Consider the following 233,122-nt stretch of genomic DNA (forward strand, 5'->3'; position numbering starts at 1 on the left):
TTTGTTTACGATGTTAATAGCTTATATCAATGTATAAGCATAGCATGGGGCCTTTTTGTTTTGTTTCCTTTTTATATTTTGGATTGGGGGATGAAGGACTCTTATTGTCAGGTCTGTTTCACAAAAAACAGGCTTCTCTCATTTTTTAACTGTTTAATAAATTCATATTCAGTGGCTTAAATTGCAAAAAAAAACTTATGGAAAACTTATGGAATGCAGCAGAAAGCAGTGATGAGAGGCAAATTTATAGCTCTAAATGCTTACATTAAAAAACAAGAAAGACTTCAAATTAGAGACTTAACCTCAAAAATGGAAAAAAATAGAAAAGAAGGGCAAACTAAACCCAAAGTGAGCAGAAGGAAGAAATAACAAAGATGGGAGCAGAGATAAATGAAATAGAAAACAAACAATAAAAACCAATGAAGTGAATCAAAAAACAAAAGTTGATTCTTTGAAAAGATCAATAAAATAGACAAACTTTTAGGTGAACTGACAGAGAAAAAAAGAGAGAGGATACAAATAACAAAAAATGAAAAGGGGGACATTATTACTGACCTGCTGAAATAAAAAGGACTATGAGAGGACACTATGAACAAATGTGTGCCAATAAATTAGATAGTCTAGATGAAATGGACAGATTCTTAGAAACATACAAACTGCCTACATTGACTCAAGAAGAAATAGAAGATCTCAACAAACTAATTATTAGTAAAGAGGTTGAATCAGTTATCAGAAACCTCCCAAAAAGAAAAAGCCCAGGACCAGACGGCTTCACCGGGGAATTTTAACAAACACTCTGAGAAGACTTAACTCCCAATTCTGAACAAACTCTTCAAAAAAATTGAAGAAAAGGGAATACTCCATAATTGATTCTACAAGACCAAAGTCTGAAAAAGATAACAGAAAAAAGAAAATTACAGACCAATATCTCTTGTGAATATAGAGCAAAAATCCTCAACAAAATACTAGCAAATCAAATCCAGCAGTGTATTAAAAGAATTATACACCATGATCAAATGGGATTTATTCCTGGTATGCAAAGGTGGTTCAACGTAAGAAAATCAATAAATGTAATACACCACATTAACAGAATTGAGGAAATTACCATCTCTATTGTTGCAGAAAAGGCATTTGACAAAATCCGGCATCCTTTCTTGATAAAAACACTTCAAAATATAGGAATTGAAGGAAACTTCCTCAACATGATAAAGGGCATATATGAAAACACCAGAGCTAACATCATACTCAGTGGAGACTGAAAGCTTTCCCTTTAAGACTAAGAATAAGACAAGGATGCCCACTGTCACCACTGTTAGCCAACATAGTATAGAAGTTCTAATTACAGCAATTAGGAAAGAAATTGGAAAGTAAGAAATAAAACTTTCACTATTTGCAGATGATCTGATCCAATATTTAGACCCCAAAAAGCAATGACAAAGCTACTAGAGCTAATAAACAAGTTTAGCAAAGTGGCAGAATACAAAATCATCATGCAAAAGTCAGTAGTGTTTCTATACACTAGTAATGAGCTGTCACAAGAGGTAATCAAGAGAAAAATTTCACTTACAATAGCATCTAGAAGAATGAAATATCTAGGAGTAAAGTTAACCATGGATGTAAAGGACCTGTACACAGAAAACTACAAAACATTGCTAAAAGAAATCAAAGCAGACCTAAATAAATGGAAAGACATTCTATGTTCATGGGCTAGAAGGCTAAACATCATTAAGATGTCAATTCTACCAAAATTGATCTATAGATTCAATGCAATACCAATCAAAATTCTAACAGCCTACTTTGCAGGAATGGAAAAAGCTAATTATCAAATTTATTTGGAAAGGTAAGAGGACTTGAATAGCCAAAAACATCCTGAAAAATACTTAGAAAACTAGGAAGAGAAGAAAGCTTCCTCAATGTGATAAGGGGCACCTATGAAAAACTCACATCATACTCAATGATGGAAAGACTGAAAGCTTTCCCTCTAATATCAGGAAGAAAATAAGGATCCCCACTGTCACCACTGTTATTCAACACTGTACTGTAAGTTCTTGCCAGAGCAATTAGGTAAGAAAAAGAAATAAAAGGAAAGAAGTAAAACTTTCTCAGTTTGCAGATGACATGTTCCTATATACAAAAAATTCTGAATTTCAAGGGAACCTGAATAACCAAAAGAATCTTGACAAGAAAAACAAAATTGGAGAACTCATATTTCCTGATTTCAAAACTAACCACAAAGCTAATCAAAACAGTATAGTGCTGACATAAGGACAGACATATAGATCAATGGAATAGAAAAGAGAAGTCAGGGATAAACCCACATATCTAAGCCCAACTGGTTTTTGACAAGGGTGGTACTTCCCTCCTGTCCTATCCCACTTGCCCTCATCCCATTTCATCTAAGCACCAGTCATGGGTTGGGCCTGTCTGGGTTCTGAAACCAGGGAGGGCTTGGTCTGCCTGAAAACAAGTCTGCAGCTTCATCTCATAGACTACACTTTTTCTAGAACTCAGGTGCTTTATGGGGCTTGTCTAACTTAGCTGTGTAATGGATCTTTTCTGACCTAGCTGTGTAACAGCTTTTGTCATCATCTTTGACTACCCAGGATTGAGGATTCTGGGCTCTGCTTTCTGCAAAGTTTTCTGCCATAATTCCTGGAATGACCATGCCCCACCTCCCAGAACTTTCAGGTGCCAGTATCCATTGCTCTCAGCATACACCATGACTTGTATCATGTATCCTAATACTCCCCTACATGCTAAAGCTGACAAGCAATGATCCAGAAAAATAAAAACAGGGACTGAAATGAGGCTCCTTAAAGTAGGAGGATAATTGGTATGATGGAGATAAGTATGTTTTGGGGAGCCATAATAGATGGACCTCTGATCTTTGATCAAGGGGTGTATCAGGGGAACTTCTAGGAGGGAGGTCTGAGATAGGACTTGAAAGATCGGGTCTAATGCAAACAAAAGTGAGGAACATTATTATGGGTAAAAAAGAAATATTAAATGTATATATACTATATTTCTGTTTCTATGTCATTTCCCTCTGAAAATTGAAAAATTTATAACTAATATAGACAGAAAATTCTTTCAGACATAGAATTCCCAAAGGTTGGTCCAAGGCCTGCCTCCTGCTCTTAAAGGGAAACTCAAACTCAGAGGTGTACGAACTTGCTCTAACACTCTAATCAGTGGTAGCGTCAAGAGAATTCAAAGAATTCTAAGCCTAAGGCCAGAGCTATCTCCATCTGCTGTGTCCTCCCTTGAGAATGTGAATATCTAAAACAGCTTTTCTCCTCATTCCTAATCCCCCATTCCCAGTTAGAAGTTTGTATTTGCTTCTATTTATGGGTTTAGAGCCACTCATACTCAATCTATTCTAGCCAGGGGAACATGGCTAAAAATCCTTTGCTTCATGATCAAATTGCATTCTCGTCAATGACTACTTTGTTGCTCTCATCCCATTCCTAGATTCTGACCTCTTTCTTTCCAAATGCTTTGGCTTGAGTCCTAGACCTTTTTAATTTTTTTAAAATTTTAATTTGCCATTTTAACCATTTTAAGATTAAACAATTCAGTCAGAATTACTGTATTTCCAGTGCTATGTTACCATCACCACCATCCATTACCAAAACTTATTCATCACCCCAAACAGGAACTCTGTACCCATTAGGCAATAAATTCCCATTCCTCCTCCTCCCAGTCCCTGGTTACCTCTTAATCTGTTTCATGTTGCTATGAATTTGCTTAATCTACATACTTCACATAAGTGAAATCATGTAATATTTGTACTTTTGTGTCTGGCTTTATTTCATGTGGCATAATGTTTTCAAGATTCATCCATGTTGTAACATATATCAGAACTTCATTTCCTTTTTTTTGGATGAATAATGTCCCAAGTCCCTACACTTTTGCTCCATAATTTCCCACACAGCCTGTGTTCCTTATCCCGTATATCTGATCTCCCCAATGTGAGTCTTGCTCTCTGGATCTAATATAGCCATTTTCTCTTTGAATATTACCTCTCTACCCCTCTCCCTAGTCAATTTTTTCTGAAAACGCCTTTCAGACAACAATCAGAGCTTCTCATTGTAGTCTCCAATTCTCTTAATTTCTCTTTCAAATTTCTAACTCCATAGTTCTCTGTGCTTTTCCTGGACATTTTCTCCCATTCTTGTTTTACAGATGCTCCTTTGTTTTTTTAATTTCTTTAGGCATCTTTGAATGAGGTGAGTTATTCCTGAATCAGCTGTTTGCGAGAGGTTTGTATGAGGTCGGAGGCAGGACCGTGTTGGAAGTTTTCTTTATTAAACAGTGTTTGCATGAACTCTTATAGCCCTTACTTTTCCCTGTGTTCAGCAATGGAGGGATGTTTACAATGCAGTCTGTCTCCTCCACTCTACCTCCTAACAGACTGCTTCCCACAAATATGACTTAATTATTCTTGTTCAACTTCACCTTCCCTATATCTTTTTTTTCCAGTTCTCCACATTCCCCTCTTTAATATGGCATTTTGCACTATATCCATTACTGAAAATTTGAAACAAACAGGAATAATTTAGTCAAACTCCCCTTCCTCCTCCAGCTTTATTGGATAGTTTAAAATTACATTTCTATTTTCTAGGACTTGTGCTGGTTTATATGTATTATGTCCCGCAGAAAAAGCCATATTCTTTGATGCAGTCTTGTGGGGGCAGACATATTAGTGTTGATTAGGTTGGAACCTATTGATTGTTTCCATGGACATGTGACTCAATCAACTGTAGGCAAGACCTTTGATTGGATAATTTCCATGGAGATGTTACCCCGCCCATTCAGGGTGGGTGTTAATTGGATCACTGGAGTCGTATAAAGGAGTTCACAGACAGAAGGACCTCAGAGCAACTGAGAGTGACAGTTTGAAGAGGAGCTGCAGCTAAGAGAGGACAAAACGCCCCAAGAGCAACATTTTGGAGAATGCCATTTTGAAACACAACCTGGGAGCAAGAAGACGCCAGCCATGTGCCTTCAGAGCTAAAAGGTTTTCAGGACGCCAGTGGCCATCCTTCAGTGAAGGTACCCTATTGTTGATGCCTTACCTTGGACACTTTATGGCCTTAAGACTGTAACTTTGTAACCAAATAAACCCTCTTTTATAAAAACTAATCCATTTCTGGTATTTTGCATAACGGCAGCATTAGCAAACCAGAACAGATTTTGGTATCAGAGAAGTGGAGTGCTGCTGTGTTTGCAAATACCAAACATGTTGGAATGGCTTTTTAAATGGGTAAGGGGAAGATTCTGGAAGAATTTTGAGGAGCTTGATAGAAAAGGCCTAGATGGCTTTGAAGAGACTGTGGAAATATGGACTCTAAAGATAATTCTGATGAGGCCTTGAGCAGAAATGATGAATGTGTCATTGCAAACTGGAAGGAAGGCAATCCTTGTTTTAAAGTGGCAGAGAATTTGGCAAAATTGTGTCCTGGTATCAGATGGAAGGCAGAATTTGAGAGCAACAAGCTGGTATACTTAGCTGAAGAGATTTCAACACTAAATATCAAAAGTGTGGCCTGGCTTTTTCTTGCAGCTTATAGTAAAATGCGAGAAGACAGAGATAAGCTTTTCCTTGCAGCTTATAGTAAAATGCGAGAGGACAGAGAAATGAACTCTTGGGTACAAAGAAACCAGAAACTGATAGTTTAGAAAATTCTGGGCTTCCAGAAAGTGAGACACCAGAGGCTACAACCCCACATGAGGATTTAACCAAACATGGAACCCAACACTCATTTCAGTACAAGCCGGGATTGGAGGTAGAAATATCCAGAAAGGATTTGTAGAAAGTCCTATTGTCTGATGGTTTTGACCCCTGTGTGCTTCATGCCAGGCCAACGAGATTTTTGCAACATCTGTATAGACGGAACCACTGACGGTCTGGACTGGAGGGAATGGAAAAGGAACAAATTGAAGGAAAAATTTCTTCAAGGACAGAATCATGGAAAGTAAGGTCTAAAGTCAAGAAACCTCGGGAAAAAGCTGCAGAACAACCCAGGCACATGGAAAAGGTGAGTTTGCCCTGGAGGTCGAGGGCAGGCCTTCCGCCTCTTTGCTCAGGAAGAGTGCTGTCACCCCAGGCGTCAGAGAGGGTGGAGCATGTTTTCTGGGGATTGGGGAGATCCTGGCCACCACCCCACTGTTCAGAGAGGGGAGAGCCTTTGCCCCAGATTGGGGAGAGCCTTTGCCCTGGAGAGGCAGAGTCTGGGTGGCACCCCGATGTTTGAGGAGGGTGGGGCCGAGAAGAAGGTGATCTCCCCAATGTGTGAATTTGTTGGAGCACTCGCTCCAGCATTTGGAGAGAAAAGGGCTGCTGCAAAGGCCCTTGAAAAAGTGTGGGAAAGCTGCTGTCTGAAGCCCCAAGGATGCACTGTCATTCTGTGAATGACTCTCAGACTTTGAAATCTAATGAAGTTTGCCCTGCGGGTTTTAGGAACTGTTTTGGTCCCTTAAACCCTGTTTTCCTTACTGTTTCTCCTTATGGCAATGGGAATGTTTATCCTGTGAATGTCCCTTCTTTGTATATTGGAAGCAGATAACTTGTTCTAGGTGTCACAGGTCCACAGCAAGAGGGAAGTTTTGCTTTAGGACAGACTACGCTTGTAACTGATTTTGATGGGATCTTGTACTTACATATTGTTACTGAAATGATTTAAGTTTTTTTTTTTTATATTGTGATGGGATGAATCTATTTTGTATTTTGACAGAATATGTTTTTCTGGGGTCCAGGGGGTGGAATGTGCTGGTTTATATATATTATGTCCCCCAGAAAAAGCCATATTCTTGAATGCAATCTTGTGGGGGAGACATATTAGTGTTGATTAGGTTGGAACGTATTGATTGATTTCTGGTATTTTGCATAACGGCAGCATTAACAAACCAGAACAGACTTCAGTTGCTTTTTCCATGTGACTTTTAAAAACTGATTATAGCAAATGAAACAAAGTCATCTAAGTGATATAGTATACAAAAATAACATCTTGATTTCTGTGAAAATGCATTTCTCTGCAATTCCTGAATAGCTCCAAATTATACTAACTCTGAGCACCAATGTTTACTCTAGGTTTTAGATTTAGTCTTTGAAAAAATATGTTCTAAACCTTTGCCATCACCATCTGTATATCCAGTATCAATGCTGTGATGAAGTTGTTACTTTTAGGCTTTTATCTCGATTTCTGTCTTGCACAGCCTTTAACACGCATGTTTGTCTTTTTATTTTGTTTACTCCCACTCAACTGTTTGCTCTATGGAGGGCCTGATACAGATGTTACTTGGTGTTATTTAATAGCTACTGAGGTCACACAATCCAAGGCCATCATTATGCTGAAATTAAAGTTACTTAAGGAAGTTCATAGACATTTCCAGAATTGGTTTTACCTCCTACATGGGAACATAGTCAAGAAACCCAGAATGGGCTTACTGGTTTAACTCAATTCTTCCCATTCATTAGTCCCTATTCATCACAGGTGTGGAAAGGGGGTTCTTTAACAAAGCATGATACATAACACCTCTACCAAACTAAACATAAACTTTTTTTTGTAGTTAAATGCAGAAAGTCTATTTTTTTCCACTCCTTTCCTCCTTGTATATGGCAAGTAAAACTCACTGGCCTGGGAGTAGCCTTTATCTGCCAACCTTTGGCCAGTGAAGAGGATTCAGAGAAAATAATACAGCCATCAAACAGAGAAAGGAGGGGCAACAAAGGAAAATATTTAAGCCGTAGCCTCAATTGTGCATTCCCGTCCAAGTTGCCCGGACTCACCATAATGGTAACAGATGACTTTACTTGTCTTGCTGCAGTTGATGGCTACATGACTAGTTTCACCACACCTATAGCACTTCGCTTTGGTGCAGTCTTTTTGAATGTGTCCAACTTCTCCACAAGAATAGCACTTTTGCTCATCCATGTGGTCATAGTCACAGGCCAGATGGCCTGGTTTGCCACAGTGGTAGCAGCACTGCTTTCGCTCCCTCTTGGGCTCCTTGCAGTCCTTGGCAATATGACCACCTCTCCCACAGTTATAGCAGGCATCCTCTTGAAGATCACAATCCTTGGCAAGATGACCAGACTCACCACAGTGATAACATATGTCTGGAAGAGATGAAGAAACAAACTGGAAACCTCTCCCATGGTTTCTCATTCCATGACCACAGCTTCCTCCAGCAGGGCTTTTCTGGGCCCAGTGGCCAGATTGTCCACACTTGAAGCACTCATTGCTGCTCATGGCTGCAGTTAGATCTTCTTCGACGTCTGAGGGGACCCACAGTGGTGGAGACTCGGAGGCAGATCCGAGGAAGGAGGTGTGCGAGGGAGTGGCTATTTTCAGGGTCCTTACCTGCACCACACACAGCCACCTTCCCTATATCTTGAATCTGTGATAAACAGGTGTTGGGAAGCTCCTTTTTTCAGGCTGCTTGTCTATCCTTATTGTTCTAAACAGGCCTTGTGGGTTTTGCCCCTCAGGATGGGGCACTTCCTTTAGTGCTTATGTCCCTCTAGCTTTGTCTGAGTCTGCAGTCTGGGCATCCTCTATCGCACTCCTATTTGACTTTCCCTATGTTTGGCAGTCCTTCCTCTTACGTTGTAGTTGAGGTTTACAGATGTCTCTAGTTTCATTGAAAATAGAGGTTCTTTTGGTCTATTTATCATTTTCCTTGTGGTTTTTAGTAAAAGAAGGATCAGTTTCTGAGAGAAGGAAAAAAAAATGACTTTTCATTCCATCATTTAACAACCAGAGCTTAAACTATTTTTTATGCTTTATCTGACATTTCTGTGTATTTGGAAAAATGTGTGGTGTGTGTGTGTGTGTGTGTGTGTGTGTGTGTGTGTGTGTATGAAGGGGGTGATGGTATTTCAGTATGTCCTTAATACATGATCTTGACCTGATTGAGTAATGGACATTCAGCAGTTATCAGTATGGGTTCCTCTGTCTAACAATGACAATTTCTCTCCAGCTCACAGGAAAGGGGACTCAAAGTCAGTATTAGGCAGGGTGATAGAAAATACTATAGTCTATTCCTTTCAATTCTGAATTTTTATCCTTAAAAGTTACTAAAAGTGTTAATCACAATATCTGCCATTCCCATAGTCTATTCTAAAGGACAGACTTACACACACCATGCAGCCTCTACCCCCTGACTCAGCCACAGCCAGTTAAAACATGAGTGGGCTTTTGACCCATTCCATAGGCTGTCCAGCAACCCAAGATGTGAACTAATGCAAAAAGATGATGTGGGAAAATCAGAGCCTCTCATGAATTTGAATCTGGAAACAGGGAGAGAATCAGAAAATTGACAGTATGACCAAAAGTTTAAAGATTGCCATGAGGTATAGTTTGGGATTTGAAGGGTCATGGCAAGGAGAGTTAGAAAGAAACAGAATCTAAGAGCTGAATGTCAAACAGAAAGCAGAAAAGATTAAAAAAAAAAAAAGATAGTGGTTAGAGAATGAATAAGTAGAGACAGGAACTATAGAAACAAATGGGAGAATGGCTGCATTACATTAAGAACAGCACTGTCCTTTGGCTCTTCCTGGATTCCTAGGCTGAGCACAATGCCTTGCCATAGTAGGGGCTCTAAAAATGAGTTAGAAGAATGGATGTTTGTCCTCACAGTAAGTGGTTACCTCTTTTAAAGTAACTTGTCTGAATTTCTGCTTCTTGTAACAGAATTATTAACTCCCTGTAATCAACTCTTCTCCAGTATTCTGTTGAAACTGTTTTCTTAAAGCTCACCGTGGAGTTTGCTCAATACTAACATATGTTTACTAACATTTAATGATTTACTATCAATCTTCATCTTCCTTGGCTTATGTCTCGCCTTTGGCCCTTGCAGTGCTACACTGTCGTAGTTCTCCTACCTCTGACCTTAAACAGTCTGTCTTGACTGGTTTCTCTTCCTCTTCTTACTCTCTTAGATATAAGTAATCTCCATGGTCTGTCTTCAGTTCTCTTCTAGTTATTTACTCTCTTCTTTCCAAGTGCTTCATTCATTCCCATGACTTCATGTGCAAACTCTATTGAAGTGACTCCCAAATCTGCATCTCGGAGCCTGCATTTCTGAGCCCTAGACTGGCTCCTTGAAAATCAACATGACTGAACCAGAACTCATTTTTCTCCTTAAATTAGTTCCTTCTCTTGACTGCTTTATTTCTATTTATTGCACCATCAATCTCTCATTTTCAAAATCTGAATTATTTTTGAGTGTTTTCTTCTTTTCTCCTTTTTCTACCATCTAATCAATTGCAAAGTCTAGTTCATAATAACCCTCTGCCTCCAAAATCTGTTGCTGTCTATAGCCTACCAAAATAAGTTTTGTGTTTTTTTAAAAGGGCCCCAGGATTCAGAATTCTCAACATTTTGTTGCAAACTGATATTTCTAATCTTATTTCCCATAGTTCTTGTGGTGGTTTGGATGTATTATGTCCCCCAAAATGCCGTGTTCTTTGATGCAATCTTGTGGGATCAGACATATTAGTGTTGAATATATTGGAGCTTATTGAGTCAATGTTTCCATGGAGATATGACTCAGTTAACTGTGGGTGAGAACTTTCATTGGATTATTTCCATGGAGGCGTTGCCTCACCCATTCAGAATGGGTCTTAATTGGATCTCTGGAGTACTTTAAAAAGAGCCACGCCACATGGGCCCAGATGCTATAGCAGCTTAGAGAGACATTTTGGGGATAGCCGTTGAAAGTAGACTTTTGCTAGTCCAGAGTTCGCTTGGAAGGAACTAAAAGAACACCCCAGAAGCCTAGAGAGACACATCCTGGGAGAAAGCCATTTTGAAACCAGAACCCCGAAGCATAGCCAGCCACATGCCTGTGCCTTCCCAGATGACAGAGTTGTTCCAGATGCCATCGGCCATCCTTCAGTGAAGTTACACTATTGTTGATGCCTTACCCTGGACACCTTATGGCCTTAAGACTGTAACTTTGTAATTAGATGTTCTAGTTTGCTAATGCTGCAGAATGCAAAACACCAGAGATGGATAGGCTTTTATAAAATGGGTTTATTTCACTACACAGTTACAGTCTTAAGGCCACAAAGCATCCAAGGTAACACCTCAGCAATCAGGTACCTTCACTGGAGGATGGCCAATGGCGTCCGGAAAACCTCTGTTAGCTGGGAAGGCAGCTGGCGTCTGCTCCAAAGCTCCGGCCTCAAAACGGCTTTCTCCCAGGACGTTCCTCTCTAGCAAGCTTGCTCCTCTTCAAACATCACTCCCAGCTGCGCTCCCTGAGTTTTCTATGTCTCAGTCAGTTCATTTATATGGCTCCACTGATCAAGGCCCACCCCGAATGGGCGGGGCCACACCTCCATGGGAACAGCTCATCAAAATTATTACCCACAGCTGAGTGGGGCACATTCCAAGCAAATCTAACCAGCACCAAAAACGTCTGTCCAACAAGACCACAAAGATAATGGCATTTGGGGGACACAATACATTCACACCGGCACACTAGATAAACCCCCTTTATAGAAGCCAATCCGTTTCTGATATTTTGCCTAATGGCAGCACTAGCAAACCAGAACAGTTCTCTTTATGCCAACATATTCTTAAAATTTTATCATGGTAAAATATATATAACATTACATGTGATATTATAAACACTTTGAAGTGTGCAATTCAGTGGCATTAATTATATTCACAATGTTGTGCAACCATCATCAATCTTTCATCATCCCAAACAGAAATTCTTCACCATTAAGCAGTGAGTCCCCATTTCTCCTTCCCTCCAGTCCCTGGTAACCTCTAATCTACTCTCTGTCTTTCTCAATTTGCTTATTGTAGATATTTCATATAAGTGGAATCATAGAATATTTGTTTTTTTTGTCTTTGGCTTCTTTAACTTAGCATAATATTTTTGAGGTTCATCCATGTTGTAGTATGCATCAGAACTTCGTATCTTTTTAGTGGCTGAATAATGTTCCATTGAATATATATACACACACATACATATATACATAAATGTGTGTGTGTGTATGTATACACACCACATTTTGTTTATCTGCTTATCAGTTGTTGGGCATTTGGGTTGTCTATCTTTTGGATATTGTGAATAACGCTCCTGTGAACAAGTATCTGTTTGAGTTTCTGTTTTCAATTCTGGGTTATGTGGTAACTGTATATTTAACTTTTTGAAGAATTGTCAAACTGATTCCCACAGGGGATGCAGTACACTGAAATTTTTAAATATACCATCTTTTTACATATGAATGATTTGTATAAGTCACATTAATTAAAGATAACAAAAGATTTTTGAAAAGATTACTCTATTTTCTGTATTAGGCTGACTGGTCAATTTTGTGGAAGTGAAGAGAGAAAATTTGTTTATTCTTTTTTCCTCTCAATATGTACTTAGAAGATTAAACACAGAAAATTATACCCATCAGGAAATATGCAAGTATAGAGAATATTGTATTTTAGGCCAATAAGGGTGTTTCAGTTTGCTAAGGCTGCCGAAATGCAGTATACCAGAAATGGACTGGCTTTTAACAATGGGGATTTATTAGCTTACAAGTCACAATTCTAAGGCCGTGAAAATGTCCAAATTAAGGCATCAACATGAGGATACCTTCTCTGAAGAAAGGCTACTGGCATCTGGGACACCTCTGTCACAGGGGAAGGCATATGGCTGGTGTCTACTGGTCTTTCTTTCAGCTTCTGGCTTCAGTGGCTCTTTGAGCTTTTGTGGGTCCTTGCTTGCTTCTCTGGGGCTTTTCTTTCTCTGCGCTCTCTTGGCTTTTTCTGTCCTTTATCCTCTCATAAAGGACTCCAGTAAGAGGATTAAGACCCACCTCAAATGGGATGGGTCACATCTCAGTTGAAATAACTTAACCAAAATATCCACCCACAACAGGTCTACACCCACAGAAATGGATTTAAATAACACGGCTTTTTCTGGGGTAAATAACAGCTGCAAACCAGCACATTCCACCTGTTGAACCTTCTGTACTCCTTCAGTATCAAGTGCCTGATCTCTAACCTCTTTCTATCTCCTGATAACCTGTGTTCTCAACTCTCAAATTTCACTCATCATTGTTAGTCCATATTAGTGAGACCATACAGTATCCATCCTTTTGTTTCTGGGTAATTTGACTCAACATAATGTCTAATGTCTACCTGTCTTTTGGATTTTATAGGTCATATTTACTTTATTTTTATTTTTTCCCTCTCTCTTTTTACCCTTACTGATAGTCTTCATTTCTACAATCTTTTCCAAACCTCTCTGTCCTGTCTTTTCCTATCTGCCTGTAGTGCTCCCTTTAGTATATCCTGTAAAGGAGGTATCTTGTTCACAAACTCTCTTAGCGTCTGTTTGAGAATATTTTAAACTCTTCCTCATTTTTGAAGGACAGTTTTGCCAGATATATAATTCTTGATTGGCAGTTTTTCTTTTTCGGTATCTTAAATATATCATACCATTGCCTTCTTGTCTCTATGGTTTCTACTGAGAAATCCACTCCCTTTATACACTGTATGGACAGATGAATAGAAAAATGAGGACAAAAAGTAAATGAATAATAGGGAGAGATTGGGGGGATGTGATGTTTTGGGTGTTCTTTTTTACTTTAATTTTTATTTATTCTTTTGTGTGTGTGTGTGCCAGTTTGAATGTATTGTGTCCCCCAAACGCCATTATCTTTGATGTAGTCTTGTGGGGCAGACGTTTTGGTGCTGATTAGATTTGCTTGGAATTTGCCCCACCCAGCTGTGGGTGATGACTCTGATGAGATATTCCCATGGAGGCATGGCCCCACCCATTCAGGGTGGGACTTGATCATTGGAGCCATATAAATGAGCTGACTCAAAGAGACGGAACTCAGTGCAGCTGTGAGTGACATTTTGAAGAGAAGCAAGCTTGCTAGAGAGGAACGTCCTGAGAGAAAGCCATTTTGAAACCAGAACTTTGGAGCAGACACCAGTCACGTGCCTTCCCAGCTAACAGAGGTTTTCCAGACGCCATTGGCCATCCTCCAGTGAAGGTACCCGATTACTGATGTGTTACCTTGGATACTTTATGGCCTTAAGACTGTAACTGTGTAGCCAAATAAACCCCCTTTTTATAAAAGCCAATCCATCTCTGGTGTTTTGCATTCTGCAACATTAGCAAACTAGAACAGTGTGGTAATGAAAATGTTAAAAAATTGTGATGAATGCACAACTATATAATGGTGCCATGAACAACTGATTGTAGACTGTGGGTGATTGTATGGTATGTTTGAATATATCTCAATAAAATTGAATTGTAAAAATTGCTTTAAAAAAAAAACAGAAAATCCTATAAGGACTACCTCCACCATATCCCCTGCACTGTGCCTTGCTTGAACCTCCATCTCACACTTCTCTTACGGTGATAAGGAGCTATGAGAGCAAGGTTTCCAAGAGTGCACACTTAATTGCTGATTGTATACAGCTAAAAAAAGAGAATACATGTCATGTTTCACTCAATTTTATAATACCACTAGGAAAAAAATGGCCAATGAAAAACAAAAGTGCCTTGCCTTTAATTAGAACATACATAAACACATACACAAACATAGCTTTCCCTTTTTTCCCTTTTCTTTTTTGCTTTAATTCCTTTCATTATTACAATTAAATTACTTTGATGGTAGGAGATAAACAGATCTAAATTTGCCTCTTGACATTATCATTTACTTAAGGTTTACTTAAGCACTCTTAATATTCAGTTTCTGCATCAGTAAAATGGGCTTGATAATACAGAAGCCATAGTGATGCTGTAGGCCAAAAATGTAGGCAAAAGCTGGTTACAGAGGAGGTGAACAACCAGCATCATGTTATAATTTGAGCTAAAAATCTGCATCTAACCTCTAACTTCTGTAGACAGAAAAGAAAGAGCTGCCAAGAACTTAATTTAGACACATTGAGTATTAAAGGATGACTGCTGATTATTGACCCTGATTCTAAAGGAACTCAACCATCTGCTCTCTCTACACCTGTACCCATAAAGTTGAGTACAGTTGGAGAAAAAGAATTATGTAACTGCACAGATTTCACTACAAATTTTGATTGCTAAATTTAAATGGGCACTGAACACTACCTGGTAATCCTACCATAATTTTTTATTTGGCTTGTTCCGTTTTCTACAATGATCTTTCATAACTTCTCACTTTTCAATATTCCTACCTTTTATTTACTCCTGTTTTACAGTTGATGTTCATGCCTTATTCTTCATCAATAACTTTTAGTAATGATCATGGTGATGGTAGCATGACATTGTAAATATAATTAACAGCACTGAATTACATATTTGAATGTGGCTAAAAGGGTAAATTTTAGATGGTATATATGTTAAGGGCATAAAAATATTTTTTAAAAAAACCATTGGACTGTACAACACAAACAGTGAACCCTAATGTAAACTACAGACTATAGTTATTAGTACAATTATAATATATATATGTGCATTTTGTGGAATTGCATTTATTAAGTGGATCAAATTTGTGAGGCAAAATAGCTAGAACAAGTTCTCACTGCTCTAGTGTGAGAGATGATAGAGCTAAAGACCAAAGGAGATTCGGAGATTTCTCTACCTTGAAATTTTTTAATAAATCACACCCACTGCCAGCCCCCTTTAGGGGAAGTATAGCCTAAGGCAAAGGGAGGAGTAACCCAGACCAGCAGAAAGTTCAAATCAGGGATTGACATTCACCCTTACAAAGTCCTTGGCCTGAGGAATCATTTTAAGAAAGCACATCCTCTCTTCTACTTACCACACACATGCTCAGAACACAGAGAAAATGCAAGGGGTGGAGCAGTGAAATCCTTGAGACTTGCAGGAGAGCTACTTAGTCCCAGAGATCTTTTTTTTTCCCCGAGAAGTTTTAGATTGTGAATTTTTGAAATTAGAGGTAATAAAATATTTAAGAGGACATACTTTGTTGCTTTTCAGCCTTTATTCCTCCAGAGTAATTTTAAAAACTTCAGTGGGTAGATTTTCTGAAAAATTAACTTTAAGAGCAAGAAAAAAACAAATCCTCTATAGAGGGCAAACCATATGGCACAGCCAGCTCAAACAAAAGAGCAAGACAAACTCATGCTTCCAGTGTCCTGTTATTTTCACATAAGAAGGAAAAATTCTGAACTTGTTGATTTCTCATAGCTTCTTGGAGTTGAAAAGATCTTAAGTTATTTAATGCACTCCTTTTCAGCCTCTGTTTGAACATTTGAAATAATGGGAAGCTCACCGTTGCACAGTGTTTTTACTAGCATGGAAAAATGTCTTTATTTTCTGACCTGGTCTTAAAGGAATGAGAATGTAGTAGCTATAGCCAATAGCATTTATTTTTTCCTCTAGAAATTATAAACAAAAATTATAAAAAGCTTTTTGCTTCTTCTGCTAAGGACATAGAGAAGTAAGAGCAAATGAAAGGTCCTGTGGGAGGGGAAATCTTAATGATTAATATACATATAATTAAATTATGCTTTACAAAAATTTGAAATAATGATGACTCAGAAAACAAGGGCCCATGTGTCAAAATTTCTTGTCAGTGAATTTTATTAGGGTTTTTTTTCAACTTTATTGTAGTAAATATTTTATTTTACCTGATGATATATAAACCGCTAAATTCAGAAGAATCCAACTTACTTTATCTTTAAAAATATTTTAAAAGAATTCAATTTAAAATGTTTATCTCCTGTGAAAATCAACTCTGCTTTAAATATGAAATATCAAAATTGATTCTATAAGGAGAAAACTAAATTACACATCATGTTTTTCAATCTAAAACTAATAGCTTAGTAGGGAAATTCAGTTTTTATAGCATTTACTTTAATTTTTCTCAAAAATCTGTGGTGGATTTCATTACTTTCCTACAAGACTTTCTGAACTAATTTCTCAATTATTCCTGGGCCTGAAGAGAGTATGGAGTATAGAAGCTGGTACAAATTAAATATTTCCCTGAATTCCCTTTCAGGCTCCAAAATCCATGCTCCCTTTTGTGATCCAGTTTTCCACTCTATGCCTGGAAAACCTGCTGAGTTAGAAAAGGGTAACTCACCTCCATGAAGCTCAATGACCAGGCCACCAGGGGGCAGAGGTAGGCACTTGGCTCAGAGCTCAGCAGGCTCAGGATGGCTCAGACCGTGAGTCCGGGGGCCTGTTCATTTTCTAGGAATGAGCTGAGACCATGGCAGAAGGAGGGGGAAAGTTCAGGAGCTGAGGAAAAGGGGCAGGGTCAGAGTGAGGTCTGGCAGATTCCGTGACAGTTTGTCAGTTGCTTTGATCATCACTTGCTTAAGAGAAAGATAAACCCTGACTGGAATGGCTTACCTGCCCACCCTTTTTTGGAGTGGGGAGAGGGCAACTCATTTCTTTTTTTTTTTTTTTTTTTTTAATCTTCATATTATTGAGATATATTCACATACCACACAGTCATACAAAACAAATCGTACATTCAATTGTTCACAGTACCATTACATAGTGGTACATTCATCACCTAAATCAATCCCTGACACCTTCATTAGCACACACACAAAAATAACAAGAATAATAATTAAAGTGAAAAAGAGCAATTGAAGTAAAAAAGAACACTGGGTACCTTTGTCTGTTTGTTTCCTTCCCCTATTTTTCTACTCATCCATCCCTAAACTAGACAAAGTGGAGTGTGGTCCTTATGGCTTTCCCAATCCCATTGTCACCCCTCATAAGCTACATTTTTATACAACTGTCTTCGAGATTCATGGGTTCTGGGTTGTAGTTTGATAGTTTCAGGTATCCACCACCAGCTACCCCAATTCTTTAGAACCTAAAAAGGGTTGTCTAAAGTGTGCATAAGAGTGCCCACCAGAGTGACCTCTCGGCTCGTTTTGGAATCTCTCTGCCACTGAAGCTTATTTCATTTCCTTTCACATCCCCCTTTTGGTCAAGAAGATGTTCTCCATCCCGCGATGGAGGGCAACTCATTTCGATTCGAATAGTAGTCTGATACTAAGGTTCAGATGCTCGTCGTTGGAGTAGGTGCTCTATGAAAGAGGAAATAAGCAACATCATCATCCCGCCTATAAGCTTAATGCATGAGAAATAACCACCTCACCCTCACAATCTCATCACAATCTCATCACAGCATTGAGGCACCAACTGAGTGGCTTTAATGGAGAGTTATTTCACCTCAGTGAGCTCACATTCCATTGAGGCAGCCCCTGACTTACTCACTCTCTGAGAAAGTAACAGAGGCCTGGAAAACTATAGGCCATAAAGAACAAGGATAAGAAAAGTCTCGTTTCACACAGTTTTCTTCAGGAGTTTTAGCTAACAGAAATAGGTACCCAGACTAGGCTCTTGAGTCACCTATGAAGAGCCATACGGAGCCAAAGAGTTTTTCTTACAGTAATTCCCTTAAATCAGTATATTTTCTTAAACGTCTAGCTTCTGCCTAGCTGTCCAGCCTTAACTCTCACAACCTTTCCCCCATTGTTTGGAATTACCTAAATATGCCATGCTTCTGTGGCTTTGCACATTGTCCCTTCTGCCCCAATTATTATTTCTTCAGTAAACTCCTCCGTAACCATCCGTAAATGTTACTCCCACCCCCATCCCCTAAAGAAATATTTTGATCCCTCTATACTGGAGTTTTTCAGCCTCGGCCCTGTTGACGTTTTTTGGCCAGATAATTTGTGGTGGGCTGGCCCATGCATTGTGGGATGTTTAACAGCGCCCCAACCTCTACCTACCAGAAACCTCCTAGTCATGACAATCAAAAATGTCTTCAGACATTACCAAATATCTGTTGGGGTGCAAAATCATCTTCCAGTTGAGAACATCTGTTCTACACATTTCTAAGGCACCCTAGATCATTGTACATGGTTTTTAACTGTTTGATTGCATTTCTGTTCCTCCGCTAGGTTGTGAACAACTGCAGGGTAGTGCTGTGTCTTGTTAACTTGACAGTACATGGCATTTGTTGAATCAAATTCCTTGTCAAATAAATGGCTATGTTATGGTTAGTGACCACCCAGAAACTATGTCCCTAAGTAAAAATATTAATTTCATTTTATCTTGAATATTTTTGTTGTTGGCCAAAATGTTTTACGTTAGTATATATGATTATACTAAATCCTGGAATCTGCATATTCTCGAGTTTTTAGCCCATGGAGGAGAATACTCCCACCAGAGCACTGAGAAACCTTTGGGCATCAGTTCCTCTATCTGTAAAATGTGAATTCCTGAGAACCCCTTCCACCTCTAAAACTCTTTGACTCCAAATCCTATATAGCAACAAGTCCTACTCTTCACAAAGTGGCATTTCAAGTCTTTATTTCCCTATTTAATAACAAAGTGGTATGGGGGGGGCATAGACAGCAATGTCTAGGAGACCGAAGAGACTAAGTTTTCCCATGTAATTAATAAAAATAAGACCAAAGTAAAAATCCAAAGTTACTTTTCTTTTCCAAACCTCAATTGGGTCATGTATAAAATAGGGATGATAATAATTACCTCATAGGTTTATTGTGAGAATTAAATGAGATGATGTATGTAAAATATTTAATAGCACCTGGCACATAGCATCCATTAAACAGCACTAGCTATTATTATTGTTATTGTTACTGCAACTAACATTGGTTTACAAAACTTGTGAGGCTTAGCCTAAAGCTAGATCAGATACCAAGTAGATACGTTTGGTTGTCTACCTCACCCAATCCCATTTCCACTCTGACCAAATGAACTTCCACTTTTCCAAATAGCTACCTGAAAGCTAAATCTGAACTGCCACATCTGCCCCTCTGAACTCCTATTATTGCTGCCTCAGACCAACAACTATCTCCAAAAATCTTCCACAGCTGCCTTTTAGCATACACAGTGATGCTGGCTGGGCTATACCTAAACTGTTAGACTTCCAAGGGCAGGAGAGCATCAGTGCAGCATGAAATTTCTCAGACCAAGGTTACTTAATTATTTTTTCTCATACACATCATACAATTCCACTTATAGAAGAAAACCAACACCAGAATCTTTCCTTCCTAATTCCACTGCCACATTTTTTTCCAGCTTTTAAACAGTATCTTCTGCTGCCACAGGGATCATGCTGAATCTTTAAGAATCCTTCTCAGGAGACTCTTCTCAAGAGCCTTTATTTAGCACTTGTAGAAGAAAATCCAAACCTCTGCAACATAGCACACTCAAGTAGTCATAATGTGGCCCTAATCTTCTTTTCTAGTGCTAGTTCTCACTTCTTCACACAACCATGTACAATAGTCACACCAAATTACTCATGTTAACATGTCCTTGTCGCAGTTCCCTTCAACTTTTGTTCATAGCTGCCTATGATGTGTGAAGTGCCTAGTACTGTGCCTTGAACATAAAGAGTGTCATTATTAATATCTTACTGCTTAAATTCCTAAGAGAGATAACAGAAAGCATGCCCCCACTAAAGCAAGCCCTTGATCCCTGCCTAGTGCTTATATTCCAAATCCCTATCAGATTTACCTCCTGACTGAGCTGGACTAGACAGACAGTCAAGTAACAAAAGTCAGTGTCCCCAAACTAATCTATGGTGATAGTAATTAGAACAGCGATTGCCTATGGGGATGGGATTGACTGGAAAGGGGCACAAGGGAACTTTCTAGGATGATGAAATTGTTCTATATTTTGATTGGGATGCTAGTCACATCAATGTATATATTTGCTAAAATTCATCTAGTTATTCACTTAAGATCACTGTATGTAAATTTAACCTCAATTTTTTAAAAAGTCAGAATTCTCTTTGTCTTTTTCCCTTAAAATAGAGATCAAAAACTCAAATGTCTGCAGGAGCTTGGTGGTTAAGGTAAATGTGTGAAGTGGCTGGGTAAAATATAATAGGTAATTTTGAGGATTGCGGCAAACCAGAGAGAGTATGCACTTTATCATGACCACACGGAAATAATGCATGCAAAAGCAGAACCCATATTTAGTAGGCACTTCAGGTATTTTGATCATTAACCAAATTTGTGACACTCTGTTATGCCACAGAGCAATTAACAGTCTCCAAAGTAGGATGCACAAAATGATCTATTGAAATGAGGGATGAAAATATTTAGAACATTTTTCTAAATTTTACTTTCGTTTTCATGTTCTTTTTCTTCGTTATTTCATTTTAGAACATAAAAAGAGGCCAACAGAAGGGTATACACTACATTTATCTTACATATCCTGTGCCAAGTCAAGCAACTAAGGTCTAGGATATGGGCAACATTCCAAAGAATGCAATGAGTAGACAGATATAGGGCAGGGATGGGCACTGCTCCATTGGCACAACTGAGCCTCTATAAGGAAAATCAACACTGCTACAACCATAGATAAACAAGAAAAGAACAAGCTTTATTGACATTTCATTCTCAGGAAAAGAGAGAGGACACTGTAGAGATCGCATCCTCTCCATTTCTAAAGTGCAGACTGAATTGTGAGTGCTACGTGACTCTGCAAAGGAAAAGAGCTAGTGGAGGATCTTCCCAAGGCCTCTGACCCAGCCAACTATTGGAGCAGCTGGGATGGTGATGAGGCAATCTTTTTGTTCACAGAGAAGCATGCTAACTTGCTGATTGGCTGACAAGTGTGGTAGAAGGCAGGCACATTTGTCAAAGCCTGGGTGAGGGCACCCCTCTCTGGCCTGGCATGTTGCAGAAAGCACAGAACAACGACTCTAAATTCCAGTGTGACGAGGCAGCTCCTCAGGCTGGCAAAGTCTCAGCAGAGCAGGATGCCTACCCTTATACCCCTCTTCACCCTGGTTGGAGAGGTAGTCAAAAAGGACTGACTGACTTCCACTCCAATGGAATCAGGAAATCCAGAGAAACCCAGAGACAGCAACCTGCCTAGTTCATTAATTAGAATATAGTTTCCATTAATCTAAGACACATAATAATTGTTGCTTAATTAAGAATGAAATTTATATCTCTCTTGAGTAAGAGTCCAAACCTGTATGATAGCTCTAATCTGCAAGTTGTCAGTCTCTTAGGTTCCTTCCATCTACTTGCTTTACATCTCTAGGGTTTTGTCCTCATTTACATAGTCTAAAATGGCCACGTGCATCCAGCTAAAAATGTACTGCTATGAGAAAGAAAGGAAAAACTGCGTTGAGGGAGAACCACCAGTCTCTGACATACTAAGACAAATGAAGTCCAGCCCTGCAGCATGAAACCAAAGAAAACAAAAAGCAGAGTCTCATAATACATGGGAATCAAAGGACCTTTTTATATATTCCAGATGGCAATTTTAAAAATTAGACTTTTTGAGCTCAGTGCATTGGATGTCAATGCCCCATAATTCCTGCACAAAGACATGGAAAAAATCCAGCAGCTATCTGTCCTGAGCAACACCATATACATCAAATGCGGTAGTACTGATGGTGGCTGATTTTTTCCAAATAAATTGGGCAAGTTTTAGTATATTTAAGGAAACTGTAGAGAAAAATACTACAGAAGATGTGGTCACATTTTGTAGAATAGATGCATCGATTATTCTGTTCAATCTCCAAGAACCCATCCATGCAAATTCAACACTGGATATAACCAGAGAACAGGAGACGTAAAATTTCTTCTTCCAGGAAGTTGCGGTGGGCGCTGTTAGTTACATATGCATCTCTGTGCCTCATCAACCATTCCATCACTGCTCACCACCCAGCTGACAGTTTAGCCTTGGAGTGGCCTTGTGTTTCTCCTTGGTCTCCTCCTTCCTTCAATAATCACTACAGAGTCAATGTGAGTTAGGTCAACCACTGCAGGCTCTAGAGATTCACAGGAGAGGTCAACCACTTCATCTCCATCACTTTCCCTGAACTCTATCAGTCCTGCTTCCAAGGCCATCTCAGGGGTTGAGCCTCCTCCATTTTGCTTATGGGCTTGTCTGGAATTTACCATGCTACCGCAGCACATTCTTGTATTCATTGTGCTTTTTGGATCTTCAGAGATGTAAGTGATCTGTGCCAAAGTTTACAAGTGAATATTAAAGTTCTTAATGTTTCACAATTGTTGGTTAGTCACTCTCTAGCTTACATGAGAATTTAGAGCCCACATTTTCCAGTATCTTTGAACTCTGATTCTGATTCCTGTTCTGTCTCCACCTCCACAACTGTTGTGATCCTACAGGGTTAATCTTCTGGGAGCCACTGATGAGAAAGCTCAATCTGAATTTTTCTCTGAAAAAGTGACAGAAAAATTAAACTTTAGAAATATTTAAAATAAGATTGATAGTAGTATATGTGTAAAATGTATAGTGTTTTATATATACATATGAAATGCATACACAAAAAATTTTTGATAGTTATACATTTTAACAAAGTTTGGGGACCACTTCTCTTGAAGCTGAGTGTCCCTCCCCACTTCATGTCCTGATGGTACTGGGGAGAATGAGGAGTCCCAAGGGCACGTACATGAAGAGAAACACAACATCATTAAATATTGAGGAAGAAGAGTTGCTACTTCATCCAAGAGTCAGTATGAGGATTTAGAGGAAGTGCTTATTTTTTTATGTAAAGATATTTTATTACTATTTTACTATATAACATATTAGTAAATACACCAGATTACATGTTCTTAAATGGCAAATGAGACAAAAAAGATAACATGTATTTTTGATCCTAATGAGAACCTGAAAATCATCTGTCTTTTAGGGGATTCAGGTTCCTCCAACGTCTGTGATACTGTCCATGAGGATACCAGTGGTGCTTAGAACATTTTGCCAAGTTTTTCTATCATGGGTCCTTGCTCAAGATGTTTATCTTTTTCTTTTAATGTGGTTTTCAGCACTTAGTTATGTGTTTCTTCATTATTATACACAGGATCTGGTTGAGGGATAGGTTTGGTGTGTTCATATGGAATATCCACAGAAGGGTGGAAGCATACTATCATCCTGCCATTAGATGTCAAAGCAAACTCTACTTTACAATTATATTCATCTGGAAGAGAAGAGTACATAGATTTATGACAAATGCAATACAAATCTCCATTTTGGATTGGAAATAAATGTTTCAACATAGTTCTGATTGGTATTATCCATTTTATTGCTGCTACTGCCATGGTCAATCAAGATGCCTATCCAGTGGTATAAAAAGAGATGTTTTGAAGAGAAACTGCTTTTAAAATCTGTTTTTTAGGCATACCTATTTTCATTGCCACTATTCTGCTAACACATGGTGTGAGAGGGACGCAAACCTATGTCTTCTGACTGCGAACCTCCACAGATAGTCACCATGAACTTGCCATCTTGCTCCCAGTGCTTATTTTTTATAAAGTAAAATTTTTATAAAGTATAATGTACAAAAAACTCTTTGTACATTTGAATTTCTAATAACAAATAAGGAATGGACCATTTAGTCCAAGCAGTTTCATGTTGCCCAGAATTCTCTTTCTAACAGAGGCAACAAGGTGTTTTGAAGAGTTTTATCCTAGATTCTGTTCTAGGAAGAAGTGGATGGAGTTCAGGCATGAACCACATTGCAACTTGGTTTGAGTCTGGGCTTCGCAGCTTTTGGGCATGTGACCTATACAGTTAATTAAGTTTCCAAAACCTCAGCATGTAAGTAAGCCCTTTTTCAAATTTACTTATTTTTGTAATTAAAAAAATAATAAAACACATACATATGGTAAAAACAAAATTACAGTGAAAGATATGGCTCCCATCTTGGATGCCCAGTCCCCATTTCTCCCCAGAGGCAATCAGTTTGTGTATCTACCAAAGATTTGAAATGCAGAGCATGTATTACTTTGATAATTTTTTAAAATGATGAACTCTATTTAAAATTTAGAATTGTGATCAGAAACTACACCTGCTGTCACCAGCAATATCAATAATGGTGTCAATAAACACTTCACTCTATGTATATTTAAAAAAAAAACCCACAAACTTATAGGGAGTTTTGGAGATCCTGTCACATTGTTAGATACAGAGTAGGCATTTAAAAAATGTCATCTGTCCCCCACCTTGGTAGTTGTAGTCATTTGGATCATCTGATTGTTGGCTTTTATGACTTCCCCCATTTCAATATGCTTTCACCTTTTAAAATTTGAAAGTAGGAAAATTTATTCTATTTTGGAAAGTTCCAGTCAGGAAACCAGACAGATTTACAACTAAAGGAACCAGGCCACGTACAGTCACATACTCTATAGAAAATGCCTCAAAGAGAAGACCCATGTGCCTTTGAGGATATTACATGGAAAGATGAAGCTGACAGATTTATTAAAAACTTATGGAATACTAGAACCATCAAGAGCAGCTAAACAGGGAAATCCTGGGCATGCCCCCATGCCTTATCCATGGGCTAGATTCTGGAATCAGGCCTGGCTTTGAATCAAACCAGCTCTGATTCCCTGTTGATCCTGATGTTACTTACTTAGTCTCTCTGGACTTCAGTTTCCTTATCTGAAGGCATTTTGATCTTCCTTCTAGAATTAAATTTGAGATAAAACACATAAAGCCCCTAGCACATGGTAAGATCTCACTCAGTGGAAACTATTTTTATTACTACCACAGGGGAGATGAAATGTGAACAGAAGAATTAATCAATTGAGAAGGCACTTTGTAAACTGTAAGCTGCCCCTCAACCCCAGACTATATCCAAAAATTAACTCCAAATGGGATCAAAGACCTAAATGTAAGAGCTAAAAGTGTAAAACCCAGGCATAAATCTTCATTTGGCCTTGCAGTAGACAATGGTTGCTTAGATAGGACACTCAAAGCAAAAATGACAAAAGAAAAAATAGATAAGTTGGACTTCATCAAAATTAAAAACTTTTGTGCTCCCAGAAAGTGAAAAGACAACCCTCACAAAAAGAGAAAATATTTGAAAATCATATATCTGATAAGGGACTTGTATTCAGAATATAAAAGAATTCTTAAAATTCAATAATGAAAAGACAAATAACCCAAATAAAAATAGGGAAAGGATCTGAATAGACATTGAAGAATATAATAAAATTGGCCAATAAACACCTAAAAACATGCTCAATGTCATTAGCCATAGGAAAATGCAAGCTAAAACTATAATGAGATACCACTTCACACCCACTAGGATGGTTCTATTGAAAAAGATAATAAGTGTTGACGAGGATGTAGAGAAATTGGAATCCTCATACACTGCTGGTGGGAATTTAAATGGTGTGGCAACTTTGGTCTGGTATTTCCTCAAAAAGTTAAATATGGAGTCACCATATGACTCAAACTCCAAGTCTAGGTGTATACTCAAAAGAAATACATGTGAACACAAAAACTTGTACAAAAATTATGATAGCAGCATTATTCAGGGTAGCCAAAAAGTGGAAACAATCCAAATTCCCTATTAACTCATGAATAGATAAATGGTGATATATCCAAACATTGGAGCAATATTCAGCAATAAAAAGGATAGAAGTACTGATACTTGCTACAACATGGATGAATTTCGAAAACATATTAAGTGAAAAAAATCCAGTCACAAAAGACAACATATTGTATGACTCCATTTATATGAAATGTCCAGAATAAGCAAATCTATAGGGACAGAAAGCAGATTAGTGGTTCCCTTGGACTGGAGAGTTGGAAGAAATGGGAAGTGACTGCTAATGATATGGGGTGTCTTTTGGAGGCTATGAAAATGTTCTAAAATGGATTTGAGGTGATGGATGCACAACTCTGTAAATATACTAAAAACCATTGAATTGCATACCTTAAATGGGTGAATTGTATAGTATTTGAATTATATCTCAATAAATCTTTTACCAAAACGAACACGTAAAGCTTCCAAAGAAATTTCACACAGAACAGTAGAACATGGTCTGAGTTAGACCTAAGCCCTTGAGCCTCGTCCGGAAGTGTTGAGCGAGAGAGGAAATTCGGTTGGAGTTCAGAAGAAAGCGCAGTGCTCAGCCTTCTCCCAGATGCACCGACCTACTTACCAAGGAAGTGCTACCCTCTGACCCCACAGACACCTGTCTCGCGCAGCATGGCAGACTTCCACTATTCGCCTTTCGTGACCGGCCTGCCCTTCCTCCCTCCCGCTGCAGCCAGGGAGAGTTCCTGAACCAGTCCGGAAAGCTCCTAAAAGCAGTGTACCACCGCCCCCCGCCCCCATCCAGCCAGCAGTTCAACGATCTAGATATTTTCGCCTGTACCTCTCACTCCTGCCCCGGCAGCTATGCGGCTTAGAAGAGAGCAGAAAGCGTTCGTCCGGGCGGCGCGCCGCCATCCTGGCTGTCCGCGGCTTCTCCGCTCGGGACTGAACCTTTGCGAGCCAGACCGGGATTCCTGGCTATACAGTGACGGGAAAGGAGGATCGGGGGACACGGAGCCAGGGAGGGCCGGTGGATTGACAAGGAGAAGCAGAGGGAGGGGACACTCACGAGGGACGCGCTCACGCTGGCGGCGGCACAGCTAGCAGAGGTCACACCACCAAGACAGGGTCGCAGCGCAAACTCCCCCTGACCTTTTGACGAAAAGCGCTGGGATTGTCCCCTCTGCCCACTTTAAACCCAAGTTTATGGTTTCCCCAACTGCCTAATCAAAACCCGAGCCCAGGGCGGCGCGTCACTGGTCTCTGGAAGAAAAGAGCTATTCTAGGTTAGAAGTGGGGACTTCCCGTCTTTAGTTTCATCTGTCTCTAAAGCTTGTGCTTTCCGAGAAAACGGAAGGGCAGGGTTGATTTATTTTCCTAGTCACTAAATCAGCAACTTCTCACTCTCTAGACCAGTTGTCCTCCAAGGAGGCAGTGCGCCTCCCTAGGGGGCGTTCTGGAAATTTATTGGATTGTTTTTCGTTCCAATAATGGTGCAGTTAGGAATATTTAGGGGCTGAGGACCAGGGGTTCCAAGACTTTGGGATTTCTCCCCTACACACACACACACACACACAGAATGTATGAAAAATCTGCTTATTATCTGGGCTTACAATCACATATAAAAAGTGTTTTGTTTTTCAGTTATTTCAATTTAGTCCTTTAGTATTTATTGACCATCTGCAATGTACCAGGCCTGTATACACTGAAATTTCCAGGATTGCAACTTCCAAGCAAATAAAAGATGTATTTTGGTTTTTTGTTTGCTTGGGGAATTTTACCTAGAGATTTTCACCATTTCAAAGAATCACACCAAAGCCAGCAATATCATATCTGAATCTGAGCCATCAGTGCAGCACACCTCTCAGTCTTTAGTTGTTGCCACTGGTTCACAGAGATCCTGGCCAGTGCAACCAGGTAAGAACATTCACACACTGAAATACTTGACCCTCATAATCAGGTTAATAAAAGAGGCACCTTGTTATAAAAAGGCAGGGGCGGAGGCGGGGCAAGATGGCGGACTGGTGAGCTGTATGTTTTAGTTACTCCTCCAGGAAAGTAGGTAGAAAGCCAGGAACTGCGTGGACTGGACACCACAGAGCAATCTGACTTTGGGCATACTTCATACAATACTCATGAAAACGTGGAACTGCTGAGATCAGCGAAATCTGTAAGTTTTTGCAGCCAGGGGACCCGCGCCCTCCCTGCCAGGCTCAGTTCCGTGGGAGGAGGGGCTGTCAGCTCCGGGAAGGAGAAGGGAGAACTGCAGTGGCAGCCCTTATCGGAAACTCATTCTACTGATCCAAACTCCAACCATAGATAGACTGAGACCAGACACCAGAGAATCTGAGAGCAGCCAGCCCAGCAGAGAGGAGACAGGCATAGAAAAAAAACAACACGAAAAACTCCAAAATAAAAGCGGAGGATTTTTGGACTTCTGGTGAACATAGAAAGGGGAAGGGCAGAGCTCAGGCCCTGAGGCGCATATGCAAATCCCAAAGAAAAGCTAATCTCTCTGCCCTGTGGACCTTTCCTTAATGGCCCTGGTTGCTTTGTCTCTTAGCATTTCAATAACCCATTAGATCTCTGAGGAGGGCCCGTTTTTTTTTTTTTTTTTTTTAATCCTTTTTTCTTTTTCTAAAACAATTACTCTAAGAAGCCCAATACAGAAAGCTTCAAAGACTTGCAATTTGGGAAGGTCAAGTCAAGAGCAGAACTAAGAGAGCTCTGAGACAAAAGGCAATAATCCAGTGGCTGAGAAAATTCACTAAACACCACAACTTCCCAAGAAAAGGGGGGTGTCTGCTCACAGCCATCATCCTGGTGGACAGGAAACACTCCTGCCCATCGCCAGCCCCATAGCCCAGAGCTGCCCCAGACAACTCAGTGTGACGGAAGTGCTTCAAATAACAGGCACACACCACAAAACTGGGCGTGGACATTAGCCTTCCCTGCAACCTCACCTGATTGTCCCAGAGTTGGGAAGGTGGAGCAGTGTGAATTAACAAAGCCCCATTCGGCCATCATTTCAGCAGACTGGGAGCCTCCCTACACAGCCCAGCAGCCCAGAACTGCCCTGGGGGGACGGCACTCACCTGTGACATAGCACAGTCATCCCTCAACAGAGGACCCGGGGTGCACAGCCTGGAAGAGGGGCCCACTTGCAAGTCTCAGGAGCCATACGCCAATACCAAGGACTTGTGGGTCACTGGCAGAGACAAACTGTGGCAGGACTGAACTGAAGGATTAGACTATTGCAGCAGCTTTAAAACTCTAGGATCACCAAGGAGATTTGATTCTTAGGGCCACCCCCCCTCCCTGACCACCCAGAAACACGCCCCATATACAGGGCAGGCAACACCAACTACACACGCAAGCTTGGTACACCAATTGGACCCCACAAGACCCACTCCCCCACTCACCAAAAAGGCTAAGCAGGGGAGAACTGGCTTCTGGAGAACAGGTGGCTCGTGGACGCCACCTGCTGGTTAGTTAGAGAAAGTGTACTCCACGAAGCTGTAGATCTGATAAATTAGAGATAAGGACTTCAATTGGTCTGCAAATCCTAAAAGAACCCTATCAAGTTCAGCAAATGCCACGAGGCCAAAAACAACAGAAAATTATAAAGCATATGAAAAAACCAGACGATATGGATAACCCAAGCCCAAGCACCCAAATCAAAAGACCAGAAGAGACACAGCACCTAGAGCAGCTACTCAAAGAACTAAAGATGAACAATGAGACCATAGTATGGGATACAAAGGAAATCAAGAAGACCCTAGAAGAGCATAAAGAAGACATTGCAAGACTAAATAAAAAAATGGATGATCTTATGGAAATTAAAGAAACTGTTGACCAAATTAAAAAGATTCTGGACACTCATAGTACAAGACTAGAGGAAGTTGAATAACGAATCAGTGACCTGGAAGATGACAGAATGGAAAATGAAAGCATAAAAGAAAGAATGGGGAAAAAAATTGAAAAACTCGAAATGGACCTCAGGGATATGATAGATAATATGAAACGTCCAAATATAAGACTCATTGGTGTCCCAGAAGGGGAAGAAAAGGGTAAAGGTCTAGGAAGAGTAGTCAAAGAAATTGTTGGGGAAAACTTCCCAAATCTTCTAAACAACATAAATACACAAATCATAAATGCTCAGCGAACTCCAAATAGAATAAATCCAAAAAAACCCACTCCGAGACATATACTGATCACACTGTCAAACATAGAAGAGAAGGAGCAAGTTCTGAAAGCAGCAAGAGAAAAGCAATTCACCACATACAAAGGAAACAGCATAAGACTAAGTAGTGACTACTCAGCAGCCACCATGGATGCGAGAAGGCAGTGGCACGATATATTTAAAATTCTGAGTGAGAGGAATTTCCAGCCAAGAATACTTTATCCAGCAAAGCTCTCCTTCAAATTTGAGGGAGGGTTTAAATTTTTCACAGACAAACAAATGCTGAGAGAATTTGCTAACAAGAGACCTGCCCTACTGGAGATACTAAAGGGAGCCCTACAGGCAGAGAAACAAAGAAAGGACAGAGAGACTTGGAGAAAGGTTCAGTACTAAAGAGATTCGGTATGGGTACAATAAAGGATATTAACAGACAGAGGAGAAAAATATGACAAACATAAACCAAAGGATAAGATGGCCGATTCAAGAAATGCCTTCACGGTTATAACGTTGAATGTAAATGGATTAAACTCCCCAATTAAAAGATATAGATTCGCAGAATGGATCAAAAAAAATGAACCATCAATATGTTGCATACAAGAGACTCATCTTAGACACAGGGACACAAAGAAACTGAAAGTGAAAGGATGGAAAAAAATATTTCATGCAAGCTACAGCCAAAAGAAAGCAGGTGTAGCAATATTAATCTCAGATAAAATAGACTTCAAATACAGGGATGTTTTGAGAGACAAAGAAGGCCACTACATACTAATAAAAGGGGCAATTCAGCAAGAAGAAATAACAATCGTAAATGTCTATGCACCCAATCAAGGTGCCACAAAATACATGAGAGAAACACTGGCAAAACTAAAGGAAGCAATTGATGTTTCCACAATAATTGTGGGAGACTTCAACACATCACTCTCTCCTATAGATAGATCAACCAGACAGAAGACCAGTAAGGAAATTGAAAACCTAAACAATCTGATAAATGAATTAGATTTAACAGACATATACAGAACATTACATCCCAAATCACCAGGATACACATACTTCTCTAGTGCTCACAGAACTTTTTCCAGAATAGATCATATGCTGGGACATAAAACAAGCCTCAATAAATTTAAAAAGATTGAAATTATTCAAAGCACATTCTCTGACCACAATGGAATACAATTAGAAGTCAATACCATCAGAGACTTAGAAAATTCACAAATACCTGGAGGTTAAACAACACACTCCTAAACAATCAGTGAGTTAAAGAAGAAATAGCAAGAGAAATTGCTAAATATATAGAGACGAATGAAAATGAGAACACAACATACCAAAAACTATGGGATGCAGCAAAAGCAGTGCTAAGGGGGAAATTTATAGCACTAAACGCATATATTAAAAAGGAAGAAAGAGCCAAAATCAAAGAACTAATGGATTAACTGAAGAAGCTAGAAAATGAACAGCAAACCAATCCTAAACCAAGTGGAAGAAAAGAAATAACAAGGATTAAAGCAGAAATAAATGACATAGAGAACAAAAAAACAATAGAGAGGATAAATATCACCAAAAGTTGGTTCTTTGAGAAGATCAACAAGATTGACAAGCCCCTAGCTAGACTGACAAAATCAAAAAGAGAGAAGACCCATATAAACAAAATAATGAATGAAAAAGGTGACATAACTGCAGATCCTGAAGAAATTAAAAAAATTATAAGAGGATATTATGAACAACTGTATGGCAACAAACTGGATGATGTAGAAGAAATGGACAATTTCCTGGAAACATATGAACAACCTAGACTGACCAGAGAAGAAATAGAAGACCTCAACCAACCCATCACAAGCAAAGAGATCCAATCAGTCATCAAAAATCTTCCCACAAATAAATGCCCAGGGCCAGATGGCTTCACAGGGGAATTCTACCAAACTTTCCAGAAAGAACGGACACCAATCTTACTCAAACTCTTTCAAAACATTGAAGAAAATGGAACACTACCTAACTCATTTTATGAAGCTAACATCAATCTAATACCAAAACCAGGCAAAGATGCTACAAAAAAGGAAAACTACCGGCCAATCTCCCTAATGGATATAGATGCAAAAATCCTCAACAAAATACTTGCAAATCGAATCCAAAGACACATTAAAAAAATCATACACCATGACCAAGTGGGGTTCATTCCAGGCATGCAAGGATGGTTCAACATAAGAAAATCAATCAATGTATTACAACACATTAAAAACTCGAAAGGGAAAAATCAATTGATCATCTCAATAGATGCTGAAAAAGCATTTGACAAAATCCAACATCCCTTTTTGATCAAAACACTTCAAAAGGTAGGAATTGAAGGAAACTTCCTCAACATGATAAAGAGCATATATGAAAAACCCACAGCCAGCATAGTACTCAATGGTGAGAGACTGAAAGCCTTCCCTCTAAGATCAGGAACAAGACAAGGATGCCCGCTGTCACCACTGTTATTCAACATCGTGCTGGAAGTGCTAGCCAGGGCAATCCGGCAAGACAAAGAAATAAAAGGCATCCAAATTGGAAAAGAAGAAGTAAAACTGTCATTGTTTGCAGATGATATGATCTTATATCTAGAAAACCCTGAGAAATCGACGATACAGCTACTAGAGCTAATAAACAAATTTAGCAAAGTAGCGGGATACAAGATCAATGCACATAAGTCAATAATGTTTCTATATGCTAGAAATGAACAAACTGAAGAGACACTCAAGAAAAAGATACCATTTTCAATAGCAACTAAAAAAATCAAGTACCTAGGAATCAACTTAACCAAGGATGTAAAAGACCTATACAAAGAAAACTACATAACTCTACTAAAAGAAATAGAAGGGGACCTTAAAATATGGAAAAATATTCCATGTTCATGGATAGGAAGGCTAAATGTCATTAAGATGTGAATTCTACCCAAACTCATCTACAGATTCAATGCAATCCCAATCAAAATTCCAACAACCTACTTTGCAGACTTGGAAAAGCTAGTTATCAAATTTATTTGGAAAGGGAAGATGCCTCGAATTGCTAAAGACACTCTAAAAAAGAAAAACAAAGTGGGAGGACTTACACTCCCTGACTTTGAAACTTATTATAAAGCCACAGTTGCCAAAACAGCATGGTACTGGCACAAAGATAGACATATAGATCAATGGAATCGAATTGAGAATTCAGAGATAGACCCTCAGATCTATGGCCGACTGATCTTTGATAAGGCCCCCAAAGTCACTGAACTGAGCCATAATGGTCTTTTCAACAAATGGGGCTGGGAGAGTTGGATATCCATATCCAAAAGAATGAAAGAGGACCCCTACCTCACCCCCTACACAAAAATTAACTCAAAATGGACCAAAGATCTCAATATAAAAGAAAGTACCATAAAACTCCTAGAAGATATAGGAAAACATCTTCAAGACCTTGTATTAGGCGGCCACTTCCTAGACTTTACACCCAAAGCACAAGCAACAAAAGAGAAAATAGATAAATGGGAACTCCTCAAGCTTAGAAGTTTCTGCACCTCAAAGGAATTTCTCAAAAAGGTAAAGAGGCAGCCAACTCAATGGGAAAAAATGTTTGGAAACCATGTATCTGACAAAAGACTGATATCTTGCATATATAAAGAAATCCTACAACTCAATGACAATAGTACAGACAGCCCAATTATAAAATGGGCAAAAGATATGAAAAGACAGTTCTCTGAAGAGGAAATACAAATGGCCAAGAAACACATGAAAAAAATGTTCAGCTTCACTAGCTATTAGAGAGATGCAAATTAAGACCACAATGAGATACCATCTAACACCGGTTAGAATGGCTGCCATTAAACAAACAGGAAACTACAAATGCTGGAGGGGATGTGGAGAAATTGGAACTCTTATTCATTGTTGGTGGGACTGTATAATGGTTCAGCCACTCTGGAAGTCAGTCTGGCAGTTCCTTAGAAAACTAGATATAGAGTTACCATTCGATCCAGCGATTGCACTTCTCGGTATATACCCGGAAGGTCGGAAAGCAGTGACACGAACAGGTATCTGCACGCCAATGTTCATAGCAGCATTATTCACAATTGCCAAGAGATGGAAGCAACCCAAATGTCCTTCAACAGATGAGTGGATAAATAAAATGTGGTATATACACACGATGGAATACTACGCGGCAGTAAGAAGGAACGATCTGGTGAAACATATGACAACATGGATGAACCTTGAAGACATAATGCTGAGCGAAATAAGCCAGGCACAAAAAGAGAAATATTATATGCTACCACTAATGTGAACTTTGAAAAATGTAAAACAAATGGTTTATAATGTAGAATGTAGGGGAACTAGCAATAGAGAGCAATTAAGGAAGGGGGAACAATAATCCAAGAAGAACAGATAAGCTATTTAACATTCTGGGGATGCCCAGGAATGACTATGGTCTGTTAATTTCTGATGGATATAGTAGGAACAAGTTCACAGAAATGTTGCTATATTAGGTAACTTTCTTGGGGTAAAGTAGGAACATGTTGGAAGTTAAGCAGTTATCTTAGGTTAGTTGTCTTTTTCTTACTCCCTTGTTATGGTCTCTTTGAAATGTTCTTTTATTGTATGTTTGTTTTCTTTTTAACTTTTTTTTTCATACAGTTGATTTAAAAAAGAAGGGAAAGTTAAAAAAAAAAAAAAATGAAAAACAAGGAAAATAAAAAGATGTAGTGCCCCCTTGAGGAGCCTGTGGAGAATGCAGGGGTATTGGCCTACCCCACCTCAATGGTTGCTAACATGACCACAGACATAGGGGACTGGTGGTTTGATGGGTTGAGCCCTCTACCATAAGTTTTACCCTTGGGAAGACGGTTGCTGCAAAGGAGAGGCTAGGCCTCCCTATGGTGGTGCCTAAGAGCCTCCTCCCGAATGCCTCTTTGTTGCTCAGATGTGGCCCTCTGTCTCTGGCTAAGCCAACTTGAAAGGTGAAATCACTGCCCTCCCCCCTACGTGCGATCAGACACCCAGGGGAGTGAATCTCCCTGGAAATGTGGAATATGACTCCCGGGGAGGAATGTAGACCTGGCATCGTGGGACGGAGAACATCTTCTTGACCCAAAGGGGGATGTGAAAGGAAATGAAATAAGCTTCAGTGGCAGAGAGATTCCAAAAGGAGCCGAGAGGTCACTCTGGTGGGCACTCTTACGCACACTTTAGACAACCCTTTTTAGGTTCTAAAGAATTGGGGTAGCTGGTGGTGGATACCTGAAACTATCAAACTACAACCCAGAACCCATGAATCTCGAAGACAGTTGTATAAAAATGTAGCTTATGGGGGGTGACAATGGGATTGGGAAAGCCATAAGGACCACACTCCACTTTGTCTAGTTTAGGGATGGATGAGTAGAAAAATAGGGGAAGGAAACAAACAGACAAAGGTACCCAGTGTTCTTTTTTACTTCAATTGCTCTTTTTCACTCTAATTATTATTCTTGTTATTTTTGTGTGTGTGCTAATGAAGGTGTCAGGGATTGATTTAGGTGATGAATGTACAACTATGTAATGGTACTGTAAACAATCGAATGTACGATTTGTTTTGTATGACTGCGTGGTATGTGAATATATCTCAATAAAATGAAGATTAAAAAAAAAAAAAGGCAGGGGCGGGGGTGGGGGGGTGGATCTTATTGGGTTTGAAGCTTCTAATCTAGAGGCTGCGGACTGTGCCCTCCTCAGCCTGCAAAGCCTGCCTGAGTTTGAGTTCTGACTTCTATGCTGTAGCAGATACAGCCCCACTACACAAGTGACTTATTTACTGTGCCATCACCAGTTACTGGCCAAGAACTCTTCATTTTACAGGTAAGAAAACTGAGACCGTGAAAGAGTAAGAGAGATGAAAGAGCATGACTGTGACAGAGGCAAGACTAGAAGTTCCTGAGACTGCAATTAGACTTCATGAATCTCTTGAGCAAGACCATTCCCAGAAATCCTGACCATGCACAGAGGACTTTTCTTCCAGACTTAGCCTTGGAGAACTATCCAGATGAATGAAGAACATCTTGTTTCCTAAAGCCCTTTAGAGAAAGGAGTTCTTCCACTGTTTGTTTTGTCACCAGCTCAGCGCCAAAAAGTTTTTCCTTGTATCTTTCTGCTGTGCTTTTAGGTAATTTTCTTTATTCTACTGAGCTGTGAAAATTAAGAACTCTTGGAATTAATGCCTAGAGATTTACAGTTTACAGAGCCCTTCTCATTGCCATCTCCTTTTTGGAACAACCCTGGTACAGTGCCTGGCACAGAGTTGACACTTCTTATTTATTGAATAATTCAGTGAATAAATGAATATACTTTATGATACAGGAATAATTATACCATTTTATGGATATGGTAACAAAAAGTCAAGCCAGCAATATGATTTTTCCAATTCCTTTTGCCAAATTAGAATTCAGACTCAGGTCTGAGTCCAATGGCATTCACACTTTCATACTAGTACCGTAGAAATTCAGAACTTTTAGTGGGAGTTTGGGATTGCAGGGGCTGTGGACCCAGCAGAAGAAGTTTACAGAAAATGGAGTAGCAGACTGGTGTCCTACTGAGAACTGAGCTCTGAATGCCACTCCCCAGCTTTTGCCTATTTTACTGCTAACAGCTAGCACCTGCAATTACCCTCAGGCACTGGAGAGAGGTGGAAGTACCTGGGAGTTTGTTTCAACTCACCTGGCATCCTTACAGCCAGAGACAGGCTGATCTGGAGTAGCCAAGCCCTACTCCTTTCCTTCAAGACAGACAAACTGAGGTGTGTTCTTTGTTCTTGAGCTCCCCGTTGGGAGCAGGCTGTGTGTGACTTCTGAAATCACACCTTTGCTTGGCTTCTTCCCATTCTCTGGCCTGCTTTCCCCCACTCCCTTACTGGTTTCTCCTGGGGGCCCTTTCTTAATGAGTCACTCACACCCAATCCATGGCTCAGGGCCTGCTTCTGCAAGAACCGGACCAGAGACGTTCACTGACTCTTCGGATGATGAAAATAGCATGCGCACCGGCAGGCAGCTAAAGAAACCTAGAAAACCACTTCAGATAACACTGTGCTATTGTGTGGCAACAAGAGTCATCTCTGTTTTTTCTGAGTGAAACAGTAGAATGAGGAAATACCCCTGGGGGAGGGGAAAATAGAGATCCTGCACATCACCATGAATTTCATTTGGGCTTGGTTTCATTTGGGGTCATGCATTTCACAAAAGAGATGTAAATATCTCCTCAGTTTCTTCTTTTTTTTCCTTTGAGTTGTTTCATCTAATAAATTGTATTTATTTTAAGTGACTTGTTTATTTTTTATTCTAAGATTAAGCACCTTCCTAATTTTTTGAATTATTTATTTTGAAATAATTTTAAGCTTACAGGACAGTTGCAAAAATAAAACAAAATCCAAACAGAAATTCCAACATACCCCCACCCAGGTGCCAGATCCACCAACTTTTTTTTTTAATTCAGTTTTACTGAGATACATTCACATACCATACAGTCATCCATGGTGTACAATCAGCTGTTCATAGTACCATCATAGAGTTGTGCATTCTTCACCCCAATCTATTTTTGAGCATTTTCCTTATACCAGAAAGAATCAGAATATGAATAAAAAATAAAAGTAAAAAAGAACACCCAAATCATCCCTCCCAATCCCACCCTATTTTTCATTTAGTTTTTGTCCCATTTTTGTCATCCATCCATACACTGGATAAAGGGAGTGCGATCCACAAGGTTTTCACAACCACACTGTCACCCCTTGTAATCTACATTGTTGTACAATCGTCTTCAAGAGTCAAGGCTACTGGGTTGGAGTTTGGTAGTTTCAGGCATTTTCTTCTAGCTATTCCAACACATTAAAAGCTAAAATGTGTTATCTATATAGTGCGTAAGAATGTCCACCAGAGTGACCTCTCGACTCCATTTGAAATCTCTCAGCCACTGAATCTTTATTTCATTTCACATCTCCCTTTTGGTCAAGAAGATGTTCTCAGTCCCACATTGCCGGGTCCAGATTCATCCCCAGGAGTCCTATCTTGCATTGCCAGGGAGATTTACACCCCTGGGAGTCAGGTCCCACGTAGTGAGGAGGGCAGTGAGATCACCTGCCAAGGTGGCTTAGTTAGAGAGAGAGGGCCATATCTGAGCAACAAAGAGGCACTCAGGGAGAGACTCTTAGGCAAATTATAAGCAGGTTTAGTCTCTCCTTTGCAGTAACAAGCTTCATAGGGGCAAGCTCCAAGACAGAGGGCTCAGCATGTCAAGCCGTCAGTCCCCAATGTTTGTGAGAACATCAGCAACAATCCAGGTGAGGAAGTCCAACACTTCCACATCCTCCCCCAGCTCCTCAGGGGGACCCTGAATATGTATTTTTATTCTTCTCCCAAATTACTTTGGGATGTGCTGCTGTTTCACTCTAACCTATGCAGACCTACCATATCTCACTGCCTGTTCAAAGTTCCATGTAATTGTGATGTTTGAACAAACTGACTGGAGAAGTTATATTGTTTAGAAAATATAGATCCTACAACCAAATAAACATTTCTTCCCTTGGTCTCACATGGAAGTTTAAGTTTTAACACACAGTCAGTTTCAACCTTTACCCTTTGGCCTGATTTGCCCTGGTCTTAACCAGATCTCCTTCATTCCTATCTCTAATTGAAGTCTGGGCTCTTTTTCGGCTTTTTTTTTTTTTTTTTTTAACAGTTGCTGTATGTGTTAATACTGACATTCATATTTGCTAAGCTCTAGCTCTGAGTTTCAGGTATTACACAGATACCCAATGTTCTAGAGACCAATCAGTTTATACACCAAGCAGATTCACCAACTTTTTCTATTTTGCCACATATGCCATATCGTTCTATCTATCTATCTATCATATATCTTCTTAACACTTGAGAGCAGGTTGTATACATCATGTTACTTGAATATTAGTACTTCCATGTATATTTCCTACCAACAAGAACATTCTTTTATGTAACCACCTTAAGTACAGTTATCAAGTTCGAGAACTCTAATATTGGTATAAAGTTTACAGTCTATAGTCCAATTTTTCAATATGTCCCAAAAATGTCTTTTGAGACTTTTTTCCTCCATTCTTGAGGAATCCATCCTGTCCAGGATCATATATTGCATTTAATTGTCATTGTCTTTTTAGTTGCTCTTCTTAATTTATTTTTAACTTCTCCACTGTCTTTTGCCATCTTTGCTTCCCTGCCCTAGCTAAACATTGTTAAGGGTTTATTGTGTATACTTCAGGATCTTTTCCTGTGAGTATATCTGGTTGAAGAGGTTGAAAATTTTTAAGAAATCAGAAAGAAGACTAATATAATATTTAAAAATAGATAAAATTGGTATCAGAGGTAGCTATTAACAGCTCGGAGTTCCTGAGATGGGTAAATGCTGATGCTCTGAAAGCTGAGGGTAGGGGTGGGGGTGATGGGCGAGTAGGATGACCATTCAGGATCCGAGCACCATCGTTGAGGAATATTACACTACACAAGCCACGAAATCCGCTAAATTACAGGCATGGTCTTATCTCTTGATTTTTTTCCCCTTGGGTCAACAGAGCAGTTCCAGGGTAAAACTACTGAATTCTAACATGCATTTCTTTAATTCTTTGAGTGCTCTCCTCCAGATGCGTTTTCCCCTATTTACCTCAGTGACCTTTCTTAAGTCACACTCCCACCGTCCAGCTTTTTCTCATTATCACTTGCTTCTGGTCAATGTATGTGGTCCTCTAGGGCTGTCCCTGCAGTTCTAAAACCTGCATCAAATTATATGCTTACTTTCTCTGATTTCTTGGACTTTTCTAAATTCTCCTAAAGGGGTAATATAAGGAAATGCAAGGAGAACTATTTAATAAAGATTAAATTTTAAAAACAACTATAACATAAAATGGGAAGTGATATGTACACACTGAGCACCACCTATGCAATGTTAGACCCAGAGGAGATTGCAGGGGTTTGTGATATTTTTTCTTTATTTTCCTTATTTAATAATGATGGTGGTGGTGGTGGCTTTAGGACAATTCTTCATAAGATGCATTTGCTAAAAGACAGTTGGTACGTATCAATTAGCCAAATAATTCTTGCAATGACTAGCTTGCCACAGGCTGTCAGAAGCTTTCTTCGGCCCTTTCACCAGCATGACCTGGGATGAGACCAGCCTGCTAAGCTGGGAGAGCCCTGTAGGTTCCACCCTCCTTCCATTTTGCCAGGCCCTGATAATGGTGGTTGGCTCGGGCGGCACATCCCCCATGTTTAGAAGGGCAAGACATAAGCCCCACTGAGTGCTGGGGTCAGCAGCGGGAGGGAAACACCACTGCTCGGAGTCTGAGCCTGCTCCATCTCCCCATCTCCTCTTCTCCACTCCCCACCCGAACCCCAAAATCCCTCACCCTACAGACACACAAACATAAGGCTTCAGAAAAAAATACCAACTGATACTCAGAAAAATGGCTGTTAGCAAATTTACTTTTCACAAACTGGTTAGCTTTCTCTTCTTTATTTACCCCCTCCCATGCCTTGGATAATCACTTACAACAATTCAGGGCAGAGCCTCCCAGACCTGCTTTTGTGGATGGTACAAATATATAATGCATGTGCTTATAAATGTTTTGAATTTTAAAAAATGATTTACTGGGACTGTGTAACATTGAAACCTAGAATGGAAAGGATGGTGATTAAATGTACAAATATAAGAAAGTTTTTACTTGAGGGAGAACAATTGAATGTCATCATTGCAAGGTGTTAAAAATGGGATGGTATATGAAAAAAATACATTGAATGCAAACTAAGGTCTATGATTAACAATAATATTGTAGTGTTTCTTCATTAACTGTGACAATAGCAATTTACCAAAGCTAAGTATCAATAAGAGGGGGGTTTAAGGGAGGGGTATGGTATTCTTCTTGATGTTGTTATCTCTTTTTTTCTTTTCTCTTCTTTCTTTGCAAAAGAAATGGAAATGTTCTCATATAGATTGTGGTGCTGAATGGGTAACTATGTGATTATACTGGGAACCATAGATTATACACTTAGGATGGATTGTATGGTGTGTAAATAAAATGCTTAGAAAATAAACAGAGGAATACAGTGCTGGAAAAAAATGATTTATATGTATTTTCTAGGAAGTTTTTTTTTTTGTTTTTGCAGTATAGAATGGGTAGTCCTCCGTCAGTATATATAAGATCCAGTTATTACTGGCATGGAAACTTTTCTGTTTAATTTGCATTGTACACTTATATTTAAAGAGTTTAATTTAAGCTCTGTTATTCCTTCTCTTCTACTGATCTCTTCTTCTGAAATGGGGGACTAAGGCATGTTCCAAAGGAGCATAACATTGAACCATCACCCAGCAGAGCAGTTTTTCATAGATAACTCCATTGAATGACATGAAATAGAAAATCCTTTATGATTTAGCTCAAAATGTCTCAACCTTAGCTTCACATTAGAACTACCAGAGATTGTGATTTAGTTGACTAGATTAGAGCTTGGGAACTATTGTTTTTAAAATATGTTCCACAGGTGATTCTAATGTACAGGCAGACTGAAAAGCTACTGATTTAGATATGTCCCAGTCTGCTCAGTTTGAGTTCCTACTAGTCTTCCCCCGAGATACGCTTACTTCACTTTTTGGAATTAACCAAGCCTGTCATGACTCTGTGCTTCCCATATTTTATGCACACCCCGCCCCCCCTTTCCTGGCCTGGAAATCCCAGGCTCCACTGACCAACCAGGAGAATCATTACCTACCAAGTCTCAAGTCAATCAAATTGTATCCCTAACATCTAATTTTTTTTTTTTGGTTTTCCCTGAGCACATTTTCCTATTGCTCCAGTATTTTGGGTACACCTATGCTATACTCTTACCTGGATGTTTCCCAGTTATCTGATTACATGTTTGTGCCTTCACTAAACTGTGCAATTTGAAAGCAGTGTTGCATTTCATTCATCTTATCAGTACCTAGCGGTAGCTAACTCAGATTCTTGGTCAAATAAACAAATATGCAAAGTTGGTCATCATGTATCAACTATATCTTGAAATTTTAAAATTGAGTAGTTTTCATTCAAAGTATATCTGTTGCTTGCTAAAATATTAAGTCCTCCAGATGCTTTTCCTCCTTTTTGGAGTCTGCACACTACTCATGTCTTGGCCAAGGGAAAAGAACTCTGGCTAAAAGACAGAAACCTGGTCTCATAGCAAACAGCTGCAATACCTGACTAAGTCATTTAACTTCTTTGGGCATCAGCCACCCCATCTGCACAATGTAGATCACTGAGGCCCCTTCCACTGTGAGCCAAACCCTATATATGAAGGGTTCACACTCTTCTCCAAGTGAAACTTGAAGACCATTTCCCTGTTTGAAAACAAAGAGGTAAGAGGAGGTGTGATATATAAGAAATGGAACACATCAAATTTAATCATAGTTTTTATTAGTGAAACAACAATAAAATAATGGCCAATCACATCTTACTTTAATAGATGGAAGACATAAAAATAATTTTCATCCATTATAACAAAATTCCAATATTCCTGACAATTATGTTTCTAAAAATGTTCTCAAAATTGTAAGCAAAGCATACTACGTAGAGATTAATTCTGAATATGCATAAATGTCTGATTAGCTTTGTGTATAAGAGACCGAAGAGGTTGGTGTTGAATTGGAGCTTCTCTCCTCCTCACCTCTAAGATGCCAGCCCTCCTATTACTACCTGTCCAGACACTCCAAACCTGAGGACAGAGCTCCAAAAGTGGAATCTTGAAAAGAGGTGGTACCCATCTTAGGATCAGTATAACCTTCTGAATTGCATGTATGAAATAAAAAAGCAAATCAGTATTTTAAAAAGATAAAGAACAAAATTTGGGCTAATTGCAATCTGAATGAAGCATCTTCAACTCTGAAAAATAAAAGAAAAAATTATTAGCAAATATATTTACTTTATTTGGATTACAGATTTAACCACGAAACTTGTCTAACTTAACTTCTGCTATGTAAATCGTCATTTGTAAAAGAAATAGCAGCACACAATTCCCCAGACCCATTACAAAAAGCATATCCCCTTAGTTTATCCCATTGATACTCCCACAACCTTGAGGTAACAATGCTGGTTTTAGAGTTCGGGTTCTGGCGCTACCATTTAGTAACTGTGACTCTCCCAATCCTATTTCTACTCTAGCCAAATGAGCTTCCACTTTTCTAAAAGGCTGCCTCCATTTTGAGAGATAAACCACATGCCTTTTTAGTTGTTTTCTAGTTCATCCAACCTCCCTGATGTTCTCCCATATCAATTTCCCTGTCCTAGAATTTAACAAGAGTTTTGAATGGGGTTTCAGCATCAGGGTACCCTGCAGAATAGAATTCATTGAAAAGCTGCATTTTCTACTCTGGACAACTGAAGATGCAGAGACGTTCAAGTCCCTCTCTCTTTTATGTTTTTAGAGCTCCTTGTAAATAGACCTATATTATACACTACATTGAGCTATAGCAATCTCTTTGCATGTCTCTCCCTCAATAGACTGGGAGCCTCTTGAAGGGTGGAAAGCTACTGATCTAAGTATGCTCCCCCTTCCCCCCCACCAATCTGCTCAGCCTTAGTTCCTATAAGTCTTCCCCAAGGTATCCTTGCTCCACTGTTTGGAATTACCTAAAGCTTTCATGCATCTGCACTTCCCAAATTTTGCCTAGAAGGAGAACATAGTGCCCACACACTGAGGTTGAACAAGTGATTGAAGGAATGGGACATCTGCAGATCCATGTCACTCCTCTCTTCTGGCTGAAGAATAAGGCCACTTCTATGCAGAGGAAGAGAGCAGTTCATTTTCTCAAGGCCCTCTTCTCAGCAAAGATACCCCAAGTAGAAATGGCAGAAGATCAAACCCTTGCAATTGGTGTGGGGAACCAGCTGCCTATATCCTTACCACACACACTGGCAGCCCCTCTGACTTCCCTTTAGAGAAGGGAATGTGCCCCATTGGATTCTTCTTGGCCTGCTGTAATGCTACCCTGATAACATCTCCCATACAGTAAAGGTTATGTCAGAGCTGTGTGTAAATAATCCCCAGGATAGTAAAACAAAAACATTTTCTAAAGGTCAGAAACCCACCTCCATGATGCTGGTTAATTGTCTCGTTCTATAAAAAAGAAAAGAGAGAAAGAAAAAGAAAAACTCAGTAAGGTATACTTTTAAAATACTATGTATTAGTAAATATCTAATATGGTTATAAATAAGGCTGGCAGGGTAGTCTGTGGTTCCTAACCATAAATACCTTGTTTAAAACTACCTAGGACTCAATCCTGCCTATAGCCTCATTCAGATCCCAACCCTGCCAGAGAATACTGGAGGAATCCAGGATTGTAGGGCACTAGAATAGAGGACTTAAAGCTCCAGTTATGCATCAATAACATCATGTGAACCAAGTGTCCTATTAGTAAAGGCCTATGCCTCACATTCATAATTGTATACTCAGCACTGTAAATAATCTTATGAAATCTTTTTTTATTTATGCTACTCAAAATAAAAATTAAAAAAAAAAAGACCTATGCCTCTCTGAGCCTCTTGTTCCTAAATACCCATAAGGCTGCCAGGAAAACCTGAGGAAACTAGTAGGTGAGAAACTCTTGGATGGCATTTGTGCAAATGCTGCTGATGCTCATGGTTCTTGCTGCAAGGAAACTACTATTTCAAGGACTGCGAGGTTTCTCAGTAGTTGTTACTAATAGGACACTTGGTTCACATGATGTTATTGATGTGTAACTGGAGCTTTTGTAATATTCCCTGACAATCCCAGAGTGCTAACTTGTTTATATTAAAGTAGCTTTGTACCATAGCTATACTCAGATACAGTTGTTGGCAGCTAAGGAAAGAACTTGAAACTCACCCCACTTAACTATCTTAGGTTCACTGAGAGTGATGTGTTTCACTTGACAGGTGTATACGTCTTTTTCATTGGGGATGAATTCTGTGTAGACCAGGAGATAGAAAGACCAGTCCTTGCTGAAAGACAGGTCAGACCGCTCCACTTTTTGTATCTTTTCTCCATTCTTGAAGAGATCAATGTCAATCTGGGGTGGATGAAACCCAGACACATAGCAGTTCAGGAAGTTTGGCTTTCCATTCTCCGCTGGATGACGCGAGTAAACTTGAACCTTCGGAGTAACTGAGGAACATCAAAGAAAGACAAATGAAAATTGCCACAGTATTTCATTTGGGGTTAATTTGGTCTAAAACCAGATCAGGCACCAGTGTTTTAAGTTTGATCATCCATCTCTCCCAACCCCATTTCCACTGTAGCAAAATGAGCTTCCACTTTTCCAAAAGACTACCTCCATTTTGAAACCATATGCATTTTTTATTTTTATCTAGATTTCCAGCAGTATCTTCTGTCACTGGAGATTGTGCCAAACCTTTAAAGAACCTTTTTCTGGAGTCTCTCAAAAATTTTGGTGGCTTTCAGCACCTGCAGAACTCCTTAACACATCATCACTCAAGTCCCCACATGATTTGGCCCCAACCTACTTTTGCTCTGCAAGTGGCATGAGTGGTTGTTATTATTACTGCCTCTCTCAGATTCCGAAGAGAGTCAATCCAAGGTATGAACCTACCAAACACAACCTCTTTATCCCTTCCCAGAGTTTATATGCCAAACCCCTATCTGATTTCATACCCTAGGAAGCTGAGCTAGAAAAACAAAGAAACAAAACTCAGATGCTAATAGAAGTTGGAAAATACCTTAAATGAGTAAGTTGTGCTAGGTAAAATACAATAGGGAGGGGCGAGGACTGTGGAAAATGGTAGAGCACATACTCTCCATTCTGACAGGGTAACATGTGAGAATGGAAATTGCATTTTTAATCAGCCTCCTCAAGTGATTCCTATAACTAGCCAGATTGGGAATATATTGCATAATACCACACAACAGTGGTTTCCAAAATGGGATACATGATTAGACTATCCATGGAGATGTGGAAAAATATATTATAAACTCTATTTCTATATTTTTAATTCAAAATGAAGATGAGGGTTACTGCTACTAAATATACAGATGTACTCTAATACATGTATATATTTTACTTTTAAATACACATAGATTCAAAGTGCATGTCCATTAAAGGGCCGCTTCCTCTCCATGTCTGGGAGGTGGTGGGGAGAAGTACCAAGAGTTGGACTGGGAATTGCAATGAAGACCTAATTTTTTTTCATAAAGTTGAAAGTGAAGATAAACTAGAAAGCTCTTGCATTTGAGCTTCTAATAACAAGAGCATAATAAATGCCACAGGAGTCAAAGCACAGGTTCATCCTGCTCGGGATTCTCTCTTTGAAGGAGGCAGGCAGCGTTTGGGGAGGACATCACAGTAATGGCTTCTAAGAAGGAGGACGTGCGCACCAGGGGTTTGGTCTGAACTCAGCCATTTACTGGCTCTGTGATTTGGGGACAGTTATTTAAGCTTCCGAAGCTTACGTGAAAAATTAATTTATGCCTGTCATAAAACAAAACAAAATACACACATAGGACAGAAAGGAAAATGAGAGTCCCAGAAATCACCATTACCAGTTTCTTGTGTATTTTCCGTAAGTGGTCTATGCATGGCATGTATTACTTTGAAAAGTTTTAAAATTCAGATTAAAAAAATGTTGTATTGTTATAAAAATGACGCCTATTGTCACCAGCAAATACAATTAGTGGTGATGACGTATACATTATGCTTTATTTTGTAAATGAATTATATTTAAACTAAACAGCTTCACATAGGGTTTTTGCGATGGGAAAAAATGAGGGACCCAGTACATTGCCTGGTACTTAGAAAGTGCTACATTATCCTGGATAGCCTTGGTAACTATCTTGGATCGCTGGTTTTACAACCTCCCTGACTTTGATAAACCATGACTGCCTCAAAACTGAAAGTGGAAGCGTCAGTTCAATTTGGAAAGAACCAGGCAAGGAGCCAACCGGGAAGGAAGCCCTCTGCGAAGAAAAGGCCTGTTCCCAACAATCTCACACGGAAAATTGAAGAGGCCTGTGTCTGAAAAAAGCGCAGATTTCAGCCAAAAGGGAAGCGCAGGCGTACAGCTCTGCAAAATGTACCAGTCAGGCTCGCTTTCAATCCGGATTATCTACCATTTATCCCTTGTGTGATAAGTTATTTAAAACCCTCGGTGCCTCTGTTTCCTCATCTGTGAGATGCAGGTGACAGTCATAGTATTTAATCCTAGGCTCATTTTCAGAATTAAATGCCAGAAAGCACATAATGTCCCTGGCACACAACGATCTCTCAGTGACTGGGTAGCTGCTGTTACCGTTAAGAGTTGCATGAAACAGGAACAAGTGAGTAAATGATAAGAATGAGTTTTGTAACTCTGAAAAGCACGCTACAAATGTCGCGTTGTTTCCTCGCCACGGTTTGGGCCCGTCCAAGTCGGGTTCTACCGAAGAGAAGGCCCAGAAGCAGCCAGAGGCCCTCCGGGTCAAGGGAAGCAGCTGCAGTGGACCGACTTACAGCGGCGGTGCTTCCCCTAAACTCCAGGCACTTGTCTCAGCCGATCCAGCCCAACTCCGCGCTATTGGGGCGGGTCTACGCACCCTGTCCACGGCGTCCGGGAAGTAAGCGGCCCCGCCCAAGAGCATTAGAGAAACCCTCCCCCACCCCGGCCGCTCTGAAGCTTATCAATACTCTGATACTATGTCTCGAACCGCCCAGCCCGTACCGGGCAGGCCAAAGCCCCTCACCCGTCCCGAGGAAAGGAGAAAGAAGCATGCACCCGGGGCACACACATCCCGCCCTATCTCCTCCGAGACCTAGCCCTAAGCGAGCCCTCGGGCAGGGAGGAGAATTTGCAGGGGAAGCAGAGAGAGATACAGAGTCCGAGAGGGCCGAAGGAGAGGCGGCAGAGGAAGAGTTCCTGGAGGAGAAATGAGAGGAAACACTCACGCTGGACGGCATCCAAATCCGGCAAAGAGAGCAATGCTAGCACGGCCAGGGACACCAGGGCAGACATCGCGACCACAGCAGCTCCAGACACCGAATGCACCCAGGTCTCCGCGCACCTCCTTATATAGGACGCGCACGCAGCCAATCAGGACCCGACGCGCGGGGACCGTCACTGGTCTCCTAGAGCGCCGCGCTCGTTCAGGTTAGAGAGAGGATTTACCCGTTTTCAGTTTCATTTTCTTATAAAGCCTCGTGACAATGAACAAGCGGGTTGGACCCGATGGCTTCGCAGTTTATAAATATGCGCGCTCCGATTTGGGTTGCGCGCCCGAGCTTGGAGAGCGGGCCGCCCAAGCTAGGATTTTAGGCTGGAAGCGCTTTGGTCCAGCGCTCCAGCCTTGCGAACGCGCTGCAGAGAAGCTATGTGGCTTGCTTACCGTGCTTCAGCCAGTTAGGGACCTAGAACCTGCGGTTTTCATTCGAGAAAATTGAAGCCCCCAAAATTATGAGCGATGAACAGTGGCGGGCAGAACTAGAACTTCAGTTTTATTAGTGGGAAAGCACTGCAGAGTTGCCAGATTCCCTGGGCAAGAAAATCTTCCCAGAAACTTCGAGACTAACCGAGGACGACTCAGAGAACAGTTCAGAGTGAACGAGGAAACTTCTTGTTCCGTGAATTCCTTCAGGGAAAAGTTCCTTTTTGGAAAGCTTTGGTCAAGAGGTACTTGCTTGTATCTTCCCGCTATTGTTGAGGTGATTTTCTTTGTTCTATTGATTTATGGGGGAAACGACCTCGGAGAGTAAAAGCAGTAACTGTTTGCTTAAAACTTCAGTTTACCGAGCCCTTCAGGTACATCTTTCCCTTCTCGTTATCATACTAGAACGGTGCCTGGCATGCTGTAAACACTCCCTAAACTGAGTAAATACTTGATTGAGGGAATACACGAACAAACTCTAGGAGGTAGGAATTATTCCCATTAATTTTATGGATAGGGAAAACGAAGGCTCGGAGACCAGGATTCAAACTCTGGCCTGATTCCATTGGAATTCATGCTTTCAGACACTTGGAAGATAAAGGACTCCACAATTTTCGGGGGAGTTTGCACTCATCTGCTGTGGGCCCAGCAGAGGAAGAAAACCCACTGTCTATAGGGAGGTGATAAAGACTCTCAGCCTCACTAAGAAAACCTACCCTCTAGAGATACCGTTAGACGCATTCACCCAGGCCTTCACGAGTGTTTTCTGAGCACAACCCTGAAAAGAGGAAATGGACCTTGATAACAGAAGGGGCAGAGATCATGGAAAGCACCATAGTTTGCAGTCGAAGGGTGTGGTTGTGCTTCTCCAAGGAGCATGACAAATACCTTCTCAGTTTCTTTTACATATTTCTAAACCTTTTAATGATCCTTATTGTAGAGGCTGCGTCTTAACTAGAGAACATGAATGTTCCCTACAGACCTAGTGAAATGAGATAATGCTGTAGAGAGTGCCTTCCACTATGCCTAACACATAGTAAATGTTCTATAATTATTAATATTATTTACCTAGTTTTCTACCTGCCCTTTCTATAACTCTGTCAAATATAAGGACAATTGTTATGCATAAGGTTATAATTTAAGAACTCCTAGCACCACCCCCTCCTCCATGCTTTTAAAAAACCCACAAAACTCATTTAAGGCTCTTCAAGCCTGAAATGTTATTGTTAAATTGTTTTCTAGTGCCCTGGGAATCTAGGAAGAGATGGGGCTATTTTTTACCTCTAAGTTCTTTGTTTGCTACATCATAGAAAAACACTATATTTAAAAGTCATTAAAGATAGACTTTGACCTCATTTAGAAAGCTGATTTAAAAAGCAGTAAAAAACACAGTGAAGGCAGAGAAAATCTATTTTTTGTTTTTTTTTGAGTTTAGAGAACTTGTATTTTTCTTGGATTTCTATTTATGACATCTTTCAAATAGTGAGGGTAAAAATGAGATATAAGACTATTTAACAACAACAAAACGCACTATTGCCCTAGCAGGGCAAATTTCTGGAAATCTACAAAATGGCTGTTTAATAGTATTATCTTTTTTTTTTTTTTTTTTGAGAGGGTGGGGGTTATATGACTTTCCTAAAATTTTTTTTGGCAATGAACATTTATTCAAAATAGTAAATGTTGGCAAGAATGTGGAAGAACTGGAACTCTCATACACTCCCGGTGGGGATCCGAAAGGGTACCACCATTTTGGAAAACAGTTTGGCAGTTTTTTAAAACATTAAACATATACCTACCCTGTGATCCAGCCATTCCACTCCTAGGAGTTTACCCAAGAGAAAGTGAAAGCATATGTCACAAATGTTCATAGCAGCTTTATTTGTAATAGCCAAAACCCAGAAACAATCCACATGCCCATCAACAGGTAAATGCATAAATACATTGTGGTATAGCCACACAATGGAATACTATCATCAATTTAAAAAAAGAACTATTGATACACCACAACAACAACATGGATGAAATAATTATGCGAATGCAAAGAGCCAGACACCCCCCCCCCCAAAAAAAAGTATAAACTGTATGATTCCGTTTATATAAAACTCTAGAAAATACTAATCTATAGTGACAGAAAGCAGAGAAATGGTTTCAGGGGGCATTAAGAGCCTAAAGAAGCTTTGGAGGTGATGGATATATTTGTTATCTTGAGTTTGGTGATATCTCACAGGTGTATACATATATCAGAACTTATTAAATTGTACACTTTCAGTGTAGCTTATTGAATGTCAATAAAATTGTTAAAAAAGCAAACCCCAAAAGCACAAATACCTATATTAATTACTATTGGGCAAAAGAAGAAGGAAGTGCTTTAACAGAAAGAAAAAGAGAGCTTTGAAGTGGGGAGAAAGTAAGGGATCAATTAAAGTTCAAGTGAGTCTAGATGCACGTGAGTGGAACACAGTCCACAGTTTTCTGAAATGGTTTCATCCAATCAGCTGGAAAAGCCAGGCCTACTGGAGAGAAGAGGAGCCAACACTGACAGGACATTTGAGCCAAGGCCCTTTTTAAATGCTATGTCATATAATCTCTTGCTATTCAGAGTGGTCCATGCATCACCAGCATCAGCAATACCTAAATGGAGACTCTTGGGCCCTATCTCAGACCTACTAAACCAGAATCAGCATTTTAACAAAATCCAGGATGACTCACATGTACATTAAATTCTGAGAAGCTCTGACCCAAACTACACAACAACCTAGAAGGTAAGGCGTTTTCATTTATACATAAAGAGACAGAGAGGTAAGGTATTTGCCCAAGTGCACACTGAGCTAGGATTCAAATGCTTGTCCAGCTGATTCCAAAGACCTCATTCTTTCCACTAGAAAAAGCATCTGGGGAGAAGCAGGGCAAGATGGCGGATTGGTGAGCTGTATGTTTTAGTTACTCCTCCAGGAAAGTAGGTAGAAAGCCAGGAACTGCGAGGACTGGACGCTGCAGAGCAATTTGACTTTGGGCATACTTCATACAACACTCATGAACACGTCAAACTGCTGAGATCAGCGAAATCTGTAAGTTTTTGCAGCCAGGGGACCCACGCCCCTCTCTGCCAGGCTCAGCCCCGTGGGAGGAGGGGCCGTCAGCGCTGGAAAGAAGGGAGAACTGCAGTGGCAGCTCTTATCAGAAACTCATTCTACTGATCCACACTCCAACCATAGATAGACTGAGACCAGATACCAGAGAATCTGAGAGCAGCCAGCCCAGCAGAGAGGAGATAGGCATAGCAAAAAACAGCAAGAAAAACTCAAAAATAAAAGCGGAGGCTTTTTGGAGTTCTGGTGAACATAGAAAGGGGAAGGGCAGAGCTCAGGCCCTGATGCTCATATGCAAATCCCAAAGAAAAACTGATCTCTCTGCTCCCTGGATCTTTCCTTAATGATCCTAATTGCTTTGTCTCTTAGCATTTCAATAACCCATTAGATCTGTGAGGAGGGCTTTTTTTTTTTTTTTTTTAATTTCTTTTTTTCTGTTTCTAAAACAATTACTCTAAGAAGCCCAATACAGAAAGCCTCAAAGACTTGCAGTTTGGGCAGGTCAAGACAAGAGCAGAACTAAGAGAGCTCTGAGACAAAAGGCAATAATCCAGTGGCTGAGAAAATTCACTAAACACCACAACTTCCCAAGAAAAGGGGGGTGTCCGCTCACAGCCATCATCCTGGTGGACAGGAAACACTCCTGCCCATCGCCAGCCCCAAAGCCCAGAGCTGCCCCAGACAACCCAGTGTGATGAAGTGCTTCAAATAATATGCACACACCACTAAACTGGGCGTGGACATTAGCCTTCCCTGCACCCTCAGCTGGTTGTCCCGGAGTTGGGAAGGTGGAGCACTGTGAATTAACAAAGCCCCATTCAGCCATCATTTCAGCAGACTAGGAGCCTCCCTACACAGCCCAGCAGCCCAGAACCGCCCTGGGGGGACATCACTCACCTGTAACGTAGCACAGTCATCCCTCAACATAGGACCAGGGGGTGCACGGCCTGGAATAGGGACCCACTCGCAAGTCTCAGGGGCCATACACCAATACCAAGGACTTGTGCGTCAATGGCAGAGACAAATTGTGGCAGGATGGAACTGAAGGATTAGACTATTGCAGCAGCTTTAAAACTCCAGGAACAACAGGAAGATTTGATTGTTAGAGCCACCCCCCCACCCCCGACTGCCCAGACACATGCCGCATATACAGGGCGGGCAACATCAAGTACACACGCAAGCTTGGTACACCAATTGGACCCCACAAGACTCACTCCCCTACTCACGACAAAGGGAAGCAGGGGAGAACTGGCTTATGGAGAACAGGTGGCTCATGGATGCCGCCTGCTGGTTAGTTAGAGAAAGTGTACTCCACGAAGCTGTAGATCTGATAAATTAGAGACAAGGACTTCAATTGGTCTACAAATCCTAAAAGAACATTATCAAGTTAAGCAAATGCCAAGAGGCCAAAAACAACAGAAAATTATAAAGCATATGAAAAAACCAGACGATATGGATAACCTAACACCAAACACCCAAATCAAAAGATCAGAAGAGACACAGTCCCTAGAGCAACTAATCAAAGAACTAAAGATGAATAATGAGACCAAAGTACGGGATACAAAGGATATCAAGAAGACCCTAGAAGAGCATAAAGAAGACATTGCAAGACTAAATAAAAAAATAGATGATCTTATGGAAATTAAAGAAACTGTTGACCAAATTAAAAAGATTCTGGATACTCATAGTACAAGACTAGAGGAAGCTGAACAATGAGTCAGTGACCTGGAAGATGACAGAAAGGAAAATGAAAGCACAAAAGAAAGAATGGGGAAAAAAATTGAAAAAAATCGAAACGGACCTCAGGGATATGATAGATAATATAAAATATCCAAATATAAGACTCATTGGTGTTCCAGAAGGGGAAGAAAAGGGTAAAGGTCTAGGAAGAGTATTCAAAGAAATTGTTGGGGAAAACTTCCTGAATCTTCTAAATACCATAAATACACAAATCATGAATGCCCAGCGAACTCCAAATAGAATAAATCCAAATAAACCCACTCCAAGACATATTCTGATCACACTGTCAAACATGGAAGAGAAGGAGCAAGTTCTGAAAGCAGCAAGAGAAAAGCAATTCACCACATACAAAGGAAACAGCATAAGACTAAGTAGTGACTACTCAGCAGCCACCATGGAGGCAAGAAGGCAGTGGCACGATATATTTAAAATTCTGAGTGAGAAAAGTTTCCAACCAAGAATTCTTTATCCAGCAAAGCTCTCCTTCAAATATGAGAGAGAGCTTAAATTTTTCACAGACAAACAAATGCTGAGAGAATTTGCTAACAAGAGACCTGCCCTACTGGAGATACTAAAGGGAGCCCTACAGACAGAGAAACAAAGACAGGACAGAGAGACTTGGAGAAAGGTTCAGTACTAAAGAGATTTGGTACGGGTACATTAAAGGATATTAATAGAGAGAGATGAAAAATATATATGACAAACATAAACCAAAGGATAAGATGGCTGATTCAAGAAATGCTTTCACAGTTATAACATTGAATGTAAATGGATTAAACTCCCCAATTAAAAGATATAGATTCACAGAATGGATTAAAAAAAAAGAACCATCAATATGTTCCATACAAGAGACTCATCTTAGACACAGGGACACAAAGAAATTGAAAGTGAAACGATGGAAAAAATATTTCATGCAAGCTACAGCCAAAAGAAAGCAGGTATAGCAATATTAATCTCAAATAAAATAGACTTTAAATGCAGGGATGTTTTGAGAGACAAAGAAGGCCACTATATACTAATAAAAGGGGCAATTCAACAAGAAGAAATAACAATCATAAATGTTTATGCACCCAATCAAGGTGCCACAAAATACATGAGAGAAACACTGGCAAAACTAAAGGAAGCGATTGATGTTTCCCCAATAATTACGGGAGACTTCAATACATCACGGTCTCCTATAGATAGATCAACCAGACAGAAGACCAATAAGGAAATTGAAAACCTAAACAATCTGATAAATGAATTAGATTTAACAGACATATATAGAACATTACATCCCAAATCACCAGGATACACATACTTCGCTAGTGCTCACGGAACTTTCTCCAGAATAGATCATATAGTGGGACATAAAACAAGGCTCAATAAATTTAAAAAGATTGAAATTATTCAAAGCACATTCTCTGACCACAATGGAGTACAATTAGAAGTCAATAACCATCAGAGACTTAGAAAATTCACAAATACCTGGATATTGAACAACACACTCCTAAACAATCAGTGGGTTAAAGTAGAAATATCAAGAGAAATTGCTAAATATATAGAGAAGAATGAAAGTGAGAATACAACATACCAAAACCTATGGGATGCAGCAAAAGCAGTACTGAGGGGGAAATTTATAGGACTAAACACATATATTAGAAAGGAAGAAAGAGCCAAAATCAAAGAACTAATGGATCAACTGAAGAAGCTAGAAAATGAACAGCAAACCAATCCTAAACCAAGTAGAAGAAAAGAAATAACAAGGATTAAAGCAATGACATAGAGAACAAAAAAACAATAGAGAGGATAAATATCACCAAAAGTTGGTTCTTTGAGAAGATCAACAAGATTGACAAGCCCCTAGCTAGACTGACAAAATCAAAAAGAGAGAAGACCCATATAAACAAAATAATGAATGAAAAAGGTGACATAACTGCAAATCCCGAAGAAATTTAAAAAATCTTAAGAGGATACTATGAACAACTGTATGGCAACAAACTGGATAATGTAGAGGAAATGGACAATTTCCTGGAAACATATGAACAACCTAGACTGACCAGAGAAGAAATAGAAGACCTCAACCAACCCATCACAAGCAAAGAGATCCAATCAGTCATCAAAAAATCTTCCCACAAATAAATGCCCAGGGTCAGATGACTTCACAGGGGAATTCTACCAAACTTTCCAAAAAGAACTGATACCAATCTTACTTAAACTCTTTCAAAACATTAAAGAAAATGGAACACTACCTAACTCATTTTATGAAGCTAACATTAATCTAATACCAAAACCAGGCAAAGATGCTACAAGAAAGGAAAACTACCGGCCAATCTCCTTAATGAATATAGATGCAAAAATCATCAACAAAATACTTGCAAATCGAATCCAAAGACACATTAAAAAAATCATACACCATGACCAAGTGGGGTTTATTCCAGGCATGCAAGGATGGTTCAACATAAGAAAATCAATCAATATATTACAACACATTAAAAATTCGAAAAAGAAAAATTAAATGATCATCTCAATAGATGCTGAAAAAGCATTTGACAAAATCCAACATCCCTTTTTGATAAAAACACTTCAAAAGGTAGGAATTGAAGGAAACTTCCTCAATATGATAAAGAGCATATATGAAAAACCCACAGCCAGCATAGTACTCAATGGTGAGAGACTGAAAGCCTTCCCTCTAAGATCAGGAACAAGACAAGGATGCCCGCTATCACCACTGTTATTCAACATTGTGCTGGAAGTGCTAGCGAGGGCAATCCAGCAAGACAAAGAAATAAAAGGCATCCAAATTGGAAAAGAAGAAGTAAAACTGTCATTGTTTGCAGATGATATGATCTCATATCTGGAAAACCCTGAGAAATCGACAGTATAGCTACTAGAGCTAATAAACAAATTTACCAAAGTAGCGGGATACAAGATTAATGCACATAAGTCAGTAATGTTTCTATATGCTAGAAATGAACAAACTGAAGAGACACTCAAGAAAAAGATACCATTTTCAATAGCAACTAAAAAAATCAAGTACCTAGGAATAAACTTAACCAAAGATGTAAAAGACCTATACAAAGAAAACTATATAACTCTATTAAAAGAAATAGAAGGGGACCTTAAAAGATGGAAAAATATTCCATGTTCATGGATAGGAAGGCTAAATGTCATTAAGATGTCAATTTTACCCAAATTCATCTATGGATTCAATGCAGTCCCAATCAAAATTCCAACAACCTACTTTGCTGACTTGGGAAAGCTAGTTATCAAATTTATTTGGAAAGGGAAGATGCCTTGAATTGCTAAAGACACTCTAAAAAAGAAAAACCAAATGGAAGTACTTATACTCCCTGACTTTGAAGCTTATTATAAAGCCACAGTAGTCAAAACAGCATGGTACTGGCACAAAGATAGACATATAGATCAATGGAATCGAACTGAGAATCGGAGATAGAACCCCAGATCTATGGCTGACTGATCTTTGATAAGGCCCCCAAAGTCACTGAACTGGGTCATAATGGTCTTTTCAACAAATGGGGCTGGGAGAGTTGGATATCCATATCCAAAAGAATGAAAGAGGACCCCTACCTCACACCCTAAACAAATTATCTCAAAATGGACCAAAGATCTCAATATAAAAGAAAGTACCATAAAACTCCTAGAAGATAATGTAGGAAAACATCTTCAAGACCTTGTATTAGGCGGCCACTTCCTAGACTTTACACCCAAAGCACAAGCAACAAAAGAAAAAATAGATAAATGGGAATTCCTCAAGCTTAGAAGTTTCTGTACCTCAAAGGAATTTGTCAAAAAGGTAAAGAGGCAGCCAACTCAATGAGAAAAAATGTTTGGAAACCATGTATCTGACAAAAGACTGATATCTTGCATATATAAAGAAATCCTACAACTCAATGACAGTAGTACAGACAACCCAATTATAAAATGGGCAAAAGATATGGAAAGACAGTTCTCTGAAGAGGAAATTCAAATGGCCAAGAAACACATGAAAAAATGTTCAGCTTCACTAGCTGTTAGATGCAAATTAAGACCACAATGAGATACCATCTCACACCAATTAGAATGGCTGCCATAAACAAACAGGAAACTACAAATACTGGAGGGGATGTGGAGAAATTGGAACTCTTATTCATTGTTGGTGGGACTGTATAATGGTTCAGCCACTCTGGAAGTCAGTCTGGCAGTTCCTTAGAAAACTAGATATAGAGTTACCCTTCGATCCAGTGATTGCACTTCTCGGTATATACCTGGAAGATTGGTAAGCAGTGACATGAACAGATATCTGCACGCCAATGTTCATAGCAGCATTATTCACAATTGCCAAGAGATGGAAACAACCCAAATGTCCTTCAACAGATGAGTGGATAAATAAAATGTAGTATATACACACGATGGAATACTACATGGCAGTAAGAAGGAACAATGTCGTGAAACATATGACAACATGGGTGAACCTTGAAGACATAATGCTGAGTGAAATAAGCCAGGCACAAAAAGAGAAATATTATAAGCTACCACTAATGTGAACTTTGAAAAATGTGAAACAAATGGTTTTTAATGTAGAATGTAGGGGAACTAGTGATAGAGAGCAATTAAGGAAGGGGGAACAATAATCCAAAAAGAACAGATAAGCTATCGTGGGTAAATTTAATGTTCTGGGAATGCCCAGGAATGACTATGGTCTGTTAATTTCTGATGGGTATAGTAGGAACAAGTTCACAAAAATGTTGCTATATTAGGTTAATTTCTTGGGGTAGAGTAGGAACATGTTGGAAGTAAAGTAGTTATCTTAGGTTAGTTGTCTTTTTCTTACTCCCTTATTTTGGTCCCTTTGAAATGTTCTTTTACTGTATTTTTTTAAATTATTTTTTTATTTTTTTATTTTTCATACAGTTGATTTAAAAAAAAAAAAGTTAAAAAAAACAAAAAACAAAAAAAAGGAAAAAAATATGTAGGGCCCCCTTGAGGAGCCTGTGGAGAATGCAGGGGTATTGACCTACCACACCTCGACGGTTGCTAACATGACCACAGACATAGGGGACTGGTGGTTTGATGGGTTGAGCTCTCTACCACAGGATATACCCTTAGGAAGACTGTTGCTGCAAAGGAGAGGCTAGGCCTCCCTATAATTGTGCCTAAGAGCCTCCTCCCAAATGCGTCTTTGTTGCTCAGATGTGGCCCTCTCTCTCTGGCTAAGCCAACTTGAAAGGTGAAATCACTGCCCTCCCCCTTACGTGGGATCAGACACCCAGGGGAGTGAATCTCCCTGACAACGTGGAATATGACTCCTGGGGAGGAATGTAGACCCAGCATTGTGGGATGGAGAATATCTTCTTGACCTAAAGGGGAATGTGAAAGGAAATGAAATAAGCTTCAGTGGCAGAGAGATTCCAAAAGGAGCCGAGAGGTCACTCTGGTGGGCACTCTTACGCACACTTTAGACAACCCTTTTTAGGTTCTAATGAATTGGGGTAGCTGGTGGTAGATACCTGAAACTATCAAACTACAACCCAGAACCCATGAATCTCGAAGACAATTGTATAAAAATGTAGCTTATGAGGGGTGACAATGGGATTGGGAAAGCCATAAGGACCACACTCCCCTTTGTCTAGTTTATGGATGGATGAGTAGAAAAATAGGGGAAAGAAACAAACAAGCAAGCAGACAAAGGCACCCAGTGTTCTTTTTTACTGTAATTGCTCTTTTTCACTTTAATTATTATTATTGTTATTTTTGTATGTGTGCTAATGAAGGTGTCAGGGATTGATGTAGGTGATGAATGTACAACTATGTAATGGCACTGTGAACAATCAAATGTACGATTTGTTTTGTATGACTGCGTGGTATGTGAATATATCTCAATAAAATGAAGATTTAAAAAAAAAATCATCTGGGGGCTCTTTCTAAGAAGGAGTTGGTGGAAGGAGCAATAGGGTGTCCTGGAGACCAGGGTGACAATTAGAAGCATATGAAAGGTGGGCAGTCTCCCCTCCGTGCACTCCTCTGCCTTCCTGCCTGCCTGCTGCCTGGGGGGCCACCCTGGTGAACGTGGCCAACAGGAAGCTCTACAACATCCTGGGCGTCATGCTGGCGCCAGCGGGAACAAACTCAAGAGGGCATACAGAAAGTTGGCAAAGGAATACCATCCTGATTAAGAATCCAAATGCTGGAGACAAATTCAAAGAAATAGGTTTTGCATGTGAAGTACTTTTAAATCCTGAGAAGTGCAAGTTATATGACAGACATGGAGAGCAAGGGAGTATCCGAGGTGGTGGCATGGATGATATTTTCTCTCATGTTTTTGGTGGGGGAGTGTTCGGCTTCATGGGCAATCAGAGTAGAGGTTAAAATGGCAGAAGAAGAGAAGACATGATGCATCCACTCAGAGTATCTGTATAATCTGTATAATGGCAGGACAACCAAACTACAACTTAGCAAGAATGTACTCTTTAGGGCATGCACTGGCCAAGGTGGAAGTCTGGAGATCTTCAGAAGTGTAGTGCTTTTCAGGGTCAATGTGTATGAATCATGATCAGATAGCTGGCTCCAGGCATGGTACAGCAGATGCAGTCTGTGTGCTCTGATTGTATCGGAGAAGGAGAGGTAATTAATGAAAAGGACCACTATAAAAAATATAGGGGAAGAAAATGATTAAAGAAGTCAAGATTCTTGAAGTCCACATAGACAAAGCTATGAAACATGGACAGAGAATTACGTTCACTGGGGAAGTAGTGAACAAGGCCCTGGGAATGGAATCAGGAGACATCGTTCTTTTGCTACAAGAGAAAGAACATGAGGTGTTCCAGAGATATGGAAATAATTTGTACATGATATATAAGATAGGACTGTTTGAAGCTCTGTGTGGATTTCAATTTACATTTAAGCACCTTGATGGCCACGAGACTGTGGTGAAATACCCCCCGGCGAAGTAATTGAACCAGGATGTGTTCGTGTAGTTTGAGGTGAAGGAATGGCACCGTATCAGAATCCCTTTGAAAAAGGTGATCTTTACATTATAAGATGTGCCATTTCCTGAAAACAACAGGATCAATGCAGACAAGTTTTCTGAACTAGAAGACTTTCTGCCATCTAGACTGGAAGTTCCTCACGTTATTGGAGAACAGAGGAGGTAGAGCTTCAGGAATTTGATAGCATTTGGGGCTCAGGAGGGGGTCAGAGGCAAGAAGCCTACAATGACAGTCTGATGAGGAAAGCAGCAGCCACCACGGTCTGGAGTGCAGTGTGCCTGTCAGTAAGAGCTGCAGCAAGTACACAAGTGGATTTTCCATGTTTGCCTGGTTTGCCTGGTTTGCCTGGTTTGCCTGGTTTGTTTTCAGCAATCTAGCTGGCATATCTGATCAGTCCAGATGAACTGAGGGACATTTTTTGGTCTATGTGTAACTTTTAAAATTGGTATAGTATCTACAGAATGTATAATTTAAACTAACCACAAAGCTCTACACCTTCATTTCAACTGTTCTGTGGTGGAATAAAGCACTTGAAAGAAAACAAAACTCCCTTTCACACATGGGTTGTAAGTTTCACTTTTGATATCTGTGCTTGAGTTCTTACCAGTTTGTGTATATTTTTATGTACAGTTTGTCCCGAAGCTTTGTGTTTGGCTGCACCTGCATAAGCTGCAACAAATAGAATAAAGAATTTCATAGCCTGTATCTATCATTTAGATACACGGAAAACGAGCTTTTCACACAATGGGTTTGGAGCTGACTGGGAATAATGGAAAAATTACATTAGCTGTGGTTGTAAAGATGGTTTTCTTTTTTTTTTCTCTCTCCTTTTTTTTTTTAACTATCTTGTGAAAGGTTTCTGAAACTCAATAATAAAAAGCAGTTAGTGTAAATTATTCTTTGTGTCACGTTTTTAGAAGGAAGAACAGATTTTGAACTGTTAAATATATCGAACTGGAAAACATATCCTTAGTTCTGGTTCTTGAACAGCCAGCCCTTAAAAACTTACTGGCCTAAAACTTATGCCTCAGGCATGTGCCCATTTTATAGTTTTAAAAGACAAAGCAAAGTTTGATATATTGGTATAAACAGGCATTTCATTGGCTTCAATTGGTGCTTTGTAGAGCACCCATCAGCCAGGGACATCTACGTGATGTAAGGCCTAAATTACAATCTGGAACATTGGGGCCAGACTAACCTAGGCCTCTGTATCCATCTCTCCCCCTTTTAAAAAATTAGATAACAGTGAATCGAGAGTAGAACCATGTTGCATAAACCTGTTAAAATGCTCTCTGTCCATTAAGTTAAATATCTAATTGTGGGAAGCAGTGATGGTTACTAATATTTTAGAAAAGTAAGTCTCCTTACGCTGGTATGGAAAAAATCAGGTAAAACTACTATGAAAAGAATGTTATGTTCCTCTTCCTTTTGTCTTCTGATTCTTACCTTCTTTTCACTCCCAAGTAGATATTTTTAGGACATACTTACTTGAGAGAAAAGAAGTCAGTTGCACATATTACATTTGTAAAGGGGAAAACTGAAAATTAAAATTTTATATTGTATTATGATATCCCTGAGCCTAAATATAGTACTTGCAGTTTATTTCTAGGTTTGCTAGAACCTTAACGAAAAAAAAAAGTGTCCTGACAATAATCAAGGCCTGTGAGGTTTAAATTATTGCCCTGTTCACTACCTACATTGTACAAAAATTATTTCACAACCAGCCTAGGCAAGGTTCAACAGCATAGTTGTTTTGTATCCAAGGTTACTTCTTCACAACCACTATAAGAGTAAGAAATTCAGTGGCAGTATAAAGTTTGTAGCCCTCCTAATAAAGATTTATTAAAAAAAAAAACAAAAAAAAAAAAAACAGAACCATAGGGGAAGGGACAGGAAATAGATAAGCAGGAATGAGCACCAAGGTGTGTGTTATTATTTTTCAATGGTCATTTAATTTTTTCGGCCCATAAGAGTAATATATGCATATGATAGAAAGTTGGACATACTGAAAACTATAGAGAAGAAAATAGAAACTACTAGTAATCCCACAACCCAGAGATGATTGCTAAGTAGTGTAATTTAAAGAAAATGGAGATTGTTGCATGCTCAAAAGTTCTTCTTTGTCACATCCATTTGGAGGCAAGAAACCCCCAGTCTTTTGTGTTAATTCTATTAAATTCAGCCAATGTTGATTGAATGCAGGCTTTGTGTTAAGTGTAAATACTGTAAGGGAAACCAAAGGGGGAAGAAGAGCCTTGGCCCTGCCCACCAGGAGATTCCAATCTGAAGTTAAAATCAACTCAATAGTTAATTTAATAGCACTCGCCTAAGGTATTCATGTTGATTGACTTCCTCTGCTGAGAACTGTTACATAATGGGCAACAGGTCCAAAGGGAATGGAATACACAATAGGGGGGTTATTTTTTTATTGGCACCTACTAAGCCAGACACAAAATATTAGGAAGAAAAAAAAAAAAACACCACTCACAAGATGTCTATGAAGTATAGATCCCTATTACCCCACATTACACATGAGAAAATTAAAGTCGAGCGAGTTGAAGTTTCTGACTGGTGGGATATCTGTCTGCCTCACATACTTTGTGTGTGAACACCCTCTCTCTATTAATTGCCAGTTTTTATTCTTGGACAAATTATACAAACTTGGTTTAAAAAATCCAAGCAGCACAGAAGTATAAAATCTGAATTTCTCCCAATTCCTTTTCCCAGAAGTAACAGTTCAAAAGTATTGTTCATTTTTAAACTACAAGTTGCCCTTATCTATCTCATCCCATCTCCCTCTCCTCCCCTTGGAAACCATTGTTAAGGTTGGGTGCATAGCCATCCATGGATATATAGATATAGTATATAGTTTGAAAGGGGAGGAATTTTTTTTTTTTTGAAAGAGGAAAAGTAAGACATTTATTATCAACTGGAACTGAACAAAAGAAAAATTACATGATTCATAAAGTGTTTATTCTTCTTTGACACTTCTATTCCCTCCAGTGCATTTTGCTCAAGGCTGTTAGCCAAAGCCCGTGTGTATTCTTCCTCTGTACTGGCGGTCTGGGTGTCTTCTATTTCCAGGAGGAAAGGCCCTTCTCATGATCTCACGTGAGCTCTCATGAGGATTGTTCATTTCTGAGTTCATCAGGAATGCGATCTACTTGATAATTTTTTCTCCATTTATAGGATCCCCAAATGTCTCCAAAAATCATCTCTTCACTGCTGTTAGACTCGGAGCTGGAGGACCAGCGGCAGTAAACACACACGTCCTGCACCTGGTCGGCAGACACCTGCGCGGTGCTTCTGCAAAGGGCTGCTAGCGCGAAGTAACCCCTCTGGAAATCACAGGTAGAAGGATCTTGTCCCGAATTTCTCCTGCAAGTAGTTTCTCGAATGCTGAATTCTAAATCCATGCTCAAGGTATCATCATCCAAGACGTTGACTTGTTTTATTTCTCCACATCACTCTCCGCTCTCTGGAATGATCTTCATTTATTTGGGTTCTTTCTCTCTTTCTCTCCCTCTCTCTCTCTTCTCTCCTGTCTTTCTCTTCCTCCCTTCCTCTAGAAAGGGGAGGGATTTTAAATGTATAATTAAAAAGACTATTGTTTGCGGGTTACTGAGCATATACCTCGACTTACCAGGTCTGGGCTAGGGGACCTGCGCAACCCCTAGGGAGGGTAGTGGGTACGGGTGGTCAGTGTCCTCCACAGCCCCCCGGACCTAAGGAAGCGAGGTCGAAGGCAGGCCCCATTTCCTCACCCAAAATACCACCGGTGGGGGAGGCTTGCCAGAGGAAACCGCCCTTCCCCCAACCGCCCTTTCCCCCACTTCCTTATCTTGCCCGTACACTCCCCGTTGCCAATGCAACTCCCATCACCACCAGTGCGCATACATTGTTGCCAGACACCGTTGCCAGAGCAACTCCTGCACCTTTTAGAACAACCTCCGCACCCTCTCAGAACCAATCCTAGCCTTTATCCCCTCAGCATTGGCTTGTAACAACCCCCGCCCTCTATGCCAGCCCATATAACCTGTGCTCACCCCGGAATAAAAGTCCTTTTGTTCTACCCTTACTGGAGGAAGAGTGTCTTATCTTTCCCTTCTCGCTGCCCTCCACACCTTGCACGCCTCCCGCCGGGGACCTGGCCAAGTCCCCCGCCTCGCCCTCGCCTCCGGGAAAGAGCCCCCGCCGCCGGTACCCTCCAAGCAACGCCGATAGCCGAGGGTTCAGCAACCGGCCGCCCCCCCCACTCAGACGAATCAACTGCGACCGCAACTGGCGCCCAACGTGGGGCCCCTGGAATTAAAAGTCCTCTCCACGCAGCGGTCCAGTAAAACCACCCGCTCGCCCGGACGCCTCTCCAGCTTCCCTTCTCCTCGCCTGCAAGGTAAGGGCCGCCTCTCCCTCGCCGCTCCGGAGCTGCTCCTCCCTTCCCCAATTATCCCGGCTGCCTCTCGTCCTTTTCTTCTATGTCCCCCATTCCTCCTGACACTCTTCCTCCAGTAGCTCTCCCTCTTCCCCTCCATTACTTTGCTGTAGTCCTTTGTGTCTTTGTTTCTTTGTTTGGCACCCTGTGCCTCTTTGCAACCGCCCCCCCAGACTGCTCCAAGATGGCGAACTTCCTCCTTCTTCTTCCATCGAGGGGAGGAAGTGCTCTAGTGATGACGTCAGCCCTAAGCCCTGCCGGAAACCGCATGCGCTTTACCCCGCCCTTTCGCAGGGCGGAGCTAGTCCGCCATCTTGTGCCTTGGGCCCTGCCCTTTCGCGGGGCGGAGCTAGTCCACCATCTTGTGCCTTGGACCCCGCCCTTTCACAGGGCGGGGCTGGTCCGCCATCTTGTGTCTTGGCCACGCCTACCGCGCCGCCATCTTGCGACGCTTGGGGCCTCCCATTTCCGCCTTCCCCTTCGACAAGCTCCCCCTCGGAGCCGCTACCGGCAGCTGCCGCCACTCCTCCCACCCTGCCGACTAACAACCCCTGGCTGCCTTCTACACCTCAAGGCAACCCTTGGGGCAACGCTCCCCCTACCCCCACTCCCGCGCCAAGCCCTCTACAAGCGCGTCCTCCTTTCTCTCGTGCTTTTCGCTGCTTTCCTCTTAACCTTGCCCCCACCCCACAGAAACCGTATGACTGGTATCCCATTGACTCAGATACTATCAAGCAGCTTCGCAGGGCCGTCAAGGAGGACGGGTTAGGTAGCCCATACGCTTCCCAAATACTGCAGGATCTCGGCATGGACTATTGCATCCCCCAAGACTGGGCCTCGCTTGCCCGTTCCATTCTTAACCCCGGTCAGTTTGTTGACTGGCGTGCTCACTTCCAGGCGGAAGCAGCTAAGCAAAGTGAGCAAGACGCAGCCATTGGAGTCTATCATCCCCCCAAAGCCTATTTGGGCACTGGAGCGTTTCTAAGTGCGTCTGCTTATATTAATGTCCCTGCTACCTTCTGGACTGTCCTCAGAGGCATCGCCTTACGCGCGTTTGCCAACTGCTCTGCCCGTCGACCTGACAAATTTACCAAGCTCCTCCAGGAGCCAAACGAACCTTTTGCCACCTTCGTTTCCAGGGTTGAAGAGGCCTGTGCTAGAAAAGTTACTGACCCCCAAGCCCAGCTAGTGCTCACCCGGGAACTCATTCTAGAAGGGACTAACCCCCCCTGTAAGCAAGCCATTCTCCCATTGCGGGAAAAAAGTCTAAACGACTGGGTTCTCGCTTGCAGCGCCTTTGACCCAGCTGCCGCGTCCCTAGCCCAGGCTGTCTCTGGCGCTGTCACTGCCGCCTTAGCCGCCACCACCGGTTGTTTTAAATGCGGGCAAAGCGGTCATTTTGCCAGGGAATGCCCCAATACGGAGGTCAAACGCCCGCCTCCCATACAACGTAATGGGCGCCCCCCTCCCACTCCATGCCCGCGCTGCCAACGTGGTTATCACTGGGCGCGCGATTGCAAAAGCAGCCACAGAGACCTTAACGAGAAAGATTTAAAAAAATTCTGCTATCCCTGGTGCCCTGATGGCAGTCAGCGCCAGAGCACTGGGCAAGCTTTAAACTCCAAGCGGGGCAAGCCTCAGCCCCGCCCCTAAGAGGCAGCGTGCCGGCCGGTTCTAATAAAACTAATCACTTCACCGGCAGTAAAACGCTTCTCTGGACAGTCCCCATCATTCCAGAAAAACCTACTGGTAAGTTAAGAATAGAGGGGCAATGGTACACAGGCACGCTCGATTCAGGGGCAGAAGTCTCTTGCATGCCCGCTCAGTATGCCACCATGTGCATGGTTCTTGATGGTCCCTCGGTAGTGGGAGCCACCGGTACCTCTACTTCTCTTCAGGCCATGAGACCCATTAAGTGGGAAGATGAAGAGGGCCACTCAGGCACCTTCCGCCCGTTATTTCTGCACACCATAGACCAAATTTTATGGGGCCGTGACATCCTCGCCGCCTCTGGGGCAGTGCTTACCACGCAGCCCCCCCAATAATGAGCGCCACTGCTCGTTTAACACCTCCAGCACCCGTTCCTCTACAGTGGGATACTGAGAAACCTATATGGGTGGAGCAGTGGCCCCTTCCCACGCATAAATTAGTAGCACTCCAAGCCCTTGTCCAGGAACAGTTGGACGCTGGCCACATAGAACCTTCTACTAGTCCCTATAATTCGCCAGTGTTTGTTATTCATAAAAAAGCCACAGGGAAATTTAGGCTCCTCAATGATTTGCGGGAAATCAATAAGCATATTCTTCCCATGGGTTCCCCGCAGCCTGGCCTTCCCCATCCAATAGCCATCCCGGCTCACTATCATGTAGCCACTATTGACATCAAAGACTGTTTCTTTTCCATCCCGCTACATGAGCGAGATCGCCCGCGCTTTGCCTTTACAGTCCCCGTCCCAAACCACGCGGGCGCAACTAGCAGGTACCAATGGAAAGTCCTCCCTCAAGGGATGCGTAACAGTCCGGCCATCTGCCAGATATATGTTGATCACGCAGTGGCCCCCCTGTGAAAGCGGGCCATGCTCATCCATTACATGGATGACATCTTAGTGGCCTCTGAAGACGCCGAGGCTCTTCCTCTAATCCTAAAAGACCTTACTACTAATTTAGCTGACCTCGGCCTTACGATTCAACCCGATAAAGTTCAAATTGTGCCACCATTAGCCTTCTTAGGGTTTAGTATTGATAAAACCATTGCTCCGTCCGCTCCCCAGCTGGACATACCGGACCGGGTCACTATCACTGAGCTTCAACAGCTCTGCGGTCAGATCAATTGGCTCCGCTCTGCGTTGCCGATCACCACAGCACAGCTACAACCACTCTTTATGCTACTGAGTGTCCCTGAAGCCCCGCCGCTAGCAATCTCCCGGCGCATTAAGCTCACCCAGGAGGCAAAGGAAGCCATTGCCGCAATTAACAAGGCACTCGCTGCCTGCTGTCTCAACAGGTTCAGCACTAAAGAGGGCAATCTTATAGCACTCATCCTCCCTACGCCCGGCACACCTATGGGCTGCCTGTGGCAGGAAGGCCCTCTACTTTGGGCGCATCCCGCTAAAAGTCGACTTAGGAAGATTTGCCCTGCAGTGCGGCTCTGGATCAGCCTAGCTTCAGATCTAGTTACCTTGGCTGTTCATGTATTCGGAGAGCCGCCAGAAAAAATTGTTTGGCCCCTAGACACAGGCCAAACCCGCCTGCTTATACGTGACAACCTGGACATGCAAATCCTTTTAGAAGGATTTCAGGGGGAATTCAGCTGCCACTATCCCAGCCATCGGCTGTTACAGGGACTCACCAAGCTTCCCTTCCGCAGCCCCTTCCATCCTTTCCCCTCCTCTGCACCCATCCCGGGTGCCACTACCATCTTTACTGACGCCTCCAAAACCCGTTTCGCCTTCCTCTCTTATTCGCAGGACCATCCGGAACCCCGCCTATTCAGTTATGTCAACCTTCATTCAGTCCAAGTGGGGGAAATTCTGGCCGTGTCATACGCACTAAACGCCCACTGCAACCACCCAGTGAACATTTTCACTGACAGCCTCTACACGTATCAGGTCTGCCGAGTCCTTGCATTTTCCACCTTTTTCCCCGGGAAACTCGGCCATTGATAAAGCACTTTCTGACCTCAGAAGCATCTTAGAGCATAGACAGGATCCTTGGTTCGTTAGCCACATTCGTAGTCACTCAGGCCTTCCGGGGCCCTTGGCTAATGGCAACAGTATAGTAGACCAAGCGGTCTCAGCTCAGACTACCCAAGCTATGCTAACTCACACAACGGCCCCTCCGGGGGACGCTGTTAACCAGGCCAAGTTATTGCATTCCAGGTTTCACTTTTCGGCTACGTCGTTACATCATTTATGTGACCTTCCCCTAGACACCTGTAAACATCTTGTCCGCAATTGTACAACTTGTGCGCCCTTTGCGCCGCTTGGCCCCCTGCAACCTCAGGGAGTCAACCCACGAGGCCTAAAACCAAATTCTAGATGGCAAATGGATGTAACTCATATTCCGTCCTTTGGGCACCTTAAGTATGTACATGTAATAATTGACACCTTTTCAGCTATGTGTTATGCGCTCCCCCTCGCCGGGGAAACGGCCAAACACTGTATCAAGGCCCTGAGACAAGGAATTCTCTTCATGGGAGTCCCCTGGGACCTAAAAACGGACAATGGGCCTGCCTATCGCGGTGCCTCCTTTCCGGCTTTTCTTCAGTTATATAACATCACCCATCATTTCAGCATCCCCTATAATCCACAGGGGCAAGCCATTGTGGAAGCAGTCCATCGCCGCTTAAAAATACAAATTGAAAAAGAAAGGGCAATGCTCCCCCAGGCAACTCCAGGGGACCTTGTTATAGCAGCCCTTATTCACCTTAATCTACTCACATTCAATAAGGAAGGGCTTTCGCCCCTACATAAACATTGGGGGCCCTCGTATAGGCCCACCCAGGCCCCGATGGTTTACTGGAAGGACCCGGAGAATAATACCTGGAAAGGTCCCTCCCCACTTCTCGCCCAGGGGCGCGGGTTTGCTTGTGTTTTCCCAGATGATGCAGCACAACCAATATGGATCCCAGGAAGGGCAATCCGGCCCGCCACCAGCAACCACGCGTCCAACGAGACGAGAACGCCGCCAGCTCCGCAGCGTGACGCACCAGATGACAACAGTACACCTGGGCCTAGACCCCAGTCCGAGTGAACCCTCTTTTTCCACAGCCCTCCAGCCGCACCTCAGCTCCAACCAGCCGCACCTCAGCTATATCGCAAACCCCACCACCCCAGCCTCCTCTACCCCCCTCTCGTTATTCCTCTCCCCTCCTCAGCCTCATTCAAGCAGCCTTCACCTCAGTGAACTCCTCCAACCCCAATTTTACCTCCTCCTGCTGGCTCTGCCTCTCCACCGCCTCCTCCCTGTACGAGCCCGTTGCCTCCAACCTCTCCTTTTCAGAAAACACAGAGGACAGCCCCTTGGAATGCAATTGGAATACCTCTGCCGTCCCCCTGACCTTTCATTCAGTCTCCTATACAGGAAAGTGCGTCCGCCCTCGCTCCAGTAACTCTCCCGACCTCACTGCCTGTGCCAGCTACTCATCTCCCAGCAGCTCGGCAAAATTTCTCATTCCTCATAACTCCTCCCAATGGCTCTGCTCCTCTACAGGACTTACCCCCTGTCTCAGCATGAATATCATCAGTGAATATAAAGAAACTTGCCTCCTAATTGTCCTTATCCCTAGGGTCTTATACCACAGCGAAGAAGACTTCTTCCTCCGCCTGGAAAGAACTGCAGCTCCTGCCCTTCTGCAAAAGCGAGAGCCCATCACCGCCCTCACAATTGCCTCCCTCCTAGGTCTTGCCGGCACTGGCACCGGAATCGCTGCACTAGCCAGTCAAGGCTCCGCCCTAACTCACCTCAGGGCGGCTGTTGACGAGGACATTCGTCACCTACAAAACGCTATTTCCCATCTAAAAGATTCTGTCAATTCCCTCTCTGAGGTAGTGCTCCAAAACCGCCGAGGTCTCGACCTTCTCCTCCTCAAAGAAGGAGCCCTCTGCGCCGCCCTAGGAGAAGAGTGCTATGTATATGCCAATTCCACAGGTCTCGCCGAGGACAGCCTAAAGAAGGTCCGAGAGGGACTGGAACAACGCAAAAAAGACCGTAAAGCCACCAGCTATTGGTCCCACATCTTTACCCCCCTCCTCCCATACCTCCTCCCTCTCCTCGGCCCCCTACTAATGATTATTCTAGCTCTCACCTTAGGACCCTGCCTCATCCGCAGAAGTGTCCAGCTTGTAAGGAAACAAACGGATGCCATTTTTTCCTCGTTCGTGCAAATCCAGTATCAGCGACTCGCCACCTCTGACGCTCCCCACTCCGAGATGACAACCAACCCTCCGCGACCTCAACGCCACCGGTCAACCCGCCGACCGCGAGGCCCTTCTCAATCACCTGAACATCGCTCTCGCCTCGAGTTCCAGCTTCTCTGAACCCCTGAACTTTAAACCCCTCACCTTCGCCCAGCCCGCTGCAGCAAAGCCCTTGTCGAGCGCCCGAGCACCACACCAACACTGAGCTCCAGCCTCGCTGAGCCACCGTCAACCCCTTTTTCCCTTCCCCGACCTCCCCTTTCCCTCACCCTTAGCGGACTTCTCCGGTAAGCCTCTTCCTTTAAATTAGAAAAGAAAGGGGAATTGCGGGTTACTGAGCATATACCTCGACTTACCAGGTCTGGGCTAGGGGACCTGCGCAACCCCTAGGGAGGGTAGTGGGTACGGGCGGTCAGTGTCCTCCACAGCCCCCCGGACCTAAGGAAGCGAGGTCGAAGGCAGGCCCCATTTCCTCACCCAAAATACCACCGGTGGGGGAGGCTTGCCGGAGGAAACCGCCCTTCCCCCAACCGCCCTTTCCCCCACTTCCTTATCTTGCCCGTACACTCCCCGTTGCCAATGCAACTCCCATCACCACCAGTGCGCATACATTGTTGCCAGACACCGTTGCCAGAGCAACTCCTGCACCTTTTAGAACAACCTCCGCACCCTCTCAGAACCAATCCTAGCCTTTATCCCCTCAGCATTGGCTTGTAACAACCCCCGCCCTCTATGCCAGCCCATATAACCTGTGCTCACCCCGGAATAAAAGTCCTTTTGTTCTACCCTTACTGGAGGAAGAGTGTCTTATCTTTCCCTTCTCGCCGCCCTCCACACCTTGCACGCCTCCCGCCGGGGACCTGGCCAAGTCCCCCGCCTCGCCCTCGCCTCCGGGAAAGAGCCCCCGCCGCCGGTACCCTCCAAGCAACGCCGATAGCCGAGGGTTCAGCAACCGGCCGCCCCCCCCCCTCAGACGAATCAACTGCGACCGCAATTGTTGTAGTTTGTTTAGAACACAACACCTACTAAAAATATAAAAGGGATCAGAGGTAGCATCAGTTGTCAGCATGGATCGAGAAAGAGTTAGATAAATGCTGAACCCCCTGGGACCAGTGAGGGCTCCAGGGGGTGGGTGAGCAACAGACTAGGCCCAAGTGCCAAGGATTGGGCACTGGCCCTGGGGAAAACTACACCCAGTTACTAAATTACAGGCACAGCCTAATTTAATGAGTATTTTCCCTGGTAGGTCCTCAGGTCTGCACCCAGTCCTAGTTAAAACTACAGGATTCTAACTTGGATTTTCTATCCTGCCTTCGATTCTTTGCAGCACTATTGAAAATCAAAACTCTCCTCTAAATGCTTTTTTTCCCCCACTTTGGCAAATTCCCTTAAGCCACAGCTTCCCACTTTCCAGCTTTCTTAGCTGACACTTGCATCTGGTCAGTTAGTACATGTGGTCCTCTCTGGCCAGCCCCTGCAACTCTTGAGCATGCATTAAATCATGTGCTTTCTATCCTCTGGTATCTTGGATGTTTCTAAGTTCATCTCTTAAAAGAGGACTATGAAGAACACAGGAAGAATAATTTAGGAAAGAATCATAAATTTAAGGCATAAAATAAACAGCACAAAATTATAAGGGAGATGCATACAAGAGTCACCCACACGCACAGTAGGTGCAGGCCGGGTACAAAGAAAGGAGGTAGCCAGTGAATAGGAGGTTGGTGGCTTCATAACCATTTTTCTTTATTTCATAGTTTATTATTATTGTTTCTAATATTTTAAAAAATTTTGTGATAACATAAAATTTGCCATTTTTAAGTGCACACCTCAGTAGCATTAATTTTACAATGTTGTGCTACCATCATCACCCTTCATTTCTAAAACTTTTTCATCACCTCTTCTGGTTTGATAAAGCTGCCATTATGCAAAATACCAGAAATGGATCAGTTTTTATAAAGGGAGTTTATTTGGTTACAAATTTACAGTTCTAAAGCCTTAAAAGTGTCCAAACTAAGGCATTAATAAGAGGATACTTTCATGGAAGAACAGCCGATGGCATCCAGAACACCCGTCAGCTGGGAAGGCACGTGGCTGGCATCTGCTGGTCCGTTGCTCCTGGGTTGTGTTTCAAAAGAGCTTTCTCCAAAATGTCTCTGGGCCTTAGCTCCTCTCTCAGCTCCTGTGCGTCATTGCTTCTTTCTCCAAGGGCATTTCTCTCTAAGCATCTGGGGGTCCTCTCTTAGTTTCTCTGGGGCAGTCTCTGTGCTTCCTATCTTAGCTTAGCATCTCCAGACGTCCTTCTGTCTGCATCTCCAAGTGTCAGTGTCTGTGTTGGCTCTTGAGTACTCTTAAGTACTCCAGCGAAGTAACCAAGACTCACCCAGAATGGACGGGGTCCACATCTCCATGGAAATAACCCAATCAAAGGTCTCACCCACAGTTGTGTGAGTCACATCTCCATAGAAACAATCAAAAGGTTCCACCCAACAAGATTGGATTAAAAGATCATGGCTCTTCTGGAGTCCATAACAGTTTCAAACTGGCACATCACCCCAACCAGAAACTCTTTACCCATTAAGGAGTAATTCCCCCCTCCACTCCCAGCCCCTAGTAACCTCTAATCTACTTTCTGTCCCAATTGCTTATTCTAAAGATTTCATTTGAGTGGAAACATTCATATTTGTCCTTTCGTGTCTGGCTGCTTTTACTTAACGTAAGGTTTTCAAGATTTATCCATGTCATAGCATGTATCAGAATTTCATTCTTTTGTTTGTTTGGTTTTTTTGGCTGAAGAATATTCCATTGTAAGCATATACCACATTTTGTTTATCTATTCATTTGTTAATTCCACATTTGGCTACTGCTGTTAACATCAGCATATAAAAACTTGAGTCTCTGCTGTCAGTTCTTTGGGAATATACCTTGGAGTGGAATTGCTGAGTCATATGGTAATTCTTTTTTTCTGTCAAACTTTTTATTTTGAAATAATTTCAAACTTAAAGGAGAGTTGCAAAGCTATTGTTTTAACTGTAGGTCAACTAGTCACAAATGAATTTGCTAAAAGACAATTTGTCATATATTAATTGGCAAAAATCTATTTATCTAATTACTAATGACAGCAAAACCTGAGGTGAGACACTCCCTTCTACCCACTGATGCCCCAGGTATGAGTTGGTGAGGTGGGCTTCACCATGGCCAGGTCAATGCAGGTAGGAGGAGGCTCAGTGACTATACATTCAAAGTTTAGTGAGGGGAAGGGGAGGTTCCACAAAATTGGGATCATTCTCTATATATTTGCTGAACCTGCTTCTTTTCATGTAATGACATATCATAGATATCCTTCATGTCATTTTACACAGAACTGGCTTATTATTAGCATTTTTAAACTTTTCTACATATCATACCCTGTGGTAGGCAGCATAGAAGCTCCCGGAAGAGATCAATGTCCTAATCTCCAGAACCCATAAACATCTTACCTGACATGGCAAAAAGCACTTGGCAGATGTGATTAAGGTTACTGACCTTGAGATGGGGAGAGTATCATGGACTGTCCAGGTGGGACCACTCTAATCACATGGGTCCTTAAAAGTGGAGAGGAGAACCTAAGATGGCGGCTAGGTGAGACAGGGCAGAAAAACACCTTGGTGAAAAATACTAGATAAAAACCAGAAGGTGACCCAGATACTGGTTTCAGCGATGCACCAGCTGGACAAGGTCTGCTAGAACCACAGGGGCTGTACACTTGGTGAAACTGGGAGTCTGCATTCTGAAACGAGTGAGTAAGCCAGCTGAAAGACCTGTAGCCACGCTGCGGTGTGGAGAAGCCAGGGGTTGGTGTTTGGAGACAGACTGGTTCTTTAAAAAAAAACAAAAAAGGAAAAACCCAGGAGTGGCTGCAGTTGCAATGGTGGGAACCGTGCAGTCAAGCACGGCAGGAGCAGGCTGAGCTGGCCTCTCAGTGTCTGGTGTGGAGGATAGCCCTCTGCAGATTCCCTCAGGGCCAGGAGAGCAGAGGGGGCAGCCAGAAGGAGAAAGAAACCCTGCTGCTTGCAGTTGGCTCCCCGGTGGGCTGGAGACACTCCTGCCAGGGCCATTCCCACACCCCAGGGCTGCGCCAGTTGTCCCGGAGCTGGGAAGGAGGAACTGTGTGGGGGTGGGAGGGGTTGTTGAGATGCCCCGTTCAGCCATCTTTGCATCAGGCTGAGAGCACCCCTGCACGGCCCGGCGGCCCGGGGATTCCCTTGAGGGACGGCGCGCACAGCCTTCCTTCAGCAGAGGTCCTGGAAGATCACAGCTGAGAAGGGGGGCCTGCTCGGAAAACCCAGGGATGCTACATCAATGCCGGTGGTTTGTGGGTCAGCGACAGAGAGGGTCTGGGGCAGAACTGAAATGAAGGCTTAGACTCTTGCAGCAGCCTTCACTCTCCAGGAACTCCTGGGGTGTTTGAATATTAAAGCTGCCCTGCCTCCCTGACCACCCAGACACACGCCCCACATTCAGGGCGGACAGCTCCAGCAGCACACCCAAACTGAGTTCACCAGTTGAACCCCACAAAAATCATTTCCCCACACACCACAAGAACACAGTTGAGAACCGACTTGAGGCATATAGGTGACTCGCAGATGCCATCTGCTGGTTAGTTAGAGAAAGTGTATGCCACCAACTTGTATTTCTGAAAAATTAGATTGGTATTTTTTTTTACAACTTGAAAGAACTCTTCCAAGCAAAGCAAATGCCAAGAGGCCAAAAACAACAGAAAATCTTAATGCATATGATAAAACCAGATGCTATGGAGAACCCAATCCCAAACACCCAAATCAAAATATCAGAAGAGACACAGTACTTGGCACAATTAATCAAAGAACTACAATCGAGGAATGAAAACATGGTAAAGGATATAAAGGACATGAAGAAGACCATGGCGCAGGATATAAGGGACATAAGAAGACCCTAGAAGAGCATAAAGAAGACATTGCAAGAGTAAATAAAAAAATAGAAGATCTTATGGAAATAAAAGAAACTGTTGGCCAAATTAAAAAAGACTCTGGATACTCATAATACAAGATTAGAGGAAGCTGAACAATGACTCAGTGTCCTAGAAGTCCACAGAACAGAAAATGAAAGAACAAAAGAAAGAATGGAGAAAAAAATTGAAAAAATCAAAATGGATCTCAGGGATATGATAGATAAAATAAAATGTCCAAACTTAAGACTCTTTGGTGTCCCACAAGGGGAAGAGAAGTGTAAAGCTCTAGAAAGAGTATTCAAAGAAATTGTCGGGGAAAACTTCCCAAACCTTCTACACAATATAAATACACAAAGCATAAATGCCCAGCGAACTCCAAATAGAATAAATCCAAATAAACCCACTCTGAGACATATTCTGATCAGACTGTCAAATACTGAAGAGAAGGAGCAAGTTCTGAAAGCAGCAAGAGAAAAGCAATTCACCACATCCAAAGGAAACAACATAAGACTAAGTTGTGACTACTCAGCGGCCACCATGAAGGTGAGAAGGCAGTGGCATGACATATTTAAAATTCTGAGAGAGAAAAATTTCCAACCAAGAATACTTTATCAAGCAAAACTGTCCTTCAAATTTGAGGGAGACCTTAAATTTTTCACAGACAGACAAACGCTGAGAGATTTTGCCAATAAAAGACCTGCCCTACTTCAGATACTAAAGGGAGCCCTACCGACAGAGAAACAAAGAAAGGAGAAAGAGATATAGAGAATTTTAACAGACATATATAGAACCTTACATCCCAAATCACCAGGACACTCATTTTTCTCTAGTGATCACGGATCTTTCTCCAGAATGGACCATATGCTGGGACATAAAACAAGCCTCAATAAATTAAAAAAAAAATTGAATATATTCAAAGCACATTCTCTGACCACAATGGAATACAAATAAAAGTCAATAATTTTTGAATTGTAACTCCACTATTTGCTTCCTACAGGATATAAAATACACAAACTCTAATGACAAATCAGTGGTTTTGAACTCAATGTAAAATATGTAATTTTTGACAAGAACTACATAAAGGTGGGGGAATGGAGGAGTATAGGAACATGGTTTATGTGTCCTATTGAAGTTAAGTTGGTATCAAAGAAAAACAAGATTGTTATGGATTTAAGAGGTTAATTTTAAGCCCCACAGTAAACACAAAGAAATTGTCGGAGAATATGACCATAGAGATGAAAAGTAGAGCAGGGGTTAAGAGAAATGGGGGAAGGGGCAATGGGGAGTTAAGAAATGAGTGTAGGGTTGCTGTTTGAGGTGCAGAGAAATTTCTAGTAATGGATGGTGGGAAAGAGATAGCATTACAACATTCTAAATGTGATTAATCCCACTAATGGAATGCTAGAGAGGGGGTGGAATGGGAAGATTTAGGCTGTATATATGTTTCCACAATTGAAAAAGAAAAAAATAAAGACAGTCTAAATAGATGACAATTGAATGCCAAGGATAACTGTGGATGGGATCTGAGGATGGAGGACAGGAGGCTCAAAGGGACACAGTTGAGACATAAGGGGAAAAAACAAAAAAAAAGGAAATATAGAATGTAAGCTTTGTATCAGTGTTGATTCTCTTGTACTTCTTAGCTGTGTTTAATGAGATTGCATAAAAGAATGTTCTTGTTCATGGGAATTGTATATGTGAATTATAGCGTTTGTTCAAGGATGTGTGCAGCTAGCTCTCATATGTTCAGAAGACAGAGCAATAGATGATAGATGATAGATAGGGAGGGAAAGAAATAGCGGTGTGACATCATGTTAAAGTTGGTGGATTGGGGTATTAGGGGAGGGGGGTCAGGATGTGCTGGAGTTCTGTGTATGGGGTTTGTATTGTTTTTGCCACTGTTCCTATAACTTTTTGAATTTATTTCAAAATAAAATTTAAAAAACAACAAAAAAACTAAAGTATAAGAATCTAGACACAAAAGGACAAATATTGTATGATCTGACTTATATGAAATCACTGCAGTATGCAAATTCACAGAGACAGAAAGTAGATTACAGGTTCCCAGGTGTGGAGGTGGGAAATGTGGTGTTATTGATTAGTGGGTGCAGAGTTTCTGTTTGGGGTGATGGAAAAGTTTGGGGTAATGGATGGTGGTGATGGGAGCACAACATTGTGGGTATAATTAACACCACTTAATTGTATACTTGAAAGTGGATAAAATGGGAAATGTTATGTTGGATATATGTTACTACAATAAAATTTAAAATAAATAAAAGTTTTTAAAAAAAGTGGAGAACCTTTCCTACTGTCGTTAGAGGGACATGTGACTATGAAAGAATCGTCAGAGAGATGCAACATTGCTGACTTTGAAGCTGGAGGAAAGACTCCACGAGTCAAGGAATGTGGGCTGCCGTTAGAAGCTGGAAAAGGCAAGGATATGGATTTTTCTCTAGAGTCTCCAGAAAGGAACACAGCCCTGATGGCACCTTGACTTTGGCCCCAAGTGGCTTGTAGTTGGACTTCTGACCTGCAAAACTGTAAGATAATAGATTGTGTTGTTTTAATCCACCAGGTTTGTGGCAATCTGCTACAGCAGCAATAGAAAACCAATTCAGCCTCCTTTTCCAGAATCCACATTCCACATCTAATATATTGAAATGTTTATTTGCAGGCTCCTTGCTGTTCAGGAGCCCATTCGGCCTAGTTCAGTATTTGCCTTTTCAAAGTCCAATTTACCTTTTGATAAACCAGATTCTGGCCCCACAGAGCATTTCAGGTGCACTCATGTTTGAGGGAGCGCTGTCATAAACTCAACAGCTGAAGAGGGTAGGAGTTTTGCTAAAGCCCCATCCCCACCCCTCCATCCTCCTCCTCCTCTTAGTACCCGCAGTGAGCCCAGTCAGCCCCAGTGGTGTGGGTCCAGCTCACCATGTGAGAATGGCAGGCCTCTGCCCCATTGGTGCTGTCATTTCTGGACTATGTCACAGACACCACACCCCAAATAGGTCAATAGCCTCCTGACTTTGAACTCCTGGTCAAATCACTCCTGCCTTACCTGCTGTTGCCAGTGTTAAAAATGGAATGAGATTAACAAGAGGGTCCTTCTAGCCCCAAGGACAAAGGATGCCCCAAAGCTTGGACTTCCATCTTCCATCTTCTTATCTTAAAAGCCTTCTGCCATCTGGCACCCACCTCTCCATCCAGTCTCAGTGCTCACCACAATCATTCAGTCATTCAGGAAACATCCATTGATCTCCAGCTAGATGCTGAGTACTGGGCTGGCACCAGAGAAAGTTTCTTCTCCAGGAGCTCACAGACTCTGGCCGGTTGTCCTACCAATAGATGATGATACCATGGAGGCAACTAACTCCGCCTGACAGGGTTAAGGAAGGTTCCAACCAGATGCTATAATTAGGCTGTATTTTAGTAGCAGAGGAGGAGTTTAACTATTGGAGAAGGGCTGGAAAGAGCAAATAAGGCAGAGGAACCCTAAAAGGGCTTGATGGGTTCAGTGAAAGAAGAAAAGTTCACTGTGGGTGATGCATGGAGTATTTGGAATAGAGGAGCCTGAAGAGGACCTTGGATGCCAAGGAAAAAATTGTGGACTTTATCCTTTAGATCACAATGCAGGTGCCAATGGGGGTGGGTGTTTTCCCTTGTTGTTTGTCTGAATTTGGGGCATTTTTTGTTTGGTTTGGTTAAAAAAATAACACATAGCTTCCTTTTTTCCTAATTATAAAATTCATGGCCATTTGAAAAGTTCAGGCAAGCTAGGTAAGAATAAAGATAAAAATTGAAATTATCTACCACCCAAAGATAACATGGCTAATATATTGTAATATTTATTTGCAGACTTTGTCTAGTCATATGCCTGTATAAATATGCATGTTTACAAAAATATAGTCATTTGGCATTATTTCTCCATAAACTGCTTTTTGAAATTTCACAATATAAATGGACACTATATCTATTTCTATAATAATAGAGATCTACATATTTTTCACGCCCTCCTAGTATTTCATTACATGACTATATATACTTTTTTACCCAATCCTGTACTGGGGATGTATCCTGTGTTTCACTATTATAACCCATGCTACAATGAAAATCCATACATTAAGACATTGTGAAACTGCCCTCCACAATTTTGTACCAAGTTACACATCCACTTGATAGAATACCAGAGCTTGCTCATTTCCCCACACACTCCCCAAGCTGGTTACTATCATTGAAAAAGTATTATCTTCTTGTTTGACTTTGTATTTTTAAAAAGCAGTTAGGAAGCCGGGGGCAAGATGGCAGACTGGTGAGCTGCAAGTTTTAGTTACTCCTCCAGGAAAGTAGGTAGAAAGCCAGGAACTGCGTGGACTGGACACCACAGAACAATCTGTCTTTGGGCATACTTCATACAACACTCATGAAAATGTCGAACTGCTGAGATCAGCGAAATCTGTAAGTTTTTGCGGCCAGGGGACCCGCGCCCCTCCCTGCCAGGCTCAGTCCCGTGGGAGGAGGGGCTGCCAGCTCCGGGAAGGAGAAGGGAGAACTGCAGTGGTAGCCCTTATCGGAAACTCATTCTACTGATCCATACTCCAACCATAGATAGACTGAGACCAGACACCAGAGAATCTGAGAGCTGCCAGCCCAGCAGAGAGGAGACAGGCATAGAAAAAAAAAATAACACGAAAAACTCCAAAATAAAAGCAGAGGATTTTTGGAGTTCTGGTGAACACAGAAAGGGGAAGGGCGGAGCTCAGGCCTTGAGGCGCATATGCAAATCCCGAAGAAAAGCTGATCTCTCTGCCCTGTGGACCTTTCCTTAATGGCCCTGGTTGCTTTGTCTATTAGCATTTCAATAACCCATTAGATCTCTGAGGAGGGCCCTTTTTTTTTTTTTTTTTAATCCTTTTTTCTTTTTCTAAAACAATTACTCTAAGAAGCCCAATACAGAAAGCTTCAAAGAATTGCAATTTGGGCACGTCAAGTCAAGAGCAGAACTAAGAGAGCTCTGAGACAAAAGGCAATAATCCAGTGGCTGAGAAAATTCACTAAACACCACAACTTCCCAAGAAAAGGGGGGTGTCCACTCACAGCCACCATCCTGGTGGACAGGAAACACTCCTGCCCATCGCCAGCCCCATAGCCCAGAGCTGCCCCAGACAACCCACTGTGACGGAAGTGCTTCAAATAACAGGCACACACCACAAAACTGGGCGTGGACATTAGCCTTCCCTGCAACCTCAGCTGATTGTCCCAGAGTTGGGAAGGTGGAGCAGTGTGAATTAACAAAGCCCCATTCAGCCATCATTTCAGCAGACTGGGAGCCTCCCTACACAGCCCAGCAGCCCAGAACTGCCCTGGGGGGACGGCACTCACCTGTGACATAGCACAGTCATCCCTCAACAGAGGACCCGGGGTGCACGGCCTGGAAGAGGGGCCCACTTGCAAGTCTCAGGAGCCATATGCCAATACCAAGGACTTGTGGGTCAGTGGCAGAGACAAACTGTGGCAGGACTGAACTGAAGGATTAGACTATTGCAGCAGCTTTAAAACTCTAGGATCATCAGGGAGATTTGATTGTTAGGGCCACCACCCCTCCCCGACTGCCCAGAAACACGCCCCACATACAGGGCAGGCAACACCAACTACACACGCAAGCTTGGTACACCAATTGGGCCCCACAAGACTCACTCCCCCACTCACCAAAAAGGCTAAGCAGGGGAGAACTGGCTTGCGGAGAACAGGTGGCTCGTGGACGCCACCTGCTGGTTAGTTAGAGAAAGTGTACTCCATGAAGCTGTAGATCTGATAAATTAGAGATAAGGAATTCAATAGGTCTACAAACCCTAAAAGAACCCTATCAAGTTCAGCAAATGCCACGAGGCCAAAAACAACAGAAAATTATAAAGCATATGAAAAAACCAGACGATATGGATAACCCAAGCCCAAGCACCCAAATCAAAAGACCAGAAGAGACACAGCACCTAGAGCAGCTACTCAAAGAACTAAAGATGAACAATGAGACCATAGTACGGGATATAAAGGAAATCAAGAAGACTCTAGAAGAGCATAAAGAAGACATTGCAAGACTAAATAAAAAAATGGATGATCTTATGGAAATTAAAGAAACTGTTGACCAAATTAAAAAGATTCTGGACACTCATAGTAAAAGACTAGAGGAAGTTGAACAACGAATCAGTGACCTGGAAGATGACAGAATGGAAAATGAAAGCATAAAAGAAAGAATGGGGAAAAAAATAGAAAAAAATCGAAATGGACCTCAGGGATATGATAGATAATATGAAACGTCCGAATATAAGACTCATTGGTGTCCCAGAAGGGGAAGAAAAGGGTAAAGGTCTAGGAAGAGTATTCAAAGAAATTGTTGGGGAAAACTTCCCAAATCTTCTAAACAACATAAATACACAAATCATAAATGCTCAGCGAACTCCAAATAGAATAAATCCAAATAAACCCACTCCGAGACATACACTGATCACACTGTCAAACACAGAAGAGAAGGAGCAAGTTCTGAAAGCAGCAAGAGAAAAGCAATTCACCACATACAAAGGAAACAGCATAAGACTAAGTAGTGACTACTCAGCAGCCACCATGGAGGCGAGAAGGCAGTGGCATGATATATTTAAAATTCTGAGTGAGAAAAATTTCCAGCCAAGAATACTTTATCCAGCAAAGCTCTCCTTCAAATTTGAGGGAGAGCTTAAATTTTTCACAGACAAACAAATGCTGAGAGAATTTGCTAACAAGAGACCTGCCCTACTGGAGATACTAAAGGGAGCCCTACAGACAGAGAAACAAAGACAGGACAGAGAGACTTGGAGAAAGGTTCAGTACTAAAGAGATTCAGTATGGGTACAATAAAGGATATTAATAGAGAAAGGGAAAAATATGGCAAACATAAACCAAAGGATAAGATGGCCGATTCAAGAAATGCCTTCACGGTTTTAACGTTGAATGTAAATGGATTAAACTCCCCAATTAAAAGATATAGATTCGCAGAATGGATCAAAAAAAATGAACCATCAATATGTTGCATACAAGAGACTCATTTTAGACACAGGGACACAAAGAAACTGAAAGTGAAAGGATGGAAAAAATATTTCATGCAAGCTACAGCCAAAAGAAAGCAGGTGTAGCAATATTAATCTCAGATAAAATAGACTTCAAATGCAGGGATGTTTTGAGAGACAAAGAAGGCCACTACGTACTAATAAAAGGGGCAATTCAGCAAGAAGAAATAACAATCGTAAATGTCTATGCACCCAATCAAGGTGCCACAAAATACATGAGAGAAACACTGGCAAAACTAAAGGAAGCGATTGATGTTTCCACAATAATTGTGGGAGACTTCAACACATCACTATCTCCTATAGATAGATCAACCAGACAGAAGACCAATAAGGAAATTGAAAACCTAAACAATCTGATAAATGAATTAGATTTAACAGACATATACAGGACATTACATCCCAAATCACCAGGATACACATACTTTTCTAGTGCTCACGGAACTTTCTCCAGAATAGATCATATGCTGGGACATAAAACAAGCCAAATAAATTTAAAAAGATTGAAATTATTCAAAGCACATTCTCTGACCACAATGGAATACAATTAGAAGTCAATAACCATCAGAGACTTAGAAAATTCACAAATACCTGGAGGTTAAACAACACACTCCTAAACAATCAGTGGGTTAAAGAAGAAATAGCAAGAGAAATTGCTAAATATATAGAGACGAATGAAAATGAGAACACAACATACCAAAACCTATGGGATGCAGCAAAAGCAGTGCTAAGGGGGAAATTTATAGCACTAAACGCATATATTAGAAAGGAAGAAAGAGCCAAAATCAAAGAACTAATGGATCAACTGAAGAAGCTAGAAAATGAACAGCAAACCAATCCTAAACCAAGTACAAGAAAAGAAATAACAAGGATTAAAGCAGAAATAAATGACATAGAGAACAAAAAAACAATAGAGAGGATAAATATCACCAAAAGTGGGTTCTTTGAGAAGATCAACAAGATTGACAAGCCCCTAGCTAGACTGACAAAATCAAAAAGAGAGAAGACCCATATAAACAAAATAATGAATGAAAAAGGTGACATAACTGCAGATCCTGAAGAAATTAAAAAAATCTTAAGAGGATATTATGAACAACTGTATGGCAACAAACTGGATAATGTAGAAGAAATGGACAATTTCCTGGAAACATATGAACAACCTAGACTGACCAGAGAAGAAATAGAGGACCTCAACCAACCCATCACAAGCAAAGAGATCCAATCAGTCATCAAAAATCTTCCCACAAATAAATGCCCAGGGCCAGATGGCTTCACAGGGGAATTCTACCAAACTTTCCAGAAAGAACTGACACCAATCTTACTCAAACTCTTTCAAAACATTGAAAAAAATGGAACACTACCTAACTCATTTTATGAAGCTAACATCAATCTAATACCAAAACCAGGCAAAGATGCTACAAAAAAGGAAAACTACCGGCCAATCTCCCTAATGAATATAGATGCAAAAATCCTCAACAAAATACTTGCAAATCGAATCCAAAGACACATTAAAAAAATCATACACCATGACCAAGTGGGGTTCATTCCAGGCATGCAAGGATGGATCAACATAAGAAAAACAATCAATGTATTACAATACATTAAAAACTCGAAAGGGAAAAATCAATTGATCATCTCAATAGATGCTGAAAAAGCATTTGACAAAATCCAACATCCCTTTTTGATAAAAACACTTCAAAAGGTAGGAATTGAAGGCAACTTCCTCAACATGATAAAGAGCATATATGAAAAACCCACAGCCAGCATCGTACTCAATGGTGAGAGACTGAAAGCCTTCCCTCTAAGATCAGGAACAAGACAAGGATGCCCGCTGTCACCACTGTTATTCAACATCGTGCTGGAAGTGCTAGCCAGGGCAATCCGGCAAGACAAAGAAATAAAAGGCATCCAAATTGGAAAAGAAGAAGTAAAACTGTCATTGTTTGCAGATGATATGATCTTATATCTAGAAAACCCTGAGAAATCGACCATACAGCTACTAGAGCTAATAAACAAATTTAGCAAAGTAGCGGGCTACAAGATTAATGCACATAAGTCAGTAATGTTTCTATATGCTAGAAATGAACAAACTGAAGAGACACTCAAGAAAAAGATACCATTTTCAATAGCAACTAAAAAAATCAAGTACCTAGGAATAAACTTAACCAAAGATGTAAAAGACCTATACAAAGAAAACTACATAACTCTACTAAAAGAAATAGAAGGGGACCTTAAAAGATGGAAAAATATTCCATGTTCATGGATAGGAAGGCTAAATGTCATTAAGATGTCAATTCTACCCAAACTCATCTACACATTCAATGCAATCCCAATCAAAATTCCAACAACCTACTTTGCAGACTTGGAAAAGCTAGTTATCAAATTTATTTGGAAAGGGAAGATGCCTCGAATTGCTAAAGACACTTTAAAAAAGAAAAACGAAGTGGGAGGACTTACACTCCCTGACTTTGAAGCTTATTATAAAGCCACAGTTGCCAAAACAGCATGGTACTGGCACAAAGATAGACATATAGATCAATGGAATCGAATTGAGAATTCAGAGATAGACCCTCAGATCTATGGCCGACTGATCTTTGATAAGGCCCCCAAAGTCACCGAACTGAGCCATAATGGTCTTTTCAACAAATGGGGCTGGGAGAGTTGGATATCCATATCCAAAAGAATGAAAGAGGACCCCTACCTCACCCCCTACACAAAAATTAACTCAAAATGGACCAAAGATCTCAATATAAAAGAAAGTACCATAAAACTCCTAGAAGATAATGTAGGAAAACATCTTCAAGACCTTGTATTAGGAGGCCACTTCCTAGACTTTACACCCAAAGCACAAGCAACAAAAGAGAAAATAGATAAATGGGAACTCCTCAAGCTTAGAAGTTTCTGCACCTCAAAGGAATTTGTCAAAAAGGTAAAGAGGCAGCCAACTCAATGGGAAAAAATTTTTGGAAACCATGTATCTGACAAAAGACTGATATCTTGCATATACAAAGAAATCCTACAACTCAATGACAATAGTACAGACAGCCCAATTATAAAATGGGCAAAAGATATGAAAAGACAGTTCTCTGAAGAGGAAATACAAATGGCCAAGAAACACATGAAAAAATGTTCAGCTTCACTAGCTATTAGAGAGATGCAAATTAAGACCACAATGAGATACCATCTAACACCGGTTAGAATGGCTGCCATTAAACAAACAGGAAACTACAAATGCTGGAGGGGATGTGGAGAAATTGGAACTCTTATTCATTGTTGGTGGGACTGTATAATGGTTCAGCCACTCTGGAAGTCAGTCTGGCAGTTCCTTAGAAAACTAGATATAGAGCTACCATTCGATCCAGCGATTGCACTTCTCGGTATATACCCGGAAGATCGGAAAGCAGTGACACGAACAGATATCTGCACACCAATGTTCATAGCAGCATTATTCACAATTGCCAAGAGATGGAAACAACCCAAATGTCCTTCAACAGATGAGTGGATAAATAAAATGTAGTATATACACACGATGGAATACTACGCGGCAGTAAGAAGGAACGATCTGGTGAAACATATGACAACATGGATGAACCTTGAAGACATAATGCTGAGCGAAATAAGCCAGGCACAAAAAGAGAAATATTATATGCTACCACTAATGTGAACTTTGAAAAATGTAAAACAAATGGTTTATAATGTAGAATGTAGGGGAACTAGCAGTAGAGAGCAATTAAGGAAGGGGGAACAATAATCCAAGAAGAACAGATAAGCTATTTAACGTTCTGGGGATGCCCAGAAATGACTATGGTCTGTTAATTTCTGATGGATATAGTAGGAACAAGTTCACAGAAATGTTGCTATATTATGTAACTTTCTTGGGGTAAAGTAGGAACATGTTGGAAGTTAAGCAGTTATCTTAGGTTAGTTGTCTTTTTCTTACTCCCTTGTTATGGTCTCTTTGAAATGTTCTTTTATTGTATGTTTGTTTTCTTTTTAACTTTTTTTTTCATACAGTTGATTTAAAAAAGAAGGGAACGTTAAAAAAAAAAAAAGAAAAGAAAAACAAGGAAAAAAAAAGATGTAGTGCCCCCTTGAGGAGCCTGTGGAGAATGCAGGGGTATTCGCCTACCTCACCTCCATGGTTGCTAACATGACCACAGACATAGGGGACTGGTGGTTTGATGGGTTGAGCCCTCTACCATAAGTTTTACCCTTGGGAAGACAGTTGCTGCAAAGGAGAGGCTAGGCCTCCCTATATTTGTGCCTAAGAGTCTCCTCCTGAATGCCTCTTTGTTGCTCAGATGTGGCCCTCTCTCTCTGGCTAAGCCAACTTGAAAGGTGAAATCACTGCCCTCTCCCCTACGTGGGATCAGACACCCAGGGGAGTGAATCTCCCTGGCAACGTGGAATATGACTCCCGGGGAGGAATGTAGACCCGGCATCGTGGGACGGAGAACATCTTCTTGACCAAAAGAGGGATGTGAAAGGAAATGAAATAAGCTTCAGTGGCAGAGAGATTCCAAAACGAGCCGAGAGATCACTCTGGTGGGCACTCTTATGCACACTTTAGACAACCCTTTTTAGGTTCTAAAGAATTGGGGTAGCTGGTGGTGGATACCTGAAACTATCAAACTACAACCCAGAACCCATGAATCTCGAAGACAGTTGTATAAAAATGTAGCTTATGAGGGGTGACAATGGGATTGGGAAAGCCATAAGGACCACACTCCACTTTGTCTAGTTTATGGATGGATGTGTAGAAAAATAGGGGAAGGAAACAAACAGACAAAGGTACCCAGTGTTCTTTTTTACTTCAATTGATCTTTTTCACTCTAATTATTATTCTTGTTATTTTTGTGTGTGTGCTAATGAAGGTGTCAGGGATTGATTTAGGTGATGAATGTACAACTATGTAATGTTACTGTAAACAATCGAAAGTACAATTCGTTTTGTATGACTGCGTGGTATGTGAATATATCTCAATAAAATGATGATAAAAAAAAAAGTCCATAAAAAAAAACAGACAAACAAACAAAAAAAAAGCAGTTAGGTTAAACAGTTTTTCACCATTTACTTATTATTTATACTTTCTTTTCTCTGACCTATTCATGGTTTTATCAGCTTAGGTCCTTAACCAGTGGGAACAGACACTGCCTGATCAAGCAGAAAATTAGTTAATATAAAGAATGTGGGTTAGGTAGAATGCTATCAGTTCCTAGATAAGGGCACACAGGTATTAATTTCATCATTCTTTCAACTTTTCTGTAGGATTGAAGTTTTTAGAAAATAAAAAACCCCTCTGAAGGGGTAGAGCCCAAAGACGGTGCAGAAAGTGACTGCCGCCCCGCCCTCCTTTCCTCCCTTTTGAAGATCACGCTCCTCTCTCCGAGGAAGCCTTGCAGCCACCACCTGGGAATTCTCTGCCAACTTGGAGAAGTGGGATGCAGGGAGAGGGAAATCCACTCCTTCTGTGCCACTTCCAGGCATAGGTTGCTGGGCAGAATGGGCGACCTCTCGTCTCCCACAGACAGTGACTGGAGATTGACTGCCTAGTTTTAGATGAAGCAGGATAGGATATTGATTTCCATCTTGCCTCTCCAGAAGGTAAAATCTCAGTTTTTGGACAGAGAAAATTAGATGGCATATTCATGGTGGAGATTGAAATTGGTGACTACATGCCTGCTTTGACCATATGTTCAGCACCGTTTTCTGAGAAGGTGCCTTACTTCATGTTAACCCTGGATGATATGCATGAACAGGAGAAAAAAACAGGAAGGACTATGTTCCAGGCACAGAAGTGTTGGATATGAAACCAGAAGACATCCTGGAATCCAACAACAGCATCAAGTCCTGGTTAAGCGAACTAGTCATGCTCTCTGCTTAGAACATTTGAAGCTCCAGAATGAAATATACAAGGAAGTGACTTTGATAGACTGGATTTCTGATCCATAATCAATTTAGCGGTCATGGTCGTGGTGTCATCCATTCAAGTTTGTATGCTAAAGAGTCTTTTTGGGAGAACCTAAGATGGCAGTTAGGTGAGCTAGGGCAAAAAAAACACCTCCGTGAAAAATACTAGATAAAAGCCAGAAAGTGACCCAGAGCACCAGTTCCAGCAATGCATCAGCCAGACAAGATCTGCTAAATCCACAGGGACTGTGCACTTGGTGAAAGCGGGAGTCTGCGTTCTGAAATGAGTGAGTGAGCCTGCTGGCCAGCAGCCATGCTGTGGTCTCGGGAAAGCAGGGGTTGCCATTTGGAGTTGGACTAGTTTTAAAAACCCAAAAGAGGCTGCAAATACGGCAGCGAGAACTGCACAGTGAAGTGTGGCAAGAACAGGCTGAGCGAATGCCTCAATATCTGGCATGGAAGATAGCCTTTTGCATGTTGGCTGCTAATTGTCTCAGAGTAAGATAGGCAGAGGAGAGCCAAAAGGGGAAAATAACCACGCCCCTTGCAGCCATCTTCCTGGTGGGCTGGGAATGCTACTGCCCGGTGACAGAGCCACAGCCTAGAGTTGTGCCAAAAAACCCAGTGCGACGGGAAGTGTTTCCAGCATCACGCGCACACCACAATATTGGGCGTGGACAATAGCCTTTCACACACCCATAGCTAATTATCGCAGAGCTGGGAAGGCAGAGTGGTGTGAAAAGGGGGAAATTAACACACCCCATACAGCCATTCTTACAGCAGGCTGGGAATACACCTACACGGCCCAGCGGCCCAGAACTTCCCTTGAGGGATGGCACACACTTGTGACGTAGCACTACTTTCCCTCAGCAGAGGCCCTAGGAGGGCATGGCTTGGAAGAGGGACCCACTCGGAAATCCCAGGGACCATATGCCAATACCAAGGACTTGTGGGTTAGCGGCAGAGACAATCTGTGGCGAGACTGAAATGAAGGTTTAGACTCTTGCAACAGCCTTAAATCTCTAGGAACACCTGGAAGGTTTGATTATTAAAGCTGCCCTCCCTCCCTAACCACTCAGACACACGCCCCACATTCAGGGCGGACAGCACCAACAACACACCCAAACTTGGTGCACCAATTGGACCCCACAAGAATCAGACTCCCACACACCACAAAGACAAAGTTGGGGAGAACTGATATGAGGGGAATAGGTGACTTGTGGATGCCATCTGCTAGTTAGTTAGAGAAAGTGTACGCCACCAAGCTGTAGATCTGACAAATTAGAGATTAGGCTTTGTATAATCTTACATATCCTAAAAGAACCCTATCAAGTAAAGCAAATGCCAAGAGGCCAAAAACAACAGAAAATTTTAAAGCATATGATAAAACCAGGTAATATGGATAACCCAAACCCAAACACCCAAATCAAAAGATCAGAGGAGACACAGTACTTGGAGCAATTAATCAAAGAACTAAAGACAAACAACGAGAGCATGGCACAGGATATAAAGGACATGAAGAAGAGCCTAGAAGAGCATAAAGAAGAAATTGCAGGAGTAAATAAAAAAATAGATGTTCTTATGGAAATAAAAGAAACTGTTGACCAAATTAAAAAGATTCTGGATACTCATAGTACAAGACTAGAGGAAGCTGAACAATGAATCAGTGACTTCAAGGACCACAGAATGGAAAATGAAAAGACAAAAGAAAGAATGGGGGAAAAATCAAAAAAATCAAAATGGACCTCAGGGATATGATAGATAAAATAAAATGTCCAAATATAAGATTCATTGGTGTCCCAGAAGGGGAAGAGAAGGGTAAAGGTATAGAAAGAGTATTCAAATAAATTGTTGGGGAAAACTTCCCCAACCTTCTACAGAATATAAATACACAAAGCATAAATGCCCAGCGAACTCCAAATAGAATATTCCACTCCAAGACATATTCTGATCAGACTGTCAAATACTGAGGAGAAGGAGCAAGTTCTGAAAGCAGCAAGAGAAAAGCAATTCACCATATACAAAGGAAACAACATAAGACTAAGTGTGACTACTCAGCAGCCACCATGGAGGCGAGAAGGCAGTGGCATGACATATTTAAAATTCTGAGAGAGAAAAATTTCCAACCAAGAATACTTTATCCAGCAAAACTCTGCTTCATATTTGAGGGAGAGCTTAAATTTTTCACAGACAAACAATTGCTGAGAGATTTTGCTAATAAAAGACCTGCCCTACTTCAGACACTAAAGGGAGCTCTACCAACAGAGAAGCAAAGAAAGGAGAGAGAGATATAGTGAAAGGTTCAATACTAAAGAGATTCAATATTCGTTCATTAAAGGACAATAAGAGACAGGGAGGAAAAATATATCTGACGAACATAAACCAAAGAAGACAAACACTGGCAAAACTAAAGGAAGCAATGGACATTTCCACAATAATTGTGAGAGACTTCAACTCATCACTCTCTCCTATAGATACATCAACCAGACAGAAGACCAATAAGGAAATTGAAAACCTAAACAATCTGATAAATGAATTTGATTTAACAGACTTATATAGAGCATTACATCCCAAATCACCAGGATATACATTCTTCTCTAGTGGTCACGGAACTTTCTCCAGAATAGACCATATGCTGGGGCATAAAATAAGCCTCAATAAATTAAAAAAAAAAATTGGAATTATTCAAAGCACATTCTCTGACCACAATGGAATATAATTAGAAGTCAGTAACCATCATAGACTTAGAAAATTCACAAACACCTGGAGGTTAAACAACAGACTCCTAAAATAAATGGTTTATAATGTAGAATGTAGGGGAACTAGTGACAGAGAGCAATTAATGAAGAGGGAAAGATAACCCAATAAGAACAGATAAGCTATCGTGGGTAAATTTAACATCTGGGAATGCCCAGGAAGGACTATGGTTGTTAATCTCTGATGGGTATGGTAGGAACAATTTCACAGAAATGTTGCTATATTAGGTTATTTTCTTGGGGTAGAGTAGGAACATGTTGGAAGTAAAGTAGTTATTTTAGGCTAGTTGTCTTTTTCTTACTCCCTTGTTATGGTTTGTTTGAAATGTTTTTTTATTGTATATCTTTTTTAAAAATTTTTATTTTGCTATAGTTAATTTAAAAAGAAAGTTAATTAAAAAAAAATGAAAAAAATATGCAGAGCCCACTTGAGGAGCTGGTGGAGAATACAGGGGTTTTGGGCTTCCCCACCTCAATGGTTGCTGATGTGCTCACAGACATAGGGGACTGGTGGTTTGATGGGCTGAGCCCTCTACCACAGGACTTGCCCTTGAGAAGACAGTTGCTGCAAAGGAGAGGCTAGGCCTCCCTATAATTGTGCCAAGAGCCTCCTCCCGAATGCTTCTTTGTTACTCAGATGTGGCCCTTTCTCTCTAGCTAAGCCAACTTGAAAGGTGAAGTCACTGCCCTCCCCACTAAGTGGGATTTGACACCCAGGGGAGTAAATCTTCCTGGCAACGTGGAATATGACTCCCGGGGAGGAATGTAGACCCGGCATCTTGGGATGGAGAACATTTTCTTGACCAAAAGGGGGAAGTGAAAGGAAATGAAATAAGCTTCAGTGGCAGAGAGATTCCAGAAGGAGCTGAGAGGTCACTCTGGTGGGCACTCTTACCCACAATATGGACAACCCTTTTTAGGTTCCAGTGAATTGGAGTAGCTAGCAGTAAATACCTGAAACTATCAAACTACAACCCAGAACCCATGAATCTTGTAGACAATTGTATAGAAATGTAGCTTATGAGGGGTGACAATGCGATTGGGAAAGCCATATGGACCATACTCCCCTTTGTCCAGTTTATGGATGGATGAGTAGAAAAATGGTGGAAGGAAAAAAAAAAAACACCCAGTGTTCTTTTTTAAATTGTTCTTTTTCACTTTAATTTTTATTCTTATTATTTGTGTGTGTGTGTTAATGAAAATGTCAAAAATTAATTTTGGTGATGAATGCACAAAATCTACTGGTACTGTAAACAATTGAATGTACGCTTTGTTTTGCGTAACTGCATGGTATATGAATATATCTCAATATAAATGATTTAAAAAAAAACAGGAAAAAAAAAAGATACAATGACAATGAAATGCAATACATGATCCTGGATGAGATTGAACAAAGGAGGAGAAAAGACTCAAAGGTACTTTACTGGGACATATGAAAAAATTGGAATACAGACTGTAAGCTTTATTTCGAGGTTAAACGTCTTGAACTTTAGATTCACTAGTGTAACTTAAGGTGGTTACACTAGTGAATATTCTGTTTTAAGGAAATGTATATAGCAGTAATGTTCAAGGAGCATGATGTATACAACCTATGCTCATGTATTCAGAAAGTGGATTGATAGATTTAGAATGATATGGTATATGTGGCAAAATGTTAAAATTGGTGGGTCTGGGTATCTGGGGTGGGTGGATAGTGGTATGTTGGAGTTCTCAGTATGGGGTTTATATTATTTTTGTTACTGTTCTGTTAGGTTTGAAATTACCTCAAAATAAAAAGTTAAAATAAATAAATAAATACCATCTATAAAAAAAATAAATGAATAAAGAGCGTTTGAAGATAAGTGAAAAAGTAAAACTTGAAACTCCCCAAATAATTAACATTGATAAAAAGAGACTGGAAAATGCAATAAGCTTTCACAAACTCATTAGTAATTTCTTCCAACTTGTTTTCAGGCATTATCTTGTGTGAGCAAGCCTAATTTAAATGTGAAAGGCAAGTCTTCACTTTTGTCCATGCAAGTAATCTTATTGATTCAATTTCACTTACACATGTAACAGAAATAGTTTGCCAAGTTTAGGTATACTTTAATGAGGTCATATTAACAACTGCCTTTTCCGAGGTTTGAAAAAGCTTTCCAAATGTCATAAATGATTTAGGTAAATGAAAATCAACCTTAATTGCAACACCGATCTGTTTTTAAAAGTTTCTCTTTCCTAGAAGTTTCTTTGTAAATGTGACAATTACAATAAAACACAAAAGTTTTAATATGGAAATTATAATAAATCATCTTAGAATTACCTGATTATGGATTGAATATAGATTTGGAAGACAAAGGCTCAGCTTTTCTGTCTACATATGTACTTCTCTTGTAATGTCAATAGAGGCATAGTTTTGAAAAATAATAACATTTTTGATATTTTTATAACCAAATATATTTCAGTGTAAAAGATCAGTAAAAATATGTGTTTATACACTTAGCCTATATTCCCAAAATCTCACATTTTGAAAATTAATTAAAAATACAAACTCATATTTTTCTTATTAAAATTAGGCCAAATTTTTTTTATTTGAAATTTAGAATATAGTCAAATATGTCTCAGTCTCCAAATGTACACAGATATCTTATGTTAATTTTGACATGCTTACTGATTGGATGACATGTGATTACCACCCACTGTAAATAAAAATATTGCTAAAACTATCTGGCTAAATACCACCTTTTCTGAGCTCTCAAAATTTTCAGAAGAAAATAATTTTCACCTTAAATTTTTTGGGTTTTTTTTAAACAATTTTTTTTGATATTTTTAAAAATTCAACTTTATTGAGATAAATTCACAAACCATATAGTCATCCACAGTATACAATCAGTTGTTCACAGTACCATTATATAGTTGTGCATTCATCACCACAATCAATTTTTTTAACATTATCACAAACAAAAAAGAATAAGAATAAAAATTAAAGTATAAAAGAATGCCTAATATCCCTCATCCCTCCCTGTTATTCATTTACTTTTTGTCCTCAATTTTCTGCTCATCCGTCAATACACTGGATAAAGGGAGTGGTAGCCACAAGGTTTTCACAATCACACGGTCACACAATGTAAGCCATATAGCTATACAATTGTCTTCAAGAATCATGGCTACTGGGTTGCAGTTCAACAGTTTCAGGTATTTCCTTCTAGCTATTGCAATACAGTAAAAAGTAAAAAGGGATATCTATATAATGCATGAGAATAACCTCCAGAATGACCTCTCTGCTCTATTAGAAATCACTCAGCCACTGAAACTTTTTTTGTTTTATTTCTCTTCCCCTTTTGGTCCAAGAAAGCTTTCTGAATCCCATGATGCCAGGGCCAAGCTCATCCCCATGAGTCATGTCCCACACTTCCGGGGAGATTTAGACCCCTGGGAATCATGTCCCATGCAGGGGGGAGGCAGTGAGTTTACCTACAGAGTTGGCTTAGAGAGGCCATATCTGAGCAACAAAAGAGGAAGAATTATGACATTTTGCTGAAAGAACTGACCTGGCTAAATGATAGCTGACATATGGAGGAGAGAGGAATGAAATGAGTCAAAGCAGTTTCTCAGATTTCTACTTTAGAAACTATCAGAGGATGATGTGATATGCATGTAAGGTCTGTTGATATGAATTTTAGTATAAAATTAGGTAAAATATAAGTTACAGAGACTTTTTTTCAAGCATAAAGAAATTTTGATAACTAATAAATGTAATATAATATTTGCATAATATTAGATTTTGTGGACAGATTTTTTTTTTAAACTTTTTGTTTTTTCATACTTTTTTGTTCTGAATGTGTAACATTTTCATAGGCCATTTTTTTTAACATTCATTTTTATTGAGATATATTCACATACCTTGCAAAGTGTACATTCAATTGTTCACAGTACCATTATATAGTCGTGCGTTCATCCCCAAAATTAATTTTTGAACATTTTCATTACCACACACACAAAAATAATAAGAATAAAAATTAAAGTGAAAAAGAACAATTAAAGTAAAAAAGAACACTGGGTGCCTTTTTTTTTTTTTTTTGCCCCCATTTTTCTACTCATCCATCCATACACTGGACAAAGAGGAGTGTGGTCACAGAGCTTTCCCAATCAGATTGTCACCCCTCATAAGCTACATTTTTATACAATTATCTTCAAGATTCAAGGATTCTGGGTTGTATAAACAATTTTTTAAAAGCTAAACTTAGAGTACCAGACTCAAAGTAAAGTTCTTTTAGCTTTGTTTATGCCAATTATAAATCTTAAATTTTTATGTAGATGAATTTATCAGTTTTCCTTCATGGTTTATAGATTTGGGGTCCTGGGTAGAAAGGTCTTCTATACTCCAAATTAAATTATGTATATTCACATATTATTTCTTCTAGGGTGTGCCGGTTTGAATGTGTTATGTCCCCCAGAAAAAGCCATATTCTTTGATGCAATCTTGTGGGGCAGACATAATAGTGGGGATTAAGTTGGAACATTTGGATTATGTTGTTTGCATGGAGATGTGCCCCACCCAACTGTAGATGATAACTGATGGGATATTTCCATGGAGGTGTGGTCCCACCCATTCAGGGTGGGCCTTGATCAGTGGAGCCATATAAACGTGCTGACTCAAAGAGACTGAAAAGAGTGCAGCTGTGAGTGACATTTTGAAGAGGAGCAAGCTTGCTAGAGAGGAACGTCCTGGGAGAAAGCCATTTTGAAACCAGAACTTTGGAGCAGACGCCACCCACGTGCCTTCCCAGCTAACAGAGGTTTTCCAGATGCCGTTGGCCATCCTCCAGTGAAGGTACCTGGTTACTGATGTGTTACCTTGGACACTTTATGGCCTTAAGACTGTAACTGTATATCCAAATAAACCCCCTTTTTATAAAAGCCAATCCATCTCTGGTGTTTTGCATTCCGCAGCATTAGCAAACTAGAACATAGGGCTTTTGAGGTTTAATTTTTTTCATGTTTAAATCTTTGATCTATTAATACTTATTTTGGAATAAACATGTTTTCAATATAGATTTTATTTATGTTTTTAGTCAAATCTGTCTTTAAAATAATGATTTTTGTTTTCTTGGGGAAACATTTCTTGGGAGCAACATAGAGAATGGACTAGAGTAGGATGTGCCCAGGTGGCAGGCAAGAGTCCGTGAGAACCTGACCTGAAGAAGCCTCTGAGGGGAGGGACATCATTTTTCATTTCAATTCAGCTCAATCAACATTTATTGAGACTCCTACTATGTTCAAGATACTGGGTTTAAATGCTGGGGTGCAAGGTGAAGACTATACATCCCTGTTCTCAAGTGGGAATGATAAACACATAATTTTTTTTTTTAAAACAGGTTTTATTTTTCAGAGCAGATTTAAGTTTACAGAAAAATTGCACAGAAAGTACAGAGTTCCAATATATACCACCTCCCCAATCCCCACAGCTTCCCCCATTATTAACATGTTGGATTAGTGTGGTAAATTTGTTACAATTGAGGAACCAATATTGATAAATCTAATGTATTTTAAAAATCTGATTCAATAATCCTGTTTACCTGTCTGTACTTCTTACTTTATGATAAGTTCTAAGTGGCCATGGGTGGCACCTGTCTTATAGCTTTACCCCAAAGCCTAACACAAGGCCTGGTTAAACAATGGCATGAAAATTAGAAAATCTAGGGGATCAGGAGGCAAGTGAGGCTCCAGACAAGGGTAGATGACTTTTACAAAAGCCACAGATCCCCAAGTGAAACTTCCATCAGTCAGAGCAGGGCTGTGGTCTTGAAGATTAAGGTCTGATCCACCTGCTTTGGTACTAATTGGTACAGAAAGTCCATTCACAAAGAAAACCTACATGTAGGAAATGGGTCTCCCTAAGACCTGGTCTTTACAGCAGTTTAATACATCATTCTGGAATACTGAAATTTACCATTTGGCCCTTTGGTTAATAAGACCAAAGTAAGTTATCAGTAAGTCCTTGAGAGAAACAGCTGAATAACATTACCAAAAAGGCCTGAACCCAATTCAGAGCTTTGAAAAGTTTTTCAGATTTCAAGCTACTTAAAATTTTTCTCCCAGTCATACAATTCTGGGCTATAGAAAACTTTTGAAACAAGTGTTTCCCTTTAGAGGCATCATGAACCATGGCCCTAATGTGCATTTTGCTATGGAGGAATTAGCTTAACTTCTGTTTTTATTCAGAAGTTTTACAAAGTCATGTGGGTCTCAGCTGAACACAAGATGTGGGCACGGAACCCAGGACCGCTTAGTAGATGGGCCTCAGGTGAGTCTGGTCCAGCAGTACTGATGTGCTTCCTGTTGTTTTGCTTTGTTTTTACTCTTGAGCTTCTGGACCAGATTTCCATTTCAAGACTGTCTGTGTAATTGATGCAGACGTGTTTTTACCTTGAAGATCTGCCTTCTAAATTCACATGGGGTAACTCATCAGTTGGAGCTGGGTAGCATGCAAGCTCACAGAAGCCAGCCACGGTGAACCATAGGGATCCACAAGTTCACTGCCCTGAAGCTCCAAGAACTTGGTTGTTAGGCCGCTTCATCAGAATCCACCTTTTCCACCCAATTTAGTTGGACTAAAATCCAGTGATTCAATGGAACATAACCTCACCACGTTCTATAAATGGTGTGGAAAACGGGGGTCTTTTTAAACATCTGCCCCTAGATTGAGCATTGCCACTCTAATTTGCAGCCCCGAGTCCTGGCAACCCTTTAAAACTCCATAAAGTCTACTCACAACCTTGGATAGTTGAAAATGTAGCTTCTTTCTCTTTCACGGGTTTTCTTTATCATTCCATTATGTTCTTATACTTCTACCAAGATGCAAGGGGCGTGGGGGGGGTGCTAGCCCTTTAATGGGAGAGCAGGGGAGGGGCTAGGACTCTTAAAGTCAGCAGAAGCAAATAGGCCCGGCCTAGGCAGCGATGGCTAAACTAAGCCGACAGGTTGGCAACAGTCAGGCGGTGAGTAGCAGCAACTATGTGGCTTATGGAATCCCCTCACTGTGCACAGATGGTTGCCTATGGTGTCTGTGTGGGATGTGCCTCTCCTCCAACTCCTAGCCCTGACCCCCATCTCTGCCCTTGGCAGGACCTCCCCCTAGAGCTGGGCTGGTGTGGTTTGAGGGTGGGGGTTTTATGGCAGTCTGAGTACCCAGGGTCTCACTCCAACACTTCTCTGAGGAGGGGTTAGTCTCTGGTATTTCCCCCATCCCAGGTTTACCTTCTTGAGAGTGACAGTGCTCTTTCACTGGAGGAAACAGCCATGGAGGAAGTCCACCACCCTGCCAAGATGAAATGCCTTGAAGGTACCACCAAAGAGACCCTGGTGTCTGGATAAAAAGCATGGGGGTGCAGAGGCTTGCTGGCACGGCTCAGTGGATGGATATGGGCTTGGGCGTCCAGAAGAGTTGGGAGTGATTCCTAAATCCTCCCCCACTTATTAGTTACTTCTCTACATCACTCTGAGCAACTGGGATCACTTTTCTAGGCCTTGATTTCCTCATTTATATAGTGAAATCATTGATAACAGCCTCGTAGGACTGTTTGAGAGTTAAATGAATTTATGTTTAAGTATCTGGCACACAGAAAGGTTAAATTGCAATGAGTTAGGGCAGCTGAAACTTAGTTGACTGAAGAGGACTGTGGGGTGAGGGAGAGGAGGTGGAAAGCCTGTGGTGGTACTTAATGAGGATATTGAAGAGGGGAATTGGAAAGGGAAGGCGTTTGGCATCTGCCAGGTTCTGTTTGTTCTAGGAGAATGGTTTAGGGCACCTTGGGGAAGGGATGCTAAGCTAAGCCCAGAGAGTAGGAGGTGGTGTTTGAAATGTTGCTGGAGAACACTTAGGAACAGAAGTGATGCTGAGAAGCAGCCTCTCTAGATGAGGCTCCTCACACCTGAGCCCCTACCTTGCTTCTTTAACAAACCAAGGGCCAGGCAAGTCCTATGGTCCCCTGGCTCCTGAGAAGGAGCTGGTGCCTAACTTCCAGTTGGAGGAAGAGGAGGAGGAGGAGGATCTGGATCCAGATCCAGACCCAGAGGAGGAAGAGGAAGAAGAAGAAGAGGAAGAGAAAGATCTCAGGGATCCAGCTGTGCTCAGTGCTGTCCCTAACACCCAGGTACTGAGGTGGGAGGTTGGGGAGTTGTCTTGAACTGTCTGTGGCTCCCTGACTATCACTAAACATCCCTCTCCTCTTCTTCACCTTTTTCTAAGACAGTTTCTGGATTAACAGTTTCTATTTCAGGCTAGAATCTGAATAGGATCTCTCTCCTTCCTTCCCTCTTTTCTCCTGTCTCTCACTTGGTTTCTGATGCCATCCTCACATTAGAATCAGGTCCTAGTGGGGCTGTGCATTGCCCATATGAGGTGGCCTTGCTACTTGGGGCTGGAGGTGAGTCATCTTTGCCTGACCCTGGGCCCCCTGTGTATCAGCAGTTCACTGCTGATATTCCATCCATTAGATTCCCACAACCAATGGTGAGACAAGGACTCCCATGCAGAAAGGTGGCTCACACCTTCCTTCAACCTACTTCTGAGATACCATCTAGCTTCCTCTCAGGGAAAGTAGAGGGGTCCTGGCCCAGAGGACTTTGCGTATGAGGGAGGCCCAGGCTGCCACTTTCCTGGATGTTGGAAATGGCTGGTCTTGTTGCTTTCCTACTCCCCCATGGGCACAGGTGTAGATAGATGACACCATAGGGGGGCCCTTCCAGCCTGGGTTTCCCTCTCTCCTCTTCCAGAGAGGACATCCAGGCTCCCCTGGAATCAAAACCCCTGGTGTGCTGGGGATGTCACCAGCCTCTCTGCATTTTCTGTGGCAGGTGAGTCTGCTCCATTCTCTGTTCTGTGAGAAGGTGACTGGGTGCTGAAAAAGATTCCATCCCTGAGTGTGCTTAGTCTATTCTTAAGTTTGCCCTGGAAGGTGGGAGTAGACCCAGCATGTAAGAGAGCTCAGTAAATGACAGAGGTGGTGTGCCCAATCAGGGGCATGGGTGGACTTCTTAAGTGGTACTGGGACAATGGCTGTTCATATGAAAAAAGACAAAGCTAGATCCCTACTCCTGCCTTACAAAATATTCCAGCAGGTGAGCAGCACTGAGCTTAGGGTTAGAAGATGACCATGGGAACATGGCCCTGGTATGGAGGAATTCAAAGACCAAGAAATCACACAGGGAGAACTTAGAAGGGAGCTACAACTTTGAGGAGGACTTCCGATGAGCACTGCCCTTGTGGCTGAAGACACAAGAGCCTGAGAGAAGACTATTAGAGGAGAGGAGGGGTGTCAATAGTAGGAAAAGCACATGCCCCCACATTTGGCAGAGACTGCAGGGCTGTGCTCCCTAGGAGGTGACAAACTCTGTGGGAAACAAGGATAGGATCCACAGTCTGGTGCCTTCACAGGTGGCCAGTGGACCCTCCCCACCAAGATGGCAAAATGTTGGGTGAGGTTCTTGAGGGAAAAGGTAGGTGGGAAAAGAACTGAGCTTTAGCAGGAAGAGCAGCATTCTGTTGGTGAAGATGACCCTTGCCCAGACCTTTTAATTCCTCTCTCAGACTCTCGACTACCTGTCGCCTGTCCCCTTCCGGTCTGCATTTCCCAACGCCAGCTCTCCAGCGCGACACTTTGGACCTCGACTGCCCTCACTGGACCCATCTCTCTTCTACAGCCCACCAACCTCATGGACCCCTAGGTTCAGGTACTGGTTCAGGGTGCAAGGGTGCCAGGGACTCCAATTTCAGGGACACTAAGTTATTCCCTGGAGGCCTCAGGAGGCAGTAGCTGAGTTGAAGTGGGGATTTCTACCAGCTGCCACAGAAAAATACTTTAAAAATTTTAGTAACAGAAGTCTGAGATATGGTCCAATTCCTTCTCTCTCTCACAGATTAGGGAATGGAGGCCAGGGAGATTAAAAGGAACCTATTTGAGGCCAGCCAGCTTAGCAGAATCAAGACTAGGACTTAGAACTCCTGATAACTAGACAGAAGGCTTTCCACTGTGGCAAGAAGGTTTCCTGCAGCCAAGTAACAGGAAATCATATCTTGGCAGGGAATGTAAACCCTACTGAGCTAGGATTATGAGTTTTCATGGGGCTGACTTTGGGGAGGCAAATAAACAGATAGGGTTCCCTTAAATGTCCAGCTGAAGCTTCCAGAAGCTGAATAAGTTTGAGGGAGCTGAGAGTTTCCTTTCACCCAACCCAAGATTCTTTTTAAGTTTCCCCAGCCATCTGACCAAGCTCCACCCTCAGCACCAACGGATCTTGCAGCAGCAGCAGCAGCAGTGTGGTCGCACACTGAGGTAAAGTCTAAATGAGCAGAGTTGAGGAGTGCCCGTCTGCATGCTGAGCATTCCCTTGTGAGCAGGCATCTACCCCCAAAGCCCCTGCACAGTTAAGGTTCTCATATTCTTGTCCACCTCTGCACTCTGCCCCATCCTTCCCAGAGAGCCCTGCTCACCCCTCCTTGGGGTTGACTGTGGCAGGGGTGGGTAGGTCTAAAGGGATGCTCCTCCTGGCTTGAAGTCCCCCAGCCAAGAAGCCTTGGTCTCAGCAGCCAGACCTCTATGCTAACCTCATGACCCGAAAAGAGAAGGACTGGGTGATAAAAGTGCAGATGGTTCAGCTGCAGAGTGAGAACCCCCGTCTGGATGACTATTACTACCAGGTGAGCCCCAGGGTGCTCTTCCCAGCCTCTGTTCTGGGGGTCAGATGGGGCCGTACTCCATAGGCCCTCTCTGATCTTCTCTTCTGAGAAAGACTCATGGAGGCCTTGTTGGGTGGGGACGGTATTTCTAATGTTGACCCCTGCCAATCTCAATCCCCCATTCTCCGACAATTCAGCCAAATGGGATTATTTACCATTCTCTAAACATACCCTGAGGTTTCATTTCCATCCTTTCATGAGAATTTCCCCTGTTTAGTCTGGGAATATGGCCTTTCTGTCCTTTGTACTCTTTTGTGGATCTTAGAAATGTTTTGTAATAAATATTCATCTACTTGTCTCTTTCTTTTTATGATCTAAAAACATAAGATCCTAAAAAGTAGGACTCAATTTGTTGAACTGAACATATGCTGGCAAATACACTATTTTTTCCTGTTTTCTACCTCCCCTTTATTTATGGGGCAAAGGTCACTTTGTCCATGGATTTTTGGGTTGTCTAGGCTGTGTTTCATTTCTCTTCAACTTCCACAAGCCCCCTACCAAGGTCCCCATCTTTATTTTCTTCCCACTTATGTTAGTTTTTCCCTTTCTTTTCACCAAGCTTCAAATACCCTCTATTTGCCAAAGTCATTGGAAGTGAAAAAGCTCATTTTGTCCTCTTGTCTCTTCTAGCATTGCCCTTAAGTGAAGGAACCTTATTCAGGTCCTTGTTTGACTCACAGTCAGTGGCTGCATTTTAGCTGGGGGAGTTTTCAGATTTCTTGAAGAAGATATTAGAGCTTCTGAGCAAATTCACAGAAGTGTAAATCTGACTTAGAGGACAATTGACAAATAGATCCCTAATGCTAGTTCTGTACTCCAAGATGCTGATTGTCTTCATACCATCAGCTAAGTCTGGTTTTGGAAAGCACAAGTAGAATTACCAGGGGAAAAAAAAGGGAAGGGGGATTACGTGGTGTGCAGTGTAAGTGTGTACTTGGAAATGAGGAATGACAGGAAGGTTGCAAATATTCAAAAAGGTTTGCTTTTTGGCCCTCCACTTTGCTCCCTGCCATGTCTTCTTATCTGGTGGTGATATCTAGGTCTTTAAATACTTGGGGTGGGAAGCCCAAGACAGGTGGTGTGGGCTCCATGGTGCTTAAACTGCTTAGAATAACTGCTGGAAGGGCCTAAGGTGCCAGGATCGTTTCTGGAATAAATGCTGTAGGAAAGCATGTGTTAAGAGGTTGCACTTGAGAACTTTAATTTGAAATTCAGAAGATATGTTTGCTTTCCTGTTACATGGACTTAGGAATATTATCAGAAACTAGAGAGGAAGCAGACAGAAGAAGAGCCACTTGGAAGAAGGAGTCGGGTTGAGTCTCTCAAGCTGGTAACCCCTTACATTCAGAAGTCAGAGGCTTATGAGTCAGGTAGGAACAGGGCTGACCCCCTGAATTGGGCTGGACCTCTGGGTGGACAGAGTGTAGAAAGTGGAGGGGTATATACCTAGCCTGACTTTTCATGCAGTGGTTCGCATTGAGGGTTCTCTGGGCCAGGTAGCAGTGTCAACGTGTTTTAGCCCTCGCCGAGCTATCGATGCTGTATCCCATGGAACCCAAGAGCAGGTAAGAGCACTATGTTCCCAGGATCTTTCTTCTGTCACCTGTCTCAGGGTGGGGGGAAGGTCTGCAGCACTCGTCTGAGTTCAGATTGTGACCTTAGAGTGAGGATGGAGAATTCTGATCAGACTTTGTGTCTAGCCCTTCCAGCTCAATTGGTCCTTGACAAGGTCCTGGACCACTGCTCTGGAGGTGTGACTGATTGCCAGGACTCTTTTCTCCTAGGACACAGGAGCTGCAAGTAGTCAGAGGCTTTGGGTATTATACCTGATTGAGAAGGTAAGATATCAGTTCATTGGGAATAAGCTCCTAAGTTAGCTTTGATAATAGGATATTGTTCCAATTGATCTTTTTTTCTCTTTTCTCATCTTCCAAAATCCCAGATGTTTCTTCAGTTACTAGAGCTAGAGGAGGGCCAGAAGGGTGGGTCTCCACAGCCCTGCTCCTCTGAGCAGCAGAGCAACCAAGTTGAAAAGCTCTTCCAGGCCTTGAAGACCCAGGAGCAGAATAACCTGGAGTGAGTTGGAAGGGCCACACCTGGGCACAGAAGGAAGGCTAAGCAAAGATGTTAGCTTTGCTTCTGGCCATCTCCTCTATGGCTCTCTCCTCTATGCAAGACTCTCAAAATGCTCTCCTATCTCCCTTGCAGGGAGGCAGCAGATGTTTTCCTGCAGGTGCTCTCTGTGAAGAAGGGGAAAGCTCTAGTGGCTCGGCTGCTCCCCTTCCTGCCCCAGGATCAGGCTGTTAGCCTGCTTCTGGCTATCACCCACCATCTGCCCTTCCTGGTCCGGAGGGATGTGGCTGATCAGGTAACAAGGCACTGAGTGGAGAAGAGGATGGTTCAATAAACACATAAGTGATCTCTCTTCCCCTTAACTCCCTACACTGCCAGAGTAGGTGCTGGGCAGTGATGGGATGTTCCTGGCCCCACCAGCCTCAGGTGGAGGACTTACAGAACACACTGCTATAGGAACAGTTGATTTTCTTCAGGCATGATGGGCAAAAGAAAACAAATAGGTGTGCAGTAGCACAGGTGTGAGTGCTGCTGAGGTTTAAGAAGATAAGGACTCCCTGAAGAATATAGGGACTCATGTCAACTTTACCTAGGGAAGGCATTCTAGAATAAATGGGTGTTGGAGGATCCAGTGTTAGGAATGGAGGGACTGGAGTGGTGATGGGCCCAGTAAGTTACCTGACCGGGAAAATGGCAAAGGCAGGGCAACAAGGAAAGCGACTGCAGTCAAGGTAGGATGAGATGAACTTGTAGTGGAGTTCGTGAGAGGTGCTTACTGTATTTTCTTGCAGGCCTTACAAATGTTATTCAAACCTCTGGGAAAATGTATCAGTCACTTGACCTTCCGTGAACTCCTCCAAGGACTTCAGCGATTAATTCTGCTACCTCCTGGCTCCTTAGAGCGGCCGGTCACTGTAGCCCTTCAGAATCAGGTAATATACACTGGGAGGCTTTTCTTGCCACAGATGGCTTCCAGGTGGTATCACTGGTAAGCAATGAGGAAGGGAGTGTTCTCACCTCTCCACAGATCTTATCCTTTGCAGTGCTTCTCAGATTCTAGTGAGCACCAGGATCACCTGGATAGCTTGGTTCCACTGCCAGAGACTTTTTTCATTCAGCAGGGCTTGGGTGGAGTCCATGTGTCTGATTTTCTAACAAGCTCCCTGAGATGATGATGATGCTGGCGTGTGGATCACACTTTGACTAGCATCACTCTAGCAAAGATGTCACCAAACTTTTTTGATTGTATATCCCCTTTACGAGGGCAGAGCCAGGGAAGCACCGAATGCCTAGGGTGAACTAATTTTATTCTGGACTATGTATCACTTGCAGTTTGGAATATCTTTGCTCTATGCCCTGCTGAGTCATGGGGAACAGCTGATATCTCTGGATTCTTCTCTAGAGGAACTGAACAGTGAGCACACAGCTTGGTAAGACCACAGAGTCTTCTTAAATGCTATTCCACTACCCCTGGGATGTGTAGGCGCCAAATGAGGTATTTCCAGAGTAGTGTACTCAAGTATGGGGTAAGGAGGTTGGGCAGAGAAAGGAGAAATTGCAGGATTGTAGCTGTCCTCTTTTTTTTTTTTGTAATGCCCTAGAGTGTTGGTTTCCTGTCTGAGGCAGTGTAACATTATAATTAAGGGAACAAGCTTTAGAGTCAAACAGACCTAGATTTGAATTCTATCACTTATTAGCACTATAACTTCTGGGCTAATTATTTCACTTTGTTTTATCTATAAATTAGGGGTGATGGCACCAACCCCTTAGACTACTTAAGTTTAAATAAGAAGGAAGACTTGTAAAGCACTAAGGATTGCCTGCCTGGTGCACACCTGTTAATTTTTGCAGGGGGTGGGGGATGGTGGGTGGTAGTCGTGGAAGGATAATAAAGACCTTTTGTGTTGAGTCTCAGTTTCCGCATAAATACTAAACGCTCCTTAGGGAAGGACAACCTGCATTACTCAGCTCTGATGTATTTCTTCTTCTCTACCCTCCAGGACAGACATGGTAGTTCTGATAGCCTGGGAGATAGCCCAAATGCCTACAGGGTCTCTGGCAGAACCCTTAGCCTTCCCCAGCAACCTTCTTCCTTTGTTCTGTCATCACGTGGACAAACAGTTGGTGCAGCAGCTGGAGGCCAGGATGGAGTAAGTAATGGCCTCTCGTTCAAGTTCAATCTAGATTCGGTCACTTGCTTCTTCTTTCTTTTAAACTATGAGCATGGGGGATAAACTGCTTTTAGAAGTAGTCCTAGAAACTAGAGCATTTACTGAGTAAGCAGTCTGGCCCAAGTTAGGGCTCTGTGGCTTGTTTCTTCAGACAAATCTTTTAATTTATTCCCAGGCCCTTTGGTCATTTATCATGCTCAGATATGAGGTCAAGAATTAACTTGAGAAACTGAATTGTTCATTTAGTCATTCAAGAAATATTTGAGGTCCAACTATTCTATAACGTAAACATGAACAACATGGAGATCATCCTTGTCTCAGGACTTACCATCTGCTAGAAAGAGCCAGATGTTAAATTGCACAAATATTTTTAAAAATAGAATTGTTTTTAGTTAACACCTGTTCTTTTCGTAGGCTTGCCTGGACCTACTGATCTGGTTGTTCTGGAATATGCATATGTGAGAAACTTAATTATCAGACACTAGCTGTCTGGTCTTTGTGTACAGGGATCCAGAAAAAGTCTCAAGACACTTCTTATGCCTTAATACATTGGAGGACCTGCTCCAAACATTTTCATATCCTTCAAAACCCAGAATGTGCCTAAAAAGAAAGCATGCATAATAAGGTATAATTAAAAAGAGAATTGTGTGTTGAAACTTGTTTTTAAGTTAAGAGCTATAATGAAGGCCATCTGCTGACTTCTGTGTGAATGCTCAAAGGATTAAGTATAAAGGGACAAGGCCTTATGTCCACCATAGTATGATCCTGGCAAATCACTTAAATGTTGCTATTTTTTATAAAGATAAGAAAGTAGCCCTAGCTGAGCAAAAAGGGTTGGATATAAATATCTCCCTTGGGATAGAAAATATCTGGTTTCATTTTGACAAACAAGGTCATAAATTCATCAACAAATACTGGAGTGTCTTTTATGAACCAGGCACTGTTTTAAGCACTAGGCTAGCAGTGGTAACCAACACAAAGTTCCTGCTCTTTTGAGGCTGAATAGGGGCTGACACACAATATCAAGTAGTGTTAAGTGTTATGGTGAACACAAAGCTGGATTTATGAGAGACTGACTGGACTTTAGATTGATCACTCCAGGATGGTCTCTTGAAGGAGGTTACAGTTCAGCTGAGACAAATGTCAAACAGCCAGTAAGGCCAAGATGTGGGGAAAAGTATTTCTCCCAGGCACTACTAAGCTCAAATCCCCGAAAGTGAGAATGAACTTGGTCTGTCCCAGGAAAAAAACACAGAGAAAGGGGAGGGGTGACGAAATTGGAGAGAAATAGGCAAGTTCTAAATTTGTAAGCCATAAGAAAGAAATCTGAATTTCTAACTGTGATGGAAGTCTCAGAGGATTTTTAAACAGGGAAGTGACATGTGATTTAGTTTTTAAAAGATCACTCTGATGGCTGTTAAGAGAAGAAGAGAGGGAGCAAGTTAGAATGTTTGGAGGCTGTTCAACAACCCAGGCAAGAACTGAATAATAGGGGAGATGGAAAGCGGAGAAGAGATTTGGAATATGTCTTGAAAGAAAGAGTCGACAGTCATTGCTGATGAACTGGATGGGGAGGGGGGATGGGAGTGGCTAAGAATCAAGGATATTCCAGATTTTTAGCTTGAGTACAATGTAGGGTTTTCCTTACTGACGTGGGAAAGATTAGGAGAAAAATGGATTTGTAGGACGTTAAAAATCAACATTTGTTTTAGACACTTTATATTTGAGGTCTGTTAGAAATCTAAGAAGATATATTAAGTAGGTGGTTAAACATGAGTCTAGAGTTGAAGGAAAAGGGCAGGAACACAAGTGGGAGCTATTGGCATCAAGAAGGTATTCAATTCCAGGAAAACAGGAGAGATTATTTAAGAAGAAAAGCCAACACAGGAGACTGAGGAAAAGTTATTAGTGAAATAGTTAGAAAACGAAGGAAGTGGTACTGAATTAAAAAAAAGTACTTTGAGACAAGTGGTTGATTGTAGGAATGATGATACAGAGGTGACTGTTGGTTGTGACAATACAGAGATCACTGGAAACCTCCCGTAGTGCTTTAGGTGGGTTGGTGGAAATGGCAGCCTGATTGGAGGGTTTAAAGTGAAAATGGAGATGAGGAAAGAGGAAGTACAAAGGCAAGTTGGAATTTTGCTAAAAGGGAAGCAGGAAAACTTGGCAGTAGGTAGTGACTGAAGTGGGTTAAGGGAAGATTTCCTCTTCTTTTTTTAAGCTGGGCAATTTACAGTATGTTTGCATGCTAGTGAAAGCACCCCTATAAAGAGGGAGAAAACGATGCAGGGGAAAAAATGATTTTACAGAAACAAGGTCCAAAAAAAAAAAAAAAAAAAAAAATGAGGGTGGGAACCAGACCACAAAGCATGGGCGTGAAAAAAGAATGCGTTGGTAAGAAAAGTACTGCTGTTTGGAGACCTGTCCAAAATGACTACTCCACACTTCTTTCTGCAATCCCCTTTGCTCCTTTCCCTCTCTGCCGACAACCTTGGATCATACTTTCCCGAGAGAACTAAGGAATGTAACCCCTTACCTACACAGTCTCCCAGCCTGTTACAACGGATATCATAAAGCCTGAAGGCCTACCCTAGGCTGCTCAACAAGCCTTCATATATTTCAGGATAACTAAACAAAGAATGGTTCTGGGCCGAAGACAGATGAGGCTTTGCCTGAGTCAAAGCAGGAAATTACTGTGGCTGGATAGGTGAGGTGGGTGGGCCAGTTTGGTTTACTGTGATAGTTTAGGCAAGAACAGCTGAAGATGCAAATTAGAGTAGTGGCAGTAAAGAGAGAGGCGGCTACATAGTTTCTGAGGATTTCACCACCTGATGAGATGAAAGCGGTATGGGTGGGTGAGACCGCCTCCCCCTCCTGGAGCACCGGCTGGGAATGTAACGCGATAGTCACGAGACAGGACTCACGCACAAATACACTGCGCATGCTCAGGAGCAAATCCCAGCGCTTGCAGCCGAGTACTGAGTGGGTCGGCCGCTGGTAAGCGGAAAGAACCGCTCGGCTAAGATGGCTGCAAAGGAGGGGGCCGGAAGTGCTGCCACAGCCTGCGGTAGTTGTGATGCTGAGGCTATGGAGCGGGTTTTGCCGGTGTTGTTGGTGCCGGTCCCCGCCGAGGCTATAGCGAGACTGGGATCCCGGGCTCAGCTGCACAGAGACCAGGAGATTCTGGGGAGCCTGACGGCTGCGGGCAGCCTTCAAGTGCTTTACTTGGCGCCGGGCGGCCAAGGCGGGGGCAGCTGCGGCTGCTGTCTCGAAGGCCCTTTCCAGCAGTAAGTGCTGCGGGAGGTCAGGGTAGTGTGGGAGGAGCTCCCTGAGTGGTCGCACGAATGCCCTCTTCCTGGCACAGGGGTGGCGGGAGAGGAGTGACAGTCGCGGGAACGCCTCAGAGGCGAGCTCGGTTTTCTAGGAAACTACTTTGGGAGCCCGGGGCCGAGCACTCGCTTTGCATCCCGGCACCCCAGCTTTCACGTTCCGTGTGGGTGGAGGTCGTGTCCGGCTCCACCTCTAGCCTGGATGAACCCAAAAGGATGAACTCCAAAAAAGGCTCTCCTTAGGCGCTGATTCATTCAACACAAATTTAATGTATTAATTGTTTTCTTTCAGTTAAATCAAGTAAAGATGACCTGCTGTGGATCATCTCTAATTTGAGTCATCCTGTTACCTATCTCTTGTCCTTGAAATAATTAGCTCTTTCAGTCACATGTAGGCTCTTTTTTTCAAGGACCTATTCTAAGTTGTCCATTCACTTACCTATTTATTCATTCATTCAATGTATTTATTATGCGCCTATTGTTGGCTAGGAGCAGTGCCTGAAAAGTTGAATAAGACATAAATTCTTACCCATAAGGGACTCACAGAAGTTGGGGAGATGGAACAAACATAACTACAGCATAATGCATTACTTTCCACCTCCGTAACTCTTGGTCCTTGACTTAAGAGTTTACATCACGAAGTTTGAGAGTGCTCTTTGAGTATTTGGGCTCTTTTTAATAATGGAAAACATTTTAGAAACGATCTCCCTTTTAAGACTTTGAGTAGCCAAAAGGTGTCTTACCCACCTTGCAATCTCCAGGTCCTTTAACGGTGCCTGACATTTAGTAGAGGTTCGTTTTTTTTTTAAACCTGTTCTCTGTTTGTCTTCCTTATTCCTGATGTTTAGTTGTTAAGAAGAGAAATCTTCCGGTAGGAGAAGTTAGTTTATTCACCGATGTTAAGATGTAAAGAAAGAAATGGGACAGAGAGAGAAAGAAGCAGAAGAGTTTTTTAGGTGTTTGAGAACCTGATAGAGAAGATAAGACATACACACATGAAATATGGGGCACATAAACTATTGAATGAAAGTAGTGGATAGGAGGAAATGCAAGGAGGGCCTCTTTTTGTTTTTAATTGAATTTTAATTCAATTAATATACTTCATAGGGTAACAACAAGGGACAGTTTATAGTAGTCAGCATTTACTTCTTTTTTCAAAGTATGTACAGTCCTTTTTATATTGTTGAAATCACTACATTCTATATTAAGTTCTTTTCATTGAAAAATTTCAGTCTTTCCACATGGCAATATAATAGAGTCCATGTGCTTATGATTTTAATGGTGTCATAGTATTCTGCCTTTAAATGTCTTAATTTTTTTTAACCTTTTCCATATTTGACATTCAGGTTGTTTTCCAGATTTTCAAATGTAAACAGTCAGGAATTGAGTGTTCATGAAAAAACATCAGTCCAGGTACAAAGACAGGCATGTAAATATTTCAATCTTTTTCTCTAATAAGGATGTATTAGCACCATGTCCAGTTTTTTTTTTTTTTTTTTTTCTTTTTTTCTTTTTTTGATATAAAACTACTTGGGTTGTTCCTTCTGTAAAAAAAAAAAAAAAAAAAAGGAAGCTTTAAAGAAGATGAAACTGTCAGCATGCTAGCCTCATTAGTCCATTGCACTGTTTTTAGGTTTGGAACCGTTTTAATTTTATTTTTAAAATTTAATTTAATTTGAAGGTGTAATGTCATTACTCTATTTCTAGCCTTATTAGCCAGTTTTGGTATTTTGACATCACAGTGCTTTAAAAATTCTATAACCACACTGTCCAGTACAGTAGCCATTAGTACATGATCAACATGAAGTTGATCCTGAGGCTTGCTCTTGTGAAACCTAGGGCTGTAAATGGGAGGCTAAGCCTTCCTATAATTACACCTCAGAGGCACCTCCAGAGAACATCTTTTGTTGCTTAAATGTGGCCTTTCTTTCTCTAAGCCCAAATCGGCAAATAAATTCATTAACCTTCCCTCCATGTGGAATGTGGCTCCCAGAGGAATGAGTCTCCCTGGCGATGTGGGACATAACTTCCAGGAATGAGCCTGTCCCTGGCATTGAGGGATTGAAAATGCCTACTGGACCAAAAGGGGAAAAGAAAGGTAACAAAATAAGGTTACAGTGACTAAGAGATCTCAGAGCCAAGAGGCTATCCTGGAGGTTTCTTTTATGCAAATTTCAGCTAAGAGTTCCCAGATGGCTGCAATATGCCATGCCCTTACCAACAGTAGTCCCCAAATACCTAGATCCCTATCTGAGATTCTGTAAAGAGTCACTCACTAAGTTTTATTTCTCAGAAACTTAAATCCACCAGAGTGTTCTATGCCAGACAAGTCCTAAAACCCAGAGGCAACAGCTTCTTTAAGAACAACCATCAGATGCAGACCCTTCCCCATAATGCTGACAACCCCTTTCAATAAGAACAAGCTAGGGTGGTCACTGCCTAGACACCCCTGAAGATCAAGAAAGTGATTAAACAAGAGGAAAGGGTAGCAACAGACAAGACAGGATTTAACAAAGGGTTATGAATACTGAAACTTTATGTAAATAAATAAGTGTATATATATATATGATGCTAAGGTGTTAGAATAGCTAGAAGGAAATAACTGAAATAGTGGAACTGTAACCTATAACAGTTTTTGAAATTTTGCTCTATAGCTATTCATTGATTTGTGCTTTGAAAGTTAACACCTTTCTGTATATATGTTATATTTTACAATAATGGAAATACCTGAAATTGTGGAACTGTAAACCATAACATTCTTTGAAGTTTGCTCTCCAACTACTTGTTAAATCATACTTGGAAAGTTATCACTGTTATGCGTATATGTTAAAGTTCAGAATAAAAAAATGCATAAAAAATTAAATGAACTTAAAAATTCAGTTCCTCAGTTTTGTTATCTATATTTCATGTGCCTAATAGGTACATGTGGCTGTTGGTTACTGTATTGGACAGCTGAGATAAAGAATTGTTCCATCATTGCAGAAAGTTCTAGTGGACAGAGCTGTTCTATAATATTCTATTTTGAGTGTTGAAGTACTCTTCACAGTCTATAAATGCAAATAATCACTTTTTAAGAAAGTCTTTGAAAGCATTTAAGTTAGCAAAAACCTGTTTTGTTTATTGTGAGCACCACTTCATATAATCAATATACATATTTAGGAGGGAAGTCTTAGCACAGTTTACAATCTCTTATATTGGAATTTAGAATTAATGGTAACAGATGAACTAAAGGGTTGTTCTCTGTTTATTCTGCCCTTTTACCCCGACCATTGTGGGTGAATATTGTGGATATACAATATCATAATAATCTAAACTTATTTTTTCCTTAGCTTTCTGTGGGAGAATTCTCATAACAGCAGCACACCAACAGATAAGCCCAAACTGCTCACTCTTAGTGAGAGTTATGAACTATTCATCTATGAATTCAATTTGAAAGATGGAAGATGTGATGCAGCTATTTTATATAACTGTCCTGGGGAGACATTACAAAAGCTCATCGAAGATCACGATATCGGTAAGTATCTACAAGTGATCTCTCAACATGTTTAAATTTGTGACATTACTATGTAATTTTATGTATTTTAGGAAAATTCATGGAGGTGAAACCAGGGAGGGGGGTTCATCTGGATATGCATTGTCTAATATAATAGCCACTAGCCAGATGGTGCTATTGAGTGCTTGAAATGTGGTTAGTATGAATTAAGACGGATGTTCTTTAAGTGTAAACTACATACCATATTTTGAAGACTTAGTATTGAGAAAGGAAAACACCTCAGTTTTTTGTAGTAATACCAGATAATGATATTTTGGATATAATGAGCTAAATATATTATTAAAAGTAATTTCACCTATTTTTTTTTTTTTCAATGTGGCTACTAAAAAATTTAAAATTACATTTGTGGCTCACATTATATGTCTATTGGGCAGTGTTGATCTAGATTGTTTATAGAGCTATTGACTAATGGCTGCAGAGAGCAGAATCAGAGCACTCAGGCCTCTATTTTTAAGGCATACTCACCTACCCTCTACGCCCCATTCTAAGTTTCCTTCTTTTGCTTAAAGAAAAAAAGTCTGTGATTGCTCTTATGGGGTCCCATGGGTAAGTAGGCTTATTTGAATCTTCTGATGTGCTGTCAGATTTTGGCAATAAACAAAAGGAACAGGCATTGTAGATCATATCATCTGCCTCCCAATGACCATTTGCTTAGGTGGGTATGAACAATAACTGCCTAGAGTTGGACATAGTTAAATGCGGTTTCTTTTTTGGTTTTACCTGTTTGTGTTATGTTTATAAAATCAAATTTACCAATTATAAACTTGTGACCAGTGAGTTTGAAATAATATCCTTTTGTTTCATAGGTATTTCCTTACTCTCTTTAAGAATTCTGTCATTTCACACTAACACATCATTATTGTTCATCAACAACTGTATCATCTTACACATTATGTTTCCTGAAAGAGATGCTGAGATTAGAGTACTGAACTGTTTTAAACTACCCTTGCCTGCACAGGCAGTGGACAAGATTATTGACACACAGCTTTGTGGAGGAATTCTTTTTGTTTTGAATAGTTTAGGCTGGATCTGTATCCTTGGCAGTAAAAATATTGATTGATATGCAGATGCAGCCCTCCTTCTGTTATTTTACCTACAAGGTTGCAGTGATGGCATCCATAGCTCTATTCTGTCCTTTGTTTTAAATGTTTAGGCATATTTAAAACTGACATTTTCCTTAACTCTAACTCAAAAGATATTTTTGACATTGTGAATGGCACACATGTTGCTCATGTGGATTTAGCCCTTCACCAAGAAGATATGTGTAATGAGCAGCAACAGGAGCCAGCCAAGATGTCTTCTCTCACTTCACTGAAAGTGTCTCAAGACCTAGACGTTGTAGTGATTGTGAACTCCTCCAACTCTGCAATCGCTGTTAACTTAAATTTGTATTTCAGGTATGTAGATTGCTGTGATTTCTAATTTGAGGCAAATAATTAGAGTCATAAGAGGTTAAAAATGTATTTGTAAGCTTTTTAAAAAAAAAAAATTTTTTTTTTTTTCAGTTAGATCACATTCTAGCTACTACTTAGTGAGGTTATAAAATCATGTGTACAAATGATCACTGTTCACCTTTTTGTTTTTGGATGTACATCAAAGCTTTGATTTTTACTTATGTGATTTATGTTGTTGTATTTGATTTATGTCATCCATCAGGCATTATCCACCCAACTTGTGCCCCACATTAGAGGGGAAGAGAAATGCTGTTTACCCTGTGTTAGAATTTCTTCTTGTGTAGCTTGGGATCCTGGCTATCTTGGAGATCACTTTTCTCTTAGAGGACTTTCACAAGATGTATTCAGCTAGCTTTCTCCAGCTAAAAATTTCCTAAGGTATTTCTTAGGGCCCAAACTTGTAGCTGTTATGTGGTCTATTACGTTAATTGACTTTCTTGTTTTCAAACACCCTTGCATATCTGGAATAAAACCCACTTGGTCATGGTATATAGTTCTTTTAATATGCTGTTGGATTCTATTTGCAAGTATTTTGTTGAGGATTTTTGCAACTATATTCGTTAGATGAATGAATTTTTCTTGTAGAATCTATATCTGACTTTGGTATTAGGGTGTTGCTGGCTTTATAGAATGAGTTGTAGTGTTCCCTCCTTTTCAATTTTTTCAAAGAGTTTGAGCAGGATTGGTATTAATTCTTCTTGGAGTTATTGGTTGAATTCTTGTGTGAAGCCATCTGGTCCTGGGCTTCTCTTTGTTGGGAGGTTTTTGATAAGAGATTCTGTACTTGTGATTGGTTTGTTGAGGTCTTATATTTCTTCTTCAGTCAGTGTAGGTTTGTGTGTTTCTAGGAAATTGTCCATTTCATCTTAGTTGTCTAATTTATTGGCTATAGTTGTTTGTAGTATCCTCTTATAATCTTTTTTGTTTCTATGGGGTCAGTAATAATGTACCTCCTCTCATTTCTGATTTTATTTATTTGCATCTTCTCTCTCTTTGTCAGTCTGGCTAAGGCTTGTCAATTTTATTGCTCTCAAAGAACCAACTTTTGGTTTTGTTGATTCTCTTTGTTGTTGTTCTCAATTTCTTTTATTTCTGCTCTAATTTTTGTTATTTCTTTCCTTCGGCTTGCTTTGGGATTAGTTTGTTGTTGTTGTTCTAGTTCCTCCAAACATGCCAATAGGTCTTTAACTTTAGCTCGTTCATCTTTTTTAATGTAGGCATTTAGGGCTATAAATTTCCTTCTCAGTACTGTTGTTGCTGCGTCCCATTAGTTTTGATATGTGTGTGTTCTTGTTTTCATTTGTCTTGAGATATTTACTGATTTCTCTTGCAGTTTCTTCTTTGACCTGCTGATTGTTTAAGAGTGGCTTGTTTAATCTCCATGTATTTGTGAATTTTCCAGTTCTCCACCTGTTATTATTTCTAGCTTCATTCCATTATGATCAGAGAAAGTGCTTTGTATAATTGCAGTCTTTTTAAATTTATTGAGACCTACTTTGTGACCCAGCGTGTGGTCTATCCTTGAGAATGATCCATATGCAGTTGAGAAAAATGTGTATCCTGCTTTTGGGGTACAATTGGGTCTAGTTCATTTATCATATTAGGCTAGTTCTCTGTGTCCTTATTGATCTTCTGTCTTGATGTTCTATCTATTGATGATAGTGGTGTATGAAGTCTCCAACTATTATTATAGAGATGTCTGTTACTTCCTTCAGTTTTGCCAGTGTTTGCCTCCTATATTTTGGGGCACCCTGGTTAGGTGCCTAAATATTTATTATTGTTTTTTCTTCTTGGTGGATTGCCCCTTTTATTAATATGTAATGTCCTTCCTTGTTTCTTATAATATTTTTGCATTTAAAGTCAATTTTGTCCAATATTATTATAGCTACGCCAACTCTTTTTTGATTACTGTTTGCATGGAGTATCTTTCTCCAGCCTTTCACTTTCAGGCTACTTATATTGTTGGGTCTAAGGTGAGTCTCTTGTAGATAGCATATAGATGGATCATATTTTTTTAAATTTGTTCTGCCAGTCTGTGTCTTTTGGTTGGGGAGTTTAATCCATTAATATTCAATATTGTTACTGTAAAAGTGGTACTTATTTCAGCCATTTTTTCCTTTGACTTTTATATGTCATATCTTGTTTTTATCTCTCATTTTACGTTTTAGTTACCCTTACTGATAATCTTCATTTCTACACTCCTCCAAGCCTCTCTCTCCTGTCTTTTCTTTTCAGCCTGCAGAACTCCCTTTAGAATTTCTTGTAGGACATGTTTCTTGTTAACAAACCCTCTCAGCCTCTGTTTTTTTGTTAATATTTTAAAGTCTTCCCTGTTTTTGAAGGACAGTTTTGCCAGATAAAGAATTCTTGGCTGGCAGTTTTTCTCTTTCAGTATCTTAACTATATCATATCACTGCCTTCTTGCCTCCATGGTTTCTAATGAGAAATTGGGACTTGGTCTTATTGAGCTTTCCTTGTTTGTGATGAATTACTTTTCTCTTGCTGCTTTTAGAATTTTCTCTTTTCTCTTTGGCAGTTGACATTCTGATTAATATGTCTCTTAGGATAGGTCTATTAGGATTTATTCTGTTGGAGTCTGTTGTGCTTCTTGGGTATCTGTGTCTTTCATGAGTTTGGAAGTTTTCAGCCAATATTTCCTCAAATATCTTTCGGCCCCTTTTCCCTTCTTTTCTCCTTCTGAGACCCCCATAACACATTGTTTGTGTGCATAATGCTGTCATTCATTTCTCTGAGACTATGCTCAGTTTTTTTCATTCTTTTCTCTACTGTTCTTTTATCTGTTTGATTTTGGATGTTCTGTCTTCTAGGTTGCTGATCCCTTCTTCTGCCTGTTCAAATCTGCTGTTGTATGTCTCTAGCATATTTTAAAATTCATCTTTTGTGCCTTTCATTCCCATAAGTTCTGTTATTATTATTATTATTTTTGCATGCTTTCAAATTCTTTTTGCTTGCCCAGTGTCTTCTTAATGCCCTTTATCTTTTTAGCTTTATTTTCCTTCATCTCCTTGAATTGGTTTTGGAGATTTGTTTGAACATCTTTGATTAGTTGTTCCAAATTCTGGATCTCCTCCAACTTTTTTATTTATTCCTTTGGGCCATATCTTCCTGTGTCTTAATATGGCTTTTAATTTTTTGTTGATTTCTGGGCACTGATTATCTTGATGAGATTATTCTGAAGGGTGGTTTCTCTCTCTTGTCTAGGATTTTGTAGCTTTTTCAGAGTTCAGAAATGGACTTTCACATCTTTGACCCTTGGTTTGTCATTATTTCCCAGCCAAAACGTCCAGGGACCCATGCTGTGGGTGCAGCCCAGTTCTAATCCAGAGGGTCAGGAAAGACACCAAAAGCCTTTAAAATGTTTCTCAAGGGTGTGCTTTCCTTTGCCCATAAGATTGTGCTCTTCACCAAGAAGCATTTTTGATGGCTTTCCCAAGGTGTGCTTTCCTGGCCTGCCCAGCAAATGGTGCTCTTTGACAACTTATTCCCCGCAGCCCAAGAAGGTAGGTTTGCAGGTTTGGATATATTATGTCTCCCAAAAAGCCATGTTCTTTAATGCAGTCTTGTGGGGGCAGACTGATTAGTCTGTTGATTAGGGTGGAACCTCTGCTTAAATCATTTCCATGGAGGTGTGGGCCCTGCCCTTTCAAGGTGGGTCTTAATTAAATCACGAGAGTCCTGTAAGACAGCTCACAGACAGAAAGAGATCACAACAGCTGAGAGAGACTTTTGGAGAGACGCTACGAGCTGACACTGATTCTGACACTTGGAGGTGCTTGGAGATGTTTGGAGATGCTAGCCCAGAGTTTGTTCCAGAGAAACTAAGAGAGACCGCCAGATGGTTAGATGCACAGGAGCTGAAGAAGCTAAGAGAGACAAGCCTAGAGAAATTTTGGAGAAAGCCATTTTGAAACCAGAACCCAGGAGCAAAGGATCAGCAGAATCCAGGGTTCCAATTTATGGACCCACCAAGCAGAGATTCTGGATTCAGTGTTATATCTTAAGAGGTTAGAAGGATGTTAACAGTTTATTTGGGTGGTTGGCGAAAGATGGATCAAAAGGTGGCCGACATTACCTGAGGTAAAAATGCCAGAACTGCTCTGTTATAATGTAGAGGAGGGGATCCAAAGGCTTAGAGAGATTGGAATGTTCGAGTGGATTTATCATGGAAGACCTGCTCACACACCGCAGGAAAGTCTAGATGACATACCTTTTACCAGGACCGTGAGGAATAAATTTGTGAGATTAGCTCTATCATCCCTGAAGAGCTCTGTAGTCACCCTTCTTTGTAGGTCAGATATTACTGTGGAAACTGCTGTCACTGAGCTGGAATCCTTAAACACAATGGGGATAATCAGATCCTGAGTTGGCAGAAGCATGTGGCAGCAGTTAATCACCAAAGGCAAGGTGGACGTGGCTACCCTAATGGACAGCAGGCTCAAAGCAGGAGTCCAAATCTGACTTGCAGAGACTTAATGGCATTGGCTAGTGGATCATGGCTACCTAGAAATAAGGTAGATGGGCAGTCTACTGAATTCTTATTTGATCTGATTTGTTAGAATTCTAGGTGAAATGAACAGAGTTTTCATTGAATTACAAAAACAGAGAGTCACGGCCCCTTTATCAATTCCCAGACTTGAGACAGTTTACAGACCCAGAGCCCCTTGAATGAGGGAAAGGCTGGGTACCTTGGGGAAGGATCCTGTTACACTGCCAATAATTTATTCTGTTAATTCTCCTGCAAGCCTTTTCCAAGGGGACCTATGGCCTTTTATCAAGGTAACTGTGCATTGGGGATCCCATATTAAGGGGATAATTAGACACTGGCTTAGAAGTGACGTTAATTCCAGGAGACCCAAAATGTCACTTTGGTCCACTAGTCAGAGTAGGGGCTTATGGAGGTCAGGTGATTTATGGAGTTTTAGCTCAGGTCTGTCTCACAGTAGGTCCAGTGAGTCCCTGGACCCATTCTGTGGTTATTTCCCCAGTTCTGGAAGTCATAATTGGAATAGACATACCCAGCAACTGGCAGAATCCCCACATTGGTTCCCTGACTTGTGGAATGAGGGCTATTATGGTAGGAAAGGCCATGTGGAAGCCACTAGAACTGCCCCTGCCTAGCAAAATAGTAAACCAGAAGCAATACCGGATTCCTCGAATTGCAGAGATTAATGCCACTCTTAAGGACTTGAAGGATGCAGGGGTGGTGATTCATACCACATTCCCATTCAACTCTCCTGTTTGGCCTGTGCAGAAAACAGATGGGTCTTGGAGGATGACAGTGGATTATCTTAAGCTTAACCAGGTGGTGACTCCAATTGTAGCTGCTGTTCCAGATATGGTATCATTGCTTGAGCAAATCAACACATCCCCTGGTCCCTGGTGGGTGGCTATTGATCTGACAAATGCTTTTTTCTCAACAGCTATTAGTAAAAACCACCAGAAACAGTTTGCATTCAACTGGCAAGGCCAGCAGTATACCTTCACTGTCCTACCTCAGGATGTATCAGCTCTCCAGCCCTATGTCATAATATTGTCTGCAGGGACCTTGATCATTTCTCCCTCCCACAAGACATCACACTGGTCCATTATATTGATTGGACCTAGTGAGCAAGAAATAGCAACTACTCTAGATTTATTGGTAAGGAAGGCATTTGAGTGTCAGAGGATGGGAGATAAATCCAACAAAAATACAGGGGCCTTCCACCTCAGTAAAATTTCTTGATGTCCAGTGGTGTGGGGCATATCGAGATATTCCTTCTAAGGTGAAGGATAAGCTGTTGCATCTGGCCCCTCCTATGACCAAAAAGAGGCAGAATGGCTAGTTGGCCTCTTTGGATTTTGAAAACAACATATTCCTCATTTGGGTGTGCTATTGCGGCCTATTTACCGAGTGACCAGAAAAGCTCCTAGTTTTGAGTGGGAACTGGAACAAGAAGAGGCTCTATGACAGGTCCAGGCTGCTGTTCAAGCTGCTCTGCAACTTCGACCATGTGATCCAGCTGATCCAACGGTGCTGGAAGTGTCCGTGGCAAATAGAGATGCTGTTTGGAGTCTTTGGCAGGGTCCTGTAGGAGAATCACAACACAGGCCGTTAGGATTTTGAAGTAAAGCCTTACCATCCTCTGCAGATAACTACTCTCCTTTTGAGAAACAGCTTTTGGCCTGCTATTGGGCCTTAGTAGAGACAGAATGCTTAATCATGGGCCACCAAGTTACCATGAGACCTGAGTTGCCTATCATGAGCTGGGTGTTGTCTGACTCGAAGCCATAAAGTTGGGTGTGCACAGCAGCACTCCATCATAAAATGGAAATGGTATATATGAGATAGGGCTCAAGCGGATCCTGAAGGCACAAGTAAGTTACATGAGGAAGTGGCCCAAATGCCCATGTCCCCCACTCCTGCCGCATTGCTTTCTCTTTCCCAACCAAGAGCTATGGCCTCTTTGGGAGATCCTTACAATCAGTTGACTGAGGAAGAGAACACTCGGGCCTGGTTACAGATGGTTCTGCAGGATATGCAGTTACCACCTGAAAGTGGACAGCTGCAGCACTGCAGCCCCTTTCTGGGATGTCCCTGAAGGACAGTGGTGAGGGGAAATCCTCCCAGTGGGCAGAACTTCGAGCAGTGCACCTGATTGTTCATTTTGCTTGGAAGGAGAACTGGCCAGAAGTGTGATTGTATACTGATTCCTGGGCTGTTGCTAATGGTTGGGCTGGGTGGTCAGGGATTTGGAAAAAACATGATTGGAAAATTGGTGACAAAGAAGTCTGGGGAAGAGGTATGTGGATAGACCTTTCTGAGTGGGCAAAAACCTGAAGTTATTTGTGTCCCATGTGAACGCTCACCAGAGGGTGACTTTATCAGAGGAAGATTTTAATAACTAAGTGGATAAGATAACCCATTCTTTGGATACCAGTCAGCCTCTTTCCCCAGCCACTCCTCTCATTGCCTAATGGGCTCATGAACAGGGTGGTCATGGTGGTAGGGATGGAGGTTATGCATGGGCTCAGCAACATGGACTTCCACTCACCAAGGCCGACCTGGCCACAGCCACTGCTGAGTGCCCAATCTGACAGCAGCAGAGACCCACACTCAGTCCCTGATAACAGCACCATTCCCTTAGGTGATCATCCTGCTACCTGGTGGTAGGTTGATTACATTGGACCACTTCCATCATGGAAGGAGCAGCGATTTGTTCTAACTGGAATAGACACATACTCTGGATATGGGTTTGTCTTCCCTGCATGCAGTGCTTCTGCCAAAACTACCATCTGTGGACTTTCGGAATGCCTTATCCACTGTCATGGTATTCCACACAGCATTGCTTCTGATCAAGGAACCCACTTCACAGCAAATGAAGTGAGGGAATGGGCACATGCTCATGGAATTCTCTGGTCTTACCATGTTCTCCATCATCCAAAGGCAGCTGGGTTGCTAGAATGGTGGAATGACCTTTTGAAGACTCAATTACGGTGCCAACTAGATGGCAGCACCTTGCAGGGTTGGGGCAGTGTTCTCCAGGAGCCTGTGTGTGCTCTGAATCAGTGTCCACTCTATGGTGCTATTTCTCCCATAGCCAGGATTCACGGGTCCAGGAATCAAGGGGTAGAAATGGGAGTGGCACCACTCACTATCACTCCTAGTGATCCACTAGGAAAATTTTTGCTTTCTGTTCCTGCAACCTTAAGCTCTCCTGGTCTACAAGTATTAATTCCAAAAGGAGGAGTGCTTCCACCAAGAAACACAACAATAATTCCATTGAACTGGAAGTTAAGACCGCTACCTGGCCACTTTGGGCTTCTCATGCCTCTTGAATCAACAGGAAAGGAAAGGGATTACTGAACTGGCTGTGGTGATTGATTCTGATTATCAAGGGGAAATAGGATTGCAACTACAAAATGGAGGTAAAGAAGAGTTTTCCTTGGATACAGTAGACCCCCTAGGGTGTCCCTTAGTACTACCACACCCTGTGATTAAGGTTAATTGAAAAATGTAATATCCCAATCCTATCAGGACTACCAATGGCCCAGAAACTTCAGAAATGAAGATTTGAGTTACCCCACCAGGTAAAGAACCATGGCCAGCTGAAGTGCTTGCTAAGGGTAAAGGGAACATGGAATGGATAGTGGAATAAGGTAGTGATAAATATGAACTGTGACCACGTGACCAATTACAGAAACAAGGACTATGATGGCATGAATATTTCCTCTTTGTTTTGTTATATTTGTATTTGTACATGAAGCAAATACTTGTTTTCTTCTCTATCTTATCCCCTTATCGTATGACGTAAATTATATTGTTCTTTTTCTAGTATTTAATTATAGGATATCAAGTTTAAGAGTGAATGTTACCCAAGGACTTGCACCCTATTGTGGAGGATTTAGTGTGTTTCCAGTTGTATGCAGGACAGCTGAGTATTGTTCGGCAAAACATATGTCTGTTATTGTGTTGTATTTAGAGATTAAGTATGGTTTAAAGTGATGTGTATAGCTGCCAAGTTGACAAGGGGCGGACTGTGATGGGTAGGTTCATGTGGTCAACTTCACCAGGTGATGGTGCCCAAGTGCCTGGTCAAGCAAGCACTGGCCTAACTGTTACTGCAAGGACATTTTTGGCTGGTTAATAAACCAGTAGGCTGGCTTATAAATCATCAGTCAATTGATTGCATCTATGGCTGGTTACATCAAGAAGGGAGTGACTTCTGTAATGAGACAATTCAGTCAGCTGCATTTAACCCAGTCAGTTGAAGACTTTTAAGGGAGAAGAGAGAGAACTCCTCTTCTTCAGCCAGCCAGCTTCTCTTGTGGATTTCATCAAAGACCTTCATCAGAGTTGCCAGCTTGCTGTCTGCCTACAGAATTTGAACTCATGCATCCTGCCCTGTGGAATTTGGACTTGTGCATCCCTACAGTTGTGTGAGACACTCATAAAATTTCATATTTACAGATATCTCCTGTTGGTTCTGTTTTCTTAGAGAACCCTGGCTTATACAGCAGGATATTTTTAGCCCTCTTACTGCTCCACCTCTGATGTGGGTTCAAACAGTGGTGCTGCCAGTGCCCATCCAGGATGGGCTAAAACAGGAAGACCCAGCAGTCTAAATGTGCTGGCCAACATGTAGATCAGTACTGGGCTGTGTACCCCTCTGTTCTTGGAGAGGAGGACTTTTGCAACCCTCCCAGTCTGCAGCAGCCTGCCAGGCAGGGAACAGGCCGACCCAAAGCTGCTTGCCTTCTAGATGGGGGATGGGTGCCAGGAGCCTCAGCTATGCGAGTTACTCACAGTTCTTCACCACAGTTTCTTAGTCCTGCTCTTCCCTGGATGTGCAGTTCTCCCCTGGTCTCCACAGTCCCAGGACAGTTGTTTTTGACAGTTTCTGCCTATCAGCTGTTTTGGGAAGAGGAGTGAGAACCGCAACTCCCTTTACTGCCATCTTTACTCCCTATTTTGCCAACTTCTTATGAAGATTTTTGATCAGCCTGTTTATGATAATGTTTTTCAGCTTTCTCCATTTCCTTAAACTGTTAGTCATCTCTTTACCCCTGGCTCTCCTTGGATGACTTTGCCTCCTACTTTATAAAGGAAGTAGAATCCATCAGATGGGAGCTCCCTCAGTTACTCACATTAAATTAAAAACCCACTTTCCTGTACACTTGTCTTCTGTATCTTTCTTCCATTACAATGGAGAGAGTTCCCCTTTTCCTACAAAGGCCCATCCTGAGACCCATCCCTCATTCTATGCTTGGGATCCCAACCTTCCTTCTTTTTCACAGACCTTTATCTTCTCTCTCTTGTGTACCTTGAACTTCTTTTCGCTTTTAGATCCACATCCAGTTGATCACCAGGTCCTAGCCATTCTACCGCCTAAGTGTTTCTTGAATCTGTCTACTTTTCTTAGCTTCTCTATCATTACTCTAATCCGTGCCACCATCATCTCTCACCTGCACTACCTTAACAGACTCCTAATTAGTATCCCTGTGTCTGTTTTTATCTTCTCAAATTCATCCTCCATAGAGTGGCTAGAGTGATGTTGTTAAAACACACGTCTGATCAGTAGTATAGTCAGGTATTAACACTGTGCTTTTTTGGCCTTTTGTATATCCTCTTTGGAGAGATGTCTATTTAAGTCTTTTGCCCTATTTTTAATTGGGTTGCCTTTTTGTTATTGAGTTGTAGGATTTCTATATATATTCTGCATATTAAACCCCTATCAGATATCTGGTTTCCAAATATTTTCTCCAGTTCTGTAGGTTGTCTTTTTATTTTCTTGATGAACTCCTTTGAGGCACAGAAGATTTTAATTTTGATTTAGTCCCATTTATCTGTTTTTTCTTTTGTTGCTTGTGCTTTGGGTATTAAGTCTAAGAAACTATTGCCTACCATAAGATCTTGAAAATGATCCCTACATTTTCTTGTAGGAGTTTTATGGTCCTGGTTCTTACATTTAAGTCTTTGATCCATTTTGAGTTAATTTTTGTATAAGGTGTGAGATAAAGTCTTCTTTCATTTTTTTGCATATGGATATCCAGTTCTCCCAGCACCATTTGTTGAAGAAACCATTCTGTCCTAATTGAATGGACTTCATAGCTTTGTCAGATATCAGTTGGCCATGGTGTGAGGGTCTGTTTCTGAGCTCTCAATTCAATTCTGTTAGTCAGTATATCTATCTTTATGTCAGTACCATGATGTTTTGACCACTGTATTATGTGTCCCAAATCATAGATTTATCATTACTTTTTATGTATTTGCATTTTAACATCTGTAGGAAATTAAAAGTGAAATTAGATCCCAATAAATACAGTACAGTAGTACTGGCACTTATAATTACCCAAATTATTACCTTTACCAGAGGCCTTTATTTCTTTATGCTGCTTTGAACCATTGTCTAGTGTCCTTTCCTTTCAGTCTGAAGAACTCCCTTTAGCATTGCTTTTTGGCTGGTCTAGTGGTGATGAACTCCTTCAGCTTTTGTTTATCTTGGAATGTGTTCCTGTCTCCCTCATTTTTGAAAGAAAGTCTCACCAGATATAAAATTTTTGGTTGGCAGTTATTTTCTTTCAGTACTTTAAGTATTTTAACTCACTACCTCTTTGCCTCCATGGTTTCTGTTAAGAAGTAGGCACTCAATCTAATTTAGACTTGCTTATACATAATACTTTGCTTTTCTCGTGAAGCTTTCAGAAGTCTGTCCTTGTGCTTTGCATTTGCTTGTGTGATCAGTATATGATGGGTATATTTTTCTTTATGTTTATCCTGTTTGGTGTCCTCTGGGCTCTTGCTGTCATTATTTCTTTGACTATTCCTTCTGCCCCTTTCTTTCTTCTCTTTCTGGACTTCCCATAATGCATATATTGGCACGCTTGATGGTGTCCCAGAAGTGTCTGAAATTGTTTTCCCTTTTTATAATTCTTTTTTCTTTCTGCTCCTTAGCCTGAACTGATTTCAGTTGTCTTGTCTTTAAGCTTGCTGTTTCTTTCTTCTTAGTATAGGATGAAGGCGGTGGATTCTTTGCCCGATGTGCTCAAATGACAAATTCCTGAGACACCAGGGTTTCAAAGAAAGAGCTTATTCCTAGGTGCAAAGCAGGAGAGCAGATGGCTTATCAGCCCAAAAAACTGTCTCCCCAAATTGCAGTAATTTTGATAGTTTTATAGTATCAAAGGATGGGCAGGCTTTAGGATAATGAGCACAGTGGCTCCGGATGATGTAATTAGAGGTAATCTAATTATTGAGCATGCACAGATTGATTACATGTTTAGTCACAGAAAGTATGTAAGAAAATGGCAGTCTTAATATGATGGGCATGATTTTTAGTATTATAATGAGGTATAGGTCACTTATAGTTAAAGGCTTATCTGCACACGTCAGGTGGGCCCACTTTGGTTAGATCCAGTTTTGGTTATCAGGATAACTTTGGAATTGGGGTGGTATGCCAGTTTGGATGTATTATGTCCACCAAAACACCATGTTCTTTAATTCAGTCTTGTGGGGGCAGATGTGTTAGTGTTGGTTAGTTTGGAATCTTTTGATTGAGTGTTTCCATGGAGATGTGACTCAGTCAGCTGTGGGTGAAACATTTGAGTAAATTATTCCCTTGGAGATATGGACCCCGCCCATTCAGGGTGGGTCCTGATTTAATCACTGGAGTCCTATAAAAGAGCTCTCAAACAGAATGACCTCAGAGCAGCTGAGAGAGACATTCTGGAGATGGCCACTGAAAGCAGACTTTGCTGATACTTTGGATATGCTAGCCCAGTGTTTGCTCTGGAGAAGCTAAGAGAGGACAAAAAACCCCAAGAACAACATTTTGAAGAAATCACAGGAGCTGAGAGAAGAGCTGGGACACAACCCGGATCAGCAGATGCCAGCCACGTGCCTTGTAAGCTAACAAGAGATTTTCCGGATGCCATTGGCCTTCCTTCAGTGAAAGTATACTTGTGTTGATGCCTTAATTTGGACATTTTCATGGCCTTTAGACTGTAAATTTGTAACCAAATAAACCCCCTTAATAAAAGCCAGTCCATTTCTGGTATGTTGCATAGTGGCAGCATTAGCAACTGGAACAGGTGGGTTAGTTCCGGGCTAACCCTAGACCCTTCATTAATAAACATAAGGAGCCGTCTTTAGTGATCACAAGACTCCAAAGTTAAAAAACTGGATAAAATGGCATTCTAGTTTGCTAATGCTGCTGGAATGCAAAACACCAGAGATGGATTGGCTTTTATAAAAGGGGTTTATTTGGTTACACAGTTACAGTCTTAAGGCCATGAAGTGTCCAAGGTAACACATCAGCAATCGGGTACCTTCACTGGAAGATGGCCAACAGTGTCTGGAGAACCTCTGTTATCTGGGAAGGCATGTGGCTGGCATCTGCTCCAAGTTCTGGTTTCAAAATGGCTTTCTCCCAGGACGTTCCTCTCTAGGGTACAGCTCCTCTTAAAAATGTCACTTTCAGTTGCTCTTGGGGCATTTGTCCTCTCTTAGGTTCTCCAGAGCAAGAGTCTGCTTTCAACAGTCATCTTCAAACATCTCTCATCTGCAGCTCCTGTGCATTCTTCAAAGTGTCCCTCTTGGCTATAGCAAGTGCGCTCCTTCTGTCTGAGCTTATATACTGCTCCAGTAATCAAGGCCCACGCTGAATGGGTGGGGCCACACCTCCATGGCAATTATCTCATCAGAGTTATCACCTACAGTTGGGTGGGTCACGTCTCCATGGAAACACTCAAAGGATTCCAATCTAATCAGCACTAAAATGTCTGCCCCACAAGATTTCATCAAAGAATATGACTTTTTCTGGGGGACATAATACATTCAAACCGGCACAAATGGGTACAAATGAGTGTTAGTCACAAGGTTTTTACGATCACAAAGGTACAAGTTAAAGGCTATACAATCATTGTCAGAGATCAAGGCAGCTGAATTACAGTTCAGAGATTTCAGGTATTTCCCTCTGTCTACTCTAATATACCAGAAAGTAAAAAGGAATATCTTATATAATGATTCAGTAATCATAATCATCCTTTAAATCCTCATTTCTTGGTTGTATCCTCTCAGCTCCAGTCTGCTTTTGAAACCCTACTAGGAATTTTTCATTTCAGTTATTATGGTCTTAAATTTCAGTAGTTCCGTTTGATTCCTTTTTAAAATTTCTGTCTCTTCACTAAGATTCTTATGTTGCTCATTCATTGTTTTCCTGATCTCTTTTGGTTCTTGCTCTGTATTTTCTTTCATCTCCTTAAGCATTTTAAAGATCATTTTAAAAAAATTCTTTGGTATGTCTACAGTCTGGTCTTTTTCATTGGCGTTTTCTGGATTTTTATCCTCTTCCTTTTGTTAGGCCATCATTTCCTGTTTCTTTATCTTGTATTCTTTTGTTGGACACTGTACATTTTAATATTTTAAAAATGTTAACTCTGGGATTTATTCCTGGAGGTATCTGTTTCTTGATTTTTTAACTAGCTGGTGATATGAGAGAGACTTTCATGAAGGTCTGCCTAAGGTGAATGCAAAGTGCAGGGTCCTTCCTGTCTTTTCTTGGTCTGTGTCTTTTGTCCTGGGCTTGTGCTTGCTATTTGCTTTGGTGTTACCTGGAATTTCTCAGGAAATAGACCTTCTGCTTCTCCAGGTTGTTTTAAAGCAGGCAGGCGTTTGCCCCAGGCCTTCCACCTCAATCCTTTCTTAAAGTGCTTTTGTTATTGTCTCAAGCTGCTTTTGCCTGACAGATTCTGGGAGAGGGGTGGCAGTCCCATTGGAGAGGAGCCTCCCATGTCTATTTTTCCCAGCTGGAACAAGGCCAGGGACTGAATGGACAAAGGGATTTCAGACCAGCTCCAAACTCCTCTGGGGAGGTGTTCTGGTTTGCTAATGCTGCCAGATTGCAAAACACCAGAAATGGATCGGCTTTTATACAGGGGGTTTATTTGGTTACACAGTTACAGTCTTAAGGCCATAAAGTGTCCAAAGTAATGCATCAACAATCGGATACCTTCACTGGAGGAGGCCAGTGGCATCCGGAAAACCTCTGTTAGCTGGGAGGGCACATGGCTGGCGTCTGTTCCAAGTTCTGGTTTCAAAATGGCTTTCTCCCAGGATGTTCTTCTCTAGGCTGCAGCTCTTAAAAATGTCATTCTCAGTTGCTCTTGGGGCATTTGTCCTCTCTTAGCTTCTCCAGAGCAAGAGTCTGCTTTCAACAGTCATCGTCAAACTGTCTCTCATCTGCGGCTCCTCTCTCAGCTCCTGTGCATTCTTCAAAGTGTCCCTCTTGGCTATAGCAAGCTTGCTCTTTCTGTCTGAGCTTGTGTAGTGCTCTAGTAAACCAATCAAGGCCCCCGCTGAATGGGCCAGGACACACCTCCATGGAAACCATCCAACCAGAGTTATCACCCACAGTTGGGTGAGGCGCATCTCTATGGAAATAACCCAATACAAACATTCCAACCACAAGACTGCATCAAAGATAATGGTGTTTTAGGGGACAAAATACATTCAAACTGGCACAGGAGGGGATTGGGAAGGACACCAGAAGCTTCTTCCAAAGCTCCCGAAAGCTACACTTTCTTGACCTGCCCAGTAAATGCAGCCCTTCAGCTGTCACCTGCAGGTCTTAGGAAGCATAGCATCTATGTCTCCTCAGCCACCTTTGTCCGGTGCGGGTTGGAACAATGGCCACCCTCAGAGCTGGGCCCCCAGTGATCTGAAGTCACTTCTCAAAAGTTGTGATCAGTGATCAGCCTTGCCCCAAGCTGATCTTGGGGAAGTGGATTTTTGTTTCCTTTTCCATCACCAGTGAGCTAGCCAGGGACCAGACCCCACATCGTCCTGCCATGGGAATGGGGGAGGGGGTCTGGTAATTTACTGGTCTTTGCCATAATTTACCAGCCTCTTCCTTCTGCCCTTCTCTGGATGCTGTACAATGTTCTACTGGATTCTAGAGTTTTGAAATAGTTGTTTCATACAGTTCCTGCCTGTTTAATAGTTCTGGTGGAGGGACTGAATCCTGGAGTTTCCTACTCTGCCATCTTCCCATATACCATCATACTGTTTTGATTACAGTACCTTTGTAATAAGTTTTAATTTTGGGAAGTATGACTCTTCCAACTTCATTCTTATTTTTCAAGATGGTTTTGGCTATTTGGGACTCCTTACCCTTCCATATAAATTTGATGATTGGCTTTTTCATTTCTGCAAAGAAGGCTGTTGGAATTTTGAGTTGGGGTTACATTGAATGTATAAATCCCTTTGGGTAAAATTAACATTTTAATATTTAGTTGTCCAGTCCATGGAATGGAATGTTCTTCCGTTTATTTAGGTCTTCTTTGATTTCTTTTAGTAATGTTTGTAGTTTTCCATATATAAGTCCTTTACGTCCTTGGTTAAATTTATTCCTATGTTTTGATTCTTTTAGTTGCTATTGTAAGCAGATGTTTTCCTCTTCAGATTGATCATTATTAGTATATAGAATAACTACTGATTTTTGCATGTTGACTTTACCCTGCCACATTACTGAAATTCTTTTATTAGCTCTAGGAGCTTTGTTGTGGTCCTTTCAGGATTTTCTATATATACAATCATGTCATCTTTGAATAGGGAAATTTTTCTTCTCCCTTTCCAATTTGGATGCCTTTTATTTCTTTTTCTTGCCCAATTTTTTTTAACTAGAACTCTCAGTACAATGCTCAACAGAGGTGACAGTGGGCATCCTTGTCTTCTTCCTGATCTTAGAGCGAAAGCTTTGTCTTCACCATTGAGTATGATGTTAGTGATAGGCTTTTCTGTATGTCCTTTATCATGTTGAGGAAGTTTCCTTCTATTCCTAGTTTTCTGATTGTTTTTATCAAGAAGGGGTGGTGGATTTTGTCAAATGCCTTTTCTACGTCAATTGAGATATCGTGTGTTGTTTCCCTTCATTCTATTAATGTAGTGTATTTTCTTATGTTGAACCACCTATATACCTGGGATAAATCCCACTTGATCGTGGTATATAATTCTTTTAATGTGCTGTTGGGTTCAGTTTGCTAGTATTTTGTTGAGGATTTTTGCATCTATATTCATAAGGGATATTGGTTTGTAATTTTCTTTACTTGTGGTATCTTTATTTGGCTTTGGTATTAGTTTTTATGCCAAAGTTTGCTAAAGTAGCTGAAATGCAGATACCATAAAATGGTTTGGCTTTTACAATGAGGATTTATTAATTTATAAGCTTATAGTTCTGAGGCTGTAAAAATATCCAAATCAAAGGCATCAACAGGTGATCTGACAATCCTGGACTCCTCTGTGATATGGCAAGGCACTTGGTGGTTGTTAGGTTTTTTGACCAGAAGAGAAGAGATCAAAGCTCAATTGGAGAAAGTTTTTTTGTAGCCAGGGCTGAAGCCTAAGAGTGGCAACAGCCCCAAACCAAAGGTGGGAGTACAGTTTTATAGCTTTTTGGGAGGAGGGTTGGGGAATAATTGTTGGTGATTAAGACAGAGAAGTTAAGGAGTTGAGTCAGGGGATTGGTTTGCTCAGGGTAGGATTAAGAGTTGACGTCAGGGGTGTTCAGGGTAAGATAAGGAGTTGACGTCAGGGAGGTTGTCACGTTATGGAGAATTTTTGTTTTTTGTTCTTGCTTAGACTGTTACCTTAGCTAAGAGTAGGTTTTATGTTAACAGTCATGTCTCTTGTGGGAGAGCTTCTAAGGGTGTGTTGTGTTTGTGTTGGGGGTGGGTAGTTTTGCCTAACGGGTATCTGCTGTTCCTTCTTTCCTAGGTTTCATTGCTTTCAGCTCCTGGCTGCTCCATATGTGGCTTTCTTTCTCCATTTCTGTGTGTGTGTCCTTCTCTCTCAGCTTCTGTTTTTCTATTTCATCTTCTTATAAAGGACTCTAGTAAGAGGATTAAGACCCACCTGGAGCATGCCTTAACTGTGAAATAATGTAATCAAATGGTCCCACCACAATAGGTCTACACCCGCAGGAATGGATTAGCTTTGATTAGCTTTAAGACCATGATTTTCTGGGATGGATACTGCTTCAAACCATCGCAATTAGCATGATGCTGGCCTCATATAAAGAGTTAGAAAGTTAATCTTTATATAAATTTATCCTATTTGGGGTTCTTAAGCTTGTGTCTACTAGTAGCGTGACAGTGGTTTCCTTGAATGCTAGGAGATAGCAAAAAAAAAACAAAACCAAAAAAAAAAACACTTTTCCCAGTCTTTGCAGATTTGCCTGAGTGCCTAACAATGTGTTTAAAGACTAGCCTGAGATGAAAACATGGAGTTCTTCCCAGTCTTTTTTGAGCATTTGTCTTTTCCTGGGTATATATGCATGGCCCTAGGAATTTCCCTGTTGTAACCATCTGTTTTTAACAGGAGCAATAGTTTGATCATCAATTGTGACCATGACTATCATTACTTTTAAATGTAGGCAACATCCAGGACACCTACTATGTGAAAGAATGCTAGAAGATCTTCCAATTCAAGGACCTAAGGGGATAGACGAAGATGATCCTGTTAACTCTGACTACAACTTGAAACTGACCAAATTTGCTTTCCAGGTTGATAGGTACAGAAATCTCCTTTTTGGATTTAGTTTATTATTTCTACTTTTTATGATGTTAACACAGCACCTTTTTACTAAAGGTCTTTACTGAGGGTAAATGCTTAAAAGAAACAAACAAAAAAAGCGTCTTTGCCTTGATTTAGTTTTTAAGTTACTTTCTTTCGCTGTAATAGGCATGAGTTCTACCCTGTCTTCCCAGGTCTTGGAAAGCCCAGCTAACATCATTGAATGAAATAATAAGGAGCCCTCAACTGGAGGTTTCCCACTGTGCTCCATGGTTCCAGGATATTTTGCATTTGGAGTCTTCTGAATCTGGTAACCACAGTACCAGTGTGCCGAGCTGGGCCTTCACTCCACAGCGCGTGTTGTATGGCCAGTATAATTTTCCACTGAAAGATCATGCCAAGACCAGTGATCCAGAGAGGTCATGGAAGATAATGCATATCAGTGAACAAGAGGAACACATAGAGTTTGAGTGTGTGTCTGTGACAGGATTCACTGTACTGTTTACTTGGGCAGCAAAAAGAACAGGCTGTTCCATTGCCCTCTGGGATTTGGAGACTCAGGGTATGCAGTGTTTTTCCCTAGGTAAAAAGTGTATTCCTGTAGACAGTAGTGGAGACCAGCAGTCATTCCTTGTTTTGACAGGTGAGAATACCTTGTATCAGATTGAAATCCATTGTTAAAGGTGTCCTTTGTTGATGTATTTTACTTCTGCTTCCCTGATGGTGTTACTGCTGCCTCTTACCTCTAAGTGTTAGTCTCTCATTTAAAGAATTTGGTGTTATTCTTGGTAATTTTGTCTCGTATGTTTTGATTTTTAATTAAGGTGCTTTCCATCCAGGTAAATGTTAAGATACTAAGTCAGAGAAAATTTAAGAGAATAAAGGTTGCTTCCAACCCTGAGTATTTTCACTTGACTTCAGACTGTACAAGAGGTTGCAGACTGGGTGCTCATGGGCCATGTATGAACTGTGGATTTAATTTTGTTTGACTTCTGCTACTTAGACCCCCTCAAAGCATTTTTTTTTAAATGTTTGATTTATTATAAGTATGTAAAATTTGAGGACTTCACATAAAAAAAAAAATCTGGACTTCTGGCTGTTACTGAAAAATTGTAACATCTGGCAACACTGGACCTGCATTCTTGCTTAGTCTCTTATGCACTGGAGCAAAGTTTCAGTTAATCTCTTTAGATGGGCCATTTTCTTTCCAGTTATGTTTTTCTTGGACTTCTCTCCCCACTTGCTTGGTCCCTGTAGACATTTGGGCTTCATATATCAGATAAGCATTCATTCAGTATTTATGCTATAGCCTCCTAAAAGGTTTTGAATACTGTAATTGAACTAACCAGATGTTTCTTCTTCAATGTGCATGTTTTGATAATCATGTATTTCTGTATTTCAGGAGCATACTGTTAATTGTTGTATTTTAGTAAACCAGAAATCTAACAGCTTTGTAAATATTTAAAGGTTCCAGGTATTGATTGTGCAAGATAATATTAAGTAGAAATGTGGGCTTTAGTGCTATTTCGTAGGATGCATTATTCATTTGAGAATTTGCCTTGCAGTCAGTGTTTTAAAAATAAAACTTGAAAAACGTTGAAGGGGGAGAAAGGAATAAAGATGTTATCTTTCTGTTGTTGACAGTGTTTTAAAACTCTCTTTCCACCAAATTGAGAAAAAGCTACTTCATTTTAGATCCTGGGAGGTCTTGTGTAACCTACCTGAATGTCTGTAAACAGGGAGATAAAAAAGACTCCTTTCTCTTCTCCTCAGCTGCATATCAGTTATTTACCCTTTAAATTAAAAATGTTGTATCAGTTGTTACACAAATAAAATACCCTATTATTCAAATAGAAAAATAAATAAAAATATTGAAAAATCAGGATGAATTAAGTTCATGTAAGTATTTCATGTCAATGAACGTACTTTTAATTATGGTACTCAAATATTGAATAGTTAGAAACCTCATCTGTGTCCTAGTAATTTACTAAAGCTAACTTTTTATTTTTCCTGTAGAAAATGGACTCTCTCTGATTTTGTTTGGTTTGACTCAAGAGGAGTTTTTAAATAGACTAATGATCCATGGAAGTGCCAGCACTGTGGACTCTCTTTGTCATCTCAATGCTTGGGGGAGGTGTTCAATCCCCATACATGCTCTAGAGGTAACAGAATTAAATGACTTGTAGGACTTTGCTCGATTATTTTCTGTCACACATTCTTATTTGACTCAGGATTTGGGAGAATTCATTTAACCTAGGAGCAAAAAGAACTATAATCTTGACCCATTCATTTGCTCAGTTCTGCCTGTTTCATTGCCCTAATTTTGCTTAACTGTTTACCCATTAGCTTTATAAAAATATGAGATTATAATAATAACCTTAGTAAGGAAAGAAAAAAGTTCCAGAAATGGAGTGAAAAATAAGCTGATGAGACTACAGGAAGTGGAAGGAAGCTATTGAAAGCTTGAACTGGAAAGATCCTTTATTCCAACTTTATCCTCCTTATTCTTCTAATTCAGCTATGGAAGGGAAACAGAATAACCTGAATTTAGGTAGCATTTTACAGTTCACAAATACTTTGTGTGCATTATCTAATTTTGTTTTGAAATAACTCCATGAGATGGGGTGGGCCATTTTTATTGTCCTTATTTTTAGAGATGAAGAAACTTAGGTTCAGAGTCACTGAATGATTGTCCCACACCCAAACCAATTAAAAACAGGAGCTAGAGTCAAAGTCGGGGCACTTTGTACTAAACCACACAGCCCCTGAAAGTGCAAAAATTTGAATTAATGTTATGTGCCAGCTTTTTTTTTTTTTTTTTTAAATAACTACTTTATTGAGCTATAATTCACATACCATAAAATTCATCATTTTAAAGTATAAGTATACAATATAAGGTAGTTGTATATTCAGAGTTGTGCAACAATCACCACTATCTTAATTCCAGAACATTTTTATCACCTCTAATAGAAACCCATACCCATTAGCAGTCACTCCCCAGGCCCCTTTACCCCCTCTTCTGCCCCCCAATCCCTGGCAACCACCATTCTTTCTGTCTCTATGGGTCTTCCTATACTGGACATTTCATATCATATAATATGTGATCTTTTCTGCCTGGCTTCTTTCACTTAGCATAATATATTCATCCATGTTGTAGCATATATTAGTAATTAATTCCTTTTTATGGCTGCATAATAATAATCCATTGCATGGATATACCATAGTTTGTTTATCCATTCATTAGTTGATGGACATTTGGGTTGATTCCACTTTTGGGCTATTATGATTAATTCTGCTATGTATATTTGTGTACGAAGTTTTTGTGTTTATGTATGTTTTCATTTTTCTTGGGTATATACCTAGGAGTAGAATCAGTCATATCACATGTTTAACTTTTGCAGAAATGCCAAACAGTTTTCCAAAATGGATGCACTGTTTTGCATTCCCACCAGCATTGTAAAAGATTTCTAATTTCTCCACATCCTCACCAGTACTTGTTATTGTCTGTCTCTTTTTATTATAATTATCCTAGTGGATGTGAAATAGCACCTCAATGTGGTTTTGACTTGGATCTACTAATAACTTACATTTGCATAATGTTTCCATGTACATAATTATTGGCTATTTTTGTCTCTTCTTTGGAGAAATGTCTATTCGAGTCATTTGACCATTTTAAAAATTTTGTCCTTCTGTTGTTGCGTTGTAAGAGTTCTTTACATATCCTGAATTCTAGATGGTCATCAGATATATGATTTGCAAATTTCTCCTTTTCATTCTCTTGATAGTGTCCTTTGCACAGAATTTTTTAATTTTAATGAAGTCTGATCTATTTTTATTTTGTCATTTGTGCTTTTGGAGTCATATCTTAAGAAACCATTGTCTAATCTGAGGTTATGAAGATTTACTCCTATATTTTCTTCCAAGAGTTGTATAGTTTTAGCTCTTAAATTTAGGTCTTTGATCCATTTTGAGTTAATTTTTGTGTATAATATAAGGTGGGAACCAAACGTCCATCATTCTTTTGTTTGTCGATATCCAGTTGTCCCAGCATCATTTGTTGAAATGACTGTTCTTTCTCCATGAAATTGCCACTCTTGTCCATAAATAGAAGGATTTATTTCTGGATTCTCAGTTCTGTTCCATTGCTCTATATGCTATTACCACACTCTCTTGATTACTATAGCTTAGTAGTGTGTGTCAACTTTTTATAAATTGTTGTATGTGTATCCCCCAATATCTTAAGGGAGTAAATTTAACTTTCCTTCTTTATAATACGTTTGCTTTTAACATTCTGATTTTAACTTAGTTAACATAACTGAAAGCTATTTGTTTTGATGCTTTTAACATTTTCCTGTTCAAATGTTATGAAACATTTTGAGGAAAACTTAACTTTTATATACTATAAAATCATTGTAGAGAATTTGGGTGATAAGGAAAAAAAAGAAAAGTTAAATTACCAATAAGGCTGCCGTCCAAAAATAACCATGCTTACTATTTGGGGAACTTTCTTTATAGTTGGTTTCCCTATGTATTAATATTAATAATAACAAGCAAGTGTTATCTCATTGATCTTATCAACTCTATGGGTAAATAACATTATTATCCCCATTTTCAAGATGGAGAACTGAGGCATAAAGAGGTTATGAAACATAAATCACATATACGTAGGCGGTAGATGGTAGAGCCAGGATTTGAACCCAAACAATGTGACTCCCAAGTCTACGCCCTTACACAATGTACATGCATGCATATGTATATGCTTAATTATAAGTATTACATGAATATACAGCATTGTTTTGCCTTAGTCTCCCCACCCCCCACATACACATGAGTAAATATGTATGCTTTACACAATAATAATAAAAGAAATACTTCTGTACCACCTGTCCACGTGAGAAATAGAGTATCACCGATATCTTTGAAGCCCTCTATGTACCTCTTCCTGATCCTGTTATCTTTTCTTGCTGAGCCCCAGAGTTAACCACCATTCTGAAATTTTTTTTATCGATTTCCTTGCTATTCTTATACTACTCCATCTAAATGTGTCCCCAAATGATGCTATTTAGTTTTGTCTATCAGATTTTGTGTAAAACGGAATCACACTATATATATTCTTTTGAGGCTTGCTTTTTATTCACTCAACATGATTTTTTTGTGATTCATCCATGTCAATGTGCTTAACTATAATTCATTCAGATTCACTCCTGTGTATAATTCCATTGTATGAATATATCTTTGTTTAGTCAACATTTAAGTTGTTTCTAGATTTTTGCTGTAACAAACAATGTTGCTGTGAACAGTTTCTTATACATCCACTGTAGCACATATGCAAGAGTTTCTTTTGGTGATAGTAGAATTGCTAGGTCAGTGGGGCATGTGCATCTTTAACTTTACTAAATAATGTATAATTTTCCAAAGTTATTTTAATAATTTATGCTCTCATCAGCAATGCATGTGAGTTCTCATTGTTGCATGTCCTTGTCATCATTTGCTATAGCTTAGATTAATTTTTTTTTTCCAATCTGATGGTATGATGGGTTTTAATTTGCATTTCCCTGATTAAAGTTGAGCATCTTTTAATGTATTTATTGGACATTTGATTATCCTTTGTAATGTGACTGTTCAAGTCTTTTGCCTGTTTTCTCTTGGGGTGTTATCTTTTTGTTATTGGTTTGTAGCATTTGATATAGTCTAGTTATCAATCCTTTGTTATATGCATGGTGAATATCTTCTAGTATGTGTTTTTTTTTTTTAACTGTCTTTATGTGGTCTTTAGTTTCAATGTAGTTCTTAATGTTAGTGTAGTCTTATTTGTCAGTCTTCCTTTATGATTTTTGCTATTTGTGACTTATCCTATCCTAAGGTCATAAAGGTTTGACTTTCACATTTAAGTCCTTTATCCTTTTGGAACTTATATTTATATATGGTGTGAGGTAGGGACCTATTTTAATATTTTCCCATATTGATAACCATTTATCTCAGTACTACTGATCTGAAATGTCTTGTGTGTCATGTTTGGTTTTTATATATGCATGAGTTTGTTTCTAAGCACTGTATTATGATCTGCTGGTCTTTGTCTATCCCTAAGCTGGTTCCTTCCTGTCTTAATTACATAGAATTAACATAAAGGCAAATTCCCTCTACCTTGTTCTTCAGGAGTATGTTTGTTATTCTCTGGCATATTTTAGGATCAGCTTGTCAGATTCCATGATGAGCTATTAGGAATTTGATTGGAATTACATTAAACTATATATCAAGTTGGGAAGAACTGACATCTTTAAGATATTAAATCTTCCTGTCCAAAAACAAAGTCTGTCCTCCCATTTTTTTGGGTCTTCATTAATGTCTTTCAATAAAACATTACAGTTTTTAAAATTTTGTCATAAAGAGCTTGACATCTTTTGTTAGCTTTAATCTTGATATATATATATATATACACACACACATATATATGTATACGTATGTATATATATATATTTAAATATACTGTATATATGTATGTATTGCTGTTGTAAATGGTGTTTTTTAAAATTACATTTTCTGTTTGTTACCAGTATAAAAAAATACACTTAACTTTTTATATTCATTAATTACTTATTAATATATATTAATTTTTATATCCAGCAAATTTCTAAATTCTCTTACCACAGTTTATTTTTCAGATTTTATTAAAGTTTCTGTATAGTCTATATATTACATCAGAATAATACAGTTTTGTTTCTTCTCTTCAAATCTTTTTTTTTTGTTTTTTTAATTCTTTTTCTTATCCTATTATGTTGGCTGGGGCCTCTAATATATTATCAGACAGAAGTGATAGTGTGTACTTTAAGATAGTCTTTTTTCAAATTCAGTTTTATTGAGATATATTCACATACCATACAATCGTCCATGGTGTACAATCAGCTGTTTACAGTACCATCAGATAGTTGTGCATTCATCTCCCCAATCTATTTTTGAACATTTTCCTTACACCAGAAAGAATAAAAATAAGAATTTAAAAAAAAGTAAAAAAGAACACCCAAATCATCCCCCCCATCCCACCCTATTTTTCGTTTAGTTTTTGTCCCCATTTTTCTACTCATCCATTCATATACTGGATAAAAGGACAGTGAACCACAAGGTTTTCACAATCATACTGTCACCCCGTGTAAGCTACATAATTATATAATCGTCTTCAAGAATCAAGGCTACTGGGTTGCAGTTTGATAGTTTCAGTTATTTATTTCTAGCTATTCCAATACACCAAAACCTAAAAAGGATATCTATATAGTGCATAAGAGTGCCCACCAGAGAGACCTCTCGAGTCCATTTGAAATCTCTCAGCCACTGAAACTTTATTTTGTTTCATTTCACTTCCCCCTTTTGGTCAAGAAGATATTCTCAATCCCACGATGCTGGGTCCAAGCTCATCTCCGGGAGTCGTAGCCTGCATTGCCAGGGAAATTTACCCCTGGAAATCAGGTCCCATATAGTGGGGAGGGCAATGAATTCACCTGCCAAGTTGGCTTAGCTAGAGAGAGAGGGCCACATCTGAGCAACAAAGAGGTACTCTGGGGAAGACTCTAGGCACAATTATAAGTAGGCTTAGCCTCTCCTTTGCTGTAGCAAGCTTCATAAGGGCAAACTCCAAGATAGAGGGCTTGGCATACCAAACCGTCAGTTCTCAATGTATGTGAGAACATCAGCAACAACCCAGGTGGGGAAGTCCAACATTTCCGCATTTTTCCCCAGCTCCTCAGTGGGACTCTGCATATATATTTTTATTCTCTGCCCAAATTACTTTGGGATGTAAGATACTCTTTTTAAGGTTAAGTTAGTTCCCTTTCTTTTCCCAGCTGTGAGTTTTTGTTGTGAATGGGTTTTAAATTTTGTTGAATGCTTCTTCTGAATCTGTTGAAATAATCATATGAATCATCTCTTTTAATCTGTTGCTGTAATGAATCATCTAAATAGATTTAATTATTTTTATTGTGAAATATAACATGTATGAAAAAGTTTGTAGAATATTTGAACAGTTTAACAAATAATTACAAAGCAAAAGCCCTGTAACCATCACTTGAGTCAGGAAATAGAACATTACTAACTCCAGAAGATCCTGTATGCCTACTACTAGTTTGGAAATCAGATATTCAGTTTCTTTTCTTTTAGAGGATATCCTAGAAATTACAACATGCATATTTAATTTATCAAATATAAAGTTAATACTTTCATTCTTATAGACATTACAGATCCTTGGAATGGTTTAACTTCATTTAACCCATCTCTATATTATTGTTGTCTTTACTTTTTTAAAATCCATGTTAGGCATCATTATTATTGTATATTTATGTTCATTTCCTTTTACTTAGATATTATACATTTTCCTTCTCTTCATTCCGTCATGTGTTTCAGGCCTTCCCTCTGCCTGAAGAGGGAAAGAATTTCCTTTAGGGAGGGGTCCGACTGGTGTTGAACTCTATTTAATCTATCTGATGTCTTTTTTGCTCTCATTTGAAAGACACTTCTGTTGGTATAGAATTCTAGGTAGGCAGTTATTTTCTTTCAGCACATTAACTTTCTCCATCTTCTGGATCCTATTATCATTGAGAAGTTTGCTATTGTTCCTTTGAGAGTATGTTTTTTTATTCCTCAGGCTACTTTAATAATCTTCTTTTTGTCTTTGGTGTTCTGCAGTTTAACTGTGATTTTATGTCTCACTAATGTGTCATGCATGGCCCTCAGTTGGAAAAATATTGATTTGTATGATACTAATTATTTAAAATTTAAGACTTAGTTTATAGACTAGTAAGAACTCATAAATATTCCAGGTGCTTAAAAATCGAATGCATATTTCCTGCTTGTCACAATAGTACTTTGATCAAAAGTAGTTAGACTTGTCATCCTTTCTTCAATATCTCTTAACCTCTATGTCTCTTTGCTGCATCATGGATCATTTCTTATCTCTCTCCCAGCCCACTATTTCTCTCTTTAGCTATGTCTAATCAGCTATTAAGCACATCTGTTGAGCTTCTAATTTCAATTTTTATATTTTTTTAATTCTAGAATTACTACTTGATCATTGTTTTAAAATGTATTTAAAATTTTTTTCAAATCTACAGAAAAATGCAAGTATAATATAATGAACACCCATTTACCCTTCATCTAGATTGACCAGCCATTAACATTTTGCCACAGTTCTTTTAACTGTGTGTGTACTTTTATATTCTGAACCATTTGAAAGTTGCAGACATCAAAACCCTTCACTCCTAAGTACATTAGTGTGGATCTCTTAAGAAAATAATATTTTCTTATTTAGTCATACATAATTCAAATTTTCCTCTGCCACCCAGAACCAAGGCATAAGCACGTTTGGTTTTGGTCTCCCTCTGGGGGCAGTAACGTTTCAGAGAGTGTCACCTTGCATGGGCCCTAGGTTTGTCCTGTCTTTTCTTTCTCCATGTATAACTTCTACCAGTATCTCTTACCCCCAAACTGCCTGGTCTTTTTATACCTAGAACTTTAAGCCGTTGATTCTCAAATCGTGGGTCGCAGAGTGGCAGCATTTGCATCACTTCGAGACCTGTTTGAAATGCACATCCTCAGACCCCATACCAGACCTCCTGACTCAGAAACATCGCAGGCAGACCTAGCAATCCATATTTTAACAAGCTCTCCAGTGATTCTTATGCACACTGCTTTAGGCTAGGGGTGGCAAATTTTTCTATAAAGGGCCAGATAGTGAATAGATAGTAAATATTTTAGAGTTGTGGGCCATAAGATCTCTGTTGCAACCATTCAACTCAGCCATGGTAACCACTGACAGTATGTAAACAAATAGGTATGACTGTGTTTCTGTGAAACTTGATTTACAGAAACCAGCCACAGGCAGAATTTAGTTAGTGGGGGCCTTAGTTTTCCAACCCCCTACTTTGGGCAATCAGAGACCTTGCATACGCTTTTAGGCAGCTGTGGGCTTTGGAGCTCAGTTGCTTTTCTGGATTTCTTCTTGTTTTTGTCTCCTGAGGGTTTCCTTCACTTTCTTGCCAGCTTAACTGAGCATTTAAAGATAGTATTTTTTTAAATCTGTGATTTTTAGGTGTTCTGTATAGGAATATTCCTCATGATATCTAGGGAGAACTGAGTCTGTTTTTATTCTGCTTTTTTCGGTTAACATATTATCCATCTTTAACGTTTTAATGCAAATAGTTTATAACTTAACTGGAAGGGTGATTCCCAAGTACCTATCTTTGAATGGTTTAGAGTTACAGAAGAGTAGTAGGGCTGGAAGGATTTATGTAGTCTAACCCCCTGCTTCTACTGAAGCAGAAACTGATATTTAGAAATGTTGCAGAGACTTGCTCCAGTTCACATAGTCACTGTCAGAATCTTCCCTAGAACCCAGCTCTTCATGTACTATAAAGATAGCCCGTGTCTCCTTCAATCTCAGCCATTAAATTGTGAAGTCAAATATATATATTTTGATTTCCTGATTTTTTTACCTATCTTTTTTTACTGTAATTTTGTTTTTCTCCTGATTTCCCTTCTTTCAGGCTGGGATAGAAAATCGTCAGCTAGACACAGTAGATTTCTTTTTGAAGAGCAAGGAAAATCTTTTCGATCCATCTTCAAATTCTTCTGTACCTGTTCAGTTTGATCATTTCCCAACCCATTTGTATTTAAGAAGTAAGTAGAATAAAGATTTCTACATTTGTATTAATCATTATGTCTTTTTAATCTTTCAAATTATTGTTGTTTTCTGATGACTTATTTACTTGCCATAACTCCTCACAGGATTTTATATACTTTGTGGGAAAACTTGAGAAAGTTGTTAGTACTTATAAATAGTCTCATTCTAAGTGAGATATTTATTGTTCATATACTATACTGTACTTTGCAATTTGGTGTGCAAGGAAGAGATGAACTTTTTAAGCCAAGAGAGAATAAAATTGATTTGGAAAATTGTCCATCCTTGCAAGTGTCTGAGACTCTGTTGGCAGTGTGGTTGGCTTAGCTGTGATTGGGACTTGTTATAAAAATTTTCAGACTGACTCTTTTGCTTTTTTGTTAGACTACAACAATTCTATTCAAGATTTTGCCTTTCCTTTTTAATAAATGGGAAGCCTAGCTTTTATTCTTGGACCAGGTAGCCATGCAAATGCTCTCCTTAGAGAGGCAATGTAAAAAAATATTTTCCCTTGTACCTAAAATTTTATAATGTGCTTTTTTTTTTTGCTTGATAATTATTTCACTTGATAATAAAGATTATAGACAGCTTTCTTGCTAATAGTAGATATACTTTTTATCGTGGCATAAAATTTCATTGTATGACTACTGTAATTTATCTAACCCCACTCCTATTAGGCGTTTAAATTGTTTCTGATTTTTACTATAACAGTATTCTATGAATGTCGTGTGTGTGTGTGTCTGTGTGTGTGTGTAATTTCACATGTGTACAATTATTGGGGTAAATTTCTAAAAACAGAATTTCCAGGTCAAAGAGTGTGCATAATTTATGTTCTTAACACTTTGATAAATTGCCCTCCAGAAACGTTCTGCCAGTGTGTACTCTAGTTATGTGGAGAAAATGACAATCTGCTTTTCATTGATGTAGTATCCTCTTAATTTTCACTGAGAATATGAATTAGAAGGTTTCCTTTTTAAAAATCATTCTTTTTTGCTTTGAGTGCAGAGTTTGGTCTCCCTCTTTAGAATTGCTAAATTTTTTATGCTCCAGTTTTTGTTTTTTATTTTAATCTGCTTGAATTTACAGAAAAAAGTCTGGTTTGTGGAGGGAGCTCTGTCAGCATTTTATGGTCTTTATTCACTTTGCCTGCTGTTTGGTGCTTAGTGATTCCTCCTCACCCCACTCTCACCTGAATTGCTCTGCTCTAAGGGGAGGGAATGGGGCTGGGAATAAGAAGCATGGATATAGCTTTACCTGATTGGGAAAGCTGATGTTTCCCATCATTCTCACTCACACTGAAGCAATCCTAGAGGTAGACCAGTGTTGAGATAAACAGAAAATCACTTCATTAGTGCCTTCAGCTGGCAGATGGAAGTGGCTTCAGGATCCCATACTTCTTGCTGTCACCTGCTTGTTTAAGAGCATGACTTTGGAATCAGACAGGTAAGTTCAAGTTTTGGCTCTGCCACTTACTTTCCAAATTAGCTTGGGCAAGTTATTTATCCAGTGTGTACCTCAGTTACCTCATCTGTGAAATGGGCAGTGTAACACCTACCTCTTGGGTTTTTGGAAGGAATATATAAGAGAGCATTTATAAAATACCAAGTACAATACTGAGGCTGTAGTAAGTCATCAGCATAATAGTAGTTAGTAGTTATGATAGTAAATAATACTAGTAGTAAGTAGAACTACTATGAATTTGGCAGGTGTTAAGACCGTAAAAATTCTATGAGCTTTTTGAAAATTCCTATTTTATGTTTAAAAATATTGCAACATGATATTTTGGGATATGTTAACTTTGTTGGGAGTAACCTGGTGTTCTCCTTGTCAATCTTTTTGGTTCTTTCTCAGATGTGGAAGAGCTAACACCAGCATTGGATTTACTTCGTTCTGCAATTAGAGAAAGCGATTCTGAAACCCAAAGCAAACACTTTTCGGAACAGTTGCTTAATCTTACACTGTCCTTCCTTAACAAACAAGTAAAGGAGCTATTTATTCACACTGAAGGTAAGAATAGCAACAAGGAAAGTGGCAGTTATAACATTCCTGTGTCAGGACAGAGATATATGTGGTCCTGTTGCATGAGAGCATAAGTAAGCCATGGAGTGCCATTTGCTGAACTTGGTCAAAGGTCAGTGTGCTATTCAGTGAGTGAAACTGGTTCTGATACTGGCAAAGTTGGCAGAAAGACTCAGGAATAATTGTTTTGAAGAGAGTGAAAAGTAAAACACAGAGCTACTGTGTTTTACTGCAAAAACTTCAAATATTTATTGTTTGAAATTTGAAAATAACTGAGTTTGAATTTTGGCATTTTCCAGAATTCTTTATAATGGTTCATAGTATATTCTCTCCCTCTCTCTGTCTCTTTCTATAAATGTATGAAATTGGCCTACTGGTGTTTTCTGCAGAGTTAGATGAACATCTACAGAAAGGAGTGAACATTTTCACCAGGTACATTAATGAACTTCGAACCTTCATGATGAAGTTTCCTTGGAAGCTAACAGATGCTATAGATGAATATGATGTAAATGAAATTGTTCCTAAAGTAAAGGGGAGTGATACATGGGAGAAACTCAGCTTTGAGGTAACTTACTAATTATCACTTTTTAAAATTTGCCAGATTCAGAGGATTTAAGAAAATAATAGAAGAAATAGAATTTTAGAATCTGTACACTTGTAATTCTGAATTTTTGCTAAGGGTTTTATAGTTCTTACTGTTTTGGGCATTGCTGGTACAACTTCAAATTTATGTCTACAAGCTCTGTTTATTTAATTCAAAACACTGATAGAATCCCTCTTAATGCCAGATCTGCCCACTTGAATCTGGTGACAAATATCCATGTGAAGTGATACTCCTTCCTTGACTAGAGCCTGGCGCTTTGGACTCAGGCATCTGCCTATCCTCTTGATAAATCGAATTGCTGCTGGTGATTAGATTTTAGGAAACTTTTTGACCTCATGACATTACTATTTGGAAGTATACTTGATCTGAGTCCTATCTCAGATGCTAGTTAAGACATCTTGCCAGTTAAATCAGCTTAATTTTCTGTGTTCATCTGCTTGCCTTTCTTTATAGAGTATAAGCACAACCAAAATGTGCTGCCTTCCATATGACTAGGGACTGGAAATATCCCTCCACTGACATGGAGAGTATTGGCTTTGGGAAGACAGTGGCCAGAATAGCTTAACCTCAATGATAAGGTTGAGATGCTGTCAGGTCAGCAGGACTGCTGTTCTTGGGGTGTAGGGATGGAGAAGTCCCTGGTATGACTGCACTTTCTTTATTTCTTATTCAGTTTCTAACCAGAAATTACTTGATTTCCTTGTGTTTTCCAGCTTTTCTTTTCATATCTCCTTCACAGGTTTCTTTTCCTGTTTTTTCCCCTTTATTGTTCTCCAAAGCTCCATTCATGGCCCTCTGCTCTTTTTACTTAGAGATTTTTAACTTTTGGGGGTGTTAGACTTTGATGTGGACTCTGTCTCCAGACAAAGGCATGTGAATGTGTGCATGTGCACATATATACACTTTTGCATGTGGCTTAATGGGGTTTACAGACCCCTCTACAGCCCCAGTTAAGGTTATCTGCCTCCTGTTCTCTTGGGTGTAGGTGCTTAGTTAGATCTCTGTTTCTTCTCACTTGGATTATTGCAGTAACCTTCTGATGCCTCACTTTCTTGAGCTTGGAATCCCTTTCATGAGCTTGAATCCCTTTCATTCCACTCTCCAAACTGATGCTTGAATATTCTTCCTGAAATTGTATCTGGTTATATCACCTCTTGCTTTTAAGATCCTCAGAGACTCTGCATAAGTTTCAGGATAATATCCTTTTCACGTACACAAGGTCCTATATGATGGGCTTTTCTTTCAAGTTTCTTCTACTACTTTCCAGCTTTTCCTCCAGACACATTGAGTAACCTGGAGATCCCTGAAGGCTTGATGGTGTTTCTTGCCTTTGTGCCTCTGCATTTAATAGTTCCTCTTTTTGGAACACCTGTCCTACTCTTTCTCCCCCCCCCCCCCCCATATATATGTAACACTTGCTTGTTTTTAAAATTTTTAGCACATCAGTTGCCTCTCCTAGGAAACCTTTTTAAGTCACCCTTCTTATTTAGATGCTTTTCTTCTGGACCCTCCTCCTAAGCATCCTGGAAATACCTTTATTATAGCCCTATTGTACAGTAATATGATCAGTACTTTACTTGTGTGTTTGCCACTAGGGCTGCAAAGTCCTGGAGAGCAGAGTCTGTGTTTTAGTCAACTTCATATTCCCTGTGCCTAGCCCAAAATCTAGTAGTAAATTTTCAATAAAAGTCCCTTAGCAGGTACTCAATAAAAGAATAAATCCCATGGTGATAATCATAATAAGGAAATAAAAAAAAGAACTTAAAATAAGGCAAGTGTTTTGCTTCCTTTTCCTAGGAAGTTATTGCCAATGCCATTTTAAACAACAAAATACCAGAGGCACAGACCTTCTTCAGGATTAATGGTCATTCTGCTCAGAGACTTGAGGAGCTTATTAGAATAGGCCTAGATTTGGTCTTTGACAATTTAAAACAGAACAACATAAAGGAAGCCTCTGAACTTTTGAAGAATATGGTGAGTGGCATAATCTGTCCAATCTTAAAGTCCCTAATATAAGAAAAGCTCTTTATGTATTTCATACAATTTCTAGTTAATACAAAAATTGATTTGTATTCATAGTTGTGTCACAAATCAAGAAGTTTGTGTACCCTTTACTAGGGAATAATAATGGCGTTAATACTGAGAAATGTTCTTTGGTACTGAAACTTTCTTGAGATTTTTAAATGGATTTTTTTTGTTGTTTTTTCATCATCTGCTTTGTTTAGGAGGAAACATTGTGAAAGCACGCACAGGACCTTATTGTTGGCTGGGAGCACATTTTGTATTGTTCATGTGACCCCTTATATCTCCCTTTGAACTTTCTGGTGATTGCAGTTTTTTTTGGGTCTACGTGCTTCGTGATTTTAGCTTATTTAAGAAAGGACAGTCCGAGAAGTAGGACTTCTGGACTAAGATGAGATCTGGCCTTAATTTATATGATTGGGGTCTTGCGCATGGTAACTTTCTGGAAGTGCAGACAAATGAAACTATGTAAAGTGTTGTTATTTGTGTTGAACTCAGTTTCTAAGTGAAATACCATAGCAGGTTCCTGTAGTCTTGCTCCTCTGTTAGCCTGGCATTATTTAAATTGTCCTATGTTCTACATTTTCCCTCTGGCAAGATGCTTAAGGACTTTAGAGACAGGAAGTAAATACATTGGATAAATGTAGGAAAATAAATTCTTGCAAGAGCAGAAAAGCTATGGAAGTCTAATCGAATTCGTATCTATAATAGACTACTTCTTTATCCAATATTTATCTATGTTATCCATTACAAAATGTATTCTTTTTTCCCTGTATTTGTTTTAGGGCTTTGATGTAAAAGACCAATTGCTTAAGATATGCTTCTATACAACTGATAAAAATATACGGGACTTTTTGGTAGGTAAAGGTGAGACTGTGTAGTTTATGTTTTCTGGAAATCTTGGTGAAATTTGAAAGTAGTTAAATTTAATATTAACTAGTATCAAATAAGTAAAAGTGTGATGATCCCATCAGTTTTTTAAAAATGATTATTTTACACTTGTGGTGAAGTGAAATTTGTGTGAAAATATATATATATATATCAAAAATTCAAAATAGAATTTTTATATAACATTTAATGTCAGGGCATTTGTTCTTGCAAATATACTTGATTTTTCTAAGGTCAGTGCTTTAATTTAATTAATTTTTATTCAAGGTTGAAATTTTAAAAGGAAAAAATTATTTTTCTGAAAAAGAAAAGAGAACTATAGACTTTGTGCATCGAGCTGAGAAGTTTTATTCAGGACTTTCCCAAGGAAACATGCAGATCCAGTCTTTTCCCAGGTAGTCTTATTGCCCCTTATTGATAACATGGGAAGAATTTGTAGATAGTGTTTAGTTTGTAATTGTTGGCTCCCTTTGTGGAACTAATCTTACATTCCCCATGAAGATAAAACTTGGATCCAAATATGGCCTCATACAGAAGGGACTCAGGAATTTCCTGTCATTTTAATATTTTCATTATATATAATTTTAAGATATTAAATGTAAAATTAAGAATATCAAATTATGTGGTCACCAAAAAGTAGGAATTCTTAAGCAGGTAAAAATGAAAGATGCTTTTTCCTCCAAAATTAAAAAGTAATTATATCACTGTTTTAGGTATTGGATGAAGGAACAAGATTTTTCCAAGCACAAATCTGTTTTGGACACAGTCATGAAATATCGTAAAGAAGAATTTAACAAAGAGGACCATAGAATTGTGTTAAATTGGGCTCAGTGGTGGGATCAACTAACACAAGAATCCATCCTTCTCCCCAGGATAAGTACAGAAGGCAAGTGTGGAAGAACCTAAAATATGAGTATATTGAATGAGGATTAAATTAGGTATTGGTATTTGAATATTTTGGTGTGTCTCCATTTTAGAATTCCTTTTTGGGGAGAAATATTCAGTTGCTTTAAAATACAAGTCATTGAATTGAGACTTCTTTCCTATATTAAGGTTTTTGTGAGGGGTTATGTGTGATAGTGAAAGAGAAAAGGCATATGACTTAGTTGGCTGAGCAGTGAATGAAAATTTCAAGGCTGAGAGTTTTCATCCCTGCTTCAAAGTGACTTTCTTTGTTTTTCCAAATAGTCTTTGAGTTTCAGGGGATCTTTATTACATCAGGGCACTAAGGAAGAACTAACAGTGGTAGATCATACATATTCATAGATTCATGCTTACTGTTATGACCAAAGTTTTAATTTTTATTAAGGAAAAGAGAAGGGAAGAGAAGGACTGAAAAGGTGAATGAAATGCATAGCTAAAATTCCCACCCTTTATTTTAACTTCTGTAGTAATAAGAAGCAACATTCAGCGCTTCTTCTGGCTCTAGTACTGATTACAAAATGAACAAGGCAATACAGGAAAATAGTGAAAGAAGCAGATGTTCTGAATAATTCATGTATTATAAAAATATTTATGTCTGGGTTGTTATATTTACTCGATAGTTAGCTCAGTATTGAGCTGATACATATCAGCAGTCATGATTCATTGCCACTTTAAAACATGTTCTGTTCTTCTTGTAGAATACAAATTTTATTCTCCTGAAACCCTCTGGAGATACCTCACAGCTCATCATGATTGGTTAAGCATTATCTCGTGGATTGGAGAATTTCAGACCCAGGATAGCTATGCTTCACTTCAGCAGAACAAATGGCCCCCTCTGACTGTTGATATTATTGATCAGAATACTTCTTGCAACAACTACATGAGGAATGAAATTTTAGATAAACTGGCCAGGTATTGCAACTGTTAACATAATTCCCAGTAGGTGGAATATTAGGAAGACCGATAAAAATAGTGGTGTAATTTTTCCTTTGAAATGCCATAAATCAAGTACAGCGTTGTTTTATGTTATTTAAATTTTAAAGGGCACTATCATATCCTAGGATAAGTCATATTCATTTAAAGATCATGTGGTAGTAAACAGGCTCTCAAATTCTAGATGTAGGTTCTGTCCAGAACTTTTTATGTGCTTTGGTGTAGAAATGTTAAGCTGTCATTAGGGCTACAAGAAACAAGTTGGAAGAGCTGAGATGAAGATACTGTAGTATCTTGTAATCATCTCCCCTTCTTCTCAGCACCCATGTGCTTATGGCTTTGAACTAAAGAGGACTGCTGAATTAAGAATTAGGAGCTCTTAAAGTGTTAAGTAAAGATTTTAAACTTTTAATTCATTTCTAAAAATAATTATATTAGAATGAATCATGAACTTGGCATTTGTTTGGGTCAAAAATGGTTGGATAGTAGCAATTTCATACACCTCAACCTAATAATATATCTTCCTAATAATATATACTAAAATAGTGTAAGGTAAGTTAATAACATGCATATTAGTTTTTATATTTCTTAAACTTACTTCACATGTATTATTTTATAGGTATATGTTGGGGAAATATAGCAGTATTGTTCTACCCAACTTTTAAAGATGTGGAGAATGAGCTCCAGAGAAGTTGAGTTTTGTCCTAGCCACTTAGTTACAGACTTGAATCCTTTACCCTCTGACTTTCTAACCACTGTTCTTTCCATTGTGCTAGATGCTCTTCTTGTTTCCTAAAAGTAAAATTTTGTCGAACTTGTATGCTTACAAAACATTTTACTTAGTGTTTGATTATTTAAAAAGCTAAAATATGTGTGGTAAAACATGAATTATGAAATTAATGAATTAATGAAATCTACATTAACTGATTAAAGGAAAAAAAAAATCATACCAACCTAGATAGATGTAGAAAAAGCTTTTGATGGAATTCAACATCTATTACATGATAAAAACTGTTAGCAAAGAATAGATGCAAATTCCTTTAAAGAGATGTTTTAAAAACTCTTTCTGGCCAACATCATACTTCATGGTGAAATATTACAGGCATTGTCTTTGAGATTTGGAACAAAACAAGCTTGATACCAGTTCTTCCCAAATTGATCTTTAGATATAGTGCAATCTTAATAAAAATTCTGGCATGGTTTTTGTGGGTTTTGACAAACTGATTCTAAATATTTATGTGGAAATGCAAAGGAGGAAGAATAACCCTGAAAAAGAAGAACTTGCTCTACCAGATATAAAAACTTATTCTATATCTATAGAAGTAAAGACATTAGGGGGGTATTGGTGCAGGGTTAGACACATAGGCCAGTAGAACAGAAGAGTGAGCATAGAAACAGACCTATACATATAGACTCATTGTTATGTTTGACAAAGATGGCACAGCAGAACAGGAAGAAAGAACAATCTTTTGATAAATGGGGCTGGGATAATTGGGGAAAAAATGAAATTGGACTCTCTATCATATATTGTACATAAAATCAATTACACGTAGATTTTCAAAACTAAATATGAAATGTAAGAGTATAAAGCTTTTGGAAGATGCTATCGGAGAGTATCTTCATGATCTTAGGAGTAGAATATGCTTTCCTGAGCAGGCCTGAAGGGACAAGGACAGGGACCAGGAGAGTGGTCCTTAACAGAAAGTATCAGCCTCCATGCCATAGCACAGGAGAGGCAGGAGGATAAATACACCATTTTCCCTTTTTTCTGATTTTTATGTCCTGATTGGCCTCTCCTGGGCCAACCAAAACAGAAGCCTGAGGACACTGGAGTCTCATGCTGCAGCCCATCCAAGTGAGCCTTCAAGACACAGAGCAGGGTGGAGAGGAGTAGAGTTTGGATCTGGAGGGGCAAGATATCCTACATACAAAAGTGTTTCACAAAAGAGAAAACACAAATAGCCAATAAACATATGAAAAGATGCTCGGTCTCATTAGTAATCATGGAAGTGCAAATTTATTTTACAAAAATAACGATAAAATGAACAAACTATGGCTGCAGGTATCAATGTGCTATACAGTGTTGAGAAGAAGTAGCAATGAGAATTATACATCCAGAGTGTTCCATTTTGATATAAAATTCAAAATAGGCAAAACCAAACCATGTATTGTTTGGGGTTACATACACAGGTGGTAAAACTATGAATAAAAATAAGAGAATGGTTATCACAGAGGTCAGATAGTGGTTACCTCCGGGACCAGTGAAGGTCATGCAGTGGAAGAGGGACACACAAAGGGTTCCCACCAAATAGTGTTCTATGTCTTAATCTGGATGGTGGTTACATGGTGTTTCTTTAAATTCTATATATTTATTTTCTATACTCGTGTATAGTGTATATGCATATGACAGATTTAAAGTAAAAAAAAAACAATTTGTGATAAGTAATATTTAAATGCAAGTTTCTGTTCTTGTTTAGTAGTTGGTCTATTTAAATTATTATACTTTAGTTTCTTAATGATTTTGTTTGGATATTTTGGTGATTTTTCTCAGTGCTCAGAGCATCTAGCTTCAAGACCTAACAACTGTTACCATGCTGTGTTGTACAGTTCTAGTCAAAAAACAAAGAGATAATAGATAAAGTTTTTGAAATAGCAAAGTTAGCAAAATAATGTGATTCAGAATGTATTTATAGAGTGAAAACTGACAGCTTCAATTTGTAAATACTAATTTTTAAGTAGTTGAGACTTAAACAATGTGAATGATTCGGTCTGCTCTGAACCTAGCAACTTTTTAACCTGCCATCCCTTAAACTTGCCCAATAGGAATGGAATTTTTCTTGCATCTGAACTAGAAGACTTTGAACTCTTCCTCTTCAGACTGAGCTGTATTGGGGGAGTGATGCAAGATAACCTCCCTGTTCAAAATTACAGGACCAAAGAAGGTTGGGATTTCCATTCTCATTTCATTCTCTATTGTTTGGAACACAGTCTGCAGCATCTTCTTTATGTCTACCTGGACTTTTACAAGTGAGTACTGAGAATTGATTTGTCCTTGAGCAGGTCTTCATGTCTCTTCTTTCCATATTACTTCTGAATGTGACTTTTAGGAAGTATTTAGTATTCACAGGAGGAATACTGATCTTTTGGAAGTGGTTCTCTCCACCCCCATCCCAACAGTTAGTACATCTTTTAATACAGAACTACATTCATCTAAATATTTGGCACATGTTTTTTGGTGGTTACTTCTATAACATATCTGCTAATTTTTTAAATAACAGGAGAATAGAATAAAACAAATAGAGAGGAAGATTCTAAAGGCTCATTTAGAGTATTTTCAGAGGACCTATTTTGAGCCCAACTCCTGAGTCCTAGCCTCTTTGTAGTTGTGGAAAGGTTACTCTTACACAGCGTTGGTTAAATTTCATCATGGTTTTAGAAGGATATGCATCTTGATTGTAAACACATTTTATATAATATTATCAGTTTCTGAAGTTTTCTCTGTTTTTAGTTCATAAGAAGTATGTAAAACACAACACAAGAGTTGAGAGTATTTTGTGTTATATTTCCTTTTTAATTCCAAGGTTCCTTCTTTAATGCTGGTTATCATCTGAGCAAACATGGTCTATCTTATTCTGTATATTATTCAGAGTTTATTTTTGTTTTATATACAGACTTAGTCCCCCAAATTGTCCTTTTCTGGAAAAAAAGGAATTACATGAAGCTCATCCCTGGTTTGAATTTTTAGTTCAATGTCGACAAGTTTCCAGTAATTTAACAGGTATGGGTGTACTGTTTTAAACACAAAAGCTTTCTTTGGATAAATTTATCTGTTGAGTGGTATTTAACTCATGAGCTGTTTAAATCATTTGACTTTAGTCAAATATTAGCTCATAATATAGGCTCATGCTTTATTTAAGAAGTAGGTTAGTACTGTGCAGAAGACCAAAAATGTTAGCCTATTCCCAGCCAAGAAAAGCCAGGCTTGGAGCAGAGAGCTTGTGGGATTATATCCATTGTGACCTCAGTCTTCTGCTCTCTTCTTTCTTTGGATTTCTCTTATCCCACTAGCTTTTCACAGGTTTTCCACTCGTTTTCTCTGCACTTTCTTTTTACTTAGTCCATATCAAATTTCATTCTTCCAACAAATATTTATTGAGCTCCTACCTTGTGGCAGGATACTTCAAGAAACATCTACATTTTTGTGTACTGCTTTTTCACATAATATTATGATACAAGAATTTTCCTGAGTTCTTAGAGACAGGGACCATTTAAAATGTCTACATAATATTTCATCAACTGGATATACCCTTATCTAACTTACTGTTCATTCATTTTTTGACATTGAGGCTGTTTTCAATTTTTTTCTATTATAAATCTTGAATATATTTGAGTGTAAAAATTTTGTTCTTATTTCAGATTATTTCCTTGGTATATAGATAGGTTCCTGGACATGAAATTACTGGGTCAAAGGTTATCCTTTGAAGGTTCTTACTATAAGGCCAGATTGATTTCCAGGGGGATTGTACCATTTTATACATGAGTCCTGGCCACCTCACACCCTGGTCACCTCCAATGCTTGAGGATGATTATTTTTTTAAATCTTTGCTGATAAATAGGTAATATGTGGCATCTGATTATTATCTTAATTTGCATCTCTTTATTGCTAGTGAGTTAAATGTTTTTATGTATCAGAGTTTACACTTCATCTTTTGCAAATTGGCTACTTCTTTCTTTTTTTTTTAATTAAATTCAGTTTTATTGAAATATATTCACATATCATACAATCATCCATGGTGTACAATCAGCTGTTCACAATACCATCATATAGTTACTTATTTCTTTTGTCCATTTATCGGTAGAAGTTCAGTGTTGTTGGCATTGATTTGCATGAGCTCTTTGTTGAGGACATTAATCCTTAGGTTGTCATTTGTTTCCCCTTAGTTCATTATTACCTTTCAATTTTCATTTTTAGGTAGACATGTCTTTCATTCTTTCCTTTTGTGATGTTTTCCCAGTTTTTAAACTTAGAAAGTCTTTCTTCTGTGGAATGAATTTAAAATTAATTTTCTCTCTCAGAATTATATAATCCTTAATACACTGTTTATTCTTCTTAAGGAGAAAAACATACCCTTTTATTTTCCAGATCCCAAATTGATCTTCCAGGCCAGCCTTGCAAATGCTCAGATATTGATTCCCAGCAATCAGGCTGGTGTAAGCAGTATGCTATTGGAAGGACATACCCTCCTGGCCCTTGCTACCACAATGTATGCTCCTGGGGGTGTCAGTCAGGTATGGACATCACTTTTACCTGTTATTGTTTTAAGGACTGATTTTAAATTTATTTCATGTCCTCTAAGTTGTAAGGAAACTAATGTGTTTTACAGAGACTCTTTTTTCCCTTTTAGTTTGTTTTCTAATAAACCAGAGTTTTTCTAGAAGATAGAATCAGGTTCTAATTGCATCTGAAAGCTTGGGAATTATTCTGTCTCTTTGCCCTCTTAGAGGAATAAACAGGAACTCATAGTCTTTAACTGCCCATTTAAACTCTTGAGAGACCAAGTGGAAATTTGACTGTCTTTGCTCTTTAAGAGTGTAGTGTGCCTGGTGAGAGGAAACTTAAGAAAGTCATTAAACATCTAGTCTTGCAATATTTCTACTGATGCTAACTTAATTTTATACCACATCTTTTAGGTTGTTTCTCTGTCAGAAAGTAGAGTCACAACTTTTGAGCTGAGAGAGAAGGACCTAGGAGTGCTCTAGTCTAGTAGTTTTCAAACGTATTCTAGAACCAGAGTCTTTTTTCCCATGGCTTCTCTAAAAGAAAATCATTGCCCTAGCTCAGCTTCCTCATTTTGTAGATGAAGAAACTACAATATCTTAGCCCAAGGTTACACAGCTAATTTGTCTTAGAACTAATGCTAGCACTCTTGGCTTCTGACTCATTGTCCAATGTTGTTTTCGCTACCACATACTATCTCTGGACTTTCACAGGTTTCCTGCGAAAAAAGTAGCTTAATTTTGAGAGGGGAAAAGCATTATTCTAAACTCTGTTATTTGTCTTTTACTTAGGTTATTCAGAATAAAGAAAATGATAACTGTTTGAAGAAAGTGGATCCCCAGCTGCTGAAGATGGCATTAACTCCTTACCCCAAGCTAAAAACTGCCATCTTCCCTCAGTACATTGCCCCTAGTATCCTGCCACATGATATTACACTCTATCACCTTATTCAGGTACAGTATTTAGGTGGCCTTTGTGTCAGTCAGGATTCAGCCTGGAAAACAGAAATCACTCTAGGTCTTTCAAATGGAGAGAATTTAATATAGGGAATTGCTTACCTGAGGTGATAGAAAAATGTAGAAAGTAAACATGTGATGGCAAGACTACCCGAAGATTAGCAAAGAAGGAAGTTATCAACACCCAGGAAGAACAGTGCAAGAAAGTGGTGTTATCAGAATCCAGAGATGGGAGCCATTTTCTGGGAGCTAAACTGAAAAAATGGTACTGCCTAATGGGAGCTGGGAACATAGAGGGTGGGGCAGGAACCTTGGAGGAGCTGCCCTCAGAAACAAAGAAAGAAGGGAGAAAATATTTTGGCTTCCTTCCTCCCATCTTTAATTTCCAGCCAGTGTCTCTCATGACTAGACTTAACTGTTAGCCAAAGGGCAAGGAAGCTTGGGAAATGCAGTTCCCTGCAATACAGAGAGAACAGGAGAAGGGCAGGAAATGGATCTGAGAGCCAACAGATAGTTTACCAGCATATCTGTCTGCTGCTTCCAAAGCCCGATCCATTCTACCACTTTTAACTTCTGTCTCTTCTCAGTGAATCAGGGCTATTTGTTTAATTCAATACTTTTTAACCTTTTTCAGAACAAAGATCCCTTTAGGAATGTGATAGAAGCTATTACCATCAACCCTTTGCCTAAAAAAGTTGCACATATATATACCATTTTGTGTGTGTGTATGTGTATATATAAATATAAATATAAATTTTTTTTTGGTTTATTTCAGAGGGATTCACAGACTTCCTGGAATCTATTCGGGGGTCCTTATCTAAGAATTGCCTTCTTTTGCTTATTTCTTAGAACCAAGGCATTTTCCTTGTTTCTGTAGGTTCATATATTCCCATAGTGTCTTCAGTTCATCATAAGTCTTAGGGAATATACTGGTGCTATTCAAAAGTGTGGTCTGCAGACTGGTACCAGTCTATGAACTGCTTGTTCCTGGTACACGATGAAATTAGGAGCTCATGCCATAATGTGACTAAGTACACTGTTTAGTTCAGCAAGCTTTTTTTTTCTTTTTGTAGTGAGACTTTTTTGAAGACGGAAGCTATATGCTGGATTATATTCTGGCTAAAGTTTCTTCTCTCACTTTCACTGCAGACCAGCAGTTTGAGTAGCACTAGTATAAACTATAAAATAGATTATATAAAACATGGCCTTACCACTTAAAGTGATTTGAATCAACTTAAAACATAAGTGGCTTCAAGTTGTTGTTCTTCATTTTATTTTTTAGTTGGCTGATGCAATTTTTTAGTCCTTTGCTTTTAGAAAAATTATTCTTTCCTTAATAGACCATACATTCTCTCTTAATTTTAAATCAAAGCTGCTCTTTTCTTAGCCATCTGAATCTTGACTTAATAGTTCTGTTTTTTCCTGTATTCCTCCCACCATCTGTTTCTAGTCTTTGCTAAACTTTTGGCCTGGACAAATTTCAAACAGCCACTACTCTGTGTTCTCAGACCTTTTAACTGACTTGGCCTTGGTCTGCTAGTTTTTCTTTGTTGATGTTGTTCCTTATCACATTTCTTTAACTCGTGATCTAATTATCTTATGTTCTACTTTCCTTCCCTGCCCTTAGCTCACCTTGTCATGTTAATATGATCATCATATTTTCTAGCCTCTTAGTCCTCTTGCCTTTCAATTCCAAAATTATCTCTAATGCCCATTTTTCATTATAATTGACATTCCTTCTGTCAAAGAGAGTGTGCTTTGCAGTAATAATTTGAAGTAAGGAGTGTCTTTAAAAGGAACAAAACCAAATGAAAAATAGAAAGGTGTTTCATACATTTCTTTTAGTTGTTAGTTGTGTTGAAGAATTTATGTCCAGAAAGATAAGGTTTTAAATTGCCTTGGAGAAAGGAAGCAGCTTACCTTCTGAAGTCTTTTCCTGTAATTTTGTGTCCTTATTTTAGAATCAGTTAACTTTTAACTCTGATGTGACTTCTCCTCTTTTTCAGTCATTATTGCCCTTTGATCCTAGCAGATTGTTTGGCTGGCAATCTACCAACACACTAGCTATAGGAGGTAAGTCATTACAGGTACTTTCTTTCGAAGCATTCAGCAGTATTGACAGAAGTTAATTTATGTAAAGCCAATCCAGTTTTTTCACCGCTTTCTATTTAAAAAATAAAGGTGCATTGCATTGGAAAATGTTTACCACGAGACAGAACTGAAAACATTGAGAGTTAAGAGTCCTTGTTTTAGGCCACTAGTGCTGTACTTGCTGAGAAATATAATATATACCTATGTGCTTATATTACTGTCTTCCCCCAATCCCTCTTCATTTACAGTATAGTATAATAAAGGCTAAAAGCATAGATATTGGCATTAGACAAATTCTGGTTCTACCATGTAGTAGCTGTATGGTCTTAGGCATGTGATTTAACCTCTCTTCAATTCTTTGTAAAATAAATTAATAAAAGGGCCCACTCAAATGTTACTGTAAGGATGAAAGAAGACAAAAATTGAAAAAACTCTCACAGTTCTTGGCACTAGATGCACACACTTTGTCGTCCTCCATAGACCATAAGAATTTCTCTGATTTTTGTGCCATTCTTAAACTTTGCTTTTTCTATTTCTCTTTAACTTTTGCATTTAGAGTTAGCCTTTAATATCATGTTACCAGTGGTGCCTCACCAAATTAGTACTTTGTACATAGCATGTGCACCAAAATATTTATTGCCACACCTAAAAATGAATTTTCTAATTGTCAGTTTTCTAAGTTCAGGTTCTGATATATTGAATTTACCTAGTGCCCAGAGCCCAGTGTAGTGCCAGGCTTATAATAGCTGTTCAGTAAGTATTTGTTGAGTGGCTGCTGAGTGAAGTAGAACTTATTGTATTTCAAATAAAAATACTCCTCTTAATCTTTACTGTTCAAGTAAAGTTACTAGAGAGGAGACAGAATCCCCTGTCCTGTTCTAATGATCACCCATCCATCACTCAGCCAGTATTTTGACCCCTTCTTGGAGATTGAGCACCCTACAGGTTCAGTAAAGGAACTCAGAAGTCAAAGGAACACACTTCCAGCCAGGTTTTTGGAAGTTTAAACATATTTGAAGAATTGAAGCACAAAGTAAATGAAATGATTGTCATGAAAACATAATGCAGATTCATAAAATTGGAGAGTTGTATTTCATTAGAATGTTCGCCTCTTTTTTCATACGGTTTTACCACTGAAAAAGGAACGTAAGAATGCTGCCTGGTGACTTTGCTTCTGTGGTAGGCCAGAGTAGAACTTCCCTTCAGGTGGAACTTTCTCTTATGCACTTTCTCTATACTAGGCTCCAACCTGCTAAAAAATCAGGGTCTTATTTGAATATAAATCCCAAATATGCTGGTTCTGCACCTGGCAATGCTGTACATGTAACACGTACTCCACAAATAGTTAATGAACGAATGGTTTTATATATAAGTTCCAAAATCAGTCTTATCTCACAGAGACCACAGATAAGACATGACAATTTTTTAATATCCAAGGGATGTGCTTTTAAGTAATAGCTTGGTAAAATGATAGATACCTTCAAGGTCTTCAAGACTTTTTATAGAAGCCAAGTCACAATGTGAAAAGTCCTTGGAATCCCACAGGAAGATAAAACTTTATTCCAGAAATAAACTTTGAACTTTGAAAACAAGAGTATATGTACTGTTTCCCAAAACTGTTCCTTAACAGTTCAAAAATAATATTTTATCACAATTTTTTTCATAGGGTAGTAAGTGGTTAAGAGGCCACTGAAGATTAGGACTTGACAGGAATGGTTATTTGATTACACATCCAAATATCTTCTGACTTCAGATTTTTCTAAAAAAAAAAGAAAATATATATTCACCTCTTCTGTTGGGTACAGAGGACTTTAAACTGAGCTACTCTGCTGGTTTTGGAAAGATAGTACCATCATGTAGATAATAAAATATTCTATGACTACAAATCAGAAAGTACAGTTTAATGATAAAAGAGGATTATGGCAGGGTATTAATATGGAGAAAAGGATGTTCTTTTCAAATTACTTGTTGGAGAAAGATGCAGTAAATTGGCCTTGGTGAGTAGAGGACCCAAATATGTTAAGAAGATTTCATTGTGTAATGAGCTGCATGAATAAACTGAAAAGCTTTTTTTTTTTTGCACATCATAAGCCATTCAGCAGAGATTTTGTAGTTAAAGGCTTATTGGTTATTGCCATGTTAGCAAAGATCATCAAATATAGATGATCTAAAATTACAAGTAAGTTCAGTGGGGGCAGGGAAGCATAATTTACAAGAGTTTTTATGCACCTTCTCAGGTGTACATTTTTGCATAAAACAGAGGCTATTTCTATACAATGAAGTAAAATAAAAGGATTACATTTTGGTGAGTTCAGAGTGATAACAGTTGTACAAAATGATTATAGCAACCAGTTTTTTGTTTGTTTGTTTGTTTTAAACCATTGGAGAGTTAAGCTTTCCACGGGAATATCTGAAATTAATCATGGTAAAGTGCAGAAAATAAATATTGTTTCACATTTACCCCCAGATGCATCAAGTGATCTCCCACATTTCTCTAGTCCTGACCTGGTTAATAAATATGCTCTAGTGGAACGTCTGAATTTTGCTTATTATTTACATCATGGGCGACCATCCTTTGCATTTGGAACTTTTCTGGTCCAGGAATTAACCAAGAGTAAGACACCCAAGCAGCTGTGAGTATTTAAAATGTAATTTGTACTTAAAAAAAAAATGGTGTGTCCTTAAGTGATACAGAGTTTCTGTTTGGGGTGACGGAAAAGTTTTGGTAATGGATGGTGGTGATGGTATCACAACATTGTGAATATAATTAACACCATTGAATTACGTATTTGAATGTGGTTAAAAGGGGAAATTTTAGGTTATGTATATGTTATTAGAATAAGAATGTTTTTTAAAAACCATAGGTCTATACAACAGTAAACCATAATGTAAACTATGGACTGTAGTTAGTGTAATTATAATCGTATTGGTTCATCAGTTGTAACAAAGGTACCACCCTAGTGCAAAGTGTTAATAATAGGGAAAACTGTGTGTGTGTGGAGGGAGTATATGGCAACCCTGTTTTCTGCATGATTTTTCTATAAACCTACAACTTCCCTAATAATAAATAAATAAAGGCATATCTGTGTATTTTACACATACATTTAAAAAGTACTTAAAAAACATATACCATGTTTAACAGTGCTTATATTTGGATGGTCACTTTTTTTTTCTTTCATTTTGCTTTTCTGCTTACCCCAAGTTTTTGACGTTTAGCATATGTTACTTCTACTAGGAAAAAAGTTAATATGTATTATATTTTATAAAATAATACAGGAGCTTGCCAAGTATTAGTAGAATTACTCTAAAGAGGGAATTCTATAATGAGATGTGAATTCTGAATTTAAGATCTTTGTCTTTTACAATTTACTTCCATAAATCGCAGAATTTGGAAGGAGAATATGATAATCAGCAATTAAATATAGAGTTACTTTATTGGTTTGTATTGTAGTTAACAAAGTAATGCATTGGTAAAATATTCAAGTAGTTTAGAATGGTGAAAAATGAAAGCTAAAAGTCATTCAGACTCCCATTCCACATAGGAGACATGGTTGATACTTTAATACACTTTAAGATCACAAGTTGGCAGCCTTTTGGAAGTTGTAGTCCATGTTCTCTGGTTGAAGTTGGAGGCAGGAATAATTTGGATTATGAATAGGTGTTGTAGGAGAAGATAATTAAGGGAATGGGGGCTGTAACAGCTAGAAGACAACTAAAAAGCTACCAGGAACCCAAATGAATGTGTGCAAGGGATGCCAGAAGGGAAGGGGAGGAAGCCAAAGATTACATGTGTCTGTTTGGCATTCCATATATCACTGATACAATTCCATCTGCTTTTCCTGGTAAGAAACAATTTTCATGCGCTGATGTGATTTTGATTTCTTTCTTTTCCAGGATCCAACAAGTAGGCAATGAAGCCTATGTTTTAGGGCTCTCCTCCTTCCACATACCTTCAATAGGAGCTGCCTGTGTTTGTTTCTTAGAATTGCTTGGCCTCGACAGCCTCAAGCTCAGAGTTGATATGAAAGTGGCCAATATAATTTTGAACTACAAGTGTAGAAATGAAGATGCTCGGTACAGCTTCATCAGAGACTCTCTGGGTACAGCATTTTTTCTTTATGTGGTTTGTTTTGTGTAGAGAAGGAAAGATGAATAGGTCTAAGGCATTGAATTGTGAGCCCAGTTGGGGAGGGAACAATTACTGTTCTGTTTCATCCTTTTCCTGCAGAGTTTGAGTTCTTGACTGTATTTTGTTGTTTATATTTCTTATAGCTGAAAAACTGTCTAAACTGGCTGATGGTGAAAAAGCAACCATAGAAGAATTACTTGTTCTGTTAGAAGAAGGTACATGGAACAGCATTCAGCAGCAGGAAATAAAGAGGTTTGTGAGTTGTGATCCCAACCTCTTTTCTAACAAGCTTTATTGTGTTAACCTATTTTGCCTTGTTTGTATTCCAAGACTTCAAATATTTTCACCTGTCTCCCTCATATCTTATCTTCTTATTCATCCATCATATGGCAGTTAGTAAATGGATAATGATTTTAATTGCATCTCTTGCATCAGTAAAAGGAGGATAACATAGTGATTCCCTCCTTAGAGATGGAGTTACAAAGAGATGGAGAAGAGCTTTGTTTTTTCCATTGCCTTGCTAGACAGAGAAGTCTTTCAAGTGTTACATGTTGAAATCCTTTTAGAAGGATGGGTCTCACAAAGTTGACTCTAAGTGATGTCCTTAATTATTTCTTCCTAATATATATATCAGCTGATGAAGGAAGTTGGGTTGCCTGTCCACAAAAACACCACATCTTATTCACACATTCATGCCCATCTTTGCCCTGTGCTATCCCACTGGGGCTGATCCAGCCACTCCAGAACCTGAGAACCTACCATTCTTATGTACCTACTATCACTGACCCTATTCTCCAAGTGTCCTGTTTTTAACAGGAACATGTACCTTTCCTAAGTGAGGAGGCCCAGGCACCGGTCAAGACTTTAAGTACTCTACAATGCATAGTGCAAGAGAATTAAGCACTCAGAAAATTCTCTGAGGATGGTACTAGTAGCATTCTAGATGCATAAGCCAGATGTTAATTCATAGCAAACAATGGGTGCCTTAGGGCATTCTCTCCTGGAACAGGTTGAGAAGGGCTGGTATAGAGTATACACATTAGTTTGATGACTTTTCTCCCATTTGTGCTTGGCTGGAGTCATTCATGCCAGTATAAAAACCCATGAAGTAGGTTATACAATAGGTACCCATTTTAATGTAAAATGAGAACACATAAGAATAGTTGTATATATGTATATAAACGTGCACACACATACATAACACATGTAAATTTAAAAAATATTTTGTAAACATACAGGTATTGGCATTATGGGTAATTTTTCCCTCTCATAACTTTTTGTGTTTTCTGAATTGTTTTATAAGTGTGTGTTACTTCTAGAATTAGAAAAAACAACAAGCTTATTTTCAGTTTAGGAAAAAAAAAAATACCCACTTAGGGTTATCCGGTCACATGTCTCAGAATGGCCATCTCTGTGAGTCAGGAAGCACCAGCACTGGCAATTGTAATCAGAGCTCTTTTCCTTATTCCTTTAGGTAAAACATGTTTAGGATTTTTTTCACCTCCTATTGTATGGTTAGATAGTTTGACATTTGATACATATATTTTTTTAATCTTCATTTTATTGAGATATATTCACATACCACGCAGTCATACAAAACAAATCGTACATTCAGTTGTTCACAGTACCATTACATAGTTGTACATTCATCACCTAAATCAATCCCTGACACCTTCATTAGCACACACACAAAAATAACAATAATAATTAAAGTGAAAAAGAGCAATTGAAGTAAAAAAGAACACTGGGTACCTTTGTCTGTTTGTTTGTTTCTTTCCCCTATTTTTCTACTCATCCATCCATAAACTAGACAAAGTGGAATGTGGTCCTTATGGCTTTCCCAATCCCATTGTCACCCCTCATAAGCTACATTTTTATACAATTGTCTTTGAGATTCATGGGTTCTGGGTTGTAGTTTGATAGTTTCAGGTATCCACCACCAGCTACCCCAATTCTTTAGAACCTAAAAAGGGTTGTCTAAATTGTGCGTAAGAGTGCCCACCAGAGTGACCTCTCGGCTCCTTTTGGAATCTCTCTGCCACTGAAGCTTATTTCATTTCCTTTCACATCCCCCTTTTGGTCAAGGAGATGTTCTCTGTCCCACGATGCCGGGTCTATATTCCTCCCTGGGAATCATATTCCACGTTGCCAGGGAGATTCACTCCCCTGGGTGTCTGATCCCACATGGAGGGGGAGGGCAGTGATTTCACCTTTCAAGTTGGCTTAGGTAGAGAGGGAGGGCCACATCTGAGCAACAAAGAGGCATTCGGGAGGAGGCTCTTAGGCACAATTATAGGGAGGCCTAGCCTCTCCTTTGCAGCAACCGTCTTCCCAAGGGTAAAACCTATGGTAGAGGGCTCAACCCATCAAACCACCAGTCCCCTATGTCTGTGGTCATGTTAGCAACCATCGAGGTGGGGTAGGCCAATACCCCTGCATTCTCCACCAGCTCCTCAAGGGGGCTCTGCATATATTTTACCTTGTTTTTTTTTTTTTTTTTTTAACTTTTTTTTCTAAATCAACTGTATGAAAAATAAAAAAATTTAAAAAAAAGGTACAATAAAAGAACATTTCAAAGAGACCATAACAAGGGAGTAAGAAAAAGACAACTAACCTAAGATAACTACTTTACTTCCAACATGTTCCTACTCTACACCAAGAAAGTAACCTAATATAGCAACATTTCTGTGACCTTGTTCCTACTATACCCATCAGAAATTAACAGACCGTCGTCATTTCTGGGCATTCCCAGAATGTTAAATTTACCCACGATAGCTTATCTGTTCTTCTTGGATTATTGTTCCCCCTTCCTTAATTGCTCTTTATCACTAGTTCCCTTACATTCTACATTATAAACCATTTGTTTTACATTTTTCAAAGTTCACATTAGTGGTAGCATATAATATTTCTCTTTTTGATATATTTTTTTAATTTGATTTTATTGAGATTGTTCACATACCATACAATTATCTAAAGATCCAAAGTGCACAGTTGCCCACAGTACAGTCATACAGTTGTGTATCCATCACCACAGTTCTTTTTTTTTCCCAATTTTTAGAACATTTTCATTATTCCAGAAAAGAAATAAAGACAAAAAAGAAAACTCAATTTCTCCCCTACCCCTAACCCCAACCCCTCCATTATTGACTCATAGTATGGGTATAGTACATTTGTTACTGTTGATGGAAGAATGTTAAAATACTGTTAACTATAGTACACAGTTTGCAATAGGTATATATTTTTCCCTATATACCCTTCTATTATTAGCTTCTAGTTATAGTGTCATACATTTGTTTTAGTTCATGAAAGAGATTTCTAATATTTGTACAGTTAATCACGGACACTGTCCACTACAAGATCCACTGTTTTATACATTCCCATCTTTTAACCTCCAGCATTCCTTCTGGTGACATATGTGACTCTGAGCTTCCCCTTTCCACCACATGCACACACCATTCAGCACTGTTAGTTATTCTCACGATAATGTGCTACTGTCACCTCTGTCCACTTCCAAACATTTAGGTTCAACCTAGTTGAACATTCTGCTCATAATAACCAACTGCTCCCCATTCTTTAGCCTCATTCTGTATCCTGTTATATTTCATGTTATAAATAGACATGTTATATTTCATGTCTATGTATTTACATATTATAATTAGCTCATATCAGTGATACCATACAATATTTGTCCTTATGTGTCTGACTTATTTCACCCAATGTAGTGCCCTCAAGGCTTCTTCATCAACCTGTTTTTTTTTTTTTAAGACGGTTTTGTTCACCTACCATACTTACTGTTCTAAGTAAACAATTGATGGTTCCCTGTATAGTTACATATTTATGTATTCACCACCATCACCACTATCTATATAAGAACATATCTATTTCTTCCACAAAGAAGGAGGAAGAGTCAAAGAAGGTAGAGAGACAAAAGAAAAAGAATGAAAAAAACATGACAGCTAAAAAGCAATGAAAGAGAGGATTAAACTAAAGTAGAATAGAAGAGTCAGACAACACGACCAATGTCAAGAGTCCCATACCCCCCCCTTATGTCCCCCTCTTACAGGCATTTAGCTTTGGTATACTGCCTTTGTCACAATAAAGGAAGCATAATACAAAGTTTGTTAACTATAGTCTCTAGTTTACAATGATTGTATTTTTTCCCCAGTGCCACCCTATTTTTAACACCTTGTAAGGTTATCATTCATTTGTTCTCCCTCATGTAAAAACCTATTTGTACATTTTGTCACAATTGTTGAGCACTCGAGGTTTCACTGAGTTATACAGTCCCAGTCTTTATCTTTCCTCTTTCCTTCTGGTGTCCCACATGCTCCTAACCTTCCTCTTTCAATCATATTCATAGTTACCTTTGTTCACTGTACTTACATTGCTGTGCTACCATCACCCAAAATTGTGTTCCAAACCTCTCACTCTTGTCTTTTCCTATTTGTCTGTAGTGCTCCCTTTAGTATTTCCTGTAGCGCAGGTATCTTGTTCACAAACTCTCTCTTTGTCTGTTTGTCAGAGAATATTTTAAACTCTCCCTCATATTTGAAGGACAGTTTTGCCGGATAAAGGATTCTTGGTTGGTGGTTTTTCTCTTTCAGTATCTTAAATATATCACCCCACTTCTTCTTGCCTCCGTGGTTTCTACTGAGAATTCTGCGCATAGTCTTATCAAGTTTCCTTTGTATGTGATGGATCGCTTTTCTTTTGCTGTTTTTAGGATTCTCTCTTTGTCTTTGACGTTTGATAATCTGATTATTAAGTGTATTGGTGTAGGCCTATTCTGATCTGTTCTGTTTGGGGTACGCTTTGCTTCCTGGATCTTTAATTTTATGTCTTTCCTAAGAGATGGGAAATTTTCATTGATTATTTCCTCTATTATTGCTTCTGCTCCTTTTCCCTTCTCTTCTCCTTCTGGGACACCCATGACATGTACATTCATGCACTTCATGTTGTCATTTAATTCCCTGAGATGTTGCTCATATTTTTCCATTCTTTTCCCTATCTGTTCTTTTGTGTGTAGGATTTCAGGTGTCTTGGACTCCAGTTCATGAGTGTTTTCTTCTGCCTCTTGAGATCTGCTGTTGTATGTCTCCATTGTGTTTTTCATCTCTTATGTTGTGCCTTTCATTTCCATAGATTCTGCCAGTTGTTTTTTCAGACATTCAATTTCTACCTTACGTTTGCCCACTGTTTTCTTTATAGCCTTCGTCTCTTTTGTTATATCTTCCCTGAACTCATTGATTTGGTTTTTTATTTGATTTAGTGTATTTCTTTGAAAATCTTTAATAGATTGTTTCATTAAAGCGAAACAATATCTCAACTGTATCTTGATTGAGGTGTAAGTTTGTTCCTTTTACTGGCCATATCTTCGTTTTTCCTAGCATAGATTGTAGTTTTCTGTTGTCTAGGCATCTGGTTTTCTTGGTTACCCCAGTTAGATTTTCCCAGACCAGAATGGGTTCAGGTCTCAGAATGGGGTTATATTCAGGGTGTATCTTAGAGGAATGACAGACTTTTCTGTGAGGTTTCCAGTCATTGTGGTTTTCCTTGCCTGCCCAGCAGGTGGCACCTGTCAGCCTGTCCCTCCCGACTGGTGTAAGGAGGTGGTCCCTTCAGTTTCTGTTTTGGCTGTTTTCCCCCAGGTTCTGGGGTCTGGTTCTGAAGGGCAGACTGGCTCTGATCTGTCCTGGGAAGGGGATCAGGAAATGCACCAGAAGGTTCATCCACTGCTCTCCAAAGCTGAGCTTTTTAGACCTGACCAGCAAATGTAGCCTTTCAACGGTCTCCTGCAGCCCTGAGGAAGAATGGAGTCTTTTTTGTTTGTTTGTTTTACTGTTTATTATTTATTTAAGCAGTTTTATTCACACACCATATGAACCATCCTAAGTGTATAATCAATGGCTCCTGGTATAATCACATAATTATGCATTCACCACCACAATCAATATGAGAACATTCCCATTTCTTCCAAAAAAAATTCCATACCCCTCCCTTATATCCCCTATTATTGACATTTAGCTTTGGTATAGTGCCTTTGTTACTATTAATGAAGGAATATTACCACCCATTATTAACATCTTGTAATAGTGACATACATTTGTTCTAGTTCATGTAAAAACTTTCTTATATTCATATTTTTATCCACTGTGCTGGATTGAAGGTGTTATATACCCCCTGCAAAGGCCCAGTTCTTCTAATCCAGTCCTGTGGGTGCAGACCTATTGTGGGTGGGACCATTTTGTTAGGTTATTTCAATTGAGATGTGCCCCATTCAAGGTGGATCTTAATCCTTTAATTGGAGTCCTTTATGAGAGGATAAAGGTCAGAAAAAGCCGAGAGAGAGCTAAGAGAGAAAAGCCCCGAAAGAGCTAAGAGAGGACTTACAGAGGAAGCCACTGGAACCAGAGCTGAAGGCAGTGAAACCCAGAAGCAAAGGATCAGCAGATGCTGGCCATGTGCCTTCCCATGTGACAGAGGTGTCCTAGATGCTGGCAGCCTTTCTTTAGAGTCCAGGTATCATCCTGTTGATGCCTTGATTTGGACATTTTCACAGCCTAAGAACTGTAAATTGTATGTTAATAAATCCCCATTGTAAAAGCCAACCCCCTTCTGATATATTGCATTGTGACAGCTTTAGCATCTAAACAACCACCATCATTGTCCACTCTAGGTTTAGCTAAATTATACAGTCCTAGTTTTTGTCCTGTAGCTTTCCTTCTGGGGATGTACATGTCCCCTAGTTTCCATTTTTCAAACACACTCACACTCATCTTTAACTGTACTTACAGTATTGTGCTACTGTCACACAGTATTGTGCTGTCCATTTCTGAATATTTACAATCAACCTTATTAAACTGTCTGTACTCCTTAAGCATCATTGCCTAATCTCTACACTCTTTATCTCCTGTTAACCTGTGCTCTCAAATTTAAATCTTAAAGTTTGCTCATTATAGTTAGTTCATGTCAGTGAGATAGTGTAGTGTCTTTAAGTCTCCTCTGCCACTGCCTTTGTCCTGGACAGGTTGGAACAAAGAGCTGGGCCCCCAGTGATCCCAAGTCACTAATTAAAAGCCATGATCAGTAATTGTCTCTTTCCATCCCTGGGTTTGGGAAGAGGATTTTTAAGGTCTTTTTTTTTGTCATTAGCAGGTAGTCAGAGGCCATACGCTACAGTGGCCTGCTGCAAGCGTGGAGAATAGACCCTGGTAACTGCTGCAGAGAGAGCAATTTACTGGTCTTTATGTAATTTAACAGCTTCTTCCTTCCACTCTTCCTTGGATGCTGTACACTGTTCTGCTAGCCTCCAGAATTTCAAAATAGTTGTATCAGACACTTTCTGCCTGTTTAATAGTTGCTCCTATAGAAGGACTGAATCCTGGAACTTCCTACTTCACCATCTTCCCACAATCCAAGTTCAAGAAATTTAACATTGATATAAAGCATACAGTCTGTATGTCATTTTTTTCAATTGTCCCAATGTCCTTTTGGTCATTTCTCCTCCATTATTGGATTAGTCCAGAATCATGAATTGAACTTAATTGTCATTGTTTCCTTAGTCTCTCTCTGTTTTTAATGGTCCAAACATATACAGCATAGATTTCCCATCCATTACAAAACTTTTCCATCACCCCAAATGAAAAATGGAAACTCTGTACCCATTAAGCATTAGTTCCCTGTTCCCCATCTCTTACCCCTGAGAACCTGTACTCTACTTTCTATCTCTATGAATTTGCATATTCTTGTTATTTCATACAAGTGGAGTCATATAACATCTAAGAATGAAGTTATGAGACATGTTGTGACATGGAAGAACCTTGAAAACATGATATCAGTTATAAGAGATGACTAGAAACAGAATATTCAGAGATAGAAAGTGAATTAGAGGTTATGGTGGGATGGGGGAAGGGGGAGTATTTGTTAAAAAAAAATTAGAAAAAGTAAGCTTGGGTATTCTGGTTTGCTAAATATGCTGTTATACAAAAATACCAGAAATTGATTGCTTTTATAAAGGGGATTTTTTTTAAATGTGATTTTATTGAGATATAGTCATATAACATATAGTCCTTCAAAGTGTACAGTTGTTTATAGTATCATCATATAGTTGTGCATTCATCACCACAATCTTTGAACATTTTCATTACTCCAAAAAATAAAGTAAAAATTAAAATAAAAAGAACATCCAAAACATTCCATTCCCCTCCTCCCCCCATTGTTGATTTACTTTTTTTAACACTCATTCATTGTTTTTTTTAACTTTATCAAAAAATTAGAAAACAAACAATAAAAAATAATTTCATACAAAACAAAAACAAAGGAATAAGAAAAAACAAATGACCTAAAATAACTACATTGCTTCTAACATGTTCTTATCATACCCCAAGTAAATTAACAAACCATAACTGAACAAAGGAATAAGAAAAACAAATAAGATAAAATAATTACATTGCCTCCAACATGTTCCTACCCTACCCCAAGAAAATAAACTATAACCCAACAAAGGAATAAGAAAAACAAATAACCTAAAATAACTACATTTTTGCAAACCTACCATACCCCCCAAAAATGAACAAACCATAGTTGTTCCTGAGCATTCCCATAACATTGTTTACCCTCCATAACTTACCTGTTCTTATTAGATTATTGCTCCCTCTTCACTATTTGCTGTCTATCGCAAGGTCCCCTACATTCTACAATATAAACCATTTATTTTACATTTTTCACAGAGTTCACATTAGTGGTAACATACGATATCTCTGTTTTTGTGCCTGGCTTATTTCGCTCAGCATTATGTCTTCAAGGTTCATTCATGTTGTCATATGTTTCATGACCTTGTTCCTTCTTACTGCTGTGTAGTATTCCATCATGTGTATATACCACATTTTGTTTATTCACTCCTCTGCTGAAGGACATTTGGATTCTTTCCGTCTGTTGGCAATTGTGAATAATGCTGCTATGAACATCAGCGTGCAAATATCTGTTTGTGTCACTGTCTTCAGATCTTCCAGGTATATACCGAGAAGTGAAATTGCTGGATTGAAGGGTAGCTCTATATCTAGTTTTCTAAGGAACTGCCAGACTGTCTTTCAGAGTGACTGTACCATTATACAGTCCCACCAACAATGAATAAGAGTTCCAATTTCTCCACATCCCCTCCAGCATTTGTAGTTACCTGTTTGTTTAATAGCAGCCAATCTAATTGGTGTGAGATGATATCCATTGTGGTCTTAATTTGCATCTCCCTAATAGCTAGTGAAGATGGACATTTTTTTCATGTGTTTTTTGGCCATTTGTATTTCCTCTTCAGAGAACTGTCTTTTCTTATCTTTAGCCCACTTTATAATTGGGCTGTTTGTACTATTTGTGTTGAGTTGTAGGATTTCTTTATGTATGCAAGATACCAGTCTTTTGTCAGATATTTGGCTCCCAAATATTTTTTCCCATTGAGTTGGCTGCCTCTTCATCTTTTTGACAGATTCCTTTGAGGTACAGAAGCTTTTAAGTTTGAGGAGTTCCCATTTTCCATGTTTTCTTTTGTTGCTTGTGCTTTGGGTGTAATGTCTAAGAAGTACCCTCCTAACACAAGGTCTTGAAGATGTTTCCCTACATTATCTTCTAGGAGCTTTATGGTACTGTCTCTTATATTGAGGTCTTTAATCCATTTTGAGTTAATTTTTGTGTAGGGTGTGAGGTAGGGGTTCTCTTTCATTCTCTCCCAACCCCATTTGTTGAATAGACAGTTATGTCCCAGTTCAGTGCCTTTGGGGGCCTTATCAAAGATGAATTGGCCGTACAAAGTTAGACATATAGATCAATGGAATCGAATTGAGAATTTGGAGATAGACCCCCAGATCTATGGCCAACTGATCTTTGATAAGGCCCTCAAAGTCACTGAACTGGGTCATAATGGTCTTTTCAACAAATGGGGCTGGGAGAGTTGGATATCCATATCCAAAAGAATGAAAGAGGACCCCTACCTCACACCCCACACAAAAATGAACTCAAAATGGACCAAAGATCTCAATATAAAAGAAAGTACCATAAAACTCCTAGAAGATAATGTAGGAAAACATCTTCAAGACCTTGTATTAGGCGGCCACTTCCTAGACTTTACACCCAAAGCACAAGCAACAAAAGAAAAAATAGATAAATGGGAACTCCTCAAGCTTAGAAGTTTCTGTACCTCAAAGGAATTTGTCAAAAAGGTAAAGAGGCAGCCAACTCAATGGGAAAAAATTTTTGGAAACCATGTATCTGACAAAAGACTGATATCTTGCATATATAAAGAAACCCTACAACTCAATGACAGTAGTACAGACAGCCCAATTATAAAATGGGCAAAAGATATGAAAAGACAGTTCTCTGAAGAGGAAATACAAATGGCCAAGAAACACATGAAAAAATGTTCAGCTTCACTAGCTATTAGAGAGATGCAAATTAAGACCACAATGAGATACCATCTAACACCGGTTAGAATGGCTGCCATTAAACAAACAGGAAACTACAAATGCTGGAGGGGATGTGGAGAAATTGGGACTCTTATTCATTGTTGGTGGGACTGTATAATGGTGCAGCCACTCTGGAAGTCAGTCTGGCAGTTCCTTAGAAAACTGGATATAGAGATACCCTTCGATCCAGCGATTGCACTTCTCGGTATATACCTGGAAGATCGGAAAGCAGTGACACGAACAGATATCTGCACACCAATGTTCATAGTAGCATTATTCACAGTTGCTAAGAAATGGAAACAACCCAAATGTCCTTCAACAGATGAGTGGATAAATAAAATGTGGTATATACACACGATGGAATACTACACGGCAGTAAGAAGGAATGATATCGTGAAACATATGACAACATGGATGCACCTTGAAGACATAATGCTGAGTGAAATAAGCCAGGCACAAAAAGACAAATATTATAAGCTACCACTAATGTGAACTTTTAAAAATGTAAAATAAATGGTTTATAATGTAGAATGTAGGGGAACTAGCGATAGAGAGTAATTAAGGAAGGGGGAACAATAATCCAAGAAGAATAGATAAGCTATCATGGGTAAATTTAACGTTCTGGGAATGCCCAGGAATGACTATGGTCTATTAATTTCTGATGGGTATAGTAGGAACAAGTTCACAGAAATGTTGCTATATTAGGTTAATTTCTTGGGGTAGAAAAGGAACATGTTGGAAGTAAAGTAGTTATCTTAGGTTAGTTGTCTTTTTCTTACTCCCTTGTTATGGTCTCTTTGAAATGTTCTTTTATTGTATGTTTTTTTTAATTTTTTTTTAAAATTTTTTAATTTTTCATACAGTTGATTTAGGAAATAAAAAAAAAAAACAAGGAAAAAAATATGCAGAGCCCCCTTGAGGGGCTGGTGGAGAACGCAGGGGTATTGGCCTGCCCTACCTTGATGGTTGCTAACATGACCACAGACATAGGGGACTGGTGGTTTGATGGGCTGAGCCCTCTACCATGGGACTTGCCCTTGGGAAGACTGTTGCTGCAAAGGAGAAGCTAGGCCTCCCTATAATTGTGCCTAAGAGCTTCCTCCCGAATGCCTCTTTGTTGCTCAGAGGTGGCCCTCTCTCGCTAAGCCAACTTGAAAGGTACGATCCCTGCCCTCCCCGCTACGTGGGATCAGACACCCAGGGGAGTGAATCTCCCTGGCAATGTGGAATATGACTCCCGGGGAGGAATGTAGACTCAGCATCGTGGGACAGAGAACATCTTCTTGACCAAAAGGGTTATGTGAAAGGAAATGAAATAAGCTTCAGTGGCAGAGAGATTCCAAAAAGGAGCCGAGAGGTCACTCTGGTGGGCACTCTTATGCACAATATAGACAACGCTTTTTAGGTTCTAATGAATTGGGGTAGCTGGTGGTGGATACCTGAAACTATCCAACTACAACCCAGAACCCAAGAATCTTGAAGACAGTTGTATAAAAATGTGGCTTATGAGGGAGGACAGTGGGATTGGGGGGGCCATGGGGATCACATTCCCCTTTGTCTAGTTTGTGGATGAATGAGTGGAAAGGTGGGGGAAGGAAACAAACAAACAGACAAGGGCGCCCAGTGTTGTTTTTTACTTTAGTTGCTCTTTTTCACTTTAATTATTATTCTGGTTATTTTTGTGTGTGTGGTAATGAGGGTGTCGGGGATTGATTTTGGTGATGAATGTACAGCTATGTAATGGTACTGTGAACAATCGAATGTACGATTTGTTTTGTATGACTGCGTGGTATGTGAATATATCTCAATAAAATGAATAGATAAAAAAAAAGATTAATTGGCCATAGATCTGGGGGTCTATCTCTGAATTCTCAGTTCGATTCCATTGATCTATATATCTATCTTTGTGCCAGTACCATGCTGTTTTGACTACTGTGACTTTGTAATAAGCTTCAAAGTCAGGGAGCGTAAGCCCTCCTGCTTTGTTTTTCTTTTTTTAGAATGTTTTTAGCAATTTGAAGCATCTTTCCCTTCCAGATAAATTTGATAACTCACTTTTCCAGGTCTGCAAAGTAGGTGGTTGGAATTTTGATAGGAATTGCATTGACTCTGTAGATAAGTTTGGGTAGAGTTGACATCTTAATGACATTTAGCCTTCCTATTCATGAACACGGAATATTTTTCCATTTTTTTAGGTCCCTTTCTATTTCTTTTAATAAAGTTATGTAGTTTTCTATGTGTAGGTCTTTTTACATCTTGGTTAAGTTTGTTCCTAAGTACTTGATTTTTTTAGTTGCTATTGAGAATGGAGTCTTTTTCTTGAGTGTCTCTTCAGTTAGGTCATTTCTAGTGTATAGGGACATTACTGACTTATGTGCATTAATCTTGTATCCTAGTACTTTGATAAATTTATTAGCTCAAGTAGCTGTGTTGTTGATTTCTCAGGGTTTTCCAGATTACAAGATCATATCATCTGCAAAAAATGAGTTTTACTTCTTCCTTTCCAATTTGGATGCCTTTTATTTCTTTGTCTTGCAGGATTGCTCTGACTAGCACTTCTAGCACAATGTTGAATAACAGTGGTGACAGCGGGCATCCTTGTCTCGTTTCTGATCCTAGAGGGAAGGCTTTCAGTCTCTCACCATTGAGTACTATGTTGGCTGTGGGTTTTTTATATATGCCCTTTATCATATTGAGGAAGTTTCCTTCTATTTCTACCTTTTGAAGTGTTTTTATTCAAAAAAATTGATGCTGAATTTTGTGGAATGCCTTTTCAGCATCTAATGAGATGATCATTTGATTTTTTCCTTTTAGATTTGTTAATGTGTTATAATACATTGATTGATTTTCTTATGTTGAACCATCCTTGCATGCCTGGAATGAACCCCACTTGATCATGGTGTATGATATTTTTAATGTGTCTTTGGATTCAATTTGCAAGTATTTTGTTGAGAATTTTTGCATGTATAATCATGAGGGAGATTGGCCTCTAGTTTTCCTTTCTTGTGGCATCTTTACCAGGTTTTGGTATTAGAGTGATGGTGGCTTCATAAAATGAGTTAGGTAGTGTTCCATTTTCTTCAGTGTTTTGAAAGAGTTTAAGTAAGATTGGTGTCAGTTCTTTTTGGAAAGTTTGGTTGAATTCCCCTGTGAAGCCATCTGGCCCTAGGCATTTAATTTTGGGAAACTTTTCGATGACTGATTGGATCTCTTTGCCTGTGATTGGTTTATTGAGATCTTCTGTTTCTTCTCTGGTCAGTCTAGGTTGATCATGTGTTTCCAGGAAATTGTCCATTTCCTCTACATTATCTAGTTTGTTGGCATACAGTTGTTCCTAGTATCCTCTTATAATTTTTAAAATTTCTTTGGGATCTGCAGTAATGTCGCTTCTCTCATTTATTACTTTGTTTATTTGGGTCTTCTCTCTTTTTGATTTTTTCAGTCTACTTAGGGACTTGTTGATCTTGTTGATCTTCTCAGAGAACCAACTTTTGGTTTTATTTATTCTCTCTTTTTTTTTGTTCTTGTTCTCTATGTCATTTACTTCTGCTTTGATCCTTGTTATTTCTTTTCTTATACTTGGTTTAGTATTAGTTTGCTTTTTGTTTTCTAGCTTCTTCATTTGTTCCATTAGTTCTTTGATTGTAGCTCTTTCTTCCTTTTTAATGTAAGCATTTAGAGCTTTAAATTTTTCCCTCAGTACCACCTTTGCTGCATCCCATAAGTTTTGATATGTTGTTCTCTCATTTTCATTCATCTCTAGATATTTAGCTATTTCTTCTTTAACCCAATGATTGTTTAGGAGTGTGTTGTTTAACTTCCAGATGTTTGTGAATGTTCTAAATCTCTGATGGTTATTGACTTCTAATTGTATTCCATTGTGATCAGAGAATGTGCTTTGAATAATTTCACTCTTTTTAAATTTATTGAGGCTTGTTTTATGGCCCAGCATATATCTATTCTGGAGAACGTTCTGTGAGCACTAGAGAAGAATGTATATCCTGGTGATTTGGGATATAATGTTCTGTATATGTCTGTTAATTCAACTTCTTTTATTGGATTGTTTAGGTTTTCAGTTTCCTCATTGGTCCTGTGTCTCATTGATCTATCTATAGGAGAGAGTGATGTTTTGAAGTCTCCCACAATTATTGTGGAAACATATATTCTTCTTCAGTTTTGCCAATGTGTGTCTCATGTACTTTGGTGCACCTTGATTGGGTGCATAGACATTTATGATTGTTATTTCTTCTTGTTGAATTGTCCCTTTTATTAGTATATAGTGACCTTATTTTTTTCTTATAACATCCTTGCATTTCAAGTCTATTTTATATGAGATTAATATTGCTATTCCTGTTTTCTTTTGGCTGTAGCTTGCATGGAATATTTTTTTCCCAGCCTTTCACTTTCAATTTCTTTGTGTCTCTGAGTCTAAGATGAGTCTCTTGTAAGCAACATGTTGATGGTTCATATTTTTTAATCCATTCTGCCAATTTGTATCTTTTAATTGGGGAGTTTAATCCATGCACATTCAATGTTATTACTGTGAAGGCATTTCTTGAATCAGCCATTCTGTCTTTTGGTTTTTATTTGTCAGATATATGTTTCTTCCTCTCTTTTAATTTTCTATAATGTACCCTTACTAAATCTCTTTAGTTTTGAGCCCTTCTCCATACCTCTCTCTCCCTTCTTTTTTTTCTCTGATGGTAGGGCTCCCTTTAAGATCTTTTGTAGGGCAGGTCTCTTGTTAGCCAATTTTCTCAGCATTTGTTTGTGAAGATTTTAAGCTCTCCCTCAAATTTGAAGGAGAGCTTTGCTGGATGAAGAATCCCTGGTTGGCAATTTTTCTATTTCAGAATTTTAAATATGTTATACCACTGCCTTCTCACCTCCATGGTGGCCGCTGAGTAGTGACTACTTAGTCTTATGTTGTATGTGGTGAATTGCTTCTCTCTTCCTGCTTTCAGAACTTGCTTCTTCTCTTCAGCATTTGACAGTGTGATAAGAATATGCCCTGGAATGGGTTTATTTGGATGTATTCTCTTTGGAGTTCGTTGGGTGTCTATGATTTGTGTATTTATATCATTTAGAATGGTTGGGAAGATTTCCCCAACAATGTCTTTGAATACTCTTCCTAGACCTTTACCCTTCTCTTCCCCTTCTGGACACCAATGATTCTTAAATTTGTGCACTTCATGTTGTCCATAATAACCCTGAGATCCATTTCAAATTTTCTGATTTTTTTCTCCATTCGTTCTTTTGTACTTTCATTCTCCAGAACATTTTCTTCCAGTTTGCTTACTCTTTCTTTGAGTTCATCTAATCTGCTGCCGTGTGTTTCCAAGCTCTTTTTAATTTGATCAACAGTTTCTTTTATTTCCATAAGCTCATCTATTTCTTTTATTTACTCTTGCAAATTCTTTATGCTGTTCTAGGGTCTTCTTCATGTCCTTTATATCCTAAGCCAGGGTCTTGTTGTTTGTCATTAGTTCTTTGATTAATAATTGCTCCAAGTACTGTGTCTTCTCTGGTTTTTTTGATTTGGGTGTTTGGGTTATCCATATCTTCTGGTTTCTTCATATGCTATAAAATTTTCTGTTGTTTTTGGCCTCTTGGCATTTGCTTATCTTGATAGGGTTCTTTTAGGATATGCAGGCTTATTTCAACAATTGTCTATAATTTGACAGAGCTACAGCTTGGTGGAATGTACTTTCCCTGACTTACCAGCAGATGGCGGCCTCAAGCCACCTCTTACCCTCAAGCCAGTTCTCCGCAACTTTGTCTGTGTGGCGAGTGGGGGTCCAAACCTTCTGGAGGTTCAATGAGTGCACCAAATTTCCATGTGCAGTTGGGGCCACCAGCCCTGAGGGTGGGGGATGTGCCCTATGTAGTTAGGCAGGGAAGATGGCTTTAAGACCCAGAACTCCCAGCCATTCTTGGGGTCTTAAAGCTGTTGCACAAGTCCAACCCTTCAGCTCAGATTCCCACAGTCTCTCTCTGCTGCAGGCCCACATGTCCCTGGGATTGATTTAGGGGTCTTGGGACTTCTGTGAGGGAACCCGCCTCTAAGCTGTGCACTTCGTGGTCCTCCACGGAGGAAGACTGTGCAACATCACAGGCAAGTGGAATTATAAAGGGGATTTATCAGGTTACAAATTTATTGTTCTAAGGCCTTAAAAGTGTCAACTAAATGCATCAACAAGAGGATTCCTTCAGTGAAGAAAGGCTGATGGCATCCAGAACACCTCTGTCTGCTGGGAAGGCACATGGCTGGTGTCTGCTGGTCCTTTGCTCCTAGGTTCTGGTTTCAAAATGACTTTTGTCAAAATGTCTCTGGGCTTGTGTTTCTCTTAGCTTCTCTGTCTCAGCTCCTGTGTGTCCTTGCTTGTTCTCCCAGGGCATTTCTCTCTAAGTGTCTGAGGGTCTCTCTTAACTTCTCCAGGGCAGACTCTGGGCTTCATCTCTTAGCATCTCCAAATGTCTTTCTGTCTGTGTCTCCAAGTGTCTGGGTCTGTCGGCCCCTGAGCTCTCTTATGGACTCCGGTAAACTAATCAAGACCCACCTTGAATGGGTGGTGTCACACCTCCATGGAAATAGTCTTTTCAAAAGGTCTCCCCCACAGTTGAGTGTGTCCCTTCTCCATGGAAACAACCCAATTAAAAGATCCCACCCATAATAAGTCTGCCCCTACAAGATTGCATTAAAGAACAGTCTTTCCTGGGGTACCTAACAGTTTCAAACTGGCACCATGGGGTAGAGATTTCACTTGAAAAAGATGGGTGGATCAAAAGGAGTGCTGTCCTCTATCCCTACTCAGATCCAGAGCCCGCAATTTTTCCAGCAAGGGCTTCCGCGAGTCACAAATCATCCGTAATTACAGATGACATTCAATTAGCAACCTCTTCCCAGAGAGTTTTTCCCTGACCTCAGATGGATTCTGTCACATTTATAAGAAGACATTTGGAAGAAAAGAGTCCTTTTTTTTTTTTTTTTGTAAAGTAGCCTAGTTAAATGTGGGATTTGTTGAAAGGCGTTTTAGAGGTTATATTGTAGGTGAATTTATTTAATTTTTACTAATTTTTCAGTTTCAATCTAAAACTATATTTTAATAAGTTTTTCTCTCTACTGCCTCATCGCCAATTCTAATTACAGGCTGTCGAGTGATTCAAGCAACCAGTGGGCATTAGTGGTACAGTTTTGCAGGCTCCACAATGTGAAACTGAGCACATCTTACCTCAGGGAATGTGCCAAAGCCAATGATTGGCTGCAGTTCATTATTCACAGCCAACTTCATAACTACCATTTGGAGGAGGTAAGCCACTGATTGTTGGCAGTTTTTCAGGAAGAGGAAATTGGAACATTTCTCTGAAAATAGTATTCTTTCTGTTGAGTTGACATAGGCTTTTGTTTGGTTTGATGCTATTATTTTTACTGAGACTTCAGTGGGTTGGTTTCTGACGAGGGCATAGTCATTAGTACTAAACAGCTGAAGAGTTTTTGTGGTTACAGATTCAATATGGACGATCACTGAGAAACAACAACTCTGTAAAACTATACCGTCTGAAACAGTTCAGGATGAGAAAGAAAATTTTGCCTGTGCATTTCTCTAACATTTTCAGCTCTAACTGGGAACTGAAAGTTGGGTATCTGTTTTAATCAGCTGTATGTTTTCTAGGTGAAATCCCTTCTCCAGTATTTTAGCCCAGTCCTTCAAGACCACTTAAGACTGGCTTTTGAGAACTTGTCCTCAATATCCAATTCTGGAATGGACAGTGATCAGGCCTGCAAGTCCCCCCAGAAGCTCCAGAGAAACAAAGAACAGACGACTGATTTCTTTGAAATTCTGCTCCACTGCTCAGAGGAGCCAAACTCCTGGTGCTGGCTCCTGGCTGAAGCAGTGAAACAACAGGCTCCTATCCTTAGTGTCCTGGCCTCATGTCTCCAGGTGAGGACCATGAGAAGAACCTAGAGAGCAGTAGAAAAAGTGGTGCAGGATGTGGAAAGCTGATAATCAGAGTGAAAGTGGGGTGATGATGACAGGTGAGTCTCTGTCTGTTGTGTCCCACTGAATCCAGCAGCAGGACTCACCCTGAAAGAAAAAATAGGGGAAGACCCAGCTGAAATTACCCCAAGCCACCCTATAACAGGGCCGTTGGGGATTCCAAAGAAAGAGACATTAAATGCCAGTCCAAAAGTGTTTATTAGGGGAACTTACTTACAGAGAGTTGCAGCTAACTCAGCACGACTGGCCAGAAGTTCACTTGAGTATGCTGCACCCATGGCAACCACTCCACAGATTATATATGGTTGAGGAACAAAAGTGGCTAAATGCTAGGGGTTTGTGTGCAAGTTTTGGGAATACATCTTGGTATTTAGTCTCTTCTTGAAGCACAATGCTCTCAGAGTGGGCAGCACTCACGCTTACAGCAGCCAAAGCTTGTTGTGCTTCCACGGAGTTACAGGGAGGGATGCCTGAGGAGAGGGGCCAGGGATGAGGTTAATCCTTGGTTAGGTAGGAGGTACTGTATGTCTCATGCACCATTATATGTTTCCAAGGTCACTTCAACAACTTTGTGCCTTTCTAGTTTAGTCTCTGACACATTTAGTGCACTCCCATGTGCCTTGGCATTCATTGAACTCAAGTGGCGATTGCCTTGGCTCTGAGTCATAGAGCCAAGTCATAGAGAAGGAAGCTTTGGTGGACTGACCACCACTGCTTTAGCAGGGAGTTTGTACTGTTAATCAGTACAAACAGTCCTAATCTCTTATCCTCAGTCCTTCCCTGAGTTCCACTTAACCCCCTCTGTCTTCTTGGCCTTCAGATCTGCCACACTCTACAGGACAGTTTATAATAGTCTCTTCGATGTTTATTAAGAGTTTTGTTTCATCTTTAAAGACTTCTCAAGTCATTTTGACTAATTTAGTGAGATGGAAATATCCATCTGTCATTGTAGCATTGTTAGAAACTTTCTCTGTTAGGTAGTCCAAGTTGTTAATTTCTTTTGAAAATTTCTTATCCCATGGCAGGATGCCAAGGCTATTCCTTGTTTCTGTGTTTGGATCATTGTATCTGTGGAGGACGATGTTGCAGCTGAAGCAATGGGACACATTCAAGACTTAGTAGAGGACCACACCTGGCACCTTGAGGACCTCTCCGTCATCTGGAGAACATTATTAACAAGGCAGAAGAGCAACACTCTCATTAGAGGTTTCCGGCTTTTCTTTAAGGTAGTGGTAGTCACTTCCTTGCTTTCCAGAGTTTAAAAGGGTTACTTCTGAATATCTCCAGTTGGCTTTTTCTGATTTCCATTCTTGTTTTGTTTTTTTTTAAGTCAACAATACGTGATGAAAATGGAAATCAAGCTAACATTTACTTAGCAAAGTGCTTTATATACATTCATTTATTCAGTTTTCACAACCGTCCTATACAAAGATAATACTCTTTGAGGATGTGATGAAGTGGTATTATCCTCATTTTATAGACAAAGAAGCCGAGGCTTATGGAACTTAACATGCCTACGGTCTTGAAGTACTTTAGTAACTGGTGTATTAACAATTCAAATACAAACTTTCTAATTCCAAAACTCCCATTCATAGCCATTGCTTAAGAAATTATATAGCTTCCTCTGACCAAACGACTCCCACAGAAGTGATGGAAATGTATGGATTGCACAGACAACAGTAGATGGGGGGGGGGTGGTTCAGGAGTGTGTTTTAGAGATGTCTTAACACCACCTGGTGGAAGATTTCCTGCTCACATGTGATAGACAATGTAAAGTATATACACAAAATGGACGGTTGAGTAGGTGTATCCAGCTTGAGTGTTTTTTTACCAAAAGGAAGAGGAAATAAAAATTTAACTTCTTTCTGTGTTATATTATTTCGTTCTACTATGAAGCTGTTATTAATAGCCTTTATTTTTTACTTAAACCCTCTGTTACATTTTTTATGCAATTTTATTGAGATATATTCACATACCATACAAACATCTGATGTTCTGTTAAATTTTAATTATTCATTGAGAAAATGTTATTAAGTTTAGGATTTTGTAATTTCATTCAACCCTTCCTCAAAGGATTCCCCACTACTATTGATGATGGAGATGTATGAACTGTGTATGTTCTTCAAGAATTATGAGGAAGCCAAAATGAAACTTACGGAGTTCCATAAGAGTCTGGAAACTGTAAGTTGGAATTATAATGCTCTTTCCCTCTGATCTGAAATTGGTTGGAGTGGCCTTTTCTCTGCTAGTAACCAGGATGTGGCAGCATAGTGGTTACATGGCATAATTCAAACTGAATTGTTTGTACTGCTCCAGAGACAGGGAGGCCAGGATAGGAGTTGTAGTAGCTTCTCTCACAGCAGCTTATCAGTTGTCAGGGATGACAGGTTTCACGTAGATGTCTGTGATGAGTATCCTGATGCTGTAACCAAGCTCAGAGCCAGAGGGATTAATGGTATCTTTGGATGCTAGAGAAGTGAGTGGTGTACGTGGGCCATGTTCTGCCAGTCCAGGATAGCTCTAGTAGTGTTTTTTTGTTTGTTTGTTTGTTTAATTTTATTTTGAAATAAATTCAAACTTACAGGAACAGTTGCAAAAACAATACAAACCCCATACACAGAACTCCACCATACCCTGTCCCCCCTCCCCCGATACCGAGATCTACCAACTTTAACATCCTGTCACACCATTTCTTTCCCTCCCTCTCTCCCTATCTATCATCCATCATCTATTGCTCTGTCCTCTGAACATATGAGAGCAAGCTGCACACATCTTTGAACAAACAATATAATTCACATATACCTTTCCCATGAACAAGAACATTCTTTTATGCAATCCCATTAAGCGCAGCTAAGAAGTTCAAGAAATGCAACATTGATACAAAGCTCACTTTCTATATTTCGTTTTTTTTTTTCTTATGTCCCATCTGTGTCCCTTTGAGCCTCCTCTCCTCCATCCTCAGATCCCAACCAGGATCATCCTTGGCATTTAATTGTCATCTATTTAGACTGTCTTTTTTTATTTTTTCAATTGTGGAAACATATATACAGCCTAAATCTTCCCATTCCACCCCCTCCCTAGCATTCCATTAGTGGGATTAATCACATTTAGAATGTTGCAATGGTATCACCTTCCCACTATCCATTACTAGAAATTTCCCTTCACCCCAAACAGAAACCCTACACTCATTTCTTAACTCCCCATTGCCCCTTCCCCCAATTCTTGTAACCCCTACTCTACTATTCATCTCTATGGTCATATTCTCTGATACTATTTTGTGTTTACCATGGGGCTTAAATTTAACCTCTTAAATCTATAACAATCTTGTTTATCTTTGATACCAACTTAACTTCAATAGGGCATGTCAACTATGTTCTATACTCCTCCATTCCCCCACCTTTGTGTAGTTCTTGTCAAAAATTACATATTTTACATTGAGTCCAAAACCACTGATATATCATTACAGTTTATGTATTTTAGATCCTGTAGGAAGTACATAGTGGAGTTACAAATCAAAAATACAGTAGTATTGGTATTTATATTTACCGTGTGATCTTTACTGGAAGTCTTTATTTCTTCATGTGGTTTCAGTCAATTGTTTAGTGTCCCTTCCTTTCAGCCTGCTCACCTCTCTTCAGCATTTCTTATAGGACTGATCTACTGGTGATGAAGTCCCTCAGCTTTTGATTATCTGGGAATGTTTTCATCTCCCCCTCATTTTTATCCTCCAGGTGTTTGTGAATTCTCCAAGTGTCTGATGGTTATTGACTTCTATTTGTATTTCACTGTGGTCAGAGAGTGTGCTTTGAACAAATTCAAATTTTTTTCTTTTTTTTTTTTTTTAGTTTATTGAGGCTTGTTTTATGTTCCAGCATATGGTCCATTCTGGAGAAAGATCTGTGATCACTAGAGAAGAATATGTGTCCTGGTGACTTGGGATGTAATGTTCTATGTATGTCTGTTAAATTTCTCTATATCTCTCTCTCCTTTCTTTGTCTCTCTGTTGGTAGGGCTCCCTTTAGTATCTGAAGTAGGGCAGGTCTTTTAGTAGCAAAATCTCTCAGCATTTGTTTGTCTGTGAAAAATTTAAGCTCTCCCTCAAAACTGAAGGAGAGTTTTGCTGGATAAAGTATTCTTGGTTGGAAATTTTTCTCTCTCAGAATTTTAAATATGTCATGCCACTGCCTGCTCGCCTCCATGGTGGCCGCTGAGTAGTCACTACTTAGTCTTATGTTGTTTCCTTTGTATGTGGTGAATTGCTTTTCTCTTGCTGCTTTCAGAACTTGGCTCCTTCTCTTTAGTAGTTGACAGTCTGATCAGAATATGTCTCGGAGTGGGTTTATTTGGATTTATTCTATTTGGAGTTCGCTGGACATTTATGCTTTGTGTATTTATATTGTGTAGAAGGTTTGGGACGTTTTCCCCAACAATTTCTTTGACTGCTCTTTCTAGACCTTTACCCTTCTCTTCCCCTTCTGGGACACCAGTGAGTCTTAAATTTGGACGTTTTATTTTATCTGTCATATCCCTGAGATCCATTTTGATTTTTTCGATTTTTTTCTCCATTCTTTCTTTTGTTTTTCATTTTCTGTTCTGTGGTCATCTAGAACACTGAGTTGTTCTACTTCCTCTAATCTTGTATTATGAGTATCCAGAGTCTTTTTAATTTGACCAACAGTTTCTTTCCATAAGATCTTCTATTTTTTTATTTACTCTTGCAGTTTCTTCTGTATGCTCTTCTAGAGTCTTCTTTATGTCCTTTATATCCTGTGCCATGCTCTCATTGTTTGACTTTAGTTCTTTGATGAATTACGCCAAGTACTGTGTCTCTTCTGATCTTTTGATTTGTGTGTTTGGGATTGGGTTCTCCATATCGTCTGGTTTTATCAAATGCTTTAAGATTTTTTGTTGTTTTTGGCCTCTTGGCATTTGCTTTACTTGGTCTCTAATTTGTCAGATCTACAGCTTGGTGGCATACACTTTCTCTAGCCAGCAGATGGCATCTGCGAGTCACCTGTTCCCCTCAAGTTAGTTCTCCCCAACTTTGTCTTTGTGGTGTGTGGAGATCTGATTCTTGTGGGGTTCAGTTGGTGCACTAAATTTGGGTGTGTTGTTGGTGCTGTCCGCCCTGAATGTGGGGCATGTGTCTGGGTCGTTAGGGAGGCAGGGCAGCTTTAATAATCAAACCTCCCAGGTGTTCCCGGAGATTTAAGGCTGTTGCAAGAGCTTAAGCCTTCATTTCAGTCTTGCCACAGATCGTCTCCGCCACTGACCCACAAGTCCCCAGCACTAGTGTAGGGTCCCTGGGATTTCCGAGTGGGTCCCCCTTCCCAGCTGTGCTCTTCTAGGGAAGGTTGTGCCACGTCACAAGTGCGCGCCGGCCCGCCAAGGAAGCCCTGGGCCACCGGGCCTTGCAGGGGCATTCCCAGCCTGCTGTAAAGATGGCTGAATGGGACATGTTAATTTCCCCCTTTTCACACAGCTCTGCCTTCCCAGCTCCAGGACAATTAGCTGTGGGTGTACTAAAGGCCACTGTCCACGGCCGAAATTGTGGCATGTGCACGGTGCTGTGGGAAAGACTTCCCGTCACACTGGGTTTCTTGGCGCGGCTCTAGGTTGTGTGTCCGGCCCCTGGTGGGAGCGTCCCCAGGCCGCCAGGGAGATGGCTGCAAGGGGCGCGGTTTCTTTCTCCCTTTGGCTCCTCCTGCTCCCCTGGCCCCGAGACAATCAACTGCGGGTGGGAAGGGCTATCCTCCACGCCAGACACCGAGTTGTTGGCCCAGCACGTTCCTGCCATGCTTCACTGCATGGTTCTCCCCGTCGTATCTGCAGCCGCTCCCGGATTTCTTTTTTTTTTTTTTAAAGAACTAGTCCTTCTCCAAACACCAACCCACCATTTCCCCACACCGCAGCGTGGCCGCCAGACTTTCAGCCGACTCACTCACTCGTTTCAGAATGAAGGCTCCCAGTTTCACCAAATGCATGGTTCCTGTGGATTTAGCAGACCTTGTCTGGCTGCTGCATCCTTGGAACTGGTGTTCTGGGTCACTTTCTGGTTTTTATCTAGTATTTTTCACGGAGGTGCTTTTTTTGCCCTGGCGCACCTAGCCGCCATCTTAGGTTCTCTCTAGCAGTTTTGAATGTGAAGGCTGTTTAATACTGCTTTAGTTACTGACAGAAAACAAGGGCTTTTTTCATCAACACTTGTGGTGATATCTGTCCAAATGATGCTGAGCCTTCTGGACAGTTTCAGGCTTTACCTAATCATTTGTGTCTTTAGGGCCTGTTCATCATGTGAAGCTTACTAGCCCTGTGAAAAAAATAGTTATAAGAAAGGAGAGGGAATGTCCCTTGGTCCTGCTTGGGGTTTTCAGCACTTTTTCCTTCTCTGCTGCTAGAGGGCTCCATAATTATACCCGTTCTACCCAACAAATACCAGCAGAACCTTGGTACAGGTATTTGCTCTCAATCACATTGTTCTTAACTGTAGTGAAAATTTAAGTTATATTATGTGAAAGTACTGAATTGGTTATTCAAATATGCCTGAGGTTCCTAAGTCACAAACCAGGCATGTTACTTTTCCTCTGCCTCTTACTCTGTTTGTGGCTTGGGCCCTCCCTCATATCCTCTTCTTGCCTGACTACTCCTGCTCCCCTCTCTCCCGGAGGGGCAGTGCAGCTGCTCCTCTCTTGCCTGCAGCCTTTTACTTCCATGTGTTTTTTTTCCCTTTGACCAGTTCCATCATCTACCTGCTATTATCTTCTTCTTGGAGCAACAGAGGTAGATAAACAAGCAATGAAATAGAGACTAAGAATGAATGCCCTAATCCAGGCTAATTTTAATAAAGACACTCAACAGGATACAGAATAAAGAATAGATGTATTGTATAACTTTTGACTCTTAAAAATCGAAGTCTAGTCAGGATGGTTATAGAAAAACATACAGTAGCAATGGCTAAGCAAGAATAAGTAGCTAATAATGAACTGATTGCCGGTATTACTATCTTTCTCATAGTATCCCTTAACTACTTTTCAGTGAGGGAGAGGCTCCAAAAGCAAAATGATCTTCATTTAAGGTAATTGTTGAAACTTAAGAGAGGAGGATGATAAATGGACAGGGATGGCCACAAAGGACATAGGAAAGAAAGTAAAGAAGGAAATTATGGGTAGGCTTGGGAAGATAGCAGTAATGTGACAGAGGACTCTAAGTCATTCCTTAATTTCTTGGCAGTCTTGGACATTCCATCTGAAGGGAGTTCTGCACCTCAAAAATCTACAGCATAGCCATAAAAAGCTTTTTGTACATTAGATTTACCTCAAGAGTGACCTCGATAGTGTGATCAGAAGTATCCAGGAGTAGGGAGCCAAGACTAGGTCCTACACCAATGCTAGGCACAGAACTAATGAATTATACATGTTTTGGTGCCTATCAACACATGGTATACATAATTTTTGAAACCAGAGAGATAACGTTCAATTCCACAAAAAGATGCAATATTTTTTTGTGATTATGTTGGGTGAAGTCTGGAATGAACAGAGCCAACAGTGACTAAGAGCCAACTATTAGTATTCCAAAAATAATACAAAACAAGTGGCCAAGTAAAAGTCAGGGCTAATGTCACAAAAGAAGGACCATGTAGGAAAGCACCATTCCTCTCAGACACTAAAATCTGCCTTTTTCTGGAGTGTCTTACATGTCTTTGCTATACCCACTTGTAAAAATGAAGCCTTCTATTGTAGTCATGAATGATCTTCCTATTAACATTTTCAGTATTTGATTAAATGACATAAATCCAGGCTTCTTAATTGAGATAAACTATAGTCAAACTAATAGAACCAGCTCAGTGGTTGTAGTGTTAGTGGTAGGTCTTCATATGTGAATTTAAAATCTTCTGGACTCAAGGGCAGGCCTAGATCCTTCTCTAAAAGGAGATGCTGAGTGAAGTACATCTGGTTAATTTCACAGTAACTCACAGCACTATAAATTTTCAGCCTTTAGGACTCTTCCTATTTTTGACTTGCACACATGCAGCTCTGTATCAGGATTTCCCATAAAGAAACAGTACAAAGTTGCTGAGGAGGGCTTGTTTTTGCCACTTCTCTGAACTCTACTACTAATCTCTGCCTTTTGAAAAAGAGAGAAATAGGGACTTGAATAAGCATCCCCCTTTGTGATAGATGACTTTTGATGGTATCCTGGTTTTCCTAGATATTCTTATATTTGGAGGTTTGCTATTCCTGACGCTCTCTTTTTCCCTGACCACCTCTTTTCTCACAGCTTGAATCAGCAGCCACAGGCGTCCACCCTATCATCCCTGCTGTGTGGCTAAAGGATCAGGTGTGCTTTCTTTTGAAGCTTATGCTGCAGCAGTGTAGAACCCAGTATGAATTGGGGAAACTTTTGCAGCTGTTTGTTGGAATAGAACATCTCCTATCTGATGGTAAGACAGTCATTATAGTTAAGTTGCTGTTAAGATGTGATCTTCCTTAATCTTGAAAATGTTTTGGAAGGACTATCAAGAAACTAAAATCCATGTGATATATAACATATATACAGACCATAACTGGGTGTGAAGAAGAGGTTACAGGTAACTTCAAATCATGGTTGGTACCCAAGCATAGTACAATGGGATATAACTTAAATAATACATGTACTGTTGTCTCTCATTCTAAGTGGTTGTCAGCCACATTTTTTTCCTCACTTGCCTCTACCTTACCCTGTCACTATCCTTCTCTGGCAAGTAACTTCAATGTGTCATTGCCCAGGGTTACAAACCCTGTTTGAGAATGGATAATTTATTTTGAAAGCTTCAGAGACAAATTTTGCTTGTTCTTTGTAGATTCCTCCAGATATTGGCAGTCTCTAAGATTGTTACTGACTAAATCAAACCAATATTGCTTTACCTCCTTTTCCATTTGTTTGATCATTTCAAGTTTTTGTTGAATGATATATTATTCTTTTGCTCTCAGTTCTGACATTTTCACTATGAGGGTAATTTCATCACTTTTAAACTCAGATGTTCAACTGGGGAGCTCAGTTTTGGACTGAACCCTGGCAGAAAGCTGGGCCCAGTGCCAGTGTTGCAGGCTGTGCGTCAGATGACTGAAAGAGGGGTGTTTCCAAAATGCAGAAAATACCACATGATATTTGCCAGTTACTGTGGGATGCCAAATGATAGGTCTTTTAACATTTAAATGCTTTCACTGATCTGTAGTAATTTAAATTTTTTATGAAATGTTTTCTGTTTTGTTTTGTTTTGTTTTGTTTTTGCCAGAATTAGTCTGTCCCTGAATAATTAACCAGGATTGACTGCATTTTGAACCATTACTATAGTGCTTTTATTCATAAAACTAAATTATTTCTGTTTTTATAGAATATTTTTGTTGTGTGTATATATAACATGTATGTGCTAAGAGAACAGAAATATGTTTTAAGAAAAAAATCCTGTGTTTTATATGATTCCAGCACAGAAAACCAGCATGCCCTTACTGGTGATTATTGTGCAGGGTATCTCACTGATGCCAGGAATTACCTAAATCAGACCACAGCTCAGCAGGTGGCATTGGGAAATACGCTCTTGTGGAATATTTTTCATGCCCCTCCCTTATAGCTCTACACAGACTCTTTGGGAATGGGAGCAAAGCCAGCCACTTAGTTTGTTGGCAGAGAATTCTTAATGTTACTGAGGATAAGAATTTCTTGGGGATGTTAGGAAGAGCTCAGCTTGGTCTTCCTGGGTTAAGTAGACAGTTGTCAGGAGGATCAAGTGATGCTTCATTCTGAATACGCTGTGCCACTCTGAAGCCTCGACTGTTGGCCGGCTGCAGCCTCAACTCAACAAGTCCATATGATGCCTGCATTGAGTGAACGAATGCACAATCAAACAAATTTGGTCAGAGTAGAAGAAAACCCAGAAAGAGATGGGTCTGGTCTGAGTGTATGCCCAAAATCTTCCCAATTTTGACTGTTGGTTCTGCATAGTAGGCCACCAACCTCTGCCCTGTAATAAAGCCAGTTCATGTGCTAAGGAACTCTCAGTTCATACTATAGGGCAGGCAAGTCTAGCCAGACCTCACTGCTAAGGATTTTGCAGGGCCACATTTGGCATCTATGGTATATGGGAGCTGCATTATGGCTTTCTTTGCTAGTCAACTAGAGTGAAAAAATAGGTTTTTGTTTTTCCTTTAACCACATTGCTATGTTAAACATACATATCAGCCCCCTGCTCCATCCCACCCAGATATTTAGTTACTCTTAAAACATTTCCTTGATTAAATGTTTATATCCTCTTCTCTTTGGCACAGGTCCAGATGTGAAGAAGCTGTGTTTCCTGAGCCAAATTTTGAAGGATACATCCATAGCCATTAATCATGCAATTATTACCAGCTACAGCTCTGATAATTTTCAGCATGAATGTAGATCTATTTTGGAAAGACTGCAAGCAGATGGACAATTTGCTTTAGCCAGGAGGGTAGCAGAATTAGCTGAATTACCTGTGGACAACTTGGTTATTGAAGAGGTACCATTATTCTTTTAAGTTATGTAAATATTTAATCTTAGCTTTTTAAACCAGTGTTAAATGCAGAGTCAAATGAGATATATAATTTTTAGGAGAGGAGGCTTTTTTGCTTTTGACATACACATTACTTTCATAAATGAATGGGCCTGGATGCCCATTATTGAAGATTGTTTTAAATGTAAGATTAGGCTGCAGGATATGCTGTAACTATTTTCCTTTGGATAGAATTAAATATAAGGTGACTCCTCTTGAACTCCCTTCAGTTAGATAAACAGAAAATTGTTTTTCATACCTTAACTTTCCAGGTAAAATATTTAGGGTCGTCTGTAGCACAAGGGATTTAAGTTAAGGGTGTAGAAAGCCTGTCTGATACTCAGGGTATTAGAATGATTGAGAGATTACTTGTTTCAAAGATTGATTTCTAATAGGTTAGATACATATTTGACCAGATTCTATGGGAATGGTCAAGGTGACTTATTATAGCCAAATTCCATGTTCTCTCACTTGATTTCGTTTTAACAAGTATGGTATATTTATGGAGTATTAACATTTATGAACTTTTTTACCCTGGGGAAGCTAAAATTTCCTTTGTTTAAATTTCATAGATAACTCAAGAAATGCAGATTCTAAAACACACTGAACAGTGGTCCCTGAAACAAGCAAAAAATGACTTCTGGAAAAAATGCCATGAGAATTTTAAGAAAAATTCCATTTCGAGCAAAGCAGCATCTTCCTTTTTCTCAGCCCAGGCCCTTGTGGCATGTGAGTACCCAGTTGAGGAACAGCAGAGCAGCCTTGAGGAGCGCCATCTGCTGCTAACCCTGGCAGGGCACTGGCTTGCCCAGGAGGACCTGGTCCCCTTGGACAAGCTGGAGGAGCTGGAGAAACAGATCTGGATCTGCCGTGTCACCCATCACACCCTTGGAGGAAACCAGGAGGAAATAGATCCCAGATTTTCTCAACAAATCTTAACTAGTGGCAAACTTTCCTTTGATAACTTAGCCCATGAGTTTTCCTTCTCCAAGTTGGCTGCTCTGAACACATCAAAATACTTAGAACTTAATGGCCTCCCATCCAAAGAGACATGTAAGGATAGACTGAATTGGAAGGAGGAGGAGTCACTAAACTTCTTGATTGGGCACCTGTTGGATGATGGCTGTGTGCATGAAGCAAGCAGAGTATGCCGGTATTTTCATTTCTATAACCGAGACGTTGCCTTGGTGTTGCACTGCAGAGCACTGGCCTCAGGGGATGCTAGAATGGATGACCTGCACCCAGAGATCCATGCTCTCCTACATAGTGCTGAGCTGCTCAAGGAAGAAGAGGAGTCTGGTGTGCCTCCGAGGAAAGTCCAGAGCAGTAAGTAAAGGAGATCAAACTCTCCTGAGTCCTAGTTGGTGCTTTTGGCACTCCAGAAAGGAAGGGTCCCTTCCGACATAATAGTTACACTAAGTTAAGGGCACAGCAGTTCTTTTCCAGGTAATCCATAAACTAGGTAATTAAGAAGTCAGTGAAGTAGAAACCCTTGTCTTTTAACTAGGTATGGGTCAAAGTTAAGAGGGAATCCATCTGACGTGTAGCTAGTTCACTGAAATTTACTCTGCAGAAATAATCACATTTCCAATAAGCTTTCTTATAGTTCTTTCGGATTTTCTATATAGACAATCATATCATTTGCAAATACAGACAGTTTTATTTCTTCTTTTCTAGTCTATGTGCCTCTTTTATTTTTCTTGCTTTAATGCACTGGCTAGGACTTGCAGTACAGTGCTGGGTAGGAATGGAGAGTACACATTTTTGCCTTGTTCCTGATCTTAGGAGGAAAGGAATCGGTTTTTCCCCGTTAAGTATGATATTAGCTGTAGAGTTTTTGTAGATGCGTTTCATCATGTTGAGGAACTTCCCTTCTATTCTTAGTTTGCTGCAAGTTTTTATCATGAATGAATGCTGAATATTGCCATACTTTTTTTTTTTTTTGCATCAATTGATCTGATTATGTGATTTTCATTCTTCAGACTATTAATATGGTGGATTACATGATTGATTTTTGAATACTGAACTATCCTTGCATTCCCAGGATAAAGCCTATGTGGTCATGGTATATTATCCTGTTTAAATAATGCTGGATTTGAATTGCTCATATTTTGTTGAGGATTTTTGCATTTCTGTTCAAACTTGAGGGATATTGATCTGTAATTTTCCTTTTTTTTTTTTTTTTTTTCTTTTCTTTTTGTACTGTCTTTGTCTGGTTTTGGTATCAGGGTAATACTGGTTTCATAAAGTGAGTTGAGAAGTATTTGCTCCCCTTCTATTTTCAGGAAAGATTGTGTGGAATTGATATTAGCTCTTCTTTAAATCTTTAGCAGAATTTAACAGGAAAACTATCTGAGCCTGGGGATTTCTTTTTCAGGAGATTTTTAACTATGAATTCAGTCATTTATTTTATCATCAGTGAGTTATGGTTGTTTGTGGCTTTTGAGGAAATCTTTATTTTCCCCTGCCGCCTTTGGGGTTGTTTGAAACTTTTAATCTTGCATTTCAATTTATTAATTGTCAGATCATTTGAACATCTGTATCATTTTAGGGCTGGTATCTGTTGATTGTTTTTTCCTGTGTGAATTGAGATTTTCCTGCATTTTCACATGCTAAGTAATTTGGGGTTGCATCCTGGACATTTTGGATATTATGTTATGAGACTCTTGGACTCGTTTAAAACCTATGAAGAATCTTGTTATTTTTTTAGTCATCAGTTGACCCGGTTAGGTTCAGTCTGCAAGTTCCAGCCTACTTTCTGTGGGCTATGGTTTTAAGGTCAGTTCAGTTTTCAAAGCCTTTGCAGTGCTATTCAGATCTGTCTTGTGTGTGTGCCCTCCAGCAGTCACTCTGTGACGTGGGTAGTAATCTGTTAATTTAGTTCCCAAAAACTTTGACATGCTGATTAGGATCAGCTCCATATACATGCAGCTTGGGAGTAAGCCTGGAATTCATAACTTCATTGATTGCTTCCCTGAGCTCCTCTCCCAGGTACTTTCTGGTTTCCTGAGTCTCCCCTTTTCGGTCCTCTAGCCAAAATCTGGGAGTTTAGTTATCCTACTATGTCATGTACTGCCCTGACTGTGCTCACATCCAGGAGGACAGAGCAAAAAGCAGCAGGGGTACATTACACCCTCTTAGAACAGAACTTCTCCAATCAGAAGAGAAGTTTCCCCTGTCAGAGTTTTGGCTCCTCTGCCACCACTGCTAAGAACATGCTTGGGAGCTGGGCTGAGTGAAGCGGGTTTTCAGAATTTCCCTTCCTGCTTCTTGAACCCGTACTAGAGGTCTTCTCCAGAGCTCTCTCGCTGCCCCAATGCTCACTTCTAGGTATCTGGCAGCACTGCATTCAGACAGGTTGGAGAGTGCTTACTCCATCTTACCAATGCATGGAACCTGCATTGAAGGATTTTAGCAAGGGAATAACATGGTCTGAGCTTTATTTTACTCTTTTGTCATTAAAACATTTTTTGCTTAATATTTTGCATGCAAAAATATTACATGCTTTTTGTAACATAACACAATCCAGGAGTGTATAAAGTAAAAAGTGAAGGTCATTAACCCATTCAACACCACCACCATCAGATTCCCCAGAAATATGTCTTTTACTTGCTTGGTATGCATCATTTTCTATGTGTGTGTGTGCATATACACATACACACAGTATTTATATTATTTTTTTTAAAATGAGATTATATCATTTTGTTCTACAACATTTTTTTCCCTATCAGTACATACAAACTGACCTCATTCTTTTTATGGCTGCAGAGTATTCTACTATATGGATGTACCATGATTTATTTAACCTTGCCTTATTGATGCACATTTTAATTTTTCAGTTTTGTTTTTGCTATTACAACCAGTGTTTCAGGCAGTGAATAGTCTTCAACTGCTTAAGAAACTTTTCTTCTACTCCAGGCTTACTAACAGTTTTTTGTTTTGTTTTTTTTTAAATCAGGAATGGATTTTGACTTTATTATCTTTAAGGCATCTATCCAGATAATCCTGGGGTTTTGTGATTTACATTTTAGAAACGGCCTGCTAGTATGTGGAAGATTGATTTGGGGGAGACTGACAGTAGGAGACAGTATAACAGCCTCCCAGTTGCAGCGTGATAAAGACTGGAGCTGAAACTGATTGCAGAGATGTTTTGGAGATACAGTCAGCTAGACCTGATGACTTATTTGACAGGAGAGGAAATTGGGAGGGGAGACACGTGCTGGAGAGTCTGGTAGGCATCTTTGGTCCTGATCTCTGGAGCATTTGCTAGGTGGCTTTGAGTCTTTAGTAGCATATGAGGTTTTAAAGTATCCTGGGTTGCGATTTCCTGGAAGAAGGCATGAAAGAAGTGTATGTGGGGCCCTGTCAGAAGTGGTACCAGACCCAAGGGGAGTCATGGGGGTGTGCAAGGAGCTGCAAACACAGAGACAGAAGTCACAGGGGACCTGTCAGCTTAGAGCCCCTCTCAGCACTGTATTTGCTTCCAGCTTCAAGTCTGGGTAGTCAGTCGTTTGTGATGGTATCCTCCGGTGATGAAGTGGTGACTAATCTAGAAATTCTGACAAGCAAATGCCTCCATGGGAAGAACTACTGCCGGCAGGTCCTCTGTCTGTATGAGCTTGCCAAGGTATGTGCCAGAGAGTGGGGCCTCCATAGGAAATAATTCCTCTTAGAGGAAAGTGGGGAATTGAAGGTGAGTTTCAGACATTACCAAGTCAGCCCTTCAAATGATAACTGTGAGCTGAGAGCAGAGCTCTTGTCAGGATGCTGACACCCATGAGCCCGTCTCTGGGGATTTAGTGGAGAGGACACCAGACCAGGGAAGTTTGAGTGCTGGCTGCAGCTCAGCCAACCAGAAGCAAGGGCAAGGCCTTTCACTTCTGCGTCCCCTGTTTTTTATATATAGATGATGATGATTAAATGTTTAGAGCTTTCCATTCGGAAGAACCCAAAATAAATGTTAAAATAAAATAAAATGGAATGTGACGACTATAAAGACAGGAGCCAGGGCATCCAGGGGTTGTCTGTGGCTTCGTGCTGGTTGGGGAAGAAAAATAAAGTTGACTCTAAGTGGAAGTGTCAGAGCATGGGAGAAACAAAGCTAAGCACTGAAGCCCTCAGAGACTTCTTTGGAAATTGAGGGTTTTGCTCTGCCATGGGAATGACATGGAAGGGGTTTTTGCCTTTTATTCTGATATCTTTTGTTTGATAATGTTGGAAGAGCTCAGTATTCAAAAAGAGATAGTTTCCTGACACTTTTCTGAAGACACGCCTTTGTTTTACTTGCATTTGGCTCTTTGGTGTAGAGACACAAAAGGGTTAGAAAACAGTCCTTAACTTCTTCTAAGGTTTCTGCTCAGGGTGAGGATCTTTAATTTCAGAAAACCATGGAGTTTGTCTATATCAGATTCAGTAAGGGCTGGTTTTTGCTAGCTTTTTCCTAGCTCCCAACAGTGGTTTTGACTGGCTTGCCTTCCTCTCAGGAGCTGGGCTGTGCCTACACAGAGGTCGCTGCCCAGGATGGGCAGACTGTGCTCGGGGCAATCTTGGCCTCTCAGCAGCCTGACCGATGTAAGCGAGCCCAGGCCTTCATCAGCACCCAGGGCCTCCAGCCAGACACCGTGGCCGAACTTGTGGCTGAAGAGGTGACAAGAGAGCTGCTGACCCTGTCGGAGGGAACAGGTGACTTGCCCTCCAAACTGTCTTGGACAGCATTCTCAGGTTCCCAACGTTAAGGATTTGGATGTTGTGCTCATAGACCTCCTGCATGGCACCCTCTCAAGTGTCCAAGTTACACCTGTGGGAGAACACATTGCTTTTTTCTTGTTGTTGTTGCTTTTTATTATTTTATGATATGCTCAGAGTAGCTGTGCCTTTCTCTGAGCTAACGAATCCTGCTCCTGTAAGATGACCTCTAGGTCAAGGTATTTGAGCCAAGTAGAGTGCTGCACAGGGAGCTCTATCAGCATCAGCACATGGTGCCCCAGCCTGGGTGGAGTGGGCTGCCTGGCTTGGGGCTCTCATCTTTCTGCTGACTTTCACAGCAAAACCAGTCCCTTTTTCCACATCTTCCTGTACAGGACATAAACAGATGTCCAACCCAGCAGAGGAAAGCCAGACATTTCTTCAGCTAACTGCTCTGTGTCAAGACCGCACATTGGTAGGCATGAAGTTGTTGGATAAGATTTCCTCCATTCCCCATGGGGAATTATCTTGCAGTAAGTTCTTGGCCTTTTTCTTACATGGTTTGGGCCCAAACAGATATCTTAAGAGTTTTCCTGGAGTCAGTCTTTCCGAAACTCAATTTGGATTGTTCCTACCCTGGATCCCCACACCTCCAGCATGGGTTTATAAATTCCCTGGTAGGAAGTCCTATGTTCATTGAAGAAAACTTAGAAAATATGGACATGCACCTCAAAATTTAAAATTCACCCAAAAAGGTAACCTTTTAACATCTGACATATTATCTTTTACTCATACATCACCCTGCAAAGTAGATATTATTGTCCCCATTTTGGAATTGAGGAAACTGAAATTTAGAGAATGCATTAATTTATATCTATTAAGTGGCAGAGCTGCTATTTGGACCCAGTCCCAGTGATTTTAAAGCCTGCTCAATTTCCACAATGTCTAGTTCAGTGGAGGCATTCAGTACTATGTGTGTCTCCAGTCTTTTTTATGCAAATATATAGGTTTTTATTTTTCAGAAATGGCATTAAACTGGGCCCTTTTTAATACTTTATTAATATACTGTCATTTAACATCTTATGACATCAGATATTCTTCGGTAATGCCATTTAATGGTAACACTGTATTCTCTCATATGTAATTTAAAAAAAAAAGTATACTTGATGTGGAAGCTTTAGGTTTTCCAATTTTCTGCTATTTTAAACACTGTGATATGCATCCTTATAGACAAACCTCTGTGCACACACATGCTTACTTCCCTAGGATAAATTTCTCATTCAAAGATAGGCCCATTTTAAGGCTTTTGACATATATATTTCACTCCAGGAAAAAAAAAAATCTATTTTTCAGTCCCCCTTAAGCAGTGTATAAGAGTGTCATTTTCTGGAACCAATTTTACGCAGCAAATTTGATAGGCCTAAAAAAAGGGCATTTTACTGTTGTTTAGTGAATATGGAGATTTAAAAAGGTTGAACAATTTTTAAAGAATGGTTTTAAATATCTCTTCTCAGTCCAGTTCAATAATATTTTCTAAGTCTCAGCCATGTGTCAGGAACTCAAGGCCCTTGGGATATAGTAAACAACCTAAACAGCAGTCCCTGGAGCTCACAGACTGGGAGTGTGTAATACACAGTAACAGCCAGACTGATGGAGTCAAGAAAGGTTTTGGAGGAATGTTCATACTAAGCCCTGAGAATTCACACAGTAGTCAGGGATATTCATAGGCATAGCATGTGCATACACAAAGGCCCAGAGGGCACAGCCAGTATTGAGGCTGGGAACTCTTTCTCTGTCCTTAACACTGCAAATATGTTGCTTAGAGTGAGTGTGTAGTAGTTTTATATTTGTATATAGTCAAATCTCTCATTAATCTAGAAAGCCATTATAATTGCAGAACACCAAATGGACTGATTAACCCCTAAGACCCTCCACTGAGATGTAAGCAGAGAATTCCCTTTGATTTGTGTTGGCAGGAACTCCACCAGCTTGTCTGCAGAGGAAAACTTCTCCATCTTTACAAAACAAGGGCCCCTTGTTCTCATGTTGGACTTGAAGATACGATCACTATGTGACTGTCTTTGAGGACAGAGTTAATCCCTGTGCTGTCATTGAAACAAGAGTTTAGACATCTTCGGGGCTGACCCGGGGCTAGAGCTGGTGAGGTCAGGGACCTCAGAGGACTGGTGTGAGAACTGTCTCCAGTAGGCCCCTTTTCTCCCAGGTCCCTTCATCCTCCTGCTAGGCAAAGAGCCAGACAGTGGGTGGCCAGAGTTCACAATCCTGTCTTTACCAGTGCCTCATCCACCCACCCAGCCACAGAGCTGCTGATCCTGGCCCATCAGTGCTTCACTCTGACATGCCACATGGAGGGCATCATCCGAGTCCTGCAGGCTGCCCGGCTGCTGACAGACAACTACTTGGCCCCCAGTGAGGAGTACGGGCTGGTGGTAAGTAGCTTCCTCAGCCCCCACCCTCCATCCTGAGGAAACCTTTGAGTGGGGCCGATAGGCTGGGCACCAGCTCAGAGTTGATGTGGTTTCGGGAACTTCTGCCCATCTGGATACCACTGCCTACCTTCTTGGTAGTTGGCTGGCTGGGCAGCCCAACCCTCTGCTCTAGGTTATGATTTCTGTCAGAATTAGATTATTCTAAAGGAGCAGAAAGCAGAAGGACCTGTGCCATGCTCCAGGGCTGTTCCCCCACCCCCCCTGCCACCGGCATTTTTTCTTGAAGGCGCTAAGGCAGCTGCACTCCTCCCCCACAACAGGTTTGAGTTGAAATGAGCTGTGCCTCAAATTCTCTGAGCTTGAAACTCACCTGAGTGGCTGAGGAAGCCATTGGCCACTGTTAACGAGGGATGTGGGAAGAAGAGTGCCTGCAGAGGAGGATGGCACTTCGGCACTTGATGGTCACATGTAGAAAAAAACAGCGGGAACAGCCAGTAGTGACTGGCATTTTGGAATCCTCCAAAGGCCCCCTGCTGGGTACATGGGTTGGAGCTAACCATGACAATCTAGCCATTAGCCCACCTACCCCTGCAGTTTCTATTCAAGCAGCTCAAACTGATGAGGTTAGTGGGCTGGCTCAGAAGTACAGGTGATGCTGATGCAAGCTGCCCTCCCTCTCCTCAGGTGCGCCTCCTTACAGGCATTGGACGGTACAATGAGATGACATACATATTTGATTTGCTGCATAAAAAACACTACTTCGAAGTGCTAATGAGGAAGAAGTTGGATCCGGTAGGCATAAAGTATTATAAACTCCAGAATGACATGTACTACTGACATTCAGGAGTTTCAGCTTTTCTCAGGAATAATCCCAATCAGGGTGGACCCCTGGGATATGGAGGGAGGGAATTAGGGGCTTCCCCAGGACACACACTGCTGACCCAATGGCTTAAGGTTACAGATTACAGAAGGTAGTGATTATGCTGACAGCTGCTAAATAATGATGAAAATGATTTTGTCCTCCTGCACCTCATCCTCTGTCACCTGCCTCTACTGTCTAAATTCCTGCAGGCAGAAACCTTTCCTGAGAGCCATACTGAAAGTGGATTGACCGGCTTGGAGGCTCTGAGAGCTTTCCATGGCCTAACCATGCACTGGGGAGTTTTCACAGGACCACAAAAAAGTGTGTTTCTCAGAGCTGAGTTAGGAAATGAATGCAAAGGCCTGTGCCAGGAAAGCTGTGGAACTATTTATGATGATGACCAGGAAGGAGACTTGGAAGCAAAGGTTTGAGTTGCCAGGCCTCTGGAGCCCTGTCTGTCCTCAGCATGTTATGAGATGCCAGGCATTCACTCACAGAACCTGTTTCCAAGTCATTCATTTGGCTGATCACTGCTTGTGCTTGTTCCACCTCTGAAGAGTAAAAACTGAGGTGCACTCTTGGCTTCTGGGAACTTGGGCCTGGCCAAACAGAACTAACAGAGCCGAAAACAGTCTCTCTTCATTGCCAAGTCAGCTTCAGGACAGACCAGTTTAGTTGCCAAGAGAACAAGTCCTCAAGATCCCCTGAGAGTTTTTAAAATGGTGGTTTTGGAGGCAGTTTTGCTTCTCCATTTAAATACTTTATTTTTTTTCCAATTACAAAAGTAATGCATATTCAATGTAAGACACTTGGAAAACAGAACAACACAGGGAAAAAAGCCCTCAATGTCTATCCATCACTGCTAACAATGTGATAGAGGCCCTTTCTTTGCACACATACACACAAACATATACATACATATTTACATATTTTTAACAAAACATCATGCTGTGCAGATATAAAATAGCCTTTTTTCACTTAACAATAAACATATGAATATTTCATAATTTAACAGTTTTAAGTCTTCTAAATATAATAGCTACATGGTATTTTATACATTTGGATTGTTTCCAATTGTTTGCTATTAAATATCCTTGTTACATTCATTTTAGCACTTTTCTCTGATTTCTTTAAGGACAGATTCCTAGAAGTGGAGCTGTTAGATCAACACATGTGAACATTTTTAAGGCTTCTCCCTTCTGACAGGTTTTAACATTGATACTCCACCAGCAGAAAGGAACAGACTCTGCTTCCTTTTGCTCAGCATATTCATAGGCATACACTTTTGTACTTTTTCATTTTTGCTCATCTTTTCCTTTTTCTCGGGGGTTTTAAAGGAACTTTAAGTACCAAGGGGCTTGGCCAATCCTGCCTCGCAGTCCCTGGTTGAGACCTTGGTATTCCCTTTTTTCCTGGGCAGAGTGGCACCTTGAAGACAGCCCTGCTGGACTATATCAAACGCTGCCGCCCTGGGGACAGCGAGAAGCACAACATGATTGCCCTCTGTTTCAGCATGTGCCGGGAGATTGGCGAGAACCACGAGGCAGCTGCCTGCATCCAACTGAAATTGATTGAGTCTCAGCCCTGGGGTGAGCAGAGGTCACAGCGGCACTTCAGGGCAGTGATGCTGGCCAGGGACGGTTCTTAGGACTAAGGAAGGCAAAAGCCCATGAGATTAGCTGTTAGAAGCTGAAAAGCACAGATACTCAGCAGGGCAGAAAGGAGATGGAACGGGAACTTGGAAGGCATTTGTACCTCTTGGAATTTGTATGTAGCCTGTGCATCCAGAGTATCATCCATCAGGAACCAGTGTTAATGTTGAGGCCCATTGTGAGCCTTCCTTAATGTTTCAGAGAGAAAGGAGAAACTGGACAGGGCATTGAATCTTATTCCAGAGTAAAGCTGTAGTAAAGGTCCCAGAATGTGCACACTTCTGGCCCAGTAGCCTTCACCTGAGTGGGACATTCCTGCCTCCCTGTGAGCATGAGCTGGGATATTTCTATTCCAGCCCATCACTGTGAGTAGGTTGAGGAATAGTCTGCCCTGGGAGTCAGTCAGACTCAGCAAGTCTCCTTTACTCCCTTGCAGAGGATAGCCTCAAGGATGGACATCAGTTGAAGCAGATGCTGCTGAAAGCCCTGACTCTGATGCTGGATGCAGCAGAAAGTTATGCCAAGGTAACCATGGAGAGTTTTGTCTTGTCCCAGAGTGGCCTTGGGGCTTGGTGTCTGCAGTAGGAATTATTTTGTCCCTGGGCTCTTCCTATGCTGGGAGAGGGAGTCATGGGCCAACCAGGGGATGAGGGGATGAGTACAGTTGGTAGAGAATTAACATGGGAGATGATGGCAACAAAGGCCTTCCGCATGTCCCTCCCTCAGGACTCCTGCGTGAGACAGGCCCTGCGCTGTCATCGGCTCACCAAGTTGATAACACTGCAGATTCACTTTCTGAACACTGGCCAGAACACAATGCTTATCAACCTGAGCCGCCACAGGCTGATGGACTGTATTATAGGCCTGCCTCGGTTCTACCAGGTGAGCAGGAAGAATCTAGCCAGCACTGTCAGCATCCTCCCTCCTGCTGTCCCACTCATGAAATCCAGAGCTTGAATGACTCGCCCAAGGTCTCAGGACTACTGCCAGAACCAGGACAACCCCGTTGTTCTGACTTAGCTGATACACAAAATTGCTGCTTTTCATGGTAGTACTTCTCATTGTTTGGGGGGAGATGTAGAATGGTGAGACAATGAAGTCATTCCTCTTTTCCATGCTGTTAGCCCAGCAGAAGCAGACACCTTTGGCCCCTCTGGTCCCTGAGACACTTGAGTTGCAGAGTAACATCCCTGCCAGTGGTCCTGTGAGCATCTCAGCCTCAGAATTTATAAAATAGGAAAGGAAGTCAGCCCTTTCCACTGTTCCATGTACAGTTGAGTTAGTGGGAAGAATACAGTTATTCTTTCTCAACAGTTTTATTAGTCCATTGCTGAGAAAGATTAAAAACATTCAAAGTGTCTGGGAGCTTATAGGAGGGGAACTGCCAAACTAACACCACACTTTTCACCAACCTGATCCACAGAGCCTTTTTAACATAACTGGTGGTAACCACGTGCACTGGACATGAGTGTAGAACATTGTTTTCTAGAATAATTCATCTTCAATTTTACCTCAAATTAATGGGGTCCTCCTTCCCTCCTGTTCTTTTAAGGCTTCTATTGTGGCTGAGGCCTATGACTTTGTTCCAGATTGGGCTGAAATTCTATACCAACAAGTGATTCTTAAAGGAGACTTTAATTATTTGGAAGAATTTAAGCAGCAAAGGTTATTGCGATCCAGTATATTTGAAGAGATTTCAAATAAGTAAGTATCAAAATTGACTGCAAGCATTTCTCCTTGCCTCTGCTTTGAGGTAAGGCATGAAAAAATTAATTTTATGGCTGAGTACAACATACCTTTAGCTATCCCTCTGCTTGAGATGGCAAACAGATGTCAGGAATTCCCAGAAGGAAACGATCTTTTAACAGATCTATGCACACATATAAATGAAAATAGTTTGCTTATGACATTTTGACATTTTGTACTTAAAATGGGAGGTAGTTACCCAACTTGCCTGAGGTGCCAAAATTCCCCCTAAACTTCAGAGGTGCCCTTTGGAGTAATGAACTTATTCTGAGGTTAGCATTAAGATATTCATTTTTAATCAAATTAATTCAGTGTTTATCAAGCACTTCTTAGTACTAGTCTGAGATCATTTCCCAGACTCCAGCACCCTCTTCTCTGTAAGTGAGGAGGATCAAAGCTAACAGTCTTCATTCAAGGTGTAGTAGCCTGTACACTCTTTATGTTTTGTGTTTAGATATAAACAACACCAGCCTACTGACATGATTGTGAAAAATCTGAAGAAGTTACTCACATATTGTGAAGATGTCTACCTATATTATAAGCTGGCATATGAACACAAGTTTTATGATGTTGTGAATGTGCTTCTGAAGGATCCTCATACAGGATGTTGTCTGAAGGACATGCTAGCAGGTTAGATGGATTCAGGTGACATGGCAAGGGGTGGGAGTTGCTGCCAAGGTAGGCTTTATAAGGTGCCTTTTTCTTGTATCAAAATGAGGTACTGACAACAAATGCCTGTAACCAGAGCAGGATAATCCACTGGGGGTCTTTGTTGTCTGAGGTGTAAAACCCCAGTGTATCATACCAATGCTTGGTAGGACTTTTCACAATGAAGTTCCTATTTAAAAGTGGTTATTCATCTATACCATGTTATGTGGATACTAGTAATAAGATCAAAAACTTCATTTTCCTCAGATGGTATCTACTTTAGGAGATGACACTCTATTGATTAAAGAATACCTGTGCCTGCAGACTCCAGTTTCAAAGGAATTTAATATTATTTACATAGTTAAGGAACAGGTGATACATTTCCATTTGTTAGAAACTGATCTCTCTATAATAAAATAGATTTTAAATTCAGTGTATGTCATTATTACTGCTAAGGAAATCCAAGCCCTTTTCTGCCTTAAAACAATCTTTATTTGCTTTAATTATTGCTGTGTAGTGAGCACTCTCTGTTAATTCCTCAAATCATTTAGTCTACAAAGCTTTGATTGAAGTTCCTATTTACTTTATAAGAGAAACTAAAAACTTTTTTTTTCTCATCCTACTTTCAATTCTGTAAAGGTTTAAAAAAAAAAAGATTCAAACCACAAATTTGGTTAAATAGCTTAAGACAAGATAGATACTAAAGAAGATTCCTCTAAGGCTACAAGGCCACACTAACTACCAGTTGTTCATTGACTGATTGTATATTTAATCTCCTTAACAACCCATCCCCCAGTCTGTGCTTACAGCCATAACCTGAGTTAGAGGCTCAATTTCTCCAAATAAATAGCGCTTCTAGCTAATTAGGGCTTAGTAGCTAAACAAAATTTTCCCAAGTAAATAATAAGGCAGCAGCACTACAATGTTGTTGCCCTAGGGTGACACTACTAAGAACCTGGGGAAAACCATTTTTCTTTTAAAGCTGTGACTACTGGTCAAATTTATTAAGTTTTAGTAAGAATACAGCGAAGAACTCTAGTCCCAAGAGCTGTTCCATGCTCTCCGAAAATACCTCTTGGGAGGTAACACAAAAAATTAAGTCCTCACAATAGTGATTTTATTAAATTAGTTGCTTTATAAAACACCGCAGATGTCATAATTGTTAGCATAACAATTTACCAAACTGTAGTTAACTGGTGCAGTTTGCTGAGCATGTTTTATAAAGGAAAGGAAATGCCAAAACCCTGTTAAAGTTGTTCCATCGCAGCCTAGGAGAACAAAAGAGATTTGTTTCTCAGACACTTAAATCAGGCAATTAAAACAGGTAAAGAGTTTCCCTCCCCCATCTGAAGCGCTCCATCAGTAGAAAGATTCTGATAAATATAAAGTAGACAGTCTGTGCACTCAAGAGATTTCACAACTTGTAATGCAATAATGGAGAGGTTTACCTTCTTCAGCTTCAAAGTTGGAGGGTTTTGGTCATTTAATTTTTTAAGTTTCAAACTGGTAGTGGCTTTTCAGCCATAGTATCTTCACTCTGAGATAAGCAGTCTTCTTCACAATGTATTTTTAATATCCTCACGCTCAACTTTTAGACAAAGCAATTTTAATACTAGGTGCCACATCACATGCCCGTGCTGCAAACTGCTTTTCTTGACAAGTTATGTAGTTCAAGGAGGTATGGTTAAGGCTGTATTACTGAATGGTGCTGGTAAATACAACACATTTTTTTTGTCATGTTGCAACCTTTGTTTCCAATTTAGTGACTGCTGCTATGGAATCAGATAGCAACAATGACAACATTATTAGGATTTTTTTTTTTTTTTTTAAACTATGATTTAGCAACTGAGGTGCCCGCTTTTAACCCCTTGGCAGCAAGATCCAAGTTCCCTCATATGCACATTAGCACCTAAGTGTCAAGGGGTTAAGTAACCAGCACAAAGATACTGCGCTTCTGATTGTAGCATTTGGCAGAACTGAAAGGAAAGGAAGTTGTGCTACATGTTGAAGGGACTGTGGGCAACAGAAAGAAGACACCAGGAGAAGATAAAATGTCACATGAAGTCTTCATAGTCTTGTACATATCCTCCATCATAACCACCATAGTCTGCCAGATCGTCTTTCATGGTGGCCTTTAATCCCCCTCCAGGAACCACACCTTTCTTCTTCTTTTTGGCTTTGCTTTGCTAAAGATGAAAGAGAGTTAATTCTTGAGACTGTATCTACTGTGGTCATCTAACCTGGTACAGCAACCCTTACGGAGACATCAAACCTCTGGACCCAGAAAAACTCGAGTTCTCCAAGGGAGAGCCTCACCCTAACTTAGAGCAGTTTCCATTAAACTCAGAAAAAGAGCAACATGCATATGTCTATAAACAAAAGGACAGTAATGACACATTTTATATTCCAATTTAAGTGGTACTAGTGAATTGTCTGACTTTTAAGTTTGTTAGGTCAGACTTACAACATTTATTGAGAATATTTGGTTATTGTGATTGCCTCTAAATGCTTTCTCAGTGTGAAAATTTCCCCTTGCCCATAGGGAAACTCCATCCCAATGTAATACACATTTCCCTGCACAGCTTGCTCTTACCTTTTCTTGCTTCTGTTTTTCACTGCAAAGCACAGTCAATGAATTGGTAATCTTTTTCAAGTCATCAATTTCCACTAAAAAAAATAAAAAGGGCATACTACTCAACTTTAAATTTTTAGCATTTCAAGGAACAGGTAAAAGCAAAATATACATTTTTCCAGTAGTGTTATGAGAAATCTAATTTTTCTGTCATTAACTTCAGAACTTTAGAATGGCTATGGATTTCTTTTTTTTTTCAACATAAGATAGTAAAAGAATCATTCCAATCTATGGCTAGGCTGACAAATCAAAACTTGCTACTTCAAGAACAATGGCAAACTCAGCAACAACAATTTACCTTTATAATGACCAGTAATCACCAAGATACCATCAATCAACAAAAGAAAACCAGAAGGTGTCTATAGCTCATAGTACTCCCTGCCATTCTTCTTTACCCAGACTAAACAGAGAGGAGGGTAACCATGCCCTTCCATATAGCACATCTTCGATGCTCTGTGAGGAATGGCTGAATGAACATGGAATGATAATTCTTAAATCTACAGATGGCATTTCCTCCATCCGACTTTGGTGTTCCCATTTGCTAGCCCAGGAACTAGAATGAAAACAGTGGATAGCTCAGAAGCCTCAGTGTCCTACACCAGGACAGAGGCCTGTTTAGTGGACCAAACATGCTCCCAAACTTATTTAAAAAAAAATACGAAGCTCGAACATACCAGTTTTTAGCTACCAGAAAGTGTTCAGTTTTGGTTAAAAGCACCTCCAGAAACAGGAAAAATAATACATGCAGAACAAAATACCAACTATGATATCACTGATCAAATTCAGAAACCCCAGCTAAGTGATAATTTCTCAAAGAAAACCCAATTTTAAATTCATTGTGCAGGATTCCTTTTTCTGATCTTAAAAACGGCAAATACAAGCAAAACCAGTCCCTTCCACACTGGTGCTACACTTTCTGTGGCTGTCACTCCCACACACCCTGCCCTGAAATGTATGACTCCTTTCAGGGTGTGGCAGCACAGCCATGGATCCAAAGGTGTTACATGGGCACCAGCTCTGCTGAGCCACTTGCACCTGGTCACAGAGTTCCTTATTTGTAAAATGAGCATACAGTTCACTAAAGTCTCACCCAGTTTTAAAATCCTAGAGATCATTTTCTCCCAAAGACACTTCCTAGCCCCTTCAAAAGGTAACTGGATAAAAAGAACAAGTCAGTGTTTTATTAGCTCTTGGGCTGGCTGACAAGCCCAGATGTCTCTTTGGGAAGCCATTATAAAACATGATTAACAAAGCAGCCTCAAAACAATATGCAGCCTCATTGAATATTTGCAGAACAACATTCCCAAGGTAATTGCTAAATAGCAAATCCTGAGCATGCAAAAAAATATCAATTTCCAGCCTTCTGAGTATGGTGTGTCCTTACTAAAACCCACCTACAGGAGTTAGAGATTAGAATTACTTACATGAAATACAAACATCTCGAACTAAAGCTTCCAAAAAACTGGCATAATATAGTGATTTTTCATATTGTGTAATCTTATCTTTTAGTAACTTTCCAAACTCTGTGAAATCATCTCTTGAAGATGGGTTCATAGCATCTATTCCATAAACTGTATTATTAACACCTGTAAGACAAAGTAACATTGAAAATGTCAGAAAGTTCAGATTAAAAAGTTTATAAACCAATTAGCTATCTAAATGAAAAGCAGAGGTTCTTAACTTGGGGTCCACCAGGGTCCTAGGACAGAGTTCAGGGGCTCTGTGAATTTGGATAAGAAAAAAACTCATCTTTGTTTTCACTAACCTCTAATTTAGCCTTTCCTTCCATTTTGTTTACAGACAACAAATCACAGTGGTATTAGCACTGAATGTTACCAATAGAGATCACAGATACTTTTATATCACATTATAATTGTTCCAGGTATCTTGAAATATTGGTCATAGTCATTGTTATTTTCAAATATTATTTGACGTGCCACGAGAACTTGTTTAACATATTGACAAAGCAGCACACAATTACTCTATCACAAATTTGTTAATTTAATATTTTGATACCTATTTCAATATAACAAGTTTTTTTGCTAAGCAGAAACCTAAGTATTTTGTTTTATGCATATAAAAACATTATATTAAGAAGGAGCCTATAGCTTCACCAGACAGCCAAAGGAGTCACCTGGCACAGAAGACATGTTCTAAATCAAAGGGTTCACCTAAGAAGAGCCCACAATAAAGTGGGGAGAGAAGGCAAAAAACGTAGGAAACAAAGATGGATCCTATGAAAAGTACCAAGCTAACTAACTCCCAAAGCTAAGTAAGGAGTAAACCATGTATTAAATCCTGATAGGAAAACTGATCTGACTTAAAAGGGTTCTAAACTGAGAGACAAGTAAGCTTCTGTATCCTTCTCAATAATCCAGTAAATTAGTTGTTAACAATATCACTGATTCAGTACTTTAGTATGAGAAGCACAACATTAAATGACTGTATGAATGTGTGTTTTTGCCTTTTAATCTGTAACATAGTGCCCCATGTTAGGCTTAATGCACACTGCATAAACCTTCTTTTTAAAATAAATACCTGAGCAGCTCTTACCATTCTATGAAGACATGATAATGGCCAAGTGCCTCTGTAATTAGATGAGTGCAGTTAAGGCATGCCAAGCACACACTGCTGCACAGGATTATCATGGCAACTCTTCAGATTACTAGAAACCCACTAAGACATAAGGTCACACTTCCAAGGGAAAATAGAATGGTGATTATAGTCAGCCTGCTTGATCCCTTTTAGAGAAGGGGGAGAGGGAATCAATTGTGTCAACTTTAAAGTAACTGTTTCAACATGATCTTCTACTCTGACAAGTACTTGACAGGTAATGAAACTTCACCTAAAACAAACATGATTAAATGAGTGAGCTCTGTTTCTTTGGCCATGTCTCTTACTCTGCCCTTCTATGCCTTGTAACCCACTTATGGAACACACTGTGTTCATCTATTCACAGGACCCTGAACAACTCTCATCTCATTCACTAATCATAGCTGCAGAATTGATACAGAAATGGAAGCCCTCTAAAGACAAGGGCATAGTGAGGGCCAAGAAAGGACACAGAAAGAAGTGACCCTGAACCACACCCAAAGCTGAATGCCCCACCTGGACCAGCATCCTATTTTTTTTAAGTCTTATCCAGACTTAGGACAACAGGACACCTACAGTCAGTTCAATATTTAAATTTCAAAGCTTTACTCCTAACATTTCATCCAAATTTCATCTAGCTGACAAAAATATTCAAAGGAGCAGTTCACTTTATTTGGGTCTAACGACTTATTGCAATACTTTTATTTGATACCCAAAACATAACTATTGGAAAATGTGAACATGTATCTCACTGAACCTTCTCGAGTAATGCAATCTCAAATATAAATAGAAATTAGAAACTGCTTTATAATATCTAAATTAGCCAGTATCATGTTTCTTCTAAACAGAACATGTTTTCTGAACCTTCATAACCAATAAGACTTTTGGAGTTTTCATCTGGAATTGTTCAATATTGCACTGCAGTCACAATCAACTTACCAAAAGTTTCTTTTGCTAATTCGAGGTCTGACTCTTCCTGCAACTTCTTTAGCCGCAGTTTATCTGCTAATTGTTCTTCTGGTGTTAGCACTTTAGGTTCTTCGGGTTCTTCTAACTAAAATGAGACAGAAATGAAGTTTTAAAAGAGTTGGGGATTGATAGGCCCAGTACACTTCTGCACTGTATGAATTTTTTTTATAAGCACACATAATTATAAAATAGCAAAGACTTATAATGTATTTTAGGCATTCTTAATTCAGAACTAATGAGGTGGATACTACTATTATCCCAATTTTACAGAGAACTGAGACAGAGAGAGGTCCAAGGTAACAGAAGGTTAACAGCTGGTAATATGGCAGAGCTGGGGTTTGAACCCAGGAAGAATGAGTTTATTTCTATAGCCTTTTTCTCGTTAATAAGGAAATGAGATTGTTAGCAAGATGAAAATGGCACTCGTACATACTGCTAAGAAGGATATACAAATACAAATTATTAAAAAGGATCAGTAAAATGTTCCTCACTGGGGAAAACAGGCCATCCTACACTGATGGAAAACTCAAACTAGTACAACCCCATATGGAGGACAATTTGAGAACATTTAAATGGAAAGAAATGATTCTATAATATATATTAAGTTAGATATAACACAGGGAAAAAAATTCAAATTACTTTAGAACTCAGGACTTAATTATAGTAGAATATATTCTAAGCCCAAAAAGAACAGCAAAGAAATCCTAAATTTCCTTCAATAGCTAATTTACATTGTTAGTAATAATAAAGTGTTAGTGTAGAAAAAAGTAAATAAGCAGTTATATTAACATTATGCTTAACCAAGATCTTCAGTTTAAGAGACAGGAAATATAAAATCAAAGAAGTTACACACCCTATATTGTTAATTATAAAACAGAAATATCAACATGAACTAATGATTTTATATACACAAACAATTTATTTCCTAGCTTTGTCCTCAAAAAAGGTCTAGAAGGCCAGGCCACCATAATAATACTGAGAAGTCCTCTCACCTAGGTTTGGTCTCAATACTAAAATACTATTTCCCACTAAAAGGAACCTTGGAGAAGTAGGTGATTCCAGGCTTGGGGCAGAGTTTTCCAGATAAGCCTGGCACTTTCTCAAAGACGAATGGGGTTCTGTCAAAAGGATGAACTCAGAAAACAGTTTTAAAGGCACTTCTACTGGTCAAAGTTGTGACTATCTGAACATCAAAAAGAATAATCAGTGTGTCTGAGTAACACAGTAAATTCATAAAAACCTATTAAGGCCAAAAAAATCAACTCAAAAAGAGAAATAAAACAACTTAAAAAATCTCATTTTTCACCATTTGGAAGTTACTACACTCACTCCTTATTGTGAAAGTTCATAATTAAAAGGAAAGAATTTTATCCTGCCTTTCCAGTAGAAACCATATTCAAGGTAACCAAAATGCCAGTTAGTAAATGGAAGAGAAATCATAGGATGAGAAAAATCGCCATTTTGCAACCCCTAATGAAATAATTAGGCAATAATCATCAATGATACTAAAACCAGTGGGTGAAAAATTGATGTGAAACAGGATTACTTGCAAGGGGTAAAATGTAATTTTTAAATAGAAGGATCAGATCAGGCTGTCACCACCTTAATCCATTAATCAATTTTAGCATCACTAATAATAGGACAGATGTTACATGACTCCCAATGTGATACAATTTGAAGTACACAACATTACCTCTAACATATTCCAGTCAAAAATGTTTAAGGTGAATCTAATCAAACTTTTAGACTTAACTGCCAAGTTACCGGAAACCGCAACCATAAAGTATTAATTAGACAAATCCAGAAGATGAGATGTCTACAAGATAACTAGCCTGGTATCTTCAACAAGGCAATGTCATTGAAAAAAAAGAGAGAGAGACACTGTAGGGGAATTAAGATATGTTAACAATCTATGTAGAAGACATTTTAAGACATCTAGAAAAAAATGCATATAAGCCAAATATTAGATGACGATAAAAAATTACTGTTCATTATATTAGGTATGATAATGCTGTTGTAATCATGTGAGAAATATCCTTTTAAAAAGATGCATACTCAAGTATTCAGAGGTAAAATGTCATTATGCTTGCTATTTTACCTGATTATTAGCAAAATGTTAACAACTGTTAAATTTAGGTAATATGTATATGAAAATTCATTATTGCTTTTTCTCTACTCTATGCTTGAAAATTTTCTTAATAAAAGTTGAGAATAAGAAAATTCTACATGTCCTGAACTGGAAAGATCTCCATGATATAATAAATTAAAAAGCAAGGTGGAAACAGTGTGCAAGAAAGGGGAAGAATAAGAGTATATGGTTGCATTTGGCATAAAGACATTGTGGAGACAGAGAAACCAGTATTTATTTGCAGGATAGTGGGAGAGAAATAGGAGAAATGGGTGAAGGGTTAGGAGTGCTTAAGTTTTTTGTTTTCTTTTTTTTTTCCAATTATTTGTAATGTTTTCTTTTTTTAAATATAGTTTTACTGAGATATATTCACATACCCTACAGTCATCCACAGTGTACAATCAACCATTCATAGTACCATCATATAGCTGTGCATTTATCACCAGAATCAACTTTTGAACATTTTTCTTACTCCAAAAAAAAAAAAGGTAAAAAAAAAAAAAAAAAGAACACCCAAAACATTCCATCACCCTCCCATCCCACCCTATTTTTCATTAGTGTTTGTCTTCATCTGTCCAAACACTGGACAAAGGGAGTGTGAACCATGAAGTTTTCACAATCACACAGTCACACCATGTAAGCTACATAGTTATGCAATCATCTTCAAGAATCATGGCTACTGTGTTGCAGTTTGACAATTTCTGGTAATTTCTTCTAGCTATTCCAATACACTAAAAACTAAAAAGGGTTATCTATATGGCACATAAGAATGCCCTCCAGAGTGACTTCTCAACTCCATTACAAATCTCTCAGCCACTGAAACTTTGTTTTGTTTCATTTCTCTTCCCCCATTTGGTCCAAAAAGGCTTTCTCAATCCCATGATGCCAAGGCCAAGCTCATTCCCGCAAGTCATGTCCCATATTGCCAGGGAGATTTACACCCTTGGGAGTCACATTCCACATAGGGGCGAGGGCAATAAGTTTACCTGCAGAGTTGGCTTAGAGAGGCAATATCTGAGCAACAAAAGATTCTTTGGGAGTGACTCTTAGGCACCATTATAAGTAGGCTCAGCCTCTCCTTTGTAGCAACAAACTTCACAAGGGCAAGCCCAAAGATCGAGAGCTCATCCTACCAAACTGTCAGTCCTCAACGTCTGCGAGAACACCAGTAACAACACAGGTGGGGAAGTCCAACATTTCCGCATTCTTTCCTAGTTCTCCAAGGGTCCCTGCAAATATATCCTTATTCTCTGCCCAAATTACTTTGGGATATATTTGAATTTCACACTAACTTGTACAAACCTACCAGATCTCACTTCCTATTCAAAGTTCCATGTAATTATGGTGTTTGAATAAACTGTCCATACAAGTTGAATTATATAGTTTGCTACAGAAAATATAGATCCTTCACCAATAAACACTCTTCCCTTGGTTTTACATAAAAGTTGTAGTTTTAAAACACAGTCAACATCATCCTTTACTCTTTAGCCTGATTTGCCTCAGTCCTAACCAGATCTGCTTCATTCATATCTCTAATTGAAGTCTGAACTCTTTTTCAGCTTTTTTAACAGTTGCTGTATGAGGTAATACTGACATTCACAGCTGCCAAGCTCTACTCTTGAGTTTCACGTGTCACACAGATACCCAAAGTTCCAGAGACCGACCAGGTTATACACAAGAGCTCAGCATCTCAGAATTTAAAAAATATGGAATGTTCACTAATTTGCATGCCATCCTTGCTCAGGGGCGATGCTAATCTTCTCTGTATCGTTCCAATTTTAGTAGATGTGCTGCTGAAGTTAGCACTTAATACTGTTTTGATTTTTGAACCATGTAAATGTATTTTCTCTTCAAAAAGCAAATAAATAATACAGTTTTCCTGACCCTGTTCCAAGTAATCACAGAACAAAAACACTTAAAAAGTAGAGAAATGGACACTTTGTGTATTTCACTCAATATGTACACTGCAGATAAAGACTAATCACAACTAGAAAGAACTGCAGGCACTGGCAAAAATCTCTGACTGGGGTTCCTGCACAATCATGACTGTTCCCAAATGTTTGTGAAAACTTAAAATGCATTTTAATACATAAAGCTTCTGAGTTCTGTTTTTTGCAAAAAACACATATTCAGTTTGTTTTGGAATTCATCTATTTGATAAGTCCATTTACAGTATTCACAGAGCCTTTTAAATTGAGAGATATTTGCTCCGTTAGATAGTGTACCACTATTAATGTGAGAATTCTGTATTTTAGAAAATGAACAGTGCTCACCCTCTTTTTGATTTCATCTTGCCTTTTCTTGTGTTGCCGCTCTTTCTCTTTGATCTTCTCTACTATTTTTTTCTTCTCTGAAATTTTTACTTCTGAAAGTAAAGAAATGTTTTAATTGGTTACCTTGAATATGAGACAGACGTGATACTTGTTACTTCCAGAGACCAAACTTTGTCCAGTTCCAATTTCATAGGGTGATTTCCTGGCAAATAAAAATGGGAAAGTTCTGGATCTCTTCCTTTCTCTTCTCTAATCTGACCCCTAAGACTCAAATATCTCTCCCTTCATATTTCCCTCCATCCTTTGGGCAGGACCTAGATCATCTGAGTATGATGCCACACACTACTGTAACACACTCCCTCCTCCGTACAACACCCAGCACCCAAACAGAAATAGCAGGTACATAATCTGGTTATGTTTTGGGAGGAGAGAGAACAGAGATGGGAGGAAAGGAATAAAGAGGGAATAGAAGGATAATTAGTTTTTAAATACCAAAATTTCCAGTTTTGTGTGCATTTTGTCATTTGTCTCAACATAAGCAACAAATACTCAAGACATAACACCAAAAAAAAAAAAGGAGCCCCAGTGGCTCACCTGGTTTAACTTCCGCTTCCTCTTTCTTTTCGTCGTCATCGTCATCCCAGTTATCCTAAAGAAAAGGACCTCCATTAATAATTCTTGCATGTCTGCCTTTCCATATGAAATTTATTATCAATTTGTCTAACTCCATAAAAACAAGCTTACTGATATTTCATTGAGAGTGCATTAAATTTATGAATTAAAGCAGGGAGAATTATAACCTTGAGCCATCCTAGCCAAGAACAAGGCCTGTCTTTTAATTTGTTTAGGTCTACTTTTATGTCTTTCAGGAGTGTTTAAAAATTTCCCTTTTAGAGATTTTGCACATTTCTCTCATTAGGTTTATTCCTAACTATTTAATCTTCTGTGTTTATATTGTAAAGTGTTTTTCCTCATACTGTGTCCTCTAGCTGGTTGTTATTTGTGTGTGTGAAGCCTACAGGTTTTTGTTAATTTTATATCCTGCCACCATACTGAATTCATCTACCATTTGAGTTAGTATTATCATTGATTCTCTAGGGTTTTCCAGGCATACTATACTATCATATCATCTGCAAATAAGAGACAGCTTTATTTCTTCTTTATCAGTTTGTAAACCTCCACAATTGATTTATCTAACTGCACTGGCTAATCCCTCTAATACAATGTAGGTAGCAGGGGAGATAATGGGCATCCTTGCCTTGTGCCTCTCCCAGTGGAAATGCCTCTAGTACTTCCCCCATCAAGTGCCATGCCCCCCACCACATTTATGCAGTAAAATTTTTTGTCAGTCTTTTCTTTTGTTACCTCTGGATTTGAGTCAGTTAGAAAGTCTTTTCTTACACCAAGGAATTCACCCACATTTTCTTCTAGAACTTATATGGTTTCATTGTTTGTTCATTTAGATCCCTAATCCACCTGGAATTTTTTCTTGTGTATGGTGTGAAGTATGGATCTAATTTTATCTTTTTCCAAATGTCTACCCAATTGTCACAATATCAGTTATTTAAAAGTCTGTCTTTGCCCTATGATTTACCATATATCAAATATCCATATGTACCTGATCTATTTCTGGGTTTTCTATCTTATCCCACTGGTCCGTTTGTCTATTCATGCCCCAGTACCATACAGTTTTAATTACCGAAACTTTATAGTATGTTTTAATATCTACCAGGACTAGTTCTGACCCCCCACGCCCACTACCATAGGTTTTCAGGTTTTTCACTGTTTTCCTGGCCATTCTAGTATATTTGTTTTTCCATATGAACTTTTATATCAACTTGTCTAACTCCATTTAAAAAGCTTCTCCATTGATAATTAAAACACAAGACAACCAAACCAAACTAATAGCCACTTTTAAAGTGATTTGTAGCTGTTTTAAATAAAAAATTTAGGACTTTATTTCTTAATTTCCCAAATCTAAAAGCTAGCCAATAGTTCATTTATTTCAAGCAATATTCCATACAATGTAACCCCAGATAATGAGTTAAATCTATATTATATTTAAGTCCAGAATTAAAGGGGAGTCAAGAGCTGATCAACACCTTCTCAGAACCCACTTCCTAACTTGAACAGGCATTTAGAGGTAAGTAAGTTCTTAGATCTACACTGTTTTTTGTATGCCTAAGTCAGTCACTGAGCACCTCTCCTGAGCTAAAAATAAACCAATTATCAATCACAATTTTTTTAAGGTTCCACAGAATTTGGAAGGTTCAAGTCTATTAGGGACAGACACAGCCCTGTATATGAATAGGGCTTTAATCTTTAGGTAGCCTGGCCATTGTCTCAGCAACAACCAGCCACACTATGACATGCTTTTTGAGGCTGAGCCACAGGATGGGAGATACAAAGCTGGAGGCCCTGACGCTACTGGAAGAGGAAGATGCTGAGTATTGTGCCACAAGTATGATACCAAGCTTCTGGCTTGCTAACAAGGCAGATCATAAAATCTGAATCAGTCTAGCCATACAAACTAAGACTTGATTCTTAATAAAAACCTGTAAGTCTGCCAAAGAAATTAAAAATCCAACATCCCGATTAAGGCTGTGATGCAGGGCAGCCATAGAGTCTGCAAGCAAAGTGGGAGGATTTATAAATAAAAGTAAAGATTGTATGTCATAATCACCATACCCTGGCAATTTAACCCACAGTTCAGTTTTAACAGTTTAAGGCAAACCAGCTAGTCATTATCTGGCATCTAACATACTAGAGTTAAAAATTTGAGATCAAATGTTTGTATTACCTCACTGGTTTGTTCAAGTACTTAGATGAATATACCACAGTACAAAAGGAACCAGAGAGCTAAAAATAAAAGTTAACTACGAGGCGTTTTTTTGTTGTTGTTGTTGTTGTTGTTGTTTAATCTTCAAAGAACATAGAAGGCTGGGTCTGTGAGTGAGATGCTGCTTAGGCAGTGCTTCAGATAGGAAAACTATCTGCTTACTTCCAGCGGGTACATATTTACAACCCTCTGCTAATAATAATATATGGCATTTACTAAGTGAAGTTTGCTTTGCACCAAACATAATGCAAAGGGCTTTACATGTAGTTATGCTGTTCTTCTTCACAATAATCCTGTAAATAAGGTATTGTTATCCCTATTTCACAGATAAGGAAACTGAAGCCCAGAGACAGCTATCCTACAGTCTCAGTGAAAAACTATAAAGGAACCTGTTTTGAATGGGCCAAGAGACCTGAATATAAAATTACTATCTAGGAACTATTTCTCTCCCTACTCAAGATCCCCACTAAAATTCATTCTTACAATTATTTCTGGAATGAGCTCCTCTGGGATCACAGGGAGATCCAGAGAGAGGGGGTATGGAGCACACAAAGAGGCTATTTCCAGCTCCAGCTGTATCAGTTACATACCTTCAAATCTCAAACTGCCTGTGGTGCTTTTCTACTAATTTTAAGAAACTGGCTGAGCACCCTCTGGTAATAAGAGGCCAAGAGGGGAGGGGTATGACTGAAAATGAACAGCTACATCTCAATACCTCCCAACATAGAGAAACAGACACAACAGAAGAACAATGTTCAAAGATGCTCCTCAGATTCCCTTCCCAGCAAAACTGCACCCCACCCACATTACTGCTCCCTTGGTTGCTCATTCAGACCAACTCTATATCCCACCTCTATCCTTTTCCCTGACTTCCCGATCAAAGCATAACTTTATCTCAGTCTAAAATTAAACTGTCCCACGAGTGCAGACATATTGAAGCTACCTATAAATCCTCTATCCCATCACAGAATGGGTTTTAGTACAAAAGCAGTGATTCCTATCAACAAGTCCTGGGAACAGCTGTGACATCTGCTCTTTGGTTTACAGAACCATGAAAGGCAAGTGAATCACCTTCACCTCAGAGTGCTGAGTCTTCTCTGAAGTTACCCCCATATTGGCACCAAGCCCCTGAAGACAGCATAGTAATGTCAGCAAAAAGACTGGCCACACCTCCAAATAAAAATAATTACAAAATCAGCCAGGGGCTTTCCCCACATACTTAAAGAATTTTTTTTCCCCTAGTTTTAAAATTAGTAGGTGCTCAAAGAGTAAATGTAAGGTAAAATGTCTGCCACACTGTTTCAGAAACATCTGCCCCATTTTCTGTAAAAACTAGGACTTTTTAAACGCTGGTGATAAATTTAGATAAAATGCAGAAAAGGTTCTAAAGAAATATCTAAAATTAACACTTAAAATAGGGAGAGGGTAAATCTATAATTCACTTCAAAGAGTCCTAAATGGTTATTTGGTTCAAGAGACTACCTATTAAATCTCTTACCTGATTGTTTTTGGTAGCCAATAAACCTTCCAACTATAATATCTAATTTATCTCTAAATCACCCAAGATGCTCCCCTAAAATAGCTGGCTTTGTTGTAATTGAAGCTGTTTATCAACTACTTGCTTATCTAAACTCTTGCCCTGAGATACACACTCACCATCATTTGAGCAATTTCTCTGAAAGAGATGGCTCCTTTTCAAATTTAAAACCTGCTTCTGAATAGAACATGACTAAGTATTAGAAACAAAACAAAATTTAAAGCTCTACTTTCTTTTTATTTCTAACACAACACAACCAGTATATAACTACAGAATGTCACATGCAATGAGAGAACACATCTAGGACTGAAAATGCTTTCCAACTGAAACAAGGTATATTTATAGATCATCAAACAGAGGTAGCTTCAGAAGAGCAGTAAAACTCTTTTGCTCCCTGTCAATAGTCCATTAACATATACTCCTTCCCTCTTTTTCTTTAAGTAGCTTGCTTTATAAAGCATAATCTCTTGCTGGAGAAGAGCCTTTTAGTGATGCCCTGTAAACAGTGAGGACATGCTCTGAGAGGCCTCAGAACTCTGCAAAAATCTCCTAGCAAAGCTAAGACTTCCCAGCAAAGTTGTTCTTCTGTTGTGTCTGTTTCTCTATGTTGGGAGGTATTGAGATGTAGCTGTTCATTTTCAGTCATACCCCTCCCCTCTTGGCCTCTTATTACCAGAGGGTGCTCAGCCAGTTTCTTAAAATTAGTAGAAAAGCACCACAGGCAGTTTGAGATTTGAAGGTATGTAACTGATACAGCTGGAGTTGGAAACAGCCTCTTTGTGTGCTCCATACCCCCTCTCTCTGGATCTCCCTGTGATCCCAGAGGAGCTCATTCCAGAAATAATTGTAAGAATGAAGTTTTTAAAAGCCCAAATGCTTTTTCATCATCATGGAACTAAGCCGGTTTCTGAAAGCTAAGATACCTGTCTAATGGGGCTTAGCACTCACTTGAGTTTCGGGATCTCAATGCCTCTCTGCCTCATATTTGGAACTCTTATCAAGCAATTCTACTTTTAAGTCCTAGCTAAGCAAAATCAAGGTCAAAATGCAGAACAGTAGGTGGCCTACTTATTTTCAGTGATCCAGCATAACAAATACAATAGGTAAATATTTTTCAATAACAGACATGATTTCTAATTCTAAACTCGCTAGTATAAAAACCGTCAAGAGTACTGAAATGATATGACTGGGATTTTCTTCAAAATATTCTGGTCAGGGGAGGAAAGGAGTAAGTGCGGATATAAAAGAAATAAGATTGACCATGGGTTTATTAAATTTTTCTCTCCACTTCTCTGTGTGGAGTTTTTCCTTATAAATTCCATATGCACTGCACACTTTAAGATACCTATTTCCTGGCAAAATGCCCACGTTCTGAGAATTTCCCAAAAATCTCACATTTCTCCAAAATACAGTCCCTTTCTTCAGAAGTGCTGTTTCCAATGCCTTGAAAAATGCCCTTACTCTGGTAGATTTAAACTATTAATTGGGATAGGATCCTAAGAAAAGAGTGAAAGAGTAGAATGAAATAGGCAGTTTTCAACTAAGTCAGTTCTCTAAGATTTCTTTTTAAGAAATTCTACTATAAGGTTATAGAAACAAATGCCTGAGACGGTTGGACACAGCCAGGAGAAGTTTCCTTTGAATAAATCTATCTTTAACCTGTTCTAATGAAATGCTGGGAGGCTAGTAAAGTGGAGTATAACCTGTGTTGTCCCTGCTTCTGTAGGTACATACTCACTGCTGTCTCAGTCAATGCTACTTATACATCATTCTAGCAATGGGGAAGGAGCCCAGTAATATATGCCAAGCAAACAATTCTTCCCATTAACTCTATGTACCAGGATAGTAAAAAAGGTAAAATAAAGCCAGTAAGACAGGAAACTATACTCCCTAGTTCTCACCTTTTTAAGTGGGGAGAATCATAACCTCTTTCCCCATGAATATTAACAGCTCTACAGTTTCACCTAAGTCCACTTATGCCATGGTCAGACAGCTTTTTGACAGTCAAAGGCAGCAAAATGCTGTAATGTCTACTGAAAATAGTAAACAGAGTAAATTACCCTAATACACACCTTAGTTTACCTGTCAATTCTCAGGATGTTATACATGACATTAAGCCTATGTTCTTAAAGATTAAGCATTAAAAGCCAACACAAACTGAAGAACTTATGCTATTTCTATATATGTTGGTATTGAACTTTTTAAAAGTTCATGTATTAGTCTCATGGAAACTAAAGCCTTGTTTGTACCTCCTTATGAAAAGACTGCATCTTAAAACATTGTAATTCAGAAAGTTGATGTTACTCATCGCCACCCAAGGTGACAACATTCCAGACTGGCAAACTTTGAGCAAGCAAAAAACCTGCTTGATGACTATGGTCATTTTGTTCAAAACACAAAATTCATAGGAAATAGGCACTGTGGACAACATTTACTCCTTCTCAGTTTAGGAAATCATATACAATGTGGCAAAAAATAAACACAGTACAAGAACTAAAGAGCCTAAGTATATTTTCCATCAGCTAGAAATATGAAGACTATCCTATGAAGTGAGAATAAACATTTATTCTGCTTAGACCTTGACATATTACCTCATTTAATCTGCAACTATGAGGTAGTTGCTACAATTACCATTTACACTTGGGAAATTTACAGATTGGCAAACTAAAAAATGAAAGATTAAATAACTTATGATCCTCAATCTAGAAAGCGTCAAGGCAGTAATATAAATATAAAGCCAAGGTATGGTTCAAAAGCCCAGGAATCAAACTACTCCATGGATATCAAACCTTAAGAATCTTGGAGCAGCTCAACTGAAATAAACCAACATTTCAACATGTGAATATAATGGGTAAGTTCAGCTTCCTTTTCCAAGATCAACTTCAAAGTGTGTGAAAAGAAGTTATTTGTATAAAAGAATAGTTTTGCACTGAAGGAGTGACTGCACAAGATGACCTTTATGGTCTCTTACAACTTGTGAATCTCCAAAATTAGTTCCAAGTAATCAGAATTATATTTATCAGGATCAAGACCACTTAGATCCCATAATCCGAGGCAGGCTTCTTCATTTTATCAGTGAAGACTCCGTGCAAACTTCATTTCCTGCGACTTCTTTCCTCACTTCTCAAATCTTTCCTTCTCATTTGCTAACATCTCCAATTTTCCTAATAGATGTCTTAACTGCCACATGGAGTATGCATAGAAAAAGCGAAAAGAGAAATCGGAACTTAGGGCTCTAAACTGAAAATCTGCTGTAGGGAGGTAACTATTACCTTGTAATGAGTCTGGTAACACAGTCCATCCCCATGTCTATATAACATGTAAATGAACCATCTAAGCATCTTCAGTCAATAACAGTACTACTCATTTATTAACTCCAATACGTACATAGCTCTTATTTCCCTGATCCTCAGGCTGTTTAATAAAATTGGCCATCCACCACATCACACTCAGAAGAAAAAGGAAAATCCAAAAAGTGCTATTAAATTCATAATGATTATCTGGCTCAAAATTTTCAATTCAAGCACAAGAATTTGTACCATTCTCAGTATGTACCAAAGGGTATAAGTTAGGAGAGTATGTTCTCCAATCAAAACCACGAAAGACCATTAATAAGGGCTTGAGAGTCTTAATATTCTGGACTTGAGATTTCTGTAGCTATTTAAAAACACTGGATGCTCACCCATCCTAACCATCAAATCTTCACTATTTCATCCTAGGTGTCCTCTGAATGTTTAGGTGAATAACTCACTATGTCAATTCTCCATTATTCGTATTAGCTGGGTGGACTTAGGTGTCTGACCATTAGCTACTGTCTATTTCAGGGCTCAGTTCATCGTTTTTTACCACAGGGTGGGGGAAGGGAGGGCCAAAACTTACTATTTCAGGGCTCAGTTCATCGTTTTTTACCACAGGGTTGGGGAAGGGAGGGCCAAAACTTATTTCACTTTATATTTGTCTCGTGACAAAAAGGTTGAAACTAAACAATATTTCACTCTTCAAACAGCTCGAACAAACTCTACCATAAACGGGCCTTCAAGGACATTAGTGAGTTCCTGGCCCGGGAGACCTGACCTCGAAAAAGAAGGGGGGTTGCAGACTTTCCACATGGGATAAGCCATGGGGCTCCATCACCAACTTCCGAGCCTCATCCCCTAGCGGCTCCGGTTGGCGAAGCTTGCACGTGGGCCGGCCCAGCCACTGCTGTCACCTCCCGTCACCAGCTGGAGAGTGGGACCGAGGCCCGAGCGCGGACCCTCAAAGAAGGGCTGGGGCCGGGACCGGAGCCACCGCCGCCCTCGGTTAGGGAGTCAGAAAGGCCATGCCTCCGGTCTCTGACCAATACGGCCGGTAAGCGAAGAGGAAGACGGCACCACAGAGCCCAACGCTCCAGCTTGGACCCACTGCCCGCAGGCCCGGGCGGCGCCCCTGGGCCCGGAGTCCGCCTACCCCTCCGTCGGCAAGCACCCACCCCGCGACAGCGACCGCCCGCCTCGGCGCTGCCCAGCTCCCGGGCTCGCACCCACCTTGACGTCCTCGTCTTCGTCTTCGCCTTCCCAGCGGTCCCCGCCGGCGGTGCCGCCGCCGCCGCCGCCGCCGCCCCCCACCTTCCGCACCGGGTCCTCCACGGAGAACGTGTCCGCGTCTACGGAAGAGAGCAAGCCGCGTTAGTTCCTGTCTCGGCATGGGGCCAGCGCCGGCCCGGGCCCAGCACCCGGAACTTCTCCTCACCCCAGGAGTCGGAGTCCCCTGCCGCCGCCGCCGCTGCTGCCGCCATCTCAGGCCGAGTGTGAGAGTGTGTGAGCGGGAGAACAACCACGGAGTTAGCGGGGCGGAGGTGAGTCACTGGATTTGCTCTCGTTGGCCGGCGCGGGGCAGGCTGGGACCGTGGCTGACTGTGCGCCGGAGCCGAGGCCCCGCCTCTCCTGGCCCCTGCGACTCGCGCGCGGACGGGGGGGGGCGTGGAACGCGGCAGGTGGGGGGGACTGGGAGCCGCGTGGGCGGGGCCAAGCGAGCCGTTTCCCAGAGCTCAGGATTGTCCTGAAGCTGGTGGGGCGGGAGAGAGGAAGCGGCGGGAAGACCGCCAGCCCAGCCCGAGCGCGAGGGAGGAAACGTAAGTGCGGAAAAGTTAGCAGGGCGGCCCCTTGCTTGGAGCTTGGCTCCTGCGGGTCCTCGCCGCCCCTCCTTGACATCCCCAGCCCATCCCCACCCACAGGCGTTCGGCTGCGCGCCTTGCGTTGGATCCCGAGTCCCCCAGCCTCTCCATGCCGCGGTCAGAAGAGGGTGGATCTTTAGTGGCGGTGGACGGGCCTCCTGACCTCCAAGGGCGCCGTCCCGCACCGGAGGGGACCCGGCAGGAAGCGGCATGAGCGGGGAGAGGAGCGAGTGGGAAGGGCGGGCAGCGTCTCCCTTCCTAGCCAGGGTGTTTGGGGCCATGGCTCGCTTGCCTCGAGTTTGTTGTGAAAGGATCGAAGAGAGCCCCCATTCTCGAGGATTTTCTCTTCCTGTGAGGCCCTTGAGGCCAAAACATTCATTCTTTTCTCAGAACAATTTGAGCTCCACGTTCTGTGCTAGGCATAAGATCTAGCCTTGTCCCTAAGGAGCGCGCCGTCAAGTAGCAAAGATAGGCATGTAAACAAATTTTGACACTGATGACTGTAACAAAAAGAAGCATTATGAGGTTAAATGTAAAAAGGTAACATTAACGGCGGCAGGGGGCCGGAGGGTGCAGGAAAGGCTCCCCGAGATAAGGCGGCGCAGAAACTGGAGTTTGAAAAACCAAGTGGAATGTGCCGAGGTGCATTTCCGGTAGAAAGAACCGCGCGCGTGGTTCAGACCTAATGCAATTGAATGTGACTTAGTGGCGCAACAGGTAATAAGGCTAAACAGGTAAACTAGTCATAATAGGCTTAAGGTGTACCAAGCAACTGCAGTCTGCTCTTTGGGCCACGGAGCTCCACTGAGGGATTTTAAGAGGCGAGTAGTTTCAGATTATTTTGGTTTTGTTTTCTTAAATATGTAATAACACGTACTTGATACAGTATTCAAGTTATGAAAGGATATACATTGAACAGCTATTCTCTTCATCCCAGTGGCAACCATTATTCCTCATTTCTCTTTCAGAGAGAGTCTATAAATATGAACTTTATAAAGATGGTCTTTCAAGAGACAGTCTCAGCTCTGTTACCCAAAGTGTGTTGTCCCATCAGCATTAGTGGCAACACCTGGGGAGCTTGTTAGAAATGCAGAATCTCAGGCCCCACCCCAGACCTATTGAATCAGAATCTGCCTTTTTAAAAATATCCCCAGGTGATTCGTGGGCACATTAAAGTGTAAGAAGCAATGATTTACAGACATCCACTTACAAAGATGTACTGGAAGGAGACAAGATGGAAGGCAGGGAAAAGCCTGGTCCCTGAGGACACAGTCTATTATTTACAGTTGCTATCTCCAGCGTTTGGCACAGTGCCTAATACATAGTAAATATTTTATGAATGTAACTAAACTAGAGCATAAGCCTGAATGATGGTGGAGGAGGAGGAACTGTGATCTAAGAAAAATTTAGGGGTTAGAATCAACAGGACTTATGGAGGAGGAAGGGAAGGGAGAAGTAGATGATGGTGCCTTTGGAGAGTGAGTGAGTGGTGGTGACAACCATCTAGTTGCTCAAGTCAAAAACCTAGGACCATGCATGATTATTTTGTAACTCAACTTCTCTAATAAAATAAAAATAATCACAGCAAACGAACAAACAACCACCACAAAACAAAGAAAAACCTAGGACCTATCCTTGATTTCTTCCTCTCTCTCATCCCCTGAATTCAATCCTTCACTAAATTCTGTGTTTCTGCCAATATCAATCTTTAATCCATTCATTTCCTTCCATCTCTTAATCCAAGCTCTCTCTGTACTGTTCTACAATAACTTCCTAATTGGTCTTCCTTTTTCCACTCTTCCCTCTCTCCAATTCATTTTGCTACACACTAGTCAGTTTGCTTATTTAAGACTATAAATCAGATTATGACAAACCCTTCCCCATACCCACCTCCAAGTGAAATCCTTTAGTGGCCTCTTGTTGCTTTTAGACTAAAATCCAACTCCTACCGTGGCCTACAGGCCCTGCAAAGTGTGACTTCTCTACCTCCCACCAACCTCATCTCATGCATTCTCCCTCTCATTAACTTGATTGCCACTGGCTCTTTGTGCTGCTACTTGAACACACTAAGCCGTTTCCTATTTGGGGGCTTTGTACTTGCTGTACTTTCTGCCTGCAGTGCCCTTTCCCACTTGTTTGCCTAGTTGTCTTCTCCTCCTCCTTCAAATCAAAGCTTAAATAAATGGCGCCACCCCCAGTTACAATATCTCATTGCTCTGTTTATTTTTGTCATAGGACTCACCACAATCTGTAATGGTCTTATTTATTTATTTAATTTCTATTTGGAGCACAGGGATCTTGTCTGTGTTCTTTACTACTATATTCCTAGTGCCTGGCACATAATAAATGCTCAATAAATGTTTTTGAAATGACTGAATGGTGCCTGTAATCATAATAAGGAATACAGGATGAATTAAGTTTTGACCACTCAGATCTTGACATTCTTGGGGGATATCCAAATGGAAATGTCGAGTACACCCTTGGAGGTAGAGGGTCTGGACTACAGGTACAGAATTAGGAGTCAAGTGCTTGTGGTGGTACATGAAATCATGTGAAAGTTGAGGACATGTGGGGAGAAAAAATAAAAATAAACCTTGAAGAATATCAACATTTAAGGAGCAACCAAAGGAAAAAAGGGAGAGGATACATTTTCTGTTTTTGTACCCTTCCAATTCCACCATGTTTTTGGTAAAAAAATAAAACACTGTGGAATGTGGTATATTGGAAAATTCCCAGCTTGCAGATCAGGAAACCTGCATTCGAGTCATTTAAGTGATCAGATTATATTAAACTGAACACTGGGCACTTCTGGTGAGGGGTAAGGAGAGCTCGCAATGATTCCTCCTCTTCTGGAAATTGCCCTAGCACACAAGGGTAGGTGGGCCCACCCAAACCATGCCTACTCCCATACTATAGCTGATTTTGGAGAGGGAATCAGAAGCAGATTAACTGTGGAGCTATAAAGAAGCTTTAACTTCAGGGCCCCTCTTTGCATGAACTCTGTTTTAGTTTCCTTGGCTGCTCAAGCAAATACCATGCAATGGGTCAGCTTAAACAGTGGGAACTTTCTAGCTCACGATTTTGAGGCTAAGAGAAGATCTAAATCCATGCGTCCTCAAGGTCATGCTTTCTCCCCAGCACTGGCTTCGGGGCTGGCTCCGAGGATCCTTGGTCCTTGGCTCCTCTGTCACATGGCAGTGCACGTGGTGGCCTGTCTTGGCCTCTCAATTCTCTTTTGGTTCCTGTTGAATTTCCTTCTTGCTTCCCATGGCTTTCTCTCCCTGTGTCTAAAGAAGTAACCTCATCCAAAGTTCCTACTTAAGATGGGTTCACACCCACAGGTATGGATTAAACTTAAGAATGTGTTTTTCTGGGGTACATATAGCTCCAAACCACCATAGGCCTCTTCCTTTTTTCAAGGAAGCCCTCCAAATTATATATGCTTCAAGTCAGATAAAACTATGATCTGCCCCTAGCTGGGATATAAGTAACCCAGTGGAACCAACCATTCTGTGATAGCTAGTCTCCAATAACCCATACTTTACAGGATACAGACTCTTATATAGTCCCCTCCTCCTTGAGTCTGGACTAGCTCTATGATTCATTTTTGTCCAATAGGGTATGGAAGAAGTGACACCTAAGGCCATAAGAGGGTCACAGCAAGCCTTCCATCTTCCACCTGGGTCTTTTGGAATGCTCACTCTGGGGGAAGTCAGTTGCCATTGACCACCATGCTGTAAGGAAATCCATGCTAGCCATATGAGAGGTTGTGTAGGGAGAAATACTCAGCCAGCCATGGGCTATTCCAGCTGTTCCAACTGAGATGCCAGACATGAGCGTGAAGAAGCCATCTTGGACATCGAGCCTAGTTTAACCTAGAGATGATTCCACCCCCAACCACCATTTGTATGGTACCACAGAAGACCCCAAGTGAGAATTGCCCTGCTGAGCCCAGTCAACCCAATAAATTGATGTTCTAAACTTCTAAGATTTGGGGTGAATTGCTATGCAGAAATAGATAACTGATTCTCTCTCCCAGGACTTTAGAATTCGGACTTCTAGGGTCTGGGATTTGTTGGTGGCTGATGATAGCATCCTGAAGAGAAGTCTAGTTCTTCCTTGAATGCCATAAGAAACCCCAGCATCTTTCCAATAATTTCTATCTATTCTTAGCCTCAGCTAAAAATCTTAAATATATCTGTGCCAGTTTGGATATATTATGTCCCCTAGAAAAAGCCATGTTCTTTAATGCAGTCTTGCGGGGGTTAGATTTATTAATCTTTTTTATTAGGGTGTGCTCTTGATTGAATGTTTCCATGGACATATGACCCCACCCATTCAGGGTAGGTCTTGATTAGTTTACTGGAATCCTTTTAAATGGAGCTCTCACAGAGAGCAGAGGAGGAAAATGCCCCAGGATAATGCTAAGTGAGGACACACAGACATTAGATGCTTGGAAGCCCATGGAGTTGCTTGCTAATGCTTTGAGATGTTAGCCCAGTTTGTTCCAGAGAAGCTAAGAGGAAAAAACGCCCCAAGAGATGCTTACTGACGCTTAGAGATTCTTGGAGGTGCAGACAGAAGGATGTTTGGAGATGCTAAGCTAAGAGAAGCCCAGAGACATTTTGGAGAAAGCTATTTTGAAACCAGAACCCCGGAGCAAAGAATCAGCAGATGCCAGCCATGTGCCTTCCCAGCTAATAGAGGTTTTCTGGACGCCATTGGCCATTCTTCAGTGAAGGTATACTCATGTTGATGCCTAATATGGACATTTTCATGGCCTTCGGACTGTAAATTCGTAAGCAAATAAACCCCCTTTATAAAAGCCAATCCATTTCTGGTAGTATAATGGCAGCATTCGTAAACCGGAACAATATCCTAACAGTCTAATTGCAGACAAATCTAGAGAGGCTAATGCTCTGCTCTGCTTAAGTCTGTTTGGCACACAGCAGGCAATAATTATTTGTTGAATGACTGCATGAGTAAATTTCTATGCCGAAGTGGGTTCTTTCCCCAGAAATACTTGCCCATCAGGCCATCAAGTTTCTTTTCAAGAAAGTAGTCTCTTTGTCCCAAAGCTTTTTATTATGTTATACTAGTAACCCCATAGCATTGTAGCTGTAACCTAAACTAGAAAATAGTAAGTGGCTAAGAAGATGCCAAATCCAATCAACTACATCAAGGTGGAGTCTCTGGAGAGCAAAACTGTTGTAAGACTGTTGTATTTCTGAACTGGTGATGTGTATTAGTTTGTATTACTTGGCTGAAGATGTTTTAAGACAGTATGTCTTAAAACAAACAAAAAAATGTGAACAAAGTTGAAATATAGGGAAGGCAAGGCCAAAGATTTTGACCGTCTCCAGAGAAAAGGGTGAGCTGACATGCATTTTAGCAGATGTATCTTTCTAGTAGAGATGAGGGCATCCACTTGACATGTCATTAGCCATTAAAGTTCTCTTAGACTCCCTCTGGTCCGCACTTACCAAGCAGACCCCTGAATGTGAGTAAATCAATTTTCTGGTCTTATAAAAAGAAGTCCAAACTTCAAAATGTGAGCTTATTCATTTTTGAGTGTGTGCCATGTATCAAGTACTATTCTGAAGTCTGGGGAATATTCACTTTCAACATGCAATTGAAGATGGGGTATGGGGTTAGAGGATGCTGTGGAAAAAAACATTGTGTGTATGCAGAATCAATGAACTTTTGAAGCAGAAATTGAGAATTTATTCACAGTATTGTGCATGCTGCTTTTTGAAATGAGGAAGCAAGGAAACAAGTGCCTAGAAGTATATCCTGGGCACTTTATTTCATTTAGTCCTTAAAACAAGCCTGTACCTCACAGGTTACCCCCTAGGAAAGCTATAATCACATTTAATGGTATTATTTCCAGTTTGCAGGTGAGCTCCAGAGCTGATCAATATTTGTTGCACATTAACACCTCTGCCCTCAAAAAGCTCCATTATTAAAGGAGAGTAAATGACATCATAAATGAAGGAGAGCTGCTCATGGCTTCTTTTTAAATTGAAGTGCCTTAAGCACCAAACTCAAAATCTCATAAAGATGAAGTAAGGTTAAGGCTGAAGAGGGGGAGGTTTTAATTGCAAATAGAACCATGTTAGAACTTACATATATGAAACACCAAAATTATGGAGTCATTAAATCAGAGAAAGATTTGACATATACGACTTGATACAGAAACTAATTAAATGACCTTTTTCATCTTAAACCAAAAACAAGACAACCAACCAAAACCAAAACCCATTTCTAACCCAAGAATCTTACAAAACCTAGAAAGACAGGCTGTCTCCATTCAACTCCCATACATTTTGCATACTTACTTTTATAGGGTGCCATGTCCTAGAGTACCTAATTCTTATCCGGCAAATGAAAAGAACTTGCCTTGCCTTAGGGTGTGCCCCAAATCCATGCTGATCTGTCAAATCTGTCAGTAAGCCAGAGAAATCTCACTTTTCCCAGAATTTTATCAATTTTCTAGGCTCCTGACCACTAATTGTCTGTTGCATTAACTATTTGTTGTCTTGGAGAAAAGGAATGATTTGTGTGAAAACTTATATCAATTTATATATATATAAACTCTTGTAACTGGCCTCCCACCCACTCCATTTCCATACAGCAGTCTGTGGTTTTTGTAAGGCTAATTTGATCATTTGCTACGCTACTTGATCTACCCCACCCCCAAAACCACCAAGATCTTAAATGATACTTCAGGCAACCTAACCCCAACTCCCAGACCAAATTGCTATTAGCTTTCTCAAAAGACATTTACTTCTCCTTCACGACCTCTTTCCGAACAATAATTAATGTCAGTCTCCATTCCTAGATTGTAGGCCTGAAGGCAGTCTGTTTTGCTTTCTCCTGCCATTCACAGAGCCTGGCTTAGTGCCTAAAACATAAGGCAGTGTTTTAAAATGATCTTTACTGTCACTAGGAAGGCTTACTTCCACCTATCTTCAACAAATATTATAATATATCCCATACAACATTAAAGTTGATTATATGGTAGCCACTAAAAGCTCTAGTTCATTTGGAACATCCATTCCTAAGGGACTTACTACCACTTTGTTTTTTTAAGCCTTTCACAATATCTTCTAATTTGGCAAATCCTTTATACAAACCTGCTGCCCCATCTACTTACTAGACTTCTCAAGCCATTCAACTCGTCTATTTCCTCATCGCCCATTTCTTCCTTAACCCCCAACATATTTCATGAAACATGTCCTCAACAGTCATGGGTGACCTCTCCATATCCCCTCGTGTCTTCACTTAAATGCACAATACTGTGTATATTCTTCCCATCTCGCTCATGCACCCTCCTTCACAGAACTA

At 40.0% G+C, this 233,122-nt stretch overlaps 5 protein-coding genes, 1 non-coding gene and 4 pseudogenes across 9 annotated transcripts in view; 3 read left to right on the forward strand and 7 right to left on the reverse strand.

The window, feature by feature from the left end:
* TRIM69 (tripartite motif containing 69) overlaps positions 1 to 7,895 on the reverse strand; it is a 60,846-nt gene extending 52,951 nt beyond the window's left edge. The window contains exon 1 of the mRNA XM_037835415.1: positions 7,793 to 7,895. Coding sequence (XP_037691343.1) covers positions 7,793 to 7,795 — 3 coding nt within the window. The 5' untranslated portion in view covers positions 7,796 to 7,895. The remainder of the gene's footprint in view (positions 1 to 7,792) is intronic.
* A 13,440-nt stretch (positions 7,896 to 21,335) lies between these two features.
* LOC119533367 lies at positions 21,336 to 27,589 on the reverse strand (annotated as a pseudogene).
* LOC119533368 lies at positions 23,242 to 24,276 on the reverse strand (annotated as a pseudogene).
* Positions 27,590 to 42,913: 15,324 nt separating the features above from the next.
* B2M (beta-2-microglobulin) lies at positions 42,914 to 48,518 on the reverse strand. The gene is made up of 4 exons (XM_037834097.1): positions 48,386 to 48,518; positions 45,337 to 45,615; positions 44,562 to 44,589; positions 42,914 to 43,355 (listed from the first exon to the last, which is right to left on the reverse strand). Exons 1-3 carry the CDS (start codon positions 48,450 to 48,452, stop codon positions 44,576 to 44,578), a joined length of 360 nt encoding a protein of 119 aa, XP_037690025.1. The 5' UTR covers positions 48,453 to 48,518; the 3' UTR covers positions 42,914 to 43,355; positions 44,562 to 44,575.
* A 15,162-nt stretch (positions 48,519 to 63,680) lies between these two features.
* On the reverse strand, positions 63,681 to 64,414 carry LOC119532808 (annotated as a pseudogene).
* A 9,784-nt stretch (positions 64,415 to 74,198) lies between these two features.
* On the forward strand, positions 74,199 to 89,090 carry LOC119532809 (annotated as a pseudogene).
* Positions 89,091 to 99,035: 9,945 nt separating this feature from the next.
* PATL2 (PAT1 homolog 2) lies at positions 99,036 to 109,695 on the forward strand. The gene is made up of 15 exons (XM_037835100.1): positions 99,036 to 99,051; positions 99,675 to 99,862; positions 100,485 to 100,565; positions 101,299 to 101,441; positions 101,969 to 102,043; positions 102,267 to 102,408; positions 103,697 to 103,817; positions 103,915 to 104,012; positions 104,232 to 104,285; positions 104,390 to 104,523; positions 104,656 to 104,815; positions 105,312 to 105,452; positions 105,853 to 105,950; positions 106,521 to 106,670; positions 109,575 to 109,695. Exons 1-15 carry the CDS (start codon positions 99,036 to 99,038, stop codon positions 109,693 to 109,695), a joined length of 1,722 nt encoding a protein of 573 aa, XP_037691028.1.
* Positions 109,696 to 109,708: 13 nt separating this feature from the next.
* On the forward strand, positions 109,709 to 206,082 carry SPG11 (SPG11 vesicle trafficking associated, spatacsin). 4 transcript variants are annotated; one of them, XM_037834098.1, is made up of 40 exons: positions 109,709 to 109,981; positions 113,353 to 113,537; positions 114,383 to 114,607; positions 114,772 to 114,973; positions 132,958 to 133,095; positions 133,292 to 133,740; positions 135,114 to 135,259; positions 143,627 to 143,759; positions 145,612 to 145,767; positions 146,169 to 146,344; positions 148,181 to 148,357; positions 149,191 to 149,262; positions 149,561 to 149,688; positions 150,007 to 150,179; positions 150,916 to 151,129; positions 153,974 to 154,177; positions 154,822 to 154,928; positions 156,294 to 156,439; positions 157,220 to 157,381; positions 159,391 to 159,457; positions 161,943 to 162,108; positions 163,370 to 163,575; positions 163,748 to 163,856; positions 181,206 to 181,365; positions 181,729 to 181,998; positions 183,081 to 183,281; positions 184,129 to 184,236; positions 190,333 to 190,495; positions 192,360 to 192,574; positions 193,180 to 193,933; positions 197,095 to 197,234; positions 198,091 to 198,289; positions 198,688 to 198,825; positions 200,609 to 200,742; positions 201,427 to 201,534; positions 203,025 to 203,193; positions 203,693 to 203,781; positions 203,983 to 204,138; positions 204,809 to 204,960; positions 205,457 to 206,082. In XM_037834098.1, the coding sequence occupies exons 1-40, from the start codon at positions 109,719 to 109,721 to the stop codon at positions 205,635 to 205,637; spliced, it is 7,341 nt and encodes a 2,446-aa protein (XP_037690026.1). In that variant the 5' UTR covers positions 109,709 to 109,718; the 3' UTR covers positions 205,638 to 206,082. The 4 variants fall into 4 exon arrangements, 2 of the variants coding, with proteins under 2 accessions (XP_037690026.1, XP_037690027.1); XM_037834099.1 differs by lacking the exon at positions 148,181 to 148,357; XR_005216472.1 differs by lacking the exons at positions 203,025 to 203,193; positions 203,693 to 203,781; positions 203,983 to 204,138; positions 204,809 to 204,960; positions 205,457 to 206,082 and having other exon boundaries at positions 198,688 to 198,767.
* A 688-nt stretch (positions 206,083 to 206,770) lies between these two features.
* EIF3J (eukaryotic translation initiation factor 3 subunit J) lies at positions 206,771 to 225,512 on the reverse strand. The gene is made up of 8 exons (XM_037834100.1): positions 225,352 to 225,512; positions 225,147 to 225,265; positions 216,839 to 216,893; positions 216,245 to 216,336; positions 211,814 to 211,928; positions 209,707 to 209,868; positions 208,244 to 208,317; positions 206,771 to 207,836 (listed from the first exon to the last, which is right to left on the reverse strand). Exons 1-8 carry the CDS (start codon positions 225,395 to 225,397, stop codon positions 207,705 to 207,707), a joined length of 795 nt encoding a protein of 264 aa, XP_037690028.1. The 5' UTR covers positions 225,398 to 225,512; the 3' UTR covers positions 206,771 to 207,704.
* Positions 215,671 to 215,777, reverse strand: LOC119533524. Its single transcript, XR_005216654.1, has one exon. It is a non-coding gene; the product is annotated as a U6 spliceosomal RNA (small nuclear RNA).
* Positions 225,513 to 233,122: the final 7,610 nt, after the last annotated feature.

The sequence above is a fragment of the Choloepus didactylus genome, chromosome 4 (genome assembly GCF_015220235.1).
Source record: "Choloepus didactylus isolate mChoDid1 chromosome 4, mChoDid1.pri, whole genome shotgun sequence".
Lineage (NCBI taxonomy): Eukaryota > Metazoa > Chordata > Mammalia > Pilosa > Megalonychidae > Choloepus > Choloepus didactylus.

Bases quoted from the DNA above. Each gene is read 5' to 3' on its own strand.
- B2M (XM_037834097.1), bottom strand. From the start codon at position 48,452: ATGTCTGCCCTGGTGTCCCTGGCCGTGCTAGCATTGCTCTCTTTGCCG. The intron at 45,616-48,385 runs GTGAGTGTTTCC...GATGTTCCTCAG, and splicing joins GGATTTGGATGCCGTCCAGC to TTACTCCGAAGGTTCAAGTT.
- PATL2 (XM_037835100.1), top strand. The intron at 104,286-104,389 runs GTAAGATATCAG...CCAAAATCCCAG, and splicing joins TATTATACCTGATTGAGAAG to ATGTTTCTTCAGTTACTAGA. The intron at 105,951-106,520 runs GTAAGACCACAG...TCTACCCTCCAG, and splicing joins AACAGTGAGCACACAGCTTG to GACAGACATGGTAGTTCTGA.
- SPG11 (XM_037834098.1), top strand. From the start codon at position 109,719: ATGGCTGCAAAGGAGGGGGCCGGAAGTGCTGCCACAGCCTGCGGTAGT. The intron at 113,538-114,382 runs GTAAGTATCTAC...TTTGTTTCATAG, and splicing joins CATCGAAGATCACGATATCG to GTATTTCCTTACTCTCTTTA. The intron at 157,382-159,390 runs GTACAGTATTTA...CCTCTTTTTCAG, and splicing joins CACTCTATCACCTTATTCAG to TCATTATTGCCCTTTGATCC.
- EIF3J (XM_037834100.1), bottom strand. From the start codon at position 225,397: ATGGCGGCAGCAGCGGCGGCGGCGGCAGGGGACTCCGACTCCTGGG. The intron at 216,337-216,838 runs GTGAGCCACTGG...CTTTACTTTCAG, and splicing joins GGAAGCGGAAGTTAAACCAG to AAGTAAAAATTTCAGAGAAG. The intron at 211,929-216,244 runs GTGAGCACTGTT...GTCTCATTTTAG, and splicing joins AAGATGAAATCAAAAAGAGG to TTAGAAGAACCCGAAGAACC.